This window comes from Lithobates pipiens, unplaced genomic scaffold, assembly GCF_037356315.1.
Source record: "Lithobates pipiens isolate NorthernLeopardFrog02 unplaced genomic scaffold, aLitPip1_a1.2 Scaffold_28, whole genome shotgun sequence".
Classification (NCBI taxonomy): Eukaryota; Metazoa; Chordata; class Amphibia; order Anura; family Ranidae; genus Lithobates; species Lithobates pipiens.
In genome coordinates this window covers 134,087,161-134,375,518 of record NW_027507789.1, presented here as the reverse complement: position 1 = coordinate 134,375,518, position 288,358 = coordinate 134,087,161, and the positions used below count along the sequence as shown (strand labels likewise).

At 44.0% G+C, this 288,358-nt stretch overlaps 1 protein-coding gene and 1 non-coding gene across 2 annotated transcripts; both read right to left on the bottom strand.

Annotated features, from left to right (window-relative positions):
- Window positions 1-64,430: 64,430 nt before the first annotated feature.
- Window positions 64,431-233,665, bottom strand: LOC143935604 (G protein-activated inward rectifier potassium channel 1-like). Its single transcript, XM_077459590.1, has 3 exons — window positions 232,790-233,665; window positions 101,249-101,465; window positions 64,431-65,312 (listed from the first exon to the last, which is right to left on the bottom strand). The coding sequence occupies exons 1-3, from the start codon at window positions 233,453-233,455 to the stop codon at window positions 64,711-64,713; spliced, it is 1,485 nt and encodes a 494-aa protein (XP_077315716.1). The 5' UTR covers window positions 233,456-233,665; the 3' UTR covers window positions 64,431-64,710.
- Window positions 233,666-240,101: 6,436 nt separating this feature from the next.
- On the bottom strand, window positions 240,102-240,208 carry LOC143937581 (U6 spliceosomal RNA). Its single transcript, XR_013263678.1, has one exon. It is a non-coding gene; the product is annotated as a U6 spliceosomal RNA (small nuclear RNA).
- Window positions 240,209-288,358: the final 48,150 nt, after the last annotated feature.

The following is a 288,358-nucleotide window of genomic DNA, read 5'->3' as shown; positions in this document are numbered from 1 at the left end:
TTGCACATAACTGCATTCAGCAACCTGTATTGCACACATCTGCAACCTGTAAATCTCACATATCTGCATTCTGTAAATCGCACATATCTGTATTCTGCAACCTGTAAATTGCACATATCTGCATTCTACAACCTGTAATTTGCACATATTTGCATTATGCAACCTGTAAATCGCACATATCTGCATTCTGTAAATTGCACATATCTGCTTTCTGCAACCTGTAAATTGCACATATCTGCATTCTGCAACCTGTAAATTGCACAAATCTGCATTCTGCAACCTGCAAATTGCACATATCTGCATTCTGCAACCTGCAAATCGCACATATTTGCATTCTGCAACCTGTAAATTGCACATATCTGCATTCTGCAACCTGTAAATTGCACATATCTGCATTCTGCAACCTGTAAATTGCACATATCTGCATTCTGTAAGTCGCACATAACTGCATTCTGAAAACTGTAAATCGCACATAACTGCATTCAGCAACCTGTAAATTGCACATATCTGCAACCTATAAATCGCACATATCTGTAACCTGTAAATCGCACATCTGTAACCTGTGAATCGCACATATCTGCATTCTGTAAATTGCACATATCTGCATTCAGCAACCTGTAAATTGCACATATCTGCAACCTATAAATCGCACATATCTGCATTTTGTAAATTGCACATATCTGTAACCTGTAAATCACACATATCTGCATTCTGTAAATCGCACATATTTTCATTCTGCAACCTGTAAATTGCACATATCTGCATATCTGGGTGCTTCATCACACTTGCCTGGGCTTACAGTACTGATCTGCAGAACAGCACTCGCATGTCGCTATATGAGCACTGTTCATCAAGAACCACCAACCACTGTCTAAGCAGAAGAGAATGAGACTGTGGGGGCGGGGGGGCTGTAAACTAACAATTAATTAATCACAATTAATAACTGGGGGGGTTCGGTATGCCGCCGACCACCGAGAATAAGTGTTGTTTACTTTTTAATCCTGTTGATCGGGGTGGGGGGTTGTGTTGTTTTTTTGGTATGCCGCCGACCACCGAGAATAAGTTTTGCTTTTCAATCATGTTGAGCGGGGGGGGGGGGGGGATTGGTGTGCCGCCGACCATGGCAATTAATCTTGCCCCTGAGAAGAAGAAGAAGAAAAAGAATTAAGGTTGGGAGTGGGCCGCTGAAAAAAGGATATTTATATATATATATATATATATATATATATATATATATATATATATATATATATATATATATATATAATATATATATATATATATATATATATATATATATATATTAAATATACGTTGGAAAGCATGGCCATGCCTTACCTCAGCCTATGAGCCTGTGATCCTCTCAGGCGGGACGTTGCAGTGAGAACAGCGTGCCAACATCACTTTCTTGAGTGACGTCGGAAGCGCCGCCCATGTCACTTAAAGAGCAAGTCTATGCCCTCGCCCGGCCAGTTCATCGCGCCGGAAGCTGTGGCGCGATCGGCTGCGCCACAGAGAGGTTTTTTTTGGGCAAATGGAGCGCTTGGTCTGCAATCTTGTGATTGCATAGACGTGGCGCTTCCCATATTGCACTGCGCCCGGCGCCAGGATACAGTGCACATGGGGACATATATATATATATCTATATATATATATATATATATATATATATATATATATATATATATATATATATATATATCATTTTTTTTTTAAAAGGGACATGTTTAACCACTTTAGGACCGCCGCATGCAATTATACGTTGGCAGAATGGCATGTACGGGCACAAGCACGTACCTGTACGTGCCTGCCTTCCAGCGGGCTGCGGCGGTCCGTTCAGCTTCAGGAGTGATCCGGGATGAGGGGATGGCCGTTGGTTTCTAGCCATCCTCTCTCGATCGCTCCTGGCGAATGAGAAGCTTCCCCTGCCTGTGTAGTGTAAACACAGGCAGGAGGAAGTGATATCACTCTCCTCGAAGCAGTCTTTTTGACCGGACTGTAAGGAGAGGACATAGTAAGTGTGCACCAATCGCTACACTGACACGTAGGTACACATAGGCACACAAATCGCCCCCCCCCTCCCAGTCACAGTGTCACTGATTGCTATGATCATTTATTTACTGATCACTGCATTTAGTGTCAGTTGTGACAGTAAAAAGTGTCAGGGCAGTTAGTGTTAGGTCCAGGCCCCCTACCCCCCCATAAAGATTTAACCCCCTGATTGCTCCTAGAGTTAACCCTTTCACCCCCTTTTGCCAGTGTCACTAAGCAATCGTTTTTCTGATCGCTGCATTAGTGCCACTGGTGCCGCTAGATAGCTAGTTATTTTTTAGGTTCACCGCCAGGTTTTTATAGCGTTAGGTACCCCCATATACTACCTAATAAAGGTTTTAACCCCCTGCATGCCCCTAGAGTTAACCCTTTCACCAGCGATCACCGCATAAGTGTCACTGGTGACGCTGGTTAGCCAGTTAGTTATTTAGGTTCCCCGTTGGGTTTTTATATAGTGTCAGGGACCCCCATATACTACCTAATAAAGGTTTTAACCCCCTGATTCCCCCTAGTTAACCCTTTCACCAGTGATCACCCTATAAGTGTTACGGGTGACTCTGGTTCGTTAGTTTGCTTTTTATAGCATCAGTGCACCCACCATTTATTACCCAATAAATGTTTAACCCCCTGATCACCCGGCGGGTGATATCAATTAGGTTTTAGGGTCTGCGTCGCCCCAGGCAGCGCTAAGTTAGTGCCAGTACCGCTAACACCCACGCGCAAAGCATACACCTCCCGTAGTGGTATAGTATCTGAACAGATCAATATCTGATCTGATTAGATCTATACTAGCATCCCCAGCAGTTTAGGGTTCCAAAAAAACACATTGTTAGCGGGATCAGCCCAGATACCTGCTAGCACTTGTGTTTTGCCCCTCCGCCCAGCCCACCCAAGTGCAGTATCGATCGATCACTGTCGCTTACAAAACACTAAACACATAACTGCAGCGTTTGCAGAGTCAGGCCTGATTCCTGCGATCGCTAACAGTTTTTTTTTGGTAGTGTTTTTTATATTTAAATCCTGAAGGCGGTGCTTGGTTTTCAGGGTCCCGTACGCGGCTAGGCTCCCAAAAAGTCCCCCACATGTGGTATCCCCGTACTCAGGAGAAGCAGCAGAATTTATTTTGGGGTGTAATTTCACATATAACTATGGCATGTGTGAGCAATATATCATTTAGTGACAACTTTTTGTAAACTTTTTTTTTTTTGTCAACATGCCCCTCAGCAATTTCCTTGGGGTGTTTACTTTCCAAAATGGGGTGATTTGGGGGGGGGGGGGTTGTACTGCCCTGCCATTTTAGCACCTCAAGAAATGAGATAGGCAGTCATAAATTTAAAAGCTGTGTAAATTCCAGAAAATGTACTCTAGTTAACTTTTGGGCAAACCAATAAATATACGCTTATTGACATTTTTTTTACTAAAGGCATGTGGCTGAATACATTTTGGTCTAAATGTATGACTAAAATTTAGTTTATTCCATTTTTCTTATAACAAAAAGTAGAAAATATCTTTTTTTTTTTTTTTTTTCAAAATTTTCAGTCTTCTTTTTTTTTCCCTTTTTATATCGTAAAAAATAAAAATCGCAGAGGCAATCAAATACCTTCAAAAGAAAGCTCTATTTGTGGGAAGAAAAGGACGCAAATTTCGTTTGGGTACAACATTGCATGACTGCGCAATTACCAGTTAAAGCAGTGCAGTGCGAAATCGTAAAAAGACCTCTGGTCCTTAGGCTGACAATTGGTCCGGTGCTTAAGTGGTTAAATATATATATTTTTTTACTTTTTTTTTTCTTGACTGCATGGGGGGGGCGGCGCCCCCTATGGACAGGCTTCCACTGGTGTCAACCCTAAGATACTTGAATGACCTCTTGCTTGGAGAACAGTCGGTTCCATAGACAGAAGGGTCTGTCTTTGAGAAATCAGGTCCTGAATATAAGAGGGCAATGGTATCCTTTGATATATCCGTGCATGGGGTTACTGGGGAAAACTATCTACGTTCAAAGCCATTGCCTATGCATAATTCCACTCCAGACCATTGCAGAGGAAATTTCTGTTCATTTGGAACAGGAAAGTTTAGGCATTGGATTACTGTATGTCTCTGTTCTCGGGGATGCTTTCTTGGAGCCTGGAATAGGGAAAGTAATTTATACCAGTGCTTTGGAGGTTGATGACTACCGATGCCAGTCTGTTCAGATCGGCTGCTGTTCTAGACTCGGCTTTGGTGCAAGGGGAACCTGGTCTCCGCAGGAGAGAGTGCTGCTCATCAACAATTTGGAGCTTAGGGAGGTTCACCTTGCTCTGAACCATAGGATGAACCAGTTGCACAGGTTTTCGGTCAGGGTTCAGTCTGACAATGCCACAGACTGGCCGGTTTGGAGCTCATGGGCATGCTAGCTTTATACTTGACTGAGTCAAGTTATGTTTTGCTTTGCTTTTAACCACTTAACAACCGGCCCATAGCCGAATGATGGCTACAGGGCGGTTGTTTAACTCTGGGAGGCCGTCATATGACGTCCTCCCAGAATTCCGCCGGTTCCTCCCTCCCCCTCTCTGTACCGATCGGTACAGCGGAGGGGGAAGAGATCGGTGTCAGCAGCGCTGTGGGCTGCATCTGCAGTGCCCACATCGCTACTCACCGAAATGTAACCCCTCAATTCCCTGCCATTACTCTGCAACACTCTGCAATACCCTGCAACACCCACCAATACCCTGCAATGCTCTGCAACACCCGCCAATACCCTGCAACACCCGCCAATACCCTGCAACACCCGCCAATACCCTGCAACACTCTGCAATGCTCTGCAACACCCGCCAATACCCTGCAGTGCTCTGCAACGCAATACTATGCAACGCCATACTCTGAGATACCCAGCCATACTCTGAGATACCCAGCCATAGTCGGTGATACCCTGCAATACCCAGCCATAGACATCCCCCCTCCCGCCGCCCTCCGGTGCTTCTACCGACTCGCCAATACGATCAAAGCCAGAATCTTTTTTTTTTTTTCAGGCTTCCCAGCTTAGAGGTGAGATGGCGGGGTCTTATTGACCCCATATCTCACTGTAAAGAGGACCTGTCATGCCATATTCCTATTACAAGGGATGTTTACATTCCTTGTAATAGGAATAAAAGTGATAAAAAAATGTATTTTTGGGGAAAAAAATTTCAAACTAAAATAAAGTAAAATGAACAATAAAAAATTATTTTTTTTTTTTTAAAAGCGCCCCTGTCCCCATGTGCTCGCATGCAGAAGCGAACGCATACGTAAATCCCGCCCACATATGAAAACGGTGTTCAAACCACACATGTGAGGTATCGGTGCGAACGTTAGAGCGAGAGCAATAATTCTAGCCCTAGACCCCCTCTGTTACTCAATACATATAACCAGTAAAAAAAAATGTAATCGTCGCCTATGGGGATTTTTAAGTAGCGACGTTTGGTGCCATTCCACGAGCGTGTGCAATTTTGAAGAGTGACATGTTGGGTATCTATTTACTCAGCGTAACTTCATCTTTCACATTATGCAAAAATTGGGCTAACTTTACTGTTTTTCTATTTTTTATTTTTTTTCTAGCACAAAACAGTTTTTTTTCCAAAAAAAAGCATTCGAAAAATTGCTGCGCAAATACCGTGCGAGATAAAAAGTTGCAACGACCACCATTGTATTCTCCAGGGTGTTTGCTAAAAAAACATATATAATGTTTTTGGATTCTATGCAATTTTCTAGCAAATAAATTATGATTTTTACATGTAGGAGAGAAATGTCAGAATTGTCCTGGGTGCTCCAGAACGCCTGATGGCGCTCCCTGCATGTTGGGCCTCTGTATGTGGCCACGCTGTGTAAAAGTCTCACATGTGGTATCACCGTACTCGGGAGTAATAGCAGAATGTGTTTTGGGGTGTAATTTGTGGTATGCATATGCTGTGTGTGAGAAATAAACAAACTGATATGACAATTTTGTGAAAAAAAAAAAAGTAAAAAAAATCTTGATTTTGCAAAGAATTGTGGGAAAAAATGACAACTTCAAAAAACTCATCATGCCTCTTACTAAATACCTTGGACTGGCTTCTTTCCAAAAAGGGGTCATTTGGGGGGTATTTGTACTTTTCTGGCATGTTAGGGTCTCAACAATTGAAATAGGCTGTCAGTACTTCAGGTGTGATCAATTTTCAGATATTGGCACCATAGCTTGTGGACTCTATAATTTTCACAAAGACCAAATAATATCCACCAATTTGTACTTATTTTTACCAAAGATATGTAGTAGTATCAATTTTGGCCAAAATGTATGAAGAAAAAATTACTAATCTGCTAAATTTTATAACAGAAACAAAGAAAAATTCATTTTTTTTAGAGAATTTTCTGTTTTTTTTCTTTTATAGCACAAAAAATAAAAAACCGAGCAGTGATTAAATACCACCAAAAGAAAGCTCCATTTGTGTGAAAAAAAGGACAAAAATTTCATATAGGTCCAGTGTTGCATGACTGAGTAATTGTCATTCAAAAATGTGAGAGCACCGAAAGTTGAAAATTGGTCTGGTTATTAAGGGTGTTTAAAGAGGAAGTAAACCCTGATGGGTTTACTTCCTCTTTTTTTCCCTGCAAAGGTAAAGCATAATGGACTACTATGCATCGCATAGTAGCTCATTATGTGTCACTTACCTGACACAGGAGCCAGCGAAGTCGCCGCTGATCCCTGTAGTCCGCCGCGTCCATCTTGCTGGTGGCGTCTCGCAGCTCCGACCAATGACAGCGGCGCAACCGCGATGACGTCACTCCCGCGCATGCGCACGGGAGTCGCGCCTCGCAGCTCCGTTGCTGTCATACGGCGAAGCCGCGATGACGTCACTCCCGCGCATGCGCACGGGAGTCGACAAATTTGGCAAATCCATTCTTGGATTTGCCGCATTTAGTGCGCCTGCGCGCCGCTGTCTACGGCGCATGCGCCGTAGACAGCGGTGCCCATTTTCGGGCAAATATCTCCTAAACCATATAGGTTTAGGAGATATTGCTTGGACCTACAGGTAAGCCTTAATCTAGGCTTACCTATAGGTCCAAGTTGTTTGGAAGGGTTTACTTCCCTTTTAAGTGCCCAGTGGTTAACATTATACTAGTTTTGATAAACCAAACCATTTGGATTTACACTATGAATGCCCATCTCCTTGGTTTGAGGATAACCTGTGGTTTTTGATATGGAAGAAATTATTACAGCAAAAGTTATCGACCCCATGAGGGGCTGAGGGACCAGGATACCCCAATGTTTGCTGAGCCAAAGTGGAGGTGCCTGCTCTGGATAGAGCCACTGCACTCACTACATGCTTTTTACCCCTGCAGCTGTGCAAGAATCTGGTGAGTGGGGAACTGAAGGGGAGCACAGAAGTCACTTGATTTTTTGCACACCGGTGGATAAATCCGGACACGAGTCACTTTGGAGAAGCACAAGTCACTTTATAATTTGTGATTGTACCATTTAACCACTTCCCGACCAGCGCACGACGATGTACGTCGACAGAATGGCACAGGCAGGCATATTGGCGTACAGGTACGTCCAATATTCAATGCCGCCCTGCCATCGGGAGCGCGCCGCCGGCGGCGCGCTCCCGCGCTGGTCGGGACCCTCGTGAGTCCGGTCGCGGGACCCGCGGACTCGATCGCCGCGGGCATCCCCGCGATCGTCTCACGGAGCGGCCGAATGGAGGAAATGCTGTGTAAACAACATTTCTCCATTCTGCCTAGCAACTAGTGACGCTGATCTCTGCTCCATGTGATTGGAGCAGAGATCAGTGTTCACTAAATGAAAGCCCAACCCCCCCACAGTTAGTAACACACCCCTAGGAACACTTAACCCCTACACTGCCACCCACTGGTTAACCCTTTCACTGCCAGTGTCATTTACACAGGAATCACTGCATTTATATAGCAGTGATTACTGTATAAATGACAATGGTCCCAAAAATGTGTCAAAAATGTCCAATGGGTCCCCCACAATGTCGCAGTCACAATAAAAATCGCTGATCGCCGCCATTACTAGTAAAAAAAAAAAAAAAAAAAATTATTAATAAAAATGCTATAAAACTATCCCTATTTTGTAAACGCTATAACTTTTGCGCAAACCAATCAATCGCTTATTGCGATTTTTTTTTTACCAAAAATATGTAGAAGAATACGTATCGGCCTAAACTGAGGGAAAAAAATGTTTTTTTATATATTTTTGGGGGATATTTATTATAACAAAAAGTAAAAAATAATGTGTTTTTTTTCAAAATTGTCGCTCTATTTTTGGTTATAGCGCAAAAAATAAAAACCGCAGGGGTGATCAAATACCACCAAAAGAAAGCTCTATTTGTGGGAAAAAAAGGACGTCAATTTTGTTTGGGAGCCACGTCGCACGACCGCGCAATTGTCAGTTAAAGCGACGCAGTGCCGAATCGCAAAAAGTAGTCTGGTCTTTGACCAGCAAAATGGTCCGGTCTGCAAGTGGTTAAGATTGAACTTTATTATTGATTTTTATCCATTTTTGACACTTTTTCACTGGACTTTTATCTTATCATTTTTATTCAAATGATAACCAATTTCTTATCAGTTTGTCATATGAGTTTGCACAAGTATTATATAATGGTTTTATTAAGGATGAATTTTGTTTGTTCGAGATGATCTGATGAGATTACCCTTTGCACAATTATTTTAGGAATGGGTGTTGGATATATGTTTATAAACAGCACAATTAATAGAGCAACAATAGTACACCATCCAATATAGGTCACAGGTTAAGCACAATTAAAAAAAAAAAAAATGTAGAGTGACCCTGGGGAATTATCCTTCAAGTGACAGGAATAATTACCAGCCATCTATTGCATATTCACCTGGAAGGAGTGATTCACTGTAGGGAATCGCTCTTCAGGTGATGGGAAACTCCACCTACAGTAATTAATATCCACCTATTACATACTAACCTGGGAGGAGGAGTGATGCACTGGAGAGGATCACTCTTCAGGTGACAAGCAGCGCCACCCACCCATTTAAATATATACAACCTTTTAATATTGGAGCTTTAATTAAAGCACCCCAAGGGAGGCAGCAGCCTATTTAAATCTAAGCGTGGAATATAATAACTTATATATAGTGGAATAGATCAATCGCCAGGGTCACACTGCCCAAATGGAGATGAATCACATTCTGTCATGGGCAAAACATGATTTACTGTCTCTGTTGGCATTACACATCCCAGGGATAGAGAACTGGTCCCTGCATCCTAAGGTATTTTGTGAAATCTGTCATTGTTGGGGAACTCCAGACATAGATCTTCAGGCATCCAGGTTTAACAGGGTAGACAGGTTTGTTTCAAGGACAAGGGACCCACTGGTAATAGGGGTAGATGTCCTGGTAAGACCTTTGGAAAAGATCTCCCTTATTTATGCCTTTCCACTGGTTCAACTGCTACCTCGTCTGTTGCGCAGGATTCAGGAGTAGATAACACTGGCAATCTTTGTGGCTCCGGCTTGGTACAACGACATAGTGAACTTGGTGGTAGATGGACCTTGGGCAATTAGTTTGATCAGATCTTCTGTCTCTGGGACCAATATTGCACCAAGCTTTATAATTGCTCCGTTATACAGCTTGGCTATTGACGACCAGGTGTTGAAAGATTGTGGTGTCTCTTGAGCCGGTTAGCTCTACTCTGTTAATGGGCAGGAAACCATCATCTAGGAGGATTTACTACAGGTCTTGGAAATCTTATGTGTCCTGGTGTGAAACCAAGAAGTGGCATTCTCAAAAGCGTGTTATTAGATTAAATTTGTGTATTCTCTATCTGACTGTAGAGATGAATTTTGCTCAAAGTACCATTAATGAGAACAAGGGTCTAATTCGACATTACTGTGCAAAAATGTTGTGCCACATCCTATATCGACAGAAACAAGGGAGGGAACCCCTATTGTTTGGACTTTAAAGGCACGTACAATAGTCAAATAAAGTGACTTTTTGTTTATTATAACAAAGTATAAAAGATATAGCAACCAAAAAAAAGATAAATATCACAGAGATATTGGATTGGAGATATTCTGGTCTCCTTCATCAGGGGTGAGTATAGGACAAGAGACATATTTCTAATGAAAAGCACAAATAACAAAACGTTAAAATGTAAAGATGTACTTACATATCAGGTTACATAAATAGACACGTAGCATATTGGCGATTAAGAACAACACAGGTCAAGCGAATCTCATATGTGGCATTTCAGTATCCAGGCCTCGCCTATCCATCTAGGTATACAGTGATGTAAAGATGCTCCAAAATAATAAGAGGGACCAGAAGATCCCCCAATCCCCTATCCGATGGAATGGGAAAGGCAGCAGGGTGTGAATCGAAAGGACCACTGAGGCGGAAGTGGCAGGAGACCCTGAGGGAAAAGAAAGGTAGAGATAGGTAGTGACAAGGAGAAAGGGGGAAAAAAAAGGAAGAACGGGACCAGTGCGGCCAAAAGATGGCTCGCACAGATACACACCAATGGGCACAGACAGCCGACGATGAGTGGTAAAAGAAAGGAATACTGGGAGCAGTTACCTGGAAAAATGAGGAGTCAGAGACAACAGGACCGCCTGCTCGGCATCCCACAGCAATCGGCTGTGCAGTGCCGGCCAGTACGTGGCCGAAAGTTTAAGAAGACACAACCCTCAATCAGCTGGTGCAAAGCTAATTGCACCAGCTGATGGAGGGGGAGGAAACACAGGGTCAGCCGCTGGAACGCCCCCGAGCGGTGAGAGCAGAGTCCCAGCGCGCATGCCCAAAACACCAGCACTGGAGCATGGCCCTGCCCCCTTCACCCACCGACACGTCAAGCTTCTCGAGCGGACAGCGCATGTCCGCTGGAGTTGCAAGATGGAGAGCGGCCCTGTGCCAAGTGATACCGCATCGAAACCCGAGGCCGAGGGGGAAGCAGAGGAAAAACTAAAAACAGGAGCTGAGGGGTTGTGAAGAATGTAAATAAAAAAGGGATGCAATGCAGGGAAGGGAAAGAAGAGGGGGAACAAAAAAAGAGAGAAGGCAAAACAAAAAAGGGGGAACAGATAGAGGGAATCCAACAATCAATACATGAAGACCACACAATGTGGTTTGATAATAAAGCATTTTTGCCTTTTTATAGATCTTAGTCCAAAGAGCCCAGGAGTCTGGAAAACCACATAATACAAATCTTACATATACAAACAGGAGATACAGATGGCACAAATAGTAGAATTCTTACGAGTGTAGATCCTACATACACTAGTATAACAGAATTATACACAACATGCAAATATGATATACATGATGGAAAATACGAATATAGGGAAAAGATGGTAAAAAAAAAATATTATAAAATGATTCTTATACTGATTTATTTTTCCCTATGTCCTGTTGAAAAACCTTCGAGAAATGGTTTAAACCAGATGCATTCATTAAGGCCTGGTGGCTGCGTGGCTTTTAATTTAAAAATCCAACGGGATTCCACTTGGAGGAGGGTCTTATTCCAACCCCCCCCCCTTGGATTGGGGTGTACCTGGTCTAGGATTAGAAATTGAATCTTTGGAAATTTGCCATTATGGACTACGGTCGTATGTCGCCCTAGGGGTAGATCTGGGTCACATGGTTGCATGCTTGTGATGTGTCTGTACGCTCTTATCCAGAACTCTACTTTTGTTTTTCCAACGTAAAAACATTGGCATTCACAGAGCAGCAAATACCCACCATACGGCAATTGGCAAAATGCCTCGGGTAAAAAGTTTGGCCATTGGGTAGAATCTGATTTTTATGTACTACCATGTACTTACAATAATGGCATTTGCCACATATGAAGGTGCCCTTATATTTGCAGTGGCTGTTCCTGTGCTCTCTCCGACATTCGCTATTCACTAATCTATTGCCAATGGAAGTGGCCCGTTTGGAAGTGAGGTGTAGGGGTGACAAATCTGCCCAGAGGTGGGTCGCAGACCAACAGATTCCAGTATTTATCAATGATCTTTTTTATATCATTATGTTGGTTGTTATATATCGTTATGATTCTAGTAATGGTGTCATTGGAGGATTTAGTAGAGTAGGGACTCCCTGGTGCGGGTGCAGGCTTGCTTAAATGAGCGCTTCAGGGAGGTATGCGAATAGCCACGTGACAGTCGGTCGCAAAGCCTATTCGCCTCCTCCCTGAAGACCAACTCATCAAAACAGTTGCGACGTATTCTCAGATACTGACGGTAGGGAATGGCGTTCAACAGGGGTTGCGGGTGAAAGCTAGAGGCATAAAGAATAGAATTGCCTGCCGTAGGTTTTCTATACAATTTGCTCCCAATGAGACCCATCTCTTTCCTATATACTTCAACATCCAGAAATGTAACATGTTGTAAATCGAAAGACATGGTAAATTTCAAGTTGAAATCGTTTTTGTTGATTCTGGATAACCACTGTTCCAAGTGATGAAGATGTCATCGATGTACCGGTACCAACATAAAATGTGGTCCGAGTACATCGATAAGTCCTCATCATCTAGGACCATAGACTCCCACTCCCCCAGGTACAGGTTGGCATACGACGGGGAACAACATGTCCCCATCGCTACCCCCTGCACCTGGAGGTAGTGGGAACCATTAAAGGTGAAAACATTATGTTGTAAAATAAAATCCAACATAGAAACGATAAATTCACCGTACATGGTATCCAATTGTTGTTCCCTTTGTAGAAGGTGTTTAATGACTGCCCTATATTCGTATTTTCCATCATGTATATCATATTTGCATGTTGTGTATTATTCTGTTATACTAGTGTATGTAGGGTCTACACTCGTAAGAATTCTACTATTTGTGCCATCTGTATTTATATTTGTTGATAACATTGTTATCATCTCCTGTTTGTATATGTAAGATTTGTATTATGTGGTTTTCCAAACTCCCAGGCTCTTTGGACTAAGATCTATAAAAAGGCAAAAGTGCTTTTTTATCAAACCCCATTGTGTGGTCTTCATGTATTGATTGATGGCCTCTTTTGTTCCCCCTTTTCTTTCCCTCCCCTGCATTGCATTATATCCCTTTTTTATTTACATTCTTCACAACCCCTCAGCTCCTGTTTTAGTTTTTTCCTCTGTTTCTCCCTCGGCCTCGGGTTTCGATGTGGGATCACCCGGCACACTAAGCCGCCAGGGCTTGTTATATGGCGGCTTATGTGGAGATCCTACGCCGGCCGCTCTCCATCTTGCAACTCCAGCGGACATGCGCTGTCTGCTCGAGAAGCTTGACATGTCGGTGGGTGGAGGGGGTGGGGCCCCGCTCCGGCGCTGGTGTTTTGGGCATGTGCACTGGGATGGGACTCAGCTTTCACCGCTCGGGGGGCGTTCCGGCGTCTGACCCTGTGTTTCCTCCCCCTCCATCAGCTTCTGCAATTAGCTTTGCACCAGCTGATTGGAGGGTTGTGTCTTAAACTTCCGGGCACGCGCTGGCCCGACACTCCACAGCTGATTGTTGTGGGACGCAGAGCGAACGGTCCTGTTGTCTCTGACTCCTCATTTTTCCAGGTAACTGCTCCCAGTATTCCTTTCTTTTACCACTCATCGTCGGCTGTCTGTGCCCATTGGTGTGTATCTATGTGAGCCATCTTTGGCCGCGCAGGTCCCGTTCTTCCTTTTTTGTTTTTTTCTTTTTCTTTTCTTCTTTCTCCTTGTCACTACCTATCTCTACCTCTTTTTCCCTCAGGGTCTCCTGCCACTTACGCCTCAGTGGTCCCCTCGATTTACACCCTGCTGCCTTTCCCATTGCATCGGATAGGGGATTGTGGATCTTCTGGTCCTTTATTATTATTTTGGAGCATCTTTACATCACTGTATACCTACCTGGATAGGCGAGCCCTGGATACTGAAATGCCACATATGAGATTCGCTTGACCTGTGTTGTTCTTAATCACCAATATGCTACATGCATCTATTTCTGTAACCTGATATGTAAGTACATAAATGCTTCAATGTACCCCCATTTCCTATTTTGCCGTCTTTACATTTTAACATATTGTTGTGCTTTTCATTAGAAATACGTCTCTTGTCCTATACTCTTCCTGATGAAGGAGACCAGAATATCTCCGAAACACATAGGGTATTGAGGACCTTGGTCCACCTTACTCTATATGGGTGATCTGTCCATTTACTATCTATATCGCCCTAAGGACATCGCTGCATGTATTTTAATTGTTCTATGATATTTATGTTTTTTTTGGTTGCTATATCGTTTATACTTTGTTATAATAAAAAAAAAATCACTTTAATTGACTAAAGTACTATTAAGGTTTAGATTTCGGCTCTATCCGTGCTTCTCATGCTTTCATTGGTACCTTCATTCAGGGGGTGACCCATATGGTTCTGCCTGTTAGGTCACCCTGTGTCATTGGGATTTGGCATCAAAAGCGACTATTTAGTGGTTAGTCACTCAAGCCTATGGCTTAAAGGGGAACGCTCCACCTTTTGGGGTAAAAGCACACTGTACTAGGAGTGGGGGTAGTGTCTTGGGCTATTTGTCATTAAGCGTCATAGGCACAGGTCTGCAAGGCTACAACCTGGTCTTCTGTACACATTCACAAGGTTTTACCAAGTGGATAGGAGAGCCTTGGAAAGTTTCTGCTTTTGGCCGCAACATACTGTGGGCAGCAGAGTAGATTTCTTAGGGGTAATGTCTTTTTTTTTTCCCCCTTCCTCTCAAATGCATTGCTATGGGACGTCTCAGATGGTCATGATTATAGCCTGTTCTGTGTCCCATGATGTACGAAAAAGAAAACTGGATTTTTGTACTTGCCTATAAAATCCATTTCTTGGAGTACATCATGGGACACAGAGATCCCACCCCTCTTTCTGGAATTTCATTACTTGCTGCAAAACTGATGTGCTTCCTGTATGGGAGGACTTCCTGTCTGTTTTTGGTCTGCCAGGGTCCATTCACCTACAGGTGGTGCATAACCCATGAGTATAGCCTGCTCCGTGTCCTGTGATGTACTCCAAGATTTGGGTTTTACAGGTAAGTACAAAAATCCAGTTATTACGATTTAAGTTAAATACAAATTAGCCTGGAGAAGCAGAGTGCAACACTATTTACTGGTTGATCAGTTTAAGGTAACATAAATAGGAAGAGCTAAGCCTGGAGAGTAATCAAAGAAGTGTGTTGAGGCTTAGGGGAACAAGTGAGATCATGAGCACATACAAGACCAAGATGTTGTAAAAACGAATTTCAAAGTTTTATTTGGAGGGACAACCTCTAGGAGATACATTGGTTTCTTGTAGAGGAGGGTGGTATTGACTTCCAGAAACCAGGATTGTATTGAGCTCACATCCAGTTATAGGCTAGGAGCTTTCTTGCACAAACAGTTTCATGTATGAAGAATATTAATATTGTCTAATATTCTATATCTCAGAGGCGTTTCCGAATCAATAGCATTCATAGTCAAACTGACTTAAAAGAAAGTGTGAGTTTATTTGTCACACAGTTGGCATCATAAATACAATGTAAAAAGTATAATAGTTCAGTTCAGTGTAGGTAAAATATATGAAAAATAAGCTTATGAAAACGTGTGCTTCAGGGGCGTAACTATAGGGGGTGCAGCAGTCGCGACCGCAACCGGGCCCTGTGAAGCAGGGGGCCCATGCAGCCCCCTCTACATATGGCCGGCAGCAGCATAGGCAGCTAGGGGTACCAGTGCACCACGCACACGGGTGGCTGGAGGTGGAGGGTGACCAGCAGAGCTCCATGCTCGACTATCGCACTGGCTGCTCTTTAGTTGTGTATTCCCCACATGACCTGTGTCCTCAGCTGGCTCCTCAGAGTACCCCTCTCCTGCTCCATGCAAGCACACAGATGCAGTGCATCCCTATGAGAGCCGGCTCCCTGGAGGACACTGCAGGCTTGTCTGCCAGCCCCCCCTCCCCCATCATACACAGATGATGAAAGGTCTTTCTGGGAGATATGCTGATTGCCAGTCCAGCACACTGGATGGAGCCCAGGCCAACATGGATGAGTACGCAGCCTACAGCTTGGTCATGGTGAGTGAGAGGACCCCATCCCCCATACACACTTACATACCCCCTCCATCTCCCCCTGGGGACAGGGACCCCTTCTCATGTGGGGACAGGGACCCCTTCTCACCTGGGGGCAGTAACTTCATCTGCCCTGGAGAAAAGGACCTCATCTCTTCTGGGGACGGGGACCCCATCCTGCTAGGGACAGTCCCCCAATGGGGCACCTAAAAATAAAATAAAAATAATAAAAAAACTACTGATACCAGTGGTGGAAGTACAGGGCTCACAAAGGTCATACCTGTGACCACGCCCTGGAGTTCCACCGCCGGACTCGGAGGGAAAGGCCCTGGTTGGGGTTCAGGGGGGCCCTTCATGGTTTCTTGCATCGGGGCCCTGAAGGTTCTAGTTACGCCACTGGTGTGCTTCAATGGTGCTGTCTTCTGTCTTGAGTGTCCTTCAAGAAGAAACAGGAAATGACGTTCTTAGACTTCTGGCAGAATTCAGCTGTCCCAAGTCATCAGTCTCTGTGTGAATATGTCAGTATCATGTGTGGGTGTCTGAGTGTGAGTGCCCGTGTGAGTGTCCGTCAATGAGTGCCCTCCTTCAATCTCGAAACATCTCGGCTTTTATGCTACATGTGAACGTCATAACCTCACAAATTTAGAACCTTGTATGGCACACATTCATATCTGCTAACTTCTGCAATGTGCGATCCAAATGTAGATACTCAGAGAGTCATATGGAGCTTGATTGACAAGCTCACATGTAACACTCCATACGTGACATAATGTGCTGTTCATGTAATGTCATAACCATACATTTTACATAATATGAACACATATTAGCAACTTTACATTAAGTAACTATATACTAATATGTATTAACATGACTGAGCCTACTCTAAACTTATTTTAACAAGATATAATCCACAATGTATCATTGCTTTAGCTACGTAGACACATGTCTATTTTTGTCTTCTCATGACATTCTGTACCAAGATACCATATATGTCATGCTCAAACTGGTTACATCAGAAACGTATTACTAACTCAGCTTCAGATGAGTATATATTTCACTGAACACTTGATCAAGGTCATTCACACATACTATTTATTATGATTAATCATAAAACCAAATATGCTTTGCAAGCTTGCCATAAATATATTATAATACCTATAAGTGCCGAATTATGAATTTGGAATAATATTCTAACAATGTACGAACAATGTCAGGATTTGTTTCTGCTTTAGTATCAGGGGAAATATCTAGCAGGCACTGCTTGGGAGGCAGGGTTAATTGGGAGCTCAATTAGTGATAAAGAAACCCTACCACTTGTGCTCAAAACCCTTGAATTATGGGAGAGGCCTACCAGAGGTGGTAAAATGTGCCTGAAGTTTCAGAACACATAGGACATAATGGGTTGTGAGTAGGGTGGTATTTGGATATATGGATGGGGGTTAGATGAGCCCTATGTAGTACATTTATTTGTGTGTGGCAGTTGAACAACTTGGGGGAGATCATCTTGCAGGTATCTAGAACCTCATCCCATTCTGTGTCTTTCAGCCCCTGTATGTCTGTTGCTGACTGAGTTTTAGAAAAAATAGACAGTTTTAGGGGCTGAGGGGGTACTAAGCATATTGTACAACGTAGCAGTACACTTTTTGAGATAATTATCATAAACACTGTCCAGCAGGGCAACAGGCATAAACTCTGTGTATGTACAAGGGAACTGAGTACTAACTGCATGTCGTAGCTGAAGGTAATGTAATAGCATGTAGTTAAGGAGAGGGAATTTGTCTTTTAGTGCTTGGAAAATTGTTTTGAGGCTCTCAGCATTGAATATGTGATATAGTAAACCGCCCTCGGTACCACAGTTCTTGGCTTGGTAAAGAGGCTAATTCAGATAAATGTTTGTTGTATCAGGGAGGGGTAAAGGAATGTATCTGGTATCTTAATTTGTCAGAATGAGCTGCAAGGTAATATGGATTGAAATCTGGTAAGGCAGCCCCACCAAGGGTTAATGGATTTCTAAAGACAGGCCATGGTAGTGTGTATCTGCTATTGCCCCAAAGGCTCCAAGAATAGAATTCTGAATCTTGAAAAACTTAAAAGGTAAGTAGATGGGGGAAGTACCACAGAATATATAGAATTTTAGGTAACAGGACAATTTTAATCAGATTAATTCTCACCATGACTCCTAGAGGGGATTTAGCCCATGTCTGTGTATTTTCTTTAAGGAGATAGAAATGCCTGTTGCCCAGATGACAGAAAACTGTCCAGTGGGAGAATTTGGGACCTCCTAATTCATTTTTAGACTATATTCTCCAAATTGTATGATTTGGGTTCAGGCACTGCTATTCCCAGGGCTCAGAAATCTGGACCTTTTTTCACACATCTGCTGCCAACAGAAATGTTGTGGTTTGTAGCCTCTGCTTGCAGCGAATCAGTCCTGGTAAATCTACCAGTTATGTGGGTTTGATTCTGCAGCACAAAGCTTGCATCATCTCAATGATACCCTTGATGAAGCTAGGTGATCAATGGCAGGAGGACCTGGATGACATCACTTCCGGCCACTGCTGAGACCAGAAGTTCCTGTGTTTGTAAATCTGAACAGCGCTATTTTAACTGTAAGTTACTATGTTTTCCTTAATAAAGAATATTTGAATACTAGAGACCTCTTTCTGTTGCATGTCTAACTGCATATGATTGGAAGGAAGAACCTGTAAAGAAATTTACATCACCATTGCAAGCTGTTAATATCTATCTTGCTGTGTGTCCCTGGAAAAAGGATTGGAACCTGGAGTTACATCTACACAGAGGCTTTACTTGACCTGTAGTGGTCTTTATCTAAGGTGAGAGACTGAGGCAAACCACTGGTGCACTACAGATGGTGGAAGCATCTGAATGTATTGGATTTCCCCGTTTTTTTGCACAAGCACTTTATTTATAATGAACTTTATGAATTAGGCACGTCACTGTATGGTCACTATGGATTCATTGATTTTTACTGTATATGAATGAAGATTAGTTTATTGTATGTATGATATACATCTCTCTCTCTCTCTCTCTCTCTCTCTCTCTCTCTCTCTCTCTCTCTCTCTCTCTCTCTCTCTCTCTCTCTCTCTCTCTCTCTCTCTCTCTCTCTCTCTCTCTCTCTCTCTCTCTCTCTCTCTCTCTCTCTCTCTCTCTCTCTCTCTCTCTCTCTCTCTCTCTCTCTCATTTATTTATATATATATATATATATATATATATTCTGTTCTATTTGCACATTTATGATCAACAAGATGTGCTTACTTTTTTTTTTACGAACCCAGGGCCGTCTTAATAGCATCATGGACCCCTGGACAAAGTAATGCTCTGGGGCCCCTACAATGGAGACAGCGCAGGTAAACAGACATCAAGTAGGTAGAAGGCAGACAAGTGGAGCTTCCCCTTTTGGGTGGAGGTCCACATTAACTACATGAACAACCATTGTGTACAGCAAAGAAACAGTGGGAAAATACTACATAAATAAAGTAACAAAGTTGTCACGTGCATATAATATATCTGCTAGAATGATGCTCTGGACAGTTGTAACAAGTATAGACATGGCCGCCAATAAAAATCATGAGGCACCATCCAGCCTGACAGGGCCTCAAATACCAACATTGTGACCCCTCTACATCTAATATACATCCAGCATTCCTAACTCCACCCAACCCCCCCCCCCCCCCCCCCCCCCCCCACACACACACACACACCCCTACCATTGTTATCCTGTTAGCACCTCCACACACCCTGGATTCTTAACCCCAAATACCTCCCCAGCACTCTGACCCCTCTACATCCCATATATCCCCCAGCACTATGACCCCTCTATGCCCCAGATATCCCCCCAGCATTCTGACCCATCTACACCCCAAATATCCCCCAGCACTCTGACCCATCTACACCCCAAATATCCCCCCAGCACTGTGACCCCTCTACACCCCAGATATCCCCCCAGCACTGTGACCCCTCTACACCCCAGATACCCTCCAGCAATGTGACCCCTCTACACCCCAGATATCCCCCCAGCAATGTGACCCCTCTACACCCCAGATATCCCCCAGCACTGTGACCTCTCTACACCCCAGATATCCCCCCAGCACTGTAACCCCTCTATATCCCAGATACCCCCCAGCACTCTAACCCCTCTATGTCCCAGATACCCCCCAGCATTCTGACCCCTCTACACCCCAGATATCCCCCCAGCACTCTGACCCCTCTACACCCCAGATATCCCCCCAGCACTCTGACCCCTCTACACCCTAGATATCCCCCACCAGCAGTGGTTCATAGAGCCGATTTAAGGGAAAACCTGATGATATTTTGCTTTTGAGCTACCGTAAAAGTGCAGCTTAGATCTGTCTCCTATTTTGCTATGCAAGGCAGATGGGGCTGTTCCAAAGGGGTATTTCTGACTGTGGTAGGGGGCAATGGGGTGCTTGACTTGGCGCATCACACATTACTTCATTCATGTTGCTGTACAGCAACGTTATGCACTGTGATCCTGTACAACACGCTACAGCACTGCTCCAAGTTGCTTTGCATTGTGAATGGGACAAACAGAAAAGAATTCAGGGAAATTAAAAAAAATTTTATGAATGGAGGAGGTGCCATTCCATCAACCTCTGATGTGTACTACAGCTGAAAATACAAATCTCAGCACCAGGCGAGCGCAGGCTGAACAAAAGTAAGTTATAAAAAAAATGCTATAGCAGTCAGAGATGGGGTAATCTTACTTGGAGGTAACTTGTTTTTACTGTGCAAGTATCCAAAAAACTTTTTTTGGCCATAATTTGTTATTTCTATACCATTTGTTATTTACTGAGTTTAGCTACAATAGTCTAATATCAGAAAGGAAGATTAAACTGTACACCAGTTCATACTTGTAATATTGTAAATGAAGCCAATTCAGTATTCAATAAAGATTCAGAGGCACAAATGTATACTATGAAAATCCTCACAAAGCCAGTTTTTATTAAATTCTCGAGGTATTGTATCATGTTTTATTAGAATGTAGCGTATATACAATTACAATGTAATTTCTTGGTTTAACCAGTTCCTGCCAGGCCAATAGCAGATTGACGGCTGGGCTGGTGCTTTCCCATCCCAACTGGATGACATATGATGTCCTGTCAGGATGCGCCAATCGTGCAGCCACCCTACGTTATGCTCTGTCACCAGCCGTGACCATAGGAAACAGCTGGTGACTGATCAGGGTACCGGCTTGCTGCCGGTACCATGTGACTGCCCTGACTAATCACAGCAGGGCACATGACAGTTGTACACAATGGATCGCTTCCTTTCAAGCCATTCAAAGTGTACAATTATGTTGCTAGCTGTGATTGGTCAATTTGATCGCATAGTACAGACTAAGCCAATCACAGCCCATCTGTTCCATGTCATTCGCTTTGACCAAACACAAAAAAAAAACTAAACAAATCAAACAAAATAATCTAGTTTCATTCAGTAAAATGACTGTTTATATCTATATAATACACTGCTTAAAACAAACATAATGTGTAAAAAAAAAAAGTCATGATCACTTCCCCAGAGCAGTACAATGTTACTATGGTAGCATTATGTTGCTCTGGTCACGGTGTATTTAAAAAAAATATATATATAACTTTTATTTTATTTTTGTGCTGTCCAGTAATGCACTGGTGACATAAAAATTATGATGCAAAAGTTACAACTTCCAAAAAACCCCCATGCTTCTTACTAAATACCTTGGACTGTTTACTTTCCAAAAAGGGATTATTTGGGGGATATTTCGTTTTTTTACCAAAAAATAAAAAAAAAACATTAGTTGTTAAATAGTCCCAAAAGAAAGCTCTATTTGTGTGGACAAAATGATAAAAAATTACTTTGGGTACAGTGTTGCATTACTGCACAATTATCATTCAAAATGTGACCGCACTAAAAGCTGAAAATTGGCCTGGGCAGGAGGGGTTAAAGGTGTCCAGTATTGAAGTGGTTAAAGTAGAATTACAGGTTTAATTTCACTTTAACCATTTGCCTACAGGGCACTTTTACCCCCTTCCTGCCCAGAGCAATTTTCAGCTTTCAGCGCTGCCGCATTTTGAATGACAATTGCGTGGTCATGCAACACTGTACACAAACACCATTTTTATAATTGTTTTTAGACAGTGCTTTCTTTTGGTCGTATTTATTCACCATTGTTTTTTTTTTTTTGCTCAACGAAAACAAAAAAATTGTAAATAAGTAATTTTTCTCCTTCACTGATGAGGCTGCACTGATGGGCACTGATAGGCGACAATGATAGGCATCACTGATAGGTTTAGATGTGCACACTGAAATATTTTGTTTCGGAATTTTGTTTTCGTCCGAAAAATAAAATTTAGTTACTTCCGAAATTTGTTTTTATTTATTTTGTTTAGATAAAAAATGCATTCATCCGAAATTAGAATTAATTAAGTTTGAATCTGTCATTGAAGGCTTATGGTGTCGAAAGTTCTAAGAAGATCTGATGAAGCAGCTAAACTGTACGATGCCCCAATCGTACATATCCATTTGAATGCTCCACCCACAAGCTATAGTAGAATTCTAATGTTGTATGACTAGTAATAATTATATTTATTAATTATTATTACTAGTCAACCAACATTAGTATTCTTCTATAGCCTATGGGCGGAGCATTTGACCATAAATGTCCGCTCGCAGCGATCGTATGTTTTTAGCTGCTTCGTCGAATCTTCATGTCTCTATAATGTTGAATCTTTTCTCTGTCGAATAATCTTGGTCTAATAGAGTTAGGTTAGGCACATTCAACCGCAGGTTCGATAGGAACAGATCGCTATTGTCATCGTCATGTCGAATCTTCTATCTATATCGAACTGTTGTCACAACGAAATGAAACTAAAGCATTTTTTATATCGGATTTCGTTATCTTTCGTTAAAACGTATGCGAAAATTCCTGAAATTCGGAGGAAAATGCATTGGGACAAAAACAAATGCACATGTCTACTGATTGGTACTGACAGGCATCACTGGTAGGCATGGACTGGCAGCACTGATTGGCACTGGTTGGCAGCACTGGTAGGCGCTGTTGAGGCTGTACTAATGATCCAGGCACTGGCTATCGGTGTAGATGTCCCCTGTGTGGATTTGCAATTATCGGCTCTCCTCTCCTCACTGTTCATCCTGTTTACACTGTGATCAGCTGTAATTGAACACAGCTGCTCATGTGGTAAAGAGCCGCTGTGATTGGCTCTTTACCACAATCTGTGACCAGCTGTGTCCAAGGACACAGCCAACACAGATGCCTGTGGATGCAGACCACGAAGGACATCATATGACGCCCTCCCTGCAATGTACGCCCGTGCTGTAGCCTTCATTTGGTCAAAGTGGCCCAAACAAACCATTTCATTTCCTGAATGATACAGCCGCTGCATCTGCTGTAACATTAACAGTAAACAGTGTGTTCCATCAGCAGTATGAGCGACTTCCCAGAATATAAGGCTTCCTCTGATTGGCCAAAGGGAAGAGGCAAGCGGATGACATGATTTTCACCAGAGGAAGCCATGAATTCAACACAAGGCTTCTCCTGAATGGCAGAAATGCACTTAATCTGACTTTTCTTTTTGTTTTATATTAATATATATAATAAAAATATATATACACACAGTATCGCTCAAAAGTGAGTACACCCCTCACATATTTGTAAATATTTTATTATATCTTTTCATGTGACAACACTGAAGAAATGGCACTTTGCTACAATGTAAAGTAGTGAGTGTTCAGCTGGTATAACAGTGTACATTTGCTGTCCCCTCAAAATAACTCAACACACAGTCATTAATGTCTAAACTGCTGGCAACAAAAGTGAGTACACCCCTAAGTGAAAATGTCCAAATTGAGCCCAAAGTGTCAATATGTTTTGTGGCCACCATTATTTTCCAGCACTGCCTTAACCGTCTTGGGCATGGAGTCCTCTTCCACTCCTCCATGACAACATCACAGAGCTGGTGGATGTTGGAGACCTTGCACTCCTCCACCTTCTGTTTGAGGATGCCCCACAGATGCTCAATAGGGTTTAGGTCTGGAGACATGCTTGGCCAGTCCATCAACTTTACCCTCAGCTTCTTTAGCAAGGCAGTGATCATCTTGGAGGTGTGTTTGGGGTCGTTATCATGTTGAAATACTGCCCTGCGGCCCAGTCTCCGAAGGGAGGGGATCATGCTCTGTTTCAGTATGTCGCAGTACATGTTTTCATTCATGGTTCCTTCAATGAACTGTAGCTCCCCAGTGTCGGCAGCGCTCATGCAGCCCCAGACCATGACACTCCCACCACCATGCTTGACTGTAGGAAAGTCACACTTGTCTTTGTACTCCTCACCTGGTTTCCGCCACACATGCTTGACACCATCTGAACCAAATAAGTTTATCTTGGTCTCCAGGCATGGTTTCAGTAAGCCATGTCCTTAGTCTGCTTGTCTTCAGCAAACTGTTTATGGGCTTTCTTGTGCATCATCTTTAGAAGAGTCTCCCTTCCATGCAGACCAATTTGATGCAGTGGTGTATGGTCAGAGCACTGACAGGCTGACCCCCCTCACTCCTTCAACCTCTGCAAAGCTGGCAGCACTCAAACGTCTATTTCCCACAGATGACCTCTGGATATGACACTGAACACGTGCACTCAACTTCTTTGGTCAACCATAGCAAGGCCTGTTCTGAGTGGAACCTGTCCTGTTAAACTGCTGTATTGTCTTGGCCACAGTGCTACAGCTCAGTTTCAGGGTCTTGGCAATCTTCTTATAGCCTAGGCCATCTTTATGTAGTGGAATAATTCTTTTTTTTAGATCCTCAGAGAGTTCTTTGCCATGAGGTGCCATGTTGAACTTCCAGTGACCAGTATGAGAGAGTGAGCGATAACACCAAATTTAATACACCTGCTCCCCATTCACACCTGAGACCTTGTAACACTAACGAGTCACATGACACCGGGGAGGAAAAATGGCTAATTTGGCCCAATTTGGATATTTTCACTTGGGGTGTACTCACTTTTGTTGCCAGTGGTTTAGACATTAATGGCTGTGTGAGTTATTTTGAGGGGACAGCAAATTTACAGGGTTATACAAGCTGTACATTCACTACTTTACATTGTAGCAAAGTGTAATTTCTTCAGTGTTGTCACATGAAAAGATATAATAAAATATTTACAAAAAATGTGAGGGGTGTACTCACTTTTGTGTGAAAAAAATATATATATATTACAGTTCATTACAGCAATTGCAGTGGCTGCATCATTGTGTAATAGAAAGATTTAGTATGGTCCAGCTTGGCCCATTATATACAGTGTTCTTAAAGCGGTGTTCCGCTTAAAAAAAAAACAAAAAATTAAGTCAGCGGCTACTAATACTGCAGCTGCTGACTTTTAATAATTGGACACTTACCTGTCCCAGGATCCAGCGTTGCGGGGGATCGAAGCTCCGCTAGTCTCCCCCCTCGCTCAGCGGTGCCGGCATAGTAACTCTGGGCACCCAGCTGTGGCTTCACATCCGGGCACCCACTGCGCATGCATGAGAGCGGTGCCGCAAACAGTGATTGGTCGCGCAATCATCTGAGATGTGTCCCAGATGATTGACAAGAGGAGGGGGCAGAGCTGAGCCTTTTCTGCGCCGAGGGAAGTGACGTCAAGAGCCCAGGCGCTGAAGGAGCCAGACCACGAGGGATCCCCTAGCAACAGGCATTTAGAGGTGAGTAAAAAAAAAATTTTCTCCAATTTTTTTTTTATGCACATAAATGACTTCTTTTTTTTTTAGGTTGGAACTCCACTTTTCATGTTCATGGGAAAGCCTGATGTGCAAGCTACTTGTGTTAGTCATTGGACTGACTGGAAGACATTTTGTGCTGAGAGGGAGAAATTGGGGGGAGGGAAATTTGTGCTGGTATGATGGATTGGGGATTAGGGGATTTGTTCAGGGGTGAAGAAGGTTTGTACTAGAAGGGGTATTTTAGGGGTATATGTGCTAAAAGGGGAAGAGAATTTATGCTGGGGGGGATCGGGATGGAGTAGATGTCTGCTAGAAGAGGTTGAGAATTCAGCGTTGTGTCAGGAGGGAAGAGGATATGTGCTCCGAGGGAAGATTTAGAAGAGGGAAGATGATTTGTGCTGGGAGGAAGATTTGTTCTGGGAAAGGGGGGATTTGGGGGGCAAAGATTTGCACTGGGAGGGGTGATCATGAAGATTAGTGCTGCTTTTTTCGAGGGAGGCGAGTGGTGATTTTTGCTGAAAAGATAAAGCGGAGGAGAGTATTGTTTGTGGGGGTAATTTTGCACTCTTCTGCCCCCTACCCCGTGTATTACACACCGCTGCCTCCTGAACTCTTTTCTTTTGTACCCCTGACCCCTGCTTAACCACTTCAGTTCCGGACCAATAAACACCTTAAGGACCAGAGGTCTTTTTGCAATTTCGCACTGCGCTGCTTTAACTGGTAATTGCGCGGTCATGCAATATTGCACCCAAACGAAATTTGCGTCCTTTTCTTCCCACAAATAGAGCTTTCTTTTGATGGTATTTGATTGCCTCTGCGATTTTTTTTTTTTGCGATATAAATGAAAAAAGAGCGAAAATTTTGAAAAAAAAAGATATTTTCTTCTTTTTGTTATAAGAAAAATCGAATAAACTAAATTTTAGTCATACATTGAGGGCAAAATTTATTCAGCCACATGTCTTTAGTAAAAAAAATGTCAATAAGCGTATATTTTTTGGTTTGCGCAAAAGTTATAGCGTCTACAAACTAGAGTACATTTTCTGGAATTTACACAGCTTTTAATTTATGACTGCCGATCTCATTTCTTGAGGTGCTAAAATGGCAGGGCAGTACAAATCCCCCCCAAATGACCCCATTTTGGAAAGTAGACACCCCAAGGAAATTGCTGATGTGTATGTTGAGCCCATTGAATATTTATTTTTTTTGTCCTAAGGGATTGAATAATGACAAAAAAAAAAAAAAAATTTTTTTTACAAAAAGTTGTCACTAAATGATATATTGCTCACACATGCCATGGTTATATGTGAAATGACACCCCAAAATACATTCTGCTGCTTCTCCCGAGTACGGGGATACCACATGTGTGGGACTTTTTGGGAGTCTAGTCGCGCACGGCACCCCGAAAACCAATCACCACCTTCAGGATTTCTAAGGGTGCAAATTTTTGATTTAACTCCTCACTACCTATCACAGTTTCGAAGGCCATAAAATGCCAAAATAGCACAAAACCCCCCCAAATGACCCCATTTTGGAAAGTAGACACCCCAAGCTATTTACTGAGAGGCATGTTGAGTCCATGGAATATTTTATATTTTGCCAAAAGTTGCGGGAATATTACAAACTTTTTTTTTTTTGCACAAAGTTGTCACTAAATGATATATTGCTCACACATGCTATGGGCAGAAGTCAAATTACACCCCAAAATAAATTCTGCTGCTTCTCCCGAGTACGGGGATACCACATGTGGGGGACTTTTTGGGAGCCTAGTTAACTAGCTACCTAGCGACACTAGCGACACTGATGCAGCGTTCAGAAAAATTATCGCTTAGTGACACTGGCAAAAGGGGGTGAAAGGGTTAACTAGCGGAAATCAGGGGGTTAAAACCATTATTGGGTAGTATATCGGGGTACCTAGCGCTATAAAAACCTGGCGGTGAACCTAAAAAAATAACTAGCTACCTAGCGACTGTAGCGACACTAATGCAGCGATCAGAAAAACGATCGCTTAGTGACACTGGCAAAAGGGGGTGAAAGGGTTAACTAGCGGCAATCAGGGGGTTAAAAACATTATTGGGTAGTATATCGGGGTACCTAGCGATATAAAAACCTGGCGGTGAACCTAAAAAAATAACTAGCTACCTAGCGACACATGCAGCGATCAGAAAAATTATCGCTTAGTGACACTGGCAAAAGGGGGTGAAAGGGTTAACTAGCGGCAATCAGGGGGTTAAAAACATTATTGGGTAGTATATCGGGGTACCTAGCGCTATAAAAACCTGGCGGTGAACCTAAAAAAATAACTAGCTACCTAGCGACTGTAGCGACACTAATGCAGCGATCAGAAAAACGATCGCTTAGTGACACTGGCAAAAGGGGGTGAAAGGGTTAACTAGCGGCAATCAGGGGGTTAAAAACATTATTGGGTAGTATATCGGGGTACCTAGCGATATAAAAACCTGGCGGTGAACCTAAAAAAATAACTAGCTACCTAGCGACACATGCAGCGATCAGAAAAATGATCGCTTAGTGACACTGGCAAAAGGGGGTGAAAGGGTTAACTCTAGGGGCAATCAGGGGGTTAAATCTTTATTGGGGGGTGATAGGGGGCTACCCTGGACCTAACACTAACTGTCCTGACAGTTTTTACTGTCACAACTGACACTGAATGCATTGATCAGTAAAGAAATGATCAATGCAATCAGTGACACTGTGACTGGGGGGGGAGGGGGGCGGGGGGGGGATCGGGGGGCGATCGGGGGGGGTTTGTGTGCCTGTGTGTACCTACATGTCAGTGTAGTGTTCGTGCAGACTTACTTTTACTCTTCTCCTCGTAGTCCGGTCAAAAAGACCGCCCCGAGGAGAATGACATCACTTCCTCCTTCCTGTGTAAACAATACACAGGGGAGGAAGCTTCTCATTGGCCAGGAGCGATCCAGAGGGGGTGGCCGAAAACGAACGGCCATCCCCTCATCACGGATCGCTGCTGGACCGAATCGGACCGCCGTAACCAGCGGGAGGGGGTCCGATGGGACCCCCCACCCGCTGGAAGGCAATCACGTAGATGTACGTGATTCTGCCTGCCTGTGCCATTGTGCTGACGTACAATGGCAATACGGCGGTCCTGAAGTGGTTAAAGAGGGATTTCACTGGGAAAAAAAATATTAAAAGCCAATAGCTATAAATACTACAGCTGCTGACTGTTAATAAATGGACACTCACCTGTCCCATGTCGGCAGCTGAGGCCGATCGATCGCTCGGCTCTCGGCTGATGCCGCTGCCATTCTAGGTGAGGGAATCAGGAAGTGAATCATTGCGGCTTCACTTCCCGGTTCCCTGCTGCGCATACGTGAGTCGCGCAGCGCAATAGGAATGGTCTGCGCTGTCTCTGGGACCCGTTTGTGTCCCAGCAGACATTGCGCCGGGACAGGAAGAGGCATAGACTTCCGTAGGAGTCTATGCCCGGAAGTGGGTGCAAATACCTGTCTTAGACAGGTATCTGCACTCCCCCCTCCCCCCTGAAAGGTGCCAACTGTGACACCGGAGGGGGGGAGGGTTCCGATGAGCGGAAGTTCCACTTTAGGGTGGATCCCGCTTTAAGAAACCCATACACAGTGAGACATGATGCCAAACATACTAAAACATAGATTTTGATTTCAGGACCACCCACTGCATATATACTGTGGCAAGGAGGCCCCGCTGTGCCTATGCACGTATATGTACATGATCTTCCAGTTCCAGGTACTACAGCACAAACTGATCAGCGGGTCCTGGCCAATAATTTATGGAGGAGTGAATGACAGAAGAGAGCCCAGTGTTGGTACTCTCTGCCAGGAAAAAAAATCCAGTACCATAGTTTGTAGATGCTATAACTTTTACTCAAACCAATTATTATACACTTATTATTTTTTTTTTTTTTTTTTACCAAAGACATTTTTGAAGAAATTTTGATTTTTTTTACGTTTTTTTTAAAATTGGGTACGTTTTATAACGGCAAAAAAATAAAATAAATATATATATATTGTGGCAGCACGCAGGTAAAGTCACCTGGTTGTATCCAGGATGGGAAATATGTGTGCCCTAGATTCAGGCTTTATGCAGACCTTTACAATTAGAGGGGAAGAGTTAATGAGCCCAGCTGAAGTAAGTGGGCTCATTAAGACCTCTACAAAAAAAAACAGCATGCTTAGGGAGATGCTCCATCCTGGAACCAGTTTTGTGTTGTATAGACTGGGGAGTGTGATATCTGTTCTATGCGGTGAGTTAACGCCTGTGTGACAAACCTCTACAACAGAGACAGGGACTGGTGCAGCACAAGGCTGCACTCAGTTGTTAGACAGGGAATCTAAGTGTGTAGTTAGAGGTCAAGCTGACCAGGATTTATTTTCATGTTTTATTTTTGTTTGGCTGTTATATGTATCACTGCATGTAGCATAAATAAACCGCATCTTTTATTTTTTGCACCTACAACGCTGTCTGCTGTGCCTGATTTTGTGTTGTGAACCCATCCAGGGGGTCACACACACCCGCTGCCGAGCTAACCCCTGACAGTTGGTGGAGAATGCGGGCAGTTTTTTTTTCAATTTTTTTAAAGGCCAGCATGGAGGAGATACTGAGACAGCTGGCTCTAGCAAATGCAAATCAGCAGCAAACAAATGCGGCTTTACAAAAGAGCCTTGCAGCCCAGCAGAAAGCTCACCTGCAGAGTCTGGAAGCTCAGCAACAAGCACAGCAGCAATCTGAAGCCCGCTTTATAGACCTGTTGCAGAAGCAAGAGCAGAGTTTTCAACAGAAAATAGAGACATTAATACAGCAACGTCCGCAGACCAATGAAGCAAGTGGTTACAATAATACCGCATCCTTTGGTGTGAGCCGTTTATTGACAAAAATGACTGGAGAGCATGATCCGGAGGTGTTTTTGACCACATTTGAAAGGACTGCTGAAAGGGAAAAGTGGCCTAAGGAGCAATGGGCTGGACTGGTGGCCCCTCTGTTAACTGGGGAATCGCAGAAAGCTTATTATGACCTAGAGCCTGACCAAGCAAAAGACTATGTGGTGCTAAAAACAGAAATATTGGCACGGCTGGGTGTCACCTTGGCCGTCCGGGCTCAGTGTGTGCATAATTGGACTTTTCAGGTTGGAAAACCCCCCAGGTCTCAAATGTATGATCTCATTCACCTGAGCAGGAAGTGGCTGCAGCCAGAGACTTTGACCGCACCAAACATTGTGGAACGTGTTATGGATCGTTTCCTGAGAGCTCTTCCTACTGCCATCCAAAAATGGGTAAGCCATGGAGACCCAGAAAATGCAGATAAACTTGTGGATCTGGTTGAGAGGTACTTGGCTACAGAGAACCTGACCACCTCTTCCAGGGACTCACGGACTTTCTACCCTAAGACCAGATCATCCCCAGTGGCGGGTAAGATGACTCCAAGGGGTGAGGGTGGAGAGAGTGAGAGGGTGGGAGTTCTACCTAAGGTCTGGCGGGAGCAGCCCAGGAAGCCCATGCTGCAAGAGACAGCGAAAAAGATTATTTGCTACCGCTGCCGCCAAGAGGGACATATTGCAGCCAATTGCCCAGTTGTGGATGAGCCTATGCAATGTGACTTTATAAGGGAGAGACGTCAGTCGCTGTTTGCGACAGTTGCATGCACTGCCATTCGGGGACCTGAGAAACATTTATGTAAAATGTGTATTAATGGTAGAAATGTTGATGTGTTGCTGGATTCAGGTAGCCTGGTAACATTGATAAAAGCTGAATTAGTTACTACAGAGGTCTCTGGGAAGAACAGGGTGGCTGTTAGGCTGTTATTTGTGTGCATGGGGACACCCGAGAGTATCCTGTAACTTCAGTGTTTTTTGAGAACCCCAAAGGTAACCTCTCTCATCAGGTGGGGTTAGTGTCTCACTTACCACATGATGCTATTGTGGGAAGGGATTTTCCAAAATTCTGGGAACTCTGGGATTGTCCTGAGCCCCGCACTGGTGCCCCTATAAACCAGGAAAATGACCAGAATTCCTCTGGGAGTGGTGAGGACTCTCCTGAATTTCCCTTGTCCGTATTGGCGGGGGAAACTCGAGAAACTGGGGAGGAGCCAACATCCTCAGATGAAAACATGCAGTCTGTGGAGTTTTCGGATCTTGAGGTTCACAGGGAAAATTTTGCCACAGAACAGTTTTAAAGACCCCACCCTAATAAAGGCACGGGAAAATGTGGTGAAAATAGATGGCGAGTTAGTGAACCCAGATAAGACTTGCACTTATCCTTCACTATGGAAAGGGACCTGCTGTATCGAGTGGCTCAAAGGGCAGAAGAAACCATTGAGCAACTTGTAGTGCCCAAACCTTACAGGAAGTTGGTGTTAGAATTGGCCCATGGGCACATTCTGGGAGGTCATCTGGGGGCCGAGAAAACCAGAGAGAGGGTACTGCAGAGATTCTATTGGCCTGGGGTCATGAAGGAAACAGAAAATTATTGTTCCTCCTGCCCTTTATGTCAGAAGTCGGCACCTATGCCACATTTCCGTAACCCGCTGGTACCTCTTCCTATCATTGAGGTCCCCTTTGAGAGGATCGCAATGGATTTGGTAGGTCCGATAATGAAGTCTGCTAGGGGGCATCAGTACATTTTGGTTATATTGGACTATGCCACCCGTTATCCGGAAGCAATTCCTCTTCGAAATACCTCGGCCAAAACCATAGCCAAAGAGCTATCTCTTGTTTTTAGCCGCGTGGGTATTTGTAAGGAACTGCTTACGGACCAAGGTACACCCTTTATGTCCAGGGTTATCAAAGAATTATGCAAGTTGTACAAAGTGACACAATTGCGTACATCTGTGTATCACCCCCAAACAGATGGGTTGGTTGAAAGATTCAACAAAACCCTAAAACAAATGTTAAAGAAGGTGGTGGATAGTGATGGCCGAACGGTTCGCCCGGCGGTCGTTTCGCGGCGAATTTCCGACATTCGCGGTCCGCACGTTCGAACGCCTTTTTCCGTCGTTCGCCGCGGCGGACTTACGTGTTTAATGTATACAAGAACTTTAACCTTTGGTGACACGTTTATCATGTGATACAGGACAGCCAATTGAGACATGACAGCACATGGACACTTGTACATTCCCCCTAACCTATAAATACACCCGATCCGGTGGCCATTTTACATTCTTTCTTCTGTTAAGATAGGGACAGGTTCCTGTGTGGAGTAGGGAGAGATAAACCACTAGCTATTTGGTACACAAAAGTTCTTTTCAGGACTGGTATAGGTGTTAGGTGTTGATAGGTTTGCTGTGCTGCTGATTCTTGCAGCAGCCTGAGTGTCTTTTGTTAGTTTAGAGAAAGGGAAAGGACGGTGTATGCTACAGGGACAGCCAGATTAGTCTTTCATCATCATCATCATCATCATCATCATTAGCTGTTACTATCAAGGTCCACAAAAGAGCTGTTCCAGTAACCACTAATCGTTCTCTTTTTTTGCCAATTTGTATAGGGACAGGAAGGAAGCAGTGTTGTCAGGCAGTGAGGGTAATTTTAAAGACTTGCTGTTATTATTAGTTCCACAAAGGTTCTTTTCAGGACTGGTATCAGTGGTACAGTAATAGGCTTGTACATGTATAATATTCTTTCTTCCAAATATAGAAAGGATATTATACTTGACTGCTGCCCTTCTGCTGCAGTCTGCTAAACATTCACAACTCACTTGTTCCACAAAAGTTCTTATAAGGACTGGTAACTTGGTATAGGGTGCTACGGTACATAGGCTTGAGTGCGGTACAGTCTGCTGTTCTGTAAGGACCGCTATCGGTCCACAATAGATAGGGTTGACGTGCACCACTGCTGACCGCTGCCCTATACTGCAGCAGTCCTTCAGCGGTATAGGGACTGACGTACAGTCTGCTAATCACTAACACACAACCTGCTTGTTCCACAAAAGTTCTTATAAGGACTGGTAACTTGGTATAGGGTGCTACGGTACATAGGCTTGAGTGCGGTACAGTCTGCTGTTCTGTAAGGACCGCTATCGGTCCACAATAGATAGGGTTGACGTGCACCACTGCTGACCGCTGCCCTATACTGCAGCAGTCCTTCAGCGGTATAGGGACTGACGTACAGTCTGCTAAACACTAATACACAACCTGCTTGGTCCACAAAAGTTCTTATAAGGACTGGTAACTTGGTATAGGGTGCTACGGTACATAGGCTTGAGTGCGGTACAGTCTGCTGTTCTGTAAGGACCGCTATCGGTCCACAATAGATAGGGTTGACGTGCACCACTGCTGACCGCTGCCCTATACTGCAGCAGTCCTTCAGCGGTATAGGGACTGACGTACAGTCTGCTAAACACTAATACACAACCTGCTTGGTCCACAAAAGTTCTTATAAGGACTGGTAACTTGGTATAGGGTGCTACGGTACATAGGCTTGAGTGCGGTACAGTCTGCTGTTCTGTAAGGACCGCTATCGGTCCACAATAGATAGGGTTGACGTGCACCACTGCTGACCGCTCACCTATACTGCAGCAGTCCTTCAGCGGTATAGGGACTGACGTACAGTCTGCTAATCACTAACACACAACCTGCTTGTTCCACAAAAGTTCTTATAAGGACTGGTAACTTGGTATAGGGTGCTACGGTACATAGGCTTGAGTGCGGTACAGTCTGCTGTTCTGTAAGGACCGCTATCGGTCCACAATAGATAGGGTTGACGTGCACCACTGCTGACCGCTGCCCTATACTGCAGCAGTCCTTCAGCGGTATAGGGACTGACGTACAGTCTGCTAAACACTAACACACAACCTGCTTGGTCCACAAAAGTTCTTATAAGGACTGGTAACTTGGTATAGGGTGCTACGGTACATAGGCTTGAGTGCGGTACAGTCTGCTGTTCTGTAAGGACCGCTATCGGTCCACAATAGATAGGGTTGACGTGCACCACTGCTGACCGCTGCCCTATACTGCAGCAGTCCTTCAGCGGTATAGGGACTGACGTACAGTCTGCTAAACACTAATACACAACCTGCTTGGTCCACAAAAGTTCTTATAAGGACTGGTAACTTGGTATAGGGTGCTACGGTACATAGGCTTGAGTGCGGTACAGTCTGCTGTTCTGTAAGGACCGCTATCGGTCCACAATAGATAGGGTTGACGTGCACCACTGCTGACCGCTGCCCTATACTGCAGCAGTCCTTCAGCGGTATAGGGACTGACGTACAGTCTGCTAATCACTAACACACAACCTGCTTGTTCCACAAAAGTTCTTATAAGGACTGGTAACTTGGTATAGGGTGCTACGGTACATAGGCTTGAGTGCGGTACAGTCTGCTGTTCTGTAAGGACCGCTATCGGTCCACAATAGATAGGGTTGACGTGCACCACTGCTGACCGCTGCCCTATACTGCAGCAGTCCTTCAGCGGTATAGGGACTGACGTACAGTCTGCTAAACACTAATACACAACCTGCTTGGTCCACAAAAGTTCTTATAAGGACTGGTAACTTGGTATAGGGTGCTACGGTACATAGGCTTGAGTGCGGTACAGTCTGCTGTTCTGTAAGGACCGCTATCGGTCCACAATAGATAGGGTTGACGTGCACCACTGCTGACCGCTGCCCTATACTGCAGCAGTCCTTCAGCGGTATAGGGACTGACGTACAGTCTGCTAAACACTAATACACAACCTGCTTGGTCCACAAAAGTTCTTATAAGGACTGGTAACTTGGTATAGGGTGCTACGGTACATAGGCTTGAGTGCGGTACAGTCTGCTGTTCTGTAAGGACCGCTATCGGTCCACAATAGATAGGGTTGACGTGCACCACTGCTGACCGCTCACCTATACTGCAGCAGTCCTTCAGCGGTATAGGGACTGACGTACAGTCTGCTAATCACTAACACACAACCTGCTTGTTCCACAAAAGTTCTTATAAGGACTGGTAACTTGGTATAGGGTGCTACGGTACATAGGCTTGAGTGCGGTACAGTCTGCTGTTCTGTAAGGACCGCTATCGGTCCACAATAGATAGGGTTGACGTGCACCACTGCTGACCGCTGCCCTATACTGCAGCAGTCCTTCAGCGGTATAGGGACTGACGTACAGTCTGCTAAACACTAACACACAACCTGCTTGGTCCACAAAAGTTCTTATAAGGACTGGTAACTTGGTATAGGGTGCTACGGTACATAGGCTTGAGTGCGGTACAGTCTGCTGTTCTGTAAGGACCGCTATCGGTCCACAATAGATAGGGTTGACGTGCACCACTGCTGACCGCTGCCCTATACTGCAGCAGTCCTTCAGCGGTATAGGGACTGACGTACAGTCTGCTAAACACTAATACACAACCTGCTTGGTCCACAAAAGTTCTTATAAGGACTGGTAACTTGGTATAGGGTGCTACGGTACATAGGCTTGAGTGCGGTACAGTCTGCTGTTCTGTAAGGACCGCTATCGGTCCACAATAGATAGGGTTGACGTGCACCACTGCTGACCGCTCACCTATACTGCAGCAGTCCTTCAGCGGTATAGGGACTGACGTACAGTCTGCTAATCACTAACACACAACCTGCTTGTTCCACAAAAGTTCTTATAAGGACTGGTAACTTGGTATAGGGTGCTACGGTACATAGGCTTGAGTGCGGTACAGTCTGCTGTTCTGTAAGGACCGCTATCGGTCCACAATAGATAGGGTTGACGTGCACCACTGCTGACCGCTGCCCTATACTGCAGCAGTCCTTCAGCGGTATAGGGACTGACGTACAGTCTGCTAAACACTAATACACAACCTGCTTGGTCCACAAAAGTTCTTATAAGGACTGGTAACTTGGTATAGGGTGCTACGGTACATAGGCTTGAGTGCGGTACAGTCTGCTGTTCTGTAAGGACCGCTATCGGTCCACAATAGATAGGGTTGACGTGCACCACTGCTGACCGCTGCCCTATACTGCAGCAGTCCTTCAGCGGTATAGGGACTGACGTACAGTCTGCTAAACACTAACACACAACCTGCTTGGTCCACAAAAGTTCTTATAAGGACTGGTAACTTGGTATAGGGTGCTACGGTACATAGGCTTGAGTGCGGTACAGTCTGCTGTTCTGTAAGGACCGCTATCGGTCCACAATAGATAGGGTTGACGTGCACCACTGCTGACCGCTGCCCTATACTGCAGCAGTCCTTCAGCGGTATAGGGACTGACGTACAGTCTGCTAAACACTAATACACAACCTGCTTGGTCCACAAAAGTTCTTATAAGGACTGGTAACTTGGTATAGGGTGCTACGGTACATAGGCTTGAGTGCGGTACAGTCTGCTGTTCTGTAAGGACCGCTATCGGTCCACAATAGATAGGGTTGACGTGCACCACTGCTGACCGCTCACCTATACTGCAGCAGTCCTTCAGCGGTATAGGGACTGACGTACAGTCTGCTAATCACTAACACACAACCTGCTTGTTCCACAAAAGTTCTTATAAGGACTGGTAACTTGGTATAGGGTGCTACGGTACATAGGCTTGAGTGCGGTACAGTCTGCTGTTCTGTAAGGACCGCTATCGGTCCACAATAGATAGGGTTGACGTGCACCACTGCTGACCGCTGCCCTATACTGCAGCAGTCCTTCAGCGGTATAGGGACTGACGTACAGTCTGCTAAACACTAATACACAACCTGCTTGGTCCACAAAAGTTCTTATAAGGACTGGTAACTTGGTATAGGGTGCTACGGTACATAGGCTTGAGTGCGGTACAGTCTGCTGTTCTGTAAGGACCGCTATCGGTCCACAATAGATAGGGTTGACGTGCACCACTGCTGACCGCTGCCCTATACTGCAGCAGTCCTTCAGCGGTATAGGGACTGACGTACAGTCTGCTAAACACTAATACACAACCTGCTTGGTCCACAAAAGTTCTTATAAGGACTGGTAACTTGGTATAGGGTGCTACGGTACATAGGCTTGAGTGCGGTACAGTCTGCTGTTCTGTAAGGACCGCTATCGGTCCACAATAGATAGGGTTGACGTGCACCACTGCTGACCGCTCACCTATACTGCAGCAGTCCTTCAGCGGTATAGGGACTGACGTACAGTCTGCTAATCACTAACACACAACCTGCTTGTTCCACAAAAGTTCTTATAAGGACTGGTAACTTGGTATAGGGTGCTACGGTACATAGGCTTGAGTGCGGTACAGTCTGCTGTTCTGTAAGGACCGCTATCGGTCCACAATAGATAGGGTTGACGTGCACCACTGCTGACCGCTGCCCTATACTGCAGCAGTCCTTCAGCGGTATAGGGACTGACGTACAGTCTGCTAAACACTAATACACAACCTGCTTGGTCCACAAAAGTTCTTATAAGGACTGGTAACTTGGTATAGGGTGCTACGGTACATAGGCTTGAGTGCGGTACAGTCTGCTGTTCTGTAAGGACCGCTATCGGTCCACAATAGATAGGGTTGACGTGCACCACTGCTGACCGCTCACCTATACTGCAGCAGTCCTTCAGCGGTATAGGGACTAAGAGTTTTGTCACAGGGTCATTTAAAAAATGACATGCAGAGGAAGAGGCAGGCCCTTCCGCAGGGGTGGTAGGGGTAGGGCAGGAGCAACAGGCTTGAGCCAAAGTGGGAAGTTGCAGAAGGTGCGTTCAATTACTTTAAAGGATGCACCAGACTTGGTTGAGTGGCTCGCTCAGCCTTACTCTTCTGCACCCTCCTCATCCTCTCGATCTGCACCCTCTTCTTCACTCTCTGCTATGTGCACCCCCAAAGACACTACCACCAACAACACGACCACCACCACCACCACCACATACCTTCCGCTTGAGTCACTGGAATTATTTTCCGATCCATATCAAGAGGACATTTCTGATGCGCAGCCACTCTTGGTATTGGATCAGGAAGAGGAGGTAGCAACAAGCGCTACTCAGCAGTCTGACGCCAGTACCCAGATCAGCCCAAGGAGGAGGTTGGTCCCCGGTGTTGCTGCCTACTCTACTTATAGCGGTGGGGAAGGTGACGTTGATGATGACGTGTCTAGTGATGTCACGTGGGTGCCCACAAGAGAGGAAGAGGAGGGGAGTTCAGAGGGAGATATGGACCAGCAGATAGGGAGGAGAAGCAGCAATGACTTACATTGCACAGCAGGGACAAAGCAGACTGCAAATGTATCAGGAGCGAGTCATCGACCATGTACGGTCACATCTGGCGCTCCCAGGACACCGGCACATGGCTCCGCAGTGTGGGCTTTTTTTAACGTGTCCGCTGCTGACAATAGCGTTGCCATCTGCAATCTTTGCAGTCAACGCGTTAGTCGCGGTAAGCCCAATACTCACCTAGGGACGACCGCCTTAAGAAGGCACATGAGCAGCCATCACCGAGCCCAGTGGGAGCAACGGAACACACAAAGCCACACTGCAGGCTCTCACCGTCCAGCCTCGTCTTCTACTTCTCCTTCTCCTCTCTCCTCACAATTGTCCTCCACTCCACCTTCCATCACGCCAAGCTCACATTTTTCTGCAAAAAGGCAGGCTTCCGTGGGCCTAATGTTTGAGCGTAAAAAAATGATGACGCCGGATAACCCTCTTGCCCAACGGTTGGCGGCTGGCTTGTCAGAACTCATAGCCCGCCAACTACTGCCATATAAACTGGTGGACTCGGAGGCCTTTCGCAAATTTGTGGCCATTGGAACACCACAATGGAAGGTCCCAGGAAGGAAGTATTTCTCAGAGAAGGGCATCCCAGAGCTATATGGCCATGTTCAGCGGCAAGTGAATGTATCTCTGGCACACAGTGTCGGTGCCAAGATACATCTGACCACAGACACGTGGTCTAGCAAACACGGGCAGGGAAGGTATATCAGTTTTACTGCCCACTGGGTGAACCTTCTGACGGCCGTCAAGCATGTAACCCGTGGCACCCGTGTAGATTTGGTTTTACCGCCACGGATTGCATGCAGGCCTGACTCTTCTTCTCCTCCTCCTACTCCATCCTCCTCCCTCTCCTCCTCAGCTGCCTCCTCCTTTTCCGCTGCTAGCGTCTCTTCCACTGCACCGCCCAAGCTCCCCAGAACCTATTCCACATGCCAGGTGAGACGTTGCCATGCCGTGCTGCGTCTGTTGTGCCTGGAAGCAAAGAGCCACACTGGCCCGGCACTCCTTTCAGCTTTGCGTTCACAGGCAGATGAGTGGCTAACACCGCTCAATTTGACAGTTGGTAAAGTGGTGTGTGACAACGGTGCCAATCTGCTTAGCGCATTGAAACAGGGCAAAATCACGCACGTGCCGTGCATGGCACACGTCTTAAACTTGGTCGTGCAGCGATTCCTTGTCAAATACCCTGGGGTCCAGGACATCTTGCGGCAGGCAAGGAAAATCTCGGCCCATTTCAGAAGATCTTACACGGCCATGGCTCGCCTTGCTGACATTCAGCGGCGACACCATCTGCCGGTCAGACGTCTTATTTGCGATTGCCCGACGCGATGGAACTCAACCTTCTATATGCTTGATAGGCTGCTCCAGCAGAAACGTGCAGTTAACGTCTACCTGTATGAACTCTGCGAAAGAAACGGTTCTGGGGAGCTGGGTTTTTTTTCACCGCGCCAGTGGCTGCTCATGCGCGACACATGCAGACTTCTGCGGCCATTTGAGGAGATCACCAAACTGGTCAGTCGCAGCCATGGCGCCATCAGTGACATGGTACCTTATGCCTTCTTTCTGGAGCGTGCATTGCGTCGTGTCATTGATCAGGCTGTGGAGGAGCAGGAGCGGGAAGATGAGGAAGTCGCAATGCTGGATGAATTCCCAGGGGGGGCTACTCTATCTGAGACAAGTCAACAACAGGAGTCTGATGAGGAGTCAGAGGAGGATGGTGCCGGGGCGGATGAGCAGGAGCAAGAAGAGCATGCTTTAAACCTTTCTGGGATCCCTGTTGTGCGAGGATGGGGAGAGGAGAATGAAGAGGACGACATTATCCTGGATGATGAGCAGGAGCCAGGCCACCACACCGCTTCCACTTTAGTGCAAATGGGGGCCTTCATGCTCCAGTGTTTTAATAGGGACCCCCGTATAAAAAGCATGAGGGTCAAGGACCAGTACTGGGTGGCAACGTACTTAGACCCCCGGTACAAACACAAAATGGCGGAAATGTTACCGCCGTCGCAGAGGGCTGTCAGAATGCAGCACTTCCAGGCCTTGCTTCGAGAAATGCTGCATTCTGCTTTTGCGTGCGCTGGCAGAGGAGCAATTCCCACTCCCAGAGAAGGATTTGCGGGTACCAATCCAACAGCGCCTGCAAGAAGAGGCCGGTTTGAAGATGTGTTGGTGACTTCGGATATGAGGTCATTCTTTCAGCCGACCCATCGACAGGTGTCATCCGGATCCAGCATCAGGGAACGCCTAGACCGTCAGGTGTCCGACTACATTGGGTTAACGGCCGATGTGGACGCTCTGAGGAGTGATGAACCCCTAGACTACTGGGTGGGCAGGCTTGACCTCTGGCCAGAGCTTGCCCAATTTGCAATCGAACTGTTGGCTTGCCCCTCATCCAGTGTCCTGTCCGAAAGGACGTTCAGCGCAGCAGGGGGGATTGTGACCGATAAGCGTACTCGCCTAGCTCACCACAGTGTTAACTACCTCACATTTCTAAAAATGAATGAGGCATGGATCTCGGAGGAATTCAACACATGTGATCAGTAGACCATGTATATGTCTATAAACAATTTTTGGAATCAAGCACACAGACCTTCTTAATTCATTTGGCTCACTTCCCTGACCCAAAAAAGCACACCGTACTATATGCCCCTACCCTCCTCTTTGAAGAGGTTGAGCGGTGTCATATTTCTACTGGGGCTGCTTATTATGAGGGGTTCCCACCATCCCTGTGCTGTGCTGACTTCCTCCTGGGTGTTCTTATTATGAGGGGCTCCCACCATCCCTGTGCTGTGCTGACTTCCTCCTGGGGGTTCTTATTATGAGGGGATCACACCATCCCTGTGCTGTGCTGACTTCCTCCTGGGGCTGCTTACGGTGCTGCTGTCAGCGCTGTATGTCACGGAGCTGCTGTCAGCGCTGTATGTCACGGAGCTGCTGTCAGCGCTGTATGTCACGGAGCTGCTGTCAGCGCTGTATGTCACGGAGCTGCTGTCAGCGCTGTATGTCACGGAGCTGCTGTCAGCGCTGTATGTCACGGAGCTGCTGTCAGCGCTGTATGTCACGGAGCTGCTGTCAGCGCTGTATGTCACGGAGCTGCTGTCAGCGCTGTATGTCACGGAGCTGCTGTCAGCGCTGTATGTCACGGAGCTGCTGTCAGCGCTGTATGTCACGGTGCTGCTGTCAGCGCTGTATGTCACGGAGCTGCTGTCAGCGCTGTATGTCACGGAGCTGCTGTCAGTGCTGTATGTCACGGAGCTGCTGTCAGCGCTGTATGTCACGGAGCTGCTGTCAGCGCTGTATGTCACGGAGCTGCTGTCAGCGCTGTATGTCACGGTGCTGCTGTCAGCGCTGTATGTCACGGAGCTGCTGTCAGCGCTGTATGTCACGGAGCTGCTGTCAGCGCTGTATGTCACGGAGCTGCTGTCAGCGCTGTATGTCACGGAGCTGCTGTCAGCGCTGTATGTCACGGAGCTGCTGTCAGCGCTGTATGTCACGGTGCTGATGTCAGTGCTCTGTATTACGGTGCTGCTGTCAGTGCTCTGTATCTCCTGCACCCTCTTGTTTGCCTACCCTGGTCCCTGACCTTCCCTCTCCTCCATTGCCTTCATTAGCTCCATAGTCCTGAATTGTCAGAACAATTTCCCAAATAAAAAAAAAATGCTTGTAGTTATCGATCCCAAATTCACCTCATACATGTATTATGCTATTGTCCAGGTGGTGGGACTACGTGCTACCCCCTAATAATTACCCCGTGGCCGCAAATTCGACCTAAAGGTTTGCGAAATTCGCCTCCCATTGAAGTCAATGGAGCCCGCGGCGAACGGTCGTTTTCGCGAACGTTTGTGTCCGTTCGCGTTTCGCGTTCGCGAAACGTCCCGTCGGAAGTTCGTCCATCACTAGTGGTGGATAGAGATGGAAAGAATTGGGACTGTCTAATACCCTATCTGATGTTTGCCATTAGGGAGGTACCCCAATCCTCTACGGTTTTCTCACCCTTCGAGTTGCTCTATGGGAGACACCCAAGAGGGCTGCTGGATATCGCCAAGGAAACTTGGGAAAATGAGAGTTCTCCTCACAGGAGTGTGATTGAGCATGTCACCCTGATGCAAGATAGAATTGCACAGATAATGCCAATCGTAAAGGAACATTTAACCCAAGCGCAGTTAGCACAGCAGAGAGTGTACAACCGTGGGGCCAAGACCCGTACTTTTTCCCCGGGGGATAGGGTCTTGGTGCTAGTCCCTACGGTTGAAAGCAAATTTCTGGCCAAATGGCAAGGTCCATACGAAGTAATTGAAAAAATGAGTGAGGTGAACTACAGGGTTAGACAGCCAGGAAGGCGAAAGCCGGAGCAGATCTATCACGTCAATCTGCTGAAAGCCTGGAGGGATAGGGAATCCCTAGTCGCAGAGACTTTGTCACAAGCACAGCCTGATTGCTTAGTTCCTGAGGTTGGAATAGCAGACACCTTATCGAAAGCCCAACAACAGGAGGTTAAAGAGTTTGTACTTCGTAACAAAGAGATTTTCTCTGAGCTGCCGGGACAAACATCTGGCGTAGAGCATGACATTATCACCCCGCCAGGAGAAAGGGTAAAACTAAAACCTTATAGAATACCAGAGGCCCGACGGGAGGCAATACGTGGGGAGGTTCAAAGGATGCTGGAATTGGGTGTGATAGAGGAGTCCCAGAGTGACTGGTCCAATCCTATCGTACTAGTGCCCAAACCTGATGGGAGCTGGCGGTTTTGTAACGATTTTCGACAATTAAATAAAGTTACAAAATTTGACACCTACCCCATGCCGCGCATAGATGAGTTGATTGACCGGCTGGGAACAGCCCAATATATGACAACTCTTGATCTCACCAAAGGGTATTGGCAAATTCCCCTGGCCGAGTCGGCCAAGGAGAAAACTGCGTTTGTAACCCCAGATGGGGCATTCCAATATAAGAGAATGCCGTTTGGGTTACAGAATGCACCGGCAACATTCCAGCGGAAAATGGATAAGATTCTGAGGCCCCATCAGAAATATGCTGCAGCTTACCTGGATGATGTGATTATCCATAGCACAGACTGGGTCTCACATTTGCCGAAAGTACAAGCAGTCCTAGACTCTATCCGGGAAGCTGGGTTTACGGCCAATCCAAAGAAGTGTACCATTGGACAGAAGGAGGCCAAATATCTTGGGTACACTATTGGGAGGGGGGTGATAAAACCCCAAGTCAATAAAGTCGAGGCCATACAGAGTTGGCCACGTCCCAACAGCAAGAAACGGGTACGAGCCTTTCTGGGAATCGCTGGCTATTATCGACGATTCATTCCCCATTTTGCTTCTCAGGCTGTGCCCCTCACCAACCTGACAAAAGGGAAAGAGTCTGTCATGGTTAAATGGTCCCCAGAGGCTGAAGAAGCATTTCAGTCCTTAAAAACAGCCTTATGTAGCCAGCCAGTGTTGTACTCACCAGACTTCTCTAAGGACTTTGTTGTACAAACTGATGCATCAGACGTTGGGTTAGGAGCGGTGTTATCCCAGGTCTGGAACGGGGAAGAGCACCCAGTCATTTACCCCAGCAGGAAGTTGAAGTCCCATGAGGTAAATTACGCCACGATTGAGAAGGAATGTTTAGCAGTGAAGTGGGCTCTAGATTCCCTTCGGTACTATCTGCTAGGTAGGCACTTTGACCTGGTGACTGATCACGCTCCTTTAAAGTGGATGGCTCAGAACAAGGAGACCAATAGAAGGGTAAATAGGTGGTTCCTGGCCCTACAAGAATTTAACTTTACAGTTAAGCATCGCCCTGGTGTTAAAATGGGGAATGTGGATGCTTTGTCTCGGATACATGCGTGTCTGACTGCTTGTGTTACAACCCCAAGGTTGAAACAAGAGGGGGGGGGTATGTGGCAGCACGCAGGTAAAGTCACCTGGTTGTATCCAGGATGGGAAATGTGTGTGCCCTAGATTCAGGCTTTATGCAGACCTTTACAATTAGAGGGGAAGAGTTAATGAGCCCAGCTGAAGTAAGTGGGCTCATTAAGACCACTACAAAAAAAAACAGCATGCTTAGGGAGATGCTCCATCCTGGAACCAGTTTTGTGTTGTATAGACTGGGGAGTGTGATATCTGTTCTGTGCGGTGAGTTAATGCCTGTGTGACAAACCTCTGCAACAGAGACAGGGACTGGTGCAGCACAAGGCTGCACTCAGTTGTTAGACAGGGAATCTAAGTGTGTAGTTAGAGGTCAAGCTGACCAGGATTTATTTTCATGTTTTATTTTTGTTTGGCTGTTATATGTATCACTGCATGTAGCATAAATAAACCGCATCTTTTATTTTTTGCACCTACAACGCTGTCTGCTGTGCCTGATTTTGTGTTGTGAACCCATCCAGGGGGTCACACACACCCGCTGCCGAGCTAACCCCTCACAATATATATATATATATATATATAATTTATTTTTATTTTTTTATATATAATAAAAAAGAAAAAATCCAGTGGTGATCAACTACCACCAAAAGAAAGCTCTATTTGTGTGAAAAAAATTATATGAATTTAGTTTGGGTACAGTGTTTCATGACACAAATATCAGTTAAAGTAGCGCAGTGCTAAATAGCAAAAAAATGGCCTGGTCGTGAAGGGTGTCAAATCTTATGGAGCTTAAAGTGATTGTAAAGCTTATTTTATTAAAAAAATAAAAATTTCATACTTACCTCCAATATGCAGCTTTCATTTAGTGAACACTGATCTCTGCTCCAATCACATGGAGCAGAGATCAGCATCACTAGTTGCTAGGCAGAACAGTGAGATGCTGTTTTACAACAGCATCTCTCCGTTCAGCCGCCCCGTGAGACGATCGTGGGTATGCCCGCGGCGATCGAGTCCACGGGACCCGCGACCGGACTCACGGGGGTCCCGACCAGCACGCTAGCGCGGCACCAGGGCGGCATTAGAGATTGGACGTACCTGTACGCCAATATGCCTGCCCGTGCCGTTCTGCCAACGTACATCGGCGTGCGCTGGTCAGTAAACGGTTAATGCATCCTATGCTACTCCTTTAAAGTGGAAGTCCATGCTAAATCTTAAATCCCTGCATTTATAGACACCAGGGATCTAACACTAACCTCTCTATCCCTGTAAAGAAAAGATGAGTATACATACCTTTTTGCAAGCCAATCTGATCCACTCCGATCTCCAGTGCCGGAAGCTCTGCAGAGGACACGGATGACAACAGCTGTGAAATGAATGGTACGTGACATCACCCCGTCTCCTCTGCTCCCGTCTACTCAGAGAAGCCGCGGCTGACAGCTCAGCATGGGATCAGGTCGGAGCAGGTCAGATTGGCTTCCAAAAAGGTATGTATACTCATTTTTTTTCTTTACAGGGATAGAGAGGTTAGTGTTAGATCCCTGGTGTCTATAGATGCAGGGATTTTAGATTTTACATGGACTTCCACTTTAAGTGGATATACTTTAGGAGAGTCCTGGGCTGTGTCTCCAAGATTGGGCCTGCAACAGAAACTGAGAGCTGCACATAACCCCATGGCATTATCTGAAGCCCCCCGTACAGAACGTTATCTATAATTTAGGCTCAGCAATACTTTTCTTGGCTTACCATGAACTGAGTGACTAAAAAAGACATGTACATTGTAATTCTCCATTCTGCTTATTACTGGCTTAGCAAATTTACATTTTCTTCATCCTTTGCTGTCAATTTCCACTAGCTTTTCTTAAAATCTCTTCTCTGCTACTGCAAATTTCCACTGCCAAACAGAATTCTTCTCAGGAATATTATGCATGGTAAAATACCACACGATTATATCTCCATTAAATATAAATACGTGTATATGCCTCCATTAAGTGCTTGGAAACTGAGCTTCCTTGGGGAGCAATTAAGCCTACAGTATGTCGAACATATCTCAGACAATCTATGTTTGCACCTGCAATTTTCAATTGCCTATGTGCTGATAAAATGCCACTCTGTGCTAACTAGAACATGTTCATTGCCGTGTGGTTGGCTACGTTTTATATGCACCTGAAATGACTTTCCTCTGACTCCTGTTTGCAAATATTTAATAACGATGAGCAGTGAGCCTTGTTGTGTACACAATCTGTGCAGCTGCTGCAGTTTTCTAACCATTCTGTAAAATGTCATAGTGTGCATTTGGCATATGCCTACATTGCTCTTCTTTTACGTACACTTTTTTTTTTTTTTTTTTTTTAACAGGGTCATGTTTTTTCCTTATGAATTAAATAGTATGTTCTCAAAACGAGCCCGAATGCTTATTGTACTGCTTAGAAAAAGTCTGATGGCTAATAGATGCTATCTTGAATCCTCTAGTCAGTTTATTTGGTGTATTAACAAGATTAAAAATGATTAGATCTTTTTGTCATTCCTAATATGTGAATAAAACCTACAAATAAAAAAATTACACCAGTATTGGTTTTATTTCCTGGCAGAAAAATTATAAATATTGAACACTCAGTTGGTATCTCTCCCTCAGCGCTCATGGAAAGTTGTTACTTTAAAATAACAAGAGCAGCTACTATAATAATAAAACACTAAAGCAGAAATATGTCACAGCAACAAATACCATAACAGTAGCAGCGCTAAAATAATCTAAACGTTTTAGGATTTGTTAAAAGTTCACTAAAATAGTTAAATAAGTATGAAGTCCACTTTATATATAAAATGAGGCAGATGTAAATGTAGGATTGTCCATCACAGAAAAAACTTTACAGATAGTAATTAAAAACAATCGCCTCCTCCACACTGCAAGTGTCACAATCCCCCTAGGAAATGTACTTACCAGATGATACTGGGTTATATGCTTATCTGTCAATGGATGATGTCTGCTCACTGCATACACTCCGTCAGATGATACTGAGTTATACACTTCGCTTGCAATAGGTGTTGTCAGCTCTCTGCATGTAATCCATCTAGAGGTTTGCTCATCACAAGCAGAGAACAAAGATACACATAGTGTAATCTAGTACTAAAATGTATTTATTATAGGTTTCCTTAAGATTGCACACTTACAATGCGATTCAAAATAAAAGAGCATGTAACAACAATGTATCACAAGTCGATATTCCAGACTACCTCTCACCGCTCCAGCGGTGTTCCCGGGTAAGGCAAACAGGAAAGCCGACAATGTAGATTGCTGCGTGGTCAGGCCCTGGCTAGATTGTGATCGCCCTCTGACGAAGCAATCGCGAAAATAGTCAGGGCCTGACCACGCAGCAACCTACAATGTCTACTTTCCTGCTTGCCTTACCCTCTAGATGGATTACATGCAGATCAGCTGACGCAGTGTATGCAGTGAGCAGACATCATCCACTGACAGATAAGCGTATAACCCAGTATCATCTGGTAAGTGCATTCCCTAGGGGGATTGTGACACGTGCAGTGTGGAGGAGGCGATTGTTTTGAATTACTATCTGCAACGTTTTTTCTGTAATGGACAATCCTACATTTACATCTGCCTCATTTTATATATATATATATATAAAGTGGACTTCGTACTTATTTAACTATTTTGTGACTCTTTAACAAATCCTAAAATGTTTGGATTATTTTAGCGCTGCTAATGTTATGGTTTTATTTCCTGGCTATGAAAATATTGTTAGAAATATGGAGGTGGAATAAAGTAGATGTAAACCTTAAAGGATAACAAAACCTAAGAACAAATTGTTTACGGTTTCTAAGGGACTGTATTCATTTTCTTTTTTTTCCAAGCTAAAAACTTTTTTAGAAAATATCTTTTGATCATATTAGAAATGCAGTTTCATACCTATGAGCTGCACTGTGGAATACACGATATTACCAAAAGTATTGGGATGCCTGCCTTTACAAGCACATGAACTTTATTAGCATCCCAGTCTTAGCCCTTGTACACATGGTCGGACATTCCGACAGAAAATGCCCGATCGGACCGTGTTGTCGGATAATCCGACCGCGTGTGGGCTCCATCGGACTGTTTCCGTTGGAATATCCGTCCGACAAAGTTTTAGCGCTGGGCTATAAAATTTTCCGACAACATGGTCCGATCGGACTTTGTCCGATCGTTAGTAGAGAATTCCGATCGGACAAAGTTCCACGCATGCTCAGATCAAATTACAAGACCAAAGCTATTGGCTACTAGTCTGAACGTAGTTCCGTCATAAGGAAATAACGTCATCACGTTCTGAACGATCAGATTTTCTGACAACTTTGTCCGACCGTGTGTATGCAACACCGGTTTCGGACAAAATCCGTCGGACAAAATACTTCGGATTTTGTTGTCGGAATGTCCGACCGTGTGTACAAGGGCATAGTCCGTAGGGTTCAACATTGAGTTGGCCCACCCTTTGCAGCTGTAACAGCTTCAACTCTTCTGGGAAGGCTGTCCACAAGGTTTAGGAGTGTGTCTATGGGGAATATATTACCATTCTTCCAGAAGCGCATTTGTAAGGTCAGGCACTGATGTAAGACGAGAAGGGTTGGCTTGCAGTCTCTGCTCTAAGGCTATTTTCACACTGGGGCATTGGAGGCATCCAGCGGTAAAGCGCCACTATTTTTAGCGGCGGATTACTGAAGTTTTTGCAGTGCTTTTCAGCAGCTAGGGGGGCTTCCAACCCCCACTAAAGGCTAAAAAATGTTAAAAGCACCGCTGTTGCTTTGCCAGCACTGCCCATTGATTTCAATGGGCAGGGGCACTTTAGGAGCAGTGTATACTGGTCATTAAGGGGGTAAATTCTTCCTGTCCTTAAGTGTTAATAATATGTGAGCTTTGCAATGGGCATAATTTTGCCAAGTTATTAGGCTGCTTTCACACTGATCCTCTATTCCTCTTTCCAAAACCAGCCCCCCCTTTTCCTGTGCCTTTTGGAATGCACACTCTGTCTGTGACAAACTCACAGCCCTCCATGACCTCTTTATCACAAATTCCTTTAACCTACTTGCCATTACTGAAACCTGGCTTCATGAATCAGATACTACTTCTCCTGTTTCCCTCTCCCATGGTGGCCTTCTCTGGACTCACTCCCCCAGACAAAGTGGACGAAAGGGAGGTGGAGTGGAAATCCTTCTAGCCCCATGCAGCACCTATCAGGCACTTCACCCACCTCCCTCTCTGACGCGCTCCTCTTTTGAGGCACATTGCATTAGTCTATTCTCTCCCATTTCTCTAAGAATTGCTGTCATCTACCGGCCCCCGGGACCAGTATCAACCTTCCTTGATGACTTCTCTGCCTGGCTACCCTACTTTCTTCTGAAATCCCCACAATTATTCTCGGTGACTTCAACATCCCTGTTAACACTAACATTACTATTACTTCTAAACATCTCAGTCTAACCTCATCGATTGACCTGAAGCAACGGATACAGGCTCCTACTCACTCCAACGGCAACACCCTTGACCTTGTCTTCTCCTATCTGTGCACTCCATGCAACCTTTCCAACAATCCTCTTCCACTCTCTGATCACCACCTTATTAGTTTTGCTCTCTCCTTGTCTTCCACCTCTTCTCCCTCCAACCGGCTAACAGTTACACTTAGAAAATTTCGCCACTTCAACCCTTCTCTTTTCTACTCTGCTACTGATCACCTCTATGACAAAATCTCACCCCTGTCCTGCCACAACCTAGCCACTTTCATCTACAACAGCTCACTGTCTTCCTCCCGAGACAAGCTTTCCTCCCTCACTACACGCAGAATTAGGCCCTGACTGCTACAACCCTGACAAACCGATGACACCAGAAGTCTCAGAAAACATAGCTGTGCTCTTGAGCGTCTATGCCATAAGACTAAGTTCCAGGAAGACTTCACACAATATAAATTTGCCCTCCTAGTATACTATTCCTGCCTTCACACTGCCAAACAGACCTACTTTACCACACTCATTAAGACCTTCTCATCCAGTCCAGGTCATCTCCTCTCTACCTTCAACACTCTACTCTGTCCTCCACTGCCTCCACCCACCAACTCGCTCACTGTCCAGGAAATCGCCAATCACTTCAAAACTAGGATTGATACAATTCATGAGGAGATCTCCAATGCGCAAAAACCTCCCCCATGCAACACCCCATGTCCACAGATACAATCGTTACTTCCCTCATTCAACCCTGCTACTATTAATGAGGTTGCTGAACTTTTATCTAACACTCATCTAACCACTTGCCCCCTGGATCCTGCTCACTCGCAAATGCTACACTCATCCTCTGACTCAATTCTACACACTCTAACTCACATTTTAAACCTTTTCCTCTCTTGTAGCATCTTCCCAAACTCTCTAAAACATGTGCCAGTAGTCACCCCCATACTTAAAAAGCCCTCACTGGACCCCACCAATCTTGACAACCTACGTTCCAAATCTCCTTACTCGCCTTCTCCTCCAAACTTCTTGAAAAACTGGTCTACAACCGACTAAGCGACCATCTAACAATCAATAAACTTCTTGATCCTCCTTCAGTCCGGATTTCGCCCTCAACACTCCATGGAAACTGCTCTCCTTAAACTCTCAAATGACCTATTAATGGCTAAAACCAGTGGACACTACTCTGTACTACTTCTCCTGGATCTCTCTGCTGCCTTTGACACAGTGGACCACCCCCCCCCCCCTCAAACGCCACTCCTTTGGTCTCCGTGACTGTACTCTTCGCTGGTTCTCATCCTACCTATCCCACTGCTCCTTCAGCATCACTTACAACTCTACTTCCTCCTCTCCTCTTCCTTTCTCCATTGGTGTCCCCCAAGGTTCTGTTCTTGGACCTCTCCTTTTCTCAGTCTACACCACCTCCCTGGGTCAGTTGATTGCCTCCCACGGCTTTATATATCATCTCTACGCTGATGACACCCAAATCTATTTCTCCACCCCCCCAGCTCTCTCCATCTGTCTCCTCACGCATTACCAACTTACTAGCAGACATATCAGCCTGGATGTCGCATCACTTCCTCAAAATCAATCTATACAAAACCAAGCTCCTATTTCCTCCCTCAGGTGCCGCTTCCCCTGATTTCTCTGTCAATATCAACGGCTCAACTATCAACTTGTCCCCCCATGCCAAGGTCTTAGGTTTAATCCTGGACTCTGAACTAACCTTTCGGCCCCACATCCTATCAATATCCAAAATTTGCTGCCTCAACCTCCGCAACATCTCCGAGATATGCCCCTTCCTAACTAGTGTCACCACAAAGCTTCTAATCCACTCCCTGGTCATCTCCCTCCTCAACTTCTGCAACTCCCTCCTAATAGGCTTACCTCTAAATAGGCTATCCCCCTTCAGTCCATCATGAATGCTGCTGCCAGGCTCATCCATCTCACAAACCGCTCAGGGTCTGCTATACCCTCTGCCAATCCCTCCATTGGCTGCCACTCGGTTACCAAATTAAATTCAAGATACTAACTATAACTTACAAAGCCATCCGCAACCTGGCCCCCAGCTACATCTGTCAGAAACCATGAACCAGACCAACACAGAAGTACAGTAAAATCACACTTGTTTATTAATAAAAATAAAAAGGTAAATAGAGTAAGCGTAGTCAAAGTAAAGCCAGAGTACAGTAACTGGATCGGGTAGTCGGCCAAGCCAGAGTTCAGTAACCAGATCGGGTAATCAGCCAGGCCAGAAGTCAGGGATCCAAGTAGAAGAACAGCAAGCAAGATAAGGAGCCAGAAGGGATGTCAGCAAAGCCAGTCTTAAAATAGGAATGCAGGAGATGGTTTCTTGTGATATGACCAAGCGAAGGCAGACATCAAGGGAGCTGGATGGCTTTAAGTAGGCAGGACTGACGAGCAGAATCACAACAGCTGGGTGACTGTGGAGAGAGATGGGAGCTGGCAATTAGCTGACAGCTGAGCGGCCAGCTCAAAGAAGGAAGGGCTGAACCCAGCCCTGACAGTACCCCCCTCCTCAACGACCCCTCCTCCTTCGGGTGACCACCGGGCTTGAGGGGAATACGTCTATGGTAACCACGGAGGAGGACAGGGGCATCTACGTCCGAGGATGAGACCCAAGAGTGTTCCTCCGGAACGTACCCCTTCCAATGCACCAGGTACTGTATGCGCCCATGGAACCTACGGGAGTCAACAATGGATTGTACTTCATACTCCTCATGGTTCTCAACCTGTGTAGGGTGAGGACGTGTCACCAAGGTGGTAAAGCGATTGCAGAACAAAGGTTTCAATAAGGAGGCATGAAACACATTTGAGATGTGCATACTAGGATTCCAAGAAGGTCCAAGAAGTAAGCCACTCGGTTAATCCTGTGAGGGATACGGAAAGGCCCAATAAACCGTGGTGCAAACTTCAAAGAAGGAACAGGAACATGCAAGACGACAGCTGTCCCCCAACCTGGTAGGAAGGTGCAGGCAGGTGTCTGCGGTCAGCATGGAGTCTGTACCTATCGTTAGCATGTTGCAAAGCCTCCTGAACTTGTGCCCAAGTGGAACAAAGACCACGGAGATGCTCCTCTAATGCAGGAATACTTTGCAGAACAAACGAGTCAGGCGACATGGAAGGTTGGAAACCATAATTTGCCATATACGGGGGCAATCGGGAAGCAGAACTCAAGACACTGTTGTGAGCAAACTCTGACCACGGTAATAGGTCTGACCAGTTGTTATGATGGTTATGATGGTCAGAAATATAGCAATGTAAGAATTTCTCCAAGGACTGATTGGCTTGTTCTGTGGCCCCATTAGACTGCGGGAGATACGCAGAGGAGAAAGCAAGCTGAATTCCCACCTGTGCACAAAAGGCTCACCAGAAACGAGAGACAAACTGACTACCCCTATCCGAGACAATCACCTTGGTTAGCCAATGTAAGCGAAAGATCTCCTGAGCAAAAATGGAAGCCAGTTCCTTAGAAATGGGCAACTTCTTAAGTGTAATACAGTGAAACTTCTTTGACAACCGGTCAACCACCATAAGGATAACAGTGTTGCCTTGGGAGTTGGGTAACTCCACAATGAAATCCATAGACAAGTGGGTCCAGGGCCTCTCTCCATTGGGTATGGGTTGTAGGAGGCCCACTGGAAGGTGTCGTGGAGTCTTACTCTGAGCAAACACAGAACAGGCAGCTATGAAGACAGTTACATCAGCCCGTAGACAATGCCACCAGAATTGTTGGGAAATGGCCCAAATGAGTTGATTCTTCCCAGGGTGGCCAACTGCCTTGGGAGAATGGAAAGTCTGGTGCACGACAGTACAGAAACTCTCTGGGACAAAGCAGCGGTCACAAGGCTTCTCAGGAGGAGCATGGACCTGAGCAGCAAGAATTTTGTCACCCAAAGGAGCAGTAAGATTGGTGAGAACCGTAGCCAGAATATGATTAGGAGGAATCACAGGAACCGGAACCGACTCCAAATTGGAAGTGGAGGAAAATTGTCAAGACAAGGCGTCAGCCCTTACGTTCTTAGTACCTGGTAAGAATGAGACAATGTAATTAAAATGAAAAGAGCCCATGACGCCCTTCTGGCAGAGAGGCGCCTCAGACAAGAATGTGAGATTCTTATGGTCAGTAAGAATGAGACCAGGCACAAGGAGATGTCGCCATTCTTTCAGGGCTAAAATGATCGCCAACAGCTCTCTGTCACCAATCTCATAATTGCACTCAGCAGGAGACAATTTCTTGGAAAAGTAGCCACATGGATGCATAGCGCCATCAGAGTTAGGACGCTGAGACAGAAGGGTGCCAACTCCAGTCTCAGAACCATCAACGTCTAGGATAAAAGGCAACGTAGGATAAGGATGTGCCAACAAAGGAGCAGAAACAAAGGCAGCCTCGAGACTCTCAAAGGTCTAATGGACTCCGGAGACCAACTCTGTGGGTTACTGTCCTTTCTGGTCATATCAGTCAGGGGCTTGACCAGAGATGAGAAGTTATAAATAAACTTCTGATAATAGTTGGCAAAGCCCAGAAAATGCTGCAGAGGATGTAAACCCATGGGTTGGGGCCACTGTTGGACTACCGAAAGTTTCTCTGGGTCCATCAAAAAACCAGCAATGGAAATGACATGGCCCAGGAATTGAACCTGTTCATGATGGAACTCTCACTTCTCCAGTTTACAATAGATTGTTTTCTCTAGTCTCTGAACCACACAGACATCTGTGTGGTGACTCTCCAGGGACTTGGAAAATTATGAGGATATCATCTACATAAACCACCACACATAACTGCAACAAATCTGGGAGGACATCGTTAATAAATTCCTGGAAAACTGCTAGGGCGTTACAAAGGCCAAAAGGCATTATGAGGTACTCATAATGGCCTGTTTTGGTATTAAAAGCAGTTTTCCACTTATCGCCCTCCTTAATCCGCATGAGATTGTATTCCCCTTTCAAAGCAAGCTTCGTGAAAAACGTTGCTCCCTTGAGGCTGTTGAATAACTCCGTAATCAACGGAATCGGGTAGGCATTCTTAAGCGCGAAACAATTGAGACCCCTATAATCAATACAAGGTCTCAGTTCACCTCTTTTCTTCTCCACAAAGAAGAAACCAGCACCAGCAGGAGACGATAATTTGTGGATGAAACATCGAAAGTGCATCTGGAACATACTCCTCCATGGCCTTATCCTCCAAGACCGACAAAGGGTAAAGCCAGCCACGAGGGGGTATGGCACCAGGTTTAAGTCAATTGCGCAAGCATAAGACTGGTGTGAAGGCAAACTACTGGCTTGACCTTTGTCAAAGACATCGCTAAAATCCTGGTACTCGTCGGGCAGGGAGGAGAGTGAAGAGGTGCACAGGACCTTGGCTACCTTCTGGAAGCATGTCTGACTGCATTATGGTGACCAGGAGAGAACCTCAGCACAGAGCCAATCAAAAGAGGGGTTGCACTTCTGTAACCAAGGATAACCAATAACCAGCGGAAAACTAGGTGAGGAAATAACTTGAAATTGGATTATCTCATGGTAAAGAGCTCCTACAGCCATAAACAATGGAACCATCTCATGAGCCACATGAGCAGGTTGTAGAGGTCTCCCATCAAGAGCCTCAATGGCAAGTGGAATGTTGGGCAGCTGCAGCGGAATCAAGTGCTCCGTAAGAGAGTCTTTCTCTGAGTCTGGAGTCAATGAGGATGGCAAACGTGATCAACTTCTCCAGCTCAGTGGGTATATCTCGGGCTGCTATCTCATCCTTGATGGAATCTGAGAGACCATGAGAAAGCATCCACGAGCACCACATTGTTCCAAGCAACCTCTGCTGCCAGAGTATGGAATTCAATGGCGTAGTCGGCAACAGTTCTCGTACTCTGTTTGATGGACATGAGGCACTTGGCAGCAGAAGCGGAGTGTGCGGGAAAGTCAAATACCCTTTTGATGGAGGCCACAAAGTCAGGGTAACTCAAGACAACAGGTTTTTGCCTCTCCCATAGAGGGTTCGCCCAGGCCAAGGCTCTCCCAGAAAGCAAAGATATCACAAAACCTACTTTGCTTCTGTCCATGGGAAACGCTTGGGGCAACATCTCAAAGTAAATCTCAACCTGGTTGAGAAACACTCTGCATTGAACTGGATCGCCCTCAAATCGCTGGGGAAGCAGAGTTGAACCAGACATACCTCTTATAGAGGTAATACTCAAGGCGGGTGCCTGCACAGGGACGACCTGCAACTCAGGTTGTACTGGAGCAGCCACAGTGGGAGTTTCCAGGTGAGCCATGTGACTCAGGAGCATTTGTAACTGGCAAACTGATCCATGCGGTGATATTGCTCACCCAATCTGGAAAAAATATTACCAACAAGTGGATTGACTATATCTTCTGAATTCACGGCCTTCGCCTACTGTCAGAAACCATGAACCAGACGGAGACAGAAGTATAGTAAAATCACACTTGTTTATTAAAAAAAATAAAAAGGCAAATAGAGTAAGCATAGTCAAAGCAAAGCCAGAGTTCAGTAACCGGATCGGATAGTCAGCCAAGCCAGAGCAAGCAGGATAAGGAGCCAGAAGGGATGTCAGCAAAGCCAGTCTTAAAACAGGAACACAGGAGATTTGTTTCTTGTGATGTGACTAAGGCGAAGGCAGAGATCAAGGTCTCTGGACGGCTTTAAGTAGGCAGGACTGACGAGCAGAATCACAACAGCTGGGTGACTGTGTGGAGAGAGATGGGAGCTGGCAATTAGCCAACAGCTGAGCGGCCATCTCATAGAAGGAAGGAATAAGCCCAGCCCTGACACTAAGGCTGGGTTCACATTGCAGCGATGCGGGAGTGCCGCGAATCCACGGCGGGTTCCCGCATCGCATACCTCCCGGCGGCAGTTCACACTGCCCTATGTGAACTGCTGGGAGTGTCAGTAAAACGTTAATGACACCCCCAGATTAGTTCGCATATCGCAGTGCGATCTGCAAACTCGGACAGGAATCGGATCGCATGGTGTGAACACCCATGCGATTCGATTCTGCTGCGGACCAAAAAAAGGGTCCTGTGCGAGTTTGGGCCATGTGCGATGCGAATTCAGCAATACTATCTGTATGGCTGAACTCGCATCGCACAGAGATCGGATGTGATTTGCACTGCAGTGCAGTGCGAATCACATCCGTTCTCATAAACCGCTGCAGTGTGAACCCAGCCTAACCTAGTCTCAAAATACCAAGCAAATCGTTTTCTTCGTTCCTCCCAAGACCTCCTGCTCTCAAACTCCCTTGTCACCTCATCCCATGCACGGCCTTCAGGACTTCTCCAGAGCCTCTCCCATCCTCTAGAATGCTCTACCCCAATCCGTCGGATTTTATCCTACTTTATCCACTTTCAGACGATCCCTGAAAACTCATCTCTTCGGAGAAGCCTATCTGGCTCCCACCTAACAACTGTACATGTATCTCCTCTATCAGCACATCACCCACAGTTATTACCTATTGTATCCCTTGACTAGGGATGAGCTTCGTGTTCGAGTCGAACATACGTTCGACTCGAACATCGGCTGTTCGCCCGTTCGGCGAATTCCGAACGTTATGGGCCGTTCGCGCCAAATTCGTGTGGCGCTCACGGCCCACAATGCACTGCGTCATCGCAGTGCATTGCTGGCTCATGATTGGCCAAGCATGCACTGTGACCCCGCATGCTTGGCCAATCACAGCGCCAGCAGTGAGGAGAGCCATGATTGGCCACAGTCAGGATGCCTGTGGCCAATCATAGCTCAGGCTGTGTAGTACACGCCCCACACTATATAAGGCCGCCAGCGCGGCGGCCTAGTGTAGTGTGTTGGCGTCTGAAGCAATTAGTGGGTGTTCTGTGTACCTTCAACACAGTACACACCGATCGTTTTTGGCCGATTTTCGATCTTGCTGTTGTGTAGTGGTTGTTGTCTGTGTGCCCTGACCGCAGTATACACCGCTATATTCACCTCACCTATATAGCTAGTGATCTATCTTTTATAATAGAGCTTGCAGTCAGTAGTGTTAGGAGCTTGTGCGTGCTGTCTGCATGCTCTGTACCCAGTACACACCGCTATATCCACCTACATAGCTCTTCTCTATTTGAGCCCACTTGCCATCTGCAGGAGTTATTGGAAGTTGTGTGTGCCTCCAGCAAAGCACAGTATACATCTGTATATACCCCTTTATCTCTGGTGTTCTATAAAAAAGGCATCTGCAGGAGTTAGGTGTTTTTTTGTGCCTCCAGCACAATATACACCTGTATCTTACGTTTATTGCTGTTCTCTAATAGAGCCATCTGCAGGGCTTAGTGGGTGTTGTGTTACTCCATTACACTGCTGTTTTACCCAACTCCCTTCAGGCCATTACCATGTCTGGAAGGCCAGCAAGGAGAGGCAGACAGGCGCGAGCCGATAAAAGAGGGCAAGCAGGCTCTGTGTCTAGAGACAACAGTGCTGGTCGTGGACGCGGTGCATTGTCATCAGCACGCGGCCATGGGACACACTTGTCCTTCTTTTCGGCAGCTGGACATGTTGAACCGCAACATGCCAACGACTTGGTAGAGTGGATAACCAAGCCCTCTTCATCCTCCTCATCCTCTCTCACCCAGTCTCAGGGTACTAGCAAAGCAGCTGCCAACGCATCATCTTCCCTCCTCTCAATGTCATCATCAGTGACTCCTTCCCTAGACCCACCACGTCCTCCTGAGGAGTCTCCTGAACTCTTTGAGCACAGTGTTGGGTACATGCTCCAGGAGGATGCCCAGTGTTTTGTGGGCTCTGATGATGACACTCAGCTAGAGGAAGGCATTAGCGTGAGCGCAGAGAGAGGGGATGCCCAAGAAGGACAGCAATCTGGCAGTCATGTTCCACAAGCTGCAGCATACTGCCAGGTTTGCTACAGCGATGAAGAGGGAGGGGATGATGAGGGCACTGACTCCACGTGGGTGCCTGGTAGGAGAGAGGAGGAGGAGGCACATGTCCAACGAGGCAGGATGCCCTCCGGGGGCCAGCTTAGGGGCAGCACACCGACTGAATCACACCGCAGAGCTCCGCCTGTGCAGGGCGTTGCCTCTGCGCGTTATTCTAAAAGTTCTTTGGTGTGGGCCTTTTTTTAAAAAAGTGCATCAGATCGCACCGCTGCTATTTGCAACATATGTCTCAAGCGTATCTCGCGTGGCCAAAACATCAGCCGCTTGGGCACCACATGCTTGACCAGACATATGTTGACCTGCCATGCAGCTCGTTGGCAAGCGTATCTCAAAGACCCACACCAAAGAACAAAGCGGACCTCTCCTTGCTCCTCATCAGCTGGCATCTCCAACCCCACTAGACCTTCAGTCCTCTCTGAAACCTGCTCTGAGAGGAATGAAGGTGTAGAATTAGGTGTGTCACAGCCAAGTGCTTCCGGGAACTCTGCTAGTGGTACACCCACGTCCGATTATAGCAGGCAAATGTCCCTGCCCCAGCTGCTGAACCGGCGAAAGAAGTTCACTCCCAGCCATCCACATGCCCAGCGGTTGAATGCTAGCTTAGCTAAATTTCTAGCACTTCAACTGCTTCCTTTTCAGTTGGTAGACTCACCCCCCTTCCGTGAGTTTGTACAATGTGCGGTTCCTCAGTGGCAGGTCCCCAAACGCCACTTTTTCTCACGGAATGCGATTCCGGCTCTCTACCGACATGTGGAAGGCAATGTCCTTGCCTCGCTGGACAGGGCGGTCAGCGGTAAGGTGCATATTACCGCTGACTCATGGTCCAGCAGGCATGGACAGGGACATTACCTGTCTTTCACGGCCCATTGGGTCACTCTTCTGGCAGCTGGGAAGGATGCAGGACAAGGTGCAGTAGTGTTGGAGGTTGTTCCGCCACCACGCCTCCAAAATGCTACTATTGGTTGTGACACACCTCTCTCCTCCACCCCCTCCTCTTCTTCTTCCTCCATGGCCTCTTCCAGTGCTCCGTCCTCAGAACCAGCGGTGCTCCGTAGGCGTTCCAGGGGCTACGCAAGTACGCAGGCAAAACAATGCCATGCCGTGCTTGCACTGGTTTGTTTGGGGGACAGGAGCCACACTGGGGCGGATGTTTTGTCAGCTCTGCAGGGGCAGGCCGAGAGGTGGTTGACGCCACGCCAGCTTAAGCCAGGAATGGTGGTTTGTGACAATGGCACCAACCTCCTCTCCGCCCTCCGACAGGGACAACTGACCCATGTGCCCTGTGTAGCTCACGTCCTTAACCTGGTGGTGCAGCGGTTCTTGGGCAGGTACCCCGGCTTACAGGATGTACTGAAGCAGGCCAGGAAAGTCTGTGTGCATTTCCGCCGATCATTTAATGCCTGTGCTCAGCTGGCTGAGCTCCAAAAGGAGTTGAACCTGCCCAAGAACCGCCTTATATGTGACATGCCCACCAGGTGGAACTCAACGTTGGCCATGCTGCAGCGGCTGCACACGCAGCAGAGGTCCATCAATGAGTACCTGTGCGACCACGGCACCAGGACAAGGTCAGGGGAGCTCGGTTTTTTCTCACCCCGCCAGTGGGGCATGATCAGGGATGCATGCACTGTACTGTCACCGTTTGAGGAGGCCACAAGGATGGTGAGCAGTGACAGTGCATGCATCAGTGACACTGTACCTCTTGCCCACCTCTTGGAGCATACGCTGTGTGGAATAATGGACAGGGCACTTGAGGCAGAACAGAGGCAGGAAGAGGAGGACTTCCTTGCCTCTCAAGGCCCCCTTTATCCAGTGTTCCTGCTGTGCCACCCTTCACACAGGAAGAGGATGAGGAGGAGGAAGAGGAGGAGGAGGATGATTGTGTCAGCATGGAGGTGGAGGCTGGCACTCAGCAGCAGCAGTCTTGTAGGGATGATTTAAAGTCCCAAGAAACACATGGACTTGTACGTGGCTGGGAGGAGGTAGCTGCGGATCATGTTGCCCTTAGTGACCCAGAGGATTCCGGACCGAATGCCTCAGCTAACCTACGCTGCATGGCCTCCCTGATCCTGCAAAGCCAGCGGAAGGATCCTCGTATTCTTCGGATCAAGGAGAGGGACCATTACTGGCTGGCCACTCTCCTTGATCCACGGTACAAGGGTAAGGTTGCCGACCTTATCTTGCCATCGCAGAGGGAGCAGAGGATGAGACATCTCCGGGAGGCCTTGCAGAAAGGTCTGTGCAACGCGTTCCCAGAGACTGGGAGGTTACAAACTCCTGGTCCTGGACAACGTGTTGCTGAGGCATCGGTCAGAAGGAGCGGTGGAGAAGGTGGCCATCTGACTGATGCTTTCAGACAATTTTTTAGTCCGCAGCCCCAAGGTATGATCGGTTCCAGCAACCATCGCCAGCGTCTGATTTACATGGTGCAGGAATACCTAGGGGCAAGGTCAGACTTGGACACCTTTCCCACCGAAAATCCTCTGGCTTACTGGGTCTTGAGAATGGATCACTGGCCAGAGCTTGCACAGTATGCAATTGAGCTACTGGCCTGTCCTGCATCCAGCGTTCTTTCGGAACGCACCTTCAGTGCTGCTGGTGGCTTTGTTACCGATCACAGGGTGCGCCTGTCCACCGAATCAGTTGATCGACTGACCTTCATCAAGATGAATCAGTCTTGGATCACCCACAGCTACCAAGCACCTGAAGCTGATGTAACCGAATAATTTTTTTTTAAATATCACATCCCTTCAAGACTGCCTATGCTGATGCTGAGTGACTGTCCTGTTATGTTGATTGTCTATCCTCTTCCTCCTCCGCTGATATGTTGGAAGAACATTTCTGGTTCTAGGTGATGCCATTAGCCCAATTTTTCTGCCCCTGTTTAACAGGGGCGTTTAAGTACAATTTTTGATGGAATGCTTTGCAGCAGGGCTAATTCCTGCAATAAAACTAGAGTATATGGGAGAGGTTGCAGTGTCGTGGCACCAGCACCAGTGCCTAAGGCCCAATTTTTCTGCCCCTGTTTAACAGGGACATGTAATTACAATTCTTGATATAATGATTCACAGGAGGGCCCGTTCCTGTGCCCACCCAGAGTAACTGTGAGGACTTGTAGTGTTGTGGCACCAGCACCACAACTACCAAAGGTCAATTTTTCTACCACTGTTCAACAATGGCATGTAATTACAATTCTTGATATAATCGTTCACAGCAGGGCGCTCCAGCGCCCACCAAGAGTCCCTTTGAGGACTTACAATGTTGTGGCAAAACCAACACCTTGTTCCGCCACTTCTGCAGAGCATATAGGGCAGGCCCCTACTTTCAAACATCCAACTTACAAACATCTCCTACTTGCAAACTGAAGGAGACAACAGCAAGTGAGATGAAAAAAGATGGACGACAAAACAAATTATACAGGGGTGATAACCCTTCCCTATGTTTTCCAAAAAGCTTAAAAATAGTTTTTTTGACTGGAGCTACACTTTAAAAATGTACCAGTTGAAAATTACAAACAGATTCAACTTAACACAACAAACCTACACAGTCCCTGTCTTGTTTGCACCGCCTGTATACTGCTGTTCTGAGTATATAGGGCCTGGGGGCCACACGCATTTCCTTTTTTTAATATGGGTACAGGGTTCCCCTTGATATGCGTACAAGGCCCAAAGGGGCTGGTAATGGGCAGGGAGGGCTACCCATGCCATTTTTCTCAATGGTTTTCAACCATATTGCAGGAACCAGATATAACATTAAAACCGCAAGCAGTTTTCAATGATGTTATTTCTGTTTAATGTCATTTTGTGCAGGGACTGTTCTAAACACGGGAAACACATGGCACTTCACAGGCATACTACAGACACCCCCCAGGCACCATATTTAAAGGAATATTTCACTATTTTTTTTCACTTTAATCATCATTAAAATCAGTGCTCCCGCCAAAACGGACATTTTTAAAAACATTTTAGGCATTGACCCATGTCCCCTGGGGCAAGAGCCAGGTCCCCAAACCCTTTTTAGGACAGTATCTTGCATATTAGCCATTAAAATTAGCACTTTTAATTTCGAACGTTCGAGTTCCATAGACGTCAATGGGGTTCTAAAGTTCGTTCGAATTTGGGGTCCGTTCGAACGTTCTGGTACGAACCGAACCGGGTGTTCGGCTCATCCCTACTCTTGACCTTCCCTCTTAGCCCTTGTACACACGGTTGGACATTCCGACCACAAAATCCGTCAGATTTTTTCCGACGGATTTTGTCCAATACTGGTGTTGCATACACATGGTTGGCCAAAGTTGTTGGAAAATCCGATCGGTCGGAACGTGATGACGTTAGTTCGTTACGACGGAATTACGTTCGGGCTAGTACCCAATAGCTTTGGTCTCCTAATTTGATCTGATCATGCGCGGCACTTTGTCCGATCGGAACTCTCTACAAACGATCGGACAAAGTCCGATCGGATCATGTTGTTGGAAAATTTTATATCCAACTCTCAAACTTTGTTAGTCGGACATTCCGACGCAAAAAGTCAGATGGAGTCCACACATGGTCAGATTATCCGACAACATGGTCCGATCGGACATTTTCCATCGGAATGTCTGACCGTGTGTACAAGGGCTTAGATTGTAATCTCTAAGGAGCAGAGCCCTCTGATTCCTACTGTATTAAAGTGTATTGTATTTGTACTGTCTACCCTCAAGTTGTAAAGCGCTATGTTAACTGTTGGCGCTATATAAATCCTGTATAATAATAATAATAATGATCCACAGGTGCAGCACAGTGCACCTACAGCTTTCCTGTAGGTTACTTGCGCTGATCTATAGACTTCTATTCTATCCTGCGGGTTTGGTGCGCTGTCAGAAAGTTCACACCTGCAAGATATAATACAAGTCTATGGCAAAGCGCAGGTAACACGCAGGTAAGCTGCAGGAGTACTGTGCTGCATCCAGGGTGTGGGTAAACCGCATTACAGCAGTGTAAAATCAGTCTTTGGCCCCTTTCACACAATCTGTCTAATTGTATCTGATAAAATTATATGCATATATTACAGATCTGCAGTTTAGTCGCTATAATGTGCTCTGCATTCTGTAAAACACCTATAAAATAAACATTCCCATTCCTCCTATGCAAAATAAAATAAAACAAAATTAAATTAAAAAAGCAATTTCTGCTTGATTAAATTCAGGAAAAATTAATTCACAGTGAAAAGAGACACTCTTTATTATTATCTTCAGCTTATTTTCTGATCTGGAACATACTGCAATGGTTCCAAAAACAGATTCCATGCCCTAATTTTCACATTGTATGTGCATTTCATGCATATTAATGAAAAGACAACAGCTTTTAAATGCATGTTTAATGGTTAATGTTTCTTTATGACAAAAATGTAGAACAGTGAATGTCTCTTACTGTCACAAATTTAAGGCCATTTATTATTCCATATAGGTTCCTCTTCCGTTTTTTTTGTTTTGTTTTTTAGCTGATACAGCCAGAATTCATTTTACGCAGCTTTGCAGGCAGATTGGCATCAAGCATTGTTCCCAAGGTCATCATGCCTTGCGCTTTCTTCTGCAGCTGAAGGTTACCAGTAGATTGGGTCATGCACTCGGGTTTAACCTTGAAATATTTTAGTGGAGTACTCTCCTCACTGTCTTCACAGGTGGACACCGTTATCCTTTGGATCTTCAGGGGAAGGTCTCCAGTACTGCAAGCTCTCTCTACACTACTGCCACACATTCGTAATAGTTTATCCTGAACAATGTCTCTTCCCCGACTGAGTTTCTGAAGTTTGTTAGGAAGTATACCGCTTCCAACTTCAAACACATTAAGGTAGTCTAAAGAGCAGACCCTGTCCCTGTTGTACTTTTCACTACAAAGGGAATTTAGAGGTGAACTGGGGCTTAATTTATCTTCCTGTTCCTTTACACTATAATAAGGAGTAGGTACTTCAAATGTAGCATGGAACTGGGAGTAATCCACTCGAAAGAAGCCTTCTTCCAGCGACATGACAGGAAGAAATCTGTGTCCCCATAGTACTTCATCTTCAGTGTAAGATGTTCTTGCCTGGCAGGTCATTCCTGTAAAATAATCAATATCTCATTACATGCATTAAAGGCACACCATATAAATAACCCACCCTGGTACTACAGGTGCTATATAAATCCTGTATAATAATAATAATGTACTACAGGCATCTCTGATCATCTCAATCCTTAACGGAAAAACACAAGGTTGTGAGTTCTATACATATAAAGAGCCTCCACAGGCAAGCAATACAAAATGATTCCTAAAACTGCTATTGGTAAGCAACTGTTGACGTAAAAAAATCTAGCTAATTTACCTTTTAATTCAATTTATATTTAGCCCTTTCATGGCTAGAGGTCATTGAAGCCTAAATTCCCACATTAAATTTTGCAGAATAGAATGGCAATAACTCTACAGGGTCATGGCCTTACTGCTTTAAAAAAAAAAGCATGTTTATAAATGTTTCTGGGAGGAAAGCCTGGTTACGCGATTTGCCAAAAATCATGTGATCAGCTTGCTTATAATCATTATGTTCTCTCTGCTGTATTTAGCAAACTCTGCAGGACATCCCACGCTTTACACCATGGTTTTATGAATGTTATGCAGTATGGAGTAACCTTGCAAGTATAGAGTAGTATATCTGATTTGCAAGTTTTTTTTTAAGGTTTTTTTATAAATGTTATTTGATACACATATGGTCAAAAAATACAAATAAAATCATTAATTTCCAAATCTCATTTCAATTATTTCTAATCTACTCATGTAAATGTAATTTTTGAAGAATCCAAAGAATGCAGTGACACTTATTTATTTTGCCCTGCGAATTCGTCCTGCTGTGTCACACATTTCACAGATCCTACTGTCTGAGGTGCAGGGGGGGGTTCGGGAGGCAGAGTCAGTAGAGAAACCACGCCACACCGTATCTGATGGCAGGCAGCAAGGTACCAAGTCATATATATATATATATATATATATATATATATATATATATATATACTGTATATACTCGAGTATAAGCCGAGATTTTCAGCCTCTTTTTTGAGGCTGAAAGTGCCCCCCTCGGCTTATACTCGAGTCACCGCTGTCTGACTGCTCGATCAGCGTATCGAGCAGACAGACGGCGGACATTAAAATTCAAAAGCCGCGCCTCCTTCTCCGCCTCCGCCTGTGATAGGCGGAACACTGAATTTCCCAGCAGTCAGTGTTCCGCCTATCACGGACATCCGTTCATTCTCATACTACGGACGAGTATGAGAGGATGTCCGTGATAGGCGGAACACAGGCTGCTGGGAAATTGAGTGTTCCGCCTATCACAGGCGGAGGCGGAGGCGCGGCTTTTGAATTGTAGAATGGCCGCCGAGAAGAGCGGCGATCCTGGAGCGGCGATCCATCGGCACGACACGGGACGGAGGAGGCACGGGACGGAGGAGGCACGGGACGGAGGAGGCACGGGACGGAGGAGGCTCGGGACGACGGCGGCTCGGGACGGAGGCTTGGGACACAGGTAGGCTGGACACACACACAAGGCTGCACGGACACACACACACACACACACACACACACACACACAGGGATGGATGGATGGATGGATGGATACACACACACACACACACACACACAGGGATGGATGGATGGATGGATGGATGGACACACACACAGGGATGGATGGACGGACACACACACAGGTATGGACGGACACACAGGGATGGACAGCCATGTCTCACCCTCGGCTTATACACGAGTCAATAAGTTTTCCAGTTTTTTGGGGGTAAATTGGGGGCCTCGGCTTATATTCGGGTCGGCCTATACTCGAGTATATACGGTATATATATATATATATATATATATATATATAATATATAGTCCTTAAAAGCGAACGTAAACCAAAGGAATGGCAGAGGAGAAGCCAGAATTCAGGATGTTGTTAATAGAGATAACCACCGGACAGAGAGCTCACAACATGAAAGCAGATTTTCCAAGTAAGCTTACTGTATATTGGATGGTCAAAGTAACTATTGTTTTTATTGCTACTACAATGCTGATTTTATAAGATTAAAGTCTACATTGTGCTTCTTTTAACCTCTTCTTTTAACTTTTACCCACTTTTTTTACACATTGTGATTGCTTATAGCAGTGAATTACATTGCTATAAGCAATCATTTTACTGAATACACATGATTCATTCAGTTTGTTTTGTTCTGATTAGCTGTGATTGGCCTAAGCTAATTACATGGTACAGATGGACTGTGATTGACTCTGTCTGCACCATGTGACCACACTGACCAATCACAGCTAGCAACATAATTATATACAATGGATGGCATGAAAGGAAGCCATCCATTATTTACAACTGTCATGTGACCTGCTGTGATTGGTCACAGCGGCCACATGGTACCGACAGTGAGTTGGTATACTGATGAGTCATCGACTGTGTCCGGTGGACACAGCTGGTAACAGATAATGCCAGAACAGTATAGCCGGGACACCCGGCAGTCATTCTGCTATAGGCTGGGCGGGAAGGTGTTAAACAAATCAATATAAGCTTACAGATGGACAAACATAAAAAAACTGCACATTTCTATCAAATAACCTTTATCCACACATCTATCACATACTACAAGTCTTTCACATAGCTTTCTGGTAAACTCCAATTGGGATTTAATATTTGTGCAGGTTTTCTTCTCATCGCCTTTCTCTAAAGCCCATCTTTGTGGGTTGTCGGAATTAAAGGTGCCCGGGGATATTTTTTGCCATTTCAGCTGCTTATCTCAGCAACTGCTTCAGGTTTACTATTGGTCCCTTTGTTGTTTTTCTAGGCAAGACTCCTTTTTTTGTTAAAGTGAGTAAAGGGTTAGACTCTCTGTCAAGTTTTTGTTTATGTCTGTCTTCCCATTGAGCAGATTTAACCTTCTATGTGACCATTGTCATTGAGAAAGTGAGGGGAAATCCAAAATGTTAGAGCTGTCCCCTGAACAAAAGGTAAGGGAAAATCTTCCAGTGGAGACCCCTGTTGTGGGGACAATTGTCTAAGAGAGGAAATTACCCTCACTTTCATCTAATAGGGCTTAATCTTGGAGATCTCTACACATTAAGCCCTATTAGATGAAAAGCCTCAGAGAGGCTGTCCTGAGGCGTGGACTGTTATAGGCATGTTTGTGGACTCTCCACACTAATATACATCAGTGATCCTGTTCAGTGTGTGGTGGCTTCTTTTCTCTGCATTTGGTCTGTAAGCATGGATGGCTTGCTCAGCCCCCAACACTCAGAGTCTGAGTGGTAATATGAAGGGGAGATTCGAAGTGTGTGTGTTCAGCACAGTACTTATTATTTAGAGTAGGGAAACAAATGCAGCAGTACAGTCACCCACACAAATGTACCTGCCAACATTAAAGGTCTAATGGTGAGTTAAGGAAATGTACCTTGTAAGCTATCACCCTTAAAGTCATAATATGTATGCCACTGAGTATATTAAATTAGCTTATAACAATCTTTTCTTTATTTCTATAAGGGTTAAAGGTTGCTCTCTTGTGGTGGTTCATTACAGTGAGAAATCTGGAAACATGATATCAATCATTTCTGAATGTATAATTTTCCATTAGAAATTGTATCTTGATACAACTGTTAAGCAATCTAATGGGAAATTGTCACAATGGAAACATCAGGGAATGGTTGTTTGTCTGGAATATAATAAGCATGTTCCACTTGTAAAGGTGGGCAGAAAATGTTCCTTTGGAAATGTATTTTTCATACTCAGTTCTATAAAGGCTTCTAGGGTATGCTCTTGGCCAATAAAGTGCAGATTACACCTTAAAGCGGTAGTAAACCCGCACATTTGTTTTTTTAAACCTGCAAAGCAAAAGGCATAATGAGCTAGTATGCACCGCATACTAGCTCATTATGAAATACTTACCTTAGAACGAGGCCCCGACATCTGGCCCGATCCACGCCGAGGGAGCTGACATGCTCCCTCGGCGTTTCTTCCGGGTATCGCGGCTCCGGCGCTGTGAGTGGTCAGAGCCGCGATATCGTCACTCCCACGCATGCGCGCGGGAGATTTCATTCCGGCCGGCCACTGCCGGATTTTCAGGCTGAGAATCCCCTTGTGCGCATGCGCTGCTGCAGTCAGCGGCGCATACCGAGGGGAATATCTCCTAAACCGTACAGGTTTAGGAGATTTTTGTTTTACCTACAGGTAAGCCTTATTATAGGCTTTCCTGTAGGTAAAAGTAAAAAAATTGAGTATACAACCACTTTAAGCATTTTTCACTGCCCTTGGCAGTCTAGTCTGCCATGCCAGGACTATCCATGGGTGAGCAATCATTTCTAGGTCTTAGGTCCTAGACATCTGGTCTATGGCCACCACATCTCAAGAAGGTTTCTAGCCCAGAAAATGGTTTGGCTGCTACACCTGATATTTAATATGACCTATTTTTTCATCTTTTCAGTGATTTGATTATACCTTTTTTTTCATCTTCTCTCACACTGTTGAGGTCAAGTGCTAGAAAATTTGACAGACCCGATGTCAATTGTGGGTGTGCTGGTATTCGCTGGACGATAACCTTGGATGATGTGCTCAGATAGATTTTTTTTTAATGCATTTATTGGTGCTTTGTAACATGTTTAATATATTTTTTTTATTATTACCCAACCCTGATTAGAGATTTTTTAGAATATGCTTCTCCAGTTGCTTGATACCACCTTGGCTTCCATGATGCTATTTGTTTAGATACGGAGAACATAGAATCCAAAATAAACTGGGAATTAGGAAAAATCTACTCTTGCAGTGGGGTCCCTTGCACTTCAAGGGTTAAATGCTTGTTAAGTCTAGAGGGAGATGAAAAGGCTGTGACAGTTACCTTACCCCAGGTCAAGGTGACTCCAGCCTTATCCCCCTAACCCTCCAGCACTCTGGTCTCTGGGCAATTACTTGGTTTCATCATGTACAATGGGAGGCTATTTTATGTGGTAAGGAAGAACAAGCAGTGGAGAGAGGAGCTGAGACTGTGGGGGACTGGTTGCACCGCTGGAGAGAGCCTACTGGAGCACGGAATAAGGTATTTCTCTTTATTCTGTCACCCACGATTTAACAAGCATTTCATTTTTGCAGTGCAGGATGGGGGGCTACTGCAAGGGTATTTTTTTGTGCCTGACAAGTTAGACTTTAAGAAATATGGAAGCTGCTGTTGCTCACAAACTAGTACTTTATTGCATTTTTTGACCCTTTTTCTTAAATACTTTTCAAGTCATTAACCCAAAAGAGGTGTAGAAATCAGGAAAGTCAAAGTAGAGTAAGAAGTCCTAATTTTCATATTTATTATGAGTTAGTGTACTGAAGCAAGACCATGACCATGGCAGCCAGGCAGATCATGACCATGGCAGCCAGGCAGATCATGACCATGGCAGCCAGGCAACTAGTGTTTTTAGCAAAGACAGCCTTCATGTTTTCTCACAAAATTTTACTTTAAATCCATTTTAATTTGTAGTTTGGAAAAATCCCGGTTTGGTGGATGCTTATGCAAATTATTGTATTACTGTAAGGATGGTTAGAATGGGGAGGAGGGGAGGGGGTTATTTTGACTTTTTTTCATACCGTATTTATCGGCGTATAACACGCACTTTTTCCCCTTAAAAGCAGGGGAAAATCATGGGTGCGTGTTATACGCCGATCCCCAGAAATTCTGAGCCTCTGGGCGGCTTTCAGCCGCCTTCGGCTCTTCAAGGCGACTTTCGGCCGCCTTCGGCTCTTCTTGGCAGCTTTCGGCCGCCTTCGGCCGTTCTCGGAAGCTTTCACCCGCCTTCGGCCGTTCTCGGAAGATTTCGGCCGCCTTCGGCTCTTCTCGGCGAAAAGCTTCAGAGAACGGCCGAAGGTGGCCGAAAGCTGCCCGAGAAGAGCCGAAGGCGGCCGGAGGCCCGCCGAGAACTACCGCACGCCGCCGAGATACACATCCGGCTCTGTATCTCAGCAGCGGCATTTTTAAAAAATAAAATAGACACGGCTGCACTGGGGGACACGGCTGCACTGGGGGACACGGCTGCACTGGGGGACACGACTGCAATGGGGGACAAGACTGCACTGGTGGACAAGGCTGCATAAGGCTGCAATGGGGGACAAGGCTTCAATGGTGGACAAGGCTGCAATGGTGGACAAGGCTGCAATGGTGGACAAGGCTGCATAAGACTGCAATGGTGGACAAGGCTGCAGATGACACTGATGGGCATATAAATGTAAGCTTTTTTTTCCCTCAAACTTCCCTCCTAAATGTTTTTTTTTTTTTTCCTTAAAATTCCCTCCTAAACTTGGGGTGCGTGTTATACGCCGGCGCGTGTTATACGCCGATAAATACGGTATATAAAGTAAACCTCCAGTACTATGAATTTTTTTACAACATTTAAGAGCATCATAAATGGCCATTCAAATCTGTGAAACGCTAACAAAAAATAAAATCCTGCCTATTGTATCTACAATGCTAATGGCTGACTCTGCAGGAACTTCCATTTTATTTGATATTTCTGAAAAGGATTCCACTAGTTGATGCTGGTAATGTTAACGGGGTAAAGGTACTGTCTGTTTTTTTGTTTTGTTTTTTATGATAGTTATTCTCATGGAAAATAATATAAACTGCAAAAAAATGTCACATTTTATACATGAGTAGATAAAATGGTGAAAATTTTTATAAACGTTAAAGGGACAGCAAGTTTAAGCTGTTAACAATACATAATGCTATTTACATATTAGTATGAAAATATCCCTAAACATATGAAGGTTTTTTTTTTTTTTTAAATTATGAAAAGTCAAAAAAGGTACCACAGTCCACTGATATGACTAAAAAGTGTAACCCACTTTAGATCTCACTTGATAAGACATCCCAAAAGATCTTGGTAAATTAGGATGTAAGCATTTTTTTTACAATTGAGCTTTTAAAGAGGTTTCCAAAGCTACAAAATAAAGGAGAAGTCCAGCCTGAGCTTGTTTCGCTAGGCTTCTCCTATGGGTCACAGTAGTGCAATTTGATGTTTTGCATCCTAAGACCAGTTTTCAGCAGAGAGCGGTCTGAAGTCCACTCTCTGCTGACATCACAGAAATCAGCCCAGGCACAGAGTCATCAGGACAAAGTCTGGATCCACCAGGTGCCTGGACTGACACCCGTCTCAGCCTCTTAGCGATCCAGTAAGCATGGAGGAGAAGGGAGGAGAGCTGCTGACTGATAGGCAGCAGCTCTCTGCTCGGGGAGGTGAGAGAACTGAGCCATTGGTGATGTTCAATCGCTTGGCTCTCAGTGTAAAGGCGCCGGGGGATAGATGCAGCATCCACCTAGGTAGGTATGATGGGGGTAAAACCCAGAAACCCATACTTCTCTTTTAAAAGCATTGCATTTTAACATTGTGGGGTTCCAAATTCCATAGGAATCCAAAATGTACAAACAAATTTAATGTCTCCAGCTAAGGCGGCAGACTGAAAAATAGGATTTTTATAACAGCTCACCTGTAAAATAATTTTCTTTGAGGTACATCACGGGACACAGAGCCATAGTAGTTACTATGTGAATTATAGGCCACCTTCAGGTGATGGACACTGGCACGCCCTGAATTAAAAAGTGCACTCCCCATATAACCCCTCCCACTACTGGTTTTGTAGCATAGCAATACACGTGTATACCAAAGTAGGGAGGGACCTCTGTGTCCCGTGATGTACTTCAAAGAAAAGGATTTTACAGGTAAGCTGTTATAAAAAATCCTATTTTCTTATCGTACATCAAGGGACACAGAGCCATAGTAGTTACTATGTGGGATGTCCCATAGCAATGCCAACTGAAGGGAGGGAGACACAACAAAAGTAGGGCACCAAGAGACTAGAGGACTCGTACTGCAGCCTGCAGTATATAGCACCCAAAGGAGATAACCTCATGATCTATTACATCTTCCTGCCATAATCTGGTAAAAGTATGTACCGAAGACCAAGATGCGGCCTTGCAGATCTGAGCCATAGAGTCTTGGTGATGCACTGCCCGGGATGCACTAACAACCCTGGAGAAGTGTGCTTTAATATGAAAAGGAGGAATTTTCATCTTTAAACTATAAGCTTGAACAATCACTTGACAAATCCATTTTGAGATAGATTTCGATACTGCCTGTCCTCTTTTTAGGACCGTCTGGCAACACAAATAAAACATCTGTTTTATGGATGTGAGCGGTTATTATAAAATAGATCTTAACCACTCTCACCACATCAAGAGAATGTAGTGACCTTCTTCCATAGAACAACGTTCTGGAAAAAATTAAGGCAGAACAATATCCTGGTTTAAATGAAAAATCGATTCTACCTTTGGTAAAAATACAGGATAAGGCCGCAATACAACCTCATCCTTAAGAATAAACCAATATGGCTCTTTGCAAGAAAGAGCAGCCAACTCTGATACTCTTCCTGCAGAAGATATGGCAACCAGTAAAATTATTTCTTTCATTGATGGACACAGCTCCATTAAATCTTGACCGTAGGGTTATTACGCCACCTTCAGGAAAGGACTAGGCAGAACATGTAATACATGTGGAAAAACAGAACTGTACAGTTCCACCCAGGGGGCGGTCCCTCTGGCTATAACTCCTCAGCCTGCTTCCTGCAGCTCAGTTTTTTTCTGCCTAGTGAAGAAGAACCTAGGCTCCCTGCCGAGACCATCGGTCCTGGGGATTTTTTTCTGGATTTTCTCTTTTGCACAAGATATTGATGCTGTGATCTTCTATCAACAGCCGGCTGGGTGACAGGCTGGATAATATAGATCCTTGTAGTCTCCCCAGCCTGGCCAACAAGCATGTGCAGGCCCTAGCTACGCACTGGGTCAGCCACGACATGTCCCTCAGGCTCCAGGGGCGGCCGGTGAGCTATATGTACCGGGGCACACATATGACTGGACTACGGATGTCTTTGTCACAGTGTGCTGTGGCCCGCAGCCACCCCGTACTGCTCGGGTGTGGGTCTGTGATGGGATACACGATTGTGGTTGATCTGCGCAGTGGAGAGAGTACAATGAGAAAAGAATATTTTATTTGTATGTATATGTGTTTATTCGGAACTGCTGCCCCTACACTTTTACTTACACCATTGGTGAAGTAAGGATTTTAAAAAAAGAAATATTGTGGTAGGTATGGCGCTGTTCCTGTAAACTAATGATATAGCACTATATATGGAAGAGGGCACAGAAAATAAATGGACCCACTAAAACAAGCTTAACCACCTCAATACAGTGCAGTTACACCCCCTTCCTGACCAGACCAATTTTCAGCTTTCAGCGCTCTCACAGTTTGAATGACAATTACTCAGTCATCCTACACTGTATCCATATGAAATTGCGTCCTTTTTTCCACACAAATAGAGCTTTCTTTTAGTGGTATTTAATCACTAGTGGGTTTTTTATTTTTTGTGCTATAAATAAAATAAAACGTAAATTTTGTGAAAAAAATGCCTTTTTCTTCGTTTCTGTCATAAATTTTTGCTAATTAGTAATTTTTCTTCATAAATTTTGGCCAAAATTTATACTGCTACATATCTTTGGTAAAAATAACCCACATTAGTATATATTATTTGGTCTTTGTGAAAGTTATAGAGTCTACAAACTATGGTGCCAATCACTGAAAATTGATCACTTCTGATCAGGCCTTCAGTACATCAGGTGTACCTCATTTCTTGAGACACTAACAAGTCAGGAAAGTACAAATACCCCCCAAATGACCCCTTTTTACAAAGTAGACATCCCAAGGTATTAAGTAAGTAGCATGGTGAGTTTTTTTAAGTTGTCATTTTTTCCCACAATTCTTTGCAAAATGAAGATTTTTTTTTTTTTTTTACAAAATTGTCATATTATCAGGTTATTTCTCACACACAGCATATGCATACAACAAATTACACCCCAAAATACATTCTGCTACTCTTCCCGAGTACGGTGATACCACATGTGTAGGACTTTTACACAGCCTGGCCACATACAGAGCACTAACATTGATGTAGTACCTTCAGACGTTCTACGAGCAAAAATTACGCATCTCATTTCTCAACCACCTATTACACTTTTGAAGGCCCTGGAGTACCAGGACAATGGAATTTCCCATAAAATTACCCCATTTTGGAAAGCAAACACCCCAACGTATAATCTGTGAGGCATAATGAGTCTTTTGAACGGTTCATTTTTTTCCAGAAGTTTTTGGAATATGTGGAAAAAAATTAAAACGCATTTTTTTTTTACACAAAATTGTCAATTTATAAGATATTTCTAACACATAGCATGTATATAGCAAAAATTACACCCCAAAATACATTCTGCTACTCCTCCCGAGTATGGCGATACCACATGTGTAGGACTTTTACACAGCCTGGCCACATAGAGACACATTGAAGTAGTACGTTCAGCGTTCTAGGAGCATAAATGACACATCTCATTTCATTCCTACCCATCACACTTTTGAAGGTCCTGGACCACCAGGACAGTGAAATTACCCACAAAATGACCCCATTTTGGAAAGCAAACACCCCAACGTATATTCTATGAGACATGGGCTGGAGATAGGTACTCGGGTACTCTGATGGCCTGGTGACAGGTACTCGGGTACTCTGATGGCCTGGTGACAGGTACTCGGGTACTCTGATGGTCTGGTGACAGGTACTCGGGTACTCTGATGGTCTGGTGACAGGTACTCGGGTACTCTGATGGTCTGGTGACAGGTACTCGGGTACTCTGATGGTCTGGTGACAGGTACTCGGGTACTCTGATGGCCTGGTGGCAGGTACTCGGGTACTCTGATGGCCTGGTGACAGGTACTCGGGTACTCTGATGGCCTGGTGACAGGTACTCGGGTACTCTGATGGCCTGGTGACAGGTACTCGGGTACTCTGATGGCCTGGTGACAGGTACTCGGGTACTCTGATGGCCTGGTGACAGGTACTCTGATGGTTTGGTGACTGGTATTTGGGTACTCTGAAGGGCGGTGACAGGTACTCATATGGACTGTGACAGGTACTCGGGTACTCAGATGGGCTGTGACAGGTACTCGGGTACCCTGATTGACTGTGACAGGTACTCGGTACACTAATGGACTGTGACAGGTACTCGGTCCTCTAATGGACTGTGACAGGTACTCGGGTACTCTAATGGACTGTGACAGGTACTCGGGTACCCTGATGGACTGTGACAGGTACTCGGGTACCCTGATGGACTGTGACAGGTACTCGGGTACCCTGATGGGCCGTGACAGGTACTCGGGTACCCTGATGGGCCGTGACAGGTACTCGGGTACCCTGATGGGCCGTGACAGGTACTCGGGTACCCTGATGTGCCGTGACAGGTACTCGGGTACCCTGATGTGCCGTGACAGGTACTCGGGTACTCTGATGTGCCGTGATAGGTACTCGGGTACTCTGGGGGCTGCGCTGGCTGTGTCCATGTGCTGTCATCTGTCTCTCTGCTGGTGTCTGTCGGCTCTGCATGTGCTACCGCCGTAGCACTGACCACTGCCATTTTCTGTGTAGTCTGTATACAGCATGCTTGTCGGCCATTTTCTGTTAGCCTCTGTGAGAAACATGGTCGTTGGCCATTTTCCCTGTGTTTTTTTTACTATACAAGGATGGCCGGCGGCAATTTTCTTGTCCCAGCTAGGTTTTTCACCCCAGCGCTGGTTCCTGTGCCTCAGAACAGCGCAGTTTTTGTTCATGGACACTTGTGAGCTGACACAGGACACAGCGACCAGCGACAGCATGGTGCTGCACTCGGTCAGGGTGGTGAGTCCTGCGGTGGGGCCCCTTAGTCTGTTAGCAGCTAGGAGGGTGGGATTGATCACCTTGTCCTAAGTCCCCAAGGGTGGCAGACAGGGTGGGTCAGCATGGCGTCAGAAGCTGGCGTTTCTTCCCCAGACCTCCCTGCAATTGCAACCGGCTCGCCTGAAATAATGCAGTGCCTTTGGACGCTTTGTGGGTGGTCCTTGAAATGTTCGTTGCCAGGGTGGAGGTGGTGTGTGGACGCAAGGGTGGTAAAAAATGGGCCCTGCCCCCTCCGTCCTCCGGGAAGACCTCTGATTCAGACTCGGATGACTGGCGGCCTCTGTTCTGATGTGTCAGAGGATGCTGACCAGGACCGTGAGGATGATTCCGGGTCCGCGCAGGAAAAAGCGCTAGTTGGAGCACTTATCACCGCTGCGTGATACCCTGAAAATACAGGATGCAGCAGGATCCTCTGTTGAGGTGGTGGTCCCCTTTGGGTCCTGTAAGCCAGCCCGTACACCTAAGGGGTTTCCCTATCTTATTTTGATAAGTTCATATACAAGGAATGGGGAAGCCCGCAATGGATCTTTTTGGTCCCAAAAAGAATGGCGGTGCGTACGCCTTTGAAGAGAGCCTCCTTAAAAAATGGTTGGCTCCCCTGTTCGTGGACCCCCCCAGTATCCAGGTTAAATAAAGTAACCACAATCCCGGTAGAAGGAGCTCCTGCATTTAAGGACCCTACTGACAGGAGGGCCAAGGCAGTGGCCTCTGCTGAGTAACAAAAGTATCCCTGCTCTCGCAAGCCTGCGAGCAAAAGTAATACCGCATGAAGGTTTACCTCAACCTGACACTCGGGTGGGGGGTTGCCTTTGGGAGTTTGAAGCTCGGCGGGCCTCTCATTTGTCCGACTAATGGGTATGCAAACTGATTTCATCAGGCTACAAGATAGAGTTCCTCTCTTGGCCACCAAACAGATTTTTTTCCCTCCAGCATACACCTACTCCCGGCTTGCCGGGAGGCCCTGTGTGGGGCAATAAGGGACCTGCTCAGATGTGACCTGCTGGGGTGATAGTGCCTGTTCCAAAACCGGAAAGGTTTCAGGGATTCTACTCCAATCTGTTTGTAGTCGCCAAAAAGTTAGAAGTACGTCCAATCCTGGACCTAAAAGCCCTCAATTGCTTTGTGAAAGTACAAAGGTGCAGAATGTAATCAGTTTGCTCCATAGTCGGTGCGCTCCATCAGCGGACTCCCTAGCATCTTTGGGCATCCAGGACGTGTACTTGCATTTACCCATATGCCTCATGCATCAGAGGTTTCTGCGATTTGCAGTGGGGGAAAAGCACTACCAGTTTGTGGCTCTCCCCTTTGGTCTGGCTTCAGCACCCCGAGTCTTTACCAAAATATTGGCTACAATTTTCGCATTGTTGCGACAACGTGGGATCGCAATCGTGGGTTACCTGGATGATCTCCTTCTGAGAGCAGCTTCCGCCTCAGAATTAAGGGAGGATGTAGCGATCACCAAGCAAACTCTACAGGAGTTTGGGTGGGTGTTGAACCTCAAAAAGTCGGTACTAGTGCCGACTCAGCGCCTGGAGTACCTAGGCTTACTGCTGGACACTGTGGAAACGAGTGTTTCTTCCTTCAGACAAACTGCAGACTCTCAGAGCCGCAGTAAAGCTGTTGATAAACCGCAGGTGTTCGTCGCTGCGTTTCTGCATGCAAGTTCTGGGCCTCATGGTAGCCTCCTTCGAGGCAGTACTGTATGCCCAATTTCACACCAGAGTCTTGCAGAGGGAGATATTGTCCAAATGGGACAAATTTCCGTTATCACTGGATTGACAGATTCTGTGCTGTGTATATCCTGCCGATCTGATTTCCTGTCTACCAACCCAGCTTGCCTTGACCTGCTCTTCTTGATCTCCAGGCTTGACCTCTTGGCTTGTATCCTGTCTTGTTCCTGCTTGTTCTCTGCATCTGATCCCAACCTGGCTTACTGACTCTGCCTTTACCCTCCTGTCTCCTGTGCAAAGACTTGGCTGACCCTTGGTCACACTGATCTTGGACTGTCTTACTGTGAATGACCCCTGCCCTGACTCAGCTATCCGGTCTGCTCCACATCTCCTGGACTTTCCAAGCACACCTGCCCTGCAGTATACCTTGCCTGTCCCACAAAGTTCCTGGCAACCAGCTCCAGCAATCAGGCAAGGGGAGCCCTCACAGAATCTCAGCCTCCTACCAAGTTCCTGACATTCCCTCAATGAACTGTATCTCCTCAGTGCTGGATGCACTCATGCAGCCCCAGACCATGACATTCCCACCACCATGCTTGACTATAGGCAAGACACACTTGTCTTTGTACTCCTCATCTGGTTGCCGCCGCACATGCTTTACACCATCTGAACCAAATACGCTTATCTTGGACTCAGACCACAGGACACCATTGCAGTAATCCATGTCCTTAGTCTGCTTGTCTTCAGCAAACTGTTTGCGGGCTTTTGTTGTGCATCATCTTTAGAATAGGCTTCCTTCTGTGATGACAGCCATGCAGACCAATTTGATGCAGTGTGCGGCGTATGGTCTGAGCACTGACAGGTTGACCCCCCGACCCTTCAACCTCTGCAGCAATGCTGGCAGCACACATAAGTTTATTTCCCAAAGACAACCTCTGGATATGATGCTGAGCATGTGCACTCAACTTCTTTGGTCGATCATGGCGGGGCCTGTTCTGAGTGGAACCTGTCCTGTTAAAGCGCTGTATGGTCTTGGTCACCGTGCTGCAGCTCAGTTTCAGGGTCTTGGTAATCTTCTTATATCCTAGGCCATCTTTATGTAGAGCAACATATATTTTTTTCAGAACCTCCGAGAGTTCTGTGCCATGAGGTGCCAGGTTGAACTTCCAGTGACCAGTATGAGAGAGTGAGAGCGATAAAAAAAAATTGAACACACCTGCTCCCAATTCACACCTGAGACCTTATAACACTAGTCACATGATGCCGGGGAGGGAAAATGGCTAATTGTGCCCAATTTGGACATTTTCACTTAGGGGTGTACCAAGAGGGTTAAGGCAGTGCTGGAAAATAATGGTGGCCACACAAAATATTGACATTTTGGGCCCAATTTGGACATTTAGGAGTGTGCTCCCTTTTGTTGCCAGCAGTTTAGACATTAATGGTTGTGTGTTGAGTTATTTTGAGGGACAGCAAATTTACACTGTTATACAAGCTGTACGCTCACTACTTTACATGGTAGCAACGTGTAATTTCCTCACTTTTGTCATATGAAAAGATATAATAAAATATTGACAAAAATGTGAGGGGTGTACTCACTTTAGTGAGGTACTGTATGTATAAACACATCCGTGTACATGAAACATTTCCCACAGATAAATTTGTGTATTAATCTCATGTTGGGAAAAAAAATTGGTCCAATTGATTTGGATGAATCGGATTTATCAACCCTTCTTTGTTGGGGACATGGGGATTAATATACTTAAAGTGGTTGTATACCAGCTGAAGTTTTTTTTTCTTCCTGACCAGCAAGGGAAAAGGCATAATGAGCTAGTGTGCACTGCATACTAGCTCATTATGAAATACTTACCTTAGAATGGGGCCCCGACATCTGGCCGATCCACGCCTAGGGAGCTGACATGTTCCCTCTGCGTTTCTTCCGGGTATCGCAGCTTCGGCGCTGTGAGTGGCCGGAGCCACGATATTGTCACTCCCGCGTGCATGGATTTCTTTCCGGCAGGGTCCGGCGTCTGCCGGACTTTTAGCCGAGAATCCCCTGTGCGCATGCGCCGTTGCAGTCAGCGGTGCATTGCAAGGGGATATATATAGCTACAGGTATGCCTTATTATATGCTTTCCTGTAGGTTAAAGTAAAAAAATTGACTATACAACCACTTTAATATACTAAAGACAAATTGGCTGTTAACTTTGCAAGGGAAAGCTATGTAGATTTCCATCATCCAATCATGTGCAAGCAAAAATGATTTTTTTTTTCTATTTTCCTTGCACATAATTAGATATACCACCACATTCACTAAGCTATGGGGAAAATTCTCTTGAAAAGGGCAACTTCATTACAAAACAAACTGCCTATCTAGTTTTAGTAAATCAACCCATAACATTTCCTAACACAATACTTATGGAATTTGGGGCTCTACAATGTTAACCACTTAAGCCCTGGAAGGATTTTCGACCTTAATGACCAGGCCATTTTTTGCGTTGTGGCGCTACGTCGCTTTAACTGACAATTGCACGGTCGTGCGATGCTGTACCCAAACAAAATTTACATCCTTTTTTCCCCAAAATAGCTTTCTTTTGGTGGTATTTGATCACCTCTGCAGTTTTTATTTTTTGCTATAATAAATATCCCCCCAAAAAATATAAAAAACATATTTTATTATTATTATTTTTTTTACTACCCTGTTTCCCCGATAGTAAGACACCCCCGATTGTAAGACGTATCGGGAGTTTCAGAGGGGTCGGCTAATATAAGCCGTACCCCGAAAGTAAGACATATGTCTTACTTTCGGGGAAACACGGGGGTATTGCCGCCTCCCTCTCATCTAGCTGCGCGCCGCCTCCTGCCCACGTCCGCACCGTCCCCCTCTCCATACGTCGCCGCATCTGCCATTTCCCTCTGATCTTAATGAGCGCCGCCTCCTGCCCACGCCTGAGCCGTCCCCCTCTCCATACGTCACCGCGCCGTCCCCTGCACTTGTCACTGCCGCCTCCTGCTTAAAATACGGTAATGCACACAGTATTAATCATACATCAGTAAAACATACACACTGGCATACTGGGGTATCATCTGCTGTATGTAACCCAGTGGGTATCAGCAGGTGTCACACTGGATTAAATACAGCAGGTGGTACTGTATCACACATAAATCTGTTTTATCTTCCAGTATTCCACTGTTCGTTCTTACCATTTTTCATTGTTTTACATGTTATGCAATGTTGTAACAAGACATTCTTGGCACTTCCTTTTATAAAGCCTCATGCACACGAGACGCAGTTAAACGCGCGTTCAGATGCAGTTGGACAGTTTTTTCAACTGCACCTGAACTCATTCAATGTTATCCTATGTGTCCATGCACACAGTCTCGTTTTTTTCCGTTTATATGCAGTTGCGTTTAATCTCGTTTTTCCAGAAGCAAAAAAATGCGTTCAGAAACAAAAATTTCTGCGTTTCAGACGCAAAACGCGGCAAAACGCGGTAAAACGCGGCAAAACGCCGCTACCGCGTTTAGCCGCGTTTGCGTTTATATGCGTTTTTAAAGGTGACCTTTTTTTTTACATTAAAAATCTCAAAAATGATTGCAAATGATGAAAAACCATTAGAAAAATATTTTAAACAATTGCAATTGCAAGTGGACAATCCACAACTTGTGGCAAGTGACGTGGCAAGTGGACAATCCACAACTTGTGGCAAGTGACATGGCAGGTGGCAAGTGATGTGGCAAGTGGACAATCCACAACTTGTGGCAAGTGACGTGGCAGGTGAAGTGGCAAGTGACGTGGAAAGTGGACAATAGACAACTTGTGGCAGGTGACGTGGCAAGTGACCTGGCAGGTGACGTGGCAAGTGGAAAATCAACAACTTGTGGCAGGTGACTGGCATGTGACGTGGCAAGTGGACAATAGACAACTTGTGGCAGGTGACGTGGCAAGTGACCTGGCAGGTGACGTGGCAAGTGGAAAATCAACAACTTGTGGCAGGTGACTGGCATGTGACGTGGCAAGTGGACAATCCATAACTTGTGGCAGGTGACGTGGCAAGTGGACAATCCACTTGTGGCAGGGGACGTGGCAAGTGACGTGGCAAGTGGACAATCCACTTGTGGAAGGTGATGTGGCAAGTGACGTGGCGAGTGGACAATCCACAACTTGTGTCAGGTGACGTGGCAAGTGGACAATCCACAACTTGTGGCAGGTGATGGGGCAAGTGATGTGGCAAGTGGACAATCCACTTGTGGCAGGGGATGTGGCAAGTGACGCGGCAAGTAGACAATCCACAACTTGTGGCAGGTGACGTGGCAGGTGACGTGGCAAGTGAACAATCCACAACTTGTGGCAGGTGACGTGGCAAATGACGTGGCAGGTGATGTGGCAAGTGACGCGGCAAGTAGACAATCCACAACTTGTGGCAGGTGATGTGGCTGGTGACGTGGCAAGTGGACAATCCACAGCTTGTGGCAGGTAGCATGGCAGATGACGTGGAAAGTGGACAATCCACATCTCGTGGCAAGTGACGTGGCAGTTGATGTGGCAAGTGACGTGGCAAGTGGACAATCCACAATTTGTGGCAGGTGACATGGCAGGTGATGTGGCAAGTGGACAATCCACAACTTGTGGCAGGTGATGTGGCAAGTGATGTGGCAGGTGATGTGACAAGTGGACAATCCACATCTTGTGGCAAGTGACGTGGCAGCTGACGTGGCAAGTGACGTGGCAGGTGACGTGGCAAGTGACATGGCAAGTGGACAATCCACATCTCGTGGCAAGTGACGTGGCAGGTGATGTGGCAAGTGACGTGGAAAGTGGACAATCCACAACTTGTGGCAGGTGACGTGGCAGGTGATGTGGCAAGTGACGTGGCAGCTGACGTGGCAAGTGGACAATCCAAAACTTGTGGCAGGTGACGTGGCAAGTGACGTGGCAGGTGACGTGGCAAGTGATGTGGCAAGTGGACAATCCACAGCATGTGGCAAGTGACGTGGCAAGTGGACAATCCACAACTTGTGGCAGGTGATGTGGCTGGTGACGTGTCAAGTGGACAATCCACAGCTTGTGGCAGGTGGCATGGCAGATGACGTGAAAAGTGGACAATCCACATCTCGTGGCAAGTGACGTGGCAAGTGACGTGGCAAGTGGACAATCCAAAACTTGTGGCAGGTGACGTGGCAAGTGATGTGGCAGGTGACGTGGCAAGTGATGGGGCAAGTGGACAATCCACAGCTTGTGGCAAGTGACGTGGCAAGTGGACAATCCACAACTTGTGGCAGGTGACGTGGCAGGTGACGTGGCAAGTGAACAATCCACAACTTGTGGCAGGTGACGTGGCAAGTGACGTGGCAGGTGATGTGGCAAGTGACGCGGCAAGTAGACAATCCACAACTTGTGGCAGGTGATGTGGCTGGTGACGTGGCAAGTGGACAATCCACAGCTTGTGGCAGGTGGCATGGCAGATGACGTGGAAAGTGGACAATCCACATCTCGTGGCAAGTGACGTGGCAGTTGATGTGGCAAGTGACGTGGCAAGTGGACAATCCACAATTTGTGGCAGGTGACGTGGCAGGTGATGTGGCAAGTGGACAATCCCCAACTTGTGGCAAGTGACGTGGCAAGTGGACAATCCACAACTTGTGGCAGGTGCCGTGGCAAGTGACACGGCAAATGCAAGTATACAACTGCTCTCTATGCTGCTGCTGCTCACTCTGATCAAAATAGCAGAAATAGTTAAAAAAAATGCTTTGAGAGCTTGGGGAGGGTCTACATGATGTTATCTTTATAAACGCGTCTAAACGCAAACGCGTCTAAACGCGTCTAAACGCGTCTAAACGCGACATGCAAACGCGGCAAAACGCGCGTTTCTAAACGCGCGTTTCAGCTTTTTTTTAACAGAGGTTTCATCTGCGTCTCGTGTGCATGAGGCCTAAAACTGTTTTGTGGTGAATACAATACTGTTCAGGTTGTTAATAAATGTTAATTTTATGGTTAAAACAAAAAATTCGACAATTTTTTTCCAATATAAGACATACCCCGAAAGTAAGACATAGTGGGGCTTTTGGGGATAAAAAGAACGTAAGACACTGTCTTACTTTCGGGGAAACACGGTAGTAATGGAGCTGGGACTGCGACATTGAGGTGGACAGATCAGACACTTTTGACACTTTTTTAGGACCATTGACATTTATTCAGCAATCAATGCTACTATAGCCACTGTCACTGGCAGGGAAGGGGTTAACACCAGGGGGCGATCAAGGAGTTAAATGTGTGTCCTAGGGAGTGATTCTAACTGTGGGGGTATAGGACTTCCTTGAGGAGGAGACCGATTGCTGTTTATACTTAGTATGAAAAACAGATCTTTCTCCTCTCACCTGACAGAATGGAGATCTGTCTATTTACATTGACAGATCTCCATTCTGTCTCTCTCAGGAGAGATCGCAGGTGCCTAATGGACATTGCGGCTATCGGGCACACGCATCGGCTTTGTTGTTGCGCCGCGTTTACACCCCCCTAGGGTCTTAAAGCGGCCGACATATAGTTACTGAGATTTGCCCAGGAGAGCCTATACTGCGGCTGGCCCTCTAGTGGTTAAAATGCAACTATGGGAATTAACTACCTGCACCATTATAATGACACAGGAAACTTGAGGGAGTGGTTTGCACTACATTAACTAAGCAAATAGACCTGTTTTAGGTCTATCTACACCACTCATGGCAGTTTCTATGTCAGAGTGAATTATAAACTGGTTCAGGGCCTACTCCTAATTAACAAAGGAAATGTGGCAGTTTTAAGTATAGACCATAGAGGAATCCCCTAGGTGGACTTTTAAGGCACTCACATAGTTATAGAAAATATATTTTATTAGCCACTTACCCACTGGGTACTTAAACCCCCTTACTAACCAGACCAATTTTTAGCTTTCGGTGCTCTCACATTTTGAATGACAATTACTCGGTCATGCAAAACTATACCTATATTCAATTTTTATCCTTTTTCACACAAATAGAGCTTTCTTTTGGTGGCATTTAATCACCGCTGTTTTTTTTTTAAAAAGTTTGTGCTAAAAAAGAAAAAATACCGAAAATTCTGTAAAAAAAAAAATTAATTTTCTATGTTTCTGTTATAAAATGTTGCAAATTAGTAATTTTTCTTCATATATTTTGGGCAAAATGTATATCACTACACATCTTTGGTAAAAATAACCCAAATCAGTGTATATTATTTGGTCTTTGTGAAAGTTATAGAATCCACAAGCTATAATGACAATCTCTGAAAATTGATCACATATGAAGTACTGACAGCCTATCTGATTTCTTAAGCCAAGAAAGTACAAATACTTCCCAAATTACCCATTTTTGGAAAGTAGACATTCCAAGGTATTTAGTTAGAGGCATGGTGAGTTTTTTGAAGCTGTATTTTTTTTCCAACAATTCTTTGCAACATCAAGATTTTTATTTTTATTTTTTTCACAAAATTATTATATTATCAGGTTATTTCTCACACACAGCATATGCATAACACAAATGATACCCCAAAACACATTCTACTAGTACAGCGATACCACATGTGTGAGACTTTTACACAGCGTGACCACATACAGAGGCCCAACATGCAGGCAGCACCATCAGGCGTTCTTGGAGCATAAATTACACATATAATTTCTTGACTACCTCTTACATTTTTGAAGGCCCTGGAGAACCAGGACAATGGAAACGCCCCCAAAATGACCCCATTTTGGAAAGAAAACAACACAATGTATAATCTATGGCATAATGAGTCTTTTGAACGTGTCTTTTTTTTTCTACAAGTTTTTGGAAAATGTGTAAAGATAATGAAAACGCATTTTTTTTTTTTACACAACGTTGTCCATTTACACAATATTTCTAACACATAACATGTACATACCAAAAATTACACCCCAAAATAGATTCTCCTACTCCTCCTGAGTAATACCACATGTGGGAGACCTTTCCACAGCATGGCCACATACAGAGGACCAACATGCAGGGAGCACCATTAGGTGTTCTAGGGGCATAAGTTTCAAATCTAATTTGATTACCTATTACACTTTTGTGAGGCACTGTAGTGGCATGAATGTGGTATGGATGATAACTAATGTGGCATGGATGAGCCGTGGATGGGGATGGATGAGCCGTGGATGGGGATGGCTGAGCATGAATGAGTATGGCCTGGTACAGCTGAGTATAGATGGGTATGGCTGGGTATAGATGAGATGGCTGGGTACAGTTGTGTATGGCTGAGTATGGCTGGGTACGGCTGAGTATGGCTGGGTATGACTAATTATAGATGGGGGTGGATGGGTATGCTGAGCATGGATGGATGAGTATTGCTAAGGATGGATGGATAGGTATGCTGAGTATGGATGGCTGAGCATGGATGGGTGGATGAGTATGCTGAGTATGGATAGCTGAGCATGGATGGATGGATGAATATGCTGAGTATGGATGGCTGAGCATGGATGGATGGATGAATATGCTGAGTATGGATGGCTGAGCATGGATGGATGGATGAGTATGCTGAGTATGGATGGCTGAGCATGGATGGATGGATGAGTATGCTGATTATGGATGGCTGAGCATGGATGGATGGCTGAGTATGGATGGCTGAGCATGGATGGATGGATGAGTATGCTTGAGCATGGATGGATGGCTGAGCATGGATGGGTGAGTGAGTATGGATGGGTATGCTGAGCATAGATGGGATGGATGGATGGCTGGAATGGGCACATATCAGCACTGTAGGCACTACACATCCAGCCCACAGCGCTGCTGCTACTGATCTCTTCCCTCTCAACCTCGCACTGTACCAATAGGTATGGGGAGGGGAGAGAGAAACTGGACATGATGCTTGTTTGTTTACAAGTGATCGCTCTGTCATTTGATGGAGCGATCACATGGTAAACGGCCGCTATCAACGGCCATTTACCAAAATGCTCCTGGTCCAGAGTCGCTGATCTTCCTGGGTGCGCCATAGTACATCATAGTATGCCCTCCCAGAGTTATCCGACCACACTGCAGCTGTCATTTGGCTATAGCGCAGTCAGCAAGCAGTTAAACAATGTAAACATAATAAAACAAAGTATATTGAAATGGTTACAATGACTATATACTAGATAAAGGGTTACCACAATGATTGACTGAAGGTTCTGTAATTCACCCAATGCGTTTCAGAGTATCTATGTCTCCTTAATCAGGGGTATTTATAAGAAGGTGAATCATACATCTAAAGTGTAGTAATGACAAAGAGTCAAACGTAAGATATATGCGAAGCCATGTGACTATTTTCCTATATATATAAAACATATATCTTACACAAGTAATAATAAAATGGATGTGTCTCCATTCTGTGGCCTCTTACATATCAGGTATTTTGATACATTGTGGTTGATGGTGATCATATGATTGATCTTTTATTGGCCATTATCGGTATTGGTCTCTCAAGTTACCTTATTCCTTTCTATATATAAAAAACATTGCTACATTTTGTATGCTAACCCCTACCTTGATTGAATACAAATCATCAATAAATACTACCAGTATTTTGATCCAACCTTACAGCTCATCTAATGCGTAGTGAATTACCTACATGACTGGCCATATATTATATATAATCCCACTATAATTGTAGGATTTGACAACCAAACTAGTTTCAAGGTCACCTTATGAAAAACGACCTAAGTTATACTGTAATACTCACTGGCATATGTATATCAATATAAGTGACTCCTTGTCATATATTTAATACTTTTCAGCTTGGTACCCATCACATAGTGTTTTGTATCAACCTCATAACTTCCTGCCTTTTTGGTGTGTAGGTAGGATACATATTATGTTTATTGTATTATATATTTTCACAATGTATACTAGCACACGTTTGCACGCATATTGTTTATAGGTCAAGCTATATTTTTCACCATCCCATTATCACTATCATTGTCTTTACTTACAGGACCACACCCTCCTCTGGCTTCAGTATTGTTTGCGGTCCAATGCCTCCCATAGAAACAAGAAGGTCCTGGACTGCCACACTCCATAGAAAAGTCATCTTTATTGTGAAAAATAAGATAAAATCCAACATGACAGTCAAATCAAATGTGGACAAAACAGGGATCAATGTCTAACGCGTTTCACATCGTATTGCCTGCACTAGGCTTTCTGTACAAATTTGAGGTAATCTCATTGTCTCGTATATGATGTCTTGGCCAATTTATATATGGGATGGTGGGAGAGGCTCCGCATTTTTGGAGTTATAGAGATAGTTGCCGTTGAAAAGACACCATATTTTACTGCAGGTATATAGACGATCTCTTGTTTAACGTTTCAGATCCACATACAAACATAGAACAATGGTTAGATTACTTGAACGATAATGTGCTAAACTTGAGATTTACAAGGAAACTCTGTGTTTATTCTATAGAGTTTCTAGATGTAAATTGACAGGGGAAAACAATGAAATGACCTCAAATTTGTACAAAAAACCTAGTGCAGGCAATACGCTCCTACAGGCTGATTCTAGCCATCTGGGACACACTATCAATAGTATCCCGGTTGGCCAATTCCTCAGATTTAGAAGCAATCAGACTTCGATCAGGAAGCTGCATACATGTCTGCTAGGTTTAAGGAAAGGGGATACCCTAAATCGGTCATTAATAGAGCATTATCGATCGCAAAAAAAGTACCTGCTAGTAAAACCAGATATTGCAGCACTAATAATTCTAACTTTACTCCCACGTTTTCCACGTAACTAAGTATCTTCCAGTGCTGTCTCACAATCCTGTGTACTCTCGGATTTTAGCTAAAGGCAATCACACTGTGTCTAGAAAAGCTCCGTCCCTCAGTGGCCTCTTGTCTACCAGTCTTTTTTCCAGTAAGAACACCTCCATGAATTGGTTATCTTTTCAAGGAACCTTTAAATGCGGTGGCCAAGGTTGTGCTTACTGCCCTTTCATTAAAAGGGTTGACACCATCACGTCCACATCTACAGGCAAATCCCATAAGATACACTCCTTTATCAATTGCAACACATGTTACATCATATATGCCATCACCTGCACGACATGTTACATACAATATGTTGGCAGAACGACACACAGGCTTAAAGATCGTCTCTATGACCATCTTCATGATATAGAGAAAGATCATGCCACAAATGTTGCACGACATTGGAATGAATTTCATCAGAAGGACACATCTAGTCTTATCATTCAAGGTATTGACAAAATCGTGGAACCACCAAAAGGTGGTGACAAATGCAATATTCTATGTAAACGTGAAGACCGGTGGATTTTCATTTTGAATGGGATGTATCCCATTTTTATCAATAGATAATATCTAGTAATCTGTATCTTTCCATTTTGCCATAAATGTTATTATGGTGGTGAGATTACATCTTCTCTTCATCGCCATTTTTCGTCCTACTAGCAGTTCAATGCACTTGATAATATATACACATTGTAATTTTTATTGCATGATCTCTTTCAAGTGCATTTTTGTGACAGCCACGTTTCCGAACGTGATCATGATTTTCTTTGCAGCGGGTGGAGTGAGACTTTGGGTTCCATTATGCACCTGCTCACAATTTTGACATCACCTCTTTGAGACCAGTCTGTCTTGTGACTCTCCTTCTCTCGAGATCTAATTCCCTTTAATGCTACCTTGATTTTGGCCTCGTTCTTTTTTTTTCCCTCTCTTATTGAACACATTTAAATCGAGGAGCCAGGGTAGCGGTTATTCTTCATACACTTATTACCTGATATAATATTTCCTGCTACATGCTGTTTTTTTTTTTTCTTTTTGACTAACACCATATTCAGATGACATGACTTTGGATGGACCGGACAAACCTCCAACTGGCTTTTCAATATGACACAACATATAATTGATTGTTCAGAGTAAGAAAAAATTGTTTTTTTGTGCGTTGCGCTGCTGGATTATATATGTCCTGGATGGGGGGAGTGAGGAAGGAAAAAAGAGGGGGTTTTTTATGGGGGAGGGGAAAAAGGTTTGGGGGAAAAAAACCGCTGAAGTTGATAAATTGGTGTGGCGGATTTAGGGATGTCAAGTCTGCTTATCACAGAGTTTTGCAATCCTTGCTGTGTATGTCAGTAAATGCAGCAGAAGTAATGGATAGCTGGCAGGATCACAAATTATAGTCCACAGTTACTGGTTGTGGAAAATAGTCATAGAAAGGGGATGATTTCTTTAGCACAGGCAGGTAGGCAGCATGTTCAAGGATAGAAGGTACCTTGTAAAAGACATATAAACAGAAGAAAAAACAGCGCCAATCTAAGTGCAGTATTGTTGAATCAAAGACATTTAATTTGTGAAGTTATGCACTCACACTCTACCAGAAGGTTTCAGGCACATCATGTATCTAGAGGGCATCGCAGGGCTCTCGAGGAGAAGCGGTAACTCGTTCGGCTGTATCTCTCGTCCGGTGGCGCCGGTGGTTCCCAGCGTCGCACGGCTTGGTGTAACAGCGTCAGGGAGGTCCGTTCGTCCGTTCGTTGTTATGTTGAGGGGCGCACTGCGATGACGTTTCGTTGTGGTTTACGTTGCACGCGTTCGGAGCATGCGTGCTCCTTCATCAGGCATCTGGGTACTATGTTTGGAGTGGTTTAAATAGGGAAAGGGGGCAGTTCTAATTAGTCGTTTAGGTTCCACCTTATGGGGCGGAGCTGTTCCGACCAAAGCATGGTGTTGATTGCTCATGTGTTGCAGGCTGGTTGTATGTGATTATTGTGTGTGTGTCCATCAATGTATGTGGATACAAGTTGGATAGTGTGGACAAGATGTGGGAAAAAGTGATAAGAGTTGGAACTTTTTTATTTATTTAATTGTTTTAAAAATTGTTTTAAAAAATTATGAAAATACTTGTTAAAGGTAAAAAATAGAAGTGGATTTTGCAAGAATTAAAAGAAGGTTGTTAAAAATTGAAAAAATACATAGAAAATACATATAAAGAATATATATATATATATAAAAAAGAAAGGTTTTATATATAAAAAATATATATAAAAAATATATAAAGAATCAATAAAAATAGAGGTAAAAATAAGGATAAAATTACAATAGGAATAAAAATAACAATAAAAAAACAATAAAAATAAAAATAAAAATAAAGATAAAAATAAAAATAAAAATAAAAATAGAACTAGGAATAAAAATAAAACTAAAATGAAAAAGGGGCAAAAAATTGTTAATTAAATTGCTGAAGGTATATTTCTATGGTGGGTATTATGACATAACATGGTGAGAGACATGTATATTGATAGGATTTGATATTGTGAGAATTTGGTACTGTAAAATACAATAAAATGGTGTTAAAATGAGACGTGGATGTTAGAGCAGAACATACACATACATATATATATATATATATATACACACACACACATACACACACACACACACACACACATATATATATACATATACACATATATATATATATATACACATATACATATACACATACATACACATACACATACATACACATACATACATACATACATACGCATGCACACGCACTCGTACGTGTGTGAACCCACTTATAGTGGGATCAGAAAAAGGCGCGTGGATACTGATTTGTGGAGGTGAGGGCGGGGGGGGGGGGGGGAAGGGGAGGGGGGAGAAGGGGGGCGGGGGCGGCTAAGCAATTTTAAGTCTCATTAAAAAAATCTCATGGAAAAAGTGTGATGGGTAAAAATTAGACAACTGAGTTGATTTCTATGTCCTCGTTGAGGCCTCCAGGCGTGAGGGTGTCTAACGTATATATCCAAAAAGTTTCCCTCTCGCAGAGACGTTTGAAACGTTCTGCGAGGGGGAAGGATCCAGGTATCTGTTCAAGGGCCCATACTTGCATGCCCTCTGTGGACCCTTGATGGTGTTCTTTAAAGTGTCGTGGGATAGTGAGATTGGAGTCCCCTTCTACTGATCGGCGATGTTCGCCAAACCTTTTTCTTAGGGTACGAATGGTACGCCCTATATAAAGTAGATTGCAAGGGCAGCGGATTGCATATATTACAAACTCAGAGGAGCAGTTGTAGAACTCTTTTAGTTGGTATGTGTTGCCCTTTGTCGTAAAAGATTTTTGGCGGTGTTGGACAAATTTACAGGTGAGACATTTTTGTTTCTTGCATTGGTACATGCCCTTCAGGGTGAGGAATGTCCTGAGTGGCTTTTGTTTGTTATCGGTTTTTAATTTGCTCGGGGCGATAAAACTTTTTATGTTGCGTGCTCTACGATATGTTATCTTGGGGGTATCTGTTATGGAGGTTTTTAACAGAGGGTCTTCTAGAAGGATACTCCAATGGTTTTTGAAGATTTTTTCCATTTTTTTGTGTTGGGAGTGATATTGAGTAATGAATCTGGTGCTGTGAGTTTGGGAATGGACAGTCGGTTTGTTCGGTGTGGTTTCATGTGGTTGGGGTGTGACCGGGTGTGTTACTGGCTGGGTGTCCAGGAATTTGGTGAAGGCTTCATCTACTAGGGTGGGGGGATAGCCTTTGTCTTCAAATTTTCTTTTAAACAGAGTGCCCTGCTCGATATAATCTGAGTTGTGAGTACAATTTCGTTTTAAACGATTAAATTGACTCTTTGGGATATTGGTGATCCACCTTGGGTGGTGGCAACTTTGGAAGTGTAAATATGAATTTCCTGCAGTGGGTTTTATGTGGTTTCTTGCGAAGATGGTTTTATTGATATGACAGAGTTCAAGATCTAAAAAGGGTAAGGTATCTGGACTGGATTCAAAAGTGAAAGATAGGCCTAGATCATTAGCGTTACAGTGTGAGACGAAGTGGTCTATGGGTGGTCCGGTGTTGTCCCATATGATGATAATATCATCTATATAGCGACCTATGTATATAATATGCTCTGTATATGGATTGTTGTTCCAAATGTAAAGAGTTTCCCAGAAGCCCATTGTCAGGTTTGCATAGCTAGGTGCAAAATTGGCACCCATAGCTGTCCCTTGGGTTTGTAAGTAGAATTTTTTATTGAAGGAGAAGTAGTTGTGGGTGAGGCAGAACTTTGTGGAATCTAAGATAAACTCTGCTTGTGCAGTTTTTAGGGATGGGTCTAGGGCTAAGAAGTGTTTTACTGCCTGAAGGCCAACAGCATGGGGAATTGAAGTATAGAGGGAATTGACATCTAAGGACACCCATTGGTAGGTGGGCTCCCAGGAGTAGGTTTTTAGGATCTCTAGTAGGTGTGTACCATCTCGTATGTAAGTTTGGAGATTCTGTGCCAGTGGTTGCAGGAAATGGTCAATGTAGATAGAAAAGGGGCTGGTTATACTTTCCATTGCGGCAACAATTGGTCTCCCCGGGGGATTCTCTGAATTTTTATGTATTTTGGGAAGGTGATAGAAATAGGGAGTGTTATAATATGTTTTGGATAGAAAGGAAGCTTCTGCTTTTGTAATAATATTATCTCCAAGGGCTCGTTTTATGAGTGCTTCAGCTTCTATAGAGAAGAGGGGGAGCGGGTCACTTTTTAAGGGCTTGTATGTGTTGTTATCGGAGAGTAGTCTGTTGGCCTCATTTAGATAGTCTTCCGAATTCTGGATTACTATGCCACCTCCTTTGTCTGCTGTTTTGATGACAATAGAGTTATTTTTTGCTAGACTTTGGAGAGCCCGGGCTTCTTGTGGGGTGAGGTTGTTCCTGTGGTGATGCAGGGGGGAGGGGGGTGGCCTTAATTTACAAAGTCGTTTGATATCTGCATACACAACCTGGTAGAAACTTTGTATGTAAGGGCCTTTTGCCTGGCTGGGGTTGAAGATGGATTTTGGCCTAAGAGAAGTGTGTTTTATTGGGGGGGAATCTGGTTGATAATAAATGCAAGAAGTGTCTGAGAGACTAATGGTGGTGACGGCGGGGTCTTCATATTGTATAATTCTTCCAAAATGGCTAGGCAGGGATCCCTGCCTAGCCATTTTGGAAGAATTATACAATATGAATGAAGACCCCGCCGTCACCACCATTAGTCTCTCAGACACTTCTTGCATTTATTATCAACCAGATTCCCCCCCAATAAAACACACTTCTCTTAGGCCAAAATCCATCTTCAACCCCAGCCAGGCAAAAGGCCCTTACATACAAAGTTTCTACCAGGTTGTGTATGCAGATATCAAACGACTTTGTAAATTAAGGCCACCCCCCTCCCCCCTGCATCACCACAGGAACAACCTCACCCCACAAGAAGCCCGGGCTCTCCAAAGTCTAGCAAAAAATAACTCTATTGTCATCAAAACAGCAGACAAAGGAGGTGGCATAGTAATCCAGAATTCGGAAGACTATCTAAATGAGGCCAACAGACTACTCTCCGATAACAACACATACAAGCCCTTAAAAAGTGACCCGCTCCCCCTCTTCTCTATAGAAGCTGAAGCACTCATAAAACGAGCCCTTGGAGATAATATTATTACAAAAGCAGAAGCTTCCTTTCTATCCAAAACATATTATAACACTCCCTATTTCTATCACCTTCCCAAAATACATAAAAATTCAGAGAATCCCCCGGGGAGACCAATTGTTGCCGCAATGGAAAGTATAACCAGCCCCTTTTCTATCTACATTGACCATTTCCTGCAACCACTGGCACAGAATCTCCAAACTTACATACGAGATGGTACACACCTACTAGAGATCCTAAAAACCTACTCCTGGGAGCCCACCTACCAATGGGTGTCCTTAGATGTCAATTCCCTCTATACTTCAATTCCCCATGCTGTTGGCCTTCAGGCAGTAAAACACTTCTTAGCCCTAGACCCATCCCTAAAAACTGCACAAGCAGAGTTTATCTTAGATTCCACAAAGTTCTGCCTCACCCACAACTACTTCTCCTTCAATAAAAAATTCTACTTACAAACCCAAGGGACAGCTATGGGTGCCAATTTTGCACCTAGCTATGCAAACCTGACAATGGGCTTCTGGGAAACTCTTTACATTTGGAACAACAATCCATATACAGAGCATATTATATACATAGGTCGCTATATAGATGATATTATCATCATATGGGACAACACCGGACCACCCATAGACCACTTCGTCTCACACTGTAACGCTAATGATCTAGGCCTATCTTTCACTTTTGAATCCAGTCCAGATACCTTACCCTTTTTAGATCTTGAACTCTGTCATATCAATAAAACCATCTTCGCAAGAAACCACATAAAACCCACTGCAGGAAATTCATATTTACACTTCCAAAGTTGCCACCACCCAAGGTGGATCACCAATATCCCAAAGAGTCAATTTAATCGTTTAAAACGAAATTGTACTCACAACTCAGATTATATCGAGCAGGGCACTCTGTTTAAAAGAAAATTTGAAGACAAAGGCTATCCCCCCACCCTAGTAGATGAAGCCTTCACCAAATTCCTGGACACCCAGCCAGTAACACACCCGGTCACACCCCAACCACATGAAACCACACCGAACAAACCGACTGTCCATTCCCAAACTCACAGCACCAGATTCATTACTCAATATCACTCCCAACACAAAAAAATGGAAAAAATCTTCAAAAACCATTGGAGTATCCTTCTAGAAGACCCTCTGTTAAAAACCTCCATAACAGATACCCCCAAGATAACATATCGTAGAGCACGCAACATAAAAAGTTTTATCGCCCCGAGCAAATTAAAAACCGATAACAAACCAAAGCCACTCAGGACATTCCTCACCCTGAAGGGCATGTACCAATGCAAGAAACAAAAATGTCTCACCTGTAAATTTGTCCAACACCGCCAAAAATCTTTTACGACAAAGGGCAACACATACCAACTAAAAGAGTTCTACAACTGCTCCTCTGAGTTTGTAATATATGCAATCCGCTGCCCTTGCAATCTACTTTATATAGGGCGTACCATTCGTACCCTAAGAAAAAGGTTTGGCGAACATCGCCGATCAGTAGAAGGGGACTCCAATCTCACTATCCCACGACACTTTAAAGAACACCATCAAGGGTCCACAGAGGGCATGCAAGTATGGGCCCTTGAACAGATACCTGGATCCTTCCCCCTCGCAGAACGTTTCAAACGTCTCTGCGAGAGGGAAACTTTTTGGATATATACGTTAGACACCCTCACGCCTGGAGGCCTCAACGAGGACATAGAAATCAACTCAGTTGTCTAATTTTTACCCATCACACTTTTTCCATGAGATTTTTTTAATGAGACTTAAAATTGCTTAGCCGCCCCCGCCCCCCTTCTCCCCCCTCCCCTTCCCCCCCCCCGCCCTCACCTCCACAAATCAGTATCCACGCGCCTTTTTCTGATCCCACTATAAGTGGGTTCACACACGTACGAGTGCGTGTGCATGCGTATGTATGTATGTATGTATGTGTATGTATGTGTATGTGTATGTATGTGTATATGTATATGTGTATATATATATATATATGTGTATATGTATATATATATGTGTGTGTGTGTGTGTGTGTGTATGTGTGTGTGTGTATATATATATATATATATATGTATGTGTATGTTCTGCTCTAACATCCACGTCTCATTTTAACACCATTTTATTGTATTTTACAGTACCAAATTCTCACAATATCAAATCCTATCAATATACATGTCTCTCACCATGTTATGTCATAATACCCACCATAGAAATATACCTTCAGCAATTTAATTAACAATTTTTTGCCCCTTTTTCATTTTAGTTTTATTTTTATTCCTAGTTCTATTTTTATTTTTATTTTTATTTTTATCTTTATTTTTATTTTTATTTTTATTGTTTTTTTATTGTTATTTTTATTCCTATTGTAATTTTATCCTTATTTTTACCTCTATTTTTATTGATTCTTTATATATTTTTTATATATATTTTTTATATATAAAACCTTTCTTTTTTATATATATATATATATTCTTTATATGTATTTTCTATGTATTTTTTCAATTTTTAACAACCTTCTTTTAATTCTTGCAAAATCCACTTCTATTTTTTACCTTTAACAAGTATTTTCATAATTTTTTAAAACAATTTTTAAAACAATTAAATAAATAAAAAAGTTCCAACTCTTATCACTTTTTCCCACATCTTGTCCACACTATCCAACTTGTATCCACATACATTGATGGACACACACACAATAATCACATACAACCAGCCTGCAACACATGAGCAATCAACACCATGCTTTGGTCGGAACAGCTCCGCCCCATAAGGTGGAACCTAAACGACTAATTAGAACTGCCCCCTTTCCCTATTTAAACCACTCCAAACATAGTACCCAGATGCCTGATGAAGGAGCACGCATGCTCCGAACGCGTGCAACGTAAACCACAACGAAACGTCATCGCAGTGCGCCCCTCAACATAACAACGAACGGACGAACGGACCTCCCTGACGCTGTTACACCAAGCCGTGCGACGCTGGGAACCACCGGCGCCACCGGACGAGAGATACAGCCGAACGAGTTACCGCTTCTCCTCGAGAGCCCTGCGATGCCCTCTAGATACATGATGTGCCTGAAACCTTCTGGTAGAGTGTGAGTGCATAACTTCACAAATTAAATGTCTTTGATTCAACAATACTGCACTTAGATTGGCGCTGTTTTTTCTTCTGTTTATAATTGATTGTTAGGTTTATTCTTTGGTAATAGTGTATTTTTGTAATTACAACAACACTCTTTCAAGTGAATACTTTTAACATAATATCAGAGTTTTATTGTAACTGTGAAGGAAAGACATTTCTTTCTTTTGTTCACATAGATATATTTATGATACGCTCGATACGGCCCTCCGGCCAACATTCTACAAAATTATATATGCTTATCATAAATAGATCTCTACATCCACTCACATTTTTATCCATTTAGGTCTGTTTTGTATACTCCGGAGGTATATATATTTTTGTTTTTTTTTCACTCGCCCTATTTATATCTGTGTGACGGGACGTGTTTACTTTTTAGATTATCATTTACTGGCACTAATGTGATTATAAATGCTTTCTAGTATTTTTGGTACCAGCTTTTGTGTCCCGCCCCACAGGTGCACTCTATTTTTGGGATTTACAGCTCCAATTGTGTAGAAGGCACGTTCACCTAATTGCAAAACTTTGGTGGATTTTTTCTTCAACTTCCTTCTTGTATACACTGTTGGTTTTTGTTAACTTGGCTATGAGTAAGCATCAAATGATGTGAAACGCGCTAGACATTGATCCCTGTTTTGTCCTCGTTTGATTTGACTGTTATGTTGGATTTTATCTTATTTTTCAATAAAGATGCCTTTTCTACAGAGTGTGGCAGTCCAGGACCTTCTTGTTTTTACAGACTTGTGGAGAGCCAGCACCTGAGAGTTCACAGTAGGGCGGGAACACCTGTTAAGGTCAAGAGGCTTAGTGAGCGGCATTCCTTTTCCCAATGCCTCCTATATCGGTCCGCCGTACCCAACTTATAAATGATGGTACACCTCAATACATTATGAAAAACAAGCCCCTCTCATAGGCAGATGCCTGGGGACACATATCCAGTTATTCTTTTTGTTTTTAATAGTTCTATTGGAATGTTCCATATACACATACCTGCATAAAATATGTAAGTCTATATATTATTACTTGTGTAAGATATTTGTTTTTTATATATAGAAAAACATTTTCACATATACCTTATGTTTGACTGTTTGTCATTACTACACTCTAGATCTATGATTGACCTTCTTATAAATACCCCTGATGAAGGATAGATAGATACTCTGAAACGTGTTGGGTGAATTACGAGAACCTTCAGTCAATCATTGTGGTGACTCTAGTATATAGTCATTGTAACCATTCCAATATACTGTTTTTATTATGGTAACATTGTTTAAAAAAATGTTTTTTCCATAACTATGTGAGTGCCTTAAAAGTCAACCTAGGGGATTCCTCTCTAGTCTGTTAAATTTGGATGTGGCACCCCGATGGGGACATTTGCACCATTATAATCCTTGTTTTAAGTATAGAAAACCTTTGCAGATCCTGACTAGGTTAGACCAGGCATACTAGAATATAGGTCATGTATCACATCTAAATAATAAGTGCCATTTCACAACTGTCTTATGTTAGTGTCAACTCTTCTGATACAAGTTAAAATAGGGTGTCTTTATCATGAAAATTTATTTCCAAAATCAAATAATGAAGGGTAGCTAAAATACTGTATATTTTTCATGTTAAGGGTCAGTGCAACCAAACTGATATGCCAGTCTAGTAAGTTTGCAGATGCACTGAATTATCACTTTTCTTAAAATAGAACTATAGGCAAATCATTTTTATTAATTTTGATTACAGTAAGGGAGGGTTATAACCCGTCATGTTTTTTTTTTTTTTTGCTATCTGTGTCCCATTGGGAAGATTTATCTTAATTTCCTGCCCCATAGCCAAAACAGGAAGTGAGAGGAAATCCCTTCATAGTGAGGGAATCCCAGAGTGTCACCAAAACAAATGTCTCCATTGAAAGATTTCTACTGTCTCTGTTCTGATGACAACCCAAAATTTTGAGATTTTTTCACTTTCACTCAAACAGATAAAGGTAAACAGGACAACCAGAGAGCATAAATTTCCTTAATGGAGGCAGAGACAGCAATAAAAATCTGACAGGTGTTTTAATCCCTCTCCACTCTATGTAAAAATATACATTTGCCTTCAGTTGTATTTTATGGGAAATGTGCCTTGAGGGGAAATGCCTTTGCCCTGCTTTCACCCCCTTGGTTAGACTAATTCCATCTTTTTATACACTTGCGGATTTAGAACTCTTTAGCTACATAATTTCTCTTAGTTAGGAGTTAAATGTGCAAAGAAGCTGACCAATCTTGTGGAGGGCGTAAGAGGGCTTTTCTTTCTTGTAGAATTATTTTTGTTTTGGTGATCCCATTGACCAAATACCTGACCTACCTGATCTGACCATTATGAGGTTGTTTTCTCACTGTTAAATTCTTTCAGTCTAATATGTAGAATGCTATGATAATCTTAGGTGTCGGTGGTGGTCTTCCAGTCAGTAGAAACACTTCTTTAGTGGAGTCCACAAGAATATCTCAGAAGTTAGTAATTTACTCACAAGTATCTACATATAACTGAATATCAACCTCTATGTCAGCCTTTCCCAACCTTTTCAACACAGAGGAACCCTTGAAATATCTTTCCAATGTCAGGGAATTCCTGCTAAAAATGACTATATCTACAACGCATGATACATTAGTGTGATGGTCAGTGGGAAGAATGCTGCTTATTCTTACTGTCATTGGGAAGAATCCCCCCCCCAACAAATAGCTAAAATTAACAATGGTGTCAGTGGGAACTTACAATTGTTCAAGGAACCCCTAGCAACCTCTGGACGAACCCTAGGGTTCCACAGAACCCTGGTTTAGAAACCCTGCTCTATATAAACAAATGAACATGTAAAATACATTTATGTGTATCTGCACACCTATGATTGACAATTGTACTATACATTTATTAAGTTAATGGAAATTTCAGAATATTCTAGTGCTCACCTGTAGTTTCAACAATTCCTTCAAGAATGACAACAATCTCAAACTGCTCACTCCTTAGTGACTTCTGTGAGAGATCAAAGAATGGACTCCTACGGTTGATTTCATGACAGATAGTTAGCGGAGAAACTAGGAACAGCTGGTCGGCTCCAGTGCCAAATCCAACATCCAGCTCACGTTGGTCGAGTGGCAGGAATTCACCTTCAGGAGTCTGTCTTGACTAGAGAGCAAAACAAACACAAAATGTGTGGTCAATTTGCAAACCTATTTAAATAGATAAAATAATAATAAAAAGAAATAGATAGCTATTCCCTTTCACATCATAATATCTAAAAGAAGGACTAGCATGTGTTGCAGAGTGGTCTTGCTTGCACAATAGTGCTTGCAGAAGAATGTCATGATAGTAATTGGAAGCAGAGATGAAGGTGGTGCAGTTCCCCAAGAGCAAAGTGGTAATGTCTATAGGTGCTGCACAATATTATTAATTTTGCCCATGGGACTTTAACTGAGGCACGTCACTAGATAAACAAACCGGTTAAACAGAAAACATTATTATTATTATTATTATACAGGATTTATATAGCACCAGCGCTTTACAATATAAAAGGAGACAATGCAATTACAATACAATAAAATACAAGAGGATTAAGAGGGCCCTGATCAGAAGAGATTACAATCTAATGGGGTGGGGTAGGTGGTACAAAAGGTTGTAACTGTGGGGAATGAGCTGATGGAAGTGGTACATGGAAGTGGAAAACATAAATGTATTAATAAATCCAGAGAAAAGGTGCTGCCCATTTGGATGGTGGAAGGAAACTAAGCCAACAGTTTACTAGTGGAAACACATCAACACTTCATCCCCCCCACTTATTGTGTGATAGACAGTATGACGGCACTTCACTTAGCATGTAGTATAAGCAGACCAATGATCAGCACTTAGAAGATGGTGGTGTCAGGGTCAAGTAGAAGTTCTGTGAAGAAATGGAGGTAAAGTGCAAAATCTGAGCCCAGACTGGTTATTCATCATAATTCTACTACTTCTACCAGATGTTCTGCAAATAGAAAATTGAGATTGGGATTTGTTTGGTCATTTCATTCTAATAAAAAAATTGTCACCCTTAATTGCAGTACTATGATCTTAGAATTGTGTTGAGACACGCCAAAATAATTAAATTAAAAAAATCTGTACATTTTAAGCAAATGTAAATATTGAAAAACAATAGACCATATAAAAGACACACAAATATGAGTCTGTTGGCTGTAACACATGCACATGTATATATGTATACATATGTATACATATGTATACATGTATAAAAATGTGTTTACAACAATTCTACAAAAGCTTTGCAATGATACACTATGACCCTGATTTACCAAAGCAACGTTCACTTTGCAAGGGAATTTTTACTTAACTTAGTGAATGTGATGAAAGTACACTTTGCAAAGAATACCTAATCAGGTGCAAGGATAATTTTAAAAAACGGAATGTTTGCTTTACGTGATTGGATGACTGAAGTCAGCTTCCACTGCATTTACAAAGTGAAAATTCCTTCGTGAAAATGTTTGTCCCCTTTAGTCTATTAGATGTATATGGGCTTCTTCTTTAGAAAATCATGTGAATATATTCTTCTCCTTTAGTAATGACTGGTTGAAATACTTTTAAAACAAAACACTGTCTGTCTTTTTTGAACAATTGGTGATGCAGTATAAATTAATGTTTTAAGATACACCAAAACAAGTCTGCTGACAATGATACCGGTAAAACACTGTCAGTTTTCTGAAACTGCTAATTTCCTGAGCTGCCAGCTGAGTTGTAGAATTGGAGTTGTAGAGCCGTATTAAAATACACCAAAAATGATTCTAAGGCCGCGTACACATGGGCGGACTGTCTGACGGACTTGGTCCGCTGAAACGTGTTTCAGCGGACAGTCCGCTCGTGTGTGGGCTTCAGCGGACTTTTTCAGCGGACAGTCTGGCGGACTAAGTCTTTCGGAATTTCCGTAATACAGTCCGTCCAACTTTGGTTTCAGCGGACAGTCCGCTCGTGAGTAGGCTAGTTGGACGGACTAAGTATGGAGCATGCTCAGAAAGGATTTACACGGCCGAAGGTTGCATTGCAGCGTATTGGACGTCGTATTTCTAGTCCCGTCGTACGTGCTGTACACGTCATCGCGCAAGCTTTCAGCGGACTGTGTTCGTCGTGTGTGGTCAAGTCCGTTCATTCAAAAGTAGGACGGACTGTCTGTCGGATTGTCTGACGGACTTAGTTGGCCAGACAGTCCGCCCGTGTGTACGTGGCCTAACCCAGACCCATTCCAGTATTTGTCATGGATGGTGCTTAGTGTCCTCTTCAGTATTTAAAGACAACTAAAGCAACATACAGAAGGGCAAATGTCTCTTCTGAGGTCCCCCTTCTCCCTTTATAGATGACACGAGTAGTGTGAACAAGTAAAAAGGTAAAGAGATGGTAAATATATTTATTTGAACCCCCAAATTATAAATTTCCATATGTAATTCCAATTAGCTGAAGGATGTTTGGTCTATTCAACCTTCAAAATATAAATTTCTCTCACCTCTGTAAGGACATCCATTTAATAGAGATAAACTCATTTATTTATAGTATATGTTAAAATATCATTATGGGGCCCCACTGGTTTAACCACTTTCAGACCGGACCATTTTGCTGGTAAATGACCAGAGGTCTTTTTACACTTTGGCACTGCGCTGCTTTAACTGGTAATTGCGCGGTCATGCAATGTTGTACCCAAACGAAATTTGCGTCCTTTTCTTCCCACAAATAGAGCTTTCTTTTAAAGGTATTTGACTGACTCTGCGATTTTTATTTTTTGCGATATAAACGTAAAAAGACCGCAAATTTTGAAAAAAAATGATATTTTCTACTTTTTGTTATTAGAAAAATCCAATAAACTCAGTTTTAGTCATACATTTAGGCCAAAATGTATTCAGCCACATGTCTTTGGTAAAAAAAAAGTCAATAACTGTATATTTATTGGTTTGCGCAAAAGTTGTCACATCTACAAACTAAGGTACGTTTTCTGGAATTTACGCAGCTTTTAGTTTACGACTGCCTATCTCATTTCTTGAGGTGCTAAAATGGCAGGGCAGTACAAAACCCCCCCAAATGACCCCATTTTGGAAAGTAGACCCCCTAAGGAAATTGATAAGTGGCATGTTGAGCCCATTGAATATTTTATTTTTTTGCCTCAAGCGATTGAATAATGACAAAAAAAAATATTTTTTTTTTTTACACAAAGTTGTCATTAAATGATATGTTGCTCACACATGCTATGGGCATATGTGAAATGACACCCCAAAATAAATTCTGCTGCTTCTCCTGAGTACGGGGATACCACATATGTGGTACTTTTTGGGAGCCTAGCCGCGTACGGGGCCCAGAAAACCAAGCACCGCCTTCAGGCTTTCTAAGGGCGTAAATTTTTGATTTCACTTCTCACTACCTATTACAGTTTTGAAGGCCATAAAATGCCAAGATGGCACAAAACCCCCACAAATGACCCCATTTTAGAAAGTAGACACCCCAAGCTATTTGCTGAGAGGCATGTTGAGTCCATGGAATATTTTATATTTTGCCACAAGTTGCGGGAAAATTACAAACTTTTTTTTTTTTTTTTTTTTTACACAAAGTTGTCACTAAATGATATATTGCTCACACATGCTATGGGCATATGTGAAATTACACCCCAAAATAAATTCTGCTGCTTCTCCTGAGTACGGGGATACCACATATGTGGGACTTTTTGGGAGCCTAGCCGCGTACGGGGCCCCGAAAACCAAGCACCGCCTTCAGGCTTTCTAAGGGCGTTACAGTTTTGAAGGCCATAAAATGCCAAGATGGCACAAACCCCCCCCAAATGACCCCATTTTGGAAAGTAGACACCCCTAAATTTACGGGTACACTAGTGAGACTAGGTAATAAATGGCGGGTGCCCTGAAACTATAAAAAAATAACTAACCAACCAGCGTCACCTGTAACAGTTATTTGGTGATCACTGGTGAAAGGGTTAACTAGGGGGCAATCAGGGGGCTTTATGCGGTAGTATATGGGGGTCCCTGGCGCTATAAAAAGCTGCGGCGAACCTAAATACCTACCTGCCTAACTAGCGTCACCTGTGACACTAATACAGCGATCAGAAAAACGATCGCTTATTAGGCTGGGTTCACACTGGAGCGATGCGGGAACGCCACGAATCCGCGGCGGGTTCCCGCATCGCATGCCTCCCGGCGGCAGTTCACACTGCCCTATGCGAACTGCTGGGAGTGTCAGTGAAATGTTAATGACACCCCCAGATCAGTTCGCATATCGCAGTGCGATCTGCAAACTCGGATCGCATGGTGTGAACACCCATGCGATCCGATTCTGCTGCGGACCAAAAAAAGGGTCCCGTGCGAAGGTGCGGCGGGTGCGACGCAAATTCAGCCATACTATCTGTATGGCTGAACTCGAATCGCACAGAGATCGGATGTGATTTGCACTGCAGTGCGGTGCGAATCACATCCGTTCTCATAAACCGCTGCAATGTGAACCCAGCCTTAGTGACACTGGCGACGGGGGGTGATCACGGGGTTAAACCTTTATTGGGGGGGTTAGGGGGGTACCTTAGAACTAAAGGGGGCTAACCCTAACTGCCCTAACAGTTATTACAGTCACAAATGACACCCGCCGGGTGATCAGGGGGTTAAACCTTTATTAGGTAATAAATGGCGGGTGCCCTGAAACTATAAAAAAATAACTAACCAACCAGCGTCACCTGTAACAGTTATATGGTGATCACTGGTGAAAGGGTTAACTAGGGGGCAATCAGGGGGCTTTATGCGGTAGTATATGGGGGTCCCTGGCGCTATAAAAAGCTGCGGCGAACCTAAATACCTACCTGCCTAACTAGCGTCACCTGTGACACTAATACAGCGATCAGAAAAACGATCGCTTATTAGGCTGGGTTCACACTGGAGCGATGCGGGAACGCCACGAATCCGCGGCGGGTTCCCGCATCGCATGCCTCCCGGCGGCAGTTCACACTGCCCTATGCGAACTGCTGGGAGTGTCAGTGAAATGTTAATGACACCCCCAGATCAGTTCGCATATCGCAGTGCGATCTGCAAACTCGGATCGCATGGTGTGAACACCCATGCGATCCGATTCTGCTGCGGACCAAAAAAAGGGTCCCGTGCGAATTTGTGGCGGGTGCGGCGAATGGCTGAACTCGAATCGCAGAGATCGGATGTGATTTGCACTGCAGTGCAGTGCGAATCACATCCGTTCTCATAAACCGCTGCAATGTGAACCCAGCCATAGTGACACTGGCGACGGGGGGTGATCACGGGGTTAAACCTTTATTGGGGGGGTTAGGGGGGTACATTAGAACTAAAGGGGGCTAACCCTAACTGCCCTAACAGTTATTACAGTCACAAATGACACCAATGCAAAAAAAAATAAAAAATGCATTGGTGTCACTGTGACTGGGGGGGCAGGGGTAATTGGGGGGGGTGATCGGGGGGTAAAGGGGGGGTGTGAGTGTGCCTGGCATGTTCTACTGTGAAGTGTCGTGTTGGTGCAACTCACCGATCCTCTCTCCTCGGTGCCGGAACGAAAAATACCGACATGAGGAGAGATTACATCACTTCCTCTGCCTGTGTTTACATTACAGGAGAGGAAGTGATGTCACGAAGGATTTCCATTCGTCGGGAGCGATCGCGAGGGGGTGGCCATGAATGAATGGCCGCCCCCTCATCCCGGATCGCTCCCGAACGAATACCGACCGCCGCAGGCACCGGGGGTGGGGCCCGATCGGGCCCCCCACCCGCGGGAAGGCAGGGACTTAAATATACGCCCATATGCCTGCCCGTGCCATTCTGTCGACGTATATCGTCGTGCGGCGGTCGGCAAGTGGTTAAACTATTTATAGACCTCTTTATATTCAATTCTTTCATATGCTAAAAATGTCTATACATCTTCAATAATCCTATATAATGAGAAATCTATAATGATTTGGCAACGTGTCAGGGTGCATTTCATGTGTACCACAGGTGTATAAAAGTCTTCTAAATAGGGATAGCCTCAAGGTTTAGTCTGAACATTGGCTGTTCGGAAGTTCATCTGAACCCTGGACTTTTAGCCTGTTCATTGAACAAACATCATATATACGGTGGGATAACATGACATCACTTGGGAGACCCCAACACCTTGTTTGCCTTTAGTGTCGGGGCTCTGGGAGATGTCATTGGGCTCAAATCAGTGACAACATGGTGAGCGTCTTTCATCATGATTGACAAAGGTTTGCAATCTCTGGAAAACATGATCTTGGGACTTTTTTAAAAAATAATGGACTTGTCAAAAACTGTGTAAGTGTACATAATGCCGCGTACACGCGGTCGAATTGTATGACGTACTTAGTCCGTTGAAACACATTTCAACGGACAATCCGCTCGTGTGTGGGCTTCAGCTGACTTTTTCAGCGTGCAGTAAGGAGTACTAAGAATTTCGGTTTGCACAACAATCTTTCCGTCGTACTTTGGTTTCAGCGGACAATACGGTTGTCAGTATGCTAGTCCGACGGACTAAGAATGGCGCATGCCCAGAAAGGATTTACAGGGCGGAAGCGCTCTGTCTTGTAAAACTAGTGTTCGTATTGAAGCTAGCATATTCGTCATGCTGCTAATTTTGTGTTTTTTTAATATAGCACATTCTTTTTTTCTTCATAATGCAAGAAAAGTGAAGTTGCTTTGCTGCTTATATTCACACAGTTATCACAAATGTCTTTATTCATCCTCATCCTATGATTAATATTCCAATTCGAGAATAAATTAAAAAAACAAAAACGGACGAATTAAGCTGAAGTCTGAAAAGCGCAAATCGTCTCTAACCAAACTTCCACTAACGCAAAGTCAGCAGAAGGAGCCCAAAGGGTGCTTTGCTGTGTCTTGGACTTCCTATTTCTAGTCCCGTCGTACGTGCTGTACGTCATCGCGCAAGCTTTCGGCGGACTGTTTGTGTATCCGTGTGTGGTCAAGTCTGTTCGGTAGAAAGTACGCCGGATTGGCCGCCGGATTGTATGACAGACTAAGAACGTCATACAATTCGACCGTGTGTACGCGGCATAAGTTGAATTATGGTTTATCTTTTTTACGTGAATATGTACGGGTGCTATGTACCTCTTATTATTGTTAAAGGGGGCTTCCAGATTACTACAAGCCTCTGCCTATTGTACCCCACAATCATCAGGACAGAGTTGTGGGGAAGAGGTCCTTATCTTCATCAACATAGGAACAAGGAACTTTGGCAGAGGGGCCCCCCATTTTGAGGGCATGTGGCCTGATATGGTTCTAGGGGCACACACTTGTCCTGTCGTGATCATCTCATGGAGAGGAAGAACAGGGAGATGCTAATGTAAACCAGCATTTCCCAGTTCTGCCTAGTGACACTGTCACTGATCACAGCTCCCTGTGATCGGGAGCATGATCAGTGATGTGTCACTGCTAGCCCATCCCCCTACATTTAGAATCACTCCCTAGGACACACTTAACCCCTACAGCGCCACCTAGTGTTAACCCCTTCACTGCCAGTCACATTTACACAGTAATCAATCAATGCAATGTATAAATGTGAATGGTCCCAAAAATGTGTCAAAATTGTCTGATCTGTATCTGCATAATGTCGCAGTCACAATAAAAATCACAGATCGCCGCCATTACTAGTAAAACAAAATTAATAAAAATGCCATAAAACTATCCCCTATTTTGTAGACCGGATAACTTTTGCGCAAACCAATTAAACGCTTATTGCGATAAAAATTTTTTACCAAAAATATGTAGAATACGTATTGGCCTAAACTGAAGAAAAAAAGTTTTTTTATATATTTTTGGGGGATATTTATTATTTTGTTTATAGCGTAAAAAATAAAAACCGCAGAGGTGATCAAATGGCACCAAAAGAAAACTATTTGTGGGAAAATAAGGACGTCAATTTTGTTTGGAAGCCACGTCGCACGACCGTGCAATTGTCAGTTAAAGCGCCGCAGTGCCAAATTGCAAAAAGTGCTCTAGTCTTTGGCCAGCCAAATCCTCCGGGGCTGAAGTAGTTAAAAGAATTTATCATTTTGTTTCATAGTTTCATAGTTAGTAAGGTTGAATAAAGACACCAGTCCATCCAGTTTAACCTGACAACCTGACCTTACAATTGTTTGTAACATTGACTCTAAAGCATTAATAAAATCCTTGCACCCCCACCAATTCATTTTTAGTTTTTTGAGTGGAGCTAGGGATGTGTGACGCAGATCATGGGAGCAGTGATGTGGTGGCCATCTTACTGGTTTGAAACCCTGGACGTTTCTACATGCCTACTTAAAGAGGGATTCCGCCCAAAAAAAATATATTAAAAGCCAGCAGCTATAAATACTACAGCTGCTGACTTTTAATAAATGGACACTCACCTGTCCCGGGTTCCAGCGATGCCGGCAGCCGAGGCCGATCGACCGCTCGGGCCTCGGCTGCTGCCGCCGCCATTCGAGGTTAGGGAATCAGGAAGTAAAGCGAATCGGCTTCACTTCCCGGTTCCCTACTGCGCATGCGCGAGCTGCGCCGCGCAATAGGAAATCTCCGCGCTGTCACTGGGACCCGTGTGTGTCCCAGCAGACAGCGCGGCAGGGCAGGAAATGGCGTAGACTCCCGTGGGAGTCTATGCCCGGAAGTGGGTGAAAATACCTGTCTTTGACAGGTATCTCCACCCCCCTCCCCCCTGAAAGGTGTCAATTGTGACACCGGAGGGGGGGGGTTCCGATCAGCGGAGGTTCCACTTTAGGGTGGAATCCCGCTTTAAGCTACATTAAATGTGAGTGGATTCTTTTTATCTTTAATAAATTGTTTTGTAATGATCATTGTGCAATGAGCGTTCCTTTCTATCTTTACACTCATGTGGATGCTGGAGCTTGCCCTTAGTAGGTCTTTTCTGGGAGTGGAGTGATTTCCTTACCCCTAATGGTCTTGCATGAGGAGGATCAGCTTTACCCCTTGCCGCCGAGCGTACACAGATGTGCGTACTTGGCTTCCGAGGGTTATACTGGGATGATGCCTGCACCTGCAGGCATCATCCCAGTACTGATTTTTAGAGCAGGCGATTGGCTTTCCAGCCATAACAACAGATGCGGCTAAAAGCTGCTCGGCTGTTATGCCGCAGGAGAGGGAGGGGACGCCCCCCTCCCGCCGCTCTTACCGGGGCTCCCGTTCAATCGGGAGCACCGATGCACAATCCGATGCCTCTGTCGGCTAGGGAGGGACTGGAATGAAGTCTTAAGCAGCTTCATTCCAGTCTCCTAATTGTAAACACGACGTCACTTCCGGTTTACTCGGCTGCCAATGGCGCCGGATTTAAAAATATATACAGTATTCAGAATCGTCTAAAACTGCGATCTGAATACTTTGAAGTATAAAGGAGGGATTTGGGGTCTTTTAGACCCTCGATCCCTCCATAAAGAGTACCTGTCACCACCTATTACTGTCAAAGGGATGTTTACATTCCTTGTGACAGCAATAAAAGTGATTAAATTATTATTTTTAAAAAAAAACTATTTATTAATTTTAAAATAAATAAGAAGAAAAAAAAATTTACAGTGCCCCCCGTCCCCGCGAGCTCACGCAGCAAAGAAAACACATACGGAAGTCGCGCCCACATATGTAAACGGTGTTTAAATCACACATGTGAGCTATCGCTCTGATCATCAGAGCGAGAGCAATAATTCTAGCACTAGACCTCCTCTGTAACTTTAACCTGGTAACTGGAATTATTTTTTAAAATGTCGCCTATTGAGATTTTTAGGTACCGTAGTTTGTCGTCATTCCACGAGTACGTGCAATTATAAAGTGTGACATGTTTGGTATCTATTTACTCGGCGTAACATTATCTTAAACATTTTGTAAAAAAATTGGGCTAATTTTACTGTTTCGTTTTTTTTTAATTCATGAAAGTGTCCCTTTTCCCAAAAAGTTGCACCACTGCGCAAATACAGTGTGACATAAAATATTGCAACAATCGCCGTTTTATTCTCTAGGGTCTCTGCTAAAAAAAAATATATAATGTTTGGGGGTTCCGAGTATTTTCTAGCAAAAAATATGGATTTTAACTTGTAAACACCAAATGTCAAAAATGGGCTTAGTCATGAAAGGGTTTGCTTGTGGAGTGGAACAGCTAATGCAGGAAGGATTGATGGTGCCGCTATCTCGTACTTTTAAGTGTATACCCTATAAACTGATGGTAAGGACCAGTACTATTGGGTGATGGTGATGGTCTTACTTTCCCTCCATATAGGAAGACATCTTGAATTGACTTTTTGCCGATTGATTGATCGTTTATCTTTTGATGAATTTTATCATTTCATTTAAGAGCTACACATTCTTTCATATTTTCCAATTGTACACAGCAATTTAGTATCAGCAGCTTTTTATTTATATTTTACGTTAAAAAAACATGTCCTTTTGTATTTAGTGCAACAAATTCTTCTATCACGTGCCCAATTATTTTAGCTGCTCTATTTGCCAATGAGGTGGGGGGTCATATACATAATAGGAACTTGGGCACAGCTCCTTAGGTAGGCAATAATATGTTTGCAAATATTTACAGAATGCCTATGCTATGTATATACATTTTTTGGGCAGAATCTGGTGTTTTTCCTTAGATAAAACATCAAATATCCCAGCTATGTATCCATGATACAGTATTAGACTTATGCTCTGTACACACGGTCGGAAATTCCGACGGAGAAGGTCCGATCGTATTGTATTGTCGGAAAATCCGATCGTGTGTGAGCTCTATCAGACTTTTTCCGTCAGTAATTCCGACGGAAAAAATTTGAGAGCAAGATCTCAAATTTTCCGACAACAAAATCCGATCAGACTTTTTCGATTGTAGAGAATTCCGATCGGACAAAGTGTCACGCATGCTCAGATCAAAGTACGAGAGCAAAGCTATTGGCTACTAGCCTGAACATAGTCCTGTCGGAACGAACGAACGTCATCACATTCTGAACGATCGAATTTTCCGACAACTTTGTCCAACCGTGTGTATGCAACACCAGTTTTAGACAAAATCCGTCAGAAAAATCTGACGGATTTTGTGGTCGGAGTTTCCGACCGTGTGTACGGGGGCTTAGACTAATTAGAATGAATTCCCTGAAAAACAGCGTTGAGACTGTAGAGGAAAATACAGCCCTGAGAATCATTTGATTTGGATATATACTACATATGGCTGGGCCAAGGAGGTGACCTGGCTGTATAACATAACTTTAGCAAGGAAATGTCAGGTCACCCACCTGGTTCTGCTATCTCATAGGGCTGTGTAATGTCGCGTACACCCGACTGGACTTTCCGGCAGAAGAGGTCAGACGGAATCATTCTGTCGAATATTACGATCATGTATGGGCTTCATCTGACTTTTTTCTTCAAAAATTCAGACAGACCTAGAAATAGAACATGTTTCAAATCTGTCCAATGGAATCAATTTCTATTGGGAAAACCGTTCGCCTGTATGCTAGTCCGACAGACCAAATACGACACAAGGGCAGCTATTGACTACTGGCTATTAAACTTCCTTTTCTAGTCCCGTCGTATGTCATCACGTTCAAAATGAACAGACTTTGGTCCGTTCATGTGTGGGCAAGTCTGTTCGGTCAGAAGTCCGTCGGAACTCTGGACCTTTTCTGCTGGAAAGTCCGGTCGTGTGTACACGCCATAAGTCTCAGAACCGGCTGGACAAAATGACAAATCCTTTGGCAAGCAAGACGGTTTCTTTTATCTATAGTTTGACTCTGGATTTTGCTCTCTTCACTACAGAGGAACAGACATAGCCAAAGAAAAGTATTTATTTAGCAAGAACTCTTTTAGTTTATTGCCAGAGAATTCTGTCTCCAAGCTGAAGACAAAGCACATGTTTATGCATGCAAAACATCCACCAAAAAGATAGCACAAGATCAGAAGTGCACAAAACACTGCAACGCTTCCAGGAAATTAATTTTGTGGCATCAGTATTTTTTGATAAGTGATCAAATAAAGAGCATCCTGAAAGTTTCCCAAATGTAATAATGTAGACAGCATAGATTTTACTTACATAAAACAAGGCAGACATTAAGGAAACAAGGTGCTGAAAAACATCACCATAACAAAATGTAAGAAAACGTCTACAAATTGCAGTATCAATATGCAGTTTGTGGCACCCTATGGTATGAATCCCACAGCTTGCCCAAAGTGAATATGTTAACTAATCTGATATATTCCTCTCCTGCTACCCTAGACCAGGTTTCCAGCCTACGTATATGCACAGAAATATTTTAAAGAAAACGTCCTGCAGTATGTACATACACATGCAGTGCATCCGGAAAGTATTCAAAACGCTTCTTTTTTTCCCACAATTTATGTTACAGACTTATTCCAAAATGTATTGAACTAATTATTTTTCTCAAAATTCTACAAACAAGACCCCATAATGACAACATGAAAGAAGTTTGTTTGAAATCTATGCAAATGTATTTAAAAAAAAATCACATGTACATACTGTAATTATTCACAGCCTTTGCTTAATACTTTGTTGAAGCACCTTTGGCACCAATTACAGCCTTAAGTTTTTTTGAGTATGATTCTACAAGCTTGGCACACCTATTTTTGAGCAGTTTCTACCGTTAGTCTTTGCAGGACCTCTTAAGCCCCATCATGTTGGATGTAGAGCATCGGTACACAGCCATTTCTGAGCTCTCCAGACATGCTCAATCAGATTCCAGTCTGGGTTCTGGCTGGGACTCTCAGGGACATTCACAGAGTTGTCCTGTAGCCACTCCTTTGGTATTTTGGCCGTGTGCTTAGGGTCGTTGACTTGTTGGAAGATAAATCTTCACCCCAATCTGGGGTCCATAGCACTCTGATCAAGGATGTCTCTGTACATTGCTGCATTCATCTTTCCCTCGATCCTGACTGTTTGTCAGTCTGTCAGTTTATGCTGCTGAAAAACATCACAGCATGATGCTTCCACCACCATGATTCACTGTAGGGATGGTATTAGCCAGGTGATGAGCGGTGCCTAGTTTCCTCCATGATGCTTGCTATGTAGGCCAAAGAGTTCAATCATTGTTTCATCAGACCAGATAATTTTGTTTCTCATGGGCCAAGAGTCTTTCGGGTGCCTTTTAGCAAACTTTTAGGCAGGCTATCTTGTGCCTTTTACTGAGGGGTGGCTTCCCTCTGGCCACTCTACTTTACAAGCCTGATCAAGGCAGCTGGTGCTCAAACTGAAAAATTCTGAAAAATACTGAAACATCAATTGCAGTCACTGTGCCTATCAATTGCAACTTCATTGTGTCCATCAATTGCAGCCACTGTGCCCATCATATGCAGCCTCACTGTGCCCATCATATGCAGCCTCACTGTGCCCATCATATGAAGCCTCACTGTGCCCATCAATTGCAGCCACTGTGTCCATCAATTGTAGTCACTGTGTCCATCAATTGCAACCACTGTGCCCATCATATGCAGCCTCACTGTGTCCATCAATTGCAACCTCACTGTGCCCATTTGATACTTATTTTGGAATCCAATCAAGTTGAAGAAATGTCTCAAGGATGATCAGTGAAAATGGGATGCACCTGGGGTGGCGTTGGTTGCGTGCTGAAGAAGGTGGCTGCTTAAGCCTAGAGCTCTCCACAGCCGGCCGTTTAACAGCAAAAAACAGACAGGCATTCTCCTCTAAAAACATACCTAAATACTCTGCAGTACTCCTGGGACAGTAGGGGCAATAATGTCTTGCAAAAGAGGACAAGAAAGGGGACCAAAAAAGCTGTCATTTACATTTAAACAGAGCAGTGAGCTCATTAAAATGAAAGATGGTGCCGCCGGAGCTGTGAGGAAAAATAATAAAACTCACACAAACCTTTCTGATAGCCATCCACCTGAAATGGATGAGGAATTATCATCCTCATATTCTAATGGCTCCTCTCATCTATCCCCGACATCCCAGGGACCTGCAAAATCGCTGATGAAGCTGGATTCATCTTGCCAGGCAGCTGATACTGTGAACACAGCTCTGCATAGTGATAATGCTATGTCCTCATTACAGACATCTATAGCTGCTTTCCCAACAGCAGGTCAGCCAGTACTAGATACCACAATGAAAGAAATGCTTTTGTCATTACAATCATCTATTATATCTAATCTATCCTCCATGATTCATAAATTCTCTCTTGATATGAAACATATGGATGGTAGACTGTAATATGTTGAAAACAAAATGGAGGAATGCACTGAAACAGTGAATGAGCTAGTGGATGCATGTACAGAACAAAAAGATGATTTCATGTGGGTCAAGATGAAATTGGCAGATCTTGAGGACCACTCACGTCGAAACAACATTAAAATAAGAGGAATACCAGAGTCAGTTCTACCTATGGACTTACGTAACTATGCAAAGTCCAAACGCTATGCTTCTCCCCTTGATAAGTTCATAACTTCGAACGACTTATTTGATGTGTGGAGATGTGGACATGCTAATGAAAGGGATTACACATATTTGTCACCACGGCACAATACCTACTCCAGAATTGACTTATTCTTAACAGATAAATGGCTGCTTGACAAGATTTCATCCTCCCATATACATACGGCGATGTGGTCGGATCACAGATTAGCATGTCTATAACAACCACATCATCCCAACCAAATTCATATATATGGAGAGCTAATAACTATATTCTCCAAAATGAAAATTACTCCACAACACTCCAACAACACCTTACTGAATTCTTTTCAATTAATTAGATGTCTATATCTGACCCAATGATATTATGGAATGCTCATAAAGCTGTTATGAGAGGGGTGTTTATGCAATTAGGTTCTAAAGCTAAAAGAAAGAGAACTCAGAGAATGGATGAACTTACTAAGGAGATAGCCAAAGCTGAGGAACACAATAAAAATGATCCTTCTCCTTTCATTTAAAACACAAATTTTCCAGTTACGTAATGAATTAAGAACCCTACTTCTAGAGACACATGAGAAATCCTATAAAAAATTCAGAGCTACCACCAGGGAACAAAGCGGGGAAAACAATGGCATTACACATTAAAGGTTATCGATCTAAGACTAAAATTCCATTCCTCTACCATCCTCACACTAATGAAAAATTGCTTAAGCCTTCTTCAATAGCTGAAGCATTTAGCTCATATTATGATGATTTATATAACATTAAGAACGTTGGCGATACCCATCAACCTTCTCAGGAGGAGATTGACACCTTTTTGGAGAGTGTCAATCTTCCATCTATTTCCCCACAACAATTAGAATTTCTCAATTCTCCCTTTACTATCCCTGAAATTATACAAACTATCCGTATTCTTCCTAACTTGAAATCACCTGGTCCAGATGTCTTTACGGGGGAATATTTAAAAAAAAAATTCAAAGTACTCTAGCACCTATACTATGTGACATTTATAATTTAGCAACCAATTCTTCATCATTTCCCAATGAAATGCTGAATGCTCTTGTTGTAACTCTTCCAAAAACAGATAAGGAACCATCTTCACCTAAAAATTTTAGACCAATTTCCTTAATCAATTTAGATGTTAAAATGTATGCGAAACTTATAGCCAAAAGACTAGATAGTTTGTTACCCTCTCTTATCCATAGAGATCAATCGGGTTTCACCAAAGGAAGACAAGCATCGAATGCTACTAGAAGAATGAAAAATATAATACACCATGTAGAACTCACCAAATCGCCATCGCTGTTTCTGACGCTTGATGCTGAAAAAGCGTTAGATAGAGTTCATTGGGGATACCTGTCATCAGTTCTGACTAAATTTGGCTTAACAGGTCACAATAACAAAGCAATATTAGCCCTGTACTCTGTCCCCTCGGCTCGAGTGTATACTACGGATTCTTTATCACCTCCATTCCCAATAAGAAATGGTACACGACAAGGATGCCCCTTATCCCCCCTAATTTTTAACCTTGTTTATCAAACCCCTAGCTGAGAGTATTAGGTCCAACAAAAAAATTCTAATAGTTACCATTGCTGAACAAGAACATAAAATCAACCTTTTTGCAGATGATGTTGTTCTTATGATTACTGATCCTGTGAAATCCTTACCGGAAATTCAGGAAACACTAAATATGTTCAGCAAAGTTTCTTATTACAGGCTTAGCGCAAATAAATCTTGTATATTGTACTTGGGGATAGATGAAAATACTACTAAACATCTTAAATTAAAATTGCCTTATACATGGACTGAAAGTACAATTAAATATTTGGGTATTCAATTATCAAATTCATGTTCCAATATAATTATATTCCACTTTATAATGCATTACAAGAAAATCTCACTAAACTAGCATCCCATGAATTTTCATGGATGGGACGTTTGGCAGCATTTAAAATGCTTCACCTTCCACAAATGTTATACTTTTTTAGAACTCTCCCGATTCCAATCCCGTTAAAAAAATTTCCAATCCCTTCAGACTCTGTTTTCTAGATTCATCTGGCAGGGTAAAAAATCTAGATGTGCTCATTCAAACTTAATGAAGAAACGTCAAGCTGGGGGAACAGGGTATGTGGATTTCCAAGATTATTATTTAGCCTCGGTTCTCACACAGTCTAAGGAATGGTTTCTATCTCCTCCATCTACAATTTGGGGGAAGATGGAAACTGCTAAGATCCCAGGAAATAATCTTTCAATATGGATTCCTTCCATGGCACTTGGAGCCAAGATACCCTCTCGCATCTCCCCAACAATATTAGCAGCAATTAAATCCTGGGTTCGATTTCTGCATCTAACTTCTTCACACCCTCTTCCTACCAAAGTCCAAATTCCGCTAAATACTCTACATAATTTCATGAAGACAACCTCATTTACACCATAGATAGAGAAGGGAATTCAATATCTATCTTATCTACTTGATAATGGGGTGACCAAACCATTTCCTACACTTCAAAATAAATTTCAATTGCCAAATTCAGATTTATTCCTCTACATCCGAACTAAGAATTACATTTCCAACCTCCCATCATGGACCTATAATGTTCCCCAATCGGCATGGTCCTTCCTTAAGATCCCCATACATCAACAAAAAGGGATCTCTCTTTTCTATAATCTTCTTCAACAAAAAAGTGTGTTTACAAAGACTATCCCTTTAATTAGATGGGAAGAAGACTTAGGATACACCTATACAGTTGACCAATGGGAAAAAGCTTGTAACACCACATATAAAGCCACATGCTGCTCTACATTATGGGAAGTATCCATTAAATTGACTCAACGCTGGTATCTTACTCCTGAGAAAATATCTAAATTCAACAGCACATTTGACAACAAATGTTGGAGATTGTGCGGCAAAAAAGGTGATATGTTACATACATTTTGGACATGCCCTAAACTTGGGAAGTATTGGGAACAAATCTTTGAAGTTATGTCTGAAATTACCAAAACAGTCATTCCTCCAAATTCCTCACTGGCACTATTATCCATTGATCTTGATCGATATCCTATCCAGTTTAGAAATGTGTTTACACATATTTTGCTGTCAGCCAGGATCAGTATAACGAGGAACTGGAAAAATCCTGATCCTCCTTCCATAAAAGAAGTGATAGAATCGACTCAAGCTCACTACATTTATGAATCAATTATAGCTCTTTGGCCTCACGAAAAAGAACATACTCATAAAATATGGCAGCCATGGTTAAAATGGGCTAATCCCCAAAACATTGCACGAGTCCTTTGTTCCTAGATAACTTGAATTAAAAAATGACTTACCCCGCTCTAATATTTTAATCTTTGTTTTGTATCTATTAAATGACAGGTTACTATTACTGTCCAGAACACAGTTTAGCACCCATAGGGGTGTTCGGGAATATATTTAGGTTCATCATCTTTGAATTACTTGAAATGGCAGTATATAAATATATGAAGATAATATTTATATTACTTTTGTGTATTGTCTCCACAATGGATGTATTAATAACCTCCCGATCGTTATCTTTATTTATCCCTATTATAATTGAGATAATTAATATGGTTTTCTTATATTATATTTTTTATTATTTTTGGATACTATTATCTATGTATCTAAATACTGTAACTGATATGGTATTTAGTCATAATTTATGTCATTTGTCTTGATAAAAATTTAAACTTTAATAAAAACTATTGATTAAAAAAAACGGGATGCACCTGAGCTTAATTTTGAGTGTCATGGCAAAGGCTGTGAGTACTTTTGTCATGTGATTTATTTTTTATTTTTTTTATACATTTTAAAAAATGTCAAACTTCTTTCACATTATCATTATGGGGTATTATTTGTAAAATTTTGAGGAAAATCATGAATTTAATACATTTTGAAATAGGGCTGTAACATAATCAAATGTGGAAAAAGTGAAAAGCTGTGAATACTTTTTGGATACACTATACTTAAGACGAATTATAACAGTAACCATCCAGTAGAACAACATGCATGGACCATTAGGTAAACTAACCTCATTTGTTATTTACTGTGAGCCAGCTAGACATGCACCTTTCCTTTTTGTCCACATACCTCTCATCATAGTGCCATGTTTGCTCCAACTTGCTTCCCCTTTCATACACAGTTGTCCTAAACATTGGTGACGACTGGGGATAATACCACACACGTGCAATTCATATAAGAAAGCCCTGTCTCTCATTCTTCTTGGACATCATCCTCTACATGGAGTATTGCATATGCATTCTTTTTTCAGACAGATTTGAAACATGTTCTATTTGTAAGTCCGTCTGATTTTTATAACAAAAAAACGATCGGCTTAGGCCACGCACGATCGGATTGTCTGACGGACTGATCCCGTCGGACCTAGCCTGAAAGTCTGGTCGTGTGTACTCGGCATTAGAGGTGCATTTTTTTCTGGTATTTTTTTGGCAGAATTTTGATTTGAAGGACACAACTGTTTAAAGTTTTCACTGACTGGAGCCTTTCATATATTTAGTACTGGTAACTACTGGTCAACACACAAGAGAAGTTGACCAGCCTAGATATTTTATGAAGCACTCCACAACCTCTGGGTTGCTGAACTCTTCCCTACTGGGTTAAAGGGCATCTGGAGGGTTGCCATTGTTACAATGCCTCCCCTATTGGCTTTCAATCTTCCTTAGTCTCTTCCTTAGTAGACTGGGAGTCTGCATTTGAGGTGGGACTGCAGGTGGTCAGCATGGGTGAAATTGTCATGGTTTTGTAGCCTCAGCCTCTGAAGGGTCTATGAAGTGAAATTTCCTCCCCACATCTCAGGGATTTAGATGATTACAACCTAAAGGGTTTTGCTGGAAAAAACCCATATATTCCACTCTGTTTTCTCAGCCAACCCCTATCCCACTTATAGTGTCTTGCTGCCCACAACCAACACTACCACATATTTCCTTACCTAGGGTGACCCTACAGCCTGCATCTATTAGCACTGTACCCATTACTGTACCCTCTTAAGCCCTTACTCCTAAGTCCAAGAAAAAAAACTGTTGGAGATTCAGCATCTACACCCAGACCCAATTCCAAGGCAAGTCTGAATGATGAGATGAAGTATCTCCTTAAATGTTTGGATTTTTGTTTGGCCAGAAATTATTTCTGGTTTAACCAACAGTTTTACTTGCAGAAGAGGGGGGTAGCCATGGGGGCTAGGTTTGCTCCCAGTGTGGCCAATCTCTTTATGGCCCACTGGGAGGAAGATGTGGTTTTCCGCGACCGCCCCCCGGAAAATCTGTTATAAAAAATTTATAGATGACCTGATAATGATCTGGGAGGGGGATCAAATTAGTCTTGATAGGTTTGTGAAGGTCATGAATTCCAATAACAAAAATATACAACTCTCCTGGAATTTTAGCCAGGAAAAGATGGTATCTTGAGATTTGGAGGGAGGGTGATGGCTTCAGGTTATGTAACTACCTGAAGCCTATTGATCGTAACTCCTATATCCCATTGGGAAGTTGCCACCATAAATCCTGTAACATCCCCAGGGGACAGTTTGTTAGACTTAGGCGTAATTGCACCAAAGATGATGATTTTCTGAATCAGTCACAGATTTTGTCCTCCAGGTTCCAGGAAAAAGGCTATAGTAAACAAGCATTGGATAATGAGATTGTTAAGGTCCAACAATTGGATAGATCTGTTTTGGTCTCAGATAAAGTGAAAGAATCTAATACTGACATAGCTAATTTCAGGATGGTATTGGATTATAGCGTCCAGCATAAGAAATTTGAGAAGTTGGTTACAAAAAATTAGTTTATTTTGAAGCAGGACCGTGTACTTGGACCACTTTTGCCAACATGTCCTTCTTTTATATACAAAAAAGTCTTTGTTGCAAGATCAAATAGCTCCTGGTGTGATTCACCCCCCGATACAAGCAGAAAGCAGGCTATTTTCATTTCTGTCAGGCGTTTACGCATGTGGGCGTTGTACAGCATGCAAACACTCTAAATGTAATATCAAAAAGAGGAAATCTTTTGTAGCTGCAACTAATAACAAAGAATATAAAATTGATCAGTTGATTACGTGCACAACAGTGGGGGTTGTGTACATGCTTCAGTGCAGTTGCAGTCTCCAGTATATTGGTAGGACCTCTAGGCCTCTTCATGTTAGACTTGGAGAGCATGTCAATAATATTAAGAAGGGCCTAAAAACACATAGTGTGTCTCGACATTTTAAATTACCGTATATACTCGAGTATAGGCCGACCCGAATATAAGCCGAGGCCCCCAATTTACCACAAAAAAACTGGGAAACTTATTGACTCGTGTATAAGCGGAGGGTGAGACATGCCTGTCCATCCCTGTGTGTCCGTCCATCCCTGTGTGTGCAGCCTTGTGTGTCCAGCCTACCTGTGTCCCGAGCCTGCGTCCCGAGCCTGCGTCCCGCCTGCGTGCTTCTGCCATGCCAGGATCGCCGCTCTTCTCGTCTGACAGACGGCGTCGGCGCCTCGGCGGCCATTCCACTGTTCAAAAGCCGCGCCTTCGTCTGTGATAGGCGGAACACTCAATTTCCCAGCAGTCTGTGTTCCGCCTATCACGGACATCCTCTCATCCTCGTCCGTAGTATGAGGATGAGCGGATGTCCGTGATAGGCGGACCACTGACTGCTGGGAAATTGAGTGTTCCGCCTATCACTATCACAGACAGGAAGGGGCGCGGCTTTTGAATAGTAGAATGGCCGCCGTCTGTCTGCTCGACACGCTGATCGGGCAGGCAGACGGCGATGACTCGAGTATAATCCGAGGGGGGCACTTTCAGCCTCAAAAAAGAGGCTGAAAATCTCGGCTTATACTCGAGTATATACGGTAGTACATGGACAAAGTGAAAAAAGCTTGAGTTTTTGGGGTATTGAAAGAGTTATTAAACATTGGAGTGGAGGTAATTTCATCCGCCAATTGAGCCGTAGAGAAACCTACTGGATTCATGAAACTACAGTTTTGGCTCCAGGAGGTCTCAACGTTGAATTTGATCTTAACCCCCCTAGCGGTAATCCCGAGTCTGGCTCGGGTTGGGATTTTAATTACAGGAGCGGTAACCCCGAGCCAGACTCGGGATCGCTTCGCTCGATGCAGGGGAGGACACAGGGAGAGTTACTCACCTTGTCCCCTGGATCCAGCGATGTCCGCCGCACTGTGTGATCGAACTGTCCTCCGCTCGATTCACAGTGCCGAATGCCGCCGAGCTCTGTTCCCTGCGACGTTACGGCGCACGGGAGCGGAGAACGGCGGCAAATTCAAAAAAGTAAAAGTACACAAAACACACACAGCACTGTAATCTTACAGATTACAGTGCTGTATTAAAAAATACACACCCCCTTTGTCCCTAGTGGTCTGTGCAGTGCCCTGCATGCACTTTTATATTATAAATACTGTTTTTTTCTGCCTGAAATTTGGAGATTGTCCATAGCAACCAAAAAGTGTCCCTTTTTCAGTGTTTTAGGATTTGATTACATTATTGAATATTTTTTATTATTCTTTATTATATTATAAACTTTATCATACCCGGGATGTCTGCTAGACTCTGATTTAAACAGATTTAAGAGCGTTATTCCTAAGAATTACAGGACTACAAAATAAAACGCCAGATTTCCATGCAAAATAAATTGTACCGCTTTCAGCACCTTATTCCAGACTGAATCATACCGCCAGGGAGGTTAATTGTTTTATTTCTGATAGGTGATATTTTATTTTTGGGCATATGAGGAATGTTTTCCCCGTTAGACATTTTATTAATTATAATACATTTTATTAATTATAATATATTTTAATTAATTGCATTGGGCACTGTGAGCGCTCATTACTGTTATCGTGCAGGGTTGTTACCCTGTCTGTCTAGCATATGTGATGCTGACGATCCTAATTGCTATGCTATGGCAGTTCTGGATAATTTGTTTAGGTATTTAGTCCTTTCTCCTCTCTTTAGCTTGCTAATTAGCTAATTAGGTGTAATGCCAGTCTTATTTCCCTGGTGGTAATGACTGACGTGTTCTTGATGATTCTATTGGTTAGATCGATCAGCTGTTCATGTATAAAGCAGCCGCCTGACATCGCTGAAGAAGTCCCGCCTACTGTTGGGGACATAACGCGTACGGAATACCATGTGACTCTAAGTCGTGAAGTCACCCGCTCATCCGAACGCTGATCCATGCATGATTGCTGACTGGAGGCTGCTTTATGTTTATCGCCTGTCACCTAGCATTGGGGCACAGTGCTTTACAATGTGAGTGTACTTTTATTTGTTTTAAATAAATTAAGTTCATACTGAGAGCACTAGATATTGTTGTTCCATCTCTTTTATGACAAACGGAACTATTATAACCTATTCGGGATATGGGATATGAGTAAAGCTCTGGAGTGCCTTTTTGAGTGTCCACCTCGCTGATAATAGCCTTCTTGATCCCCTTCAGTCTGGATTTCGTCCTCAACACTCCACAGAAACTGCTCTCCTAAAACTAACAAACGATCTACTAACGGCCAAAACCAATCAACATTATTGTGTACCCCCCCCTCCTGGACCTCTCTGCTGCCTTTGATACGGTTGACCACCCCCTCCTCCTCAAAAAACTCCACACCTTTGGTCTCCGTGACTGTACTCTACGATGGTTCTCTTCCTACTTATCCAACCGCACCTTTAGCGTTTCTTACAACTCTACTTCCTCTCCTCCTTTCTCTGTTGGGGTCCCCCAAGGTTCTGTTCTTGGACCACTCCTATTTTCAATCTATACCTCCTCCCTGGGTCAACTGATAGCCTCCCATGGCTTCCAATACCACCTCTATGCTGACGACACCCAAATCTATTTCTCTACCCCTCAGCTCACTCCCTCTGTCTCCTCACGTATCACTAATTTACTATCAGATATATCAGTCTGGATGTCACATCACTTCCTCAAACTCAATCTATCCAAAACCGAACTTATAATTTTTCCTCCCCCATATGCCCCTTCCCCTGATCTCACTGTCAAAATCGATGGCACAACCATAAGCCCATCCTCTCACGCCAATGTTCTAGGTGTAGTCCTGGATTCTGAACTCTCCTTCAAGCAACACATCCAATCACTGCCCAAATCCTGGCGCCTCAAGCTCCGCACGAGGAGGTCCTTATAGCCTTTAAAGAGTGAATTGCTAGATCGCTCTTCAATCTACAGGTAGTGCCACTACCCCTGTCTTTACATTTTTATTGACATATATCTTTAGTGTTTTCTTGTCTCTCTCCAAAGCATTGAGTCACGTGTGTTTCTTCTGTTTGGTAGCTCTGTTATCAGCCTGATAACTTCTGTCAAGTTCTCCAAGATTGGAGATAAAAGCAGCCTGAAGTTTGCATTGTGGGAGGTTGCTATAAATAGATTAGCAGACAACTTGCCATCTCGCAGCAGAGCTCTGAACATTACTTACTTCCTTTGCCAATGTGGAGTGGGGGTGTGTGCCTTTCCTCCAATCCGCTGTCTTGGCTGTATGCCAATAATCCACTCCCAGTGCTGAACAGGAAGAGAAAATCTTTAACACGATGAGCACTTTATAAAGGATATATATGAAGACAGGAGATATCAATCTAAAACTTATGTGGGGAGCTTTGTTTCATCCATGTGTATTATCTGTGTATCGTTTGATTCACTGGATATATGAGAGGGTTTACATCCACTTTAAGCCCTGATCATGACCATCATGGTTGTTCTATCCCTGAATGCTACAATTCCACATCCCCTGCTCATGTGGGCTCTATGCAGCCTCATGTAAGCATTCAGCCTCCTATTCAGTCTCAGCATCCAGGTACCTCACAAGCAATTAACAATGCCCCCATAGCTTCCTCTTTGGACAGTAATGATTTTTTAAGAGAAAGGCCCCCCGCCGAGCCTAACAAAATGAAAATACAGGGGGGGGGGGGGGTGTTTGCAGAGGTACTAAGAAAGAAAGAAAAAATGTGGAAACTATAAAAATCTATAACCTCTCCACCCAAGTCATCTCTTTACTTAGCAAAGGTTTGACCTTTGCCCCTACCACTCAAACCAACCCCTTTGTACTTTTTAAAGGACCTAAACAAATTTATTGGGGACCTTACTGTCAAGAGGTTTTATAACATTCAGGCTTCTAAAAAGCAACAGCCTTCCAATAATGAGCCCCCTCTGACATTTAGTCCCCTTGATGCCCACCCAAACAGAAACAATACATGAATGGGAATTCACACCTAGACAATGCTTTGATTAATCAGGATCTCACTACAGGTCGGACTTGCTGTCACCGAGCTCCACACAGTGCAATACACATTATCCTAAGTCTTAACACAGAACGCCTTCGGACAATAGCAGGAGCCCTACCTACAACAAACACATTATGGCATGGGGCCCCTGACAGATGGCTTGCTGATGACATCAACATCAGCTATGAGTCACAAGCTGGCAGAGACCATCATGGCCTTTTTAATAATGGCCTTTTGCATTACATAACAGGACATCTTCCTAAATGCTTGTAGCTCCCTCAAATGCCCGGGCCCACAGTTGGTAGGTAAGAGGTTAGCATTCAGTGCCCTCCAAAAGCCTCTGTTCAGGTGAGTCTATCACATTTCTTCCCCATCAAAAGTCGACTAACAAGGTCCCAGACCTCCACCTGGTCTGGACATGCATTAGTCAGGCAGAGTGAACTCGTATAGTTATTCTGCATTATCTCCATTCTTGGCTGCAAGGAATAGTGCAAGGAATAGTTGTCGTCAGTAAGTGTAGGCAGAGGTCATTGACTCTGTCCGGCTGCCAGCACTTCAGCTGGGTGGTTTGTAACATCCCGGGGCTCGGTCTGCTGCTGGGGAGAGGGGCCGATCACCCCAGCTTTTTAAAAAGGCACAAATTGAGTCAACCAATTGGCAGACGGGCCTTTCATTGAATCTGTCTAAAGATTTGAAAAAGGCACTAAGAAGTTTGAGTACTAACAAAGAAATTGTGATTAAACCATCCGATAAGGGTGGAAACCTTGTTTTAATGGATATAGACAAATATGAGAGAATGTGCCTAGACATCATTCAGAATACCAATTGCTATAGATCGGTCCCGAAGGCTCATGTTGAGTACTACAGAAAGCAATATGGAGATATATTGATTAAGGCCTACCATAGGAACATTATAAACTTAATACATTTACATTTTTGGATGTTACTGGTTTCTCCACTCCAACCTTTTATGCGCTACCCAAGGTGTACAAAAGCCTCACAAACACTCCCGGGCCGACCAATAATCTCAGGCTGCCGATCACTGACTGAAAAAGCAAGTCAATTGGTCAACGAATATCTATATCCCCATGTGAAGGACCTTTTCTCTTATGTTAGGGATACCATGGAATTATTGAAGATCTTGGATGGACTTCAATTACCTCAGGATTCTTGGTTTATATAGAGGCTCTCTATAATTCCATACCGCATGATGGAGGTGTTGAGGTGGTGCGGGAGTTTCTGAGTGAGCGGGGTCTGGACTCGGATATGGAGATATAACGAGTTTATTATTGAAATGTTGGATTTTGTTTTAACTCACATTTTTATGTTAAAAGGTTCCCACTACCTCCAGGTGCAGGGTGTTGCTATGGGGGCAAAATGTGCCCCCTGTTATGCAAACCTGTACCCAGGGGGGTGGGAACGAGACCTTTTTTCTGATGAGTCAAAATCAATCGACATTGGTCAGATTTTGTCATGGTATCGATACATAGACTATGTTTTCATGATTTGGGCAGGATCAAAAGAAAGCCTGATCAGGTTTTTGGATGGTTTACAGGTGAACTCTTATAATTTGAAATTTACATATACCTATAACCAATTAAGAATTACTTTTTTGGATGTAGAAATATTCACCAATGAAACGGGACTGATTTGTTCCACTCTATAGGAAACCAATGGCTGGGAACAGTCTGCTACATGCCAGCAGTTCACATCCGGAGAAATTAAGAGTATTCCATACAGTCAATTTCTAAGATTGAAATGCAATTGCACACGGGAAGCAGATTTTCATAGGGAGGCTAACTCATTGCGTGATCGCCTTTTAGCTAGAGGCTATAGCAAAACATGCCTAAAGAAAGCATTCAATAGATTTAAGAAACTCAGTCGAAATGGATTACTGTATAAGCCTAGAAGGGATAAATCGTCCACATCAACACGCACTATCACTAAATACAACCGACAACACGCCAAGGTACGTAATATTTATAATACATTTTGGTACTTGCTGGCAGCCGACCAAAGAGTGGGCAAATTCATTAAACCATATCCAGTAATCACCTATAAGAGATCCTGCTCACTCAGAGAAAACCTAATTAATAGTTACCATGTCAGTATGGAAAATCTTGAATTTACCCGGAAGCAGCCATCAGGCACCTACCCATGTGGGAGGTGGAATTTCTGCTCCTTCATCATTGCAGGAAGGAACATTGAGCTCCCCAGCGGCACTTCATGGGCTCCCAGGCACAGGACCAACTCTCAATCGTTTGGTTCGGTGTACCTGATGAAGTGCTGTTGTGGAGCATTTTATGGGGAAAACTAAGCGCAGCCTATTTTGTAGAATCAGAGATCATGTATCTCTGATTTCTAAACATAAGATGGAAACACCCATTAGTCTTCATGTTGGACTCGATCATAATTTCAATTTGAGGTCTATTGGGTTTTATAGCCTTGAACACTTACCCCAACATGAACGTGGGGGGGGGACATTGCCAACAGGCTGCTTCAGTTGGAGACAAGATGGATCTATACCTTACAGGCGACCCAGTTTCTGGGCCTCAATGAGGGTATCAGTTACAAGCCTTTTCTGTGATTGGTATCCCCCATTGGTCAAGCTGTGAGTTGTGGTGTTTTTGTTTTTTCCCCTCCTTCTCTTCCCTTTCTTCTTTTTTTTTTTTTGGGGGGGGGGGGGGGGTCTTTGTCGGAGGGCAGTCGTCGGCTGTGCAATCCTTGAGCGGGATTATGTAACATTATAAGTGTAGGGGCATACCGGAAGTTGTTTTCACTTCCAGTTGCGGGTGTTAGTCTGTGCTGTGGAAACCTCCCCTTCGGCGTCCGCATGGTGCCATTTTGGCACCATGGGGAGGGATATATAAAGGGCAATTCAAAATCTTGCTTAACCACTTAAGGACCGCCGTATTGCCATTGTACGTCATCGCAATGGCACAGGCAGGCACAAGCACGTACATGTACGTGCCTGCCTTCCAGCGGGTGGGGGGTCCGATCGGACCGCCTCCCGCTGGATACGGCGGTCCGGTTCGCTTCAGGAGCGATCCGTGATGAGGGGATGGCCGTTGGATCGCTCCTGGCCAATGAGAAGCTTCCTCCCACTGTGTATTGTATACACAGGAAGGAGGAAGTGATGTTATTCTACTCGGGGCGGTCTTTTTGACCGGACTACGAGGAGAAGACTAAAAGTAAGTGCACCAAAACACTACTCTAACACATAGGTACACATAGGTACACAACCCCCCCTCCCCCACCCCCAGTCACAGTGTCACTGATTGCATTGATCATTTATTTACTGATCACTGCATTCAGTGTCAGTTGTAACAGTAAAAACTGTCAGGGCAGTTAGTGTTAGGTCCAGGGTAGCCCCCTACCCCCCCAATAAAGGTTTAACCCCCTGATTGCCCCTAGAGTTAACCCTTTCACCCCCTTTTGCCAGTGTCACTAAGCGATCATTTTTCTGATCGCTGCATTAGTGTCGCTACTGTCGCTAGGTAGCTAGTTATTTTTTTAGGTTCACCGCCAGGTTTTTATATCGCTAGGTACCCCAATATACTACCCAATAATGGTTTTAACCCCCTGATTGCCCCTAGTTAACCCTTTCACCCCCTTTTGCCAGTGTCACTAAGCGATCATTTTTCTGATCGCTGCATTAGTGTCGCTAGTGTCGCTAGGTAGCTAGTTATTTTTTTAGGTTCACCGCCTGGTTTTTATAGCGCTAGGTACCCCGATATACTACCCAATAATGGTTTTAACCCCCTGATTGCCCCTAGTTAACCCTTTCACCCCCTTTTGCCAGTGTCACTAAGCGATCATTTTTCTGATCGCTGCATTAGTGTCGCTAGTTTCGCTAGGTAGCTAGTTTTTTTTTTAGGTTCACCGCCAGGTTTTTATAGCGCTAGGTACCCCGATATACTACCCAATAATGGTTTTAACCCCCTGATTGCCCCTAGTTAACCCTTTCACCCCCTTTTGCCAGTGTCACTAAGCGATCGTTTTTCTGATCGCTGCATTAGTGTCGCTAGGTAGCTAGTTATTTTTTTAGGTTCACCGCCAGGTTTTTATAGCGCTAGGTACCCCCATATACTACCGAATAATGGTTTTAACCCCCTGATTGCCCCTAGTTAACCCTTTCACCAGCGATCACAGTATAAGTGTCACTGGTGACGTTGGTTAGCCAGTTAGTTATTTAGGTTCCCCGTCAGGTTTTTATATAGCGCCAGGGACCCCCATATACTACCTAATAAAAATTTGAACCCCCTGATTGCTCCTAGTTAACCCTTTCACCACTGATCACCGTATAAGTGTTACGGGTGACTCTGGTTAGTTTGCTTTTTATAGCATCAGGGCACCCACCATTAATTACCCAATAAAGGTTTAACCCCCTGATCACCCGGCGGGTGATATCAATTAGGTTTTAGGGTCAGGGTCTGCGTCGCCCCAGGCAGCGCTAGGTTAGTGCCAGTACCACTAACACCCACACGCAAAGCATAAACCTCCCGTAGTGGTATAGAATCTGAACAGATCAATATCTGATCTGATCAGATCTATACTAGCGTCCCCAGCAGTTTAGGGTTCCAAAAAAACGCATTGTTAGCGGGATCAGCCCAGATACCTGCTAGCACCTGCGTTTTGCCCCTCTGCCCAGCCCACCCAAGTGCAGTAACGATCGATCACTGTCACTTACAAAACACTAAACACATAACTGCAGCGATCGCAGAGTCAGGCCTGATCCCTACGATCGCTAACAGTTTTTTTGGTAGCATTTTATATTTAAATCCGGAAGGCAGTGCTTGGTTTTCGGGGTCCCTTACGTGGCTAGGCTCCCAAAAAGTCCCCCACATGTGGTATCCCCGTACTCGGGAGAAGCAGCAGAATTTATTTTGGGGTGTAATTTGACTTATGCCCATAGCATGTGTGAGCAATATATCAATATAAGTGACAACTTTGTGCAAAAAAAAAAAAGTTTGTAATATTCCCGCAACTTGTGGCAAAATATAAAATATTCCATGGACTCAACATGCCTCTTAGTAAATAGCTTGGGGTGTCTACTTTCCAAAATGGGGTCATTTTGGGAGGTTTTGTGCTATTTTGGCATTTTATGGCCTTCGAAACTGTGATAGGTAGTGAGGAGTGAAATCAAAAATTTGCACCCTTAGAAATCCTGAAGGTGGTGATTGGTTTTCGGGGTGCCGTGCGTGACTAGACTCCCAAAAAGTCCCACACATGTGGTATCCCCATACTCGGGAGAAGTAGCGGAATATATTTTGGGGTGCAATTCCACATATAACCATGGCATGTGTGAGCAATATATCATTTAGTGACAACTTTTTGTAAATTTTTATTTTTTTTGTCATTATTCAATCCCTTAGGACAAAAAAAATAAATATTCAATGGGCTCAACATACCCATCAGCAATTTCCTTGGGGTGTCTACTTTCCAAAATGGGGTCATTTGGGGGGGGGGGGTTGTACTGCCCTGCCATTTTAGCACCTCAAGAAATGAGATAGGCAGTCATAAATTAAAAGCTGTGTAAATTCCAGAAAATGTACTCTAGTTTGTAGACGCTATAAATTTTGCGCAAACCAAAAAATATACGCTTATTGACATTTTTTTTTACTAAAGACATGTGGCTGAATACATTTTGCCCTCAATGTATGACTAAAATTTAGTTTATTCGATTTTTCTTATAACAAAAATAAGAAAATATGTTTTTTTTTCAAAATTTTCGCTTTTTCCATTTATATCGCAAAAAATTAAAATCGCAGAGGTAATCAAATACCATCAAAAGAAAGCTCTATTTGTGGGAAGAAAAGGACACAAATTTCGTTTGGGTGCAATATTGCATGACCGCGCAATTACCAGTTAAAGCAGCGCTGTGCGAAATTGGAAAAAGACCTCTGGTCCTTAAGGTGTTTATTGGTCCGGGGCTGAAGTGGTTAAATCACCACAGTGACTCCACACATGTAAAATGAAGTGAAAGAAATGTCCGACCACTGAGATGATATTGCTCTTACCAGATGCCCAAGTATAAGTAGCATTTAACTCTGTCACATCAGCAGCCAGAAGCATATACCGAAGGCACTTATAACGCACTGGAACCAGACCTCATACTGTAATCATTATGTATGTACTCCACAAGATGTTTCCCAATAATAGCTCAAAAAGAAGAAAGACTCCCCATAGTGTAAAATTGTTTCGACATTTTAATATATAAAAAAGAATTCCACTTACAAACAAAATTTTATCAATCGCATAAAAACAAAGCCGGCCGGCAATTTTTGGGAGCCTGTCCTCCCCTCGTGTAGCATGGTGGCATCACTGCGTGCCTTCCCAGATGCGTTTCGTCATAGATGACGTTGTCAATGGGGAACCGGAGACGCAGCGATGCACCACCATTTTATACAACCAAATCTCGTTCTGAGAAGCTAAAGTCTGGCAAATTACGCCATTTTAACTATGGGCATTACATCCCTTAATCGGCGCAATGAACAATATGAACTTAAAAGGTCCCTAGAAGGTTCTGCATTTAATCCGCTTACTTCAACAAAATATTAGACTAAAAACCCTAGCAGCAATACACCTCCCCACTCTTATTTATTCATATAAAGGAAAACAAGTAATATAAAGCAGGGGCCAGATATACCGTTTCCTTTCTTGCTGTTAGTACTCGCAAACCTCATAGTATTTCAAGGTCAGCCAAATTAATAAATATATTGGTCGCCATATGTATAAAAGATAATAATAGTAATAATTAAATAAACTTTTTTTTTTAAATAGATAAATAAAAATGTATTTTATATAGATGAATAAAAATTTATTTTATATAGATGAATAAAAATTAATTCATGAATGTGAATAGAAAACACTACCCAATTAGTGTTTAAATTATATTTCCTAAATTATTACAGTAAAAAAATATTTTTTACATCCAGTGATTAATTAAAAAATATAAATAATTAATATAAATAGTGAAAATAATCTTCACCAAATTTTTATTACCAAAATATATATATATTTGTGATAATAAACATACTAATAATAATATCTTCATAACTAAACTGAATGTATCATTATTTATATATTAAATAACATTAATGAATAATAACCTATATTTAATACTTTACTCCATAAAAACTTTTTCCCCCCAAGAGTGTGTGCTTCCCCAAACTATTAATGATAAATAAAGTGTATGAAATTTAATTCATATGTGTGCCATATAGTGATAATAAAATTAATTGATCAAAATAATATGTGCTCACTTATACCTACAAAAAATGTATTAAATAAGTGCTCACTCATGCCTATAACTCACATATTATTATTATTAACCCAGGGTCATATTAATTAGGCCTACTTATGCATCTCAGATCGAGTTCACAAAAAGCTCCATAATGCAAAAAATTATAAAAATAAAAAATTAAGAATTGTCAATAAAAGCATTAACATCAGTATTGATATTAAGTCCATAGGGGGCATAAGACTTCAAGCAATGGATCCATGCCATTTCAAGTTTTGATATTTCTCTCACTAGCGAGCTCCCTTACCAGTGAGGTTTAAACTTATCGATACCAAGAAACAACGTTTTTGCAGGGTCCTTATTGTGTACCAATAAATGTTTTGATACGGAATTCTTTGGAAAACCTGTCAATGTTTGTTATATGCTCATTCAACCGTACCTGAAGTGGGCGTTTGGTTCGGCCTACATACTGCAGCCCACACGGGCACTGCAACATGTAGACCACCCCAGTAGGGGTAGTAGGGTAAGTATTAAATATAGGTTATTATTCACTAATGTTATTTAATATATATTAATAATGATACATTCAGTTTAGTGGAGTTTTATGAAGATATTATTATTAGTATTTTTATTATCACAAATATATATATATTTTTGGTGGTGAAGATTATTTTCACTAATTAATTATTTATATTAATTATTTATATTTTTTAAAATGAATTAATAATTCGATGTGAAAAAGATTTTTTTACTTTTAGTAATTTTTAGGAAATACAATTTAAACACTAATTGGGTAGTTGTTTTCTATTCACATTTATGAATTAATTTTTATTCATCTATATAAAATGTATTTTTATTCATCTATATAAAATTTATTTTTATTTATCTATATGACATTACATTTTTATTTAATTATTACTATTATCTTTTATACATATGGCGACCAATATATGTATTAATTTGGCTGACCTCGAAATACTAGGCATCCGGAGGTTTGCGAGTACTAATAGTAAGAAAGGACGTTATATCTAGCCCCTGCTATATATTACCTGTTTTCCTTTATATGAATAAATAAGAGTGGGGAGGTGTATCGCTGCTAGGGTTTTTAGTCTAATATTTTGTTGAGGTAAGTGGATCAAATGCATAACCTTCTAGCGATTTTTTTTTTTTAGTTCATATTGTTCATTGCACGGATTAAGGGTTGTAATGTCCATAGTTAAAATGGCACCGTTTGCCGGACTTTAGCTTCTCAGAATGAGGTTTGGTTGTATAAAATGGTGGTGCGTCACCCATTTCCCATTGACAACGTCATCTATAACGAAACGCATCTGGGAAGACACGCAGTGACCCCACCACACTACACGAGGGGAGGACGGGCTCCCGAAAATTACCGGCCGGCTTTGTTTTTATGCGATTGATACAAGTTTGTTTGTAAGTGGAATTCTTTTTTATATATTAAAATGTCAAAACAATTTTACACTATGGGAAGTCTTTCTTCTTTTTGAGCTATTATTGGGAAACATCTTGTGGAGTACATATAACGCACTGGAACCAGACCTCATGCTGTAGTCGTTATATAAGCTCCTTCGGTATATGCTTCTGGCTGTTGATGTGACGGAGTTAAATGCTACTTATACTTGGGCATCTGGTAAGAGCAATATCATCTCGGTGGTCGGGCATTTCTTTCACTTCATTTTACATGTGTGGAGTGAGTCACTGTGGTGATTTAAGCAAGATTTTGAATTGGACATTTTTTTGCCTCTTTCTCAATCTGCACAAATGAGAGATTTTTACAGAAAAGCCATTTTCAGGAATCGGTGATCTACTAATGTGGATGTACATGTAAAGACTGAACAGATTAAATATTTATATTTTTTTCAGTTTCAATCATATTTATTGTTTTTAATATTTAATTTTAGCTGGCGCAGCTCTCTAGTTCCTTTTTCTATTGTCTGTGTATCCCACCTTAAGCTGCAGCCTAAGCCCTTGTACACACGGTCGGATATTCCGACAACCAAATCCGTTGGATTTTGTCTGACGGATTTTGTCCGAAACTGGTGTTGCATACACACGGTCGGACAAAGTTGTCGGAAAATCCGATCGTTCAGAATGCGATGACGTTATTTCGTTACGACGGGACTACGTTCAGGCTAGTAGCCAATAGCTTTGGTCTAGGAATTTGATCTGAGCATGTGTGGCACTTTGTCCGATCGGAATTCTCTACAAACGATCGGACAAAGTCAGATCGGATCATGTTGTCGAAAAATTTTATAGCCCAGCTCTAAAACTTTGTCGGTCGGATATTCTGACGGAAACAGTCCGATGGAGCCCCCACACGGTCAGATTATCCGACCACACGGTCCGATCGGACATTTTCCGGCGGAATGTCCGACCGTGTGTACAAGGGCTAAGAAGTGATTTAGGTATTATTTTATTTAGTTTTGTCTAGTGCGGTTTTTCTTTTTCTATATAAAGGGCACACATGTTGTAAGCCGGTTTAGGTGGTTTAGGAGCTCTTGAGACAAACAAACTTTGTGTAAGGTACTTTTTGATTGTTTCATTGTGGTGAATTGGAAGGAGAAATCATTGGGACTTTGACTGATCTATGGTTGTTTGCTGTTTATTTAGGTGGACTTCATTTCCCTCTCTCGCTGCCTATATTTTTCTTAGATTTTTTTTTACCCTGCATTGGGACTTTTTGGTCCTACTTTTTTTTTTCTGGTGCACTCCCTCAGTATAGAGATTCTTTGTGAGGTTGGAGCCACACTACAATAGGATATATAGAGGTGAGAGGCATATATAACAAATGTGAGATATTTCTAGTATATTGATACCCTATGATAGCGTATTTGATCTCTGTCTTGTTATCTCTATTTATAAATTTTTGTAGATCCTTAGACAGTGGAGTTTGGGCCATATAGGGAGATTCAGTTAAGATTCTTTGTAGTTCACCTGTCCGTTGGAGCTCCCAACATTGAGATTATGTGTGGTTGCCAATGGTCAGTATAGTCCGTTTAGGAGTTGTCCTGTGGATCTGGGCTCACTTTATGCCCAATCTAATTCTCATATTGATGTTGTATTATACATATTGCAGGCCTTGCTGCATTTACATTTGTCAGTGAGATCATAGAAGTTTCATCCCTCCCTACGGGTATTCTAACACAGTTGGATAGGTTTTTGCGGGTAGGTGGGAGGGGGTGGGGAGGGCTCTTTGGACCTTTCTCCTCTTTCTTCTCCTTTTCCTTCCTTATTTTTTTCTTTTTTTTTTCTTTTCCTCCTTTTCCTCCCTTTCTTCTCCTTTTTTTCTTTTGTATTGCTGTAGGCCATATTTGTACATTCATTGTATCTAATATTTGAATTGTTATTCATTAATTGTTATTCTTTTCTCTTCCTTTTTCCTTCTACAGACCTAAGGCTTTGCATATCTTGTCATTTTATGTCTATTGGATATTCTTGTCCTTTTCCTGATGAAGCCGACCTGGCGAAACATGTCGAAATAGTAGGAAAAGAGAATAATCCTGTATGTGACCCCAGTTCTCTCGGCAGTTAGGGTTGAGATGTGTGTTATACCCAGAATGTTGGCTGTAACTGTGGTCCTTACTTTTATCTTGTTTATGTTTAATAAATGATTTATATATTGCTTTTTTTACATTGTCTGTGTATATAGTGTACCTTTTTAAAATCCCAGTTCTTCAACTCTTTGTGCCTTATTATTATTAGGGATGTTGTTGCGTTACTTTTGATAATTGCTGCTGACCTCCTTCCCATACCTGTTTCCAGCTTTTTAAAACTGTGGAGGCACTGTAGGTGATAGGCAGAGGTCAGTGGCACTGAATAGTCCCTGGCAATGGAAGCCCAGACCCGAGTAGAATCTATCAGCCATCTGTAGGCGATCTCCAGCTCCCATTCCTGATTGGCTAGAAACTCCAAATCTTCCAGTGCCCAGAGAACTTCAGAGACATTTAGCAACCATTCGCTGTATTCCAAGATTTCCTCCAAATGCCACTCCAATAACAGTCCTCGCTAATAACAGTCCGCCATAGCCAAAGCCTTACTGTAGCTCTCGTCCAACCGCATCTCTGCCTGGACCAGCCTGGTTAACTCAGCTTACCTACAGGTCAGACTTGCTGTCATTGAGCTTCACACAGTGCAGTATACATTATCATAAGTATAAACACAGAACACCTTCAGGCAATAGCAGGAGACCTACTTACAATAAACACATTATGGCAGGGGACCCCCAACAGATGGCTTGCTGATGACATTAACATCAGCTTTGAGTCCCAAGCTGACAGAGACTATCATGGCCTTTTTAATAATGGCCTTTTGCATTACATAACAGAACATCTTCCTAAATGCTTGTAGCTCCCTCAAATGCCAGGGCCCATAGTCGGTACGCAAGTGGCTAGTATTCAGTTCCCTTCAAAAACCTCTGTTCCGAGTGAGTCTATCACATGGTCCACCTCAGGAAATAGAAGTATTTGTCAACTACTGCAACGGTAACACATTGGGCCTGTCCTTGACCCATGTTTTGGACCAAGATTAATTTGCTTTCTTGGATCTTAAACTATGTCACAAATATAGGCTCATATGCTAAGAATTTTGTTAACCCCACTGTTGGGAATTCCTTTATCCACTTTCGCGGCTTCCTTCACCCCTGGTGGGTCAGCAATATCCAACACAGTCTATTTTGTTGTGACTTTGTACTTTTGTACTTGTAATGCTGACTATGCCATCCATCAGCAAATTCTCACCAAGAAAATTCTTGACAAAGAATACCCTACTTCCCTTGATGAATCCTTTCAATACTATCTCTATCCTGCTTCTTGTCACCCAAAAGACTCTTCCTCATCAAGAAAATGGAACAAATCCTATCCAACCACCAGTCTATACTGCTTGAGGATCCCCACCTCCATTCCTCCCTGACTACCAAACCAATGGTCTCATATAAGAATGCATGGAATTTCAAGAGTAAAATTTCCCCCAGTAGAATTAGTCACTCCTCCCACCAGATCCATGACCCTCATGCCACTGTATGTTTCAGTGTAAAAAAATCACTCTCTCTAATGAGCCAATTTTTGCAACATGGGCAAAAAAAACCTTCTCAGTAAAAGGCAAAACCTACAACATCCAGGAAATCTAAGTGTTCTACCGAATATGTAGTCTTTTGCCTTACTTGCCCATGCAGGTTGCCCTATGTTGGTAGAACAATCAGAACCCTAAGAAAACGCTTTGGTGAAGACAGGCAGTTCACAGAAGATGGTTTTGGCCAACACAGTTTTCCCAGGCATTTTCTGGAACATCATGGGAAATCCACATCTGGATTAAGGGTTTGGATCATTGAGGCCATTCCCAGATCTTTTCCTATTACTGAACGGTTCAAACGTTTATGCCAGATAGCAACTTACGGGATCTATTCTTTGGGTACCCTCTTTCCGGGGGGGGGGGTTAAATTAAGAAATTGAGGTGCACACCCTGCTCTCAACATAGCACATACTATACATAGTAGTCTTTGGAGCACACATACCCATAGCCACCTGCAATTCTACATGTAAAAGCCATGTTTACTTGTTAACCTTTTTTTATATATACGATTTGCATACATATGACCTTTTTTGGGGGGGGGGGTTAAATTAAGAAATTGAGGTGCACACCCTGCTCTCAACATAGCACATACTATACATAGTAGTCTTTGGAGCACACATACCCATAGCCACCTGCAATTCTACATGTAAAAGCCATGTTTACTTGTTAACCTTTATATATATATATATATATACGATTTGCATACATATGACCTTTTTTAAATGTTATACATTTTTTATTTCCCGGAAGACCCTTATAGTTTATTTTTAACATAATTGAATATGATGGTGGATGTGAGTGGCTTCCCCACACATATTATTGGCATGTTTACACTTTTATCCTGTGAGTGTATTTTACCTTTGCAATAAACTCTGTCTTTTAATACTACTCTCAGGTGGCGCTTCCTGTTCATATCCCCCTTGTGTTTAACTCACAGAGCTGGCTCTACTCTAAGGATAGCTGCCACTCATCCATCCCCTTTATGAACTTATGAACTGTTTAAGACTGACCTATTTTATACTGCTGATGTGTCCCCTTTGATGGTCCATTATTGTCACGGCTACATTGACTTGCGCCAGTCTTTGTCATTTTCTTGTTATCTCAGGGTTGTCTTCAGATCTCGAGGGATGTCCCTGCAAACCAAATCTGGTCCCCTGATGCAGTCAGTGCTTGCTTCTTTGGGGGATCCTGCTGTGAGTAGGTCCCTTGACCAGAGCTCTTTTGGCTGTAAGAGCTTTTAAATTTGTGTTGTCACAGGGCAAACAACTTGACCTCTATGCTGGCTGATGTTGAGACTTATCCATACAGTTTCCTTGGGATGCAATGTTTTTTGTTTTCTGGATGTGTACACCCTGTAGTCTCCATTCTGGAGATGAGGATTCATGCACATGGGCGTGATTCATTTCCTGCATGACTGGACAAAACCATTTCTGGAGGGCATTTAATGTATTCGGGGTCAAACCCCCCTTTTGTAGCTGATTTATACCCTCTTTGCTAAGTTCCTTCAATATCTTCTCTACCCATGTCCTTTCACCAGGATCGGATAGACTGGTGCTCTAGGAGGTGTTCCCTGCCATGTTCTTGTGACACCACCTAATGCTCCTATGGACAGCTCTGCTCACTCTAGCGTTTTGTGTTATTGCTGCACCAGTATGGGGTGATGGTCTTCCCTCTCTTGTCTACTTTGGTGGGGGTACACCTTTCACCTTATTTTCCCCTTAGTTTGTCAGTCTTCCTGAATTAACATATACTATATTACCAAAAGTATTGGGAGACTTGCCTTTACACGCACATAAACTTTAATGGCATCCCAGTCTTAGTCCTTCGGGTTCAATATTGAGTTGACCCACCCTTTGCAGCTACAGTTAGGTCCATATATATTTTGACACAGGCACAATGTTAATACTTTTGGCTCTGTATGCCACCAGAATAAAATTAAAATGAAACAATCCAAATGAGTGCAGACATTCAGCTTTAATTCAAGGGGTAAACATAAATATCAAGTACAAATTTTAGGAACTGCAACCATTTTTATACACAGTCCCCTCATTTTCAGGGGCTCAAATGTAATCGGACAGACAACTATATTCATAAATAAAATGTAATTTTTTTAAAATATTTTGTTGAGAATCCTTTAGTTCTTTGTTTTTGGGTCTTTTTGCCTTTAGCTTTGCCTTCAGCAAGTGAAATGCATGCTCAATTGGGTTGAGGGCAGGTGATTGACTCGGACATTGCAGAATATTCCACTTATTTTTCTTCAACAGCTCCTGGGTTGTTTTTGTGGTATGTTTTGGATCATTTTCCATCTGTGCTGTGAAGCGCCGTCCAATCAGCTTTGCTGCATTTGATTGAATCTGGGCTGACCGTACATCTCTCAACACTGCAGAATTCATCCGGCTGCTTCTGTCTTCTGGAATCCGCGCATGCCATCACACTGCCTCCACCATGTTTTACAGATGACGTTGTGTGCTGTTACCCTGTTCTTCTGGGAAATGTACCTGTAAATTTGGGCATTGGTCCTTATGGTTGTTTTAGAGGGCTCCTAGTTCTTATATTCGTCAATAGCGGTTGCCTACCCCTCAGCTGAATTTCTTTTGGACATCCCAAATATGTAAGAATTACTACACTCCTGGGTCCCTCAATGGATGATAAAAAAAATAACATTGTAAAGATTTTTTTGAAGTCTAGTAAGTCACACTAGTACCACCGCTCTGTGTTATTGGCCTTACTCACAAAACTACTGCTTGCTTACAAAACTGAGGCATGATCGTTGGAGGCAAGGTTTCCATTTGAAGGCAACAGAGTAACCCAAATGTCTAAAGAATTAATACTACATTCCTGTATCTGTCAAAGGAGTTTAAGAAAAAGATTTTATGTTATGTACACATTTTTTATATTGTCCTGCTGATTTTTATTAATTCTACATAATTTGGTGTCATTGGCAAAATGGCAGTATTGCTATGTATAGAGAAATCTTTTGTTTTTTGTTTTTAGCCTGCAGACTGAATATAAAAAAAAAACTGAGCCCCAAAACAATCCCTCTAATACAACACTGATGCTTAGCCTGTTTAGAACATGTTAATGACTACCTTTTGTCTTCTGTCTTCTAACCAGTTTATTATCATGTACAAACATGCTCCCCTAATCATTGCATTTTCCACTTCTGTGCCAGGTCATTATGAGGAATAGTGATGAATGCCTTAACAAAATCTGAATATTTTTAATTAATAATATTTTCAACATCCAAATTTAAATCTACTTATACTCAGTTATCCTGTTACTTACTAAAACATGGCACTTTACTAAGAACTATTATGTACTGTTTGCTTATTTATCTTATCTATGTTATATTTTTTGCTTCTATATATAATTTCAAATAACTTAAGCTGGCCATACACGGTTAGTTTTTTATTTTTTTAGCCTGTAGGATGAGCAAAAAAAAAAAAACTATAACAGATTCCTCAATCCACATAAACAAGGTGAATGGAGCAATTGCTTTAGGTATAAAGGCTGTTTTATCCTGTCTCTCTGATCCTCCTCTCCTCATGAATACATTACATATACTGTCAAAGGGACGGCATATAAAATTGACAAGAGATTTAATGGGGTAAAGTGAATTATTGCAGATTCGTATGTATACCCGTCATCTAAATGGCACTATGCAGTATAAATAATGGTAAAAAAACATGATCATTTGGTTGTAGATAATGAATCTAAGTAGATTCATATCAATAGGCATAAGAATGCATCCTAATAGCCCAACACAAGTTTCGTGTATAATACCGCTCTTCAGGGGCAGATGCATGCAGCTCTATAAAAATAAATAAATAAAACATGAGTAGACCAATATGATCAGCCAAAATACCCCTCAATGGGGAGAATGTGTGCAAGAGAAAAAGGCCTCAATAGCCTAATTTAAAGTCCCACCTTCCTTTTTCTTGTACCTGAACCAGGGATGGAGGCACAGACTGTGTGCTTCATTTAAAGTCCCAAACTCCCCCCCTATTATTCTTTATCAGTTTATATTTACTGTGTACTGTGGGAGTCCAGGTATAATGAATGCTGGGTCCTGGGTTTAGTAACACTAAGTCTTTTGCTCAAATTATTTCATTCTTTTTCTAGTTATTATTATGTTATATTTTAATAATTAAGTATTAGTATCCTATGTATCTTAAGCAATCTTCTTTTCTGCCTTATCATATTTACAACGTTCCTACTTGGCCAAGTGTTATTTTTTTCCAAGAGACTTTGTTCCTATAGTATATGTACTTGTCAAAATACTTGTTAAAGGTATTTTTTATTTAATTTTTTGCAATACAATAAATAATGCATGGCAGGGGTTTAATTCGTTTTTATAAGTCACAAATGTGAGCACGTATTTTCAACAGTGTGTTTCTAGACATTATTTTGAAAAGCTGGCTCACAATGCATTACAGTATCAGTCTATTAGAAAGGTGACATGATTTCTTTATAAGGACTGGTTAATTGATGTTAAAATGAACATTATTCAGCAAAAGCTAAGAATGAAGAATCCGAATGTAGATACAGACCTTAACTAACAAAGTTTCCTGCTGCCCAGGCAACCTGCCTCTGGGCATGTGTCATTCCTTTACATCTCAGATAACATTTAAAAGTCTAACTGGATGGCTGTTCCATCCCTTGGAAGAACAATATGCTATATACTGTATATAATCTATGCAATTTTTAAATTGAACCAGTGGCACGATCACTTATGCTCCTGTTTAGTTACCATGTTGTAAACTAGAGCTGCAATAAATAATTATTTTCATAATCAATTGTTTGATTTATTGTTTTGATTAATTGGATAAAAACCTAAATAAATGAAGTGTTATGTGCAATTTATTTAATATGCAACTTTAAAAACCAGCTATATGCTTAAGGAGCCAGATTATCTAATCCACTTTCCAACAGACAAAATATCTATAAATATAAAAACTTATATCATATACTGTGGGTATAGAAAATAATCCCCCCCCCTCCTTAAAATAATCACATTTTGTTGCTTTGCAGCCTGAAATGAAGACACACGGTTTTTGTTTTATCCAGCTGTATTCACTCATTGCACCTTATAACATGGAAGAAATTGTAGCAGCACTAAATGTGAACTAAAAAAAAAGAAAAGAAGAAAAAATTAGCATTTCGCATTGCTACAATTTCTTACATGTATTTCATGTGTGTATCTCACTTTTAGTGGCTGCTTATTGTTATCTTTTATTTAATTTATTTAGGTGTTAACAGCGCTGTATTTTATTTTTGATTTGTAGCTTACCTTATAACATCCAAGTGAAAGATATAACACTAACATGAATCACTGAGTTGGAGAAAGGATCACCTCCCTCTTAAAAATGACTTGGTGTGATCAGCTGTGGTCATTTTGATTAGTGTGGCATGAAAAGAGCTTTCCTGGAGCATTTCAGTCCCTGGTAGTGCAACTGAAGCAGACAATCAACTATGGGTGGCAAGGCACTCTCAAAAGATCTCCGGGATAAAGCTGTGGACAGGCACAAGTCAGGAGATCTATAAAAAAAAAAGTCAAAGGCTTTATCAATGCCTAGAAGCACAGTGAAATCTATTATTAAAAAGTGGAAGGTATTTGGTACAACACAGACCCTTTCTGGATCAGCACATCGCTCTAAACTGGATGAAAGAGCCAGAAGGAAACTGGTCAGAGACGCTACCAAGAGGCCTACAGCAACTCTAAAGCAGTTGCAGGAATTTATGACAGAGTAGCCAGTGTGTGTATATGACAATATCACAAATTCTCAACAAATGTGGCTTGTATGGGGAGGATTGCAAGAAAAAGGGCACTCAAGAAAAGTCACATGCAGTCACAGCTGAGCTCTGCCAAAACACACCTTGGGGATTGTGAGGCCACATGGAAAAAGGTGTTATGGTCAGATGAGACTAAAATTTAATTATTTTGCCTGAAATCAGCTCACCATTCCTACAGTAAAGCATGGAGGTGGTAATATCCGGTTTGGGTGTGTTTCTCTGCAGCAGGGACTGGAGCACTTTGCAGGATAGAAGGAAAAAAGGCAGAAAGTTGTTGGTGGGAAGAAAGTTTACCTTCCAAAATGGCAATGATCCAAAGCATATAGCTAAAATAACCACACAGCAGTTGAAGGAGAAAAGGGTGAATGTCCTTGCATGGCTTAGTCAGAGCCCAGACTTAAACCCCATTGAAAATCTGTGGAATGTCTTGAAGACTGCAGCCCACAAATGGGCACCATTAAATTTAACTGAACTTGAGCAGTTCTGCAAAGAAGAGTAGGCAAATATTGCAAAGTCGATATGTGCAAAGTTAGTAGAATAAATTAAAGCAAAAGGTGATTCAACAAAATACTGACACAACGGGTGATCCTTTTTCCAACTCAGTCTGTTTTTGAATTCCTTTTATTTTTTTGTTACCTGTTGGTGTTATATCTTTCACTTGGATGTTATAAGTTGCACTGACTAAATACAGCTGGATAAAACAAAAACCGTGTCTTCATTTCAGGCTGCAAGGCAACAAAATGTGATTATTCTAAAGAGGGCGATTCTTTTCTAAACTCACTATATATACAGTGCCTTGAAAAAGTACCCATACCCCATCGCTTTAACTGACTGTGCGGTCATGTGACGCTGTACCCATACAAAATTGACGTCCTTTTTCCCCCACACATAGAGATTTCTTTTGATGGTCTCTGATCACCTCTGCAGTTTTTATTTTTTGAGATATAAACAAAAAAAGAGCGACAATTTTGAAAAAAATTTTTTTTTTACTTTTTGCTATAATAAATATACCCAAATAAAAAAAAAGAATATATTCCTCATTTTATGCCGATATGTATTCTACATATTTTTGGTGAGAAAAATCCCAATAAACATATATTGATTGGTTTGCACAAAAGTTATAGCGTCTACAAAATAGGGGATAGATTTATGGCATTTTTATTATATATATATATATATTTTTTTACTAGTAATGGTGGCGATCTGTGATTTTTATTCGGACTGCGACATTGCAGTGGACAAATCAAACACTTTGACACTTTTTTGGGACCACTGACATTTATACAGTGATCAGATCAGAGCTAAAAACAGCCACTGATTACTGTATAAATGTTACTGACAGGGTAGGGGGTTAACATTAGGGTGAGATCAAGGGGTTAACTGCGTGTTCTAGGGAGTGTTTCTAACTGTGGGGGGAGGAGACCAATAATTGTTCCTAAGCAGCAGAAACAGATCAGTCTCCTCACCCCTGACAGAATGGAGATCTGTCTGTTTACGTTGACAGACCTTTGTTCTGTGTCTCTCAGGAGTGACTGTGGGTGTGGCCGGTGGACATCGCGACCACCGGGCACGCACATTGGCTCCATCATTGCGCCGTGGGCACGCCTCCTAGAGCTCTTAAAGCAGCCGACGTACAGCTACGACGGCTCTACCAGGGGAGCCAACCTGCCGAAGTATAACTGCGGTGGCTGGTCCTCAAGCGGTTAATCTCAGTCTAAATATAGCTGTTCTGTGAGGCCCTCAGAGGTTTGTTAGAGAACCTTAGTGAACAAACAGCATCATGAAGGCCAAGTAATTCACCAGACAGGTCAGGGATAAACGTTGTGGCAAAGTTTAAAGCAGGGTTAGGTTATAAAAAAATATCCCAAGCTTTAAACATCTCACAGAGCACTGTTCAACCCATCATCCGAAAATGGAAAGAGTATGGAACAACTGCAAACCTATCAAGACATGGCGCCTAAACTGACAGGCCAGGCAAGGGCCAGCATTAATCAGAGAAGCAGCCAAGAGGACCATGGTAACTTTGGAGGAGCTGCAGAGATCCATAGCTCAGGTGGGAGAATCTGTTCACAGGACAACTATTAGTCACACACTCTAGCATTTATGGAAGAGTGGCAAGAAGAAATCCATTGCTGAAAGAAAGCCAAAAGTCTCATTTGCAGGTTGCGAGAAGCCATGTGAGGGGCACAGAAAACATATGGAAGGAGGTGTTCTGGTCAGATGAGACCAAAATTTTATTTTTTGACCCTAAAAGCAAAACGCTATGTGTAGCGGAAAACTAACACATTACCATGAACACACCATCCCCACCGTGAAACATGGTGGTGGTAGCATCATATTGTGGGGATGATTTTCTTCAGCAAGGACAGGGAAGCTAGTCAGAGGTGATGGGAAGATGGATAGAGCCAAATACAGAGCAATCTTAGAAGAAAACCTGTTAGATTCTGCAAAAGACTTGAGACTGGAGCAGAGGTTCACCTTCCAGCAGGACAATGGCCCTAAACAAACAGCCAGAGCTACAATGAAATGGTTTAAATCAAAACATATTCATCTGTTAGAATGGCTCAGTCAAATTCAAGACCTAAATCCAATTAGAATCTGTGGTAAGACTTGAAAATTGCAGTTCACAGACATCTTTCATCCAATCTGACAGCGCTTGAACTATTTTGCAAAGAAGAATGGGCAAAAATGTTACTCTCTAGAGGTGCAAAGCTGGTAGAGACATCCTCGAAAAGACTTGCAGATGTAATTGCAGATAAAGGTGGTTCTACAAAGTATTGATTTAGGGGGGCTGAATACAAATGCACGCCACACTTTTCAGATATTTATTTCTAAAAAAAAAATTGAAAACCATTTATCCTTTTTTCTTCCACTTCACATTTATGTTCCACTTTGTGTTGGTCTATCACAAATCTCAATAAAATAAATTTACGTTTTTGGTTGTAATGTGACAAAATGTGGAAAATTCCAAGGGGTATGAAAACTTTTTCAAGGCACTGTAATAACAGATATACCCAGAAGTAGGATATACCGGGTATTTTAACTGGATGGGGGGATTATAAATCTTTTTATGTTAAAGTAGTACTGAAGGTTGAGACTTTTTTTTGCATGGATAGAATCCTTTTTAAATATAATGCACAATAATGGTAAACTTTTACTTTGCATTTAATTGTGATGCCTTAAAGCGGAGTTCCGGTGAAAAAATTTAAATAAAAGTCAGCAGTTACAAATACTGCAGCTGCTGACTTTTAAAATAAGGACACTTACCTGTCCAGGGCCCCGCGATGTCCTCACTCGAAGCCGACCTGCAGGCTTTACAGCCTGGTTCCCTACTGCGCATGCTCAAGTAGGGTTATGGGTTCTGAGTGGTCTCTGCTGTCTTCTGGGACCTGTGTGTCTCCCAAAAGACAGTGGGGGGAGGGGGTTGGGAATGGAGGAGGGACCGGACATGATGTAGATCGCCATGGATTCTGAAGTGATCTTTCACCAGAAGTGGGAGCAAATACATGTATTAGGCAGATATCTGCTCCCCAAAAAGCAGAAGTTCCATTTTTGGGTGGAACTCCGCTTTAAAGTGATAGTAAAGTAATTTTTATAAAATAAGACATGTTATACTTTCAATACTTTTTAACAGGGCAGCCCCAATCCTCTTTTTTTTTTGGCCCCCCACTGGCACTCCTGGCTTCTCCCATCTGGTGAGTGCTCCTATAGCAAGCGGCTTGCTATGGGTGCACCCGTGCGTGCTCCCTCCCAAGCCCCGATCTGTGTGTCTATTGATACAAACAATGGGGTCTGCCCCGTCCAATGCTCCCCCCTCACTGGTTGTGGTTGACAACAGTAGGAGCCAATGGCTCCCATTGCTGTGTCTGAGATAATGAATTGAAAGAGCCAAGAGATTCGCTGCTTTTGTGCACATTGCTAGATCGAGATCAGGCTCAGGTAAGTACGAGGGTGGGCTGGGGGGAGCTGCATGCAGAAAGATTTTTGCCTTAATGCATTAAGGTAAAAAACCTTTTGCCTTTACAACCCTTAAGTTTTTTTTTTTATCTGCCCAACAAGAAATTGGCCAAAAAAAGCATAAAAAATGCAAATTGCAGTAAAATCACGTGCGCAAAAAAACAAAACAAACAGTAAAAAGCACTGCAGAAACACATCAAAAGCAAACTGCATAGGTGTGTACCGAGCCTTATGCTGGCCACATGGATCAATTTTCAGATGAGAATATTCAGACGAAAAATCTTTTTACATTGGCTGAATGAAAGAATGTTTGAAATTTTCACTTGTTTTTAATATTCTGTTTTAAAACAAATGTAATTTCTGAACGAAAACCACATACACTGTCTAAAAATTCCTTTGATCAAGAAGTTTTCTATTATTTCTAAATTTTCCCATCACTGTTGAAAACAAACATCGTTTTGACCCCAATAACGATTGAAAAATCGAATGAACGTTCTTATAATTATAGTTTTTTTTTTTTTCTTGAAGACATTGTTTTTGTATGGCCAGCATATAATATATTACAGTTCTGTTTGAAAATCTGCAAAACAGTCTTTTTTTTTCTTTTAAATAAAAAAATGTTGATCTCCGAGTCTGATGATACTTACCAGATTCAACCGCTAACAGTATATACAGTATATCTCCTCTAATAGTATATACAGTATATCTCTTATGTCCGTTATTCTTAGAGTGGATTCGAGAATTTTACTCCCTAACCATATAGTTGGTTATTTATATTTACCACGGCATAGAAATATTTAAGAATAAATTGCCTTTTTTTTTAACTTTACATATTAACTAAACTATACACCACACTTATTTTAAGGTTATTAACCACACGCTGACCAGCCACCGCAGTTGTACTGTGGCAGAATGGCACAGCTGGGCGAAGCGACGTTATGTAACACCACTTCGCCCTGTGGGCCACTACGGGACACTAGAGGTACACGCGCATGCCCCCACTCGCTCCCCAAGCCAATGCGAGTGCCCGGTCTCGATCACCGGGCACATGGAGAACCCGGAACTGTGTGTTCTCTGAGCAGAGAACTGACAGTTTGTCTGTTCATACAGAGTATAAACAGCGATCTGTTAGTTTCCCTGCACAGTCCCCATCCCCCTTCAGTTAGAACACTTACTTGGACACACATTAACCCCTTCACTGCCCCCTAGTGACCCCTTCACTGCCAGTGAACCGTTGATACAAGGCAGGATTGATCCATGCTTTCATATTTACGCCAAATTCTGACCCTACCATCTGAATGTCACAACTGAAATCGAGACTCAACAAACCAGGCAATGTTTTTCTAATATTCTATTGTCCAAGTTTGGTGAGCCTGTGCGAATTGTAGCCTGTTTCCTGTTTTTAGCTGACAGGAGTGGCACCCAGTGTGGTCTTCTCCTGTTGTAGCCCATCTACTTCAAGGTTTGAAGTGTGTGTTCAGAGATGGTATTCTGCATACCTTGGTTGTAACAGTTATTTGAGCTACTGTTGCCTTTTTATCATCTATCTGCCCATTCTCCTCTGACATCAACAAGGCATTTTTGTCCACACAGCTGCCACTCACTGGAAATATTCTCTTTTTTTTGGACCATTCTCTGTAAACTGTAGAGATGGTTGTTTGTGAAAAATCTCAGTAGATCGGCAGTTTTTGAAATACTCAGACCAGCCCGTCTGTCACCAACAAACATGCCACATTCAAAGTCACTTAAATTCCCTTTCTTCCCAATTCCGATGCTTGGCTTGAACTTCAGCAAGCCGTCTTCACCACATCTAGATGAATAAATGCTGCAGTTTCTGCCATGTGATTGGCTGATTAGCAATATGTGTTACCAAGCAATTGAACAGAAATACTTAATAAAGTGGCTGGTGAGTGTATTTTCTAGTGGAAACTTCAGGGCTTGGTCTTCTTGAAGTAGTGCTTCTGGATGTGCCAATGTCCTAAGTGGTGCTATTTCCAATTTCAACTTATGCAATTAAACCAGGGTAGTGGGGGTTGTAACCTGGGGGACAGGTAGCAGGTATAAAGCTCCCTGGGATGAGCAGTTTTCTCAGGCACAGATACCAAGTCCAGAAAATGAAGTGACCAACAGTGCTGTGTTTATTTGTGGTATATACAAGTTCATATACAGGTGCTGTACAGTGCTCCAGCAAACAAAAATAAAAGGGCAAAGTAGCACAACACAAAACCTAGCCGTGTCACGGCTCTAGCTATACCGTCTGCAGGCCCTCACTACCAGGCTGAACAAGCCTAACGCTTATCAGTCTTTACAAAGAACTGCTAAACAGGTTTCACCAACCTTCCTCTCGTCACAGATCAAACTTGTGTGAACATCCCAGGCAGAGAGCAAAAGCTGTCTGCTCAGGTGAGCCTAAATTAGCCTGGGGAAGAGGACCAAGACCCGAACTGGATCACAGATCCCTGAATGTGTATGAGAGGAGCCTGGGAGAGGTATAAGCCCCAAACAGGACTTTCCCAGGCTCTCTCTGTGATGCTCTGCTACATATCCTCCCCCCTTGTTTCAACCCCAGGGTTGAAACACCTGTGGCCCAACAGGAGTGAACACGGGAGAGGGCATCTACATTCCCCATCTCAACACCAGGCCTGTGTTTTACGGTGAAGGAGTAATCCTGTAGGGCCAAAAACCACCGGTTCACCCGTCTATTAGTCTCCTTCTTCTGGGCCATCCACTTGGAGCATGGTCAGTTACTAACCCAAACTGGCACCCTAACAAATAGTATCTGAGCGCATCCACGGCCCACTTTATGGCTAAACATTCCTTTTCAATGACTGCATACTTTTTCTCATGGTCATTGAGCTTCCTGCTTAGGTACACCACAGGGTGTTCTTCCCCATTGTGTACCTGCGATAGTACTGCCCCGATACCAACATCAGACGCATCCGTCTGAACCAAAAAATCTTTAGAGAAATCGGGGGAGTACAGAACTGGCTGTGCACAAAGAGCCTTCTTCAGGACTTGGAAAGACTCCTCTGCTATTGAGGACCACTTCACCATTACAGAGTCTTTACCTTTCGTCAGGTCTGTCAGAGGGGCAGCTATAGTTGCAAAACTTGGAATAAATCTTCTATAATACCCGCAATGCCAAGAAAGGCCCTGACCTGCTTCTTGTTTGCAGGATGTGGCCATTCCTGGATGGCTTCTATTTTACTCACTTGAGGTTTTATGACACCACGGCCAATAGTGTAGCCCAAATACTTGGCTTCCTCTAGACCAATGGCACATTTTTTTGGATTTGCCGTAAAACCGTCTTTGAAGAGGGAATCAAGGACAGCCTGGACACGAGGCAAGTGAGACTCCCAGTCAGCGCTATATACCACTATATCATCTAAATAGGCTGCTGCATATCGTCAGTGGGGTCTTAGGGTCCTGTCCATGGCCCTCTGAAATGTCGCGGGGGCATTTTGCAACCCAAAAGGCATTTTTTTATATTGAAATGAACCCTCCGGGGTCACAAATGCAGTCTTTTCTTTGGCGCTATCAGTCAGGGGTATTTGCCAATACCCTTTTGTCAAGTCCAAAGTGGTAATATAGCGAGCTTTGCCAAGTTGGTCTATAAGTTCGTCTACTCTGGGCATTGGGTATATGTCAAACTTTGTCACTGCATTAAGCTTCCTGAAGTCATTACAGAACCTCCAAGTGCCACTTGGTTTTGGGACTAACACGATGGGGCTAGACCAATCACTATTGGATTCCTCAATAACATCCAGTTCCAACATTCTTTTAACTTCATTGCTGATGTATTTTCTCCTCGCTTCAGGGATTCTGTATGGTTTGAGCTTGACACGTACCCCAGGTTCAGTAACAATATCATGCTGAACTGCTGAAGTCATGCCAGGTAACTCTGAAAATTTCTCTCTATTCCTTATCAGGAACTCTCTAGCTTCCTGTTTTTGGGAACATGACAAGGTATCAGGAATTGTGACCTCAGGGATCAGAGGGGACTCAGTGCCCTTAGGCGTTACCGGGAGGGATCTTGCAGTTAACGCCAGTCTATCCCTCCAGGGCTTTAACAGGTTTACATGGTAAACCTGCTCGGGCTTCCTTTTTCCTGGTTGATACACCTTGTAGTCGACTTCCCCAACTCTTTCAATTACTTCAAAGGGACCCTGTCACTTAGCCAGCAACTTGCTCTCAACAGTAGGAACCAACACCAGGACCCTGTCACCAGGTGAGAAAACCCCGAGTTGGGCCCCCTTGTTGTGATTATTCTCTGTTGGGCTGCCTGGGCCTGCAGTAAGTGTTCTTTTACCATCTGCATGATTGCTGCAATCCTCTCCTGCATTTGAGCGATGTGCTCAATGACACTTTTATGGGGTGTCTGCTCCCCCTCCCAAGTTTCTTTGGCTATTCAGTTCGCATTGTGCGCTATATAAGTATTTCATTCATTCATTCATTCATTCATGTCTAAAAGTCCCCAAGGGTGTCTCCCATAAAGCAACTCAAATGGAGAGTACCCCGTAGAGGATTGGGGAACCTCCCTGATGGCAAACATCAAGTATGGTATCAGGAAGTCCCAGTTTTTCCCATCCTTGTCAACAACCTTTTTTAACATGCTCTTTAACGTTTTATTGAAGCGTTCCACCAAGCCATCCGTTTGAGGATGGTACACTGAGGTTCGCAACTGTGTCACCTTAAACAACTTGCAGAGCTCCCTAGTTATTCGTGACATAAATGGGGTACCCTGGTCTGTAAGGACTTCTTTAGGGATGCCCACCCGACTGAACACCATAAACAGCTCTTTGGCAATGTTTTTAGCAGACACGGTGCGTAAGGGAACCGCTTCAGGATAACGGGTAGCATAATCCATGATTACTAGGATATGCTGATGACCCCAGGCAGACTTGGGGAGTGGACCCAAAAGGTCCATGGCAATCCTCTCAAAGGGCACTTCAATAATAGGTAATGGCACTAAAGGACTTCAGAAGTGGGGTAGTGGGGCTGACATCTGACACACAGGACAGGATTGACAAAAATTCTTAATATCTTTCTGTACCCCGGGCCACTAAAACCTACGCAACACCCTTTCAGTATGTATGGCTTAGGGACCACCAACTGTTCAATCACTTCATCATTAATTTTACATACACGATACAGTAAATCCTCACTGCTGCTGAAATAAGGAAAACAGGGCCTGTCCCCTTGTTTCGACAGGTACCTCATTAATCACTGTTACATTTTCCCAGGCCCGGGCTGGTCTGGTCTTTTCTTTGCTCAGTACCAAAATTTTCTTTGTGCACATTAAGGTCAGCAAACTCCAACGTAGGCTCGGATTCAGCAGACGGCTGTCCAGCTCTACTGGTGGTGGGGACTTCCTCAGACTCCTCCAGTTCTCCTGCCATAACCGATAGAGGAAAACATGGGGAGTCCTGAGAGGAATCCCCTGTACCCACCTTGTCAGTAGTGGCCAGGAGTTCTGGCTCTGCCACTGAGTCAGGCACTGCGACCGGGTCGGGACGATCCCACAGTTCCCAAAACTTAGGGAAGTCCCTACCAATGATGGCCCTGTGCACCAAGTTGGGGACAAGTCCAACCTGATGCGTCACCGTACCTAAGCCAGTTTTAAACCGAACAGTGGTTATAGGGTACTCCCGGGTATCCCCATGTATACAGATCACAGCAATTTTTTTAGCATGACAATTCACAGATTCAATCATTTCAGCTGTATCCAAAGTCACTAGACTTCCAGAGTCCAGCAAGGCTGTAATAGGCTTATCATTAACAGTCATTTGGCACATTGGTTTTCCCATATGTGGCACTGCAGAGCATGAAACAGCTGCAAACATAGACTGTCTCCTAATGGAAAAAAATTGCACTGCATCGGTTCATCTGTCAATGGACAATTTGCTGCAACATGTCCCAGTTCTTGGCAACGAAAACACCTGCCGTTTCCCCAGTTTGGTTTGCTGACAGGCCATGGCTTTCCTTGTTTGGGAGGCCAAACTTCAGTCCTGGCAACAAAATTCCTCCCCCTATTTCCTTGCCATCTTTACCCCCCACTTCCTTGGAACAGTCTTACCGGTTGCCTGGGGAGTCCGTGGCTTTGGGTGGAAAGTCCGCGCAGTTGTAGGGGTGGTGACCAGGTTTTCTGAAGCAAAGTACCTTTCAACGAGTTCCACGAGGTTGTCCGCCGATTTGGGGTCTCCTTGACTCACCCACCTCTGCAGGGAAATTGGTAGTGACCTCAGGAACCGGTCCATGACCACACGCTCCACTATTTGTGGCCCAGACAGGGACTCCGGCTGTAGCCATTTCCTCACCAGGTGAATTAGGTTGAACATCTGCGATCTTGGGGGCTTCTCCCCTTGAAAGAACCAGCTGTGGACCCGCTGTGCTCGAACTGCCAAAGTGACACCAAGTCGTGCCAGGATTTCCCGTTTGACCTTTTCATAGTCTCCCACTTCTGCTGATTCCAAATCATAGTAGGCCTTCTGCGATTCTCCAGAAAGCAAGGGAGCAACCAGTCCTGCCCATTGGGTTTTAGGCCAACCTTCCCTCTCAGCGGTCCGTTCAAACATTAGCAGAAAGGCCTCTGGATCATCATCTGCAGTCATCTTAGAAAGACCCACATGGATGACTGAGGGCTTATCTCCAACATCAGCAACTTTAGCAGGTGACCACTGTGCTAGCATCTCTACAACCTCAGCCACGGTTTTCCTATCTGCTTTTGCATCAGTGGCTAGCTGTTCAAACAGCCTCTGCGATTGTTCCTGTGCGATAGCATTAGCTTTCTGCTGTGCAGCATTGGCTTGCTGTTGTGCAGCATTGGCTTTCTGTAGTTCAGCGTTTGTTTGCTGTTGTGCAGCATTGGATATCATCAACTGTTTTTAGGATTTCCTCCATGTTTAGTCACTCTAGGTACTGGCCTTTTAAGTAGTAACTTACTACAGCTGGTCGCAGTCTCCACCATATGTAACCTGGGGGACAGGTAGCAGGTATAAAGCTCCCTGGGATGAGCAGTTTTCTCAGGCACAGATACCAAGTTCAGAAAATGAAGTGACCAACAGTGCTGTGTTTATTTGTGGTATATACAAGTTCATATACAGGTGCTGTACAGTGCTCCAGCAAACAAAAATAAAAGGGCAAAGTAGCACAACACAAAACCTAGCCGTGTCACGGCTCTAGCTATACCGTCTGCAGGCCCTCACTACCAGGCTGAACAAGCCTTACGCTTATCAGTCTTTACAAAGAACTGCTAAACAGGTTTCACCAACCTTACTCTCGTCACAGATCAACCTTGTGTGAACATCCCAGACAGAGAGCAAAAGCTGTCTGCTCAGGTGAGCCTAAATTAGCCTGGGGAAGAGGACCAAGACCCAAACTGGATCACAGATCCCTGAATGTGTATGAGAGGAGCCTGGGAGAGGTATAAACCCCGAACAGGACTTTCCCAGGCTCTCTCTGGGACGCTCTGCTACAGGGTGGTTAGGGTATAGTGGGGGTGGTTAGGGTATAGTGGTGGGTGGGGGCACTATTTAAAAAAAGTCTTGGCTACATTTGTCAATAAAATATCGAAGTACTCTCCAAGGGAGGTATAGATACTGCACACAGACCATATAAGTCCATTCCCCTATATACTGTTTATCGCATTCCCATCAAATTAGGCAATATATAATGTGATATGTATGGAAGGTTTGTCTCAGTTCCTTGGAAATCAATTTGCCAACAGCTGAGATGAAAATACTTCACAGTGTATAAAAATGCCCAGATCTATTTCTCAGTATCCAAAATGTTCCAAGCCAATAAGAGGTTGTTTTCTGGCATGAGAACAGGTGTCACGTACCTAGTAGGCGAGCCCGGAATGCAGGGAGCGGCCCCTCGTATCCCCTGGCTAAAGAACCCCTGGAGGTGGTAACAGGGATTCAAAAGTTCAGAGGGCACAAGTGCCTGGCAGGTAGAGGCAGGTCTGGATAGTCAGCAGAACACCAACAGCAAGTAGATAGGGCTGATGGCAATCGGCTGGTGTAGGCAGGCACAAGTGGGTAGACTGGCAGGCGGACGATCGTCAGCGGAGACAGCAGTCACAGGAAATCCGAACGGGTTGGCAGGAACAGCGGAGTCGGGTACAGGCCGGGTCAGCAGCAAGCGGTCAACACAGTACAAGAGGATGAGGCAGAGACGTGGTCAGACAAGCAAGAAGTCGTAGGCAGGCAGCAACGGATCGAGGTCAAGAACAAGCCGGGTAACAGGAATCTAGGCAACGGGTACAGGTACTGAATAGCAGGATCTCCGAACACGCTGTAGACTGGACAGCAAGAAGGGAATGGAGCAAGGACCTTAAGAAGCCTTTAGGGCGCCAAAACGGTCGCACGACGAGTCAGCGTGCCCCCGCGAGTGGCCGTGCGCCCGTTCGTGACCCCGCGTGCATGCGTGCGCTCGTTCATGCCGACGCGAGTGCGTCCGTTCGCTTTAACGCGCGTCAAAGGGGAACGACGGGTTCTCGACAACAGGCTTCTGTGGGTAATTCTCCCGTGTGCGACCGGGACGCCAAGACGATCGTGACATTGCCCCCCCCCCCAAGGGGCAGCCTCCGGATGCCCAACTGAGCCATCTTACTCGGGTGGGAGTTCTTAAAGGCACGGATGAGTCTCTTAGCGTGGATGTTGGATTCTGGCTCCCAGGAGTTCTCCTCAGGTCCGTACCCCTTCCACTTGACCAAAAATTGAATCTGGTTCCGTCTCTTCCTGCAGTCCAGTATGGATTCAATCTCGAATTCAATTTCCCCATTAACCATCACGGGTTCAGGACTGGTAATTCTGTCAGCGAAAGGATCCGGGACTGCGGGCTTGAGTAGTGACGCGTGGAAGACTGGATGGATCCGGAAGGATTCAGGAAGCTTGAGCTCAAATGCCACATTATTTAATTTCCTCTTGATCGGGAAGGGACCCACAAATTTCGGGCCCAACTTCTTGGAGGGGCAAGACAGTCTAAGGTTCAAGGTGGACAACCAGACCTGATCCCCAACCTTGAGATCCAGCTCCCCCCTTCTCTTTCTGTCGAAAACTTCTTTGTTGTACTCTTGTGACTTGGTCAGGGTTTCTTGCAGAAGTTTGTTATTTACTTCAAAGAAGTTAAGACTCTCCTGTACCGCTGGTACCGAACACTCGGGGAGATTGCCAGACAAGAACAGTGGATGGAAGCCAAAGTTCGCATAGAAAGGGGACTGCTTGGTGGCAGAGTGGACTGTGTTGTTGTAGGCGAATTCAGCCATAGGCAGAAGAGAGACCCAGTCGTCTTGGGAGAAGGACGAGAAACAACGAAGGTACTGCTCCAGCGTCTGGTTCGTCCTCTCGGTCTGGCCGTTGGTCTGCGGGTGGTAGGCTGAGGACAGACAAAGATCGATTTTCAGGGCTCCGCAGAGCGCTCTCCAGAATCTTGAGGTGAACTGCACCCCCCTATCAGATGTGATGTTGGCGGGGATGCCATGGAGTCTTACAATCTCCTTAACGAAGGTGTTGGCTGTCTCTGTGGCTGAGGGGGTGCCCTTCATGGGCAGGAAGTTGGCCATCTTGGTGAGCCTATCGACTATGACGAAAATCGTTGAATAGTTCTCCGAAGGAGGAAGTTCAACGATGAAATCCATGGAGATCATCCTCCATGGTCTATCAGGAACAGGCAGTGGCTTCAGCAGACCCCAGGCTCTTGACTTGTTGCCCTTACTCCGAATACAGGTGACACAAGCCTCCACATACCTCTTGCAGTCGTCCTTCATTCGTGGCCACCAGAATGTGCGTCGGAGTAACTCCAAGGTCTTGAATACCCCAAAGTGGCCGGCCAATGGGTGGTCGTGACAGGAGGCCAGAACCAGAGTCCGAACTTCCTGGGGAACAAAAATCTTGTCCTCATGCCACAGAAGGTCATTACTGGATGATAACGGGATACCGGATGGAGATGTTGTGCCTATGGAAGCCTGCTTAACTTGAGACACCACATCCCCCTGGAGCAGAAGAAAGTTCCCCATAGAAAGGATGGTATCTGTGGGTGGCAGACTCTCCGGTTGACTGTACATGCGGGATAGGGCGTCTGGCTTGGTATTCTTGGATCCGGGACGGTATGTGATATGAAATGAAAACCTGGAGAAGAAGAGTGCCCACCTGGCCTGACGGGGCTTCAATCTCTTTGCTGTCTTGAGGTACTCCAAGTTTTTATGGTCAGTATAAACCAGGATCGGATGGGTGGCTCCCTCCAGCAGATAGCGCCACTCCTCGAGTGCAGATTTTATTGCCAGTAACTCACGATCTCCGACGTCGTAGTTCTTCTCTGCCTCTGACAATTTGCGGGAAAAGAAGGCAACCGGGTGGAGTAAGGACTTGGGCCCCTGCCTCTGGGAAAGTATCGCTCCGACTGCTATTTCCGAAGCATCAACTTCGAGGATATATGGTAGAGCGGGATCGGGATGTTTCAGGACAGAGGTCGATACAAACAAATCCTTCAGGATCTTGAAGGCCTCTTGTGCTTCAGGGGTCCAACGAAACTTCTGACCCTGTTTGGTCAATCCGGTAATGGGAGAGATAATAGAAGAGAATCCCTTAATAAACTTGCGGTAAAAGTTAGCGAACCCCACAAATCGCTGAACTCCCTTTTTATCGGAAGGGGCAGGCCAGTCCTGAATTGCGGAGATCTTTTGGGGATCCATCTCAATCCCTCTTACAGAGATGACCAGGCCGAGAAACTGGATGCTCTGCTGTTCGAAGACACATTTCTCGGGTTTAGCGTACAAGCCGTGAAGACGGAGACGAGTCAGGACCTTCTTGACGTGTTCTCGGTGGTCGGCTAAAGTGGGGGAAAAGATTAGGATGTCATCAAGGTAAATAATTACAAATAGGTCAAGGTAATCTCTAAAAATGTCATTGACAAAATGCTGGAATGTGGCTGGGGCATTACACAACCCGAACGGCATCACCAAATATTCGAAGTGCCCAAAGCGGGTACGGAAGGCAGTCTTCCACTCGTCACCCCTCCTAATACGGACGAGGTTGTAGGCACCCCCAAGATCCAGCTTGGAGAATAACTTAGCAGAACCTAGTCTCTGAAAAAGTTCAGGTACTAATGGCAGGGGGTAACGATTCTTAATGGTGATTTTGTTCAAAGCCCGATAGTCCACACATGGACGTAAGGAGTGGTCTTTCTTTTCCACGAAGAAAATCCCAGCGCCAGCCGGGGAGGTAGAAGGTCGGATAAATCCCTTTTCAAGGTTATCATCCAAGTAGGACCTCAGGGTACTCAGTTCAGACTCGGATAGAGGGAAGATTCTTCCGAAGGGGATCTCTGCCCCCGGGAGTAGTTCAATAGGGCAGTCATATGGCCTATGGGGTGGTAGAGTCTTGGCCCCCTTTTTACTGAAAACATCTAGAAAGTCATGATAATCCTTGGGCACAGCTTGCCGGGTTTCATCGTCTGCTTCCAAACAGAGGAGGGCCGAAGAGTCCCCGTTAACTGCTGGGCAACAATGCTGGAGACAGTAGACCGAAGGGAACTCAATCATTCCAGTGGCCCAATCGATGCGTGGGTTGTGTGCTTTCAACCAAGGCATGCCTAGAATGATGGGGAACAGAGGAGACTTAATGACATCTAGACATAGGAATTCTTGGTGAGTCCCGGCGATGACAGCAGATAAGGGACTAGTCTCCTGAGTCACTGGTCCTGATTCCAAAGTAGACCCGTCGGCCAGGTATACCGAGAGCCCCTTCTCTCTCGGTCTAAGGGGAATCTTGTTCTTCAGGGCGAAGGACGAGTCTACAAAGCCACTGCACGCCCCGGAATCAATAACTGCGTGGGTTGGGATAGTCCTTCCTGGAAGCTGCAAAAGAACAGGAACAGCCAGGTGAGAGGTATTATCAGACAACACAGGTGAGGGGACAGGTGGGACGAGGAGGCACTTACGCATCTTAGCTGGGCAAGTGCGAACAAAGTGCCCTGGTTCTCCGCAGTACAGGCAGAGGTTGCTGACCCGGCGACGTTGACGTTCCTCTGGAGTCAGGGATGGACGGAGTAGCCCCAGCTGCATAGGTTCCGGGGGATCCAGTGTGGCTGCGGCAGGAACAGAAGGAGCTGGGTGGGCGGAGCTAGGCACCCGTGGCAACATCCAGACCGGGCGAGTAGCTGCGGTGGAACGCTCTTGGCGGCGCTCTCTCAGGCGTCTATCAATTTGGACTGAATTGTCTATCAGAGCTTCCAAAGTTTCGGGAATGCCTACACGTGCCAACTCATCCTTCAGAGGCTCGGACAGACCCAAGCGGAACTGATATCGCAGGGCCGCGTTGTTCCAGTCCGTGTCAGCGCTCCAACGTCGGAATTCCGACACATAATCCTCCACAGGCCTGCGACCTTGTTGCAGGGCGTGTAAGGCTGCTTCTGCGGTCGCAGCGAGTTGGGGGTCCTCGTAGAGTCTAGACATCGCCAGGAAGAAGGTGTTAAGGGTGTCTAAGGATGGGTCCTTTCGTTCCAGTAGACGGTGTGCCCAGGCCTGAGGTTCGTTCGTCAGAAGGGAAATGACGAACCCCACCTTGGTCGCCTCGAGGGAGAAGGTCTTCGGTTGCAGGGCGAAATAGAGCTCACAGGAGTTGCGGAAGGCTCTGAACTTATTCTGGTCTCCCGCAAATCGTTCCGGAGTTGGGACCCTGGGTTCGGGTGGCATCATCACCACTGATGGTGGGGCATGGGCCCCCGGAGCAGCTAGCGAAGAAGCAGATAGCGCCTGGACTTGTTCTTCCAGTCTGCCATAACCTTCCTGTAGACTCTTTACCGCCTGGGTAAGGCCAGCCAGGTGGCGGCAGAGCTCGTCCATGGGGGAGGCTCCCTGCGCAGGCTCGGACATGGCTGTCCAGTACTGTCACGTACCTAGTAGGCGAGCCCGGAATGCAGGGAGCGGCCCCTCGTATCCCCTGGCTAAAGAACCCCTGGAGGTGATAACAGGGATTCAAAAGTTCAGAGGGCACAAGTGCCTGGCAGATAGAGGCAGGTCCGGATAGTCAGCAGAACACCGACAGCAAGTAGATAGGGCTGATGGCAATCGGCTGGTGTAGGCAGGCACAAGTGGGTAGACTGGCAGGCGGACGATCGTCAGCGGAGACAGCAGTCACAGGAAATCCGAACGGGTTGGCAGGAACAGTGGAGTCGGGTACAGGCCGGGTCAGCAGCAAGTGGTCAACACAGTACAAGAGGATGAGGCAGAGACGTGGTCAGACAAGCAAGAAGTCGTAGGCAGGCAGCAACGGATCGAGGTCAAGAACAAGCCGGGTAACAGGAATCTAGGCAACGGGTACAGGTACTGAATAGCAGGATCTCCGAACACGCTGTAGACTGGACAGCAAGAAGGGAATGGAGCAAGGACCTTAAGAAGCCTTTAGGGCGCCAAAACGGTCGCACGACGAGTCAGCGTGCCCCCGCGAGTGGCCGTGCGCCCGTTCGTGACCCCGCGTGCACGCGTGCGCTCGTTCATGCCGACGCGAGTGCGTCCGTTCGCTTTAACGCGCTTCAAAGGGGAACGACGGGTTCTCGACAACAGGCTTCTGCGGGTTATTCTCCCGTGTGCGACCGGGACGCCAAGACGATCGTGACAACAGGTCAAATATATGAGCTTCATTAATGCTACAGAACCACTTATAGGTACCTTTAGAAACCTCAATAAAACATCTAACTTTTGCCGTCCCAATTGACACCAGGGCATTTCAACAAAATGTCTAGATTTTTCACCAAAATTCCTGGGCAGCAAAAACAATCAGACAATTGACAGGTCTCTAGATGTGCCATTAACATCAAGTGGCAAAGCAGTGAACTGAATATGATCTGTTTGTTTTCTTGATATCAGCATTCCTCTGCTTTCTATGACAGATTGCCTGAGGGAGACAAACCAATTGAATGTACAGTATTGTGTTAGTTTTTTTTTTTTTTTATAGCCAGAGGTCATTGATGTCCAAGTCAAATACATGTGATAATAATTCCAAGACTACCTAAATCATTTTTTTTAAGCAGATATATAATGTTTTTTTATTTGGTACACTTTCCTTTTTTTAATAAAAATTATGTTCTGTTTTTATGCATAAAACATTATTTTTTTGTTTTAATTTGTTTTATTATTTTTTAACTGTAATCTCATAATTGTAGCTTTCAAACTGTTTTAAACTCTAAAACAATGTAAAATATTGCAGCTCATAAATCCTTAAATGCAATGGCTGCATTTGTTTTAAATTATGACTAAAGGTGAAACCTTTTGACCCCTTTCACACTGCAACAACGCTAAAACAGTGCTAAAACACCGGTCGTTTTTGCTGTGCTTTAGCTGCATTTTAGTGGAGCTTTTGCATCACTTTTCGGGCGTGATAAGGTGACATTAAAAGAAAAAAGGAACAAAGTTCAGTTTTGCAGTGCATTCAAACCACTTTTAAGGCACTTTGAAAGCGCTGCCCATTCATTTCAATGGGCAAGGGTGTTCCCAGAAAGCTTTTTATAGCGCTCCCAAGCTGCCCTAAAGATTCTGCTTGCAGAACTTTTTCTAACATCCCGCAAGCGCAACACCTGAGTGTGAAAGCACCCATTGTAATGAATGCGAGGCAGCTTTCTGGTGCTTTTTAGAGGCTATTTCTAGTGGTAAAAAGCCTGAAAACTGCCTCAGTGTGAAAGGGGTCTTTTTGTTTTGAGCGAAGAGAAATTAGGACACCTGTCCTATTTTATTGCTGTCTGTGCCCCCATTTGTAAGATTCATCCCCTCTATCTGTCCTGTTTACTATTATAACTTAGGCCCCTTTGACACGGGATGGATCCGTAATGATCTGCCCTGTGAACATCTGCTTGCTTAGCGGGGATTGCTCCGTTGATCCCCGCTGAGCCAACGGATGACAAGGTGGTCCCTTGTCAGTGGTCCCTGTCAGATCTCCACTCTCTTCTATGGGGGGATCGGATGAATACAGACCGTCTGTCCGTGTTCATCTGATCCACTCTGCAGACAGATAGAAAAATAGGATTTTCCTCCGTCTGCAGAATTGGACCATAGCGGAGATGGATGATAGCGGGTGTCCATGCGCTGACACCCGCTATCCCATAGGGATGCATGTATGTCCGTATTTCATCCAAAAACGGATGGCTGAAATACGGACATACGGTCCGCACGTGTGAAAGGGGCCTAAGAGTGAAAGAAAAGTAATTATTTGTCACCAGAACAGGAATAGTGGGAAAATCTTCCAATAGGGACACTAATTCTGGTGACTTTAAAGTGGTTGTAAATCCTTACAAACCCTTACAAACCACTTTGACTTACAGGTAAGCCTAGATTAAGGCTTACCTGTAGGTCCAAGAAATATCTCCTAAACCTATACAGTTTAGGAGATACTTACCTGAAGACAGCCACCGCTGTTTACGGCGCATGCGCCATAGACAGCGGCGCGCAGGCGCACTGGGTAAGCTGCAGATCGCGGCGATATGCGGCGTGTGTCGGCTCTCATGCACATGCATGGGAGTGACGTCATCGCTGCTCTGGCGAATCACTGGAGCGGTGAGACCCACCAAGAAGATGGACGCTCGGAACTACAGGGGACAGCGGTGACTTCGCTGGCTCCTGTGTCAGGTAAGTGACACATAATGGACTACTATGCAATGCATAGTAGTCCATTATGCTTTACCTTTGCAGGGAATCAAAGAGGAAGTAAACTCATCAGGGTTTACTTCCTCTTTAATGGCAACTCACTTTGGAGGGATTGCCTCTTACTGGATAGAAAATAAGTGTGTTAAGACCATCACTCTATCTAAATAAAAAATAAATAAAAAAAGGTTTCGGCCTTCATTCTACATTAAGCTAATTAACATTACTCAAACACTCTCGAACCTTTCCCACAAATATACTGAAAGTGGCTTTGACCTGATGAACTGTAAAGTCACAGTTCTAGCACATTTGCCAGCATGGATGCACCCCATTGGATTCCAGCATAGAAAGCATGCTATTTCCTCTGGCACTGGAGAGACGAGGGAGATGATTTCTGTTAATACAATTCAGGACAAGCATGGGAAGAATACTGAAGCTGAATATACATTCTGCACGTTGAAGAATAATTCTGTAGACATCATTGTTGGCTTGGTATGGAGTGAAATGTTTACAGGTCTATCAGTGCCCTTATCACTGTCTTAAATTAAATTTGAGCTGTCGCAAAGAGTCGGAAACGGTGCTAAATCTCAGGAATGTTATACACTGATTGTAAAGGACACTGTTTTCTGTATAAAGTGATCGATTCTGACAACCTAAGAGACATCACATTTTACTATAACATACCAATAACAGAATCTAGATGGCTCTGCATGCTTCTTGTTATATCTTGATTGTTGCTAAAATGACTAACACAAAAGATTATTGTGAAATGGCATTAGCCTGTACTGAAAGAATATGCAGGTTAGCCATGCTAGCCTTTCTTTCTGAACATTATGGTTGTTTGGCTGTTATACTGATCTTGCAACTCTAAGCCCCTGTACACACGGTCGGAGATTTCGACAACCAAATCCGTCGGATTTTGTACGAAACTGTTGCATACACATGGTCGGACAAAGTTGTCGAAAAATCCGATCTTTCAGAACGTGATGACGTAATTTCGTTACGATGGGACTACATTCAGGCTAGTAGCCAATAGCTTTGATGTAGGAATTTGATCTGAGCATGCGTGGCACTTGGTCCGATCAAAATTCTCTACACATGATCGGAGTATGTCCGATCGGCCCAGTTGGTCGGGGAAATATTTCCAACAAGTTGGAAAATTGGGTCCGATGGATATTCCGACGGAATCAGTCCGATGCATACCACACAAAGTCAGATTATCCGACAACACGGTCCCATAGGACACATTCCGACGGATTCTCCAACCGTGTGTACAAGGGCTAAGGGGCCATTCACACCAACGCATTATATGCATCAGTGCAATATGGTGCCATTCACAATGAATGGCATCCAACGTACCTACATTGTCATGCACCGTAATGTGCGGCAATGCAAAACATGCTAGAAAAAAGGTTCATGCACAGTTGTTGGGACTTTAAATGAGGCCCATTGACAAAGTGGAGGTTAATTAAATAAAAGTACATATGTAGTGATCATAAAAAAATGTATGAAGTATATCAATAACAGAGACCACATAAAGAAAAGATATTGTAATAAATATCATTCCAAAAATATTCTCACACACATATGTATGTGTGCATGTAATATGGGCATCAAATATATCAAAAGGCACCATGCAGTAGTCTCAACTGATTGGATTGAACTGGTTATTACATTCATTGAATACATATATACACATCAAAGCAGTACTTGCGGATAGAATAAAAAATTTATAAAAACAATGAAACCATGATTGATTGGTAAACGATGTTCTGAATTGATAATATTGTATAAACGTATGTCTGCATCACTGATTTCCCGACGTGTTTCATGTAAACCACTCATCAGGGGCGGATGCTCAGATTTATCTATAAAATATAGTAAAATATAATATTGTAACAGGGAAAGGCAGATAACCCCCCCCCCCGGGTACTTACATGGAATCAAAACAGGGAGGTGTGGAGAATATGGAGCCAAGGTCAGAATGGTGGTCTGTACTGGGAACTGAGGTAATGGAGCCACGTGCTGGCGGGGCACATACACACTCCATGGCATTTTTTATGTGGTTTACTCTTTCATCTTATTTCTTTCTCTTGCACAGAATCCCTTGATCTCTATCACTCCATTAGATACATACTACCCTTTACTTACCTTATCAGTATATTATGACACACTGATTGTTATTTCTTCTCACCAATCGGTCTTGGTTAATCGGGATTGTCTCTGCTGCTCTATGACTTTTTTCTATACCACATTCTATGGCAAGTAGGATTTGGTTTACTCTTTCATCTTATTTCATTCTTTTGCATAGACTCTCTTGATCTTCATCATTCCATTTGGTACATACTACCTTCTACTTACCTTTTCAGTATATTATGATACACTGACCATCCTTTTACTCTAGACTCCTTCCGGCAGATACCACTGGCACAGTACTGTCACGTACCTGGTTGGAGAGCCCAAACGTGCAGGGAGCGGCGCCTCGTAAGCCTCCGGCTCGAGAGCCCCTGAAGGTGGAGACAGGGATTCAGGAGTCCGGAGGACACAAGTGCCAGGCCGGATAGCAGATAGCAGGCACAGCCGGAACAGGTAGCTGACTGGAACGGTAGGTGCAACTAGCGCTGGAAGCCGGACAGGAACTGCAGAAACAGCTGGCACAGGTAGTCAAGCAGGAACCACAGGAGTAGTTGGTGCTGGAATTCAGGAGGACAGGCAGGCGTGGTCAGAGGCGAGCCGGGTCGGCAACTATCGGACAGCAGAGGTACAGAGCAGAAGGCAGAAGCGTGGTCAATCAGGCAAAGGGTCGGAGGCAGGCGGCAAACAGACAAGGCCAAGGAACAGGCCGGGTACAGTATCAGGAACACACAGGAACTGGTAGCAGAAGTCACAGGAACGCTGTAGACAGGACAGCACCGTGGAGCAGAAGCTGATCCCTTAAATAGCCTGTTGGGCGCCAGGAACGGTCGCACGGTACGTTTGCGTACCCCCGCGGGTGACCGTGCTCCCGTTCGTGACCCCGCGTACCCGCGTACGCCCGATCGGGTTATCGCGCACCCGCGTGCGCTCGCTCGTATCAACGTGCACCCACGTGCGCCTGTTAGGGACTACATGCACTTGCGTGCGTTCGTTTGCGCCAACCCGCGTCCGAGGGCACCGACGATCCTCTTGTACAGGAAACCTGCGGGTAAGTCTCCTATGTACGATCGGGATGGTGGAACGATCGTGACAAGTACCTTGTCTTATCATGAAATCCAGCAACCCGGGTTCCGTGTGTGGGGGGGTTTGTGTACGCGCCTTGCCAGCATGTGGCTCCATTACCTCAGTTCCCGGTTCAGACCACATATGTGTGTGAATATTTTTGGAATGATATTTATTACAATGTCTTTTCTTTATGTGGTCTCTGTTATTGATATACTTCATACATTTCTTTATGATCAATAAATATGTACTTTCATTTAATTAACCTCCACTTTGTCCATGGGCCTCGTTTAAAGTCCCAACTTTCCCGCTTTATCCTTTGAATATGTGACTTATTCAAAGTCCCTCAACTCCCCCTTCTTTTTCATGCACAGTTGTTGGTCCATTACGGTGAGTTAGCAGCTCATTCAAATGGCAAAACCAGCACAGAGGGGAACCAAAAGGGTTAGCCCAGAAAAAGAGTTGCATAAGGGGAAACAACTATGGTGTGTGTTGTCTAGAAAAAATACTTTATTGAAAAATTAAATCAATTTTCAAAACTTACAGGCCAACTGCCCATTACCTCCAAGCACCAACAGTTAAAAATGAAAAACAGAGTAATATTGTCACACACATGCAACAAAACAGGGCCCCACACACACATTCATGTGTTCTACAGATTATCCCCAGATGTTTACTTCCTGGTAATGGGCCGAGGAACTAGACAGGTATTCTAGGGCAGTGATGGTGAATCTTGGCACCCCAGATGTTTTAGAACTGCATTTCCCATGATGCTCATGTACACTGCAGAGTGCATGAGCATCATGGGAAATGTAGTTCCAAAACATCTGGGGTGCCAAAGTTTGCCATCACTGGTCTAGGGTATCTAGAGCCCAGTGTGGTTCACACCTAGCATGAGGCTATTGTGCAATTGGAACAACCATGACTCCACCCCACTGCCCTCATAAATTCTCTAGTGTCCTAATATCTAGTATTTTTTCTAAACAACACAAACCGTGGTTGTTTCACCTTATGCAACTCTTTCTGGGGTAACCCGTTTGGTTCCCCTCTGTGCTGGTTTTGTGGATTGTTACTAAGTTGCGGAGGTACCCCCTCCAAAGGACGAATCTGTCTTCAAACTATCTAGTAGATCCACTGTATCTGGGTCATGGCCCCATTTTTTGTTTTTATGTTCATATATTGTAGCCCATTCAAATGAACTTAAAGCGATTGTAAAAGTAAATTAAAAACAAAATAACAAACATATCATACTTACCTCAACTGTGCAGCTCGTTTTGCACAGAGTGGCCCTGAACCTGCTCTTCTGGGGTTCCCCGGCGGTTCCTCCCCACATCTGATAACCCCCTTGGAGAAGCGCTTCCCTGAGGGGGTTACCTTGCGGGCTTGCTCCCGAGTCCAGCATTTGGCGTCCATAGAGGAGGAATGCAGGACTTGGCCCCACCCCCCGGCGCTCGCGTCATTGGATTTGATTGACAGCAGAGGGAGCCAATAGCTGCGCTGCTATAAATCTATCCAATCAAGAACTGGGAACCCCAGGCAGAGAGACAGCGTGTCCATGTCGGGTCAAGTTCAAGGGTTCAGGTAAGTGAAATGGGGGGGCTGGGGGGCCGGTCACTGACAGGTGTTTTTAATGCATAGGATGCTTCCTGTGGGGGGGGGGGGGGGGGATTAAGAAGTATCCTTTGTGCTGCTATGATTACTTTTTTTGAAGGGCAAAAACCTGATGTACCTGCCTATTCCAGAAGCATCTGACATATCTTTTCTCTGATATGTATTTGTCTGTATACTGTAGGTTCCCCTGTGGTTGACTTGCATATCCAATGAATAGTGTGCTTAATATTGTAAATTGTACCATCTGTAACATATGATTATGATATATGATTGATTTATGCTTTTGCTGTAGAGATCCATTTGAAACCATCAACCATTGTTAACCCCCTGATGAAGACTGCAAACAGTTGTGCCATACTCTCTCTATTTTCGGGTGATGGATTAAACAGTGCTCCATGAGATTTTCAAAGCTTGGGATATTTTTTTTATAACCTAACCCAGCTTTAAACTTCTCCACAACTTTATCCCTGACCTGTCTGGTGTTTCTTGACCTTCATGATGCTGTTTGTTCACTAAGGTTGTCTAACAAACCACGGAGGACTTCACAGAACAGCTGTATTTATACTGAGATTACATTACACACAGGTGGACTTTATTTACTAATTAGGTGACTTCTAACGGCATTTGGTTCCACTAGATCTTAGTTAGGGGTATCCGAGTAAAGGGGGCTGAATACAAATACACACCACACTTTTCATATATTTATTTGTAAAAAATGTTGAAAACCATTTATCATTTTCCTTCCACTTCACAATTATGTGCCACTTTGTGTTGTTCTATCACATAAAATCCCAATAAAATACATTTACATTTTTGGTTGTAACATGACAAAATGTGTAAAATGTCCAGGGGTGTGAATACTTTTTCAAGGCACTGTATGCAAAATTTAAAAAAAAAAGTTTTAGGCTATACACTTTAAAACCTGTTCTTCTCACTCATGTGGCCTGCCCACCTTTGTGGGTGCACCAAACTACAGGTGGTGGATAAAAGGCCAGTCCCCCTATAGAAGTAAAAAACACCAGTCTTTATTACAGGAATCTCTATAATAGCGACAACATGCAAGAGTTGTTTTGTATTGGATTGCTACACAAATATTGGGGAAATACACAAATACACCAATATTTAAATAGCAATACACACGCCTCTTGATACTTGATATTACACAATATTTGGTTTGCCGATGCAAACAAAATGAGATAGGAGTACGGGTGGAATTAACAAAGAGTGGTGTAAGCACAATTCTTGCACCACTCTTCTAAACATAAAAATGGAGCAGCTGCTGCTCCTAATTAACAAAGGGTTCTCTGTTTTGACATGTCTGTGATGGATACAGCACATGGCACAGAGAACAGAGAGCTGGATCAACATGCTCCAATCTCTCTACCCATCCCCACCCCCTTATCTGCTCAGAGCAGGGAGGAGGAGAGTTTGTAACTCTGCAGGTTCTGCTCATGTAGTGTAATCAATGCACAAGCAGAGAGAGGGATAGGAGATGTCTGCTGAGCTGACAGCTCACATCCCATATGACAAGGTCACACCTGCTGGGAATCTACAGTTTTCGGTATGTAAAATTGCTACAGTCCCCTTATTAATTAGGGACAGACCTCTGCTATTTTCAAAATTACTCTGAAATAAAAACTGGTGTGGGTGGTTCAGCCAGACCAGATACAGGCCCATCTCCTTAGTTAATGTGGTGCACGCCACGTCTGACACAGGGAGTTTACTTAATTCTCTTGAAGGTGAGCACAGATAGAAGAGCTGTGCAAGGGTTTTCGATTTCATATGCCCAGAGACCGTTGTACACCCCGAGACCATCATTCAGATTATACCCATCTTGAAGCTTGAGAGAATAAGCTTGTAAAAGCTCTCACACTGCTGATTAATGATATAATAATGGAAGTTAGGATAACACAAATCATTACAGTTGCAAAATATCGTTAGATGAAGAGTACTATTGTATTTTTCTGACTTGATAATAGCAGCCCCGTATATAAAATTCCCTGTTCAGTCATGCTTACAATTCCATTTTCCATGCCTGGGATACAGTGAGATTAATGATTAGCCCATAGCTACAAGGAGCCAGTGCAAACAAAATGTGCCTTCAGCTCCTCACTCAACTCTGCATTTTTATGCCCTATATCCAAAACTCTATGCCAAGTATAGTATCTAGAGGAAAGCCATTTATACAGTATGCTAAATAATAATTGTAATAACATGTTTAAGATATTCTAATGTATATACCACTGACAAATAAATCCCTACGCAAAACACAACATACTTGAAAGAAGCCATGTAAAGCTGAACTCCAGGAAAACATACACAGATGCAATACACATGTAGAAGCTGTTATATCTGGCAAAGTATCTGTACTTCTGTCCATCCAGTCCTAAGATTTATACAGCTCTAACACACCACACAGCTCTGTCTGGCAGGAGGGAAGACAATATTTAGTAATACAACCTATCCCCACCCTGTGACTGGACAGTGAAAGTAAAAGCTTTGGTTACTCTGCTCTTTCCTCCCTTTAGCATGCTCCTTGTACTCCAGCACAAATGTCTGGCTTCTTGTGCTGCTTCTCACTCTACCAGTGTGAGCTCTGCTGTACATGGACTGCAAAAGGCTGATGCCAAGTCTAATTCAGATACACTGTCTGCATTTATAAGGATATAGGAATGAATACAAAACTGTCTTTTATTTATTTCTGTCTTTTTATATTTTCTTTGAGTTTACCTTTATAAAAGAACTCTAGTAAAAGGAGAAAAATGCATATTAAAGTGATTAACAATGTATTGCACTTTAGCAATATAAACTATCTGTATAATATAATGCATGCAGGCACTAGGGGACACATAAAGTATCTTCCATCTCCCTGAGAGTTCCCAATCGAGTGTTCTGTGCCATAAAAATGAAGCTGATTGCATAAATATTCATCGGTAAAGCCTTTTCGCACATTGTTATGTTACATCCAGAAATCAGATACGCCTTCAATTTATTTTTAATATTTGATTTACACAATAGACTTAAAGCCTATCTAAATGCAAAGTGGTTTGTAGATTCAATTAGACACGTAAAGAAGAAACACTACTTTCAGGTTTATTCTTTGTCCATGACGTGTCCATGGTTCTGAAGACTGAACTGCTTATTCAAGCTGAAGCCGTATTAATGTTTATAGAGGATCAAAATATGACTCTATGTCGGTTATTTAATAAAACTGTAGTGTACAAAATCTGGTGCAGTTCTGCAAAGAAACCAATTAGCTTCCAGGTTTTATTGTCAAAGCTTAACTGAACAAGCTCAAGTTAGACACTGATTGGTTACCATTAACACAGATGCACCAGAATCTGAGTGCACCAGTTTTGGTAAATCATCCTCTATTCTTCTCTCAATACAAGAAATGATCTTAATAGCTTTGTAAGCTGAAAACTGACCTTTCAATTTATTACTAAGGGATCTATTTATAAGGCATTAATTTTGCAGATTTCACACACACATTCAAACATGCTCAATGCATTGCGGCCATCATTTTTCTAATAGATTCCTTTCTGTGCTTATTAGCTCCAGCTAGTGGCCAAAATGCTGTATATTTTCTTACTGAGTTATTTCAAGAAAACTATGCCACAGTTTGGCCTCTAGATGGAGCTGACAATATAGGAATTAAAGGATATGTAAACGTTCCATTTACAAAAAAAATGGTTTTGCACAGAGTGGCCCCCGATCCTCCTCTTATGGGGTCCCTCAGCAGAGCTCCTGGCTCCTCCTCTTCTCGAGTGCCCCATTGGAGAAGCGCACTCCCTTGGGGCACCCATGCGGGCACGCTCCTGTGTCCTGCTGCTGCGTCCATTGACACAGACTGCAGGACTCGGCTCTGCCCCAAAGCCAATGGCTGCTCTGCTATCAATCTATCCAATCAGGACCCGAGACACCAGCTAGAGCAGGTGTGCTTGTCCCCAGCACAGGAATGATCAGGCTCAGGTAAGTAAAAGGGGGGCTGGTGCACTACAAGAGGTTTTTGCATTCTATGGATTAAGGTGAGAAAACCACGAGGGTTTACAACCCCTTTAATCTATGATATAACTTCCAGACAAAATGACTTGAGCATGCATGAATATGAGTAAAATTCATCCAATGAATGTTTTATAAATAGACCTCTATGAGTATGATCCACAAGTACCCTAAGATCCTTCTCCATCATTATGGTGTCATTATTATCCCCGCCACTTCCCTTGACAGATTCAGCTCCCATTGATTTCAAAGTGGTTCTGCTTCCAAACGTCTTCTGAACCCCGCTCAACCTGAATTCAGGGCAGCTTGGCTCTTCCCCAACTACGGTAGGGTTGCCACCTCATCCCTTTAAACCTGAACACATATGAATTATACAGGTTCTTGGGATAATTGAATGCAGATAAGGCACCAAGTGAGTTTATCACCTCAATCAGCCACAGAACCTGTGTAATTAACCACTTAAGGACCGTCGCATGGCAATGTACGTCGGCGCAATGGCACCGACAGGCACGAGCACGTACATGTACGTGCTTGCATTCCAGTGGGTGGGGGGTCCGATAGGACCCCCTCCCACTGGATGCGGCGGTCCGTTTCGCATAAGGAGCGATCCAGGATGAGGGGATGGCCGTTGGTTTCTGGCCATCCCCTCTCGATCGCTCCTGGCGAATTAGAAGCTTCCCCTGCTGTGTATAGTAAACACAGGCAGGGAGGAAGTGATGTCATTCTCCTTGGGGCAGTCTTTTTGACCGGACTGCGAGGATAACACAGAAAGTAAGTGCACCAAACACTACACTGACACGTAGGTACACATAGGCACACAAATCCCCCCCGATTGCCCCTAGTTAACCCTTTCACCCCCTTTTGCCAGTATCACTAAGCAATCATTTTTCTGATCGCTGCATTAGTGTCACTGGTGCCGCTAGGTAGCTAGTTATTTTTTTAATGGAAAAAAGCATGATAGGTCCTCTTAAATATGAGATCTGGGGTCAAAAAGTCCTCAGATCTCATATTTGGACTTAAATGCAATAAAAAAAATGTAATTTGAAAAAATGACATTAAAAAATATACCTTTAAGAGGTATGGGCGGAAGTGACGTTTTGACGTCACTTCCGCCCTCCTATGATATAGACACGAGTGGGGGCCATCTTAGCCTCACTCGTCTCTATACCTATCCATCGATAGGACCCGATCGCCTCCGCCGCTACCGACGGCTCCGGAAAGCGGCGGAGGGCGCGGGAGGGGGGGTGGCACCTCTCCCGCCGCCGATAGCAGTGATCTTGCGGCGAACCCACCGCAGAGACTACCGTTATCGCACACACACGACTGGCGCCTGAAGAGATGGATATCCCGGTTGTGGCAGCAGCTGCTGCCGTTACCGAGATATCCCTCTTTGAAAATAGGATGTACATCGGCGTGCGCTGGTCGTAAAGTGGTTAAACTGACAATTGCGCGGTCGTGCAACATGGCTCCCAAACAAAATTTACGTCCTTTTTTTTTCCACAAATAGAGTTTTCTTTTGGTGGTATTTGATCACCCTTATGGTTCTTATTTTTTGCGCTATAAACAAAAAAAGAGCGACAATTTTGAAAAAAAAAAACGCATTATTTTTTACTTTTTTCTATAACAAATATCTCCCAAAAATATATATAAAATTTTTTTTCTCAGTTTCGGTCGATACGTATTCTTCTACATATTTTTGGTACAAAAAAATCGCAATAAGCGATTATTGATTGGTTTGAGCAAAAGTTATAGCGTTTACAAAATAGGGGATAGTTTTATGGTATTTTTATTAATAATTTTTTTTTTTACTAGTAATGGTAGTGATCAGCGATTTTTATTGTGACTGCGACATTATGGCGGACACATCGGACAAATTTTTGACAAATTTTTGGGACCATTGTCATTTATACAGCAATCAGTGCTATACAAATGCACTGATTCCTGTGTAAATGACCATGGCAGTGAAGGGGTTAACCACTAGGTGGCAGTGTAGGAGTTAAGTGTGTCCTAGGGGCGTGTTGCTAACTGTGGGGAACGTGGCTGTGTTGAACACATCCCTGATCTCTGCTCCAATCACAGGGAGCAGAGATCAGTGTCACTGTTGCTAGGCAGAACGGGGAGATGCTTGTTTACTTTAGCATCTCCCGTTCTTCCTCCCTGTGAGACGATCGCGGGTATCCCCGCAGCGATCAAGTCCACGGGACTTGCGATCGGACTCACAGAGGTCCCAACCTGCGCGCACGCGATGGCACGACGGCAAATTTGAAGGTACGTACCTGTACGCCCAGTTGCCTGTCCGTGCCATTCTGCTGACGTAAATGTGTGTGCACTGGTCGGGAAGTGGTTAAAGGCATGAGGTGGCAACTCTAACTACAGGTCATCCACTGACTACAACAGATACAGGCATGCTGTGCATTTTCTTGGCATTCTGTACCTCCTAGCAGTGGTCTGGGGATGTAAACCGACTACGCCAACACAGATTTGCCCCTTTACAGTACTTAGCGTGGTCAGTTTAAAACTGGACGTAAGGGAAACCGGCTGGATCGCCAGGTATTTTGCAGCTACACGTTAAATTTAAGCACTGCAAGATATGTTAATTAAAACAATATTTGAATAGCCCAACACAAATTTTAAATCCGATCTTTTACGGGAACATATAGTTTAAATATTTTTCAAACAATAATAGTTCTAAAGGTGACAGGTATGGACCGTAATCTCTTTTTAATTGGACGTACTACATTTGCTTTCTGCCAAGCCACTTGTGCCATTGCAGTCATTAAAGAGCCTGAAAAAAAGAGAAACAGTGGCTTAGAAATGACTGATTACAGCTCTAAGAAGACTTGTGGGTGTAAGCCATCTGGACCAGGCATTTTGTTCGCATTTATTTTGACTAATCGGTTTGGCCCATATCAACGTTAGGCCACCGTGTTACAATTGTATTTTTGCCAATCTCCTTTTTTGCAACTCACACTGTGTTTGTTTGTAACAATTGAACAATAAAAGCATGTCTTTTATTTTGTATTGCTTTAATATTCTCATTGTTTTTCCAACACTTTAATTAAGTCACATCGATTTTAATTTCAGTCTTTTATACTGTTATTCAGAGTCTTTTATATATTGCCCATAGAAATAAAATGTATAGGAGATGTACAGACAATTGATTTGAAATAATGCGCCGCTGTATATGTTTCTTTTGAGTGTATGTACTGATGTATGGCTCTTGTATAGCTTGTATTAAAGCAGACTCCTAGTTAATCCCTTCTGGCCTTATGCCGCATACACACGATCGGAAGTGGGCACTGACTGGCACCATTATGAAAACAAAAAAAAAACAGCGATGCCCAGCAATGCCACCCATCAGTGTCCATCAGTACCACCTATCAGTGCCTATCCGTGCCCACCTATCAGTGCCCATCCATGCCACCCATCAGTGCCACCCATAAGTACCCATCAGTGCCGCCTATCAGTGCCCATCATCAGTGCCACCTCATCGGTGCCCATCAGTGCTGCCTTAGAAGAAAATGTACTTATTTTTAAAAAAAATTAACAGAAACAAAGAAACAAACTTTTTTTTTTTCAAAATCCCCGGTCTTTTTTTATTTTTTGCGCAAAAAAATTTAATCACAGAGGTGATCAAATACCACCAAAAGAAAGCTCTATTTTTGGGAACAAAATGATAAAAAATTAGTTTGGGTACAGTGTTGTATGACCGCGCAATTGTCATGCAAATTGCGAGAGCGCTGAAAGCTGAAAACTGGCTTGGGTGGGAAGGTGTATAAGTGCTTGGTATTGAAGTGGTTAATATTTGATCAGTGTGACACACGATCTGTTACAGGAGCTTTTGCTCCCATAGCTTCGTGGCTGCGACACGGGCCGTGGGATCTCCTCCTCCCCCTTCCTGGGGTGGGTGGACACCGCCCTGCCATGCGTCAAAGTCACGCCATCTGCACCGGGCATGCGATGACAGGGTCTGTGAGTCTGTTGTTTTTGAAAAGAACGCACTCTCTTGCAGATGTCACGGTTACATAGATGAGACAGACCATTTACCAATGACAGGGCTGCTTACAATGATTGACTTTTATATATTTTTTATCACAAAAGGAAACAAAAATGAATATTAAAAAGTGTTAGCTGGAGTTTGACTTCAACTGGTTAGTGTATTTAAATGCGCTAGTCCATCTAATACTCCCTTCCCCCCAGACTGACAATGCAGCTGTCCGAATCTGCCCCTGTTCTCCCTCATCCAGAGTGAGGACACTCTAATACAGGAGGTGTGTTACTGGCTAGATCACCAGGCGAAAACAGAGGAAAAAAGCCCAAAAAAGAAAACGAATGCAGCCTCCACATCTCGAGGACTGGTAAGCTGCAATATAATACAGTACATTTTAGTTATGGGTTCAATACTGCTTTAAAATATCTGTAATGCCAAAACCTTTTTATTGCTGTTTGGATCCTACCGTGTTTCCCCGAAAATAAGCCCGGGTCTTATATTAATTTATGTTCATAGATACATTTTTTAGCAATATTGATTTTTATTGTTTATAGCACTATCTATACATTTGCAAGGTTCAGTATCATACAGCACTGCATTTTATTTGTTTTTTGTATCACTCCTAAGACTTGTCACCAGAACAGGTTTCTCCATTGGAGGTTTACCCTCTACTTCTATTCCTGTGACAACTCCAGAATGTTGGCTTTCCTGTAACGTTCTGTACCAGGGACATCTGTCACCAGGACAAATGTGATGATGAACCCGGGGACACAGACGGCAATAGAACACTGAGAGAGGTTCTAACCTCCCACCCACCACTTACTCTAGACAAATAATAAAAAAAAACGTTTTAGCTTTATATACCTTCTAAATCAAACTGAGCTTAAAGGATACGTTTACCTTTACAAAAAAAAATAATACATGCATTTTTTTTTTACATTAAGATAAAAAACATTCTGTATGCAGCAGCCCCCCTAATACTTACCTGAACCCAATCTCGATCCAGCAATGTTGCACAAGAGTCTCAGCTGTCTGAAATTCTCCCTCCTGATTGGCACAACAGCGGGCGTCACTGGCTTCTGTTGCTGTTAATCGAAGTCAACGAGCCAATGAGGAGAGAGAAGAGGCGTGGCTGAGCTGCGGCTCCGTGTCTGAATGGACACACAGAGCAGCGGCTCGACTTGAGTGCCCCCATAGCAAGTTAATTGTTATGGAAGCACTCGACAGGAGGGAGGGTCCAGAAGTGACCCAAAAAGAGGAGGATCTAGGCCACCCTGTGCAAAACCACTGCACAGAGCAGGTAAGTATAACATGTCTCATTATTTTTTTGTTTAAAAACAATAAACATTTGTATCACTTTAATAAACTACCACAGCGCTCAACAGCTTCTTGGTAGTTTGAGAACTACAAGCTGACAGCCGTAAAGGCTTTTCTATTTGCTGCAGACTGGGTTCTATGGCCCATACTCATGTTTTCTTATGCCTATGGTACCCAAATGGTTTATACTTTTACTCCGGCTGATGCACTGCAGACCACACCGGTCCTCTTGGCAGCCAAGGCAAATACCGCAGAGCTCTTTCGATTGACTGCCTATTTACAGCTGAACTCCAGGCAAATAAAAAGTTATCCCTTGCAGTGGGGCTGCATACACACATTAACCACTTAGAGACCGACCACCACATGTATACTGCGGCAGGGCGGCTTTTTTGCGCGCAACAATGTACCTGTACGTTTTTTCGTGCATGAGATACTGTGGGGAGAGCGAGCGTGGGTCCAGCAGACTCAATGTCCACCAGCCCCCCACAATTGCTCCATGAAGAGGCACAATGGGAATCTGCCTATGTATACAAGGCAGATCCACATTCTGACAGGGGATGACACTGAGATTGTCTATCCTAGTAATCAGGAACAGCGATCTCAATGTAGTCCAAATCAGTTCACCCCCCACACAGTTAGAACACACACTGAGGGAACACATTTAACCCTTTGATCACCCGTGGTGTTTACCCCTTCCCTGCCAGTGTCATTTATACAATGATCGGTGCATTTTTTTTCACACCAATCACTGTATTGGTGTTCCTGGTCCCCAAAAAGTGTCACTTAGGGTCAGATTTGTCCTCCGCAATGTCGCAGTCCCACTAAAAATCACAGATCACCGCCATTACTAGTAAAAACAATAAAAATAAATAAAAGTCCCTAAATCTATCCCCTATTTTGTAGACGCTATAACTTTTGCACAAACCAGTCAATATACACATATTGGGATATTTTTTTTTTTTTTTACCAAAAATATGTAGCAGAATACACATTGGCCTAAACTGAGGAATACATTTGTTTTTTATATATTTTTTGGGATATGTATTAGAGCAGAAAGTAAAAAAATGTGTTTTTTTTTTTTTTCAAAACTGTCAGTTTTTTTGTTTATAGCACAAAAAAAAAAAAAAAACGCAGGGGTGATCAAATACCACCAAAAGAAAGCTCTATTTGTGGGGAAAAAAAAACTTTTTTTTATTTCAATTTTATTTATTTTATTGCACGACCACGCAATTGTCAGTTAAAATAACAAAGTGCCGTATCGCAAAAGTGCTGTTCAACTACCTAGACACCACACATGGAGATAGTCTGTTCCCCCAGCAGCACAATATAAGACCTATGTGCGGGTTTGATGCGGGCCACCTGTGGGTCCCTAGCACTTTCTGGCTGTGCATCTCCGTGGGGTGAGCTATCAATAATTCTGGCAGACAACATCTTTGATATACCTTTACATATATACTCACGCACAACTATTGACTCTTGATATGAGATTTATTCTCAGTAGTTATGTTCATTTACAAATAAATGATTACAGCTATTTGTTCTCCTTAGATATGCCTCTGAAGAAGGGAATGTTTTCCTGAAACATGTCAGGCGTTTTGGAGTTCACATTATAAAATCATATATGAAACCTTTGATGTTGTGCAGACTATATATTTACATGTATGATTCCACGCATTGATATATGTATGGATTTTTATACTGTGCAGACCCCCATCAGTGCAGACCACCCCCCCTCTATCAGTGCAGCCCCCCCTTCTTCAGTGCAGACCTACCCCCCTCCATCAGTGCAGACCCTTCTCAGTGAAGACCACCCCCCTCCATCAGTGCAGACCCCCCTCAGTGCAAAGCCCCCTCAGTGCAGAGTGCAGTCCCCCCTCCATCAGTGCAGACCCCCTCAGTGCAGAGTGCAGACCCCCCTCAGTGAAGACCCTCTCCATCAGTGCAGACCCCCCTCAGTGCAGACCACCCTCCTCCATCAGTTCAAACCCCCCTCATTGCAGACCCCCCTCCATCACTGCAAACCCCCGTCAGTGCAGACCCCCCTCAGTGCAGACCTACCCCCATCAGTGTAATCCCCCCTCAGTACAGACCACCCCCTCCATCAGTGCAGACCCCCCTCAGTGCAGGCCACCCCTCCATCAGTGCAGACCCCCCTCAGTTCAGACCTACCCCCTTCCATCAGTTCAAACCCCCCTCAGTGCAGACCCCCCTCCATTAGTGCAGACCATCCCCTGCATCAGTGCAGCCCCCCTTCTTCAGTGAAGACCCCCCTCAGTGCAGACCTACTCCCCTCCATCAGTGCAGGCCCCCCTCAGTGCAGACCTACTCCCCTCTATCAGTGCAAACCCCCCTCAGTGCAGACCACCCCACCCTCCATCAGTGCAGCCCCCTCCATCAGTGCAGACCCCCTCAGTGCAGACCACCCCCCTCCATCAGTGCAGACCCCCCTCAGTGCAGACCTACCCCCCTCCATCAGTGCAAACCCCCCTCAGTGCGGACCACCTCGCCTCCATCAGTGCAAACCTCCCTCGGTGCGGACCACGTCACCTCCATCAGTGCAGACCCTCCTCCATCAGTGCAGACATTAAACTTTAAAGACCTCAGAACAGCGCGGGATACAGCAGTGTGTCCCTTGGACTCCCTCCTTCCTCTCACACAGTGGAGCACCACAGACCGAAGCTGCCTCCCCCTCCTGTAGATGTAAACAGAGAGGAGTGGGAGGTGGCTTCGGTCCGCTCTGCTGTGTCAGACAGCCGGCAGGAGATGTGTAGGGGTGAGGACCAAGCAGCATTAGCGGTGACCCTGCCCACAGTTGTCACCCCTCTGGCGGGTGTCACCCGGTGTGACCTGCACCCCCGCCCTCCCCCTAGCGATGCCACTGGCACCACATTCTGTGTGCACTCGTTTTACTAAGGCTTCATTCACACTTGTGCGACTTTGGACATCAAATGCGCACGATAAGTCACAGCCCATTCTTTTCAATGGCACCCTTTCAAACTGGTGCAACTTAAAGTGTGCTTAAACTACTTTGGTGAGAGTTTTGGTGCAACTTTGGTCCAGAGAAGTCGAACCAAAGTCACACCAAAAGTTGCTCCGAAGTCGCACTGGAAATCGCGTGACTTTGGAGATGCACTAATGTGAATGTATTACATTTTTAAACCACCTAAAAAAGCTATATTTTTTTTTATACTTCTGATGGCTGGTACATTAACCACTTGCTGTCCAGGCCAATTTTTTAATTTTTCACACACGTTAAAATCAGATTTTTTTTCCTAGAAGATTATGTAGACCCCTACAAACATTATATTTTTTGAGAAAGCAGAGGCGCTGGAGAAAAAAATGATGGCTGTTGCAATTTTTGATGTCAAAATGATATGTGCGCAGCAAATATTCAGGGAAAAATACTCTAAAATTAATTTAAGAACACACAAACATCCAATTTAGTTCACGCAAATTTTTGTAAAATATAAAAGATGATGTGTGGAGTAAATAAATACCAAACATGTCAAGACTCAAAATTGCATTCACCTGTGAAATGGTGACAAATACGGTAACTAAAATGTTTCATAAGTGACACTTTAAAAGCCTTTACAAGTGAACAGTCAATAATGAATGATGGCCTTAGAATTAAAGCTTCCATTCTGTGCTGATACTTCCCTTGTGCAGGATCTACGTACGCATTTGCATTTGCAGGTATATGCGTGGGTGGGGGTATACAGCTGGGCTTTCATTTTTATTTATTCAACTTTATTTTTTACACATTTTTTACTTAACTCTATTGCTATCACGAAGGGCTAATAAGCCCCCATGTGATCGCATTGGGCAGTTGACAAGTACTCTTTATGGAGTGCTTTCCTTACTCTCCAAGGCAGTTAATCAAGCACAGATTGTGCTCAATTAGCGACTTCCCTGGCTCTAGCAGCCTCATAAAGACAGCTCTGAAACCAGAATTGACAAAATCACCATCACTTCCAGCTTCATTAGTCAGGAGGAATGAATGTTTCTCCATTTCCTCTGTGTATAGCAATCCTATATTTTTACCATGGTCCCAGGCTCTCTGAAGGAACAGGGAGCCTTTGAACCACTGTGGGTGGCGACGGGGGGAAGGGGGGTAGATCACAGCAACCTGGTCTGTTTCTATGATTGCTATGAGTCCCCTCTGACATGTTTCCTAAGCTTTGCTACAGGCCCTGGACACATTACATATACAGTATCTCACAAAAGTGAGTACACCCCTCATATTTTTGTAAATATTTTATTATATCTTTTCATGTGACAACACTGAAGAAATGACACGTTGCTACAATGTAAAGTAGTGAGTGTACAGCTTGTATAACAGTGTAAATTTACTGCCCCCTAAAAATAACTTAACACACAGCCATTAACGTCTAAACCGCTGGCAACAAAAGTGAGTACACCGCCAAGTGAAAATGTCGAAATTGGGCCCAAAGTGTCAAAATTTTGTATTGCCACCATTATTTTCCAGCATTGCCTTAACCCTCTTGGGCATGGAGTTCACCAGAGCTTCACAGGTTACACACAGTTACATATTAGGCGAGGTTGAATAATGACACAAGTTCATCAAGTCCAACCTATGTGAGTTATATTATATGTCATTATTACATTGTATGTCCCTGTATGTTGAAATTATTGATTCTTCCCGCTGAAACCACTGCTTGTGGAAGGGAATTCTACATCCCAACTGCTCTTACAGTAAAGAACCCTCTACGCAGATTTAAGGTTAAACCACTTTTCTTCTAGTTTTAGTGAACGTCCGCGTGTCTTATTAAGTTCCCTTTCGCTGAAAAGTTTTATCCCTATTGTAGGGTCATAGTTTGGTATTTGTACATTGAAATCATATCCCCTCTCAAGCGTCTCCTCTCCAGAGAGAACAAGTTCAGTGCTCGTAACTAGGGATGAGCAACAACCCCCGGTTCGGTTCACACCAGAACTTTCGAATAGACCGAAAATTTGTGCGAACTTTAGAACCCCATTGAAGTCTATGGGACTCGAACGTTCAAAATAAAAAGTGCTAATTTTAATGGCTAATATGCAAGATATTGCCCAAAAAAGGGTTTGGGGACCCGGCTCCTGCCCCAGGGGACATGGGTCAATGCCAACATTTTTTTTTTTAAACAGCAGTTTTTTCAGGAGCACTGATTTTAATGACGATTAAAGTGAAAAAAAGTGAAATATTACTTTAGATATCGTGCCTGGGGGTGTCTATAGTATGCCTGTGAAGTGGCACGTGTTTCCTATGTTTAGAACAGTCCCTACACAAAATTACATTTAACGGAAAAAAAGTAATTTAAAACTGCTTGCGGTTTTAATGTCATTACTGGTTCTGGCAATACGGATGAAAATCATTGAGAAAAAAATGGCATGGGTAGCCCCCCCCTGCCCATTACCAGCCCCTTTGGGTCTTGTATGGATATTAAGGGAAACCCCATACCCAAATAAAAAAAAAGGAAAGGCGTGGGGCCCCCAGGCCCTATATTTCCTGAGATGGCATTTGAGGACCTGTCACTGAGGAACCGCACATTGCACAAACTCACGGAAGGGGGCAGAGTCTACCAACTGAAAAGGCAGTAGTTGAAGTGCTAGCAATTTAGCCAAGCTAGCATTCAGTGAACTTCTTTTGACGGTCCAGCAGCTGGGGCGGGACATTTGCCTGCTACAATCAGATGTGGGTGTACTGCTAGCAGAGTGCCCGCAAGTACTTGGCTGTGACACACCTAATTCTACACCTTCATTCCTCTCAGTCCAGGTTTCAGAGAGGACTGAAGGTCTAGTGGGGTTGGAGATCCCAGCTGATGAGGAGCAAGGAGAGGATCACTTTGTTTTTTGTTGTGGGTCTTTAAGGTATGCTTGCCAACGAGCTGCATGGCAGGTCAGCATATGTCTGGTCAAGCATGTGGTGCCCAAGCGGCTGATGTTTTGGCTACGCGAGATATGCTTGAGACATATGTTGCAAATAGCAGCGGTGCGATCTGATGCACTCGTCTCAAAAAAGGCCTACACCAAAGAACTTTTACTTGTAATAACACGCAGAGGCAGCAACCTGCACAGGCGGAGCTCTGCGGTGTGATTCAGTCGGTGTGCTGCCCCTAAGCTGGCCCCCGGAGGGCATCCTGCCTCGTTGGAGATGTGTCTCCTCCTCCTCTCTCCTATCAGGTACCCACGTGGAGTCAGTGACCTCATCATCCCCTCCCTCTTCATCACTGGAGCAAACCTGGCAGTATGCTTCAGCTGGTGGAACATGACTGCCAGATTGCTGTCCTTCTTGAGCATCCCCTCTCTCTGCGCTCACGCTACTGCCTTCCTCTAGCTGGGTATCATCATCAGAGCCTTCAAAACGCTGGGCATCCTCCTGGAGCATGTACCCAACACTGTTCTCAAACAGTTCGGGGGACTCCTCAGGAGGACATGGTGGGTCTAGGGAAGGAGTGACTGATGACATTGAGACATGGGAAGGGAACACGTTGGCAGCTGCTTTGCTAGTACCCTGAGCCTGGGTGAGAGAGGATGAGGAGGGCTTGGTCATCCACTCTACAAAGTCTTCGGCATGACGGGGCTCAACACGTCCAGCTGCCGAAAATAAGGACAAGCGTGCCCCATGGCCACGTGCTGATGACGATGCACCTCATCCACGACCAACACTGTTGTCTCTAGACACAGAGCCTGCTTGCCCTCTTTTATTGGCTTGTGACTGTCTACCTCTCCTTGTTGGCCTTCCAGACATAGTAATGGCCTGCAGGGAAGACCAGCAATTGGGTAGCTTTAGGTGCACACTGAGCAGATGACACAATACACCGACTGTAATTACTGCAGCTGCCTGCCTGTGTTACAGAAACAGAACAACACCAGCAATAAGGGGTAGCTTCAGGTGTATACTGTGCAGGAGGCACACAACACCCACTGTAAATGCTGCAGAAGCCTGTATTACAGAACACCAGCAATAAGGGGTATCTTCAGGTGTATACTATGCTGGAGGCACACAACACCCACTTTAACTCTTGCAGATGCCTGTATTAGAGAACACCAGCAATAAAGGGTAGCTACAGGTGTATACTGTGCTGGAGGCACACAACACCCACTTTAACTGCTGCAAATTCACAAGAAAAGAACACACTGTCCCTGCCTATACTGCTCTCTCACTGCACGCCGGAACATACTACACAAGGCCGCCACGCTGGTGGCCTTATATAGTGTGGGGCGTGTACTAAACCCCCTGAGCTATAACTGGCCACAAGCATCCTGCCTGTGGCCAATTATGGCTCTCCTCGCTGCAGGCACTGTGATTGGCCAAGCATGCGGGGTCATTGTGCATGCTTCGCCAATCATGAGCCAGTAATGCATTGTGATGGTGTAGTGCATTGTGGGCCATTCGCGCCACACGAATATGGTGCGAATGGTCCACAAAGTTCTGATTTCACTGAACAGACGAACGTTCGACTCGAACACCAAGCTCATCCCTACCAGTAACCTATCCTCATAACTAAGGTCCTCCAGTCCCTTTATTATGGACAGCATACTCTAGGTGCGGCAGGACCAGAATCTTGTAGAGCGGGAGAATTATTGTTTTATCTCTGGAGTTAATCCCCTTTTTAATGCATGCCAGCATTCTGTTTGCTTTGCTTGCAGCAGCTTGGCGTTGCATGCGATTGCTGAGCCTATCATCTACTAGGACCCCCAGGTCCTTTTCTAACTTAGATTCCCCCAGAGCTTCTCCCCCAAGTGAGTAGATTGCATTCATATTTTTGCTACCCAAATGCATTATTTTTTTATTTTTTTTACATTAAACCTCATTTGCTATGTAGTTGCCCACTCCATTCATTTGTTCAAATCTTCTTGCAAGGTTTTCACATCCTGCAGAGAAGTTATTGCCCTGTTCAGCTTAGTATAGTCCACAAATACAGAGATTGAACTGTTTACCCCATCCTCCAGGTCGTTTATGAATAAATTAAATATGATTGGTCCCAGCATAGAACCCTGGGGGACCCCACTTTCCACCTTGTACCATTTTGAGTACTCCCCATTTATCATTACCCTCTGAACTCGCTCTTGTAGCCAATTTTAAATCCATGTACTCACACTATGGTCCATGCAAACAGACCTTACTTTGTACAGTAAATGTTTATGGGGAACTGTATCAAATTATTTTGCAAAATCCAGATACATCACGTCTACGGGCCTTCCAGATGGAAGCTCACCCCTTCATAGAAGGTTAATAGATTGGTTTGGGAACAATGATTCTTCATGAATCCATGCTGAATACTGCTAATGATACTGTTGTCAATACTAAAATATTGTATATAGTCCCTTATCATCCCCTCCAAGAGCTTGCATACAATTGATGTTAGGCTAACTGGTCTGTATTTCCCAGGGATGTAACTTGATCCTTTTTTTAAAAATTGGTGCTACGTTGGCTTTTCGCCAATCGGTGCCATTTCAGTCAGTAGACTGTTCATAAAAATTTGTAACAATGGTCTGGCAATTACTTGACTGAGTTCCTTAAGGACCCTCGGGTGCAAGCCATCTGGTCCCAGTGACTTAATGTTAAATTTTTCAAGTCTAATTCTAATTCTGTCCTCTGTTAGCCATCAGGGTGCTTCCTGTAACATGTCATGAGGATAAGCATCGCAGTTTTGGTTACTGAATTCCCCCCCTGATTCCCTCATGAAGACTGAGAAGAATAAATTCAACACCTTCACCATCTCTCCATCCTTAGTAACCAGATTCCCTTCATCATTCTTTATGGGACCAATATAATCTGACCTGCCACTGGAGTCCTCTTCCACTCCTCCGTGATGGCATCACAGAGCCGGTGGATATTAGAGACCTTGCTCTCCTCCATCTTCTGTTTGAGGATGACCCACAGCTGCTCAATAGGGTTTAGGTCTGGAGACATGCTTGGCCAGTCCATCACCTTTATCCTCAGCTTCTTTAGCAAGGCAGTGGTCATCTTGGAGGTGTGTTTGGGGTCGTTATGTTGGAATACTGCCCTGCGGCCCAGTCACCGAAGGGAGGGGATTATGCTCTGCTTCAGTATGTCACAGTACACGTTGGCATTCATGGTTCCCTCAAAGAAATGTAGCTCCCCAGTGCCAGCAGCACTCCTGCAGCCCCAGACCATGACACTCGCACCACCATGCTTGACTGTAGGCAAGACACACTTGTCTTTGTATTCCTAACCTGGTTGTTGCCACACCGTCTTGACACCATCTGAACCAAATACTTTTATAGTATTTTTACAGACCACAGGACATGGTTCTGGTAATCCATTTTCATTTCTATTTCCCAAAAGACCACCTCTGGATATGACTCTGAGCATGTGCACTCAACTTCTTTGGTTGAAAAGTAAACAGTCCCTACACTCAAACATGGTGGAGGTTCACTGATGTTTTGGGGCTGCTTCAAGCACTGGATGTTTTGACCATGTGCATGGCATTATATAATCTGAAGACTACCAAAGAATTCTGGGGGGCAATGTAGGGTCCAGTGTCAGAAAGTTGGGTCTCTGTCAGAGGTCACGGGTCTTACAGCAGGACAATGACCCAAAGCACACATCAAAAAGCACCCAGAAATGATTAAAGTCAAGACAAAAAGCTGGAGAGTACTGAACTGGCCAACAATTGAGATCTAAATCCCATAGAGCACCTGAGGAGAGATCTCAAAACAGCAGTTGGGAAAGGGAACCCTTCCAATCCAAGAGACCTGGAGCAGTTGGTAAAAGAAAAAAAAAGTGGTCCAAAATTCCAGTAGAGAGGTGTAAGAAACTCATTGATGGTTACAGGAAGTGATTGATTTTAGTTATTTTTTCCAAGGGGTGTGCTACCAAATATTATTATTATTAACCACATGCCGACCAGCTCCTGTAGATATACGTTGACAGAATGGCATGGCTGGGCAAAGTAAAGTACCCATACGTCACTTTGAATTTCCCACCATGCACGTGCGCGCCTGCTGCAAGCTCCGTGACTGTTCCCGCGGGAACACGGACTCTATGTCCGCAGGGATCCCCGCGATCATGTCACGGAGCTGAAGAAAGGGGAGATGTAAACACAGCATCTCCCCGTTCTGCCTAGTGATAGGACACTGATCGTCTGCTCCCTGTCATCGGTAGAAGAGATTAGTGTCATGTCACTGCTAGCCCATCCCCCAGACAGTTAGAAATGCCACACTTAACCCCTCCCTCCTAGTGGTTAACCCCTTCACTGCCAGTGACATTATTACAGTAATCAATGCAATTTTATAGCATTGATCGCTGTATTAATGACAATGGTCCCAAAAATGTGTCAAAATTGTCCGATGTGTCTGCCATAATGGCGCAGTCATGATAAAAATCGATGATCGCCGCCATTACTAGTAAAAAAAATTATTAATAAAAATGCCATAAATCTATCCCCTATTTTGTAGACGCTATAACTTTTGTGCAAACCAAGTTTTTCAAAATTGTTGCACTTTTTTGTTTATAGAGGAAAAAATAAAAACCGGAGAGGTGATCAAATACCACCAAAAGAAAGCTCTATTTGTGGGAAAGAAAGGACGTCAATTTTGTTTGGGTACAACATTGCATGACCGCACGATTGTCAGTTAAATTGACATAGTGCCGAATCGCAAAAAGTGCTCTGGTCAGGAAGGGGGTAAAGTAGTTATACAGGTTTTTTATAGCGCCAACACTTCACACAGCGATTAACAAAATAAAGGCAGACATTACAGTTACATTACAATTTGGGACAAGAGGAATCAGAGGGCCCTGCTCATTAGAGCTTACAATCTAAAAATGAAGGGTCAATTGAAACAAAAGGTAATAGCTGTGGGGGGTGATCTGATGGAGGAAGTAAAACTGTGTTAGAAGCAAGATAGGCTTCTTTAAAGAGAAGGGTTTTCAGGGATTGTCTAAAGATGGATAGATTAGGGGACAGTCGGATAGATTAAGGTAGGGAGTTCCAAATGATGGGAGAAGCTCTTGAGAAATCCTGGAGGTGAGCATGGGAGGAGGTGACAAGGGAGCTAGAGAGCAGGAGGGCTTGGGAGGACTGAAGAGAGCGGCTTAGTTGGTATTTTGAGACTAGGTTAGTGATGTAGCTGGAGGCAGAGTCATGGATGGCTTTGTAAATTATTGTTAGTACTTTGAATTTTATTTGTTGGGTGAATGGAAGCCAGTGGAGAGATTGGCAGAGAGGGGTGGAGGACACTGAATGGTTGGTAAGGTGGTTAAGTCTTGCAGCGGCATTCATTATGGACTGAAGGGGAGATAGTGAATGTAAAGGTAATCCGATGAGAAGGGAGTTGCAGTAGTCAAAGCAAGAGCTAACCAGGGAGTGAATTAAAAGCTTGGTGGTGTCATTAGTTAAAAAGGGGCATATTCTGAAAATGTTGCAGAGGCTAAGGTGGCATTATTTGGACAGGGATTGTATGTGGGCCTGAAAGGACAGTTCAGAGTCTAAGGTTACCCCTAGCACCCTGGCATGTGGGGAAGGACTGATAGATGTGCCATTGATTTTGACAGAGAAGTCAGGGGAGGGGGCAAGTGGGGGAGGAAAAAGATTCAGTTTGAGGAAGTGGTTTGACATCCAGGCTGATATGTCTGTTAGTAAATCAGTGATGCATGAGGAGATTGATGGGGTGAGCTGAGGGGCAGAGAGATAGATTTGGGTGTCATCAGCATATAAATGGTAGTGGAAGCCATCAGTTTACCCAGGGAGGATGTGTACATCAAGAACAGTAGAGGTCCAAGGACAGAACCTTGGGGAACCCCAACGGTAAGAGGAGTTGGAAAGGAGAAAGTGGACTTGTAAGTGACACTGAAGGTGCAATGAGATAGGTAATATTCAAACCAACAGAGAGTGCAGCCATGGAGACCAAGCAAATTGAGTTTTTTGAAGAGGAGGGGGTGGTCAACTGTACCAAAGGCAGTGGAAAGGTCCAAGAGTAAGAGTACGGAATAATGACCATTGGTTTTGGCTGTTAGTAAGTTATTCGTGAGTTTTAGGAGGGCAGTTTCTGTGGAGTGCTGTGGGCAAAATCCAGATAGAAGGGGATCAAGAAGGTTATTCTCAATTAGGTGGTCGCTCAGTCAGTTGTAGAATAAATGTTCAAGGAGTTTGGAGGCAAAAGGGAGTAAAGAGATGGGTCTTGAGTTGTTAAGATTGGTGGGGTCTAGTGAGGCCTTTTTTGGTATGGGAGTGGCTTGTGCATGTTTTAGAGGGTTGGGGAAGATGCAAGTAGTGAGTGAGAGGTTGAAGATATGAGTTAAGGAGTGTAGGATTGAGTCAGATGGTGACCATAGTATTTGAGAAGGAACAGGGTCCAGGGGGCAGGAGGTTAGGTGGGCAATAGAAAAAAGTTTAGTGACTTCCTCTATAGTAGCTGGGTTAAAAGAGGGAAGTATTGATTGTGCAGGTAGAAAAGGTGTGTAAAGTTAGGGAGATATCTGTAGAGCGGAGATCTCGAGACGAATTGTCTCAATCTTATTTTTGAAGGGATAAGCAATCTCCCAGGCAGTGAGTACGTTTGTGGGCGGAGGTAATGGAGGACAAAGTAGAGTGGTAAAGGTAGAAAAAGGTGACAGGGAGATTTTATCGTAGAGACAAGCTGTAGCAGAAAAAAGAAGAGAAGGGTTAAGATGGCGAAGGTTTCTACGGGTAATAGTTTGGTAGTTGGAAGGCAAGGAGGAGGCTGACAAGGAGAGAATGAAACTAATAAGGTGGTGATCAGAGATAGGAAAAGGAATATTGGAGACGTTGTGCGGAGTGCATAGGTAGGAGAATATGAGGTCAAGGCAATTGCCAATCAAAGTGAGTAGAAGCGTGTTTCCATTGTTTTAGTTCAAAAGACTAGGTTAGGCTCAGCAGCTTAGAAGTAGCAGGAGTATTAAGTTTAACAGGGAGGTTGAAGTCACCAAGAATGATTGTTGGAATTTCAGAAGAGAGTGAGTCCACCATAGAAGAGAGCAGCAGAAGGAAGGTCAGATTCTTGAATCCAGGTCTCAGTAATTGCAAGTAAATTCAGGTTTTGTGTGATAAATAGGTCATGGACGATGGTGAGTTTGTTACAAACAGAGCAGGCATTCCAAAGGGCACAGGAGAAGGGGAGGCTGGTGGCTGAAGAGGAATAGAAATGAGATTGTGTGGATTGTGGCTGATATCAGAGCATGGGGGGTGGCTAGGTATGTTGGCTGAAGGTAAATGATGGCGGTCCAGGATTTGGGGAAATATCTCCAGAAGTTAGGAGAAGCAGAAGGGTGAGAGAGGTGATATGGGAGTGAGATTTATATGGGGGGGGGGGGACATGTGTCCTGCGGGTTTTATTGGTGTATGGGTTCAGAATTAGCAGGAGCTGATGCATGAAGGTGAAGACAGGAGTAAGGGTGATATATATATATATATATATATATAAGCTATAAAATATATAAGATATATATATATATATAAATATTAAATTGAGGGTGCCAATATTGTCCAGTGCATTTCTGGAGTCATACATGGAATGTGTCAGAGTTGGCTTTTTGTTTCTCCACTTTTTTGTGTCCTACCAAAACAAACAAAATAAATAAACATGAGAATGCCTAAACATTTGTCATTGCAACAATTTTCTGAGCAAAGTGGTGCATTATCTGACAGAAACGCATAAATGCCAATATTTTTTGAAACAGCAAGCCTTTAAAATTAGGGAGCAAATATCTGTATGGGAGATTATGTTAAATATGGATTTAGAAAACAAATATAACTAGATATTATTATTTGTAACTAGGTTCAATAATCCGCCTATGAAACAAATAACTTGCTAAAAAACCACAGCATTTTCAATACATAGTGTAATTATTTCAATAATGTGCTTTTAGAAGCTGTGGGCTAAAGAATACACAGTTGTACTGAGTGATTTATAAAAGATTCGATCACATCGTATAGTCCCTTGGGGATGAGTGTTCCTAACCAGTAAATCCTGAATTCCCATTGTATGGTCCTTGCTTCTGGATGCTGAATTACAGTGTAGCACTCTTCAAACACAGATATTTTGACCATGTGCCTTAGACCTTAATCTACTGAAAAAAATCGAAAGAAAAACTCATTCAATGGCTTTAAAAGGGATGAGCAAAAATAAAGCCTCAGCATAACAGAATATTAGAAGAATCTAAAAAAATAAGATCTGAATCCCTTTTATCACGATGGAAGTTTGCTGCAGCATCTTTTCTGCCCATACTGAACAGTTCTGCTTGTGTCACAAATGTACTTTGCTTGTGTCATTCCACCTTTTCACTTATTTCCCCCCACTGATTATTGGATATTGCAAGCTGTTCCTAAAATTCAGCAACATGCCAGCTCAGCTTGCAACAATCTGTGTAGCAAATATGCAATTCCCAGTTGGATAGATGTGTTAAAATTGTATGATTTAATCCGCCGGAGAACTAAATGAAAAAACTGTGGAATGCATAAATAGCAAAGATGATATGGAGAAAGCTGTGGGCAGCATTAAAGTATACAGTATGTAAACCCAAGTGGCTTGTAAAACAACCCACTTTAACCACTTGACCTCCAGAAGATTTACCCCCCTTGTTGTCCAGGCCATTTTTTGCTATACAGCACTGCGTTGCTTTAACTGACAACACTGTCCATAAATTCATTTTTTGTAATTTTTTTTCTTACAAATATAGATTTCTTTTGGGGGATACTTGATTACCACTGAGTTTTTATTTTTTGTGCTTTAAACAAAAAAAAATGTCAATTTTGCAACAAAAAACAAAACAAAAAAACAAAACACATCCAATAAAAACAATAAAAAAAAATCGAATTTCGTCATAAATTTAGGCCAATATTTTTGGTAAAAAAATGCTTGGTTTGTGCAAAAGTGAAAGCATCTACAAACTATTGTATATAAACTGTAATTTGTTTTTTATATATACACTAGTAATGGCGGCAATCAGCAACTTATAGCGGGACTGTGATAAGGTGGCGGACAAATTGGAGACACTAATTGACACTTTGTGGGAACCAGTGACACTAATACAGTGATCAGTGCTAAAAATATGCATTGGTCACTGTACTAATGAGACTGGCTGGGAAGGGGTTAAACATCTAGGGCAATCAAAGGGTTAAATGTGTATCTAGCCAGTGTTTTTGTGTTTACTATGTGTGCAGTATTTTCACTAAGGGATGTGATGGATTTTATTCCTTTATTTGCAGGGGGAAAAAAATCCACCACATCCCTGACAGGATGGAGCTCTGCCTTGTTTGCATAGGCAGAGCTCCATTCTGTGTCTCTCTTCTCCGATTAGTGGGTGCCGGCATACATCTATTGGTCGGAAACCACTGATTGACATCTGATGTGACTAATCACAGCAGAAGAGGCATGCCCCGTATGCGGAACTGCAAAATCACATATATTTATATATACATAATTCTGCACAGAATAGACACCCTGTAGCAGTAAATCTGCTCAAGGGCCTACAGAGCAATTTCACCCCAATCCTGCACAGGCCAATTTTCAGCTTTCGGTGCTGTTACACTTTGAATGACAATTACGTGGTCATGCAACACTGTACCCAAACTAATTTTTTATCATTGTTTTGAGACAGATAGAGCTTTCTTTTAGTGGTATTTAATCACCACAGTTTTTTTATTTCTTGCTAAGCAAATGAAAACATTTAGAAACCTTTTTCTTTTATAAAATGTACTAATTAAGTAATTGTTCTCCTTCACTGATGTATGCACTGATTGGCATTGATGAGGGGGCACTGGTGAGGCTGCACTGATATGTGGCATTAATGGGCACTGATAGGTGGCACTGGCAGGCATCACTGATGGGCACTGGCAGGCATCACTGATGGACACTGATTGGCAGCACTGATTGTTACAGATTGGCAGCATTTGTGGGCACTGTTGGGGCTGCACTAAATCAGGATACTGATGATCAGTGCCCTGATTATCGGTGTAGATGTCCCCTGTGTGATAAGAAGAGGTTAAAATAGAAATGCAAGGCAAAACATGTGTGTTTACAGTATCTCACGAAAGTAAGTACACCCACCACATTTTTGGAAATATTTTATTATATCTTTTGATGTGACAACACTGAAAAAATCACACTTTTGCTACAATGTAACAGTGTCAATTTACTGTTACAAGGTCTCAGGTGTGAATGGGGAGCAGGTGTGTTACATTTGGTTTTATCGCTCTCACTCTCTCATACTTTTGTGAAATACTGTATGTGTATATATATATATATATATATATATATATATATATATATATATATATATATATATATATATAAACAGATTATAACTATTTTCATATGATCTCTGTTCTCAACTTCATAAGGAGCGTGAGATGGGAGTGAAGACTGCAAGATGGGGGGGGGATATCAGCAGGAGGCAGAGAAAAAGCAAACCAAAACAGCTGCCTGTTCCGTATGTGCTCAGAGTAAGACTCCACAACACCTTCCAGTGGACCTCCTACAACCCATACCCAATGGAGAGAGGCCCTGGACCCGCCTGTCTATGGATTTCATTGTGGAGTTACTCCCAGGGCAACACGGTTATCCTTATGGTGGTTGACCGGTTCTCTAAAATGCTCCGGAGATCTTTCGCTTACATGGGCTACCCAAGGTGATTGGACAGGGGTAGTCAATTTGTGTCCCGGTTCTGGCGAGACTTTTGTGCACAGTTGGGAATTCAGCTTGCTTTCTCGTCTGCATATCGCCAGCAGTCTACTGGGGCCACAGAATGAGCCAATCAGTCCTTGGAGCAATTCCTATGTAGCTATATTTCTGACCATCATATCAACTGGTCAGACCTCTTACTGTGGGCAGAGTTTGCTCACAATAGTGCCTTGAATTCTGCTTCCCAACTGTTCCCGTTTATAGCAAACTATGGTTTCCAACCTTCCATGTTGCCTGACTCATTTATTCTGCAGAGAATTCCTGCGTTAGAGGAGCATCTCCGTGGTCTTCATTCCAACTGGGCACAAGTCTAGGAGGCTTTGCGACATGCTAATGATAGGTACAGACTCCATGCTGACCGCATAAACCTGCCTGCGCTTTCCTACCAGTTTGGGACAGGGTCTGGCTGTCATCTCACAAACTCTGACTTCGTGTTCCCTCTCTGGAGTTCGCACCTCGGTTTATTGGGCCTTTCCGTATTCTTCGCAGGATTAACCCAGTGGCTTACGCATTAGACCTTCCTTCTAATATGTGTATCTCAAATGTATTTCCTGTAACCGGAACGGATACTCAGCCAAGCAAGAAGTCAGGGATCAAAGTAGTGAAACAGCAAGAAGCATCTGGAGCCAGAAGGGATGTCAGCAAAGCAAGTCTTTAAACAGGAACGCAGGAGATCCTCTCTGTGATGTTGACCAATGCGAAGGCAGAGATCCTTTCGACTGGACAGCTTAAGTAGGCAGGACAGACGAGTAGGATATCATCAACAGCTGAGTAACTGTGGAGAGATAGGAGCTGGCAATTAACCGACAGCTTAGTGGCCAGCTCAGAGAAGGAAGGGCTGAGCCCAGCCCTGACAGCCGCAAACACCTTTTAGAGGCAAACACACAACGAAAAGAAAAGGGTTACACAAGTACAGTAAGTACAGTTCTGTAATGTTGCAGGTCCTGAGGTGAAGAATACTAGTGTCTTCTGCTAGCAAACAGTGGGGCCCTTGTTTTAAGAGTAGGTTTAAACAAGCTTGTATGGAGCAGTAATCCTTTAGAATGTTCCGTTCCGAGATTTAAAAGGGCAAACTATTAGATATGGTAGTTCCAACCAAGCATCCCGTGACACTAAAAAGGGAAATTGGTGTCTGCATGCAGTGTCAGTAGTCAGTATAGTATCAAGAAGGATGTTGGGTTTGCACCCTGTCACCAATCCTCTGTGCGATGACACAACGATAATCCCAGGTCCTGATTCAGGCTCCTGATGCTCCTATCAATGTTGTAAGACACTGGATGCCCTTCTGAGGGCTGATCGAGATGACTGGTAGCAAAACTTGCGCAGCGAAGAGGCAGCGGCCGACCCGATACCTGGATGGATATCGCGATCCCTGAAATGGTGTGGGTCATCTCCGGCATGCTGGGTGCTGCTTGGGTCACCGATCAGGGTCCCTGAGCTGAATGGTGGCGGAATGCGTGGGTGACACCGATCCTGGTTGCCCTCTATCTTTTTGCAGCACTCTCTTGGTCGTTTCATGAAAAACACGTCTCTTTTTCTCTCTGGTGGAGTTCCACCACACAGTCTGGTCACCTCACCACACTCTCTCTCCTGGCAGTCTCTGGAAAGGCTTGGCTTTCTCTCTCTATAACAGGTCACACACTCTCCGGTGTCAGTGTGCGTCTCTCTCTCTCCCCTCAGCTCCAAAATCCCTCTCCTCACCATTTTTTCTCTCATCCGCCACACCCTGATGCTGGTATCTCAGCCCGCTCTCCTCAGATCTCCTTTTGCCAGGCTTTCCCTATCCCTCTTCCTCTTTCAGGGCATGCTGGGAGCTGTAGTTTACCTGGGATCCAGAGTGGGGCTGCTTTACCTAGGGACTTCATGTCCCATCATGCTCCTTTCTAGCTGCTCATTGGTCCCCTTTTCAGCTAATGGAAGGTCAGAAAGGGAGGAATCAGACCGGGGAGCGATCCCTGCAATCTCCGTTCTGTCCTCTCCCTGCGCGTGCTGTGACAAGGGACAAAGAGGGGGAAGCAAACGAGGGGGATGTGCTGACAGCCCATGCTCTCCCCTTGTCACAGGGCCGCTGCCAGTGTTCTGCCCTATGGGCTCAAGCACGGGGGACAACAGACAGAGAGGTGGGAGACCACACACGTCCGCAGCTTCTACTTCTCCCTGCTCCTCACAGCAACTCCCATCTTCTGCTGTGGCGGCGAACCAAGCGGGGAGGGACCCACAGCTGCTCCAGTGTCCCCTTGCTATCCATGCTATAAAAAAATGTAATAAAAAAAATATATATATAACTCACCCTCTAGTGTGCTAGAAGTAGTATAGCTAGAGTTTTGTGAGAGTAGGTAAATTGCCAGGCTTGATGAGTTTGATCTGGGTTGGGAGTAACTCGGAGCAGGGCTGGTGACTCACAGGCAGCATCGTCAAGACCTCCCACTTCTTTCCAAAATATTATAGTATCTTCTGGAAAGGAAAAAGGAGAGGAAAGGTGGAGCTGCCTGCCTTATTCTGAGGAGCCCTGACCAATCCCCAACTTGGATTAGCAGGGGGCAAGTTTCCTTAATTACCCAGGGTCAGCCCAGATGTGGAGGAGTTGTTTGGGGTGGAGTGCTAGGCTGTCGTGGCCTTAGCCCTTGTACAAACGGTCAGAAACTCCGATGGAAAATGTCTGATCGGACCGTGTTGTCGGATAATCCGACCGTGTGTGGGCTCCATCTGACTTTTTCCGTCGGAATGTCCGACCAACAAAGTTTGAGAGCTGGATATAAAATTTTCTGACAACATGATCCGATCGGACTTTGTCCGATCGTTTGTAGAGAATTCCGATCGGACAAAGTGCCCCGCATGCTCAGATCAAATTACAAGACCAAAGCTATTGGCTACTAGCCTGAGCGTAGTCCCGCCATAATGAACGAACGTCATCACGTTTCTGAACGATTGGATTTTCTGACAACTTTGCCCGACCGTGTGTATGCAACACCAGTTTCTGACAAAATTTGTCGGAAAAAATCAGACGGATTTTGTGGTCGGAATTTCCGACTGTGTGTACAAGGGCTTAGAGGGAGCTGGGTTCAGCTTCTAAGAACACGTGGAGGTGTCCTCAACAGGAGGCACAGGAGGAACAGGAGAGGACAACAGGAGAGAGCACTGCTGGGCAAGTCTCTATGGAGGAACAATAGGTCACAACCAAGAGGGCTGGTGAGTGACACACAGTCAGGAGAAGATTGGGGAGGCACGCCTGAGAGGACTGTAAGATTGCAGTGGAGATTGCAGAGCCAGTAGTATGGACAACTAGCACCAGGACTACCTACTTACATTTTTGCTACACCAAAGGGGCCCCTGCTTGCAAAGAGCATTTGCTAAGGCCTGGGGGAGCGAGTGTCAGGTCCAAATCTCAGTGCTAGCTGGTCCTGGAAATTGGCAAGCAAGTAATGTGCTGGAGGTGTTAAGGAGAGATAGTCTGCAAACAAATGTTCCGTTAGAGCTAAAGTGTGGGGTGTATATACCGGAGGTGTTTATAGATAGTCCCATATTTTTTTGCAATCAGTTGGGCATCTCATGAATATCCCATCCCCATCCAAGTTAAATTCCCTCCATAAAAATACAAAGTTCAAGGACTGTTTTTTTGCCTGAGGGTTAATGAGAACTGTGTGCCTCAGACCACAACACTCAGCAGCCCTTACGAGGGTACCGGTATATATATGTGTATATATATATATGTGTATATATATATATATATATATATATATATATATATATATATACACACACACAGTTGTGCTCATAAGTTTACATACCCTGGCAGAATTTATAATTTCTTGCCCATTTTTCAGAGAATATGAATGATAACACAAAAACTTTTCTTTCACTCGTGGTTAGTGTGTGGCTGAAGCCATTTATTATCAATCAACTGTGTTTACTCTTTTTAAATCATAGTGACAAAATAAACTACCCAAATGACCCTGATCAAAAGTTTACATACCCTAGTTCTTAATACCGTGTATTGCGCCTTTAACATCAATGATAGCTTGAAGTCTTTTGTGGTATTTGTGGATGAGGTTCTTTATCTTCTCAGATGGTAAAGCTGTCCATTCCTCTTGGCAAAAAGCCTCCAGTTCCTGTAAATTATTGGGCTGTCTTGCATGAACTGCACTGCACCTTTGAGATCTCCCCAGAGTGGCTCAATGATATTGAGGTCAGGATACTGAGATGGCCACTCCAGAACCTTCACTTTATTCTGCTGTAGCCAATCACAGGTCCACTTGGCCTTGTGTTTTGGATCATTGTCATGTTGGAATGTCCAAGTACGTCCCATGCACAGCTTCCTGACTGATGAATGCAAATGTTCCTCCAGTATTTTTTGATAACACACTGCATTCACCTTGCTATCAATTTTGACCAAATTTCCTGTGCCTTTGTAGCTCACAAATCCCCAAAACATCAGCGATCCACCTCCGTGTTTCACAGTAGGAATGGTGTACCTTTCATCATAGGCCTTGTTGACTCCTCTCCAAATGAAGCGTTTATGGTTGTGGCCAAAAAACTCAATTTTGGTCTCATCACTCTGTCTCTGTGCTGTTTGGCATATTGTAAGCGGGATACTTTGTGGCATTTGCATAGTAATGGCTTTCTTCTGGTGACTCGACCATTCAGCCCATTTTTCGTCAAGTGCCTCCTTATTGTGCATCTTGAAACAGCCACACCCCCATGTTTTCAGAGAGTACTGTATTTCACCTAAAGTTCTTTGTGGGTTTTTCTGTGCATCTCGAACAATTTTCCTGGCAGTTGTGGCTGAAATTTTAGTTGGTCTACCTGACCGTGGTTTGGTTTCAACAGAACCCCTCATTTTCCACTTCGTGATTAGAGTTTCAACACTGCTGATTGGCATTCTCAATTCCTTGGATATGAGTAAAAGAAAAATTTTTGTGTTATCATTCACATTCTCTGAAAAATGGCCAATAAATCATAAATTCTGCCAGGGTATGTAAACTTATGAGCACAACTGTGTGTGTGTGTATATATATATATATATATATATATATATATATTGTAAGGGATCTTCCCGGGGTAGGGTGTGTTTGGACACAGTTCACAGCAGACTTGGACTTGATAAAGCAGACCTTGGCGTTTATTCTTGGTACAAACAGTCCAACAAACAAAATATACAGCAACACCGTGCTTCTTGTGTATAACAGGAACAAAGTAATAACAAAAACAAACAACCTAGCCCGGCTGGGCGCTTACTAAACAGGTTCTTCTCACCTATCTGACACTTATAAACACAGCGTCTTTCGCCTGGATATCGCAGGGTGGATTTTAGCTTCAGCAGTGGCTGTGCTTGCAGCTTCCTCAAACACACAGACTGTTCGTTTCCCTGGCTGAGAGCGAACACCTGCAGGCCCGCAGAGCCTTTACCTTCCCAGGCTAATTAGGATCAAAGCTCACCTGATCCAAAACCCAGAACTGGAACGAGGGATGGGGGGTGTGGAATGACAGGTCCCTCTACCAAACCTACCTGCCATTCCATATAAATCCAGGCCCGGCAAGATTTAAATAACAACTCAGCAGCATATTGCTGTTGAGAAACTGATCCATCCTGGACTTACCATCTCACACTGTGTAGCAACCTAGGTGAGATGTACACCCCCTCAATCACTTCTCCAGTGACATGTCTACAATATATATATATATATATATATATATATATATATATATATATATATATATATATATACACGCACACACCGAGCAGCCATGATATTTTAACCACTCACCTACCGTAATATTAAGTAGGTCCACTTTTGCCACCAAAACAGCCTTGGCCCATCGAGACATGGACTCCACTAGACTTCTGAAGGTATGCTGTGGTGTCTGGAATCAAGCTGTCATTAGCAGATCCTTTAACTGTGAGATAGGGCCTCCATGGATCAGACTTATTTTTCCAGCAGATTCCACAGACGTGTGATTGGACTTCCTCCACTGCTCCGTGGTCCATTTCTGATGCTCAAATGCCCATTGTAGGAGATTTTGGCTCTGGATACAGGTCAGCATGGGCAAACTGACCAGCCTGTTGCTATGCAGCCCCATACACCACAAACTGTGAGTTATTGTGGGTTCTGACACCTTTCTATTGGCACCAGCATTACTTTTTTCAACAATGAGAGCTGCAGTAGCTCTTCTGTTGGATCGTATTACACAAGCCAGCCCACGTGCATTAATGAGCCTTGGCCACCCATAACCCTATCACTGGTTCTCCTTTCTTGGACCACTTTTGGTCAATCCTGACCACTGGAGACCGGGAACATCCTACAAGAATTGCAGTTTTGGAGATACTCTGACCCAGTTGTCTAGCCATTACAATCTAGCCCTTGTCAAAGTTGTTAAAATCCTTATGCCGCGTACACATCTGGCAGACTTAGTCTGGCGGACTTTCCGCCAGACTGTCCGCCGGACTTTCCGAACGAGCTACTTGCCCACACACGGCACTTTTTCAGCGGACTAATACGGCGTACTAGGTCTGCCGGACTATCCGCCGTACTTTTTAAATGAACGGACTAGCCCACACACGTGGAGGAAAGTCCGCTCATTTTGAGTGCGTCTCCAGGTAGCCGGGGCCAGCGAAGGAGGCGTCGCTGGCCCCGTCACCTGGTATGGACTTAAAGGGGAACCTCTACGCCGAAAAATCGGCGTGGGGGTTCCCCCCTAGGTCCATATTAGACCCTTGTCCGAGCCAGGAAAGGGGGTGGGGACGAGCGAGCCCCCCCCCTTCCTGAGCCGTGCCAGGCCGCGTGCCCTCAACATGGGGGGTGCATTGGGGAAGGGGGGGCCGGGCGGCCCCCCCACCCCAAAGCACCTTGTCCCCATGTTGATGAGGACAAGGCCCTCTTCCCGACAACCCTGGCTGTTGGTTGTCGGGGTCTGCGGGCGGGGGGCTTATCGGAATCCGTGAGCCCCCTTTAATAAGGGGGCCCCCGGATACCGGCCCCCCCACCCTATGTGAATAAGTATGGGGTACAATGTACCCCTACCCATTCACCTGTAAAAAAAAATTAAGAAAAACACAACTCACAAGGGTTAAAATAGTTTATTGCACAGCTCCGGGGGTCTTCTTCCGTCTTCTTCACCGCGGCCCTCTTCTTCTGACTTCGGGGGTCTTGTCCCCCTCTTCGGTTCTTCTTGCCGGGCCACCGCGCCTTCTTCTAGCTCTTTTACAAGCGGTGGGCCGCTCTTCTGTCGCCGCTGTCACCGTCTTCTGTTCTTCTCTTCAGATGTTGCCTCGTCGCTGTCTCTGCTCATAATGACGGGGACGCGGCGCACAGCGACTTGTATAGGGACATCACCGGATGATGTCCCCGGGACTGTGACATCATCCGGTGATGTCCCTATATAAGTCGTAGCGCCCTGCGTCCCCGTCATTGTGAGCGGAGACAGCGACGAGGCAACATCTGAAGAGAAGAACAGAAGACGGCGACAGCAGCGACAGAAGACCGGGCCACCGCTTGTAAAAGAGCTAGAAGAAGGCACGGTGGCCCGGCAAGAAGAACTGGGTCCGGCGGACAGATTGGAGTGCAAAAATACTTTCTTAGTCCGAAGGACTTTTGGGTAAAAAAAAGTCTGCCGGAGGCTACATGCGGGCGGATTGTCCGGCGGACTTGAGTTTGTCGGACTTTTCCACCGGATTGTTTGATCGTGTGTACGAGGCATTACTCTTACCCATTTTTTCTGCTTTCAATTCAAGTTTAGGGGCAACATGTTCACTTGCTGCATAATATATCCCACCCACTTTCAGGTGCTATTGTAACATAATAATCAATGTTATTCACTTTATCTCTCTGTGATAATATTGTTATGCCCGATCAGTGTAAATATACATATATACAACATATATATATATATATATATATATATATATATATATATATATATATATATATATATTTATGTTGTATCCTAGATATCTGTATATACATCTTATACTGTAGACACATACTGTATACATGTTAATACATATTTACCACATTTCCTGTGCCAAATAATTATATGGTATTATACTGATGTTTGTAAAATGATTCATAATAATAGATTAGCATTTTGGGAAATCCATACTGGCTGACAGACGTGTCCAAACACACTGTCCAAACAGAGGCGGCTGTTAAATGTCTAAATAATTAGGCATCCATTAGGATCTGTATCCAACCAATGGAGCATGCAGAGTAGAAATATTTAAATTGTTCATTGATTGCATAACTTAAAAATATCAGGAAGCAAAACATTTTCTGTAAATAGCTATGAAAACATTTTCTGCTGCAAGGCTAACATTTATGTTCATTTTTTTTTTCTGTTCAGTAGTTTAACCACTTCCCACCCGGCCAATGCACATATACGGCCGGGTGGGAGCCGTCTACTCCTGATAGGACGTTCAGGAACGTCCATCAGGAGGAGCGGGATCGCGCGCCCGCACAGCGGCGCCATCCCGATGCGCCCGTGTCACCCGGACACGGCGCATCTCAGATCGGCAGGAGGGCTCTGTGATTGGCCCTCATGATCACATGACGGCCGTGTCCAATCATGGCCGTCATGTGATGTAAACAAACAGCCGGTTGCTAGGCAATCGGCTCCTCCTCTCCTCACACAGAAGTCATCGCTGAGGAGAGGAGAGCAGATTGCTGCAGCCGGCTGATGATCAGTGAGTATGAGCTGTTTTTTACAGCTTTTTACTCACTGATCACTAGTCTAGTGTACACACAAATCACCACACAGTAAACACACTACACAGTATAAACACAATGTCCCCACACATGTCCCCAAAACATACATGTCCCCAAATAATAAAAACACATGGCCCTAATAATAAAAACATGTCCCCCACATATGTCCCACTAAAATCACATGTCCCAATGATTATCTGCACACATATGTACGTGATCACCTGCACACATATGTACATGATCATTTGCGTACATATGTCCGTGATCACACAAACCAATTATTATACACTTAACGGAATTTTTTTTACCAAAATTATGTAGCAGAATACATTTTGGCTTAAATTTATGACAAAATTTGATTTTATTGGATTTCTTTTAAAATAGAAAAAAGAAAATATTGTTTTTTTTCCCAAATTTCCGCTTTTTTGCGCTTATATCGCAAAAAATAAAAAACGGAGTCGTGAATAAATACCACCAAAATAAAGCTCTATTTGTGCGAACAAAATGATAAAAACTTCATTTGGGTACAGTGTAGCATGACTGCGCAATTGTCACTGAAAGCGCTAGAGCGCTGAAAGCTGAAAATTGGGCTGGGAAGGAAGGGGGCGAAAGTGCCCTGTATTGAAGTGGATATTTTACAGGAAAAGATTTCAGGTACAGAGTTGTAATCACTAAAGGGTTCAGTCTACATGTATGCTGACAGTTCAGTCTACACCCTTGTTGAACGTCTACTTTTGACAAAATAAATGTCAGGACAGACCACCAAAAGAATATTCCGTTTTCTAGATTTTATGCTACCTGACCTGGTTTTCCATTCTCACAGCTTTCTTTTATAACAGTTGCTACAGATATACTATAGGTACTAAAGGTCTGGACAACTACACCTTTTGTTTTACAGTTTCACTTAGTGCTGGGTACACAGTCTCACTTTGGCCTTGAGTTAAAGCATTTGTTACCCTAATATTCCATGTGGCTGCTGTACCATGTACATGCATAAGAAGGTATCCTGTTCTCTTTGTATTGCTTCCTTTGTGTGAAATCCCCAGTGTTTCTGCCAGTCCCTCTGCTTTCCTCTTAAAAGCGGGCCACACTGTCAGGGCTGGCTTAGCCCTTCCTTCTCTGGGCTGGCTACTCAGCTGTCTGCTAATTGCCAGCTCTCATCTTGCTCCACAGTTACCAGCTGTTCCTGATCATGCTCGTCTGACCTGCCTACTTAAAGCTGTCCAGCTCACTTCCCCTCTGCTTTCGCCTTGGTCACATCACAAGAAACAATCTCCTGCGGTTCCGTTTTTTTTTTTAAATGTATATTTATTGAAAAAGATTTTGCATAACAGAAAAAATATACTTTCGATATAGACATTCAGGATTGTCAGTATAATTATAACAGCAAAAAACCGGGATATAAAGTGTTGAGACAGTTATAAGTCACATTAGAGGGGAGGGGAAAAGGATACATCACAGATTCAAAAACAGAATAAAAATAAAAATTGGACGTATAATTAGAATCCCGAGACCGAGCCTTAATAAAACATTCCTGGGAGATCGTAACATCATATTAAAGTGGCGTCTCTGGGTTAAATGTGGAGTTGTCCCACCTATCCCATATCTGAGAGAACTTGGGAAGGGAGTCCTGTACCAGTGCAGTCATGTGTTCCATCATGCGCATATGTGCAATAGCGGAAATCAGCTGTGAGTGGGTAGAGGGGGTAGGAGATAGCCAGAGGGCAGGAATCACTCTCTTGGCAGCTAAGAGGATAAAAGCTGTCAACTTTTTGGCGTGTTTACATAGCGCTGTAATAGGCAGGCCTAGTAAATAGTGCCTAGGGTCTAGAGGGATATCTATTCCCAACACAGAGTGGAGTATGGATCGGACCGAGGACCAAAAAGGTACAATCAAAGGACAGCTCCAGAATATATGGTAATGGGAGCCTTCATTCCGTAGACACCTCCAACATAGTTTAGATTCGGTGGGATCATATTTGTGCAATACTTCTGGGGTTTTGTACCAAAACATCAGTATCTTGTAGGCCGTCTCTCTCTGCTCTACACACCTAGAAACTTTAGACGTGGATGTCCAGATCTCCTGCCATTGAGAAAGAGTTAAGGAAATTGGTAAAATTTTGGCCCATCTCTTCATATAGAGGTGGGATTCTATGACAGGAGGGCTGGAATTGGGAAGGATGTTGTATACAGAGGATATGAGGCCTTTCTGACAAGGGCCCTGAGTGCATAAAGTTTCAAAGGCGCTAGGGTTGGTTAAGGTCAGGGCAGGGGATCTGGAGTAGAAATAGTGCTTAAATTGGAGGTATGAAAAAAGGAGCTGATTCGGAATGTCGTATTTATTCTGAAGCTCTGGAAAAGATAGGAGTTTACGGGATATCGGATGCACCAAGTGGCGGAGTTGGAAGATGCCTGAGCTAAACCATGGGAACATATTCTTCACAGAAAGACTGTCTGGCAGATCTGGGTTGAAAATGACATTCAACAGGGGAGGGCAAGAAGAGGAGAGAGAGAACTTCCCATGACATTTTTTCCATATGGATAGCGTAAAGAGCATTGGCCCAAGGTTTATACGCCTAAGCTGAGCTATAGAGGAGGGTAGGTCTGACCACAGCATAGAGCAAGGATGGACAGGGCTGATGACACTCATTTCCAGCTCCGCCCATCTACTGGTAGCGAAATACGATGACCAGGAGATAGCTGCCAAAAGATGAGTTGCATAATAATACTTCACTATGTCAGGGGCTCCCAGCCCACCATGAGAACGTGGAGCAAAAACCACTGTTTGGGCGATTCTGTGCAATTTATTCCCCCAGATAAATTTAGTGAAGGCCCGTTGAATATTTCTAAGCTGTGGCATGGGAATAGTTATTGGTAAAGTTTCAAAGAGATATAAAAACTTAGGGAGTATGGACATTTTTAATACATTAATCCTGCCTAAGAGAGATAAAGGGCAGGATGTCCAACCCCGAAGCAAGCTATGAGTTTCCGCAATTAGGGAGATAAAGTTGGCTTCATAGAGAGAGCTGTATGTGGCGGTCAAATTAATGCCCAGGTACTTGAGGGAGACAGGGCACCAGTGATAGGGGAAATTGTGTTTCAAAGAAGCGAGAAGTGAGGGTGGTATATGGATGCGGAGAGCTTCAGTTTTAGTTGTATTAACCTTATATCCCGAGAGTCTGCTGAATGTGTCTAAAAGGGTGTGAAGGTTGGGGAGGGAGATGTGAGGTTTCGTCAGGGTGAGGAGTATGTCGTCTGCAAAAAGAGACAACTTATACTCCTTCTGTCTGAGGGAGACACCGCTTATGTCTGGGTTCGCCCGTATAGCTGCAGCTAGAGGCTCAAGACATAATATAAACAGTAAGGGGGAGAGGGGACATCCCTGTCTAGTGCCGTTGCTGTGTGTAAAAAGCGGAGATATATAAGATGCCAATTGGACCTGGGACGTAGGAAGAGAGTATAAAGCTTGCAGGGCCGATAGAAAAGAACCAGAAAAACCAAAACGTTGAAGAGTGGCAAACATGTAAGGCCATCCTAGCCTGTCAAAAGCTTTTTGCGCATCTAAACTCAGGATAATGGCGGGGCAAGATGTTTTATCGAGTAGGTCTATGAGGTCGATGGTACGTCTGGTATTGTCACCCGCCCGTCTACCCAGGACAAACCCCACCTGGTCCTTATGGATCAAGGTAGGAATCATAGAAGAGAGCCTATTAGCTAGGATTTTAGTGAAGATTTTATAATCGGAGTTAAGTAAGGCTATGGGTCTGTAGTTGTCTGGTAAAGTAGGTGATTTACCCGGTTTCAGGATAACTGTAATGTGTGCATGGAGAAACTGGGAATGTGGTACGATACCCTGCTGTAGGGAGGTAAAAAGATTTAGCAAATGGGGGCTTAATGTTTGGAGGAAAGTCTTATAATAAATATAGGGTAGTCCATCAGGCCCTGGGGATTTATGGGATGGGAGTTCTTTCACAACCGCTTCCAGTTCTTCTTGCGTGACAGTAGCATTGAGGGAATCTACTTGGGATGAGGACAGCACTGGCAATTGCAAGGAACTACAGAAAGCATTAAAGCTATCCTGAGAGAACACGTGTTTGGAATCAGAAGCTAGGCAGTTGTATAATTTTTTGTAGAACGCACCAAAGACTTTAGTCATTGTTAAGGGGCAATAGGTCGGAGTGCCATCTGACTGGAGAAGGAGTTCAGGATATGAGTGAAATGGACGGGGTTTGAGCTTATTCACCAACATCCTATGGGGCTTGTTGGCAAACTCATAAAATTTTTGTTTCGCCCAGAGTAGGGACTTTGAACATTTATGTATATCTAAAGATTTTAACCTTCGCGTAGGGAGGTCACTGTGCGCAGGCGCGGTACCGAAGGGGAGGACAAGAGCAGAGCTTCAGCTTTTCGCAATTGAGAGAGAATATCCAGTCTCTGCGCAGCCGAGTCCCGCTTAAGGCGGGAGCCGGCTGAGATACACAATCCTCTAAAATAGGCTTTGTGGGCCTCCCAAAAAGGGTGGACACGTCCCGCACGTACCCTTCGTTAAGTTGAAAAAATTTGGCTAAACTTTGTGACAGATGGGTTTCAGTAACTGGATGGCGTAGGAGAAAATCATTGAGTCTCCAGTGGCAGGTTCTAGGAGTGGAGGAGGAGAGAGTGAGGTCGAGTTGAACCGAGGCGTGGTCTGACCACGTCATGGGGTTCAACTCCGAGGCCACTGCGGATGTTAGTAAGGGTGCCGTAACAAAAATGTAGTCCAATCTGGAGTACGTCTTGTGTGGGGGGAAATCGAAGGAAAATTGCCTATGTGTAGGGTGCTTGATCCTCCATATGTCTAATAAATTGTGGAACCTAATGAGTTTGCGAAATGCAGTAGATTGACGTTCCGTTTTAGAGGAAGGGACATCTGAAAACAGGGTTTGTCTGTCTCTTTTAGCGGACATGGTCATATTGAAGTCCCCTCCGATGATCATGAATGGCTGGGCAAATGTGCCCAGACTTCCCAAGACCTCAGTGAGGAATTGAATCTGACCCGAGTTGGGAGCATAAACATTAATCACGGTAAGAGAGCGGGATAGGTAGTCGCAGTCCAGGAGAATGCATCTACCCTGTGGGTCAATAAATGAAGACTTAACCCGTAACGGACAGGTTTTTTTAATCAGTATCGCAACCCCAGCTTTACCGGAGGGGTCGGAAGCCATAAAAGAAACCGGAAAATGCTTGGCGGCAAATTTAAGAGAGCCTCCTGGGCGAAAATGAGTCTCCTGGACTAGGACCACGTCTGCGTTGGAGGATTTGAACTCCTTCAAAGCTAACCAGCGCTTATGAATAGAGTTCAGTCCCTTAACGTTATAAGTAAGTACCCTCAAAGCCATCGTGTACAAAATAATTTTAACTCAAAGTATCCATAGTAAACAGACATTGACCAGATAAAACCATACAAACCAAGACAATGCTGGGTTCCGTGGTGTATCCTAGAAGTGGAATACATGTAGTAGCATATAATAACAATAATGCATCTAAAGAGTGAAACAGAAAATAACCATAATGAGCAAAAAATGGAAGAAAGGCCAAAAAAAGGCCCAAAAAATAAAAAAACAAACCATAAATTGTAGAAAAAAAGCCTGGGGGGTAAAAACCACCCAGGAGTCCACAGCCATAGCTGTGGAACAAAAGGAGGCACAGCAGGGGTTCCAGCACGTCTGGAGAGACCCCCACCACCTTCCAGCAATAGCAACAGGTAGTAAGAATGTTATACTGTAGTCCCAACAACCAAAAATATGGATAGAAGAAAAGTTACAACCCATGGATAAGGGTGCAAACTCCCCCTATCAGGGGGAAAAAACATGGTGAGATAAGGGCCGAGGCCGGAGTTATCCAAACACAGCACATGAAAGTTCTCTTCAAGGAGGAAGCCTGGGAAACGGGTTACGCTGGGGAGTAGAGAAGGACTTCTGCGATTTCTGGCGGACAGGGGACCAAATCCTGCCTGGAATGGGTAAAGGCCTGGGTGTCGCCGGGAGCGGGGTGGGATCTTCGTCTAGTAACGGTGGTAGACCCAGGTTGCGGATGAATGCTTCACTTTCCTGGAGGTCCCTCATGGAATATTGAATCCCATCTTTAGTGGCCGAGAGATGAAAGGGGAAACCCCAGCGATACGGGAACTGGTGATTCTGCAGATGTGTAGTTACAGCGCGGAAGCTGCGACGTTTAGCGAGGGTGATTGGGCATAGGTCACTGAAAATTTGAATCTTGGCTCCCTTAAATTCCAAACGAGATTTGTTGCGGGTGGCCATGGTCAAAGCTTCTTTGCTATCGTAGTAGTGGAAGCGTACTATGATGTCCCGCGGGTTGGCTCCAGCAGGGGGTTTTGGGGCCAAGGATCTGTGTGCTCTATCCAGTCTCCAATCTATATCTGGGATTCGAGGAGCGACAACATTAAAGAGGCTGAGTAGGTACGGTTTGATCTCTCCCTCGCTGACGGCCTCAGGAACCCGTCTGATGCGTAGGTTTTGGCGGCGTTCCCTGTTCTCCAGGTCTTCCTGTTGGGACTGGAGCTGAGAAACAGATTGCTTCAAACCGGCGTTATCTTCTTCTAAAACGTGCACGTACTTTATCAAGTCATCGAATTTAGTTTCCAGGACATCAGTCCATTCGCCAATTTGAGCAAGCTCCCCCCGTAATTCATGGGCCAGTTTGACCATTTCCTTAGAAACATTACTTGTCAGGTCTTGCAGGAGAACTCGCAGTTTGTCATCGAGCACTTCTACTGTCACGGGGGCAGACATTGTGTCTGAGTAGGTGCCCGGCAGGGTATGTGGAATATCTTGAACTGCCGATTGGGAGGCAACCTGCGCATACGTGGAAGAGCCCGGAGATGGGGATGGGGATGCAGACCTACTCAGAAAGCGGTCTAGGGTTTGCGAGGGCCGTAATTCCGGAGATAGAGACTGAGGAAGGTGTTTCGGCCCGTATTTCACCATGAGGCGTTGGAACTAGGTATATATTAGTTATATGCAATGGCTCCCATGAGGAGATGGCGACTGTGCGTTATAGGGGAGCATAGGAAGGTGGCAAAGGTCAACGTAGAGTGATTACATGTCTGTCAACAGAGGAAACCCGGGATGTGACCCCGAGATGGAATGTTGCAGGATATAGCTCACAGGCCTGCAAGGGGGGTGGTAGATAGACAGCAGCGACACCAAACAAGTGGGGGACCTCAGCATATGCAGCTACACCAGTTAGCAGAGTGGACAAGGGAGAAACCAGGTTGGAGAAAGGCCAGATGAAGGTCTCAGGGGACAAAGGAAGGGGTTGGGTGGTCCAAGATGGCCGCCGGCTAGGCCAAGGTCACAGTCTCAGGGGATGAAGGCACTGAAGGGGTGGGTGAGCAGCCTTCCTGGGGTGGTCAGACTCCGCTGTGGCAGGAGTGAGTGCCTTCACCCAGGGGAAAGGTAAGTTTGGGGCTGGAGGGAGTCAAGTAGAAGATCCTCCGGGTGTAGCAAGATGGCCGCCGGAGCTCACCTCAAAGTCTGGGGTGCTGGTGTCCTCTCAGGCTTCCGGGAATCGGTCGCTGGCTCCTTGTCACAGGCGGGGGATGTCCTGTATGGCTTGCGGTGGTGGATGCTTGCGGGAGTAGCCGTATATCCGCTGGTCGGAAGGCCTGGAGAGCGGAGTAGGCCGCAAGATGGCGGCGCCCGGCCTAGTGTGCTGCTCGCAGCCGCGAGCCGGATTGCGGCGTCGAGACCGGCCAAAAACGGCCCAAACCCAGAGCCAAAGTATCCCGCGGTACAGATGGGTGCTGTAGCGGGTTTAAAAGTGCGTCCCGAGGGAGGATGGATGTGGATGGCGAGAGGCACCAGCGGAGCTTCTCTCGAACACGTCCGGCCTCTTCCCTGCGGTTCTGTTTAATGACTGGCTTGAACTCTGGCCTGGCTGACTACTCTATCCGGTTACTGGACTCTGGCTATGCTTTGACTACGCTTTTTCTATTTACCTTTTTATTTTTATTTAATAAACAAGTGTGATTTAATTGTACTTCTGTCTCGGTCTGATTCATAGTTTCTGACACACACTAAGCAAGATAACACATTGTGGTCAGTTCTCTAGCTGTACTGGGAACTCAGGCTGCTCTCCTCCAATAATCAGACTTGTTCTAACATGCCCCCCTGCACAGCCAATCACTGGGAGGCTCAGTGTGCTGCTGTTTCTCCTCCCTCCAGCTCTTATGCAGCTGAGAAGGAGAGGAAATGTGATTGTTTATAAAAAAAGGGAAAACAGGTATTTGTAATTTTTTATATCTATATAAAAATGGTTTGCCTTTCATTTCTACTTTAAACTGAATGGGTTGTTTTACAAGGTGACTGTTTACAATAACTTTAACTGGTTGCCGACCGCCGGCAGTCAAATGATGGCCAGGCGGCACGACTCTTGTGGCGGAAGGGCGTCATATGAAGTCCTCCCATTTAAACAGGGAATGCGTGTGATCATGCCACAGAGACACTGCTCGCCACCAAGGGGGGTGAACAGCCATTGGGTATGGCTGTTTACCACGTGATCAGGCGTTATGAAGTCACGGCCGATCACAGATAGTTACACCCCCACTGTGCACGGCGCATGCGTGTAATCGCACTGCGCGTGCACGTTGGTGGTGACGTGTTCCCATTGGCCGGCTGTTTATCCACGTGATCGACTGTGATCCCTGGGGGGTCTATACTAATGTAGGGGGAGTTTGTCCTGGGGGGTCTATAATAATGTAGGGGGGGGTTTGTCCTGGGGGCTATACAAATGTGGGGGGTGGTTTGTCTTGGGGGGTCTATACTAATGTAGGGGGGTTTGTCCTGGGGGGGTCTATACTAATGTGGGGGGTTATACTAACGTGGGGGGGTAGTCCTGGGGGTCTATACTAATGTGGGGGGGAGGTTTGTCCTGTAGGGTCTATACTAATGTGGGGGGTGGTTTGTCCTGGAGGGGGCTATACTAATGTAGTGGGGGTGGTTTGTCCTGGGGGGTCTATACTAATGTGGGGGGGTAGTTTGTCCTGGGGGGCTATACTAATGTGGGGGGATGGTTTGTTCTGGGGGTCTATACTAATGTAGGGGGGGTTTGTTCTGGAGGTCTATACTAATGTAGGGGGGTTTGTCCTGGGAGGCTATACTAATGTGGGGGGGGGGGTTTGTCCTGGGGTCTATACTAATGTAGGGGGGGTTTGTCCTGGGGGCTATACTAATGTGGGGGGGTGGTTTGTCCTGGGGGTCTAAACTAATTGAGGAGGTGGTTTGTACTAATGGAGGGGGGTGGTTTGTCCTGGGGGTCTGTACTAATGGAGGGAGGTGGTTTGTCCTTGGGGGTCTGTACTAATGGAGGGGGGTGGTTTGTCCTGTGGGGTCTATACTATTGGAGGGGGTGCTTTGTCCTGGGGGGTCTGTACTTATGGAGGGGGGTGGTTTGTCCTGGGGGGGTCTGTACTAATGGAAGGGGGTGGTTTGTCCTGGGGGTCTGTACTAATGGAGGGGGGGGGGTGGTTTGTCCTAGAGAGGTCTGTATTAATGGAGGGGGGTGGTTTGTCCTGGGGGGGTCTGTACTAATGGAGGGGGGGTGGTTTGTCCTGGAGGGGTCTGTACTAATGGAGGGGTGGTGGTTTGTCCTAGAGAGGTCTGTATTAATGGAGGGGGGGTGGTTTGTCCTGGGGGGGTCTGTACTAATGTAGGGGGTGGTTTGTCCTGGGGGGTCTATACTAATGGAGGGGGTGATTTGTCCTGGGAGGGGTCTGTACTAATGGAGGGGGTGGTTTGTCCTGGGGGTCTGTAGTAATGGAGGGGGGATGGTTTGTCTTGGGGGGGGTCTGTACTAATAGAGGGGTGTGGTGGTTTGTCCTGGGGGTCTATACTAATGTGGGGGGTGGTTTGTCCTGTGGGGGTCTATACTAAAGGAGGGGGGTGATTTGTCCTGGGGGGGTCTGTACTAATGGAGGGGTGTGGTGATTTGTCCTGGGGGTCTATACTAATGTGGGGGGTGGTTTGTCCTGGGGGGTCTGTACTAATGGAGGGGGTGGTTTGCTCTGGGGGAGTCTGTTCTAATGTAGGGTGGTGGTTTGTTCTGGGGGTCTGTACTAATGGAGGTGGGTGGTTTGTTCTGGGGGGTTTGTACTAATGGAGGGGGGTTGTTCTGTACTAATGGAGGGGGGTTGTTCTGTACTAATGGAGGGGGGTGGGTTTGTCCTGAGGGGGGTCTGTACTAATTCAAAAACACAAAGAACAGGGAGAAGGTGCGCCAGACTAGGTGAAGTATAAAAGATAAAGTATTTATTAAAATAAAAAACATACGGCCAAATGGCTACTTACAAAGGTCAGAGTGATTTAGGCATGTAAATGAAATAGGGATGTATCCATGTCTCAATCTGGTCCACGGGGTTTGCAGAGCTGATGGAGTATAAAAGCAGACATGGGGGACGACAATAGGCTTGCCTCTGTGTTCCAAAAGCTGATTTGGAGCTGCACCTTTTATACTCCATCAGCTCTGCAAACCCCATGGACCAGATTGAGACATGGATACATCCCTATTTCATTTACATGCCTAAATCACTCTGACCTTTGTGAGTAGCCATTTGGCCATATGTTTTTTATTTTAATAAATACTTTATCTTTTATACTGCACTTAGTCTGGCGCACCTTCTCCCTGTTCTTTGTGTTTTCGAATTCTTTAGAGAGCCCTGCTTCTCCTCTCAAGACTGTTGCTGCCGACGGTGCTTTCCCTATATTATTACAAATGTTATGGTTATTGACATTTTAAAATACTCATACTCAAATAGAGACTATACAGTGACTGATTCTTTGCGCCATATGATCCCAAATAGGGGTCTGTACTAATGGAGGGGGTGGTTGGTCCTGAGGGGGGTCTATACTGATAAATGGGGGGGGGTGTTTTGTCCTGTGGGTATATACTGATGGGGGGGGTCTGTACTGAGGGAGGTGTTTATACTTAGTGGGGGGTCTGCACTGACGGAGGGGGGTCTATAATTAATGCAGTGGGGTCTGTACAGAGGGATGACTATAGTTGGTGGAGGGGGGGTGATACCATGTTTTACTGCAATGGGTGACACCAACCCTAGTGACGCCACTCCAGCTGCGGGCTCTTATTTCCCCTCTTCCTCTCCTCCTCATGCGCGCTGCTGTACTAATGACTGGCGCACAATGTATTTCCCCCCCGCCTTCATAACAGCCAGGGAAGAAAAAACAAAGGAGCAAAGAAGAGGATTGTGGGACATGTGGTCCCTAGGACTGGCAGCCCCACTGTAACACGGAAACTGCAGCCCACACAGCATGCGCAGCTAAATGGGAGAGAGAGAGAGCCAGGAGCCTGGGAAAGCTTTCAGGGAAGTACACCCAGGACTCCAGAAGGAGACGACAGTGCTGAGAGAACACAATCAGAGAGAGAAAGCCACACAGCCTGGCGCCATCCCCTGGTGGAGAAAGGAATGGAGTCATTGCCAGAATATAGATATGGGCTCTACCTAGCGGAGCCGCCACAGGCAATTCAGAGTAAGCAGACTCCTGATCAGAGGAACTGTTGTTGCTGTATCACTGGGTCAGGTGAGAGGGCCGATCGGCGATTATCTACTAACATCCATAGGAACAGTCTCTGATCATCTCCTGTACTATGTCTGCAGTGTCTGACCATCTCTTGTAACATGTCTGCAGTCTCTGACCATCTTCTGTACTATGATTGCAGGCTCTGACCGTCTCTTGTATCATGTCTAAAGTCTCCGACCATCTCCTGTACTATGGCTGGGGGCTCTTTCTAACAGAAGCCCCTTCTGTGTGCATCAGAGAGACTCCCCTCCAGGTCTCATTAGTGTACGCTTTTCCTGTATTTTCTTTATTGGTAAAAGATCATGGGAGGATCCCAGGGTAACAAAGACTTCTTACGGGAACATCTCTGTGTTTGAGTCGTTGTCATAGAAACATTTGTAAAGGGGAGGAGTTAGTAAGATGACCACGCCCATGTGGGGACTCCAGAAATATTTCTGCACCAAGGCATCTGTGACCCTAGGATCGGCCCTGGGGGGCTGACATTGTCGGATGTTTTTTCACCTTAATGCATAGAATGCATTAAGGTGAAAAAAATGTTTACCTTTACAACCCCTTTAAGCTATTTACTTGAATCTGTACCTTGCTCTCCCTCACTGCTATCATTTCTATCCAATAAGAGCACATAAGGGGCCATTAAAGTGGTTGTAAACCCTTACAAACCACTTTGACCTACAGGTAAGCCTAGATTAAGGCTTACCTGTAGGTCCAAGAAATATCTCCTAAACCTACACGGTTTAGGAGATCTTTGCCGAAAGACAGGCACCGCTGCGCCGTAGACAGCGGCGCGCAGGCGCACTGAGTGTGCCGCCGTTAATGGCAAAATGCCACGAGTGGCGGCTCCCGTGCGCATGGTGGGAGTGACGTCATCGCGGCTCAGACGAATGACAGCGCCGGAGCAGCGAGACCCACCAAGAAGATGGAGGCTCCGGACTACAGGGGACAGTGGTGACTTCGCTGGCTCTTGTATCAGGTAAGTGACACATAATGGACTACTATGCGATGCAGGGAATCAAAGAAGAAGTAAACTCATCAGGGTTTACTTCCTCTTTAACTTTCATCTCAAACCCATTGTACATTTGCATAGTGAGCAAGTTGTAAATATAATAAAACATAAAAGAACAAATAATAGAGTGTACCTAGCATATTTGGCAGCGAGACCAGTTTTTTTTTTGTTTGCTTTAATAACAATCCCCTACTTTATAATAATAAATTGTTTCAGAAACAATCATGAAATAGAACAAATAATAATAACTGGAAAAGAAACATCATCAGTGAAAACTATGGTGGCCCTTACACAGGTGGTCAGTAGAAAAGCTTCTTCTTGTTTTGGCTGTCAGTGTAGTGGTCCCATACATTGGTGGCCAATGGGAAAATTACCTCTTTTATTAATGGTCAATGGGAGAAGGACACTCTTACATTGTTGACCAGTGGGAAGACTTCCCTCCTTTAAAACAATTATACCGCTAATTAATATCAGTGGGAGTCTGAAACTGATCATTGCTCAAGGAGCCCCTAGCAACCTCTGTAGGCACTCCAAGTTGAGAAACCCTGAGTAGGAGAGACTTTCACTATTGACTGAGTGGTGTCAACCCTGCCTAGGTGTTTTCTGCTAAACTACTCAAAGGGGGTTATTTACTAAAGGAAAATCCACTTTGCACTGCAAGTGCATCTGAAAGTGCACTTGGAAGTAAAGTCGCTGTAGATCCGAGGGGGACATGCAAGGAAAATAAAAAACAGCATTTTAGTTTGCAGTTGATTGGATGATAAAATCAGCAGAGCTTCCACTCATTTCAGATCTACCCCTTAGATTTAGAGCAACAGCACTTCCAAGTACACTTGCAGTGCAAAGTGGATTTGCCTTTTGTAAATAACCCCCAAAGTCTTTAACTTTCCTATCACCACAACATAGAGGCTCATAATTCTGTAGTCCCATTGTACTAACTAGCAGGGCTAATAAGGCTCCTTGAGATAACAGAGGAAGTGTGACCAAGACATTGGTTACATGTGAAAAAAACAGTGCCACTCAAATGCCTCCCATTTGTCCTTCCATCAGTTCTCCTCCCAAATTGGATGCCAGCTCCTGTAGGGGCACAACTCACTACATGGAGCCACAATAGCAAAATTAGGGGGCTCACACCACACACACAACCCATTTGCTGGTAAACTAGTAAAGGTTGCTTGCCTACATTTCACTTAATTCATAAAGTTTAGACTACTATCCAACAACTTACTTCTCATGAACGATATACCCAATATATGCCCATATGGAATAATCTACGATTACCAGAAGTAGCGAAGCTTGAAAACTTTGACTCATGTAAAAGGATCTGGCATTATGCTTCTTCGTCAGCTTCTTGATAATGATGCTTTATAACCATTTAATAGAAATTCCATCTATCTAACAAATAATTTTCAGTACTTGCAGTTGCGGCATACTCTCAGGAGTCAGGCAGCAACTTTCCCATTAAAATATAATCCTTCCTCAAGTTTAACTATGGCAGTATCTACAAGGAGCTCCAAACAGGGACTCATTGGTGACATATATTTCTCCCTACAAACAACAACTTGTACAAGCACACAGGGTGGTAGTCTTGGGCGGTGGCAAAGGGATCTGAGACCATTAGGGATTAGGAATTGGAGCAAGCTTTGGAGAATTTGACCAGTCTCTTTATCCTCCTTACAATGTCTGACCCTGTTATTTATTAGTCACAGGTCTCACTATACTCCTCAAAAATGACTTACTTGGGGTAAAGCAGCTACACCAAACTGTCCAAGATGTACTACTGAAACTGCATAGATATTGGGAGTATATATTTGATACCGTAAACACTCTATGTTGTGTTGTGGCTGTGGTCTATACTGTACTGTATATAGCCCGTAAACTCATATTGCAAAAATCGATATAAACCTCCCCACTAGGGCCGAAACAACTAATCGATTAATCGACAACTAATCGATTATGAAAATAATCGATTACTATTTTCATACTCGAGTAATCGGCCACTAACATAATGGGGTTAAAAAATAAATAATAATTAGCCCTTTATAGTACAAAAAGAGCAAATCGCTACTGTAAATATTACTTTCACCATCCCATAGTAAAAAATGAACCCCCTTATGCCGCGTACACACGATCAGAATTCTCGTCGGAAAAAGCTCTGATGGTTTTCCCGATGGAATTCCGACGGAATTCGGCTCAAGCTGTCTTGCCTAAACACGGTCACATCCAATTCCGATCGTTTATAACGCGGTGACGTACAACACGTACGATGGGACTAGAAAAAGGAAGTTCAATAGCCAGTAGCCAATAGATTCTGTCTCGTAGTTGAATCTGAGCATGCGTGATTTTTGGCGTGTCGGAATTGCATTACACACGATCGGAATTACTGATATAAAGTTTTTCCTTCTGGGAAATTGAGAACATGCTATCAATTTTTGGCTGGCGGAAATTCGGACAGCTAAATTCTGCTGGAGCGTACACACGGTCGCATCTTCCAATGAAAAGCTCTCATCAGTCTTTTTCTGGCCGGAATTCCAATCGTGTGTACACAGCTTTACAGTTGCGATTGTTTGCTCTTTTTGTACAAATTTTTGTTTTTTTTTAACCCTATTATGTTAGGCCTGGGTCACACCTCTGTGTTTTTTGGTGCTTTTTGCAGAAACACAGTTCATTTACATGGTTTCCTATGGGACATGTTCACATCCATGATTTTTTTCAGCTGCTGCGTATTTGGAAAAGACAAGGACTTTTTTTTTAACGCAAGATGGTGCTATTTTGTTTTTTTGGTTCAATAGACTTCAATGGAGAAGCTGCAGAAAAGCATGTTATAACACAATTTGTGTTTTTTAATCTGCCCAACAACAAATTGGCCAAAAAAATATGTAAAAACGCAAATTGCAGCAAAATTACTTTTTTTTGTTTGTTTTTTAAGGTTATTAACCGATTAATCGAAACAATAATCGGCCAACTAATCAATTATGAAAATAATCGTTAGTTGCAGCCCTACTCCCCACCAATTTCTCAATGGTCTGATGCAAACAATTCTAATTTAAGAAGGGAGGGATTGACATATAAACACAGGAAACGCACCAACAAGTTCTGGTAAACGTGGTCTCGTTGTCTGGACTCCAATTTGTCTGTGCAAATATGTTGAGCCTACTGATGAGTTTGTTGAAAGTTAGCAGAGGGATAGAGCCCTGGTATGGGATAACGGTACATAAGCCGTTGAAGTGTAATTGTTAAACTTAGCATAAAGGCTTGCCTTATATTGTTGTCAATTTTATATATGAAGAATGTAATCATTAACCCATTGTCACTATGTTAAAAGGTCTTAAGTAACCATGATTGTATAATCTGGAAGTTGCATAGTCTACTTGAGTTTTTTTTTCTATATGTCTAGTGGTCCTGTTTTGTATGTATTAGTTATGTTATAAATTGCAAAAAAAAAAAAAAAAACTCAATAAAAAAGTATCTGAGTTAAAAAAAACGAATAAAGGATGCTGCAAGGTTCAGGGACTGTGATCTATGTGATGTACCCCGCCTATTGTCGTTTTCAAGACACAGGGCAGCTCTGAATTTCTGATATGATATGATCACTTTTTGAACAAAATGCTTTCAATGGTATATTTAGCAGACTAAATCGTAGCAAATATGAGAAAATAGTTAGGGTTTACATACATTTTAGATGCATTTAGACTGCCCAAAATAAAAACCTGGTAAACTAAAACGACAAATCTGCTTTAATCAATCAGGCAGGCATTACTGTATATATAAAATCAAGTGATTATTACCATGATTTATATGCTTAACAGTATACCACTATCATTGAACAATATACAAATATACAAACCCGATGTCCCAGGGTGCAAGAATTCACTTCTCTCATGCACACTGGATGTTTTTACAGCTGCTGTTTTTAGCTTCAGGCATTTTTCTATAGCCAATAAACTTCCCAGCATGTTACCCTATAGCAGTGATGGCAAACCTTGGCACTCCAGATGTTTTGGAACTACATTTCACATGATTCTCAACTACACTGCAGAGTGCATAAGCATCATGGGAAATGTAGTTCCAAAACATCTGGCGTGCCAAGGTTCGCCATCACTGCCCTATGGGGTTGATTTACTAAAACTGGCGAGTGCATAATCTGTTGCCCCTGTGCGTGGTAGTAAATCAGCTTCAAACTTCAGTTTGTTAATTAAGCTTTAACAAAAAAAACTGGAAGCTGATTTGTTTCTTTGCAGAGCTGCCCCATATTTTACACTCCCCAGTTTTAGTAAATCAACCCCTATGTGTCTATTGCACACACATTTTTTTGGCAGGGGCGTTTTCTGTCTGAAAAAAAAGGAGTTTTTCAGCTGTAAGAAGGCTCTTACTATGATAAAGGCTTAAAAACGCTGAAAAACTTGACCATGCAGCGTTTTAGAGCCATAAGCTTTCGTGGGAGTATAGCTTTGCTAAAATAAAAAAGCTGAAAAATGCTGAAAAACTCACTCTACAGCTACAGGTTTCTACAGCTAACGCTACTGCTGCTTTTAAACATCCAGTGTGGGTGAGGCCAATAGACACATTGCTGCCCTATATAATCTTATATATTATAACTGTATACAGGGAAAATCTCATCACTTTCACCGGCACGGGGTTACTCCAAGTTCCTGAGTCTGACAACAAGATGTCTCTGCAGTAGTGGGAAAAGGAACTGAATAGCTGAGTGCACACAAGAAAAGACTGACAGATATACACATTTTCTACTGCAGCTGATCTGATCAGGAGCGATTTGAACAGCTCTCCTCTTCGCTCTCCGGCGCAGGAATAAAAGTGCTCAGAAATCCTACTTGTGATGTATTATTTAAATATATACAAGATGAATGTGATTTGTCTCCAACTCTGTGCACGTAAAGTCTTATATAATGCTACACTTTATCCCAGACTGCACTCTGTCTAGGCAACTAATGCAACACGCATTATGCTTTTTTATAGCAAATGTGACAGAGACTATATTATATTTTGTATGTATTGTACCTTTTGCAGCCAATAATTCCATAATTGATGAAGTGAGCGTAATATTAACGGCTTCATCTCTTACTGGTTTTATTTTTTTCCAACTCATGCATAATATGCATGGTTTATACAATGTAATGACTCAGCCGCTTTACTGTACAATATAACAAATACATGCACATTTCAGGGCAAGCTGAGATGCAAGTCAGCTAACCTGTCAGTATAGATTGGAGCTGTGACAGGAAAGTACTTCTTGGAAACCCAGATGACAAGGGAAGAACTCTGCAGACAGTGCCCCAGTGAAGACCAATTCCCTTATTATTCCCTTATCATCTGCACATCAGCTGAAATTTCTGGTCATACTTACTGTACATGTTCCTGAACTGACCCCTGGAATGGAGGAGGGATAGAGCAGGAGTTTGAATTTCAAGATTGTGTAGAAATGACTGATTGCCTTAGTCCCTACATATCTATGTCTGGGGATAACAGAGGCTAGTAGACCAATTCTCTGATGGTCTTATGCCGCGTACACACGACCGGACTTTTTGACAGCAAAGGTCCGGCGGAACGAGTCCGTCGGACAATTCGATCATCTGTGGGCTCCATCGGACCTTTGCTTGCCAAATAGAAATAGAACACGTTTTAAATTTTCCCACCGGAACTCCGCCGGACCGAGAAATCCGTTTGTGTGTATGCTGGTCCGATGGACAAAAACCGACGCTAGGGCAGCTATTGGCTACTGGCTATGAACTTCCTTATTTTAGTTCGGTTGTACGTCATCACTTTCGAATCCTTCGGACTTTGGTGTGATTGTGTGTGGCCAAGTCCGTTCATTCAGAAAGTCCGTCGGAAAGACCGTTGGACCTAGTCCCTCGAAAAGTCTGGTCGCGTGTACGCAGCATTATAGTTCTGGCACAGATGGGTTTGATGGCACAATGAAATCAAGCATCAGGTGTCAGGATAAGGATAAGAGATCCCATTAGAGTAAATGATTGACAGTAGTAGGTTGAGGGAGAAGTTGTGTACAGAGGGGGTGTAGAGTGGGCAATATGGAATAAATATGGAATAAAATTGGGGCCAAAAGAGTGCATAGAAATATGGATAGTAGAAGAAGAGTGGTAAATGGCTGTGGAGAAGAGAGGAAAGGAATTAGAGAGAAGTTAAGTTGATGGCCCAATGTTGGTCATTATATCTTGTAATGAACAAGGTACCATTATGTTCTTTAGCAGATATGGGCCCATCCCCATTAGTAGTGTCCTCTCTGTATCAGTTGACTGCCTTCTGAATGTGCTGGAAGTCATACGCTTTTTCTAGAAACTTTGTAGTGAGTATGGTGGCTTGATCATCATAATCCCTAGTATTAGTACAGTTTCTGTGCAATTGGCATATATTTTCCTTCCACGTCAGATGATGGGAACTATTCCGATGAAAATAAGAGTTGCCAGCTATCTCCTTAAAGTGTGTTTTGGATGTGATGTTGCCATCTGCATCACTACCCAGTTCAAGGTCTAGAAAAACTAAAGATTCAGCATCCGCTACATCAGTAAAATGGATGCCGAATTGTTTGGAATTATAATGAGGACATCATCAATGTACCTCCCGTAATATACCAGATGTCCAGCAAAGGGGTTCTGGGGCCAGATATGAAAATTCTCCCAGAACCCCATAAACAGATTGGCATAGCAGGGTGCAAAATGTGCACCCATAGCAGTGCCTGATATCTGTATATAAAACTTGCCCTGGAAAGAAAAATACTTCCTCTCCTTAACTATATGTCGTATATAAACATGTCGTACTTACCTGTTCTGTGTTATGGTTTGCCCAGAGCAGCCCTAAACCTCCTCCTTCTGATGTTCCCTGACAGCGCTCTTGACTCCTCCTTTGGATTCATGCCAGCTTTAGCTATCTGTTTTACCTCCCAAAAGATATGTAATTTTGTCCATCCAGTCATGAGATTAATTTAAAACTACCAGATAACACACCCTGGTTGGTAACCTCACGTTTCCCTACTGCAGGTAAGCAGTTAGGTTTTCCTCATGTAGTGATTGGGTGATGAGGAATTTCTGAGTCACCCCTCTGATTTCATCAGCCCATGTGCACAGTAATAGAGCCTGACCAGCTCCTATACATGACCCTTTCTCTCCCAGCTCTTTTTTTTTAATAACAGTACAATAGACTGATATGAACATTATATGCATTAAGGTGAAAAACCTCATGTGATGCCCCCCCAGAGCCCCCCTTTTACTTACCTGAACCCTGTCTTTCCAGCGACAGAGATGAGCACACCAGCTCCAGCCGGTGTCTCGAGTCCTGACTGGATAGATTGATAGCAGCATAGCCATTGGCTCCTTCTGCTGTCAATCAAATCCAATGACGATGGAGTTGGGCAGAGCCGAGTCCTGCTGTCTGTGTCAATGACAGCAACAGGACATGGGAGGGCACCTGCACGAGTGCCACCCGAGAGAGAGTGGCTCTGCAACGGGACACTCAAGAAGAGGAGGAGCCAGGAGTGCCGCTCAGGGACCCCAGAAGAGGAGAATCAGGGCCACAGATGTGTGCTGTCAAAGATGGGGGTGACATCATCACACTTCTTACTTGATGGTATCACCCCTCTTGCAGGTGTCACTTGGGTGTGCGCCGCACCCCCCCCCCCCCCCCCCCGGCACCCCCATAGTGATGCCACTGCACTACACATTACAATTAAATTATACAATCTCTTTTAGATCTAACAAAAAGTGCAAGGGTCTGCCTGTTTGGAAACAAAATCCTTGGTTAGATTAGGTAGGTGCTCATATTACAAAATTTTGGTAAATCTAAAGTTCATTGTACACAAAATGTATGATCAGATTGTAACTTGTATGGTGAGCCTTAAATCTAGTACACACAATTAGAAAATCAGATGAAAAATACCGCTTTCAAAGCAATCGTGTGATAATCTGATCGTTAGTACACAGCTTTTGAGAGCTAATCATGACTGTTCATCCGAAATTATCCAAAGGGATAATACCATACCAGATTGTTTGATTTTCGTATAGTATAGTATTCATCCCAAAAAATTGAAAGAGCAAGACAACGCATGCTCGGAAATGAAAGAATACATTACGATACAATACAACACATTATATCACTTCCAAAGTTGTATTCTGACATATGTGAATTTTCGTACGTTTTGTAACTTCTTCATTTTCCATGAGACTAGCATCATAAAAAAATGAACAATCATTTGCCCGATATTCTCATCGTGTGTACGAGGCTTAAGCATGTCATTCTGCAGGATGAAGAATTTTTTGTACCTTAGTTAAGCACAATTCTTCCTAGGTTTCAGCTGGAACGACGAATGTCCCTCATTTACAGGGCATAAAGCAACCCTGACATGATTTGTTTACAGAATTACTACCACATCTAAATCACGCTATAAATCAGATTGTATCAGAGGACTGCGCTTTGTTCTTATTAATGGCTTCTAGCAGATGTTGAGCACCTTCATTTCAATATCTGTAATTACTATAATGCCGCGTACACACGGGCGGATTGTATGGCGTACTTAGTCCGTCGAAACACATTTCAGCGGACAATCCGCTCGTGTGTGGGCTTCAGCGGACTTTTTCAGCGTGCAGTCCGGAGTACTAAGTATTTCGGTTTTTTCGAAAATTCTGTCTGTCGTACTTTGGTTTCAGCGGACAATACGGTCATCAGTATGCTAGTTCAACGGACTAAGAATGGCGCATGCCCAGAAAGGATTTACACGGCGGAAGGGTGCTTTGCTGTGTCTTGGACTTCCTATTTCTAGTCCCGTCGTACGTTCTGTACACGTCATCGCGCAAGCTTTCGACGGACTGTTTGTGTATCCGTGTGTTGTGGTAAAGTCCGTTCAGTGGAAAGTACGACGGACTGTCCGTCGGATTATATGACGGACTAAGTACGCCATACAATCCGCTTGTGTGTACGCGGCATTAGTCCCGGCACAGTGGTGTAGTGGTTAGCACTCTCGCCTAGCAGTAAAAAAGGTCACTGGTTCAAATCCCAACCATGACACTACCTGCCTGGAGTTTGCATGTTCTCCCTGTGCCTGCGTGGGTTTCCTCCAGGTACTCCGGTTTCCTCCCACACTCCAAAGACATGCAGGTAGGTTAATTGGCTTCTGTCTAAAATTGGCCCTAGTATACAAATGGGGATCTTGGATTGTGGCTCCTTGAGGGTAGGGACCAATGTGAGTGTGCAATGTAAAGGGATAGGGACAATTGTAGACACTCACTCAGGTTGAACTGGATGGACTGATGTCTTTATTCAACCTTACTAACTATGTAACTATGTAACTATGTATGTAACATCAGAGTTATATATGTTGTAGAAATTTGCAGCATCGGAAATGTTCAGCCTATGTCCTATGCCAGAGTTTGAAAGACGGGTGCCATGGCTTTGAGTGGTCAGATCCCTTCCTGGTACAGGACATCAGAGGTATAATGTTATCCAAATGGCTTATTCACACCACATGCATTATCAGATATTTTATATGCATTTTCCTGGGAAGACAAATTAAAAAAAAATCACGTTTTCAAGTCTGCACCAGCATGTTATATTGCAGAATGCTGGGGATAAAAGGCTGCATGCTGTATTTTTGGCTCTTTACAATTCACCCTTCAAGTCAATTCAACTGAAGCGTTTGAAAAACGCAGTGCATCTAAAACACGTCATGACACATCAATGCAACACTAATCAGACTCAATTTACAAATCTTCGCCAAGAGATCAAGGATCTTCATTATCACCATATGACTTTAATTCTCACATCTCCTTGGACTCCTTGGAAAACAACTATTACTTATTAGTATCCTGTGTATCTCAGCACATGAACATAGGTTCTGTGTTTAGTATAGGCAAGCACTAAGGCAGGGGTAGGCAACCTTAAAGGGGTGAAGATCTACCTGAACAACATGGGAGAAGTCAAAGATTACCGGGGAAAGTGTCGCCTCCTCACACCTGATTTAAACCTCTAATTGCCGTACTACTGTGTCTCAATCAGGTGCATTGCATGGCTATCATGGGTTTTAATCAGGTGGTGAGGAGGCAACGTATCGCCTCCTCACCACCTGTCAAACACTCGGATTGCTTTTCGGAGGATCAGCAGTGCCTGCAGCACTTGTGAATGAGCCCTTAGCTGCATGTGGCAGCAGCCGCCTTAGGGCTTGTTCACAAAGTTGTGGGGTTGTACGTTTTAATTGCGGTTTTATCTCCCCTATTCCATACCCCCTATAGCTGCCAAGGCAGCCGCTAAAAGGTGTACACATGCCGCAGCAGAAATTAAACCGCCTGTTGCTTTTGGTGGGTGCTACCGCCTGCCAATCACGACCTATTTAAGTAAATGGGACCACTCTACAAGTGCCCCACAACTGCATGCTTCCTCGGGGTCCAAGGGGTTAAAGTGGTTGTAAACCCTTACAACACACTTTGACCTACAGGTAAGCCTAGATTAAGGCTTACCTGTAGGTCCAAGAAATATCTCCTACACCTGCACGGTTTAGGAGATATTTGCCGAAAGACAGGCACCGCTGTCTACGGCGCATGTGCCGTAGACAGCGGCGCGCAGGCGCACTGAGCGCGCCGTGGTCAACAGCGATATGCCACGAGTGGCGGCTCTCGTGTGCAAGTGTGGGAGTGACGTCACAGCGGCTTTGCCTAATGACAGCAGCGGAGCAGCGAGACCCACCGAGAAGCTGCAGGTGTGGTGCAATTTCTAAAAGTGCATCAAAATGCCTGCATTCAGAAGAAGACGTCTGTGGCTAAGCTCAGCAAACCTGCAGCTACACTGCACCTGCGATATGGGTAAACCGCAGCACATCAGTGTGAAAGCAGCCTTATACTATTAGACCCAGTATAAGAAGATCTCTTCTTTCCTGCTGCTGGCACCACTCTGGAGACCGCTACCCAGGATAAGAGGTGGAGTGCAGTAGTCCCTCTACATTGCACTCTGTTTGATGCTCTAGAATGGTGGCTCAGTAAGACCAGACCGAGACCTACCAGTCACCTGGCCGCGATCTAATGGTAGATCACAAGCTACAGGCTGCTGACCCCTGCACTAAGGATTTTATCTCCTTAGAAATGTTAAAGCTGACCGATTCTTCGCATGCAGCTCCCCTGGTCTGCAGCGTCTTCCGTGTATCTAGTAGATAATTGAATACAATGTTTCCATTCTAGTAAAGTATGTTTGTTTTTACATTTTGCAATAATAAAACAAGAAACAAACACACACAAATGCAGGTATGCTAATCTAAAATAAAATGATATCTTAAAGCGGAGGTCCACCCTAAAGTGGACCTTCCGCTCATCGGAACCCTCCCCCCCCTCCGGTGCCACAATCGGCACCTTTCAGGGGGAGGGGGGTGCAGTTACCTGGATAATCCAGGTAACTGCACCCACTTCCGGGATAGCTCTCTGCGGAAAGGGGCGTAACTTACGCCCCTTTCCGCAAGTGCCCGCCCCTTCCCGCAAGTGCCCCGCTGCCTGCTGGGAAACACACAGATCCCAGAGGCAGCGGGGAGCGTCCTTATTGCGCAGCGCGATTCGCGCATGCGCAGTAGGGAACCGGGAAATGAAGCCGAAAGGCTCCATTTCCTGATTCCCATACCCAAGATGGCGGCGGCAGGACCCGACAGGCGACCTAGAGATCGGCTTCGGGTGCCGACATCGCGGGCGCGCTGGACAGGTAAGTGTCACTATTTTAAAAGTCAGCAGCTGCAGTATTTGTAGCTGCTGGCTTTTAAAAAAATAAATAAACGCGGAGTCCCGGCGGACTCCCGCTTTAAAGCCTAAGGCTGCATTCACACCTGAGTGTAGCATTTTCAAGCAGAAGATCGCGTGAATTTACCGCGATTTTGCAGCGTTTTTACCGCAATTTTGTGCAGGGCAAAAGGTCACCAATGTTAAAAGAAGAAAACGCCCAAATCTGCTCAATTTCAAAAAAGGGTCCGGAACTTGTTTGAGCTTCAGGCGACATGGAGTGGAGATGTGAACCATCTCCATTGAGAATAATAGATTTTCCCCCCCTAGCGTTTTGTAGCTTCAGGCTTCAAGCTACAAAACACTCAGGTGTGAATGGGGTCTAACTCTGCGAAAAACAAAAATCCCCCTTAGCAGTGGGGCTGTCCCCTGCACTGCAAGGGTTAAATACTCGTTTATGTCGGGTGACTAGGAAAAGCAGGTTAACTTACCTGAATCCCAGCTTCCCTATGGTCTGGCACGTGGACTGTCCCTTGGCTTCCGCACATCCAATAAAAGACTTTGAACCCTGCATTGTACTTGATGGCATCAGAACAGTGTAGGGGAGAAGAGGCTTTTGGTGCTGGCCTTAGAGCAGGGGTATGCAATTAGCGGACCTCAAGCTGTTGCAGAACTACAAGTCCCATAAGGCATAGCAAAATTCTGACAGCCACAATTATGACACCAAGAGGCAAAGGCATGATGGGACTTGTAGTTTTGCAACAGCTGGAGGTCCGCTAATTGCATATCCCTGCAGTGCTTGTGAGTCCAATGCACGGCTATGGGTTCTACACTGTACTTGATTTATGACTGCCTTAAAGTAGGGAAGAAGAACCTGTGGGTAACCTACAGCCTGGAGTGCTTGTGGCTTGTCTCCCAGTGTCCCCACGTCCAATGCAGTGCTTTGAGCCTTGAATTGTATACTTGATCACGTCAGAAGATTCGCAGGGGAGAAGCGCCTGCAGGCAGCGGCCTTACAGCCTGAAGTGCTTGTGAACCGTTTATTGGCTTCCCCATGTCCAATGAAAGGCTAGGGCCCCACCACTTAATGACATCAGAGGACCTGCCAAGGAAAGTGGAAAAGTAGCACTGGACCTGTGAAGTTATTTTATTTGTATTGCTATCTTAAAGTGGTTGTAAACCCTGTAAAAAAATTCCAAAAAATTATAAAAAAAACATGCAAGACAAAGTCATAAGGAGCTAGTATGCATAGCATACTAGCTCCTTATGAATTACTTACCTGAAATCGAAGCCCCCGCAGCGTTCCTCGTTCACCGCTACGGTGGCCGACATCTCTCCGAGGGGGTTACTTCCGGGTAGCGCGGCTCCGGCGCTGTGATTGGCCAGAGCTACAATGTCGTCAATCCCGCACATGCCCACAGGAGCTGCTGGTGGCGGCACAGTACAACTGAAGCAACGGCACGTACGTGACATATCTTCAGTTTGCTTAAGTGCACATGTGCCAATGACATCGGCACATGCAAATACAGGGATATCTCCTAAACCGTGCAGTTTTAGGAGATATCCAGTGTAGCTACAGATAAGCCTAATTATAGTCTTGCCTGTAGTATAAAGTGGTCGTAAAGGGTTTACAACCACTTTAAAGTATTGATGTTGGTGTAAAAAATGTGGTACCCAGGCAGGCGGCTTCTATACCCCAGAGAATCTCTGTACACTGTTTGACTTGTAGTGTAATGCAACAAATATGGAAATCGAAGGCACACCAATGATAAGACCTGCAGATAAGACTTTATTCCAATAAAAGTGAAATGGACAAGCCAAAGTGTAGCCAACAGGTTTTGGGGTTCTAAAAAAAGCCCCATTTCATCATGGATAAAAAAACATAAGGACATTGCCATATCAGTGCAATATCCCTTCCTTAGGGTCATAGTAAAACCAAGTACCCAATTGCTAATAGTATTGCATGTATAATAATTAATGGCAGGTAGCATTAAAGCAGAGCGCCACCTAAATGGGAAAGCTCCACTTGTTTGCTTCCTTACCCCCCCCTCTGCTGCTACATTTGGCACCTTTCCAGGGGCAGATACCCGTCCCCACTTCCGGGAGACCTCGCCATGGTGGGGTCCCTCATAAGTTCAGCCCCCCTCCTCCTTTCCCCGCTGCCGGGCCATTCACAAAGCAAATCGCACTTAACAAATGTGCAGTAGGGAACCCGCTGTAAAGCTGCAAACGAATGGTGGCGGCAGCACTCGAGAGCTGAATGGAAAAAAATCAAAACAATAAAAATGCTAGCTATAAGTTGATTATATAAATTGCAAGCAATAACGGGAAATTATTTAGAAAAGTCCAGGACAGGGGAGGAGAGAATTACAAAGTCCATAGTGAACTGGATGACGAGGCTTAATGGTGTATCTTGTGGAAAGCATGCACTCAGGGCAAAACTTTTCTTTGGAGAGAAGCCAACTTTGAGATGCAACATGGAGGAAAAATAAATAAATAAATAAAACAGAGAAGCGCCTCTAAGTCCCTGTACACACAGTCGGAGATTTCGACAACCAAATCCGTCGGATTTTGTCCGTCGGATCTTGTCCGAAACTGTTACATACATACGGTCGGACTAAGTTGTCAAAAAATCCAATCTTTCAGAACTTGATGACGTAATTTCGTTACGATGGGACTACATTCAGGCTAGTAGCCAATAGCTTTGATGTAGGAATTTGATCTGAGCATGCGTGGCACTTTGTCCGATCAAAATTCTCTACACATGATCGGAGTATGTCCGATCGAAACAGTTGGTCGAGAAATATTTCCAACAAGTTGGAAAATTGGGTCCGACGGATATTCCGACGGAATCAGTCCGATGCATACCACACACAGTCGGATTATCCGACAACACGGTCCGATAGGACACATTCCGACGGATTCTCCGACCGTGTGTACAAGGCTTAAGTGCAATATTTATTGTACAATTGCAAGTAGTCAATCAAACACTTACATCAAAGTAAGAGAAAGAAATCTCCCCTCAGAAGAAATTGGGACTTTTTAGGCTCAAGGAATGTGAAAAGGTCAGGAATAATAGCATTCAATATATTGTACAATATACAGTGATACAAAGAGGGGAAAAGGGCAGGTTTAAGTCAATTACCAATTACTAGAATGCTGTTCACCTGGATACAATCAATGGAACATATGTCTTAAATAACATGTTTCAGTGCTTTTTTTGCATATGTCCCATTAATTGTATCCAGGTGAACAGCTTTCTAGTAATTGGTAATTGACTCTCCCTGTGCAGAGCATTTAAACCTGCCCCTTTCCCCTCTTTGTATCACTTGATAAAGGAGTACGCATGCTCCGTATGAGCTTTGTGCATGCTCTTAAACGCATTTTGGTTCTCCCCTCACCACGGTGACGTCACATGCCTACTGGTGCTGTGCTTCAAGCTGATTCCATCAGGCTTACCCAAAACAACACAGGACTTGCCGGCTTCTTCCTGATGCACTGCGGCCATTATGATGGAATGTGCCTTCAGACCGGAGGCATGGAGGACTGTTCCCCATGGGGTTCTGTTCCAGATGAGCTCACCTTCCCTTACGTCGCTGTACGTTTTTGATTGACTACTTGCAATTGCACAATAATTATTGCACTTAGAATGGAAAAAATTGTCTGGGGTACTCACATTGCGGAATCCCTAGATGGGTAAGTGTCCTAATATTAAAAGTCAGTCGCTACATTATTTGTAGTGGCTGACTTTACATTTTTTGGTGGGGGGGGAGCAGGACTCCTCTTTAAGTAACAATCATTATACAGGAATCTCTTATTTGTCTTTGGGTCTTGACCTTTATTGTAATAAAGTTGTGTCTTGACCTCTTAACAGTGGTGTGGCACTGCAAATTCCATTTTTTGTTACATCAGAGGACCTAGGACCTCTGGAGAGTATGGAGGATGAGCCTTTTGACACTGGTCTTACAGCCTGGAGTGCTTGTGAACTGTCTCTCAGCGTCCTCACATTCAATGATATCAGAGGACCAGAAACTGAGTGTAGGGGAGAAGAGCCTGTAGGCATAGAAAGGCTATGGTCCCTGCATTGTCTATGATGATGTCTGAGAACTTGCAACTGCTGGAGCATAATGGAGAAAGCCTTGAGTACTTGTAAATTCTTTGTGTCCTCACGTCCAATGCAGTGCTACTATTACTGCGTTGTACTTGATGACATCAGGGGACCTGCGACCGCTGGAGTGTAGAGGAAAAGAACCCAGCGTTGGTCTTGCAGCCTGGAGTGCTTGTGAATGTTTTTTGATGTCCTCACATCCAGTGCAATGCTACAGTCCCTACAGTGTACTTAATGATGTCAGAGGATCTGTGACTGCTGGTGCATGGAGGAGAGGAGCCTGTGGGTTCCTTTTTTTTTTTTTACAGCCTGGAGGGCCTGCTACGTAAGTTATTTTTCCAGTCCCTACATCTAACCAATTATTTAAAGTGGTTCAAAAGGCTGAAGATTTTTACCTTCATGCATTTTATGCATAAAGGTAAAAAACCTTCAGTGTGCAGCCTCCTCCTCCACTTCCCTACCCTTAGGCTAACCTGAGCCCCCTCTTGATCCAGGAATGTGAACAGGAGCCTTGGCTGTACTTGATCTCTCTCTCCTTATCGGTTGAGACACAGCAGGTGGAGCCATTGTCAATTACAGCCAGTGAGGAGGGAGCGGGGAAGGAACAAGCAGCGCTATATGTTTCTCATAGACACATAGAGGCAGCTAAGGAACAAGCATGCACGAGTGCCCCCACAGCAAGCAGCTTGCTATGGGGGCAATTGGCAAGGGGTAGGGGCCAGGAGCACAGGCGGAGGACCCAAGAAGAGGGGGATCGGGACTGCTCTTTGCAAAACCATTGCAGAGTAGGTAAAAAATGTTTTATTAATAAATAAATACAAATCTGAACCTCCACAAATGCTTTAACCCCTGCTTTGTGGACAGCCTGACTACAAGATTTTTGTTTTCCCTGGAGTTCATCTTTAAATTGATCCATTCTCCCTAGGTGATCCTTGCACCTCCTAGAACACATTAGTTTCACACAAACAAACAATGATATTAGCGGTACCCTGGGAACACTGGCATAATGTGGGGGGTCAGCCTGCCCTAGCCAACTGCAGAGACTCTAGTTTAGGGAGTAAGGGGTTTAATAATGTACTAGTGGAAGGCACTCTTACAGTCAAGTGGTTAGGGGTGCAAATTACTTGACCCATGCTACACCACTGCCTGGGAATAATAAAAGGGTCCCCCTGACTGTAGAGTGTTCCTCCTTACCTTGATGAGCTTGCACCTGATCTGGGCAGACACCATATGACTGTTCCTGAGGTTGCCCACTCTGAACATCAGACACAACTTGCCATCGCGCTGGGAGATGACCGCATTCTGGCTGAACATGAGGGTCTCGGCTCTCTTCTTGGGTTGGGACATCTTGATGAACATGCAACCTATGAGGAAAGCATCCACAATGGAGCCCAGCAGAGATTGGAACAAGAAGAGGATGATGCCCTCAGGACACTTCTCAGTGATGTACCTGAAGCCATAGCCGATGGTGGCCTCTGTCTCTATGAAGAAGAGGAAGGCAGAGGGGAAGTTGTAGACATTGACCACACAAGGGGTGTAGCTGTCATCATGAGCCCTGTTTAGATCCCCTCGGATGTAGGCAATGATCCACCACATTGAGGCCATCACCAACCACGCCACAGTATAGGTGAGGATGAAGATCAGCAGGTTCCATCTCCATTTCAGGTCCACCAAGGTGGTGAAGAGGTCGGACAAGTATCTGCTGCTCTCTCCTCCTAGGTTCCCATGCTGGACATTGCACCGACCGTTCTTGTCTACAAACCTCTGCCTTTTCCTTTTAACAGAAGGGAAGAAGCCACCTCCCACAGTGGTGGTGACAACGTGGTACTCCTCTCCAAATTTCCTCCTCAAAGCGGACATCTTCTGACCGGTGGGAAGTCCAGCTGTCTGTGTGGGAAAAGTTTCTTTAGCCTTGTGTCAGCCCTGCAGCTCTTGGTGATGGCCGTGCATGTCTCCGAGGTGCTGGCATTCAGCTGCCGGCCACTGACTTGTACGGGGACCGTCTACTTAGAGCGCTGGGTGCTGTGTGCACGGAATAGGAACACTCCGCTCCTCTACGTCTTCTATGTCACCGCCAATCACCGGAGCCGTCATGCCCGCTCACACACGCCAGGTGGCGCCAAAGACACAGCCAAAAGGAAGGCACTGCAACAAAAATGGATTGCACAAAAAACAAAGCTGCAACACATTACAATAGAATTGTCATCAATGAGTCTCCCGATGTACATCGCCTCTATCAATACACGGCTGCTCATTGTCTGCGGTGTCTGACTGCAGATCTATAGGCAGGATCCCACTTCTGATGGACCACACAGCATGCATTTATTGTCCTATGATATTTGTTATATATTGTCAGAGATTGGAGTGCAGACAGTGTTATCTGTGATCCCAACTTATCAATATGCACAACAGCAATGATCACCCAATACATGTCCTGTACACATCACAGACCAAGGGAGGAGCACGAATAGTACACTATATACTATGATCATAGCAATCTGGCCATACACAGTAAGAGAAATCACTAAATTCCCCCCATCCATCCATCCATGCCAAACACTGACCGACTAATCTGCAGACACAGCTTGTACAGGCGCATCTCAAAAAATAGAATCTCATCAAAAAGTTCATTCATTTCAGTAATTCAATTCAAAAAGTGAAACTCATATAATATATATTATATAGTATGCGTTACACACAGAGTGATAGAGTTCAAGCGCTTCTTTTCATTTTGATGATTATGGCTTAAAGCGAGTGAAAACCCCAAATTCACGATCTCAGAAGATTTAAATATTGTGAAAAAGTTCAATATTGTAGACTCCAGAGGGGTTGATTTACTAAAGGCAAATAGACGGTGCACTTTTGCAAAGTGCAGTTGCCCTCTGTAAGAGAAGTTGCTTCTGAGCTTAGTAAATGAGCAGAAGCTCTACTGACTTCTATCATCCAATCACGTGCAAGCAAAAATGCATTTTTTATTTTTTTATTTTTACTTGCACGTGATTGGGTATCGTTTACAAAGTGACTGAGCTCTGGAGCAACTGCACTTTGCTAAGCCTTTGGATCAGCCATGCTGCAAACCCCCCCCCCCGGTTGGATCACCCACAACTTACCCCATCTATGTCATGGGCAGTGGCTTCACTTTGTGTCCTCAGCTTCACAGCGACTTCCCCTGCGTGTCCTCCTCGGCGGCCAATAGGATTGCTTCTCCTCTCCACCAATCGGTCTCAGCACCTGCTTCCTGATTAGCTGGGAGGAGAATCAGGAAGACAATAGTGAATATTAATTCGCTATTGTCATACAACTGGGTGGGCTCAGGGCGCAGTGCCAAAGACCACCATTTTTTGAAGCCAATTAGAGCCTCTGGCTGTAATCACGTGCTTCTAAAAAAACCCCAGTGGAATCCATGCATCCAGTGGTCTGCATGCAGATAAGGGCCCAGGCGCATGGATTAGGGGGGCAGCGTCCCTGCTCCCTATATGGATGGGCTGCCACTGATCACCAATAAAGGACACAGCAGAATGTGGAACATGCACCTGCTTGTATTAGTCTTTCAGTTGCCAGCTGGATAAGCAAGGGCTACTCTCTCTGGCAACTTACATTTTAAAGGGTTTTTGGAAGTGAGGGTCACTGGAAAATTCTCACTTATGGCTAGATTGCAAGTGTGACACTAACCTAAGGAACCTAAGCACACTTGTCTATTTTCCTGCAGTAAATACATTCACTGTACTACATGAAAATGCATTTGAAGTACAAATGTGGTTCTTTCTGATGTGGCTGATTCACAGCCGTGTGTTGTAGTTTAATATGCTTTTAAAGACAAACTATAAGGACCCATTTATACCACTCATATAGGAGTGAATGGACCGTTAACATTTGTCAACGTGCATTATGTTTGGTATTGCCTAAATTTTATATCTCTCTCTCTCACACTCACACTCACACTCACACACTCACACACTCACACACTCACACACTCACACACTCACACACTCACACACTCACACACACTCACACACACTCACACTCACACACACTCACACACACTCACACACACACACACACACACACACTCACACACACACAGCAAAATTTATAAACGCAACACTTTCGTGTTTACCCCTATTTATCATGAGTTGAATGCAAAGGAATGCCCACCAGAGCTGTTGCCCTTATATTAAATGTTAATTTCTCTACCATAAGCCGTCTCCAAAGGCATTTCAGAGAATTTGACAGTACATCCAACCGGCCTCACACAACCGCAGACCACGTGTAACCACACCAGCCCAGGCCCTCCACATCCAGCATCTTCACCTCCAAGATCGTCTGAGACCAGCCACTCCAGACAACTGCTCCAACAATTAGTTTGCATAACCAAAGAATTTCTACACAAACTGTCAGAAACACTTTTTTTGGCTTGCAGAGAAGAGTCTCACCGCTCCAGGAACACATATACAGATAGTAAACTCCTCTCTTGGCCTGGAGGCCACAGGTGCTGGCAATTGCCGACAGCAACAAACAAAGTAGACTCTGGACTGCCACACTCTTCAGAAAAAACGCCCTTATTAAAAAATCACATCAAAAACCCAAAGAACACAGCAGACAAAAAAAGCTGACGTTTCGCACTAGCAGTAGTGCTTAATCATAGCTATGATTAAGCAAATTCTCTGTCAAATTCTGTCAAATTCTCTGAAATGCCTTTGGGTTTTTGATGTGATTTTTTATTTTTTTTTTAAATAAAGAAAGGTGTTTTTTCTGAAGAGTGCGGCAGTCCAGAGTCTACTTCCTTTTTTTTGGCTTATCGCTCCCCACATTGGCCAGCTTTTTATCTTTGTGATCACTTTTATCCTCTATATGCTGTTTTTTAGAAATAAAATGCCACTTTTTTGATCTACAATATGTCCTGTTGTTACCACCCAGATCCAGTTTGAAATACCTAGGATTGGAGGTCCATTTGGAGGTTCCCCATCTCTTCCCTGGATTCCATCTTTGAGGTCTTGGACCCTCTGTAGCTTCATACACCGGCCATTTGTGGCACCATGCCTGTATGACTCCATGTTGCTGACATTGGAGTCCACCAGTTCCGGTAAGGGCACACACATTTTTCTTCACTGTTGATCATGCAATATTTTTGACGTCCTCCATATCAGACAGTGTCCCACACTCTCCACTAACTCATGTTGAATGATCACTTTTTGTTGGACTATACTCTATACACTTTTATACATTCCCAGTGTTGGGTCAATCACCCATATGGTTCCTTTTATATACATTGGACACTTTGTATATTTGATGTGTCTTTTAATCATTATCACTCATATCAATATATTTGTGTTTATTGGTTAGCACCGCATTTTTTACCACTTAGATACATGATAAATAGGGGCAAGCACAAAAGTATTGCATTTATAATTTTGTTTAGTGTGTGTATATGTATATGTATATGTATATATATATATATATATATATATATATATATATATATATATATATATAAAAATAAATAAATTCTTTGCAGGCTGTATTCTCGAATGCATTGCAGAACCCGAAGAGGCCTGTTTGATTTGTATGATAGTTCTGTCTGTTACAGTTAGAGTGAGTTAATCCATTTTTCCATAGCAAACCTCTTTGATGTGAATATAAAAACTAATCTATATGCAAAAGATGGTACGCACTTTATTCACTCTGCAGGTCTAACCAGTGAACCCTAAAAGGTAACTCTTATTTCTTAATCTAAAATGTCATACCTGTCCTTTGTATTGCATATCAACACATGTATCAAACATGATATCAGCTGTTTAGACCTCTTTCTTCATGTCTTTGTTACTTTTATCTGAGATAAACAGATACTGTATATTTTATACCAAGAAATTGCTGTTGCTATTGATGGCCTCCATGCATTTTAATAACTAATTTTTAATACATGTCAACCATATATGCAGGTTAGCTGTTGTTTTGGTTCTGGTTTAGATTTGTGTGACGTGCGGACGTGTACAGGCATGCGTTATGGAGATTGTTATAATATGTTTGTAAAAATGCATGGAAACACACACAGAATGGTAGTTAGTGTGCAGTGGGATATAGATAGACAGACAGACAGACAGACGGTACATATGCTTTGGATAATACAGGTAAAGTGGCTTTAACATTTCCACAAAGGACAATTTGCAACAAAAATAAATATAATCAGCATTTAGATGTTTATGCAGCCTACAAATCCCAGGGATCACAGGGTGTCATGATTTTGGTGCTACAGTTGGAATCAGTGAAAATCCACTTAAAGACACCCGGTTGCAAGCTTTAAAATTTGCAGGTAAAGCACAGACAAATTAGCTTACTTGCAGCAATTTTTCACATGCAATGTGCCTTTGAACTTGCTTGCTTTTGTACTAAGTGTCAATTTCCTAGCTTAGCCCCTTTCTTGCACACCATAGCCCTCTCTCTCCTGGGAATGTCTAATTACTGTCTGTGCTGTCCCAGCTCCTTCACTTACCCCCTACATAATGTGTAATAACAGCTACTGGGAGGAGCAAGGGGTATATAGAGCAGGACAAGGGGTGGGCAAGCGGGATGGCTGCCCTGGGCACTGTGGTATCAGGCGAGGTCGGGGGACACCACAAGGAAGTTGGGGGGAAGGGATTTGTGTTGGGAGGGGTAATTTAGTGGGTGGCAGGGGATAAGAATTGTTCTAGGAGGGGAAATTTGGGGAGGTGTGCTAGGAGTGTTGATTGGGGGGGGGGGGGAGAATTGTGATAGGAAGGTGAATTTTGAGGGGTTTGTGCTAGAAAAGGTAATATGGTAGGGGGGAGGTGATTTGTGCTTGGAGTGGGAATTTTTTTTTTTTTTTGGAGGGGGGTTGATTTATTCTAGAAGGGATGACTGAGAGGATTTGGGCTAAGAGGGAAAATTTGTGGGAAGGGATTTGTACTAGGATGGGGGGTTGGTGAGAATTTGTGCTGGGAGGGGGGATTTAGAGTGGGGGGAGGGGTAGATGATTTCTACTAAGTAGGTTTTTTTTTTTTTTTTTTTTTTTTTTTTTTTAGAGGCTCTTCTGGCCTGCTTCTGACATCCTTTTAAAGCCCGTTTGCATCCCAATTAACTTGTGGGGGGTGGGGGGGGGGGGTCATTTGTGGCCGACAAACCATAGATTGATAATGTACTTTAAGGTGATTTACTAAAGAAGATGGGAATATTTGATGATCAAATTAACCGCTTGCCGACCAGCGCACGCCAATTTCCGTTGTCTCCGTGACCGCGGGTCCCACTGACTCAATTTCCGCCGGGTGCCTGCTATCGTGTCACGGAGATGTAGAACAGGGAAATGCTTTTGTAAACAAAGCATTTCCCCATTCTGCCTAGTGACAGGACAGTGATTACTACTCTCTGTCATTGATAGCAGTGATCATGGTCCTGTGTGTTGAAGCTCAGCCTCCTCACAGTTAGAATCACTCCCTAGGACAGTGATGGCAAACCTTGGCACTCCAGATGTTTTGGAACTACATTTCCCATGATGCTCTGGTACCTTGCATTGTAGTGGAGCATCATGGGAAATGTAGTTCCAAAACATCTGGGGTGTCAAGGTTCGCCATCACTGCCCTAGGACCTAGTGGTTAACAGGTGTCAGTTAAAGCAATGCAGTGCCGATTAGCTAAAAGTGCTCTGGTCAGGAAGGGGGTAAAATCTTCCGGGGCTGAATCAGTTAATACGGTAAAACCGTGATTACTTTAATAAATTACTCACATGCAATCATGTTTTTTCCTTCTATTGCATATAAGGCATCAAAAATGAAGAAATCTTTGTTTAATTGACCAAGCTTGGAAAACATTTAAAAACGAAGTGAACAATTTCTTCTCCTTTAGTAAATGACCCCATTAAGTTTTTCAAATCATTTTGATAGGTTAAAAAGTTGCATTTACATTTTGGCATCATATTGCTATCCTTTTTTTTTTTTTTTTTTTTTTTTTTTAACTATACCTAAATTAAGCACCAGAATCATTGACTCCCCTGTCAAAATGGTGTAAACCAATTGAATTACTGTTCATTCACAGAACTCCTCCATCAGTCAAAGCATTATTTATGATTGATCACTATAGCTGTATAGCGGTGCAGTCTTCTTAAGAGTCATTGCTACATCTATGGCAGGCAATCCTGTGATAGGTCAGACATATTTTATATGTGCAGTAACCATACTCTATACATTGGTTCAGCATTCCCAATGCCTGCCTCATCCGCGTACTGAGCACAGGCCTTTTTTTTTATTTTTAGGTTTACGTGCTTGAGTGAAAAACAGTGTATGTTCTGAAAAAAATAATGTATTCTTACTTGTGTCACACCAGATCTGATACATCATAATTTTTCTAACCAACGTGATTAAGTGTTCATGTACTCCATGTATTACTGATACACAATATTCTACTGATACGTTACTAGGGATTTTACTCACCAGCTGTATCTACATTTGTATTCCAGTTTTGGGAAAGATGTCAACACTGCCATCGTTTTCTTTTTTTTTTATATGGAACGCTTCACGAATTTGCGTGTCATCCTTGCGCAAGGGCCATGCTAATCTTCTCTGTATCATTCCAATTTTAGTATATGTGCTGCCGAAGCGAGCACCTGCCATCGTTTTTAATAGTTTTTTATATTGGAGCTGAGTGATGCTTAGGGCTCTTTCTCATGTTATCTGCTGTGATCCTTCTGCTGGGTGAAAAGACTGACTGCTGACAGAATGCCAAAAAGTAAGAGATGCCCGTTTGTTTTGCAAAACCCATTAGGGGGCACGGTTTAGTAAAAAAAAAAATTACATGAGTTTAGTTAGAGTCTCGGACAAGCCGATGTTTTGTTTGCTTTATGCTATGAACTTTCTGTACAAATTACTGTATCAAAACTATGTTTGTTTGGTGCCTTGCTGAATAAAAGTGCAGGACAAACCTTCTTGGACTGTCCCTGGGTGTTTCTATCTTGTGCAAGGATGACTGCTGCCAATACCATTTGAGCCTGTTTCCCTTACAAAGTGGTGTTTAGATACCGGCAGTGCTTTAAGGAGATAGTTGCCTATTTGGAGGTAACAAAAACAAGCCAATTTAGCAGTGTTTTGTTTTTTTGTTTTTTTTTCTGGCCCAATATTTACAAAACTGTATTGTAAACCTTGGTATTAATGTCAAAATAATACAACCCAACCTTCACTTTTTAACTCTGCTGGAGCCCATAAAAAGACTTTTTTCAGAGGGTTGCCATGAATCTGGTTGGGCCACTGTCATAGTATTAGTTTTTCAAAAATATATCACCAGGATAGAAGCAATACCTCTACGAAATATGTCTTCCAAGCAGTGGTCGCCAACCTTTCGTACCTCATGAACCACTAAACTCACAATTTTGAATCCCGCAGATCACAAACATGAATTTTACATTCCTTATACACACAATGCTTCAGCTCTCTGCTCCCCTCCCCCTGCATTGCACTGCTGCCTCATATACACAATGTTCCAGCTCTCTGCCCTACCCCATACACACACACACACACACACACACTTTGCATCACACTTCTACCTTGCACTAACTCGTCATTAGATCTCACCTCCTTATCCAGACATGTTCTAGAATTCCATGCACCCTCCCACAACCTGTGTTCAGCGCTACTATTGGAAATCCCATTCTTCTTAACCTCCCGCTCTCTGCACTACTCTTGTTGCCTCCCTCTGAGTTCACAGGTATCAGAACTACAGAGGAGGCATCAGGCATCAATGTGCATTGACAGTATTGACTGTCAGCACACATTGAGAACAACACTGGAAACAACATTGGGCGTTATACATTTGCCATAATGTTGATTTTGTTTCAGAAGCCTTGGAGACCACCAACATTTTCTCATGGACCATCAGTGGTCCACAGACCACTGGTTGGTGACCGTTACTCCAAGGTTTTGGTGAAAGAGCTGTACCACGTTTTCCTATAGGGGTATTGTCAAGGGCATTTTTAACAGATCAAGGAACCCTTTTCATTTCAAAACTAACCAATGAGCTGTGGCAGTTGTTGAAATTTACATACACACCTCATTGTACCATCCTTAAACTAATAGGCTGGTAGAACAGTTTAATAGAACCCTGAAAAAATCTGCATTTCTTTAGTAGATAATTACTTAAAGGGGTTGTAAATCCTCGTGTTTTTTTTCACCCTAATGCATCCTATGCATTGGCTTGATATCTTTAAAATTGCGTACACCTGGGAAATAGTAACAAACTATGGTACTTAAAAATCTCTGTAGGCGATGCTTTAAAAGCCTATACAGGTTACCAGTTTAGTCCTCCATGCGGTTTCTTCACTAGCAAGTGCCGTGACTGGTGGTTCTCATGCACACGCCTGGGAGTGACATCACACGTCTCCAGCCAGTCACAGAACCGGAGTCCGCTGCCCCCGGAAGGAAGAGGGCTGAAGATGAATGCGGCAACCAGCAGAGACTTTTGCAGGCTTCGTTTGCAGGTAAGTGGCACCTATTGGGCTAGCCCATTATGCTTTTCCTTTGCAGGGGAAAAAAAGAGGAAGAAAAACCCATCAGGGTTTACTTAAACAGGAGGTCTGGTGTTAGACTTATTGCTCTTTCTATGATGTTCACAACGATAGCTCATATTCACTTTTTTCACTTTTTTTTTTTTTTTTTTTTTTTTTTACATACTGTCACCAGTCAGTGTGCCTGATCACCCCCACAGCAGTTATATGATCGTTCTATATGTTAAAATATTGTGACAAAAAATTACAACTTCAAAACACTCGCCATGCCTCTTACTAAATACCTTGGACTGTCTACTTTAAAAAAAAAAGGTAATTTGGGGGTATTTTGTACTGTCCTGGAGTTTTTGGGCCTCAGGAAATTAGATAGGCCTTCAGTACATCAGGACTGATCGATTTTCAGATATACAGCATTACCATAGTTTGTGGACTCTATAACTTTCCTACAGACTAAATAATATACATTGACTTGGGTTATTTTCACCAAAGAATTGTAGCAGAATGCAGTTTGGCCTAAATCTATTGTAACACTTGGGGGTTATTTTAGCTTAAAGGTAGAGCTTACCAGTGAGCTGAGTCCACGCCAGATATGCCGTTTTAAGGGCTTGTAGGCCCACTTTTATTAAAGAAAGAAAAAAGAAAAGTCCGATAACAAAATAGTTGCCCACACAGGGGTTTCAGCTTTCCACAGCAATAATGTACGTAGAACCAAAAATACCAAGCCACCTGGCTCTCTTTAGCAGCACTGCTGCTCAGACTTCTGCTGCAGCCCTCTTGGCTCTTTAACAGAGTTCCTGTACACCCAGTACCTCAGCACTCTTTACCAGCTTCTTTTTTTCAGCCCACAAGCTTGGACCCTCTGTCTGCTCTGACAGACCGACCTGTGCAGACCTGCACACTTCTCCCTTACTCGCCTGGACTCCTCGGGAGGGTGGAGCCCAGAACCATGGTGTTGGCTTTGTTTTAAGCCCAAGACCCACCTGTGCAATCATCCAGCCAGACTGCTGGCTGGTCACAAAACCCGGTCCCAGGATTGGAGATTCCGTACTACCACATATCCCCCCCCCCCTTTGTTTCGACCCAGAGGGCGGAACACCCAAGTTACTTTTGGCACCTCTGTGCCAGATACGATTTACAGAAGTACCCTCCTGTCCAACCTCGCTTCTCCTAACGGGGAACTCCACCCAATGCCTCCTTTGGTGTCTCCCTCTAAGCCTTACTGTCACTCTGCTATGAGCTTTGATGCAACCTTCCCAACTTTTCTTCCGAGTGCATTTCCATAAGCACTTCCTCTCCTGAAATCTTAATGGGTTCCCGTTGGTCTTTCTACCAACCCTTGTGCCTCCACGCTTCAGGTTCCCAGGTTTCCCCAAAACTTTCTCAGCAGTACTGTTCTGAGACTGTAGGGGGCCTATTTCTATAGTGTTTAGAACGGAAACCCACCTCTTATTTCTGGTACCTGACTCAGCAGTCACTAATTGATTACCAGGTTTACCTGTACCTTTGGGCACCACATTATCATGTACCATTAACACATTATTTGGTTCATCATTGACAGACATATTCAAACCAACATTAGACCTCTCAATGTTGCACATGTCACCAATGCCTTTTTTTTTCAAAATTTGCTAGGGCAGAGTCTACAGAGGGCACACATACCAGAGGGCCGCCATCACCCACAGGAACCTCACAGGACACCACCTCCCCTGGGTTCACCAACTCTGCAGGCAGCTGTCCTACCACTTGACCTGTTCTGATGCCATCTGTATTTTTATCCACCGGAACACGCAAGCTCTCGTCTGATCCACATACAATTTTTACCACGCTCCTTGCCCATTCCCCTGTCCCGGGGACCTTATTAGGTTTGTCACCTAAACCAACCACTGGACTGGGGACCCCAGTCTCTTTAACCACCTTTGTTTGATCCCTGGTCAGGATCTCTGCTGCTTTCAGGTCCACACATGGCCCTTCCACCTCATGTGGTTTTTCTACTGGTGCAGTATACACGCCCTTCACCAACTGACCAGCACCACACTGGACCATAGCAGCAGAAATGCTTCCCATCTGGCTGTTAGGAGGTGTAACCACAGGCAATTTAGGCTTATTTTCAACTTCTCCAACATCTGTCTCAAATATTTCTTCTGGATCTAATCTAGCAGCATACGTAGCGGCAACTTTTAACAAAAGTAGCAAATTTAGGAATAAACCATTCCTGTCCTGTTTTGCTTTGCTCTGTACAGCCTGCCATACAGTGCTCCACCTAGTGGTACTCCGCAATACCAGACCATCAGACTGTGGAGGAGACACACTAGTATAGATTGGCTGTACATCCCAAAGTTCAAGCATCTCTTTTAATGCTTCGGTTATAAACCAGGCCCTTGACTCCAGACCTAAGTCCTTCCTGGGGATTTTCATGACACTGGGGATGCAGAGAGACTCACTTGCTGAGACTTGAAAAGTTGCGACGGTTAACGGAACCTTCTCGCAGCTGGAGGTAAACACGGCCTGGTGCTCCACCAGAGTGCTGCCAGGTGCTGGACTCATACCCAACTTCTCGGGCTCAGCATCAGTGAACTGCTCCAGAACATTACCAGTGACGTCACGTTGACACTCCATGCCAACCTCAGTTTTGTGGGTCACGGACAATGTCTCTGCTGTGCCCTTATTTGGTTCATCCTGCTCACCAGGGTTAACCCCTGCAGCAGCCATTGCGCCCTCAGGTACAGGCTGTTCTCCAGCCCCTCCTACTGGCCCAGCAGAAACCGTGTCCACCTTATTTTTGTGCATAAAAGCCTTATCTATCAGGGAGATAAGATTTTCACCCCAACTATTCCAATCTATTGTATGTGAGCTCCCTTCTGCGGTACTCCTCAGCACCGATCCTTCTGCCCAAGGAGACACATAAGAACAGACTGGCTTAGTTGCAGACTCATTACACCAGTCATTGTAAATCATGTCAGACTGTGGTAGCACAGGTTGCAATACACCATATTCACCACCTTTCTCTGCTTGCATTTCAAAAGCCTCACACATTTTTGCATTTTTCACAGGTTGTGTTAATCCACCATTCACCTGCACATTTTTAGTACTAGCAGCTTGCACTAACACATTACCATTACACAGTACAGTTCCATTCTGTCCCACCAGAGTGACATCGCAGTTGTCCAGGGCAACCTCTGACTCAAACACATGAAGTTCCCTGGAGATTCCTGTGGACAACTGTGCTGTCTTACCACCAGTTGCTATAGGCAACGGCCCATTTTTGATAACCCCAGGTTCTTTCAGAGCAAAAGTTTTCCCAACAGCATTAAACTTTTCATTAACAGTAACACTTATAGCATTTTTCGCATTTGTAGGCTGTCCTAGCCCATGGTCAACTTGAGCCTGATAGTCATTAGACACAACACTTTTAGTCATCAACACAGGTTCTATTTGGATTTTAACCCTTGCATTCCCACTATATAGGGAAAAGTCATTCTCAAGTGCACATTCAGTGGCCCCACTAACTGGGGTCACTCTCACATCATTATGGACAGTCTCGTAACCAGTCCTTTTATTCATGAAATCAGCAGTTCCAGCCCTCATTTCATTAAAGACAGTCTTACCCACCGCAGTAGTTGGGGTCACCATCTTCATTTGAGTACGTCGTCTTATGCACCAGTCCTCTGCTGCACTTTTACTGGCCAACTCCTCCTGGTGGCCATGGGATGAAACTACAGCAGGCATCTCCCACCGTTTAGCACCCCCTGCAGGCACAACAGGAAACTTCTTGTTGCTAGGGGTGACTGCAAACATATTTTCACCGGAATCTGAGCCTACAGACAAAACTTTCTCAGCAACATTATCTCCAGCCGTATTCCACAACCTAGGGCAAGAAAACATGCCATGCCCCAGCTGACCACATTCCAGGCATGGTACTGGACGATTTTTTCCCAAAGCGATTCTCTCCTGGTGATTCCCAGCTGGCCAGAATGCACAGGCCTCTTTGTGGGGACGCTGAACCAAACCTCTACTGCAGCTCCTTTCAGGCATAAATTTCACTCCGGTTGCCATGGGAGACAACAGCAGAACTTTGCTGGCTCTCTCCAACATGATAAATTGGCTCCTCCTTAAGCCACTTTCCACGATCCTTATTAGACATAGCCCATGGTAGAGAGACAGCCCGACTGGCTTCCTCTGCGTTGCTATGGGCAACCACTCTCATCCTCAGCCTTTGATCAGCCCCTTGTATATAGCATGGGCTTCTCTCTGCTGGATCCCGTCTCATGCTGTGACACATTTACATCTTTCACAATAGCTGTTTTAACTGCATCAGCTTTGCCAGGGGCAACAACAGCCCTCTTCCAGTTATGGACATCCAGCGGCTTTCCCCTTGCACTGAGGGTTGGCTTCCTTTCCTCTGTAGCTTGGTTCAGTGCTGCTAAATGCCGCTTGCACCAATCCACTGCAGATTCAAATGCTGGTGGACTCTCCATAACAGCAGTCACCTGTGCACTCATTGCACCAGTGTTGCTAGGGACAACCCCAGCCCTTTTTCTCCTTGATACACTCTGATCAGGTATGTATGGGGCTCGTTCGGGCGGTAACAACCCCTCCAACCACAGAGCTCTGTCTCTTTTAAAGCAAGTTGCTTTTCTCTTCATGCAAGCTTTCCTCACCTGCACATTGCACACACTGATTGTGCTGTCTCATGCACACAAACACAGTTCATAGCAAGAGAAAAAGAAAAATTGACTTTTCATTCACAGGTACACCACCTGCAACACGCAATGCCTTTTGCCTGGCTGCACTTCCACACACAGCCAATAGTTCCTGACTTGAACTTACTGTAGTGCAAGGACCCGGATTCCACCGTCTTGTGCCCGCATTCGAAACACCACTTGTAACACTTGGGGGTTATTTTAGCTTAAAGGTAGAGCTTACCAGTGAGCTGAGTCCACGCCAGATATGCCGTTTTAAGGGCTTGTAGGCCCACTTTTATTAAAAGAAAAAAGAAACGTCCGATAACAAAATAGTTGCCCACACAGGGGTTTCAGCCTCCCACAGCAATAATGTACGTAGAACCAAAAATACCAAGCCACCTGGCTCTCTTTAGCAGCACTGCTGCTCAGACTTCTGCTGCAGCCCTCTTGGCTCTTTAACAGAGTTCCTGTACACCCAGTACCTCAGCACTCTTTACTAGCTTCTTTTTTTCAGCCCACAAGCTTGGACCCTCTGTCTGCTCTGACCGACCGACCGACCGACCGACCGACCGACCGACCGACCGACCGACCGACCGACCTGTGCAGACATGCACACTTCTTCTCCCTTACTCGCCTGGACTCCTCGGGAGGGTGGAGCCCAGAACCATGGTGTTGGCTTTGTTTTAAGCCCAAGACCCACCTGTGCAATCATCCAGCCAGACTGCTGGCTGGTCCCAAAACCCGGTCCCAGGATTGGAGATTCCGTACTACCACACTATGAAGAATAATTTATTTGCAATATTGTAGAACAGACAAACATTTTTGTTTATTTGTTCAAAAATAAAACACCCATTGGTGATTAAATACCTCCCAAATAAAGCTATATTTGTGTGAAAAGAAATGATACAAATTTCATATGTGTACAGTGTTGCATGACTGAGCAATTGTCATTCAAAGAGTGACAGCACCAAAAACTAAAAATTAACCTGGGCAGGAAGGGGTGAAAGTGCTCAGCATTGAAGCAATTAAAATCCAAACAAAAACAATATATTCTCCATATACTCCCCTGTGCATAGCTTGTTCCTGCAAAAAAAAAAAAAAAAAAAACAATCTTACCCATTTCAATTAAGGAGATATGCAAAATAGCAAACAAAGCCCATTTTGCTTTGCAAATAACAAGTAATATATATATATATATATATATATATATATATATATATATATATATATATATATATACACACACATACACAGTATATGGATCATATTTTATTTTTTATTTTTTTCATGAGATTTTAGCTAAAGAATGAAGAGAAAATTAAGAAATTGATGTGTGAATTTGCAAGAAACATATATAGTGCCTTTGGGCTGAGTTCTCATTCCTGTTGTTTCTTGTACATTTTATGCCACTATTTTATGTTACATTTTTAGAAATGGCCCCGTGGGTGGAATAGAAAGTAACATTCCCATAATTGTTGACGATGCACAGTTATATAGAATTATAAAAACACAATCTAGCATGTTATTAGTGACTTACTATATAAAGAAATGAGCAACGAAACAACCTAGGCATTTAAATGTAAGGTTGCTCACCAGGGTCAGGGTAATAAAATTGCTCCATAACATAGAACATGGATACAACATGGGATACTGTTGGGGTAACATAGAGCTGAAGAAGAACTTAGGAATGAGGACCAACATGAAGCAAAGTAGCAGCAATAAACATTAACAGGCAACAAACAAATCCTGGGGTGTATACAGAAGGAGATTCAAGCACTCATAATGTAAGTATAGTAATGTCTACAGGGCATTATGAAAACTATTTGCTGGCACAGTTGCAGACAAATATTTATTAATCAAATCTAGTAATTGCTTTATAGCAGCTACTGTATAGTGAGTCTGGAATTTTTTTTACAATTGGCTTTCCAAGGTGCTAAAAATGTGTGTTAAAGTATATCTATAAGCAAAAATGGCCCACCTGACGTCAGCAAACAGGTTAATTCCTCCAATGGAAGTCTCAGGACTACCTCTCCCTTGATGTTCCTGTCCATACCCCAGTGGCCTTTTCTTTGGTTATGCCCCAGGCCAGCTGTTTGTGCATTTTGTCAGTACTTGTTGCTTTTGGTTCCTGCAAGTATACCCCCTGCTTACCTTTCCCTCCAGGTTCAGCCTCTCCTGGTGTTGGAAAACCCAGAAAGTTAAATCTTCCTGAAACTGGGGGCTCTGCGTGCAAAGGGATCTGGTTTTAAGTGCTTAACTACTTGGCACCGAGCGTACACAAATATGCCACCCCACTGGGTTGGACTTTTTCCCGTGTGGCTATATATTTGTGTATCTCCATTTGTGCTGGGAGCACAAAGACCGAGGTCTTACCGAGAGTTTCGGGCCCCGTACTAACGATCGGGATCCGGAACTTCTGATTCTGGGTCCCCTGATCACTGTAAAGCCCTTCCCCATGTTTTCTCTCTCTGTGAGGAAAAAAAAGTGTGTGTTAAAAAAAAAAATGAAAATTAACCAGTTGCCGACCGCCGCACGCCGATGTACGTCGGTACAATGGCACGGGCAGGCATAAGGACATACATGTACGTCCCTTGCCTCCCGCGGGTCGGGGGCCCGATCGGGCCCCCGCCCGGTGCCTGCGGCGGTCGGTATTCGTTCGGGAGCGATCCCGGACGAGGGGACGGCCATTCATTCATGGCCACCCCCTCGCGATCGCTCCCGACGAATAGAAATCCCCGGTGACATCACTTCCTCTCCTGTAATGTAAACACAGGAGAGGAAGTGATGTATTCTCTCCTCCGTGTCGGTATTTTTCGTTCCGACACGGAGGAGAGCGGATCAGTAAGTTGCACCAACACTCACACACACAGTAGAACATGCCAGGCACACTCACACCCCCCCTTTACCCCCCGATCACCCCCCCAATTACCCCTGCCCCCCAGTCACAGTGACACCAATGTCATTTTTTTTTTTTTTTTTTTTTGCATTGGTGTCATTTGTGACTGTAATAACTGTTAGGGCAGTTAGAGTTAGCCCCCTTTAGTTCTAATGTACCCCCCTAACCCCCCCAATAAAGGTTTAACCCCGTGATCACCCCCCGTCGCCAGTGTCACTAAGGCTGGGTTCACATTGCAGCGGTTTATGAGAACGAATGTGATTCGCACCGCACTGCAGTGCAAATCACATCCGATCTCTGTGCGATTCGAGTTCAGCCATTCGCCGCACCCGCCGCACCCGCCGCACCCGCCGCACCCGCCGCAAATTCGCACGGGACCCTTTTTTTGGCCCGCAGCAGAATCGGATCGCATGGGTGTTCACACCATGCGATCCGAGTTTGCAGATCGCACTGCGATATGCGAACTGATCTGGGGGTGTCAGTAACATTTCACTGACACTCCCAGCAGTTCCCATAGGGCAGTGTGAACTGCCGCCGGGAGGCATGCGATGCGGGAACCCGCCGCGGATTCGCGGCGTTTCCGCATCGCTCCAGTGTGAACCCAGCCTAATAAGCGATCATTTTTCTGATCGCCGTATTAGTGTCACAGGTGACGCTAGTTAGGCAGGTAGGTATTTAGGTTCGCCGCAGCTTTTTATAGCGCCAGGGACCCCCATATACTACCGCATAAAGCCCCCTGATTGCCCCCTAGTTAACCCTTTCACCAGTGATCACCATATAACTGTTACAGGTGACGCTGGTTGGTTAGTTCTTTTTTTATAGTTTCAGGGCACCCGCCATTTATTACCTAATAAAGGTTTAACCCCCTGATCACCCGGTGGGTGTCATTTGTGACTAATAACTGTTAGGGCAGTTAGGGTTAGCCCCCTTTAGTTCTAAGGTACCCCCCTAACCCCCCCAATAAAGGTTTAACCCCGTGATCACCCCCCGTCGCCAGTGTCACTAAGGCTGGGTTCACATTGCAGCGGTTTATGAGAACGGATGTGATTCGCACCGCACTGCAGTGCAAATCACATCCGATCTCTGTGCGATTCGAGTTCAGCCATTCGCCGCACCCGCCGCACCCGCCGCAAATTCGCACGGGACCCTTTTTTTGGCCCGCAGCAGAATCGGATCGCATGGGTGTTCACACCATGCGATCCGAGTTTGCAGATCGCACTGCGATATGCGAACTGATCTGGGGGTGTCAGTAACATTTCACTGACACTCCCAGCAGTTCGCATAGGGCAGTGTGAACTGCCGCCGGGAGGCATGCGATGCGGGAACCCGCCGCGCATTCGTGGCGTTCCCGCATCGCTCCAGTGTGAACCCAGCCTAATAAGCGATCGTTTTTCTGATCGCTGTATTAGTGTCACAGGTGACGCTAGTTAGGCAGGTAGGTATTTAGGTTCGCTGCAGCTTTTTATAGCGCCAGGGACCCCCATATACTACCGCATAAAGCCCCCTAATTGCCCCCTAGTTAACCCTTTCACCAGTGATCACCATATAACTGTTACAGGTGACGCTGGTTGGTTAGTTATTTTTTTTATAGTTTCAGGGCACCCGCCATTTATTACCTAGTCTCACTAGTGTACCCCTAAATTTAGGGGTGTCTACTTTCCAAAATGGGGTCATTTGGGGGGGGTTTGTGCCATCTTGGCATTTTATGGCCTTCAAAACTGTAACGCCCTTAGAAAGCCTGAAGGCGGTGCTTGGTTTTCGGGGCCCCGTACGCGGCTAGGCTCCCAAAAAGTCCCACATATGTGGTATCCCCGTACTCAGGAGAAGCAGCAGAATTTATTTTGGGGTGTCATTTCACATATGCCCATGGCATGCGTGAGCAATATATCATTTAGTGACAACTTTGTGAAAAAAAATAAAAAAAAAAAAAAGTTTGTAATTTTCCCGCAACTTGTGGCAAAATATAAAATATTCCATGGACTCAACATGCCTCTCAGCAAATAGCTTGGGGTGTCTACTTTCTAAAATGGGGTCATTTGTGGGGGTTTTGTGCCATCTTGGCATTTTATGGCCTTCAAAACTGTAATAGGTAGTGAGGAGTGAAATCAAAAAATTACGCCCTTAGAAAGCCTGAAGGCGGTGCTTGGTTTTCGGGGCCCCGTACGCGGCTAGGCTCCCAAAAAGTCCCACATATGTGGTATCCCCGTACTCAGGAGAAGCAGCAGAATTTATTTTGGGGTGTCATTTCACATATGCCCATGGCATGCGTGAGCAATATATCATTTAGTGACAACTTTGTGAAAAAAAAAAAAAAAAAAAAAAAGTTTGTAATTTTCCCGCAACTTGTGGCAAAATATAAAATATTCCATGAACTCAACATGCCTCTCAGCAAATAGCTTGGGGTGTCTACTTTCTAAAATGGGGTCATTTGTGGGGGTTTTGTGCCATCTTGGCATTTTATGGCCTTCAAAACTGTAATAGGTAGTGAGAAGTGAACTCAAAAATTTACGCCCTTAGAAAGCCTGAAGGCGGTGCTTGGTTTTCGGGGCCCCGTACGCGGCTAGGCTCCCAAAAAGTCCCACATATGTGGTATCCCCGTACTCAGGAGAAGCAGCAGAATTTATTTTGGGGTGTCATTTCACATACGCCCATAGCATGTGTGAGCAATATATCATTTAGTGACAACTTTGTGTAAAAAAAAAAAAAATTTTTTTTTTTGTCATTATTCAATCGCTTGAGGCAAAAAAATAAAATATTCAATGGGCTCAACATGCCTCTTATCAATTTCCTTAGGGGGTCTACTTTCCAAAATGGGGTCATTTGGGGGGGTTTTGTACTGCCCTGCCATTTTAGCACCTCAAGAAATGAGATAGGCAGTCGTAAACTAAAAGCTGCGTAAATTCCAGAAAACGTACCTTAGTTTGTAGATGTGACAACTTTTGCGCAAACCAATAAATATACAATTATTGACTTTTTTTTTACCAAAGACATGTGGCTGAATACATTTTGGCCTAAATGTATGACTAAAATTGAGTTTATTGGATTTTTCTAATAACAAAAAGTAGAAAATATCATTTTTTTTCAAAATTTGCGGTCTTTTTACGTTTATATCGCAAAAAATAAAAATCGCAGAGGCAATCAAATACCATCAAAAGAAAGCTCTATTTGTGGGAAGAAAAGGACGCAAATTTTGTTTGGGTGCAACATTGCATGACCGCGCAATTACCAGTTAAAGCAGCGCAGTGCCAAAGTGTAAAAAGACCTCTGGTCATTTACCAGCAAAATGGTCCGGTCTGAAAGTGGTTAATAAACACTAAAAATATATAAAAATACCTAGACTCAAGTCTGATCTAAGTCAGTGACAGGATTTGTGTTTGGGTCAAGGTCAGGGTTAGTATTTTGGACAGGATTTATTTATTTATTTATTTATTTTTTTAGATTAATAGTGTCAGTTAGACCCCTTTCACACTTGGGTGTTTTTCAGGCGCTTTTGGGCTAAAAATAGCGCCTGTAAAGCACCTGAAAAACGCCTCCCCTGCAGTCCCAGCACTTTTCATTTAGGGCTTTTCAGTTTGTTTCTGAACGGCCATTCATCAACCAGCCATGTTGCCGAATCGGAGGAGATAATGTGTTATTTATTATTGGCCTTGGCCCTTGTACACACGGTTGGACATTCCGATGAACAATGTCCGATAGGACCGTGTTGTCGGATAATCCGACAGTGTGTGGGCTCCATCGGACTATTTCCGTCGGAGTATCCGACGGACCAAGTTTTCCAGCTGGGCTATAACATTTTCTGACAACATGATCCGATTAGACTTTGTCCGATCATGTGTAGAGAATTCCGATCGAACAAAGTGTCACGCATGCTCAGACCAAATTCCTAGACCAAAGCTATTGGCTACCAGCCTGAACGTAGTCCTGTCCTAATGAAATAACGTCATCACGTTAAATACGATCGGATTTTCTGACAACTTTGTCCGACTGCGTGTATGCAACAGTTTCGGACAAAATCTGTCGGACAAAATCCGACGGATTTGGTTGTCGGAATGTCCGACCGTGTGTACAAGGGCTAGGAGTTATTGTGTTGACCCAAGTCCAGTCCAGGAACAGGAGGAGGAGGATTTCTTGGACCAAAAATTGGTTGCTTTATTAATCGTGACCAAGTATGTCATATGCCTTTGCTGCGGAAGCTCCAGAAGAATAATCCAGATTTTTTTGGAATTATCTCCGGATGACGGACCCCTGCTTTCACCAACCCTTGGCACTTTTGACCCCCCTATATTTTTGGATGCATAGAATACACTTTTTGGTTAAGTTCTATTGGCAGATAGCATGTCTAATTGTATTTGTTTTCTTTTTTTAATACGCAATAAAAAAAATTGTGTAGAATGATACTTAGCTATGTGTTTTACTTCAAATGACAGTTTGGGAGTAAGCAGTTACATTTAAAAAAATACAATGTAAAATTAACAAGGGAAACCAACATAGTTGTATCTTTGATCTTAAAACTACGGGATAATGGTGTTGTAACTTGCACCAAAAAATAACAAGCATAATAATAATCTTTATCTCTAGCTTCTGGCTTGTCCTTGCTTCCGAGCATTTGTGTTTGTACTTTTGTCCGACAGACACATGCTCAGAAAATCCGACAACAGACATTTGTCCACGGAAAATTTTAAAGCCTGCTATCCAACATTTGTCCGCAGAAAATCCAACAACAATTGCTTGATGGAGCATACACACAGTCGGATTTTCCGCCAACAGCCTGTCATCACACATTTCCCATTGAAAAATCTGATCGTATATACGCGGCTTTAGTGTCAGTGTTTTTTAGGTAGGATAAAAAAAAGCAAAATGCGCACTATTGTTTCTGGGCTGTACTGCGGGTACAAACAACAAATGACATGCACATGCATGGGTATCGCTGTGATCATTAGGAGGAGCAGAATTTATTTTGGGTTGTTCTTTGGTGAAAGGTTATCGCAGTAACCATAAATATACAGCTAAATTAAAATAATTTATTTTTATTTTTTACTGTTTTGGGACAGTTTTTTATTTGATAATAAAAACAATCTGAAGATACCCATTACCTTTTATCACCAAATGAAAGCCCAATTTGTCCTGAAAAAAACAAGGTATAATCCACCTGGATGCACAAAGGTTGTTTTAATGATATGTACGGTTTTACTAGCACATGTCAAAGTTGCAAAATTGTGCTTGGGCATTAAGATTTGTTTTACCCTTGGGTGTCAAGGGGTTAAACAGGGTTGTAGGTTTTAGATGTGGTAACTGCAAAGCACTGTACTGTGGCCGTTGTCTGTTTCTAGGAGCCTTTCTGTGTCTCTGCTATAGGCAGCTTGTCATGCAGCTCTCCTGCCTTCATTTGCAATCAGAGTGGCTGGCGATGATATCACGGGTGGCGGGGAGGTTGCGGCAGCACAAGTTGGAGGCTGCCCATCACCTAGCAATGGCATAAGCCATCATTAAAAGCCAGAAGAGGAACCGGCTCTCTTTCTACTTCTGATGGTTCTCTCAAAAGGTAAAGGATTGTGTGCTGTGGCTCCCCTGTTGTGCAATGCTGTACTGTGCTAGCCTTGGCTGGGCTGACAGGCCCAGCCAAGGCCAAGGTGACTTGTTCAGCCCAGGATTTTTCTGCAGATTCTACCTGTATATCCTGCCTTACTCTGGAAATGCTACCTGATATTGCCTTCTGCCAGTTCACAGTAAGTAGAGAGGATTGCATATGTGTCTTAAAGAGGCAGTGTACCCTTCTTTGGTGAGAAAGATTTATCGTTTTTCTCAATATTTTTCTGCACAGATGAGCCACACCTCTTGAAGGCAAGGAAAATCTAGGGAAAGGTATGAGAGGGCAATGTGGAAATGTTTAAATAGTGCCCAAGAGATAAGCTGCAAGTTTTTGTTTGCTTTTAATTTAGAGCAGAAGCCCTAAACACGTACACACGATCGGAATTTCCGACAACAGATGTTGGATATGAGCTTGTTGGCGGAAAGTCCGACCATGTTTATGCTCCATCAGACATTTTTTGTCTGACTTTCCCCCAACAAATGTTGGCTACCATGTTCTCAAATTTTCAACTAACAAATGTGTGTTGTCTGACTTTCTCGATGGTGTGTACACAAGTCCGTCGGACAAAAGTCCAAAGTACAAAAATGCATGCTCAGTATCAATTCTCACCAAACATAATATTAGCAGAAGGAGCCCAAAGGGTGGCGCATGACTATTGAACTTCCTTTTTATCCGCTCGCCATACATATTGTACGTCACTACGTTTGTAATTGTTGGCCAAAATTTGTGTGACCATGTGTATGCAAGATAAGTTTTAGCGAACAACCTTCGAACAAAATTTCACAGTTTTGTTGTTGGAAAGTCATGATGTTTTGTTACGTGGGAAAACCCTCCAGAAAACACAAGACCTGTCATCAATCATCTTCTCCTGACCAAAACAAACCATGTTCCTCAGACTCCCACTCAGGATGGCCTTCGAGCTCCCCAAACAGCTGACACGGCAATGCTGCACATGCGACTTGTTCAGCACAATCTGAAACTCATCACCCGGCTCTGTTTTTTTTTTTGGCCCTGTAAGCAGCCTGCATTGCCTATGACGTTAATCTACAGGGATTGTCTCAGAGGTGGCAATGAATAGAGAAGCTGAAGAACAAAAATGTAAGGCCTTTAATCAGGAAGCCATAGCTCCACTTTCACCTCTGGGTGATCTATGAACACTGCAAGGAATTTTAACAACCTTTAGTGCAGATTCCTACCATTTTGTTATTCTGAAGAAATCCATGTGTGTTTATCTGTGCCTCTGTTTGGGTCTAATGGGAGTGGTTTCATAATTAACTGTCAGGTGTTTACCTGCTGGGCACTAAAGAGGATATCTGCTAGGCCTGCATCCCTTTAGACATGTTCCTATTGAAAGTATCTCTGGAAAAATTAAATTTTTGTTGCAGGGGATGCCTGAAATCTGACATCATGGCAGACTTCCGGAAAAACTTCTTAGGCAGACTTCTGGAAAAATTGCTGAGCCAATCACACAAGCAGGAAACTATGTTTTTGGGGAGTGGTCAGTACACACTCTGTGTACAGAACAACTCCAGGTAGCCATTACACAATGCATTCTCAGAAAATTACATTGGCTGCAGATTGAAAAGGAAAGGTAATTTTTAATACCATTCAATTACAATATGATTAGTGTCACATTTATATGTGCTATATTATTCTTTCGATCAAACAATCGGGTGGAAAAGTACCTGTGTGTAGCCTCTGGCATACTTTTTTGACCCGAAAGTACGGCGGACTTAGAAAGTAGTTTTGCACTCCAATCTTCCCACCGGACTCGCATTTCGGCGGACAATCCGGCCGTGCGTATGCCAATCCGCCGTACTTTTGAAATGAGCGGACTATTCCCGCCCGGAGAAAAGTCCGCTAATTTCGAGCGGGTCTCCAGGTAGGCGGGGCCCGCGAAGGAGACGTCGCTGGCCCCGCCACCTGGTATGGCCTTAAAGGGGAACCCCAACGCCGAAAAAAATCGGCGTGGGGGTCCCCCCAGGTCCACATCAGACCCTTGTCCGAGCATGCTACCCGGCCAGCCAGGAAAGGGGGGGGGACGAGCAAGCGCCCCCCCCCCCCCCGAGCCGCACAACACACAAGATAAAATAGTTTATTGCACAGCTCCAGTGGTCTTCCGTCTTCGGGGGTCTTCTCGCAGGACTCCTCCGCTATCTTCTTGTAGCTCTTTTACTAGCGGAGGAGCCCGGCTTTCTTCCCCGCCGCCGCCCTCTTCTTCCGACTTCGGGGGTCTTGTCCCCCTCTTTGGTTCTTCTGCTGGGCCACCGCGCCTTCTTCTAGCTCTTTTACAGGCGGTGGCCCGGTCTTCTGTCGCTGCCGCCTTCTCTTCTTCTCTTCAGATGTTGCCTCGTCGGATCCTCCGCTCACAAAGGCTCTGACCAGGCGCACGGCGACTTATATAGGGACATCGCCGGATGATGTCCCCGCCCATTATGGTGTCACAGTCCCAGAGGATGCTGGGACTGTGACATCATAATAGGCGGGGACATCATCCGGTGATGTCCCTATATAAGTCGCCGCGTGCCCGGTCCCCGTCATTGTGAGCGGAGGACTCGACGAGGCAACATCAGAAGAGAAGAGAAGAGGAGGCGACAGCGGCGACAGAAGACCGAGCCACCGCTTGTAAAAGGGCTAGAAGAAGGCGCGGTGGCCCGGCAGAAGAACCGAAGAGGGGGACAAGACCCCCGAAGTCGGAAGAAGAGGGCGGCGGTGAGGAAGAAAGCCGGGCTCCTCCGTTAGTAAAAGAGCTACAAGAAGATAGCGGAGGAGTTCAGCGAGAAGACCCCTGGAGCTGTGCAATAAACTATTTTATCTTGTGTGTTGTGTTTTTTTTGTACTTTATTTTACAGGTGAATGGGTACCCCATACTCATTCACATAGGGTGGGGGGCCGGTATCCGGGGTCCCCCTTATTAAAGGGGCTCCCGGATTCCGATAAGCCCCTCGCCCGCAGACCCTGACAACCAACGGCCAGGGTTGTCGGGAAGAGGCCCTTGTCCTCATCAACATGGGGACAAGGTGCTTTGGGGTGGGGGGGCCGCGCGGCCCCCCTTCCCCAAAGCACCCCCCGTGTTGAGGGCACGCGGCCTGGTATGGCTCAGGGGGGGGAGCTCGCTCGCCCCCCCCCTTTCCTGGCCGGGTAGCGTGCTCGGACAAGAGTCTGATGTGGACCTGGGGGGGGGGGGACCCCCACGCCGATTTTTTTTCGGCGTTGGGGTTCCCCTTTAAGTCCATACCAGGTGGCGGGGCCAGAGACGTCTCCTTCGCGGGCCCCGCCTACCTGGAGACGCGCTCGAAATGAGCGGACTTTCCTCCGCGTGCGTGGGCGAGTCCGTTCATTTCAAAAGTAGGGCGGATAGTACGGCGGACTTAGTACGCCGTATTAGTCCACTGAAAAAGTGCCGTGTGTGGGCAAGTAGCCTGTTCGGAAAGTCCGGACGGACAGTCTGGCGGGAAGTCCGCCAGACTAAGTCCGTCGGATAGTCGGCTACATGTGTACGCGGCATTAGTCAAACCAGTCTTCGCCTGAGGAAATGTCATCAGTCCTCTGATCAGAGCCAGATGATTTTGACTTCACAAACCCCTTTAAGGAAGCTATAGGGTGTGAGCCAAGGCCTACCACCGCAACAAATTTCAAAATATTTTTCAAAATTTGAGAAAAGAGCCTTCTTTTTCCATCATGACAGAGATTTATGCCGTGTACACATGGCCGGACTTTGACAGCAAAGGTCCAATGGAACGAATCCTTCAGACAATTCGATCATGCGTGGGCTTCATCTGTTGAAAAATCAGACGGACTTTAGATTTAGGACATGTTTTCAAATCTTTCGACGTACTCGAGTCCGGACGAAAAATCTGTTTGTCTGTATGCTAGTCAAACTGACGCTAGGGCAGCTATTGGTTACTGGCTATAAACTTCCTTATTCTAGTCCAGTCATTAAAGATGAGCCGAACACCCCCCTGTTCGGTTCGCACCAGAACCTGCGAACAGACCTAAACTTCGTGTGAACTTTAGAACCCTATTAAAGTCTATGGGACTCGAACGTTCACAATCTAAAGTGCTAATTTTAAAGGCTAATATGCAAGTTACTGTCCTAATAAGTGTTTGGGGACCCGGGTCCTGCCCCAGGGGACATGGATCATTGCAAAAAAAGTTTTAAAAACGTCTGTTTTTTCAGGAGCAGTGATTTTAATAATGATTAAAGTGAAACAATAAAAGTGTAATATTCCTTTAAATTTTGTACCGGGGGGGGGGGGGGTGTCTATAGTATACCTGTGAAGGGGCGCATGTTTCCCGTGCTTGGAACTGTCCCTGCACAAAGTGTAAGACAATTCATTCATTGATAAAAAAAAAAAAGCGTGGGGTTCCCCTAAATTCAATTACCAATCCTTTCAGGTCTGGTATGGATATTAAGGGGAACCCTGTGTCAAATTTTAAAAAAATTGACATGGGGTCCCCCTAAAAATCCATACCAGACCCTTTATCCGAACACGCAACCTGGCAGGCCGCACGAAAGGAGGGGGGACGAGAGAGCGCCCCCCTCCTGAACCGTCTGTGACCCCTCAAAGCACCATGTCCCCATGTTGATGGGGACAAGGACCTCATCCCCACAACCCTGGCCGGTGGTTGTGGGGGGTCTGCGGGCAGGGGGCTTATCAGAATCTGTAAGCCCCCTTTAACAAGGGGACCCCCAGATCCCGGCCCCCCCTGTTTAAAATGGTAAGGGGGTACAAAAGAACCCCTACCATTTCACAAAGAAAGGACTGGACTGCGCTGGACTGAAAATCACCCGTCGCTGGATCAGATCAACCATTGCTGAACCCCGGAGAGATGATCATCCGTCGCTGGATAGCAAGAGTGGATTACCACCGCTGGAATCTTTTTTTTTTTTTTTTTTTTTATAAAGGAATATTTCAAAAGTGTTTGTCTTATTTAACCATTTTTTACACTTTCTTTGTGAAATGGTAGGGGTAATTTTGTACCCCCTTACCATTTCAAACGGGGGGGCCGGGATCTGGGGGTCCCTTTGTTAAAGGGGGCTTCCAGATTCTGATAAGCCCCCCGCCCGCAGACCCCCACAACTACCAGCCAGGGTTGTGGGGATGATGCCCTTGTCCCCATCAACATGGGGACATGGTGCTTTGAGGGGTCACAGACCCCCAAAGCATCCTCCCAATGTTGAGGGCATGTGGCCTGGTACGATTCAGGAGGGGGGGCTCTCTCTCCCCCCCCCTCTTTTCCTGCGGCCTGCCAGGTTGCATGCTCGGATAAAGGGTCTGGTATGGATTTTTAGGGGGACCCTCACGTCAATTTTTTTTTTTTTGAAAATTTGACACGGGGTCCCCCTTAATTTCGATACCAGACCTGAAGGGCCTTGTAATTGAATTTAGGGGAACCCCACGCTTTTTTTTTTTTTTTTTTTTTTTTTTTATCACTGAATGAATTGTCGGCTCCTGTAATACAGAGAACACTCATTGAGTGTTCTCTGTATTGCGAGAGCCGACAATTCATTATAGCCGCAAGTGATTTTAAAATACTTTTTTTTCCTGCAGAAATTACACTTTGTGCAGGGATAGTTCTTAGCATGGGAAACATGTGTCTCTTCACAGGCATACTATAGACACCCCCCAGGTACGAAATTTAAAGGAATAATATACTTTTATTGTTTCACTTTAATCATTATTAAAATCACTGCTCCTGAAAAAACGGCAGTTTTTAAAACTTTTTTTTGCATTGATCCATGTCCCCTGGGGCAGGACCCAGGTCCCCAAACACTTTTTAGGACAGTAACTTGCATATTAGCCTTTAAAATTACCACTTTAGATTTCTCCCATAGACTTGTACAGGGTGTTCCGGCTTTTCGAATTTGCCACGAACAGCTCAAATTGTTCACTGTTCGCTGAACAGGTGAACAGCTAATGTTCTAGTCGAACATGAGTTCAACTCAAACTCGAAGCTCCTCCCTACCGGTCATACATCATCACGGTCAAATCCGTCAGACTTTGGTGTGATTGTGTGTGGCCAAGTCCGTTCGTTCGGAAAGTCAGTCGGGAAGACCGTCAGACCTAGTCTGCAGGAAAGTCTGGTCTTGTGTACACGGCCTAAGGCACTCAGAGGACGAATGGGAGAAACCAGATAAAAAGATAAATTTACAGAACAGATTTTCTTTATCCAGTGAGGGCGGCGAATGCATTTTTATGAAATACACATACGGAGTTTACACAGACTTGAAATGTGTCTATACAGTGACAGGCTTTGCCTTTCGCACCAGGCTTGCGAATATGGAAACGGCCCTGAAGTTGATGGTGGTATCATAAAGAGTACTCACGAGGCCAAGATGCTGAGAGCGATGTTGCGACTCGGCGCAGACCACCCCTGAAGGTGGTACAGAGGGGGGTTGGCACCAAGAGGCACAAGCTACCAGCGCGGAGAGTCACTTGCTAGCAAGTCAATAGGTAGCTTGAGCGGAGCAGGTAGGTAGTGACCGATGAGGGTCCAGGAACAACAGCAGTAAGTCCATTTAGGCAAAAGCAGAATCCAGAAGGCAGGCCAGGGGTCAAGCACGGTTCAGATTAGTAGACAACAGGTACCAGGAATGCTGAGGCAGAAGGATAATCCAAGAGCAAGCCAGAAGTCGATCACAGGACATACAAGACAAGTCCAGGTGCAGGCCGAGGGTCAAACACGTTGAGAGAGCAGGAGTCCAAGATCAAAGCCAGAGGTTGGGTCAGAAGAAGATCAGCAAGGTCAAAAGGCAATCCGGGCACAACAGGTAAGACAGGTAACGGGAACAAACGTAGGAATCACAGGAAGCTGAAGACAAACCAGCAGATTGTTTGAATGCTAACACTTCCTTTATAGGTCAGCGGAGGCGTCACGGCATGCGCGTGCTTGTGCGCATGCTTGTGTGCATGCGCCGCTCAATGGGGCTGCGCGTGCATCTCAGCGCATTCCTATTGCGCACAAATGTGAGCCAGAGCACCGTCCCCGTACGCATGTGCACGGGTATGCGCAACTGGAGCAGTCTATTACCATGACAGGTGGATCCTGCAAAAATTGCCACAGATCTTGAGGAGTTCAACCTTGCAGCTGACATTTTTGGCAGAAGCTTTGACAAACCAAATATGGGTGCTGACAAGATTGTAAATGCATTCAGTCACAGCCAAGAGGACCCTGTGGTTGTGCTATTGGGTGGAAAAAGGAGCTTCTAAACAGGCCCTTTGTAACATTCCTTGTAATGGGAAGGTGTTTGGCAAAATACAGGATGCCTCGATTAAGGGAGTGACAGGAGGAAAGTCTGGTCTGTGGCACTTGTTTAATAAGAGGAAGCAACAATTATTTTGTTCAAGTCAATCAAACTTCAGAAATTCTCAAGAGGCCAAATCGTATAAGTCAGGTTGTGAATTTAACAGGCCACAGGGAAGGGGGGCTCAAGGTTCTTTCTTACGAGGAGTCAAATCCAGAGAGGCACAAGTTACTAAGGTGATTGAAACACCTTTTTGAAGTCTGGCCTCCTTGTGGAGGACTTGGGCAGAGAACATCAAGGATTGATGGATCCGAAAAACAGTGAAATGGGAGTACATTATAGAACAGTATAGAATTCCAAAACCATCCCCTAAATCATTTAATTTAGACAGAACTGTCAGAAAATCTCAAGAAGAAAAGAGAAAAAAATACATAGAAGAATTAGATCTCAACAGGGCCATAGTGCTTGTAGGGCAACAAGAGCAGAAGCTAGGACATCCCCCCCCCCCCCCCCCCCAATTTTTCTAGTACCTGAAGAATCAAGAGCCTTCAGGCCTCTTTTGGATTTTAAGAACTTGAACAAATACAGTATCTCACAAGTGAGTACACCCCACACATTTTTGTAAATATTTTATGATATCTTTTCATGTGACAACACTGAAGAAATTACACTTTGCTATAATGTAAAGTAGTAAGTGTGCAGTATGTATAAAACGGTATAATTTTTCTGCCCCCAAAATAACTCAACACACAGCCATTAATGTCTAAATCGCTGGCAACAAAAGTGAGTACACCCCTAAGTGAAAATGTTCAAATTGGGCCCAAAGTGTCAATATTATGTGTGGCCACCATTATTTTCCAGAACTGCCTTAACCCTCTTGGGCATGGAGTTCACCAAAGCTTCACAGGTTGCCACTAAAGTCCTCTTCCACCCCTCCATGACAACATCACAGAGCTGGTGGATGTTAGATATTTTGTGCTCCTCCACCTCCCATCCATTTGAGGATGCCCCACAGATGCTTAATAGGGTTTAGGTCTGGAGACATGCTTGGCCAGTCCATAACCTTTACCCTCAGCTTCTTTAGCAAGACAGTGGTTGTCTTGGAGGTGTGTTTGGGGTCGTTATCGTGTGTCACTACTACTGCCCTGAGGCCCAGTCTCCAAAGGGAGGGGATTATGCTCTGCTTCAGTATGTCATAGTACATGTTGGCATTCATGGTTCCCTCAGTGAACTGTAGCTCCCCAGTTCCAGCAGCCCTCATGCAGTCCCAGACCATGACACTCCCAACACCATGCTTGACTGTAGGCAAAACACACTTGTTTTTGTACTCCTCAGCTGGTTGCTGCCACACACGCTTAAAAACTATCTGAACCAAATAAGTTTATCTTGGTCTCATTAGACCATAATACATGGTTCCAGTAATCCATGCCCTTAGTCTGCTTGTCTTCAGCAAACTGTTTGCAGGCTTTCTTGTACATCAAGAAGGGGTGTTTAACCCCCCCCCCCCCCCTTGGAATTGAACATAATGGTATGTCATATAATTTTGCATATAGACAAGGTGCTGTTACATGAAAATCTGACTTCCTGATACATTTTATTTTAGTTTTAATTATGATATAAAATAATGAACAATCATTCATCAAGGTTGAAAGAATGCAGAGTGAGAGCATGCAGGTGTGAGTGCGTGTGACGTTTGAGGGGGGTAGGCGGGCTCTGATCCTGTGAGGCCTCCATCGAGAGACACTGGGCTCTGTACAGGCTGAATGTTCTCTCCCAATGCTGGCTAGAGGAGAGCATTATACACCAGACGCTGCAGCTGAAATCCTTTTCAGGTGTTGATTGATTCTCTCTCTCCCTCCCCCTGGTGTTCTGAGGAGATTATCGGACATTCAGCACAGACAGAAACAGAGATCGGAGCTGCTCTGTGAGTATCAGCTGAGAACCTTTCAGTTTCTCAGGCTTGTGGATCAGAGGGATGGATGGATGTCTCCTCTCGTATGCCTTGAACAGAAGCACAGCTTGCAGGCAGTACCGGAAGCACGGACATAACGGTTGGCTGTAAAATTACCTGTTTTCCTGTTCTTATCTACACTTGGAAAGAGGGGAGAAAAGATTGAAAAGGGAGGAAGGAGGAGAGCCAGGTGAGGAAGACGTGAAGTATTTTTTGTTACCTCTATGTTTTGCTGAACAGTGGGGAAGCCTGGAAGGTGTGTGACTAAGTGGCTAAATGGCCCCTACTAAACCACATGTAAGAGCACAAATTGTTACCCCCTGTTCCTCCCCCACAGCAATGTCTGCAAAGACAGCAGGGAAATCTGCAACAAAATCCCCACAAAAATCCCCACAGAGGGGGACACCAGCAGAGACTCAGACTGTGATAGAAGGAGAGGTAGAGCGAATTCCCTCTGGTAAAGACATCATGGAGGCTATTAAAACAAGCAGAGAGACTCTTACAAACAAAATTGATGCATTAGCAGTGGATATAAATCTAATGAGACATGAGTTTGATAGAATACCGCAAAGGACTACAGAAATAGAAACTTGTGTCTCTAAAATAGAGGATGAATTAAAAGTAGATAACAGAGAATGGCATCTATTGAGAAAACAAATCAAAGTGCTACAGGACAGGGCAATTGACACAGAAAGTCGTCTGAGGAGAAATAACGTTTGTATTGTGGGTTTACCAGAGCGTGTGGAGGGAGACAACCCATTTAAATTTTCAGAGAAATTATTGACAGAAGTCTTCGGCCTAGTGCATATGTCCGCAATGTTTGTGGTGGAGAGAGCGCATAAGACCTCCTTTCGCCCCCCAAAATCAGGGGCGCCTCCTCGTCCATTTTTGATACGTCTATTGAATTATAGATATCGAGATTGCATCTTATCAACAGCCAGGATAAAGACATATTTACAGTATGAGAATGCCAAATTATCATTTTTTCCAGACTATCCGCAGGAGATACAGCAGTAAAGAGCCTATATGGATATATGAAAAAGATTGAGAGAGAAAGGGTTAAAATATAGCATTTTATACCCCAGTAAATTATGAGTGATTGACGGGACACACAGACTTTTTTTTTGAAACAGCTCTTAGCAGCAGAATGGCTGGACATTAGATGGATTGATTTTTTTCTGTTCCCCCCCCCCCCCCTTTTTTTTCTTCTTCTTTATTTTTATTTTTTCCCTCCCCCCAAGACAATAAGCACTAATGATGTAAAGAAATTCTAAAAACATATATAAATAGGATAATGGCACATGGGAATAAAGGAGGGGTGGTTGGAAATAGATTGCTACATGGAATGTAGAATGTTTATTTATTTATCTATTTGTTTTCTTTTTATTTTACCTTTACTAAATATTATCTAAAACATACCTTTTAAATCATTGTATTTTATTGAAGTTTTCATGTTACAGAAAAAAGAGAGGGCATAAAGTAAAACAAAAAAAAAAACCCAAGGCAAGGTGTAACTACAGAAATGGTTGCATTAGCACACACTACTGCATAAATCAAGTTTCATCATGTAATAAAATACAATCTCATCTCGAACACTGAGACATTCGGAATTAAGCAGAGAACGGGGTGTCAACAGAACTTAAAACCTCCGGTATTTAGCACTCCAAATACTCCAGGTGGCATCAAATTGCTTGCATTTTAAAGTATTAATAGCTAATGCTCGCTCTAGGGTGTAGTGCTGGTGAACTACGTTGGTCAGGTCTGTGATATTTATGGTCAAGGCAGTTTTCCAATGTTGCAAAACTAAGGATCTTGCCGCCAGAAGAATGTTGGAAACTACCACCCTCATATTGTAAGGAAATTTTTCGATACCTATATGTAGGATCACTAAAGCAGGGTTAGGAGGAGTAATGATATCCGTGAGGGAAGTTATGAGTTGGAATACCTGGTTCCAAAAACTTATTAGGTTGGGGCATTCCCAAAACATATGAAGTAAGTGGCCCAATTGCCCGCAGTTCCTCCAGCAAAGTGTAGAGGTGTGTGGAAAGATTCTCGACAATCTACAAGGTGTGTACTGCCATCTATTGATAATTCTGATAGACATTGCCCAGTAACTTATAGAGTGAAGCTTTTGGATCTCGCGAAAAGCTGTCGTCCATTGATCGTCCGGAAATGTATTTCCTAAGTCAGCTTCCCAAGCATTGATCTGTTTAGTCTTCGTAAAGGACTTCTTATCCTACAGAAGAGCATAAAAGATCGATATGCCTTTGTTCGTCGAGGGTTCGCAGGTAAGAGAGTGCCACACAGAGGGTGGTAGTTTAATTGTAGGGAGAGGATTTTTTTTCAGGAAATCTGAGACTCGGATACACGTGAAGAAATGATGGCTAGGGAGACCAAATTTTTCCATCATCTGATCACTATCAAGGGCCTTGTCGTCAACGTATAAGTTTTGGATGGTGTGTACACCATATCTAGGAAACTGTTTTAAGGACAGCATCGGGATACGGGCTTCTAGTAGACTTAGAGGAAATTGGTAATTGATAGTGTGGAGGATGCGGTGGTCTTGGTTTAGGAGGAACCTCCATGCTTGCAGAGAGGTTTGTATTGTGGGGGAGATTTGTCGCAAATCCCAAGACTTCCAAATGTCTCCCATAAGGAGAGCGACTAGATCAGGAACCGGAGCCATGGCTTGTTCCAACTCAACCCATAGAGGTGTATTAGTGGTTCTAAACCACTGTCGGAGTTGGTCTAATCTAGTGGACCACAGGTAGTCATAGACGTCTGTTAGTCCTGTCCCTCCCGCGCGCCTGTGGGGAATTAGGCTACAGGGGGTGCACCTTGCCTTCCTCCCTTTCCACAAGAAACTCCACAAAAGTGTGGAGATAGCTTTAAGAAAGTGGTTAGGAATGTGGATTGGGATAGTCCTAAACATGTACAGTATATGAGGAAGCACTAACATCTTGCATGCAGCCAATTTGCCCATCCACGCAAGTTCAGTTTTAGTTATGTGTTTAAGGGTTTCTTCAATTTTGGCAAGCAAGGGTCTAAAATTTGCCAAAAAAATTAACCATGGTGTGAATGGAGTTAGTTATTGTAATACCCAAGTACGGTATACCATCATCCGGCCATTTGTACGGGAGGTCCCGTTTAAGTTGGTCTCTTATACGCTTGTCCATGACCAAGTCTAATATCAGTGATTTAGCAAAGTTGACTTTGTAATAGGAGATATCTCCAAAATTCAACAGAATTTCATGGACTAACGGTAGAGATCGGGATGGGTTCGTTAGCATCAGAATGACGTCATCCGCAAACAAATTAACAGATATATCAACTCTTGATCTGATGGTCTCCGCCAGGGGTTCTATCATGAGGTTAAAAATAGTGGGCACCTCTGGCGGGTACCATTTGAGATAAAGAAAGTGTTGGATAGCATACCAGCGGTCAGAAGGACAGGAATACAAGGCCAACATCGCATTAAATATAGTACCACGAAAGCCGAACTTACAGAGCACCTCTCTCATAACTCCAGTCCACTCTATCAAACGCCTTCTCTGTGTCAATGGAGAGCAACAGAGAAGGCGTCTTAGATAGAGTAGCGCAATGGACAATATTTATAATACGTCTCGCTGCATCAGAAGTTTGTCTCCCCCTTATAAAACCCATCTGGTTGCTTTTGATTAAGGACAGTATGAATTCCACTCGACGTTTGGCTAACAGCTTGGCGTAAATTTTGATGTCAGAATTTAGTAAAGAAATAGGTCTAAAATTACTTGGGGTGGTGGGGTCTTTTCCTGGTTTGGGGATTGTGGCTACGTATGCTTTCAGCATCTCTTGGGGAAATGACACATGTTCCGCTGCTTGTGTAAAGACTTTTTGTAAGTATGGGGAAAGAAGGTTGGGGAAGGTTTTGAAATATTCGTTGGAGAACCCATGAGGGCCTGGGGACTTCCCATTTGGAAGTGTAGCAATAATAGATTCTATTTCAGAGGTAGTAAACGAGGAATTCATGGAAGCTAATTGTATATCTGAGAGTAGTGGGAGGTTCAAATCTTTTAAGAAGTGTTGTATGTTGGGTAGGGTGGGCTGTACAGTATACGGATCAGTGTTGAGATTGTATAGTTCACGGTAGTATTGGGAATTGGTTAGCAATATCTTGAGGGTTAAGAATTTTGTGGTGGGATACGGGGTGAATTAAGTGGGAGATTTTGGTTTTGGAACGTATTGTCCTAATCCTGTTGGCGAGGTATTTACCTACTCTATTCGCGTTGGCATAAGAGGTCAGCTGTAGACGACGAAAGTACATGTCATATTTTTGAGCGAGGTGCTCCCTTAGCTTCTCTCTAAGTACAGAGAGCTGATCAGTTATAGATTCTGAGGGTGACGCCATGTTCAACGATTCTAATGTGTGGATGTCGGACGTAATAGAGTCCAGGGTCGCTGTGTATCGCTTCTTGGCTCTAGCACCTAGTTGAATTAGAAGACCTCTTACAGATGCCTTATGGGCATTCCATAACGTAAAGGGGCTCTCTACAGAGTGTTCATTATTCTGGAAGTAGTCATGTATATGTTGAGAGATCAGTTGCTTAGTGCAAGGGTCCTGTAATAGTCTAACATTACTGCGCCAGATAGGTGGAGAGGGGGAAACACCCTTCTCATGGAGGGATAATGAAATAACAGCGTGGTCCGACCACGTAATGTCATGGATACATGTGGAGGAGACATTCTGCAAAGTCCACTTATCAGTTAAAAACATGTCGATTCTTGAATTAGAAATGTGTCTATGAGAAAAAAAAAGGTATAAGATCTTTCGCTACCATGAGTGCATCTCCACGCGTCGTATAGGCCCGTAGCGTGGAGGATTCTGTTCAGGTACGTTTTGCCATTTTGGGCGGTGGTAGAGGTGTCCAATTTGGGATCAACAATTAGGTTGAAGTCCCCGCCCACAATAAGGTTCCCATATTGGACTGATTTCACTTTGCGGAGTAGTCTGCTGAGGAATCTGACCTGGTGGGTATTAGGGGAATATACTGACACAATGGCGTAGGGTTTAGAATTAATGTCACCTTGGATGATGATATAGCGACCATTGTCGGCTGACCAGGAGTTGCGGAGGCTAAAGGAGACTGTGTCACGAATTGCCAGGAGGACTCCACCCTTTTTCTTTTCCGGGTTGGGTGCCAGAAATACATGTGGGTAGTTTCTGTGTGTGCACGGAGGGTGGTTGTTCAGTTGGAAATGAGTTTCCTGCACACACAGGATATCCGCTTTCCGCCTTTGGGCTTCTGACCACAGAGAGTGCTGCTTGGCAGGGTGGTTAAGGCCTCTGGCGTTAATGGACACACATGTAATGGTCATTTAACATGAGTATGGTATGTTGTGAAGGATCGTACTCACTGTGTCTTCCGAGGAGTGGTGGGAGCAAGGCAGGTTCAGGATGAGTGTCCAACATATCTTTGGATGCATGAGGCTAGGAGGCAACTGGTGAGGGTATGCAGACCCGGTGCTAATTAGAAAGAAACTGAAAACGTAACGGTAAACAACAAAAACAAAGAAAACATTAAGAAAAGAATCTGGAAAACTATTCATGTGCAGACGTAACTGCATAGGTAGGATGATCCGGGGGAAATAACAAGGGATGCAAAAAAAGTGTACAGCCCTCATGTCCCAGGAGAGAACCGGATATACTGTGATAAGGTTTAAGTAGTACCATCGGTGACTTTTTTTTAGGAGCCCGTTTGCGGGAGACCACTTGCCACTCGTCAGGAGCGGAGCCCAGTGGTGATACTTGTGGTTCAAGTAGGCCTTGTGGGGGTATTATGCCCCATTGCCGCAAGAGTGCAATCCCCTCCGCCAAGGTAGAGATGATATGGGTAGCCCCTTCATGGGAAATGGACAGTTTCGCCGGGTACCACCATTTGTGGGGGACATTGTGGTTCCTCAGAGCCTTTGTTATGGTGGCTAAGTTGCGACGTTGTTGGAGGGTGTGCTGTGACAGGTCAGGAAGGAGAATTAATTCTGCATACTGTGGATGTTTATTTTTGGATTTGCGTGATGCTGCCAAGATTTTTTCCCTTGACATGGTAGTGCATCTTTAGTAGCACATCTCTAGGAGAGCTATCAGGTAGGAATGCAGGCTTGGGGATTCTGTGAATCCTATCAATTGTTAAGTCTTGAGGAGATAACATAGGAATGATGGTGGAGAACAGTGTATGCATATACTGTAACAATTGGGTGGAAGGTATGACCTCGAGGATACCTCTGATTTTGATGTTTGACCTTCTGGAACGGCTTGGGGATTCTGTGAATCCTATCAATTGTTAAGTCTTGAGGAGATAACGTAGGAATGATGGTGGAGAACAGTGTATGCATATACTGTAACAATTGGGTGGAAGGTATGACCTCGAGGATACCTCTGATTTTGATGTTTGACCTTCTGGAACGGTCCTCGAGGTCAGCTACCTTGTTTTTCAGCCAGGCTATTTCTTCTCCGTGCGATTTGTGGGCTTCCACTAACGCATTGAAGGAATTGGTGTATTTCTCCATTGAATTTTCCACCTGATCCACTCTGTTGCCCAGAGCTAAAACTTCCATATGACAGTGAGTGTGCTTGTATGGAAGCTTTGAGGGATAACAGCATCTCCTTCAATACTGTGTCAGATACCGGCCGGTCTGAGGCGGGATAGGCCGCAATGGGGTCAGCGATGTGTGGCTGTGGAGTGAGGCCTATAGCAGGGGGCCCGCTTACCTCCATGTCACGGCCTTCCGGTGAGGAGATCCTCAGCTTCTGCTTAACCGGGCTCCTCGTGGATGGGCTAGCATTCCCAGAGGAGGTGTCACTGAGAGGCAGCTCTGGTGTGTACTTGATTCGGCGGGGCCTGATCGAGTGTCGCAGTCTGGAGAGCGGAACGATCTTCTCGTGCTCCGACGCCATTTTGTGGAGGTCCACGCGAAGAAGCTCAGGAGTTTCCGCAGAGTCTGTGGATGTTTTTTATTTTTCGGCATGACCGGCGGAAGATTCGGTGTCAGCACTAGTTGGCGAGTGAGACTGCTCTGGATGAAGTCACCGATGGGTGTGCGGGTGATTGGTTCTCTCCGGCGGCCGAGCGGAGCTCTCAGATCACACGTCCATCTTGGAGCTCGGACGCCACGCCCCCCCATCTAAAACATACCTTAAATATTTTTTTTTATATAGTATGATATAGAGAAATAAACATAGGCGAACTGCACCAGGGAAACAAAGGAGGGATGGTTGGAAGAGGAGTTTTTTTTTGCCCCCCTTTTATATTTTTATTTTTTCTTCTCCCCCTCAAAATGTATAAAGTGATAAATTGTGATAATTAATATATATATATATATATATATCAACAACACAAAAAAGAAAATTATTAAATATATATATATATATATATATATCATTTTTTTTATATTTTTTTGGGGGGTTTCTTTTTATGTACAATTGTGATATGGTAAATTATGATAATTGTTATATAGATTGATAATATCATTTTTGGAATGATAAAAGGGAAGGACAAAGGAAAATATATATATATTTTTTCCTTTGTATAAAGGTGCGTTTTAAGACCCATTAATAGAGACCCCTCCCCACAATGGAATGGAAGGGTGACAGTTTTTTATAGTTTTGTTTGGATATGTTGGGAACTGAGCATGGAATATATACTATGTTCAGTGAAGAAGGGGTAAGGAGAAGTTCCTCTCCATTCCCATCCATGAATGGATGGGGTTGCAGAACAGGGAAGGGGGTGGAAAGGGACAGGGTGGGATGGGAGGAGGGGGGGTGAAGTGAATGTGGAGAGGGGAGTGTAAGGGGATGGGGTGGGATGGGGGGAGAGAGGTGAAGGAAGTTTAAGGGGAAGTATGGATGGGTGCAACAAGGGTGTGGCTTAAGAACCCTATGGATGTCCTCTATGATGTGGTGGAGGTGTGTTAACCTTCCCACACTTTCAGTATAATGACAGATAAAAATAGCTATTCAATACTTTAATGGAATGTCCGAGGATTGAACTCTAAGTTTAAGCGAGCATTAATGTTTCAATATATAAGAAAATATAGTCCTCCATTGATCATACTTCAGGAGACACATGTCAGGTCACCTTGAGGCGAGGTGACAGATGCACACCGTAGGCATTAGGAGTGCACCGCAAGGTTGTGGACCCTACGGCTGACTGCTGCGGACGGGAGACAGGTCCCACCGGGGTTAGAGCGTAAGATTCCCTGGGGCGCAGAGTCTAAGAGCCAGCAGGTGTTCACCAGAGCCTCGAGTGGTGAGGATGGACTTGGCTGAAACTGGCTCCAGGTCGCGACCCCCAGGGTCCCCCAGCTCACACCCACAGTAGGCAACAGGAGGATAGGGATGGTGAGGGACAAAGCCAAGGTCGGGCCACAAGCAGACAGGAATAGTCAGGGACACACCAAAAGGTCAGGATCACAGGCAAACAGGGATAGTCAAAGACACGTCAAAGTCAGTAACGGAACAACAGAAGAGCACACGGCAGGTAAAAGGAAGCTAAACACACAAAGGAATACACAATGGTTGATCAGCACTGTTGGCTTGCAGTGCACAGGTTAATATAAGGTTCCCTGATAGGGCCTGGGGTGGAGCCATGCTTAGAGGAGAGGTTATTAAAACCACCAGGTGGAAGTGGCTGGCCTCTTAGTCTGAACACATGAGGGGAGGTAAGCAAACAGGAAGATCACTGCATAATCATGACAACACATTTAATGGGTAAAAGATTAACAACTTTAAAAAAAAGCCTGACTAAAAAAAGCATACCATGCTACGTATTCCTCCTATGCTAGAGGAGTATCCGTTTTAGTAAATAAAACTTTTCCGGGAGAAATAGAGAAGGCCTTTTTAGATATACAAGGGAAATTATTTCATTCTATACAATTGGGCAGCAAAGATACATTACAATAGCAATTTATATACCACCCCTATTTGCGGTGGGAATTTTGAATGAGATAATGGAGAAATAATCAAATATCTCCCAGAAATTTAAGTTATTTATTGGAGATTTTAATTAAATTCTATTGCCAGAGCTGGATAGACCAAAACCTCCTAAGCAATATTCAGCGGACTTGTATAATTGGGCTCAGGTGACAGGAGTAACGGAAATTTGGAGATGGAGAAATCCATAAAAAAAGGGTCTATTCCTGTTTTTCTATCTCCTATAAAACAGCATCCAGAATAGATTTAGCATTTGCAGATGTAACCATGTTAACGGATATTTCAGAAGCAACATACTTACCGAGTGGCCTATCAGATCATTCTCCCTTATTTTTGTCAATACATGTCCCCACCCCAAGGAGTGCATCATTGTGGAGGTTAACTCCGCAGTGGGTGTCACACCCCGAGATGGAAGGAAAAATGGCATCCCTAATAGTAGAGTACTGGGAAAATAATGCAGGGTCGCCCTCGGTGGACATTATCTGGGATGCGTTTAAAGCGTATATATGGGGACAATACATCTCAAATATTGCTGCGGTTAATAAAAAACAGAAGGTTAGGACATAGGAATTGCAAAAACAGAAATAAAAAAGGAGAAATATGGTCAAGACTCCAGTGTTGTAAATTTTGAGCAAATTATGGCTGCACAAAGAGACCTCCATTTACATATGGAAGAAATAACAAGGTTGGAACTACATAAAAACAGACAAAATATTTTAGAGCAAGGAGATAAAGGTGGGGGATTTCTAGCAAGATTAGCGCAACAAGAATACCATACTACAACTATATCAGAAATTGAAACCCTACAGAAAAAGAGAGTAAAAGAACCTGAGGAGATTTTAGAGACCTTTTAGAGAGTACTATAGTCGGTTGTATGCCTCTTCTCTCCCCTCTGACTTCCGCCCAAAGGCTATGGCGGACCCTTTGGACCGGGTAGCCCTCGGGTGGCTGTCGGATAGGGAGAGAGAGGCATTGATATGTCCGATTAAAGGCGAGGAGATCATAATGGTCATACATACATTCCCAGGGGAGAAAGCCCCAGGCCCAGATGGAATTCCTATGGGATTTTATAAGAAATATGGAGCTATATTAGCTCCAAATTAGCAGAAGTATTTACAAGTGGTCTATTGAAAGGAGTCCTTCCAGACTCAATGAGGCATGCACATATAACCTTACTATACAAGGAAATGAAAGACCTAAAACTATTTTCTTCATTACAGGCTGATAGCTTTATTAAATATAGATCTAAAAATACAGATGAAAATATTAACATTGAGATTACAATCTTTATTCAAGAATATCATAGTTTCGGATCAGACAGGATTTATGCCAGAGAGAACAACAGATGTTAAAGTGGAAGTAAACTCCCCTATCGTTTTCATCCACGGAAACTGCCATCTTTGCCTCTGTTTAATCTTCAGCTGCCACAGTGCTGCACATGTGATCCGTTATGACACCAGCCATTGGGTGGTTTGACAGTTTAGTTGAGAGCACAGCCAATGTGCAGTTAGCATTCCCGGCATGCCATTTTTTGAAACTGTTTAAATCGATGGGTTTACTTCCACTTTAATCTATGTAGATTACATACAAATATATATACTCACCACGTATATGAGGGATCTAGAACGGTGGCCTCTCTGGACATAGAGAAGGCCTTCGATACGGTCGAATGGCCTTTTCTTTGGGAAATACTTAGAAGGATGGGATTTCCATTAATATTTATTAAATGGAAACAAACAATATATAAAAAAAACCCATGTCATCGGTAAAATTGGGAGGAAGGCTCTCGTCCAGATTTCAGCTGCATAGAGGCACGAGGCAGGGCTGCCCTCTCTCTGACACTCTTTGCGATTGCAATAGCGCCAGTGGCAGAGGCTCTTAGGACCGCGCCGAATATTCAGGGACTTCGAATTGGGGGGCTGGAGGAGAGGGTAGCCCTGTATGCCGGTGATATGTTGCTGTTTTTGAGAGATGCAGGTCCTCCATTAAAAGGAGCTCTAGAACTACTGAATATCTTTTCAGTGTTTACAGGGCTTAAAGTGAATTGGGATAAGTCTTTGTTATTCTCTATTGACAAAGGGGCACAGGACACAGCTTCCCCAGACCTACCGTTAAAATGGGTATCAGAATTTAAGTATCTAGGCATAATAATATCTCGACAGGTCAAAGACTTTAAAATGCTAAATTTAGATCCAGTAATACAGGAGTGTAAGAAAAATTGAAGGATCTGGGAGGCATTGATAAAGATGAAGATTCTTCCTAAATTTCTGTATTTATTTAGAAATTCTCTGCCGTGGTTGCCTAAGAAGTTTTTTTACACAGCTACACGGTATGTTTTCCACTTTTATATGGAAAGGCAAAACAGCTAGAATTAAACTAAGCATACTTATGCATCCGATGGTACAGGGGGATTGGCTTTCCCAGACCATTATAAATATTATATGGCTACACAGTTGGTGACGATAGGGAGATGACTGAATTCGGATGGATTTGACTCTGCCACGATGGTAGAGGCTGCAGTGGTCCAGTCGCGGGAGGCGCTGCAGTCATTGCTGTTCCGTGGATTAAAATATAGGTCAGATCTGATTCCCTCGACAGAAAAAATATGAAGAGCAGCCATGGCAAAAGAGGATCATTTAAGAGGGGATTTATCCCCAAACACTCCATTATGGAGAAATCCAGAGCTCTCACATTTGGATTCCATCCAAGATCCAAGGGGCATGGATTAGATTTGGGATAAAAAAAACTATCACAAGTTGTACCCGAAGGGAGAATTGTTGGTATATACCTGGGAACTACACTTTTAGACTTTACACTTTTAGATACATGCAGTTGGTCCGTGCTTTATTGGCTCGGTTCCCGGAGGGGATCCCACAATTGATAGAAACAGAATTAGAGCAAATAGTAAAGGAAAAAGATTTAAAAAAAAGAAAATTTCAATTTTATATAGCTACTTATCCAAAATGACATTTTCAGATATAAGTAAGCTATGTGAAAGCTGGACAAGAGATGTTCCAACATTAGCAGATAAAAACTGGGAGGAGATATAGAGATCTCCACTCCAAATACTAGTATCTCTGCGAGATAAATTAATACAATTTTTTTTTTTTTTTTTTTTTCAAATATAGTTTTATTTATTTATCTCCGGTTAGGGACAGACCCCACAATACAAGCAGAAAAAAAACAGTTAGAGCCATTAATACAGAAAGCATGTTGTTAAATTAATACAATTTAAAATAAAACATAGAAGTTATTATACGCCACACAAATTATACAAAATATTTCCAACAAACTCTCAAAACTGCTGGAGATGTGCAGGTACCCCAGGAAATTTCATCCATATTCTGGTCTTGTCCAAAGATAGTGATATTCTGGAGGGAGGTTTTGAGAGTAATTACTATAGTAACATCAGTCTCTTTAACCACTTCAGGACCGCCGTATTGCCATTGTACGTCAGCACAATGGCACAGGCAGGCAGAATCACGTACATCTACGTGATTGCCTTCCAGCGGGTGGGGGGTCCCATCGGACCCCCTCCCGCTGGATACGGCGGTCCGATTCGGTCCAGGAGCGCTCCGTGATGAGGGGATGGCCGTTCGTTTTCGGCCACCCCCTCTGGATCGCTCCTGGCCAATGAGAAGCTTCCTCCCCTGTGTATTGTTTACACAGGAAGGAGGAAGTGATGTCATTCTCCTCGGGGCGGTCTTTTTGACCGGACTACGAGGAGAAGAGTAAAAGTAAGTCTGCACGAACACTACACTGACATGTAGGTACACACAGGCACACAAACCCCCCCCGATCCCCCCCCCGATCGCCCCCCGATCCCCCCCCCGCCCCCCCTCCCCCCCCAGTCACAGTGTCACTGATTGCATTGATCATTTCTTTACTGATCAATGCATTCAGTGTCAGTTGTGACAGTAAAAACTGTCAGGACAGTTAGTGTTAGGTCCAGGGTAGCCCCCTATCACCCCCCAATAAAGATTTAACCCCCTGATTGCCCCTAGAGTTAACCCTTTCACCCCCTTTTGCCAGTGTCACTAAGCGATCATTTTTCTGATCGCTGCATGTGTCGCTAGTGTCGCTAGGTAGCTAGTTATTTTTTTAGGTTCACCGCCAGGTTTTTATATCGCTAGGTACCCCGATATACTACCCAATAATGTTTTTAACCCCCTGATTGCCGCTAGTTAACCCTTTCACCCCCTTTTGCCAGTGTCACTAAGCGATCGTTTTTCTGATCGCTGCATTAGTGTCGCTACAGTCGCTAGGTAGCTAGTTATTTTTTTAGGTTCACCGCCAGGTTTTTATAGCGCTAGGTACCCCGATATACTACCCAATAATGTTTTTAACCCCCTGATTGCCGCTAGTTAACCCTTTCACCCCCTTTTGCCAGTGTCACTAAGCGATCGTTTTTCTGATCGCTGCATTAGTGTCGCTACAGTCGCTAGGTAGCTAGTTATTTTTTTAGGTTCACCGCCAGGTTTTTATAGCGCTAGGTACCCCGATATACTACCCAATAATGGTTTTAACCCCCTGATTTCCGCTAGTTAACCCTTTCACCCCCTTTTGCCAGTGTCACTAAGCGATAATTTTTCTGAACGCTGCATCAGTGTCGCTAGTGTCGCTAGGTAGCTAGTTAACTAGGCTCCCAAAAAGTCCCCCACATGTGGTATCCCCGTACTCGGGCGAAGCAGCAGAATTTATTTTGGGGTGTAATTTGACTTCTGCCCATAGCATGTGTGAGCAATATATCATTTAGTGACAACTTTGTGCAAAAAAAAAAAAGTTTGTAATATTCCCGCAACTTTTGGCAAAATATAAAATATTCCATGGACTCAACATGCCTCTCAGTAAATAGCTTGGGGTGTCTACTTTCCAAAATGGGGTCATTTGGGGGGGTTTTGTGCTATTTTGGCATTTTATGGCCTTCGAAACTGTGATAGGTAGTGAGGAGTTAAATCAAAAATTTGCACCCTTAGAAATCCTGAAGGTGGTGATTGGTTTTCGGGGTGCCGTGCGCGACTAGACTCCCAAAAAGTCCCACACATGTGGTATCCCCGTACTCGGGAGAAGCAGCAGAATGTATTTTGGGGTGTCATTTCACATATAACCATGGCATGTGTGAGCAATATATCATTTAGTGACAACTTTTTGTAAAAAAAAATTTTTTGTTTTTTTTTTGTCATTATTCAATCCCTTAGGACAAAAAAAATAAATATTCAATGGGCTCAACATACCCATCAGCAATTTCCTTGGGGTGTCTACTTTCCAAAATGGGGTCATTTGGGGGGGATTTGTACTGCCCTGCCATTTTAGCACCTCAAGAAATGAGATCGGCAGTCATAAATTAAAAGCTGTGTAAATTTCAGAAAATGTACTCTAGTTTGTAGACGCTATAACTTTTGCGCAAACCAAAAAATATACGCTTATTGACATTTTTTTTACTAAAGACATGTGGCTGAATAAATTTTGCCCTCAATGTATGACTAAAATTTAGTTTATTCGATTTTTCTTATAACAAAAAGAAGAAAATATCTTTTTTTTTCAAAATTTTCGCTCTTTTTTCATTTATATCGCAAAAAAAAAAAATCGCAGAGGCAATCAAATACCATCAAAAGAAAGCTCTATTTGTGGGAAGAAAAGGACGCAAATTTCGTTTGGGTGCAATATTGCATGACCGCGCAATTACCAGTTAAAGCAGCGCAGTGCGAAATTGCAAAAAGACCTCTGGTCCTTAAGGTGTTTATTGGTCCGGAACTGAAGTGGTTAAATCAATTAGGACTAGTAGGGAATAATATCACCCCTATAAGAAGGAGAATACAGGTGGGTCTGTTGCTTTTTTATGCTAGAAAGACAATAGTGCTGAACTGGAAGAAGGCAGAAGCCCCAACGTTAACACAGTGGAAACATTTAGTAAATAGTAATCTACCACTATATATGGAAGCTCATAAGAGAGTGATGAATGTAAATGGTGAAATGTATAATGGATATGTAAAAAAACTAATAAAGAGATATTTTATTTGGTGGGTGTGATTTTTTTTTTTGGGGGGGGGGGGGTGGGGGCAGCATTTTATTCTTGGACAAAGCCAGCAAAATGTCTTGGGCCAGCCCTGACCTTCTCTATTTGTCATAATGATTGTTATCATAGAAAGTGAAGATAAAAAAAAAAAAGATTCAACACATTTTGAGTGATCACTAGAAAAGGAACTGAAGAGAAATCTTCTAGTGGGGACACTAGTTCTGGTGACCCTGGGGAATACCAGGGAATAATTTTTAGAGGGGTTTCTTCCCATGTCCTATTGTAGTTATGGGACAGGAAGTAAAAATAAATCTCCCCAATAGTGCATGGATGGCAGATAAACACTGACACGTTCCTTACCTTCCCTTACCCTATCCAATTTTTTTTTTTTAAAGTGATCGTAAACGATAGTTTTTTTTTATTTTTTTTAATAACAAACATGTCATACTTACCTGTACTGTGCAGCTCGTTTTGCACAGAGTGGCCCTGAGCATCCCCACATCGGATAACCCCCTAGGAGAAGCACTTTCCCGAAGGGGTTACCTTGCATGCGCGCTCCCGAGTCCAACATTTGCATCCACAGATGCAAATGCCGGTCTCGGCCCTGCCCCCCGGTGCCCACATCATTGGATTTGATTGACAGCAGCGGGAGCCAATGGCTGTGCTGCTATCAATCTATTCAATCAAGACCCGGGACCCCGCGGAGAGAGGGACAGCGCGTCCCAGTCGAGGAGATGAAGGGGCTCAGGTAAGTAAAATGTGGGGGCTGGGGGGCCGGTGACTGCCAGGTGTTTTTTCACCTTAATGCATAGGATGCATTAAGGTGTAAAAACGCGAGGGTTTACAACCCCTTTAAGTTTTACCTTTAGCTTTATTTTAACCTCCCTGGCGGTATGATCATTTCGGATTTTAGGTGCTGAAAGCGGTACCATTATTTTGAATGGAAATTTGGCGTTTTATATTGTAAGCCTGCAATTCTTAGGAATAAGTCACTGAAATCTGTTTAAACCAAAGTCTAGTAGACATCCCGGGTAGGATAAAGTTTAAAACACAAAAATCATAAATTATAATATAATAAATAACTGTAAATAATAACAAATAATAATATAATAATAATCATACTTTTTATTCAATACATTTTAGTAAATAATATAATCAAAAACACTGACGTTTTTTTTTTGTCAAACAAGGGTGCAATATTGGTAGTCATATTGCTTCAGTAAACTTCTCTGGTATGGAAAATTTTAAAACATGGTACAGCACAAAGTCCAACATCACAAATTTTCCTTCCAATGTCGTCACGCTTAGAGCAGCAAACGACACACATCCTTGTGGGTGCTGCCTTCTTTTCTGTTGGTGGAACGTGGTCCATAAAGTGCCGACCAGTCAGGCGTTCCGGGTTCACAACGCCAGCAGCACGACGGCCAGATCTGTTTACTGTTGTTGGTGTTTGGTGCCTGAGGAAAATAAGTTTGGCAACTTTCCAAACAAAGTCCACATGAACAACAGGCTTGTCACTATTTTTTTTTTAGAAGAATGAAAACATTCCACAGGCACTGCTCCAGAAGGTGCCTGAAGATTTTTTTATAATATTTTTTCTGTTGCTTCCTCATGGCTGGGTAAAAAGTCATGGCCTGGTCAGCACGGTCAACACCTCCCATAGTATGGTTGTAGTCCATCACGACTTGGGGCTTCATTATGTCCTTTCCACCTTTTGTGTGTACCATGACAGTAGAGGTGTTGTGAATGGTACTCATTAGGCACACGTCTTTTTTGTCGCGCCATCTCAGTGCCATCATTTTTTCCTTTTTGCCAGGCAACTATTTCTCCTGCCTTGAGCTTTTTATTGACAAAGGTTGGTGGCAAGTCACGCCGGTTACCTCTAACGGTCCCATATGCATCTGTTTTATGCTGCAAAAGGAACTCATAGAGTTCTGGAGAACTGTAAAAATTGTCAGTGGTTACACAGTAGCCCTGATTCAGCAGCGGTTCAATCAGAGTAAGCACGGAAGCGGTTGCCAGTCCATAGTTACCGAATCTCTCATTGAGCTTGGTTCCTTTCCCGGTGTAAAGTATGGAATTCCATATGTACCCAGTGCTGGATTCACAGAGCATGAATGATTTTATTCCAAAACGTGCCCTCTTGGACGCAATAAACTGTATCCAGCTGAGTCTTCCTTTGTAGGCCATCAGACTTTCGTCGATACTGATGTCTTTGTCGGGTACATAGGTCTTCTGGAAATTTTGCTGAATCATTTGGTAAAGCCCCCAAATCTTTTTTAGTTTTGGTGCTGGATGAGAAGTCTCGTTGAATTCCTCATTATTCTCAAAGTGCAGATACTTCATAAGGGAAAATTTGTACTCCGACATGACGGTGCTAAAAAAAGGAGTTGCTAGCAATTTGTTGGTGGTCCAGTACCACTTCTGCAGGGGCTTCCCAACCACTCCCTGTAGAATTATGAGGCCCAGAAACTTCCAGATGTCCTCCTTGGTTACTGGTTCCCACTTTCTGCTCCTTGCAAACCTCTGATGCGTAGCAGCTTGTTGTTCCTGGTACCGATTTGTCTCCATAACAATTTTTTCTATAACCTCATCGGTCAAAAAGAGTTGGAGATATGCCAATGGGTTGTCATCCACATCCACTTTGATACCAGGTGTTCCAGTAAATGGAAATCTTGGGGGTGCTGCATGCTCCGTACTGCAATCAATTGAGCACCAAGTCCGCACATCACTGGGCAAAGTCGCAGGATGATCGCTAAAATCGCTTTCCGTGCCTGACGACTAACTTCCCCACGAATCGCTATCACTCACTTCTGCAAGTGATTCTGCATCGCTGTCGCTGTTTTCAAGCAGGTCATATGCCACTTTTGAGGTAGAGGCGCGCTTTTTTGATGCCATGGTCGCTCTGCAGTTTCCAGACACAAAGTACAGTAAAACTGCAGGGAGGGGCACTGGATAAAGCAATGGAGGCAAGCTAAGGTCAGTTTTATTTTATTTAGTAATGTAATCCAATAGGATTACAATGTATCAGTGTGTTTTATGTTTTTAACTTTTTGAATTTGGCGCTGGTTCCACCTCTCTGCGTCACTATGCTCGCAGGGAACGGAAGCCAGGGCACACAGTGCATCGGGCGGAAGGTCCTGCCGCCGTACACAGCGGGGATACATCGCGGGATCCCGGAGATAAGGTAAGTTTTCTCTTTCTGGATCCAGCGATGCAATCCCGAGTGTGGCTCGGGGTTACCGCTAATGGTACAAAAATCTCACCCCGAGTCACACTCGGGAATACTGTCAGGGGGGTTAAGGTTAGCATGATGATTTGTTGTAATTATTTTTTAGGTTAAAATTAGGGATTAGGTTATACTTTGCAGTCTACGGTAGATGAAGGAAAAGGTTAAAGAAGATCTATCCTTAGAAGAAAAAAGGTTTGTTGAATTCCCCGGGGGTCTCTGTGCACATAGCACGTGTCCTCATTATAATCTGAGCAGTAGATGTTAAATAAAAAACAAATCATTGTTTCGGTCATTGCTGGGTGTAGTCCACTCCTTATAAAGCCATAAAATATGGGCATTCCCATGGGGGCAGTTACAAACAGCACTGCACCTTGCCTCCTCTTCATTTTACAGTTTCCTGACGCCTTATCTCTCCTCTTTACCTTACTCTGCAGCCTGATATTCAGGGGAGATAGTGGAAACTGTCAGCTTGTGCTGTGAATTATTACAAATTGAGAAGATCACTTTAATTCCCAAAAACACAGGCTGACAACAACACAAACCAGGTACTAAACTAGGCTGTTTCAAACAAGTGGAGTAGCTGCTGTGTGCTGTTGTCAGCTTGTGATTTTGTGAATGAAAGTGCTCTTCTCCAGCTGCAATCATTCACAACAGAAGCTGACAGTTTCTACTCTTTCCCCCATCCCCCTGAATAGTAGGTGGCAGGGCCAGACTCTGTGTAAATTAAAGAGGGACAAGGAGACTGCAAAGCACAAGTTCCGTCTGGCAGCTTAGGAAGAGGGGGCAGAGGCTGTGCACGCTCTCTTCTAAACTCTTCTCCTGAGGTGTCACTCAGAAATGGTGTTTAGATGGGGACAAGTGCTATGTACACAGCATCCTCTGGGGGTTAAACAAACGTTATGTTCTTTTGGTGATAGATCTTCTTTAAGTGTTAAGATCAAATCAAATATTAGAATGAAGCCATTTTCACATGGGCAATCCATTCAAATCTGCCTGTCAGTTTTATAGGGGGATGTGAGTTTATGGGCAGGCAGATGTAAATGGACCATGCACATACAAATGTTCATTAACCTACAATTACCTCTGACGCTGGTAAAGGCAGGCCTTACACAGTTCGAATTTCGACTGCTTCAGCAGGAACCAGTTGAGATTCGAACCGTGTATGGGCAGGGTAAAGGAACCAAGTTGATCGATCAATCAACTTGGGTACAACCAGCATGCCGGGTTTTACCCATGATTATAATTATTGGCTCCTATAGCCACTAGCATTAATTACTCTCTTCTTTTGGCGAGGATGGCTTCCCCCCCCCCCCCCCCCCTCCCACTGGGAGAAGACAATGGCCCAGCAGGAGGGATTTACACATCAACAATATATGAAAGGAAAGAAATTTGCTCCATGTATGTCTGGCATAAGTGTGAAAAAACAGGTCGTTTTCAGTTTTTTTTCAGACATAAATGTATCACTGGATTGCAGTTAGTTAGATGTAAAAGGGTGCACTTCTGAATACATCTGCTTACCTATAGACATAACATGGATCCGTTAGGACTTCAGGAGGGCAAAACTGACACTGGTGTCAGAAAGGTGACATTCATCCCGTCTGGCTCCTTTTCATCAGATCCCCTGCTGGCTTGATCATACATGGCCAATGTGAAAGGAATCTAAGGGTAGTGTAGGACGTAAAACCGTTTTTCTCCACTTGGTTTTGTTGCTTGTAACTTCAAGCAGAGAATGCATGTTGGGTTCTGTGTGCTGAAAACAATGTACTGGGAAACATTTGGTATTTTATATGACAGTCTGGTATACCTTGTTAAATGAATACTGACCAGTACCCTAGCAGTGCAGAAACACTGGGAAAAGTCCATCAAGCTCACATTATTTTAATTATAATTCTGTTGCAATGCTAGTGTTCCAAAGAAAGGCAAAACAAAAGCCCCATTAAGGCCGCGTACACACGCGCGGACTGTTCGCCCAACTTTGTCCGTCCAACAGTTTCGGCAAACAGTCCGCTCAAACTTAGCATGGACGGACATGGCCACACACGACGGACGAACAGTTTGCTGAAACCGTGCGCGATGACGTGAACGGCACGTACGACGGGACGAAAAATACGACGTCCTATACACTGCAATGCAACCTTCCGACGTGGAAATCCTTTCTGAGCATGCGCGAGACTTAGTTGGCCGAACAAGCCTACACACGAGCGAACAGTCCGCTGAAACCTTGTTTCAGCGGACAGTTTTTCGGAATTTCCGTAAGACCTTGTTCGGCCAACTGTCCGCTGAAACTGTCCGCTGAAGCCCCACACACGAGCGGACTGTCCGCCCAAACACTGTTCAGCGGACAAGGTTGGGCGAACAGTCCGCGCGTGTGTACGCGGCCTTATAGTGCTAGTGGAAAATATTGTGTCAAGCCTGTGGCATCCCTAGTGATAAGTGCATAGCATGGCTTGTTGTAGCCATTGTCAAAGTAACCAGAACATTCACTGACAGTTGATGTGTAAGGTACTAAATATAGAGTACAGTGGAATAACAGCACGTCTTCACTTGAGACTACTACTCTATTTACTTTGACTCTGAGTCTGCACACAAGTCATTACATACTGTGTGTCAATGAATCCACTTTACCATTCTGCAACATTGAATCTATTTGTGAAAGCTAACCAGCATTGTAAACTGACAATAATACTTTGTACAGTAGATGTGTATCTACTAATTGGAGAGGAGAAACAATGGTGTTAGAGGAGTTTGCAGGATCATCACCATTTAGGGTTCATTCACACCAGATCCGTTGGCACGTTTTTTTCAATGCATGCCAATGCAAGGACCTCTGAACAATTAGGTATGTGAATGGGAGCAGTTCACACTGACGAGTTTGTACTGGAAAAAGTAAAACAACTACTTCTTTTTTCATCAAGATGCAACAGATGCCTAAAAAGAAAAGTATAACCAAAGCTTTTTTGGCCATACTTCTCTTGTCGGTCACAGGAGTGCACTTACTTTTGCACTCCTGTGACCCAGAATCAGCAGACAGCAGGCTAAAGGCCACTGGTGAAAGAAAATATAGGAATCAGTAGGTTCCAAACCCACGCAAGCCAGTAACCAAAAAAAACAAAACAAAAACAATAAACCACAATAAAGTGCTGCATGTTGTAAAGTTTAAAAAAACACCTATAATGTGAAAAAGAAACAAAGGAACCACATATCATAAATATATCATAAAATTGCATATCATAAATCAACATAGTGAATAAACAAATAAATCTTCATTTAAATGATTAAAATACATAAAAATTGTGAAGTCCATGTATAGAACCCACACGTGAATAAATGTCCTTAGTGGGTTTAGGAAAGGTTCCTCTCCACCAGCATGCAGACACACAATGCACTCACCTTACTTAATTGACCACTATTACAGGGAGTCAAATTGTATGTGGGAAAATTCAAGATGTCATACATGAGGTCTCAGGAATGAATCCAAACCGATGCTGTCATCCATTCAGTGTATATATAGATAGCATATTCAAAGCTCCAGTATTGCCATATAGAGAGGGAGAGGAAAGGATACTCTCATGATGCAGTATTTCGAATAATTTATTTAAAAAGAAGGTTGTATTGCAATTATATCAAAGAAAACAAGTATCAGCTTGTATTGTATATCAATCGCCGGTAGGGATCCATCTGCGATCCAGCTGACCAGAAAAGACCTTTATCTTTATCACACTACCCAATGCTGTTTCATCAGCTTATTTTTGGGGTAACCTTGTAGTTGCCCTGTCTCCCCTTGCCTCTTTCTTTAGGTCCTGTAGCAGGGTGCATAAGGCCTTGGAGGCCTGGACAGAGTCCTCTTATGTGAGTACTGGTGGAAGCCTGGGAATAAGTATGTCATCTGGGAGTCTGCCTGGCTGGGCAGAGCTATAGAAGGGACATTGAGAGCAGACTGGTATGCTAATGGAAGCCCCTTGTTCTCCCTGACTCTCAGCTGAAGGTCCTGTGACTTGGTGATGGAAGCCATGAGCTGTGGGGAAGTGGTCCCAACACTGTGGTGCTCACAGAAAAAGAATGGAGGAGAGGGAAGATGGCTTAATTCATATATGTGTACCTGTGCTCTGCACTGAAATGACTGCTACAAAATGTCTAACCTCATATGTGGCATTTTATGCCAAAGGTTCTGCTGGTATGTCAAATGTAATTTGTTGCAGAAGTTGTGTGAAGATGTGAAGTTACAGTATAAAGCTGGAAATGCATTAATGTGTGGACATTCCTGTTTTTCTAAATATTAGGGCATCAGGCCAGAGATGTCATCAGTGGGCCTCTGGGAAGGAGTATGACACAAAATGCCGGACAGTTTAACTCAACAACAGGTGGCTGGTTGGCCTATCCAAGTAGACCTGAGCAGGGGACTTTTAAATTTGGCAACAACATCTGTACAATCATGGCCCCCCTTACATTTTTAGCATAGTTGACAGGATACGATAGGCCATCTGTTCATATGTCAGGATCTGTGATTGGACTAAAGCTGAAAGGAGGATATTGTCTGTGCTAGGTGTGCTCATCAGTTGCAGTGTGTCTTTGCAGTGTGAACATACATCCTGGGCTTTATTCTGTGGTAAGAAAGGCAAAACCCCACTATATAGCTCCCACTATGATAATACAGGGTTACGAGCAGGGCTCAAGTCCTGCGGGAACGCATGGGAACGGAGTTCCTGTACTTTTTCCACAACAGGAACTCAGTTCCCGTTGGCAGCTGTGTCCTGCAAGACTTTGAAGTATGCGAGCTGTGTGGCAGGTGCTACACCAGAAGCTGCCAACACAGCTCGCAATAGTAAGTGCCGCACACCTGACCATTCAGGCATTGCCAGTAGGGGGCCTCATGACAGCTTCTGCTTCGATCTACCTGTCAATCACAGCTAGCTGACAGGTAGATCAGGTCTAGGTCTAACTGACTGGTAGATCAGCTATTCTGCTCACAGGACATGCAGGGGGGAGCAGAGCTGAGGGAGGAACATCAGTTTGGGGTGGTAAGCTGAGCACAATACCTGGCAAAGTGTAATCCCCGGAGGGAAGTTTATGTAGAAATATGTGAAGGGTTGGAATAGCAGAGAGTGTGTGTTGGAGCCCTGCAGAGTTTGCAGCCCCCCCCAAGCTAACATACATCTCCTAAGCAGGAACACATCACTATCTCCCAAAGCATTCTGTCCAGATAATGTGTAGTCCAAACTCTGTTCAATAAAAAGTGTAAACTCACCACATAAACACTATATACAAAATAAAATTTCCCAATAAAGATCAGAACATGATGTTCACATTTGCATGGAAGCAAAATTGAATGAATGCTGATTATTCAGAGAATTATCATATTTATGTTTATTGAGGATTTTTTTTTTTTTTTTTATGTACTAATAGTTAAGCTTCATACACACAATATGAAAATTGGCTGAAAAATACCACTTTTGAAGTGTTCGTGCATATGAGCATTTGTTTTTTGGTGGGGGAGTGGATCTTGGGTGGGAGTTCCCACACTTTTTTCCCCAGGACTTGACCCCTGGTTACGAGTGATTCCCAGAGGAGTCTTCGTGGTTTGCAGGTCAGGTTCAACAGAGATCTTGGTAAGAGTTTGGGCCACCTTTGGAGAACTGACCCATAAGATGACACCTTGGGTTTGTTGCAGGCAGGGCTGGA

Coding starts and splice junctions, on each gene's coding strand:
- LOC143935604 (XM_077459590.1), bottom strand. CDS start 233,455: ATGTCCGCTTTGAGGAGGAAATTTGGAGAGGAGTACCACGTTGTCACC. Junction 101,466..232,789: donor TCAGGTGCAAGCTCATCAAG/GTAAGGAGGAAC, acceptor TTTGCTCTCTAG/TCAAGACAGACTCCTGAAGG. Junction 65,313..101,248: donor AGGAATTGTTGAAACTACAG/GTGAGCACTAGA, acceptor ATTATTTTACAG/GAATGACCTGCCAGGCAAGA.